The 288358-nt window shown below is 45.5% G+C and overlaps 1 protein-coding gene across 1 annotated transcript; it reads right to left on the reverse strand.

Moving 5' to 3' along the window:
* Positions 1–118923: 118923 nt before the first annotated feature.
* Positions 118924–235249, reverse strand: LOC309558457 (uncharacterized protein; the record flags this gene model as incomplete). Its single annotated transcript, XM_082261529.1, has 5 exons — positions 234978–235249; positions 229521–229736; positions 134737–134862; positions 119348–119479; positions 118924–118952 (listed from the first exon to the last, which is right to left on the reverse strand). Exons 1-5 carry the CDS (start codon positions 235045–235047, stop codon positions 118924–118926), a joined length of 573 nt encoding a protein of 190 aa, XP_082117655.1. The 5' UTR covers positions 235048–235249.
* Positions 235250–288358: the final 53109 nt, after the last annotated feature.

The following is a 288358-nucleotide window of genomic DNA, read 5'->3' on the forward strand; positions in this document are numbered from 1 at the left end:
CCTCTATTAAACTATCATCCAATTTAATATGGACCAACCTTTACCAATACCCTAGAGATAGATCTGCAAGTGCGAACAACAATTTGCAAATCCCTAACCTTAATATTCATACATATACCTCACAAATTACCTCTACTTCAAAATGACCCTTCCTCGATTAAGAAATTTCCTTGTACCCCATACAAATGCCATCTGTTAAAATATTATGTATATGTGATATCACTATATAGATATCGGCCATAACGGTATATTATGGTTTTATTCAATTCACATAGTTTAATTTCTGTTAGATTTCACTGTTTTTTGTTGTTTTGTTATTTATTGATGACCTGTACTCACATCAATAAGGACTGGAATAACTCTAAAAAGACAGGTTATACCTGCCTTTACCCACTAGATGGCATCGGTTCCGCAAACCAATCTAATTATATTACTAAACCATCCAATCAGAGAAAGACTTTGATTACTTAAACCACAGCCGAACAGACGCCTCTACGTTCTGAAGAAGCGTGCGTCATCACGCGAAACGCGTTAACATCACACACCAGCGCCACACCCACCACGCCAAGGAACTTCCGACCATACACGGAACTGAAAAGGAAACTGGTACGGCACATGCATGCGGTAAACCGCGAGAGTACGGGCGAAAGGAGGAAGAGGATAGAGTTCCTACTCTCATCTCCTCCACCTCCCCCCAAAACAACCAACCCCCCCTCCCCGGACGTCGGACGACTCCCGGCATCGCGGCAAATTTCAAACCACCAACGGAACAAGCTAATTCTAGCTATCAGCTACGGAGCCATCTGATGACTACAGGAGATGAGCAGACTACCCAGATGTAGAGGTGCCCCTAAGAAATAGAGGTAACGAAGCTCAGATACACCGAGGCAGGTTGACCGGTCTTCTATGGGTGAGTAACGGTGAGAAGATTTTCTCACTCACCATTCCTTGGCAGGATTAAGTATCGGATGTACCCGGATGATTTTACTTAAACACTGCAAAAACATTACTCCCCTTCCTTAGTTGCTCCGGTCCCGGGTGTCACGAGCCCCTCCACACATCTATTCAGGCTATCTTTACTTTCACAGCCTTCAGAGTCTTACTCAAAAAAAAGGGGAATCATTAACCCCTCAGCTTCTACTTAAAGAGCGAGAGATACATATTCACACTCTTATATATATCACTGGCCCTTACTAACAAGTACTCTGTGGTAACCAAAGCCGCTGCATTGTGTCATACCAAAGGATACAGATACAAATAGATTGAATCACATCAATATGACTATCTACCCTTACAGTATGAGCTCCAACGTTTAAATCAACGTGCACTGCGCAGCACATACTTTTTTCCTTTTCTAAAGGTCAACATACTTCCCATACCACTGTGACACATTGAGTCATTCAACCCTTTAGATCTCAATTCCTAAACAAATCGGAAGGAACCCTATACCAATGACTATTTGCGCATGCTGAGTCACTTGATTATTACCACTGTTTACTGTGATTTACCTTGATTATTCACACTATATCTTGTGCAATAATGTCATTTTCTAGACATACTTAAATACTCTTAGTCATGACTATAGGAACGGTGTACTAATCCAACCGGATACTACACCCAAAGTTCCCACATAATCTATTTAGATTATTTCCTTATGGTGAATGTGGCATGGTAAGGATATTGCGGGAATTGGCAATATTCCTTTCCTGGTCCAAAAGGTCATATATACTTTTTATCATACTTCACTGAATTCTCAGGGTCTTGATACTTTATTGATATTTTTTTTTTATTTGTTTGAAGATCACCTAATAAATTAATTTATGCACTGTTGACTATAGTGAGCCTAGTTTTTGCAACCATCCTGAGAGGACCTACATCCTCTCTATTCCATTGTCTTGTTTTTCAGTATATTATTGGTTGCCTGTGGTTCCTGGTAAATATTACCATTCCAGTCTATATACTCTACCTAAGGACATATTCCTTTATAATTACAGATCTCCCTATTTCCCTGGTATTTTATTTATTTCTATAACAACAGCAATCGCAGCCTGACCTGTGCCCAGAAAATGCAGCCTGACCTGTGTTCAGAAATCGTAGCCTGACCTGTGCTCAGAAATCGCAGCCTGACCAGCGCCCAGAAATCGCAGCCTGACCTGTGCCCAGAAATCGCATGCCTGACCTGTGCCCAGAAATCACAGCCTGACCAGCGCCCAGAAAACGCAGCCTGACCTGTGCACAGCAATCGCAGCCTGACCTGTGCACAGAAATTGCAGCCTGGCCTGTGCCCAGAAATTGCAGCCTGACCAGCGCCCAGAAATCGCAGCCAAACCAGTGCTCAGAAATCGCAGCCTGACCTGTGCACAGAAATCATAGCCTGACCTGTGCCCAGAAATTGCAGCCTGACCAGCGCCCAGAAATCGCAGCCTAACCAGTGCTCAGAAATCGCAGCCTGACCTGTGCACAGAAATCACAGCCTGACCTGTGCCCAGAAATCGCAGCCTGACCTGTGCACAGAAATTGCAGCCTGACCAGTGCTCAGAAATCACAGCCTAACCTGTGCCCAGAAATCGCATGCCTGACCTGTGCCCAGAAATCGCATGCCTGACCAGCGCCCAGAAATTTCAGCCTGACCTGTGCACAGCAATCACAGCCTGACCTGTGCCCAGCAATTGCAGCCTGACCTGTGCCCAGAAATTGAAGCCTGACCAGTGCCCAGAAATCGCAGCCTGACCAGCGCCCAGAAATCGCATGCCTGACCTGTGCCCAGAAATCGCTCTCACTCTAGGATCCTATTACCACGAGACCAGACCAGCTCTCCTATTGAGTGAATACGAGTCAGTTCAGTAAGATGAATCGATTCATCCAGTTCACTGAAAAGAATCGATTCAAAAGAATGATTCGTTCATGAACTGGACATCACTAGTGACTGGTGTGTTGAGTGTTTCTGCAGCAATACTACAAACAGTGACAAAAGCACTTTTAAAGTATTATAACTGGTGTGATTAAACCAGTGGCCTCCCAATACCACATATTGAAGTGGGGTGTTATCTGAGTATACTTTTACAAGTGTATTTGTGTCTTGCAACAATATTGCCTCTTTTGCTGTGTTAAGACCCATTTTACAGATGTGTGAATGGACCCTATATGTATTAGACAATGTATTTATTGGCTGCTGTCAGTTCTGGCTGATTTATGAAAAAAATATATATATATATTTTTGCTGTAAAAGAAAAAAAAAATTTAGGGCAACTTTTCCAATTGCAATACTTCTGTTATGACATTGTCCATGTGCTGGGACTATTTGTGCACAGCTAGTACGCCTTTTGTGGCTGCAAATATGACCTAAAGGTTTTTAAAGTTCGCCTCCCATTAAAGTCAATGGGGCCCGCCGCGAACTTGCGTTTCGCAGACTTTTGAGAAAATTTGCGGCTGACGTTCGCGAACCGCCCCGGCCGATGTTCCTCCATCACTAATCTTGGCACCGACTTTGCGTGCCAGAGATACATTTACTTGCCACTGAACATGGCCATACAGCTCTGGAATGCCCTTCTGCGAGAAATATTTCCTGCCTGGGACCTTCCATTGTGGTGTTCCAATGGCCACAAATTTCCGAAAGGCCTCCGAGTCCACCAGTTGATATGGCAGTAGTTGGAGGGCTATCGGTTCCAACAAGCCTGCAGTCAAACATTGGGCAAGAGGGTTATCCGGCGTCATCATTTTTTTACGCTCCAACATTTGGGCCACGGAAGCCTGCCTTTTTCCAGAACAATGTGGTGGGTGGAGTAGAGGACAATTGTCAGGAGAGAGGAGAAGGAGAAGAGGCTGGACGGTGAGAGCCTGGAGTGTGGCTTTGTCGGTTCTGATGGCGTTGCTCCCACTGGGCTCGGTGATGGGAGTTCAGGTGCCTTCTTTAGGTGGTCGTTCCTAGGTGAGTGTTGGGCTTACCGCGACTTATGCATTGACTGCAAAGGCTGCAGATGGCAACACTGTTGTCAGCAGCGGACACATTAAAAAAAGCCCACACTGCGGAGCCATGTGTCGGTGTCCTGGGAGCACCAGATGTGACTGTACATGGTTGATGGCTTGCTCCTGATACATTTGCAGTCTGCTTTGTCCCTCCTGTGCATTGCAAGCTCCGCCTGCTTCTCCTCCCTCTCTGCTGGTCCGTCTCTCCCTCTGAACTCCTCTCCTCTGCTTCTCTTGTGGCCACCCATGTGACGTCCATAGACACGTCATCATCCACGTCACCTTCCCCACCACTAACATTCGAGATCTCGGAGTAGGGAGCAACAGCGGGGACCAACCGCCTTGGGCTGATCAGGGTACTGTCGTCAGACTGCTGAGTGGCGGCTGTTGCTACCTCCTCTTCCTGATCCGATGGCAACAATCGCTGCGCATCGCAAATGTCTTGTGATGGATCGGAAAATAATTCCAGTGACTCAAGCGAGGTTATATGGTGGTGGGGGTGTTGGTGGTGGTGTCTTTGGGGGTAGAAGAGGAAGGCTAAGTGAGCCACTCAACCAAGTCTGGTGCGTCCTTTGACGTTATCGAACGCACCTTCTGAAAATTCACACTTTGGCTCCAGCCTACTGCTCTTGCCCTTCCCCTACCACCCCTGCGTAAGGGCCTGCCTCTTACTCTGCCTGTCATTTTTTAAATTAAAATTGTGACAAAGAAGCGCAGTATAGCTGGAACAAGGTATATAACACCCCGCTTCAATCTGTGGTATTGGGGGGCCACTGGTTTATCACACCAGTTCTACAAGTAATTGGCCAGTAACTGTTGTCACTGTGTGTAGCACAGTTAACGCAGCAAAAGAGGCCACATTTTTGCAGGACAAAAATACACTTTTAATAAAGTATACTGTTAAATAACACCCCACTTCAATATGTGGTATTGGGGGGCCACTGGTCTATCACACCAGTTGTGCAAAAATTTGGCCAGTGAGTTTGGCACTGTGTGTAGCAGAGTTAACACAGCAAAAGAGGCAATATTGTTGCAGGACACAAATACACTTATAAAAGTATACTCAGATAACACCCCACTTCAATATGTGGTATTGGGGGGCTATTGGTCTATCACACCAGTTGTACAAAAATGTGGCCAGTGAGTTTGGTACTGTGTGTAGCAGAGTTAACGCAGCAAAAGAGGCAATATTGTTGCAGGACACAAATACACTTATAAAAGTATATTTAGATAACACCCCACTTCAATCTGTGGTATTGGGGGGCCATTGGTTTATCACACCAGTTGTACAAAAATGTGGCCAGTGAGTTTGGCACTGTCTGTAGCAGAGTTAACGCAGCAAATGAGGCAATATTGTTGCAGGACACAAATACACTTATAAAAGTATATTTAGATAACACCCCACTTCAATATGTGGTATTGGGGGGCCACTGGTCTATCACACCAGTTGTACAAAAAACTGGCCAGTGAGTTTGGCACTGTGTGTAGCACAGTTAACGCAGCAAAAGAGGCCAAATTTTTGCAGGACTAAAATACACTCTTAGAAAAGTATACTGCTAAATAACACCCCACTTCAATATGTGGTATTGGGGGCCACTGGTCTATCACACCAGTTATAATACTTTAAAAGTGCTTTTGTCACTGTTTGTAGTTGTAGTATTGCTGCAGAAACGCTCACCACACCAGTCACAATGCTGCACAGTGCACAATAAAAATCCACTATAATAGGCTTTCTATATTAGAAAGTATATTATAAGTGGATTACACCCCTATATAGAGCACTGCACACCTATACCAAATACCAGCCCTAGATATGACTTTTGTGGACCTTAACAGAGCAATTTGTGTCACTGACAATCTGTCCCTGGTGCACACAGCAGACCTCTCCCTACACTGACAAAAGAGACAGTACACCTATACCAAATACCAGCCCTTAAAATGACTTTTGTGGACCTTAACAGAGCGATTTGTATCACTGACAATCTATCCCTGGTGCACACAGCCAACCTCTCCCTACACTGGCAAAAAGCAGAATGTAAAATGGCAGCCAGGTCAGGTCTATTTAAAAGGTAGGGGGTATGTCCATGTGCTGAAATGTTTCAATTGGCTGTCCTGTTCTACCTGATGGCTGTGTCATGGGTCAAAGTTCTCCCCAATGTAAACTAATATGGCCGCCGCGAACATCGGCAAAAGTCCGCCTTTTCGCAAATTTGTGAACAAGCAAAGTTGGCCGCAAACCGACTGCCGGGAGAACCGCAAGGCCATCTCTAGTCAGTAGTAAGTGATGCAGACTTCAGAGATCAGTTGTAAGTGATGCAGAGTGCACAGGACAGTAGTAAGTGATGCAGAGTTTAGGGGTCACTAGTAATTGATGCAGATTTTAAGAGTCAGTAGTGGCTGATGCAGAGTTCAGAGGTCAGTAATAAGTGATGCAGAGTTCAGGGGTCAGTAGTAAGTTATGCAGAGTTCAGAGGTCAGTAGTAAGTGATGCAGAGTTCAGGGGTCAGTAGTAAGTGATATAGAGTTTGGAGGTCAGTAGTAAATAATGCATAGCTCAGAGGTCAGTAGTAAGTGATGCAGAGTTCAGGGGTCAGTAGTAACTGATGCAGATTTTAAGAGTCAGTAGTGGGCGATGCAGAGTTCAGAGGTCAGTAGAAAGTGATGCAGAGTTCAGAGGTCAAAGAGCCCTCTTGTTCACTGCTTATCTCCAGCATGTCTACAACTGGTTGTAATTATTTTGTCTCCATTCTCCTTCTCCCTGGGCACTTTGCGATACTTATGTACTGCAGCTCCAGCTCTTCTCACCCATTCTCCTATTCCCTGATCCGGGAAGCGAGCTAAAATTGTAGCCAATCATATCCCTGAGACTGCAGTACCTAAATACTTTGAAGTGTCCAGGGAGAAGGAGAACTGAGGTAAACCAATTACAGCCAATCATAGACAAGCTAGTCTCCCCCTCACCGGCATAAAGAAACAGTGTTTCTGTTGCAGCTGCCTGTGATAAGTGCAGCTGCAGTGGAAACATAGAATGAGAAATTAAAAAGCCACATTTAATGTGCAATGAGTGAGGGCATAGTGGGCCCGACCTCCCTTGGGGCTGTATGCATCACACACATTGCACACTTAGAGGATACACCACTGGTGATGTACAATGTATAGAAATCATGCATAGGCTTTTATGTTCTAAAATATAGACAGAGATCTAAAGAGTGTATTTAAATCATCTTACAGTGATGAATTTTCTTTCTTCAGTGATGCTGCCTCCTCCCTCAATGCTGCCGCCTCTTTTTTCAATGAAGCCGACTCCTTCTTTAGAGTTGCCGTCTCTTTCTTCAGTGCTACCACCTCTTCTTTCAAACCTGCCGCTGCTTCCCTCAGTCTTGGTGCCTCTTCCTTCAATGCATCCTTCTTTTCCTTTAATGCTACCCCCTCTTCCTTCAGTGCTGTTGCCTCTTTCTTCAGTGCTGCTGCTTCTTTCTTCAGTGCTGCTGCCTTTTCCTTCAGTGCTGCCACCTCTTCCTTCGATATTGCCCCCTCTTGGTTCAGTGTTGCCTCCTCTTCCATCAATGCTACCTCCTCTTCCTTCAATGCTGCCTCCTTTTCCTTTAAAGCTGCCGCCTCTTCCTTCAGTCTTGCTGCTTCTTCTTTCAATGCTTCCTTCTTTTCCTTTAAACCTGCCGTGTCCTCCTTCAATGTTGCCCTCTCTTCTTTCAATGTTGCCTCCTCTTCCTTCAGTGCTGCCTCTTCTTCCTTCAATACTGCTGCCTCCTCCTTCAATGCTGCCTCTTCTTCCTTCAATACTGCTGCCTCCTCCTTCAATGCTGCCTCTTCTTCCTTCAGTGTTGCCTTCTCCTCCTTCAATGCTGCTCTCTCTTCCTTCAGTGTTACCTTCTCTACCTTCAATGCTGCCCCCTCTTTCTTCAATGCTGCCACCTCTTCCTTCAATGTTGCCACTTCTTCCTTCAATGTTGCCTCCTCTTCCTTCAATGCTTCCCCCTCTTCCTTCAATGCTTCCCCCTCTTCCTTCAATGCCGCCCCCTCTATCTTCAATGCTGCCTGCTCTTCCTTCAATACTGCCACCTCATTCTTTAATTTTGCCCCCTCTTCCTTCAATGTTACCCTCTCTACCTTCAAAGCTGCCACCTCTTCTTTCAATGCTGCCCCCTCTTTTTTCAATGTTACCCCCTCTTCCTTCAATGCTTCTGCCACCTTCTTCAATGCTGCCACCTCCTGCTTCAGTGTTGCCTTCTCCTCCTTCAATGCTGCTTTATCTTCCTTCAGTGTTACCTTCTCTACCTTCAATGCTGCCACCTCTTCTTTCAATTCTGCCCTCTTTTCTTTAAATGCTGCCCCCTCTTCCTTCAATGCTGCTTCCTCTTCCTTCAATGCTGACACCTCCTTATTTAATTCTATCCCCTCTCCCTTTGATGTTGCCCCCTCTTCCTTCGATGTTGCCCCCTCTATCTTCAATGCTGCCCCCTCTTCCCCCAATTCTGCTCCCTTTATCTTCAATGCTGCCTGCTCTTCCTTCAATGATGCCCCCTCTTCCCCCAATTCTACTCCCTCTATCTTCAATGCTGCCTGCTCTTCCTTCAATGCTCTCCCCTCTTCCTTCAATTCTGCTCCCCCTATCTTCAATGCTGACACCTCCTTCTTTAATTCTGTCCCCTCTCCCTTCGATGTTGCCCCCTCTCCCTTCGATGTTGCCCCCTCTTCCTTTGATGTTCCCCCCTCTATCTTCAATGCTGCCCCCTCTTCAACATATTCTGCTCCCTCTATCTTCAATGCCGCCTGCTCTTCCTTCAATGCTGCCCCCTCTTCCCCCAATTCTGCTCCCCCTAGCTTCAATGCTGCCTGCTCTTCCTTCAATGCTGACACCTCCTTCTTTAATTCTGTCCCCTCTCCCTTCGATGTTGCCCCCTCTATCTTCAATGCTGCCCCTTCTTCCCCCAATTCTGCTCCCTCTATCTCCAATGCTGCCTGCTCTTCCTTCAATGCTGTCCTCTCTTCCTTCAATTCTGCTCCCTCTATCTTCAATGCTGCCTGCTCTTCCTTCAATGCTGACACCTCCTTCTTTAATTCTGCCCCCTCTACCTTCAATGCTGACACCTCCTTCTTTAATTCTGTCCCCTCTCCCTTCGATGTTGCCCCCTCTACCTTCAATGTTGCCCCCTCTACTTTCAATATTGCCCCCTTTTCCTTCAAATCTGTCCCCTCTTCTTTTAATGGTGTCCCCTCTTTCTTAAGTGCAGCCCCCTCTTTCCTCATTTCTAGTACCTCTCCCTCCAGTGTTGCCATTTTCTGAGGTCTTCCGTTTTCTCTGACTGATCACAGCTGATCTTCCGTTTTTCTGTATATATGAGGATAGGAGGGTCGATCAGTAAGGCCTCTGGTTATCTTTGTTGTATTCCCGTCTTCTCCTCTCCCAGAAATGTCTGTACACAGGGGAGGGGTTGTAAATGTCACTTCAGCTTCCTGAAATAAGAACCATTGCTTTCACTTTCATATTTGTACTTGTGTCAATCAAAACTATATCATCATTGCAGAGATGCTGAAGTCCTGTGTATCAGAGGAAACCTCACAGTCATTTGTGCACATGTCAAAAACTTTCAAAAAGTTAAAGAGGACCTGTCAGTATTAATTTTACAAGTTTAGATGCATAAATTACTGACATGTCCCAATATACAGTAACAGGATCATTGCTCAGAAAAGCTCCACCTTTTATCATTAAATATATATGCTTGACCTTCAGACAATGACTTTGCCTAGGCTGAGTTATTTTCATCAATCTACTGCAGGCAGGAGGAAGCATTTCCTCAGTCTCCTCTCCCGCAGTGATCAAACCGGACGCTTGGTCAGTTAAATATATTAATGGAAGTGTCATGTTTGATAAGTAAAAAGAATACCTGTTGTGACATGGGATACTTAGCTCTCATGGTAGATGTGTTTATACAGTGAGTTTACTTTATGCCAGAAGAACATTTCAGGGCTTTTCCTGCCCACCCACAGAAATCAATGGGACAAAACAACAGTCAACCCTCCTGGCTCTCCAGACCATCTAGCACCCGTCCCCAGTGCTAGTACACAAAAGATTTACCTCCTCCTCTGTGTCTTTCCTTTACAGCTCCCAGCTGTTCTGTCTCTCACAGACTCTCTCTCTGACCTTGGACTTGGGTTTGGGGCACCTCTGACCGGCTAGGTGAGACCCTGTCTCTCACCTTCTTTCTTTCATACTTGGGCTTCCTGTTTTTTTTTTTTTTTGTGTTGTTTTGTCTGCTTAATTAATCTATGAGTTCCTGTACCCTGCAGGGGGTGGGAGATGAGCTGATTTCAGCAGGAGGTGCAAACAGCATGGTGTCCTGTAACTGGAAAAGCCAGACGTGCCGCGGCACCGGGTGTTGTCTGCTAGGCTTAGCTGAATTTAAAAAACATCCTAATTTCCCTATGCTGGCAGAAAGTGTCAGACCTTTCTGAGTTGCCTTCCATGTTGGGCACATGGCTGCATACCTCACTAGAAGGAAGCTAAAAGTTGCTTAGCACTGCTGAGTCTGATGGAACAGTATGGACTGTGTTCTACTTTCTGCACCCTGGCACCGCTAGTACATATAGTTTCATGTTGCGGTTGTGCTGTGTGAGGCTCTGAGCTGACTGCGGCCAGACCCCCACAGCCTGTTCCAAGAGCCTGTGGACTTCACTCTGCCTGTCCTGCTTCAGCTACCAGCCCCTACTGTGGAATTACCTAGAAAGCCTTCTAAAATGGCAGATAAATTAGCAAAACAAAATGGTAGATTCTGACAATTCCTGTGGTACTACAGAGACCAGTACAGTCAAGCTGCGTATTTTAGAATCCCCTTCTCTCCCACTATCTATTCCTCTCTGTTCTGCTGTAACTAATGAGAATACATAGTTACATAATAGTTGAGGTTGAATAAAGACAACAGTCCATCCAGTTCAACCTGTGTAGGTGTGTGTGGACGCAATCATTTCACATACCCCTGAATGTTATGATCCTTGAGATGTACGTACAAGAGTCTTTTAAAAGTAGCCATACTCCCTGCAGTTACTATAATTTGTGGTAGAGAGTTCCACAATCTTGTAGCCCTTACTGTGAAAAACCCCCTGCATAGCCTAAGGTTAAATCTTTTCTCCTCTAATCACATTGTATGGCCTCGTGTCCTCATTCATTCATTGTGACTAAACGTTTTTTTTTTCTATGCTTATATCACCGTTGAAGTATTTGTAAATCGCTATCATGTCCCCTCTCAGGCGACTCTTCTCCAGGGAGAATAAATCAAACGCTTGTAAGCGCTCTTCATAATTAAGGTACTTCAATCCCCTAATCAGTTTAGTTGCTCTCCTCTGGACTCTCTCCAGCTCCTTCACATCACTTCTGAGGACTGGCGACCAGAGGGGTAGGATTATAAAGTGGTAGGATTATAGTCTTATCTCTGGAATATATCCCCTTCCTTATGCATGCTAATATTCTGTCGGCTTTGGCAGCTGCAGCTTGACATTGCATGCTATTGCTAAGTCTATCTTCCACTAAGACTCCCAGATATTTCTCCATTTTTGAATCCCCCAGAGGTCCCCCCCCCCAGGTGTATTGGGCATTTGTGTTTTTAGTCCCCAAGTGCAATACCTTACACTTCTCCGCATTAAACCTCATTTGCCATGTAGTTGCCCACTGTTATTTTGTTCAGGTCATTCTGTAGGATTTCTGCCTCACTATGTGAAGTTATTGCCCTTCTTAATTTTGTGTCATCTGCAAAAACTGAGATTGAGCTACTGATCCCATCCTCAATGCTATTTATGAATAAATTGAACAAAATTGGTCCCAGGACTGAGCCTTGGGGGACCCCACTTACCACCCCAGACCAGTCCGAGTATGCGTTCTTTATTACCACCCTGTGGACACGCCCCTTTAACCAGTTTTGTATCCGAGAGCAAACCTTGTGGTCGATGCCTGCAGACCTTATTTTATAAATTAAGAGTTTGTGGGGAACTGTATTAAATGCCTTAGCAAAATCCAGGTACACCACATCACCACACCAATACAGATAAGTGTGACGCCAGGAATGTTAATTGCCTTAGATAACTGTTACAGGAAACATCTGTATGAGAAAGATATGTTTTGCTTGCCATGCTAGTTAGAGAAATATGTATCTGTGACGTAACTGTTGTTTTATATTTGTTTGTTTTCCTGAAGTTTGCGTCCAAATTCCATTTCTGGTTTCCAACAACTGTTTTCTGCTACATTGCATGGTGCATTGGCCGGGAAACCAGGTGGAAAATCCGAGACGGGTGGTCGTTCCAACGTGACTCGTGGATATTGGTCCGGAGTCAGCCCCTTAGATCATTCTTAAGTCTCAGGCGCCACTGGACAAAAGACTCGGGAGACTACATTGTATCTTGGTGGCCTGCTCCGAAACTGCCAGACGACATCTTGAATCTGGACTCAGGAACCAACCAAACAGTTGGAGCTCCACTTCAGGACCAGGTGAGATTTTTGCATTTTGGATTGGGATAACAGTCAGACAGGACCTCTGGACAGTATTCGAGGGGAGGGGCGGCTGATCACCTCACGAGGAAACCCCAAGAAAGAGGATGATTATGCATCCTGGGCAGACCTCAATCAGTTAATTATCCTGGGTGGCAAAGGTCAGTGTTAATGGTGTGCATGAGACATTGCCTGGCAACGAAGTGTTAGTGGACCCTGTGTAGATGCAGTTCTCATCATGAGTCTTTGATAAGGTAAAGAGATTTTCGTTTGAATTACCCATTTGAGTCGAGATTCTTGGACCCCTTACCAGATTCTCAAAACCTTACCCTAACCACCGTGTCTGTCTTGACATCTCTAGGGCTACAAAATGGGTGGGAATTAGTCAGTTCTATCCTCCCTAGAATGTATGATCAAAAATCTCAGGAAGGGATGCTCAAAGATAACAGAATAGGGTTATTATGGTGTCTGCATCTTTAAGTGTTAACCACGTTAAGACCAGAAGGATATGCCCCCTTAATGACCAGGCCCTATTTTGCGATTCGGTACTGCATTACTTTAATGGACAATTGCGCGGTCGTGCGACAATGTACCCAAACTAAACTTACGTTATTTTTTCTCCACAAATAGAGCTTTCTTTTGGTGGTATTTGATAACCTGTGCGATTTTTTATTTTTTGCGATATCAACAAAAAAATGCGATAATTTAAAAAAAAAAAAAAAAAAACAATATTTTTCACATTCTGATAACATTCCCCAAAAAAAAAAAAAAATTAAAAATCAAAATGTTTTAACATTTTAGGGCAATTTGTTTTCTGCTACATATTTTTGGTAAAAAAAAGCAATAAGCGTAATTTGATTGGTTTGCGCAAAAGTTATTGCGTCTACTAACTACGGGAAAGATTTATGTCATTTTTTATTTATTTATTTTTTAAATTTTTTTACTAGTAATGGCGGCGATCTGCGATTTTGTGCGGGACTGCGGCATTGCGGCGTACAGATCGGACCCCTAACTGACATTTTTTACACTTTTGGGGGGACCAGTGACATTACTACAGTAATCAGTGCTAAAAATATGCATTGTTACTGTAATATTGACACTGGCAGGGAAGAGGTTAACCCTGTGGGTGATCAAGGGGTTAAATGTGAGCCTAGGGGAGTGATTCTAAGTGTGGGGGGGCGTGGCTTCTGAAATGGCTATAGAGACATGTGATCCTATATAGAAGAATCACATGAGCTCTGTGATCATTTCAGGGAGAAGAACGGTCGGCTGTGTTTACAACAGCTGACCGTTCTTCTCTCTCAGCGGGTCTCAGGCGCCTGACACATGCATCGGCTTCCCCGCTGCCGAGTGGGGGCAGGAGCCGGTGTGCGCTTGCCTCCTAGCTTCCCACGTGCGACCGACGTAGACCTACGTTGGTTTGCACAGGAGAGCCACCCTGCTGCAGTAAAAAGGCAGCGGATGGTCGGGAAGTGGTTAAACGTCTAAACTAAAAAGGTATCGGCAGTGTCTGTCAGTGCATGGCAGCCTTCCAGTGAAGATGAATAGACCCTGACACCATAATATTTAGTGCTTTGCTTAACTGTTGTTCTGCTTTAAGATGGGTAAAGTCCCTGGTCAGGGACCTCTGCCCAATGTACCTGAGCCTCTGCTTAATAAGTAATAAGAAATAAGTAATATAAAGAAAAAGAAAGAAAGCGGAGCAAATGACAAAGGAAAAAAATAAATAAAAAATAATTACCATGTAAAGAGTATGTTATGTGAATCTCTCCCTGGTATGATTATTATATAGACCCATGGATTGATAATTTAGCAAAATGGAGTGAAAATTTGTCCCTTTCCACAGGATGGAGCAAATGATGAGTTCCACATGAATATAGTGAAGAGATTGTGTTTGGGGGACAGAGAAGCACTCCCATGATTTTTAGGGAATCCAGAGTGGGGCATTAAGTATTTGAGGGCGGGAGTACTAAATTGGTTGCAGTATGCCCTGGGATATACTCCTAAAGGTATTTTCTAATGTTCCCTTAAGCCCCTGGACCATCCCCAGCTAGTTATGATGCAGTATACTCCTCTCTAGCACTAAAGAAAGAGGATTATTTAAGACCAAATCCTACTGCGTCTATGCCAACACAAGCACGTCTTGCCCCTGTTCAACAAGTAGAACAACAACTCCCAGATAGCCAGCATGGTGTGGGAGGGGAACAGGGAGCAGGAGGATAAGAAATTCCAATGGAAGATAGTGTCAGAATTAATAATAATTAATAATAATATCTCGCTGTGCCTCCATTATGTCAGAGTGTCTATTTATGGTTAATAATAAGCAAAGATCTGTGCGAAAGGAGAATCTCAACTTATTCCATAAATCAATATGTAGCGAGTTCTTTTTATTGAGTCATTTCTTTTTAAAAGCATATACCAATCTTAGTGAAAACAGTCTACAGTATGGAATATATAAAAGTTTTATTCACGAGACATGTAATCACGATAAATGATCAAACTTGAGATGACCCAAAAAGATATAACTTCACAAAAATACAAACTTCAAACAATAAATGCAATGTGATGTGTAGCTCAATAATGAAAGTGAAACTGAAACAAAGTTAAAGTGAAACGAAAGCAAGATTACCATTTCCCCAGATGTAGTAGAAACCATATTTAAGTATACTATACAATCAGACCACAATTGTCTGCGCAATGCATAACTTGATAGTCACCTCACTGCAGATGAAGTGAGAATAGGCTATGCAAAACGTGAAATTGATATGCCAATATGCGCTAAATCTGATATTAATAAAAATGTTATAAAAACAAAAATCATCTCTTTAGAGAAAAATCTACATATGGTTTATACGGCTGGGATTGTACTCTCGTTACCCTTGTATATATGAAATGCAAAACATTTAAGGCAGTACATAAACAATATTGAATAATAATCAAATAATTAGCAAGGCATAATTACCATATTTAAAATGGCCACTAGTTTAGAATAGTAGTTACCAGGTTCCTGTAATGTAGACTGATTCGCAATTTCCACTCGAAATATCCAGAAAAAACTGTTCTAGAGGCCTTCCGGAGCCAGCCTTAAGGGGGGGGGGGGTACTGTAATGTTCTGATACCGCTGGTACCCTTGTTCCATATTTCTCCTTTTCTAATTGCGTCTCATCTTGTTACACAAGAGACGCATATACCTTTAAGACTGGAGGACATCATTGCCGAGCGCCGCTATGAGCGGCTATTTCAATCGCCGGCTTTCTCTCACTCATTGCTCGTTCAAACCACATGTTCACCGCACCTTCTCCTGTGAAGTCGGAGCTGCTGGCATTCCCCTTTGCTGAACTGAAGCCGGAACCTCGCTGCTGATCCGTACCTCGCTACGGGATCACCTCTCACCATTGGACTCTATCCTTACTAACCTATCTATGTGATAAGTACCCCACAGGGGATTCCTTACTAACTGCACTCCTACTGTCATCTACTGCAACTACCAGGACTATCTATATCTATATATCTCCTATCATCTGCATAGACTGTTAGCTCTTGGGACTACCTACACTATCCTTGCACTAGGTTACTCTGTCTGAAGTATACTCCATCTGTGTCCTCTTACCATCTGCATTATACTTGACATCAGAACCTATCTGCCTATTATCACCACCTGCAACTCTCCTTATTACTCCTAAGTGCCCACCATACAATTGCCTGTCTCTCATCTATACTTCTCATATATTCTATCCCTCCATCTATACATCTGATTGAGTATATGTATATTGTATAACAGGCTGTGCACTATGATGAAGTCCTGAGAGTTGGATATGTTGTTCAACAGAATCTCTATATGGATACTGAGTGTAATAATTCTGCAGCTGTAAATCCATCCACTAACAAAAACGCATGAACGTTACAGATTGAACGAGCCTTAAAAAAAATATGGATTCAGCAGAATTACCCACTCATGTACTACAATTAAAACAGCAAGTAGATGCATTAATTCTTGCGCTTACAGAGGTACAAAACGAAAATCAGGCCTTGAGACAGCAGGTTGGCCGTCTCGCACAGCTTCCTACTGCTCAGCCCCGTGAACCTAAGATAAACCCTCCTCTAGTGTTTTCGGGTGATCGTAGCAAATTCCGTGAATTTAAAAACACATGCCGATTGCTTTTTCTGTTGAAACCTCTAACCTACACCACTGACCAAATTAAGGTTTGCACCACTATCTCCTATTTGACGGGTGAACCCCGGGCCTGGGCAGACGCTCTTTGAGAAGGATGACCCACTCCTCAATTCCTACCCTTTGTTCCTAGCACAACATGCTACTTTGTATGAAGACCCCAATAAGCAGAGTACTGCTGATACCCAATTAAGGGCCTTAAAACAAGGGAGGAGACCTGTTGAAGATTTCGTGGCAAATTTTAAAAGATGGTCCCCTGATTCAGGGTGGAACGACACATCTTTGCGAACGCAGTTCAGACTCGGCCTATCTGAGGCCTTAAAAGACGAGCTTGCCCGAGCGGATTTACCTGGCACTCTAGAGGGACTGATACAAACCAGTATCAATATTGACAGACGACTACGAGAAAGAAAGGCTGAGAAGATGGGCTCACCATTATCCAGTCCTTCTTGGATGTTGCCTGCTGACCCTACTCCTATGGAAGTAGGAATGATATGCCCACCTTTGTCCTTTTCTGAACGTGCCAGGAGGAAAACCGAACATCTCTGCATGTACTGCGCATCCCCGGATCATTTGATAAGCGGCTGTCCCCTTGTCCGCAGAAAAGAGGGTGAGTGTTCAAATGTCTTGCTAGGGGGACTTACAACTTCCTTTTCTAATCCTTATCTTTTTGTTCATTTAACATTACAGTGGGACCAAACTAGGATCACCACCAAGGCTATGATCGACACAGGATCTTGTGGAAACTACATTGACATTTGTTTAGTCTCCCTTAATAAAATACCCATTGTTTCAAAACCCAAACCTGTTTCCGTTAGTTTTATTAACGGTACCCCTTTATCCTCCGGTCCTATCACCAGTCAAACACAGGCACTCCTTGTAACTGCTGACGAGTCTCATGTGGAGACCGCCACCTTTGATGTATTAACTTCACCACATTTTCCAATCATTTTGGGACTTCCCTGGTTACACATACATCAACCAATCATCGATTGGAAAACGAGAACGCTAGCCTTCTCTTCTCACTATTGTGAAACGACATGTAATCTCCCCACATATGATAGGATTCTGTCTGTAGTGCCGGATAACATTATACCCAAGTGTTATCAGGATTTATCGGAGGTTTTCCTTGAAAAAAACGCTCAAATGCTACCTCCCCATAGGGACTATGATTGTTGTATCGACCTACTCCCTAATAGCAAGCTGCCTTTTGGTCATGTTTATCCTCTTTCACAGGATGAACTCTCTCATCTTAAGGAGTATCTGGATGAGAACTTGGCAAAAGGATTCATCCGACCTTCTACTTCCTCCACTGCTGCTGGACTCTTTTTTGTCCGCAATAAGGATTCTAGTCTTAGGCCTATCATTGATTTCAGACAATTAAATGCCATTACAATAAAGGATCGTTATCCTTTGCCTCTTATTCCTGAACTTATCGAACAGGTGCATGGAGCTTCTTCCTTTACAAAGTTGGACTTAAAGGGGGCATATAATTTAATTCGAATCCGTAAGGGGGATGAATGGAAGACGGCATTCAGAACCAGATACGGACTGTTTGAGTACCTTGTGATGCCTTTCGGGCTATGTAATGCTCCCGCAGCCTTCCAACTTTTATAAATGAGATATTCAGACTTGCTTGACGTTTGTGTTGTAGTATATTTGGACGATATACTTATCTATTCTCATTCCTTACCTGAGCACATAAAACATGTGAGACTTGTGTTGTCAAGACTACTTGCACATAACTTATATGTTAAATCAAAAAAATGTTTATTTCATAAAGAGGAAGTACTGTTTCTAGGATATATTATATCTAAAGACGGAATCAAAATGGACATGAGCAAAATATCCTGCATTCTGGATTGGCCTGTGCCAACAACTCGCAAAGCATTACAAAGGTTCCTAGGATTCTCTAACTACTATAGGAAATTCATTAAGAATTTCTCTGCGATTGTGAAACCTCTCACACAACTCACAAGCACGAAAAAACCATTCAATTGGTCAAAAGAAGCAAATGGAGCATTCTGTCTGCTGAAATCAAGCTTCACTACTGCCCCCATACTATGCCATCCAGACCCATCCCTTCAATATATCTTGGAGGTAGATGCGTCAAATATGGCAGTAGGAGCAGTTCTCTCACAACGACCAACAAACACCTCACCGCTTCACCCAGTTGCTTTCTTCTCGAAGTCGTTAAGCAGCCCCGAGGTGAACTACCCAGTAGGTGAGAAGGAGTTACTAGCCATAAAACTGGCGTTAGAGAATTGGAGACATCTACTTGAGGGTACTCAATTGCCAATCTTGATATATACTGATCACAAAAACCTTCAATACCTTCAGACTAATAGAACTCTTTCCCACCGGCAGGTACGGTGGTCGTTATTCTTTCTGAGATTTAATTTCTTAGTGACTTACACGCCTGCAGAAAAAAATAAAAAAGCGGATGCGCTTTCACGACTAGCCGAAAAGGATTGCACCGAGGTTCCCTCAGTTCCTATAATACCACTTGAACGTATTGTCGGTGTCATTCGTTCCCTGAAGGAGGAGATTTTGCACAGCATAGGACTGGATTCACCTCCACCACAACTAACTACTGACGCAGAAGGCTTCCTCTACTACAATGATAAATTATACATACCCCCTACTAAGCGAACCAAGATCTTGCAATTGTCGCATGATGTACCTCTGGCAGGACATATGGGTATGACTAAAACTTTCAATCTACTTACGAGGCAGTTTTGGTGGCCAGACATGAAGACAACCGTAAAAAAGTTTGTTTCATCTTGTGATATATGTGCAAGGTCTAAAATTGACAATACGAGACCATCGGGGTTACTTTGTAGTTTACCGATACCCCAGGTCCCGTGGGAAGTGGTATCCTTAGACTTCATAGTGGAACTACCACCTTCCAAAGGATTCAACACCATCTTGGTGTCAGTGGACCATCTGACCAAGATGGCACATTTCACTCCTATCCGAAAACTACCTTCATCCAAACAAACAGCGGAATTACTCGTGAAACATGTCTTTAAGTTACATGGTATTCCAAAAACACTGCTGTCTGACCGTGGTTCACAATTCATCTCAAAGTTTTGGCTAGCTCTATGTCAGATACTACGAATAGAGCGTAAACTTACTTCTCCCTACCACCCTCAGACCAACGGACAGACAGAGAGAGTTAACCAGTGCATTGAGCAGTACCTGCGTTGCTATACTTCGTACCTACAGGACGATTGGGCGGATCTCCTCCCGCTGGCAGAATTCGCCTATAACAACGCGACTCATAGCACTACTAAACAAAGTCCATTCTACTTAAATTATGGGTTTCATCCCACACTCCTTGCACCACGTATCTTGCCATCAAGTAATCCAGTGGCATCTGATTATCTTGCCCAGATAAAGGATTCTCTGGGATTACTCAACAATACCATATCACATGCTCATAGCCAACAAAAGAGGTACTACGACCTCCGTAGGAAACCCTCTCCCCAATATGCCATTGGGGATCTTGTTTGGCTTTCTACAAAAAATCTAAGATTAAAGATCCCTAGTAAGAAACTTGGACCTCTATTTCTGGGACCATTCCCAATACAGAAGCTTATTGGAAAAGCGGCTGTACAACTCACATTACCAACAGACCTCAAGATACATCCCATCTTCCATGTGTCCCTACTGAAGCCCCATGTTCCTAACCAAGGAATAAGGCCTACTATCTCACCTCCACCTCCTGTACAAGTGGAAGGTAGAGAAGAATTTGAGATAAAAGAAATTTTGGATTACCTTTTCAATAGAAGAAGACTCCAGTATCTTGTACGATGGAAGAACTATGGGCCCCAAGATGACACCTGGCTGGATACCTCAGATATACATGCCCCTAGACTGATTCGCAATTTCCACTCGAAATATCCAGAAAAACCAGTTCTAGAGGCCTTCCGGAGCCGGCCTTAAGGGGGGGGGGGTACTGTAATGTTCTGATACCGCTGGTACCCTTGTTCCATATTTCTCCTTTTCTAATTGCGTCTCATCTTGTTACACAAGAGACGCATATACCTTTAAGACCGGATGACATCATTGCCGAGCGCCGCTATGAGCGGCTATTTCAATCGCCGGCTTTCTCTCACTCATTGCTCGTTCAAACCACATGTTCACCGCACCTTCTCCTGTGAAGTCGGAGCTGCTGGCATTCCCCTTTGCTGAACTGAAGCCGGAACCTCGCTGCTGATCCGTACCTCGCTACGGGATCACCTCTCACCATTGGACTCTATCCTTACTAACCTATCTATGTGATAAGTACCCCACAGGGGATTTCTTACTAACTGCACTCCTACTGTCATCTACTGCAACTACCAGGACTATCTATATCTATCTATCTCCTATCATCTGCATAGACTCTTAGCTCTTGGGACTACCTACACTATCCTTGCACTAGGTTACTCTGTCTGAAGTATACTCCATCTGTGTCCTCTTACCATCTGCATTATACTTGACATCAGAACCTATCTGCCTATTATCACCACCTGCAACTCTCCTTATTACTCCTAAGTGCCCACCATACAATTGCCTGTCTCTCATCTATACTTCTCATATATTCTATCCCTCCATCTATACATCTGATTGAGTATATGTATATTTAGTGTTGAGCGAACACGGGCTGTATTATTCGTGTTCGTACCGAATAATTGGATTTTTTGTACCCGAACACGGACACGGACACTTTACTGTATGTTCGGGTAAAAATCCGTGTTCGGTCGTTTTATTTCCGGGTTTTGCATGTTTTGGCACTCTTTTCATGGCGGGCTTTCAACAGCCAATCAACAATCGTTTAACTGGTGTGCCTTAAGTCATCCCAGCCATGCCTGCAAATGTCTCAGTAGCTGTGATTGGCCGTCTGAAGCATGTGACCAAGTCTTTATAAGTTCCAGGCAGCCGCAGCGTCTTCATTCTGCTGCTTAGATCAGGGACAGAGCACACATCAACGTGCTGGCTGCTGATTAGGGAAAGACAGGCAGGAAAAAAACATTTGTGTCCGGATAGAATTGAGGGACAGGTCGGAGTGTTTAGGCAGGGCGAGTTGTAGGCATTTTAGGGATAGAGTCTGCTGAATTATAGGGTCAGTGTCTTCTACAAACTACAATCGATATTGCTGTGTGGGGGGTGGGGTCTGCACTCAATCCTGATCTACGATCTCTTCTCAATCCTGTTAGGGAGAGGCTGCTGCTGAATTTTAGGGTCAGAGTGTTCTACAAACTACAATCGATATTGCTGTGTGGGGTCTGCACTTAGTCCCGATCTACGATCTCTTCTCAATCCTGTTAGGGAGAGGCTGCTGCTGAATTTTAGGGAAACTGTGTTCTACAAACTACAATCGATATTTCTGTGTGGTGTGGGATAGGAGATAGGCAGGTGTCAGTGATCCACATCCATTTTTCTGTGTGTGAGCTGCAGTGAACACAATCTTTTTGGGCTGCAGTGAACACAATCTTTTTGGGGTGCAGTGAACAACGTCCTTTTTGGGGTGCAGTGAACAAAATCTTTTTGGGGTGCAGTGAACAAAATCCTTTTTGGGGTGCAGTGAACAACATCCTTTTTGGGGTGCAGTGAACACAATCTTTGTGGGGTGCAGTGAACACAATCTTTTTGGGGTGCAGTGAACAAAATCCTTTTTGGGGTGCAGTGAACACAATCTTTGTGGGGTGCGGTGAACACAATCTTTTTGGGGTGGAGTGAACAAAATCCTTTTTGGGGTGCAGTGAACAACATCCTTTTTGGGGTGCAGTGAACAAAATCCTTTTTGGGGTGCAGTGAACACAATCTTTGTGGGGTGCAGTGAACACAATCTTTTTGGGGTGCAGTGAACAAAATCCTTTTTGGGGTGCAGTGAACAACATCCTTTTTGGGGTGCAGTGAACAAAATCCTTTTTGGGGTGCAGTGAACACAATCTTTTTGGGGTGCAGTGAACAAAATCCTTTGTGGGGTGCAGTGAACACAATCTTTGTGGGGTACAGTGAACAGAATCTTTGTGGGGTGCAGTGAACACAATCTTTGGGGGGTACAGTGAACACAATCTTTTTGGGGTGCAGTGAACAAAATCCTTTGTGGGGTGCAGTGAACACAATCTTTGGGGGGTACAGTGAACATAATCTTTTTGGGGTGCAGTGAACGAAATCCTTTGTGGGGTGCAGTGAACACAATCTTTGTGGGGTGCAGTGAACACAATCTTTTTGGGGTGCAGTGAACAAAATCCTTTTTGGGGTGCAGTGAACAACATCCTTTTTGGGGTGCAGTGAACAGAATCTTTTTGGGGTGCAGTGAACAAAATCCTTTGTGGGGTGCAGTGAACACAATCTTTGTGGGGTACAGTGAACACAATCTTTGGGGGGTACAGTGAACACAATCTTTTTGGGGTGCAGTGAACAAAATCCTTTGTGGGGTGCAGTGAACACAATCTTTGTGGGGTGCAGTGAACACAATCTTTTTGGGGTGCAGTGAACAAAATCCTTTTTGGGGTGCAGTGAACACAATCTTTTTGGGGTGCAGTGAACAAAATCCTTTGTGGGGTGCAGTGAACACAATCTTTGTGGGGTACAGGGAACAGAATCTTTGTGGGGTGCAGTGAACCCAATCTTTGGGGGGTACAGTGAACACAATCTTTTTGGGGTGCAGTGAACAAAATCCTTTTAGGGTGCAGTGAACACAATCTTTGTGGGGTGCAGTGAACAAAATCCTTTTTGAGGTGCAGTGAACACAATCTTTGTGGGGTGCAGTGAACACAATCTTTGTGGGGTACAGTGAACACAATCTCATACTTCTGAAGATTTGAGGGTGCTGCCTGTTCCATACTCCTCCTCCTACTGCTCAACCATCCTTTTAGGGGTACAAACAATAGTAATTGGGGCCTAGTGTGGTGGTGTACGTGTGAGATACATACACTTTCTTTTTGATCATATTTTCTATTCCGCTATTCAATTAAATCCTTTGGGGATCAATTAAATTGCGTGATAGTCTGTGTCGGTACGTGTGAGATCCACCTTTCCAAGTTTTTGGGGTTCATCTCATACTTCTGAAGATTTGAGGGTGCTGCCCGTTCCATACTCCTCCTCCTACTCCTCAACCATCCTTTTAGGGGTACAAACAATAGTAATTGGGGCCTAGTGTGGTGGTGTACGTGTGAGATACATACACTTTCTTTTTGATCATATTTTCTATTCCGCTATTCAATTAAAACCTTTGGGGATCAATTAAATTGCGTGATAGTCTGTGTCGGTACGTGTGAGATCCACCTTTCCAAGTTTTTGGGGTTCATCTCATACTTCTGAAGATTTGAGGGTGCTGCCTGTTCCATACTCCTCCTCCTACTCCTCAACCATCCTTTTAGGGGTACAAACAATAGTAATTGGGGCCTAGTGTGGTGGTGTACGTGTGAGATACATACACTTTCTTTTTGATCATATTTTCTATTTAGGCAATTCAATTAAAACCTTTGGGGATCAATTAAATTGCGTGATAGTCTGTGTCGGTACGTGTGAGATCCACCTTTCCAAGTTTTTGGGGTTCATCTCATACTTCTGAAGATTTGAGGGTGCTGCCTGTTCCATACTCCTCCTCCTACTCCTCAACCATCCTTTTAGGGGTACAAACAATAGTAATTGGGGCCTAGTGTGGTGGTGTACGTGTGAGATACATACACTTTCTTTTTGATCATATTTTCTATTCCGCTATTCAATTAAAACCTTTGGGGATCAATTAAATTGCGTGATAGTCTGTGTCGGTACGTGTGAGATCCACCTTTCCAAGTTTTTGGGGTTCATCTCATACTTCTGAAGATTTGAGGGTGCTGCCTGTTCCATACTCCTCCTCCTACTCCTCAACCATCCTTTTAGGGGTACAAACAATAGTAATTGGGGCCTAGTGTGGTGGTGTACGTGTGAGATACATACACTTTCTTTTTGATCATATTTTCTATTCCGCTATTCAATTAAAACCTTTGGGGATCAATTAAATTGCGTGATAGTCTGTGTCGGTACGTGTGAGTTCCACCTTTCCAAGTTTTTGGGGTTCATCTCATACTTCTGAAGATTTGAGGGTGCTGCCTGTTCCATACTCCTCCTCCTACTCCTCAACCATCCTTTTAGGGGTACAAACAATAGTAATTGGGGCCTAGTGTGGTGGTGTACGTGTGAGATACATACACTTTCTTTTTGATCATATTTTCTATTCCGCTATTCAATTAAAACCTTTGGGGATCAATTAAATTGCGTGATAGTCTGTGTCGGTACGTGTGAGTTCCACCTTTCCAAGTTTTTGGGGTTCATCTCATACTTCTGAAGATTTGAGGGTGCTGCCTGTTCCATACTCCTCCTCCTACTCCTCAACCATCCTTTTAGGGGTACAAACAATAGTAATTGGGGTCTAGTGTGGTGGTGTACGTGTGAGATACATACACTTTCTTTTTGATCATATTTTCTATTCCGCTATTCAATTAAAACCTTTGGGGATCAATTCAATTGCGTGATAGTCTGTGTCGGTACGTGTGAGATCCACCTTTCCAAGTTTTTGGGGTTCATCTCATACTTCTGAAGATTTGAGGGTGCTGCCTGTTCCATACTCCTCCTCCTACTGCTCAACCATCCTTTTAGGGGTACAAACAATAGTAATTGGGGCCTAGTGTGGTGGTGTACGTGTGAGATACATACACTTTCTTTTTGATCATATTTTCTATTCCGCTATTCAATTAAATCCTTTGGGGATCAATTAAATTGCGTGATAGTCTGTGTCGGTACGTGTGAGATCCACCTTTCCAAGTTTTTGGGGTTCATCTCATACTTCTGAAGATTTGAGGGTGCTGCCTGTTCCATACTCCTCCTCCTACTGCTCAACCATCCTTTTAGGGGTACAAACAATAGTAATTGGGGCCTAGTGTGGTGGTGTACGTGTGAGATACATACACTTTCTTTTTGATCATATTTTCTATTCCGCTATTCAATTAAATCCTTTGGGGATCAATTAAATTGCGTGATAGTCTGTGTCGGTACGTGTGAGATCCACCTTTCCAAGTTTTTGGGGTTCATCTCATACTTCTGAAGATTTGAGGGTGCTGCCTGTTCCATACTCCTCCTCCTACTGCTCAACCATCCTTTTAGGGGTACAAACAATAGTAATTGGGGCCTAGTGTGGTGGTGTACTTGTGAGATACATACACTTTCTTTTTGATCATATTTTCTATTCCGCTATTCAATTAAAACCTTTGGGGATCAATTAAATTGCGTGATAGTCTGTGTCGGTACGTGTGAGATCCACCTTTCCAAGTTTTTGGGGTTCATCTCATACTTCTGAAGATTTGAGGGTGCTGCCTGTTCCATACTCCTCCTCCTACTCCTCAACCATCCTTTTAGGGGTACAAACAATAGTAATTGGGGCCTAGTGTGGTGGTGTACGTGTGAGATACATACACTTTCTTTTTGATCATATTTTCTATTCCGCTATTCAATTAAAACCTTTGGGGATCAATTAAATTGCGTGATAGTCTGTGTCGGTACGTGTGAGATCCACCTTTCCAAGTTTTTGGGGTTCATCTCATACTTCTGAAGATTTGAGGGTGCTGCCTGTTCCATACTCCTCCTCCTACTCCTCAACCATCCTTTTAGGGGTACAAACAATAGTAATTGGGGCCTAGTGTGGTGGTGTACGTGTGAGATACATACACTTTCTTTTTGATCATATTTTCTATTTAGGCAATTCAATTAAAACCTTTGGGGATCAATTAAATTGCGTGATAGTCTGTGTCGGTACGTGTGAGATCCACCTTTCCAAGTTTTTGGGGTTCATCTCATACTTCTGAAGATTTGAGGGTGCTGCCTGTTCCATACTCCTCCTCCTACTGCTCAACCATCCTTTTAGGGGTACAAACAATAGTAATTGGGGCCTAGTGTGGTGGTGTACGTGTGAGATACATACACTTTCTTTTTGATCATATTTTCTATTCCGCTATTCAATTAAAACCTTTGGGGATCAATTAAATTGCGTGATAGTCTGTGTCGGTACGTGTGAGATCCACCTTTCCAAGTTTTTGGGGTTCATCTCATACTTCTGAAGATTTGAGGGTGCTGCCTGTTCCATACTCCTCCTCCTACTCCTCAACCATCCTTTTAGGGGTACAAACAATAGTAATTGGGGCCTAGTGTGGTGGTGTACGTGTGAGATACATACACTTTCTTTTTGATCATATTTTCTATTCCGCTATTCAATTAAAACCTTTGGGGATCAATTAAATTGCGTGATAGTCTGTGTCGGTACGTGTGAGTTCCACCTTTCCAAGTTTTTGGGGTTCATCTCATACTTCTGAAGATTTGAGGGTGCTGCCTGTTCCATACTCCTCCTCCTACTCCTCAACCATCCTTTTAGGGGTACAAACAATAGTAATTGGGGCCTAGTGTGGTGGTGTACGTGTGAGATACATACACTTTCTTTTTGATCATATTTTCTATTCCGCTATTCAATTAAAACCTTTGGGGATCAATTAAATTGCGTGATAGTCTGTGTCGGTACGTGTGAGTTCCACCTTTCCAAGTTTTTGGGGTTCATCTCATACTTCTGAAGATTTGAGGGTGCTGCCTGTTCCATACTCCTCCTCCTACTCCTCAACCATCCTTTTAGGGGTACAAACAATAGTAATTGGGGCCTAGTGTGGTGGTGTACGTGTGAGATACATACACTTTCTTTTTGATCATATTTTCTATTCCGCTATTCAATTAAAACCTTTGGGGATCAATTAAATTGCGTGATAGTCTGTGTCGGTACGTGTGAGTTCCACCTTTCCAAGTTTTTGGGGTTCATCTCATACTTCTGAAGATTTGAGGGTGCTGCCTGTTCCATACTCCTCCTCCTACTCCTCAACCATCCTTTTAGGGGTACAAACAATAGTAATTGGGGTCTAGTGTGGTGGTGTACGTGTGAGATACATACACTTTCTTTTTGATCATATTTTCTATTCCGCTATTCAATTAAAACCTTTGGGGATCAATTAAATTGCGTGATAGTCTGTGTCGGTACGTGTGAGATCCACCTTTCCAAGTTTTTGGGGTTCATCTCATACTTCTGAAGATTTGAGGGTGCTGCCTGTTCCATACTCCTCCTCCTACTGCTCAACCATCCTTTTAGGGGTACAAACAATAGTAATTGGGGCCTAGTGTGGTGGTGTACGTGTGAGATACATACACTTTCTTTTTGATCATATTTTCTATTCCGCTATTCAATTAAAACCTTTGGGGATCAATTAAATTGCGTGATAGTCTGTGTCGGTACGTGTGAGATCCACCTTTCCAAGTTTTTGGGGTTCATCTCATACTTCTGAAGATTTGAGGGTGCTGCCTGTTCCATACTCCTCCTCCTACTGCTCAACCATCCTTTTAGGGGTACAAACAATAGTAATTGGGGCCTAGTGTGGTGGTGTACGTGCGAGATACATACACTTTTTTGATCATATTTCCTATTCCTCTATTCAATAAAAACCGTTGAGGATCAATTGAATTGCGGGATAGTCTGTGTCGGTACGTGTGAGATCCACCTTTCCAAGTTTTTGAGGTTCATCTCATACTTCTGAAGATTTGAGGGTGCTGTCTGTTCCATACTCCTCCTACTCCTCATCCATCCTTTTAGGGGTAGAAACAATAGTAATTGGGGCCTAGTGTGGTTTTGTACGTGCGAGATACATACACTTTTTTGGATCATATTTCCTATTCCGCTATTCAATAAAAACCTTTCTAGGGCAAGATCTTAAATTATAGAAATATGAGGAGACCGTCAAATAAGGGCCGTGGCCTGGGTCGTGGTGCTGCTGGTAGAGCTCCTGTTGCAAGGAGAGGACGTGGTCGATCTCTGCCAGCTACACGCACAAGTGAAACACCTTCCTCAAGTGTGAGTAGGCGACAGAACCTGCATCAGTATTTGGTAGGGCATCATACGCCCCTAGAAGTGATGAGGCCAGAACAAGTGGAGGCGATAGTAGATTGGTTTGCTGCTGACAGTGCCTCCAGTTCCTTCACATTGTCTCCCACCCAGTCTACTGCAGAAAGGTCACAGTTGGCACCTGCAGTCGATGTCCAACCGTCTTTCACCTCACCCCCTTGCAAATCAGGCAAGCAGTCTGAGCCCCAAGCCATACAGCAGTCTCTTCTTCTTTTTGATGACTCTGTCAGCAGGGTTTCCCAGGGCCATCCACCTAGCCCTGCCCCAGAAGTGTAAGAGATTGAGTGCAGCGATGCCCAACCACTTATTTCTCAAGATGAGTACATGCAAGGATCATCGCAGCACGTCTCCGATGATGACGAAACGCAGGTGCCAACTGCTGCGGCGTTCAGCATTGTGGAGACCGACAAGGAGGGCAGGGGTGAAGACTGGGTGGAAGATGATGTGGAGGACGATGAGGTCCTCGACCCCACATGGAATGAACGTCATGCAGGTGACCTGAGTGGTTTGGAGGAAGAGGCGGTGGTCGCACAGAGCCACCAGCACAGCAGAAGAGGGAGCAGGGTGCAGAAGCGGAGCGGCCGTGCCCTAGACACTACGCCCGCTACTGCCCAACGCAGCAAGGGAACGAGCGCACCAAAGTCAGCTCAAAGGAGTTCTCTAGCGTGGAAGTTCTTTAGAAAATGTGCTGATGACAGGACACGAGTGGTTTGCACCCTGTGCAATCAGAGCTTGAAGCGAGGCATAAACCTTCTCAACCTGAGCACAACCTGCATGATCAGGCATCTAAGTGCAAAGCACGAGCTGCAGTGGAGTACACACCTTCAAAACCAAGAAACGTCTCTGGCTCATCCTGCTTCCTCTTCTGCTGCAGTCTCGGCCGCTCCAGCCACATCTGTAGTGATACTGGCACCTGCCACCCCGCAAACAGACGATCTGTCAGCAACACCACCACCTGGGTCACCAACAACCATCTCCACAATGTCCCGTGGAAGCGTTCAGCTTTCCATCTCCCAAACACTTGAGAGGAAGAGGAAGTACCCCCCTACCCACCCGCGATCCCTGGCCCTGAATGCCAGCATTTCAAAATTATTGGCCTTTGAAATGCTGTCATTCCGTCTGGTGGAGACGCACAGTTTTAAAAACCTTATGTCGGTGGCTGTCCCACAGTACGTCGTGCCCAGCCGCCACTACTTTTCCAGGCAAGCCATCCCTTCCCTGCACAACCAAGTGGGGGAAAAAATCAGGTGTGCACTGCGCAACGCCATCTGTGCCAAGGTCCACCTAACTACCGATACGTGGACCAGTAAGCACGGTCAGGGGCGTTATATCTCCCTAACGGCACACTGGGTAAATGCAGTGGTGGATGGGCCTGAGGCGGATAGCAATTTGGCGCATGTCCTTCCACCACCGAGGATTGCAGGGCGCTTCAGTTTGCCTCCTGTTCCTAACTCCTCCTACTCCGCTTCCTCATCCTCTACCGCCTCCTCATCCGGACAGCGTAACACCTTCACCACCAACTTCAGCACGGCCAGGGGTAAACGACAGCAGGCAGTTTTACAACTTGCCTGTTTGGGGGACAAACCACACACCGCGCAGGAGTTGTGGAGGAGCATGGAACAGCAGACAAATGAGTGGTTGCTGCCAGCGAGCCTCAAGCCCGGCCTGGTGGTGTGCGATAACGGGCGAAATCTCATAGCAGCTCTGGGCCTAGCCGGTTTGACGCACATCCCTTGCCTGGCGCATGTGCTGAATTTGGTGGTGCAGAGGTTCCTTAAAAACTACCCCGATATGTCAGAGCTGCTGCAGAAAGTGCGGGCCGTCTGTGCGCACTTTCGGCGTTCTCACCCTGCTGCTGCTCGCCTGGCAGCGCTGCAGCGTAACTTCGGCCTTCCCGCTCACCGCCTCATATGTGACGTGCCCACAAGGTGGAACTCCACCTTGCACATGCTGCAAAGACTGTGCGAGCAGCAGCAGGCCATAGTGGAGTTTCAGCTGCAGCACGCACGCGTGAGTCGCTCTGCGGAACAGCACCACTTCACCACCAATAACTGGGCCTCCATGCGAGACCTGTGTGCCTTGTTGCGCTGTTTTGAGTACTTCACCAACATGGCCAGTGGCAATGACGCCGTTCTCAGCTTAACTATCCCACTTCTATGCCTCCTTGAAAAAACAATTTGGGCGATGATGGAAGAGGATGTGGCACAGGATGAGGAGGAGGAGGAGGATGAAGAGGTAACATTTCCAAGGCTTTCAGGGCAGTCATTCGCAAGGGGCTCCGAGGGTGGGTTCCTGCACACACAAACGCCAGGGACACAATTGTCCAGCAGGGGCACAGTTCTGGAGGATGAGGAGGATGAGGAGGAGGAGGAGCTGGAGGAGGAGATGGAACCATGTTCACAGCAGGGTGGCACCCAGGCCAGCTCATGGCCATCACTGGTGCGTGGCTGGGGGGATACAGAGGACACGGACGATACACCTCCCACAGAGGACAGCCTTTCGTTGCCTCTGGGCAGCCTGGCACACATGAGCGATTACATGCTGCAGTGTCTCCACAACGACCGCCGAGTTGCCCACATTCTTACTTGTGCTGATTACTGGGTGGCCACGCTGCTGGATCCCCGTTACAAGGACAACGTACCGTCCTTAATTCACTCACTGGAGCGCGATCGCAAGATGCGCGAGTACAAGCGCACGCTGGTAGACGCCATGCTGCTGGCATTCCCATCTGACAGCGGGGCCGCAGTGGAAGCACAAGGCAGAGGAGGAGGAGGAGGAGGAGGAGGAGGAGGAGGTCGCCAACGCAACCAGGGCACCGCCAGCACCTCAGAAGGCAGGGTTAGCATGGCCGAAATGTGGAAAAGCTTTGTCAGCACGCCACAACAAACAGCAGCACCAGCAGCTCAGATGGAACGTCTTAGCAGGAGGCAGCATTTTACCAACATGGTGGAGCAGTATGTGTGCACACGCCTACATGTAGTGAATGAGGGGTCTGCCCCCTTCAACTTCTGGGTCTCCAAATTGGGCACATGGCCTGAGCTTGCCCTTTACGCCTTGGAGGTGCTGGCGTGCCCTGCAGGCAGTGTATTATCTGAACGGGTATTTAGCACGGCTGGGGGCGTTATAACAGACAAGCGCAGCCGCCTGTCCAGAGACAATGTGGACAAGCTCACGTTCATTAAAATGAACCAGGCATGGATCCCACGGGACTTTTCCGTACCTTGTGCAGAATAGCAATGGATACCGACCTTACCCACCCATTGTTCCATTTTTGCTCTTTCTCACTCTTAGGTTAGCTGGGGAGAAATTAGTGTATTCTAGCTGGGACCAGATACCATTGAGTGAGAACCTTTTTAGTTCTTTTCTAGAGCTACGACGTTTGGCGAGGAGGATTTAGTTGCCTGCCAGATATGCGCCCAGTCTGTATCATCAAGAGAAAGGGAGAGGTCTCTCATCCATTTTGCGGTGTAGGTGGGAGGGGCAGAGGAGATTGGGGAGAGCAGATGGGAATAAAGTTCCGAGATCAGGCCACGTTTGTGTGGGTCCGATTTGCAGGTTCGCTCGAAAGAGGAAAGGTTGCTGGATCTTGGGTCGGAGGGAGTACATGAAGCATAAAAATGTTTCAGTTGTAAATACCGAAAAAGTTCAGAGCGGGGAAGGTGGTGAGTTTCGCAGAGCGTTTGGAAGGGTTTGAAGGAGGTGGAAGAGAAAAATTGGTATGCTCGGAGGACACCGGCTCTAGACCAGTTAGTGGAAGCTGATGGGGAGGACCATGCCGGGGAGAAGGATGGATTATGAAGAAAGGAGAGCAATGTGTTGTGTAAAGATGAGCCTGTCCCAGAGGAGCATGCTGTGGCGGGTAATTGGGTTAGCAAGAGAACGGCGCTGAGAGGAGGGTAGCCACAAGAGATTGGCTGCGGAGAGGGGGTCCCAGTCCACAGATTCAATTGCGACCCAAAGGGGGACTTCAATTGTGGCATGATATTTTGGCAGCTGGGCGAGTTGAGCTGCATAGTAGTATTTCTGAAAATGGGGCTCTCCTAAACCTCCCCTAATCCTGGGAGTGAAAAGGGTAGGTTTGGGTAAACGCGGTTTAATTTTGCCCCAAATGTAGGTGGAGACGCGGCGTTGGAGAATGCAGAGAAATTGGGATGGGACCATAATTGGAAGCACGCTGAACAGGTAGAGAATCTCAGGGAGGAGAGTGATTTTGGTGACCGTTATTTTCCCTAACCATGAGAGGGAAAGGTGGTTCCACTTAGCCATTAGAGAGGTGAGGTGAGTAAGCATAGGAAGGTAATTCGCAGAGTAAAGATCTTGTGGGTTAGCTGTGAATTTAATGCCCAGGAAGGGGATATGCTTGTCAGCCCATGTAAAGGGGAGAGTTTCAGTGAGCTGGCGCCGTAGGGAGTCAGGCAGAGAGACATTTAAAGCAGTAGACTTTTGTAGGTTTATACGCAGGCCCGAAGCATTTCCGAATGAGAGAGGGGGTAGGGGGAGAAGGGTGAGAGAAAGCTGTAAAAACGTAGTAGCACTAAGGAGGATAGAATAGTGAAGGAAAGGAAAGGAGGTACAATCAGTTAATGGCATAAGTAGGTACGTGCGCTCACGTGGAGAAGGAATCCTGACGGCAGTCATTTAGTCCATGGAGTCTTTCTGGGCTGCAACTGGGGAGATGAAGCATCCTCTCTTATGGAAGAGGTCTTGGGAGCATGAGGTTCCTGGAGTTTCTGCGGAGAACGTGAGGCGGAGCGGCGCCGGGAGCCGGGTGTTCCTGGTTCAGACGGAGCAAGATGGAGTTCCTGTAGTGCTTGGTGAAGATCCTCAGCCGATCTGCAGAGATAGGATGAACCTTTAACCTTCCTAACGGTATTCCCGAGCGTGACTCGGGGTTAGATTTTAGAGCCAAAAGCGGTAACCCTGAGCCACACTCAGGGTAGCGCTAGGAAGATCGCTGGATCCTGGTAGAGGTTTTACTTACCTTTTCTCTGGGATCCAGCGAAGTATGCGGGCTGTATGCAGCGGCGGAGCTTCCTTCCGATCGTCTGCGAGCCCCGGCTTCCATCTCCGGCGACGTGACGTCCGCCGGGGGGTGGAACCGGCAGCAAATTCAAATGTAAAACACACCAAACACACTGATACCATTCAAAATAAAAAATAAAAAATCACATTACATTGCCCCCCAGTGCCCTTTCCTGCAGTTTTACTGTACTTTTTATGTAAATATATATATATATATATATATATATATATATATATATATATATATATACACGTAATTCTTGTGAATGAGCAGCCCAAACCAACTGTATACATTATTATATATATATATATATATATATATATATACACATATACATATACATATATACATATACATATATATATATATATACATAATATATGTATACATATATATATATATATATATATATATATATATATAAAAAATATATATATAATGTATAATGTATACAGTTGGTTTGGGCTGCTCATTCACAAGAATTACATGCAAAATAATGGTACCGCTTTCAGCACCTAAAATCCAAAAGAATCATACCGCCAGGGAGGTTAAAGGAGAAACGTAGCGCAAAGGGGAAACCCCATTTATATGTGATGCAGTGTTGCTGGAGAAGCTGCAGATGTGGTTTCATCTCCCTTCTCTTAGCTAACGTTGTTTGGGAGAGATCCTGGAAGACTTCGTATTGGTGACCTGGGAATGTCAGGGAGTCCTTATTGTGGGAAGCCGCCATTAGTTGCTCCTTGGTGCAAAATTAGTGGTGTTTCACAACGATGTCCCGGGGGGGGGGGGGGACCGTCAGCAGGGCGGGGGGCCAGGGTGCAATGGATGCGATCCATCTCCAGGCATTCAATGGGTATAGATGGAGCTAATTCTTGGAATAAGGCTGTAATGGTGGATTGTAGATCCATGACGGATTCGGGGATGCCCCGGATCTGCAAATTGGAGCGCCATGTCCTGTTCTCAAAGTCCTCCAGTCGTGATTGTAGGGAGAGATTTTCCTCCCGCAGAGTTTCCAGCTCCTTAGTATGATTATGGGTGAGAATGTCAATTTCATCCACATGCTGTTCCAGGGCTGTTGTGCGATAGCCCAGATCCCTTGTTTCGTGTGTCAGCCTGTCAGTAATGGTGTCAGAGGTGTGCTTTAGGGCCTTAGTTAGCATCAGCTCAATTTGTCTCAGGAGATCTGGGTGTCCTGCATCTGGGAGAAAGGCAAGGGGAGTAAGGCTGAAGTCTGTGTTGGACTCACCCTCTCTTATGACAGGCAGCCGTGATGTGGAAGCTGTGAGGGATGCTGCTAGCCCGGGGGCCGATGCCACCATCATCTTGGAGGAGGCCTTCAGTAGGGCGTCTCTGATTGTTCTGCCTTTGTTTTTCTGTTTAGGGCCGCCGTAGACCATGGCAGGAGGGACCGGAGGATGGCGGGTAAGTGATGCGGGGAGTGAAGCCGCGATCAGTGTCGGGTGCCGAGGCTGTCAGGCTATAGTGTGGCCGGAGATGCGGAGCTTCAAGCAGACATGTCTGGCTCAAACGACTCCGAGCATGCGCCCCACACTTTGGGGTTGATTTTTAAAAAATTTACATAGCCAGTCCAGTGAAAGTTCATGTATGTTCGTTCTGTCAAAGTGGGGGCATCAAACAAATGTAAATAGGCTTCATTCATAGCAATTCAAGTGTAAATCATTGCTATGGCAACTCGATGGGGCCTCGATAGTTTTGGATAGAGAGGAAAGGGATTAGAACGCTTGTCAGTTTTTATTGCTGTCTGTGCCCCCGTCAAGGAGGTTCACCCTTTCTGTTTGTCCTGTTTACCATTATCATTGAAAGTGAAATTAGAAAAGTAATAGAGGGGAAATTTTCCAATAAGGACACTAGTTCTAGTAACCTGGGGTCCCCAATGGATTCCTTTAATTTGCAGGGATTTTCTCTCTCTTTCTGTTTGGCTATGGGACAGAAAGTGAAGAGAAATCTGCAAAAAGGGACACATGTTGGCGAAAAAAAATCTGTCAGGGGTTAAACCTTCCTTACTCTATCCAAAATGAAAAAAAAAAAAAAAATAGTTTTGCATATAGTTCTACTTAATTTTCCTGTCTTGATGAGGAAGACATTTTTGCTAGCTTCTGATTTTTGGGCTGTTTCTTCAGTACTGTCCTCTTTACCTCCTAGCTGTTTTCAGGGACCCCGATCATCCAATCCTCATGCTTCCTGCTATTTGAAGAGGTGGTGAATTGGAACTCTGCAGAAAGACCACTGCTTCCACACAGAGAACAAATGTCCTTCTCTCCAGCATGTTTGCAGGGGATAGGCTTTAGCTGTTTTCTAATAAAACCAACGGTAAGACTTTTTGTTTTGTTGATTTTAACCGAAGGTTCAGTTGCGTTCTTATGTGTTTTTCTTCCTCACGGGTTCTGCTTCTAAAAATGCTGCAAAACCTGAAATGTCAGTGAAAGAATGTCACTCCCCTCCTCCAACCAGCCACTGAGTGACATATACAAGAAGGCAAGTGTTTTCGCTCCCTGCTGTGTTCTCTGTTGGGATCCTGTTGCTGGCAAGTCCCAGCGTTGTCCTGCATGCTTGTTAGGTCGCTGACCATAGAGACACCAGATGTTTGCTTGTACCATAAGGCTGGTATTAATTCGGGAAGAGGGGGAAGATCAGACTGGGAGGACAACAGATGTGGGGAGAGTTGGGATATTTGAACGTCAGTCTTGTTATGATTTAGGTCCCAATACATTTTTACACTGTGGGTTGGAGTATTTTAATTGTAATGGCTGCTATCTTGGGAATGGGTAATGGCCATTTTATAGGTTAATAGGCAAGGCATTGTCAGACAAAAAATAGAGGGGTTTAGTACCAAAGCAAAAGAAAATAAAACAATTAATTTGGCGTGGAGCAATAATTTTAATGATACTTAAAGTAACTGTAAACCCATATGTAGCACCCCCCTAGATAGGTGCTAGGATGTAGATAGTTAAGTATAGTGTGGTCTCCTGCTTAACAGGGGACCGATAGGTAAAACATATCAGCTTGTCTGCTTAACAGAAAGCTTCAGTTGTTTAGTGAAGGTATCCTGAATGACTCACAGTGCTACTGCGGCTGCTGTGATTGAAACCCCTGTATCCAGGCAGCCTTGGAAGGCTTTGGATGAACAGGAGTGACCCATGCAATTCAGCAGCATGAATATGAATGCCTTCTCAGCCAATTACAGGGAGTGGTGCCCCTGAGCATGCTGGGTACTGGTATTTATTGTATTTAGTGAGCACATGGGACCTGGGTCTTTTTCCAGAGAGGTGAGGTCCAATTAGGGAGGGAGCCTGTCGCCTATCTCCAGCACAGGCTGCCATGCGGCCTTAGGTGGGTAACCTGAGGGCCTGAAGAGTAAATGCTGAAACCCAGGGCTCTCCTGAGAGGTGACTGAAGGAGGATGTCCATGGATCCGGTCTGGTATCATGGAGGAAGGTGACTTGTGACCAGGGCCTTGTGAGTACTGACCCCCTAAAGGGATCCTAGAGACAGGTGTTGCTGAAACCCCCTCTAGGTACTAAAAGTCAGCTGCTGGTTGTAGGCTAAGTGGGACCCTGGCTGGTGTCTTAAAGAACAAGGTTCTCTCAAGTCTTTCTACTAGGAATGGAGCAAGGGACTTTGCTCCATTCTGTACAGTCTGCTACTCAGTTCTACCAAGAAAGCTGTCCTTTTGTGTACAGTTCAATTGGAGTTTCCTACTATACCACCTTCTCCTGTCCAAATTTCTAAATTAAAACAAAACAACAAAAACAACACTACAACCCTGGACTGGTCATTGGAGTAACGAGTGGAAGTTGTGCACCTGGCTGTGGGAAATATTGTGTGCCTGGCTGCGGGGCTGAGATAAGGGAAAGCCTAGGGAAAATACCAGTGGCTCCTACCAGGGTAGCGCTACTTTTGGGGGCTACATCCTAGATTTGAAATTGGAACCTCTTGCAGCAGTTGCTACAGTATGCAACGGTCAGAGAAAGTGTTCAAGAGACTGTCATGTGTCGCTGTGTGAATTACGAGACCGCAATCAATGTGGAAAAGTGTCGTGCCACAAAGGGGAAATTGTTTGTACTGCACTAAAATATACTGCCAGTGTAGAAGTGTTTCCAGGAGATGGCAGGACCAGAGATAGCTCAGTGGTTGCACTACAAAGGAAGATGTTTACTGCATAAAGGCCATTCACAGAACATTTTCAAGTGGTGGGGTGAAGGAGTTAACTTGGCACTGTGTGTGTTCACTGTGGGTATGGAAGCTACCCTCTACATTACAGCAGTGTTTGGGCTTCTATGGGCGTCGCCTGCTCCACTGTGGGTTATATCCTGTTCCTGTCAATTAATTCCTGGGTCACCTCAATGTTTGCTTCCCTATATATACAAATGTTCAGTGCACTGTTCCTTGCTTGAGCAACATCGCTGTTCTCTGAGCTCCCATCCGTGTATCCCTTGGCTATTGTATCTGATCTCCTGTGTACCGACCCGGCTTCGTTTCTCCGTCTACGTTTGTCTGCTGCCTGTCCTGACCTCGGCTTGTCTCTTGGATCTCCTTATAGTCTCCTGTTTACCCTGCACACGCCAGCGGTCTCCACATTCTCAGCTGGGCCTACCTGGGGGCCGCGACCTGGTTCCAGTCTGCTGCAAGTCCATCCCCACCATCAGGGGCCCTGGTGAAGAAGCAGGCTGGGGCTTAGACTCTGCGCCCTAGGGAATCCTGAGCTGGGGATCTATAAGGGCTCACTACCACAGACCTCCTGACAGTTTGCTCAAGCCATGAGCTCGTCGGAGACACCGCAGCCACTTCAGGATCAACTTCAGAGTTTGGAGCAGAGAGTTAACGTTCAGCAGGCTTATCAAGAACAGATTATGCAGTGTCTGCAGGCTCTTTCTTCCCGTCTGGATCAGCTGCAGAGTGTTCCTCCTCCCACTTCCTCCGTTCCAGCTCCTGTGTCTGCCCCTGTCGCTTCCGCTTCCGCAGTCCCTCCAGCAGAGGTCAGTCCTGCAAAACTCCAGCTGCCTCCGCCATCTCACTTCCCTGGGGACCCCAAAGCTTGTCGGGGATTCATCAATCAGTGCTCAATCCACTTCGAGCTAGCAGGCCATTACTTTCCTACTGATCGTTCCAAGGTGGCGTACATGATTTCACTCCTGTCGGGACCAGCTTTGGCTTGGGCCTCACCGCTGTGGGAGCGTCAAGATCCTACCATTTCCAGTCTCTCTGCCTTCCTACAAGCTTTCCGTAATACCTTTGATGTGCCTGGCAGGGCCTCATCTGCTTCTGGAGCCCTTCTTCATCTTTGTCAAGGAAACATGACTGTTGGTCAATATGCAGTTTCGCACCTTGGCTTCGGAACTGGCATGGAACAACGAGGCTCTTACTGCAACATTTTGGCAAGGTCTTGCAGATCGTATTAAGGACGAACTAGCTGGCAGAACTATACCCACCACCTTGGATGGCTTGATTTCCCTTAGCATCCAAATTGATGTTCGCTTCCAGGAGCGAGATCTGGAAAGGACTGTGTCACGTCACCCCCCACTGGGTCACCTTGCTCCTGTTGTCCAGAACATTCCGGAACAACCCATCTCTCCCGCAGTATTGGCTTCTGAAGAACCCATGCAATTAGGCCGGACACGCCTTGCTCCACAAGAGAGGTCCCGTCGCCTGAGACTCGGCCTGTGTCTTTACTGCGGAGCTGGTGGTCATATGATTAAATCCTGCCCCGTCCGTCCGGGAAACTCTCGGGTCTAGGTCGCTCAGAGGGAGGCGATCTAGACCAGAATCTGAACTCTGCCACCTACCCTCGATTTGTTATACCCGTCTCTATTCATTGGGCCCTAAATTCATATCAAGTTTCTGCATATGTAGACTCTGGAGCAGCCGGGAATTTCATTGAGCAGTCTTTGGCCACTGAACTGGGCATTCCTCTAGTTCCCCTGGCTATGCCTCTAGCTGTTTCGGCAGTGGATGGCTCGACCTTGGCCTTCGGACCCCTACGCTTCAGAACAGCCTCCATCACCATGCATGTCGGTGTCCTTCATCGGGAGGAAGTCTCCTTCCTGATACTTCCCAAGTCTTCTAGTCCCATCATTCTTGGACTTCCATGGTTGAAGAAACACTCACCTTATCTGGATTGAACTCTGGCCAAGTGTTATCTTGGGGGTCGCAATGCCATCAGACCTGTCTCCCTAAGGTGTCTCCACCTCTCCGTGTACCTGTGGCTGAGGTCTCTACCTCTCCAATTCTTCCTCGGCAGTATCTGGCCTTCCGAGATGTCTTTTGCAAAAAAGCTGCTGACAGTTTGCCTCCTCATCGTCCCTACGACTGTGCGATTGACCTCCAACCCGAGGCTTTACCACCCCGGGGTAGAGTCTACCCTCTCTCCATCCCAGAGACCCAAGCCATGTCCAAGTACATCCAGGAAAATCTGCAGAAAGGATTTATACATAAATCCAATTCTCCTGCTGGGGCTGGGTTCTTCTTTGTGGAGAAAAAGGATGGTACACTCTGGCCCTGCATTGATTATAGAGGTCTCAATGCCATCACCATTAAGAATCGGTACCCGTTACCCTTGATTTCCGAACTTTTTGACAGGCTACGAGATGCTCATATTTTCACCAAGTTGGACCTCCGTGGAGCATACAATTTGATTAGGATTTGAGACGGGGATGAATGGAAAACTGCTTTTAACACCAGAGATGGGCACTATGAATATCTTGTAATGCCTTTTGGCTTGTGTAACGCCCCAGCTGTCTTCCAGAACTTTGTTATTGACATTTTTTCTGACCTCCTATAACGTCTTCGGGACCACCGCTTGTATGTGAAGTTGGAGAAGTGCCTCTTTGAGCAAACCCAAGTTCCTTTCCTAGGCTACATAGTCACAGATAAAAGGCTGTTTATGGATCCTGCCAAACTTCAGGCCATCTCCAACTGGCCTCAGCCTTCTGGTCTAAAAGCAACGCAACGGTTCTTGGGATTCACCAATTTCTATCGCCAGTTCATCCCTGATTACTCCTCTTTGGTGGCACCCATTACCTCCTTCACCCGGAAGGGTGCCAATGCCAGAACCTGGCCTCCTGAAGCTGTCGAGGCTTTCCACAAGCTCAAATCGGCCTTCCTATCGGCATCTATTCTCAAACATCCTTACATTCTTCAGCCTTTCTTCTTGGAAGTAGATGCTTCGTCCTTGGGGGTGGGGGCCGTCCTTCTCCAAAGGCATGACAGTAAGCTCCGCCCCTGTTCATTTTTCTCTAAGAAGTTTTCTGATGCAGAGAAAAATTACACCATTGGGGATTTGGAGCTTCTGGCTATCAAGCTGGCACTGCAAGAATGGCGACATCTACTGGAGGGATCTCCTCATCGTATTCTGATCTATACCGATCATAAGAACCTCCAGTATCTGCAGTCCGCCCGACATTTAAATCCCAGGCAAGCACGATGGGCTCTCTTTTTTGCCAGGTTTAATTTTGACATCACCTTCCGGCCCGGCTCCAAGAATGCTCGTGTGGATGCCTTGTCCAGATCATTTGACGTTGCTGACTCAGAATGTCATATTGAACCTGAACATATTATTCCTGCCAATTGTTTCCTGGCCTCCACTCACCTTCAGTCTCCACGTATCCCTCCCGGAAAGACCTTTGTGAGTCCCTCCCTTCGCCCCAAGCTTCTCAAATGGGCACATGACTCTAAACTCTCTGGACATCCTGGTGTGCAACGCACCTGTGCCTTCCTGCTGCGTTACTACTGGTGGCCCTCACTCCGGAAGGATGTTGAGGAATATGTCCAGGCTTGCTCCATTTGTGTACAGTCTAAGTCCTCTACTTCAGCTCCAGCAGGTCTCCTATTACCTCTACCTGTTCCAGATGTACCATGGCGCTGCATCTCTATGGACTTTATATCTGAACTACCCCCATCAGCGGGCTCCACCGTTATCATGGTGGTGGTGGACAGGTTTTCTAAAATGTGTCACCTAACTCCACTTCCAGGCCTACCCTCTGCTGTCACTTTGGCTTCCATCTTCATTAGGGAAATCTTTTGTCTCCATGGTATGCCCTCACACATTGTCTCAGATAGAGGAGTTCAGTTTACGGCCCGCTTCTGGAGAGCCCTGGCCACGTCATTTGGAATCAAGTTGGATTTCTCCTCAGCTTTTCACCCACAGTCAAACGGTCAAATTGAAAGGGTTAACCAGAATGTGGAACGGTATCTTCGTGCCTCCATTCTGCCCATCAGGATGATTGGGTAGACCTTTTAGTCTAGGCAGAATTTGCCCTCAATAACCATGCTAATGCCAGCACTGGTGAGTCTCCCTTCTTCACGGTATTTGGCCGCCATTCCTTCAGTACCATTTCCTGTTCCAATCTCTGCTGAGGTGCCGGCGGCCGCAGAGGTGCAACGGTCTCTCAATTGTATCTGGGCAGATGTTTCCAAGAATTTACATCTGGCGGCTTCCAGGTACAAGGTAGCTGCAGATCGTCATCGCCGTGTGAGCCCCAAAATTCTCCCTGGTGATAAGGTTTGGCACTCTACCAAGAATATCTGTCTCAGGGTACCCTCTATGAAGTTTGCTCCCCGTTTCATTGGTTCCTTTACAATCCTCTGCCAGGTTAACCCTGTCGCTTTTAAGCTCCGTCTCCCGTCACATCTAAAAATCCCCAATGTTTTCCATGTTTCTCTCCTTAGACCATACATCATCAATAGGTTTTCTCGTCCTATTCGTCGTCCTTCTCCAATAGCCAGTACTTCTGATCAGTACGAAATCAAGCAAATCTTGGATTCCAAATTCTCCAGGGGGAGGATCTTGTATCTAGTGGACTGGAAAGGATATGGTCCTGAGGAGAGATGTTGGATTCCTTCCACTGATGTTTCTGCACCTCGTTTGGTGAAACTTTTTCATCAGAAGTTTCCTCTCAAGGCTGGGCCCAAACGAGTGGGGAGGCCCCGTAAGAGGGGGGGGTACTGTCACAAGTTAGCCTATAGTTTTGCCTGTATATTCTTACCTCCTTGCTGCAGTGCTTCTGTCTTGCTTCCCTTCACATGTGGTGTTTGGGCTTCTATGGGCGTCGCCTGCTCCACTGTGGGTTATATCCTGTTCCTGTCAATTACTTCCTGGGTCACCTCCCTGTTTGCTTCCCTATATATACAAATGCTCAGTGCACTGTTCCTTGCTTGAGCAACATCGCTGTTCTCTGAGCTCCCATCCGTGTATCCCTTGGCTATTGTATCTGATCTCCTGTGTACCGACCCGGCTTCGTTTCTCTGTCTACGTTTGTCTGCTGCCTGTCCTGACCTTGGCTTGTCTCTTGGATCTCCTTATAGTCTCCTGTTTACCCTGCACACGCCAGCGGTCTCCACATTCTCAGCTGGGCCTACCTGGGGGCCGCGACCTGGTTCCAGTCTGCTGCAAGTCCATCCCCACCATCAGGGGCCCTGGTGAAGAAGCAGGCTGGGGCTTAGACTCCGCGCCTTGGGGAATCCTGAGCTGGGGATCTATAAGGGCTCACTACCACAGACCTCCTGACAGGTTAATATACTTAAAAAATACAATACAATAAACTTGCCAAAACTGATATAAACACGTTTTAGAAGTCAACTGCTAACTAGGGGGGATTAGCACCGGCCCCTTTTTGTGGATCCTTCCTACATTGTGTTACTGTCATGTCGGGACGCTGCCTCTAAGTGCCTTGCTCTTTTTCTTCTTTCTGGCCGCTCTTCTCCTCCCGCTCCTCCTCCTCTGAGTGATCGGCCATTCAACGTCAGAGGAGAGCGGTCACATGATCGGCCATTCAACGTCAGAGGAGAGCAGTCACATGATCGGATTTGAGAGAACGGCGCTGACAAGGTATTTGGAGGCATCAGTTTGCTATGGCACTGACACAATGTGGGAGGCGTCTGTGAGGGGGGCTTGCTGTGATGTTTTCTTTTACTTTGGAGTGTGCTGGCAGGGCTACAGGAGGGGGGTCTCCTGGTAATGCATGGGGACTGTGCAGTGTAAAGGGGGCTGGAGACAAGGAGAAAAAGTTACTGTACAACCCAATTCATCTACAACACACCTCAAATCCCTCCCAAGTCCCACAACTACAATACATGTAGGAGCTCAGCTGGGAAGTACTGGGTTGTAGAGGTACTAGGATGGAGAATGTGGAATGTATGACTCTTGACACCACCTCCAGATTCAAAGCTGCTGTTTCCTACTGTGCATGGGGGAATCACCTAACATTCCTAAATTGCTTGGAATAACGTGCTTTAAAACATCCAGTGTGTGTATATGATCAGGTATGATGTTGTATCAATCAGGTAGTGTAGGGTTACGCCCGCTTCACAGTGACAGATCAAACTCTGACAGACCAAACTCCCTGTTTAACAGTCAGTCAGTCCATTTGCACAACCGCAAACTCCCCATTTGAACAAGGTTGGATACCAAGCTAGCCATGTCCCGTTCCTTGTCCTCACTGATGTCATTGAAGGTCTCTTCCTCCACCCAGCCACGTACAACACCAAGGGTCACCGAAAGGTGACAACAAGCCCCCTGGGACGCCTGCTGTGGTTGGTCTTCCACCTCCTCAAAGCCACCTTCCTCCTCTGACTTCTCTTCTTCAGACTCCTCTCTCTGCGTTGCCACAGGTCCAGCAATTGACAACGACAAGGCTGCTTCTGGTGGTGATGGGGACCACAACTCTTCCTCTTCATGCTCATCTACGGCCTGATCCAGCACTCTTCGCAGGGCACGCTCCAGAAAAAACGCATATGGGATGAGGTCGATGATGTTGCCTTGGGTTTGACTGACCAGGTTTGTCACCTCTGCAAAAGGACGCATGAGCCTACAGCCATTGTGCATGAGCATTCAGTAACGTGGCCAAAAAATACCCAGCTCTGCAGAGGCTGTCCTCTTTTTTTAAATTAAAGAAAATTAATGTTTTTTTCTATGAAAAATTATCCCGCGGATCGCTTTTGGTCTGTTCACAATGAAGCAACGACCTTATCATCTGGGGTGTGCCAACACACTCCTAGAGGTGATCGCTTCATTGTGATACACAAGCCCCTTCACCACAACAAGGTAACGATCACGAAGGGGAATTGACACATGTATGTGCCTTTTTTTTGTTTTTTTGCAGCCACAGTATAGCACCAGAGGCCAGAAAAATTAGGCATGTACACATGCATGAAAAAGTAGGTATTGTTGCAGCTGCTGTAGCAGCGGCCGGAAAAATTTAGGTTTTCAAGGCAGAAAGTGCACGAAAACATTGCGGCTTGAACCGTAGTTGGTGGCGGAGACGTCACGTAAGTCATCCGGCATGCAGAGATTAAATACAGCAGCGTGTGGACCATTTTTAGCCCAAGGCATCTCATCAGGCCTTTTTTAGTCAAATGCATCCCCCACTGTCAGTCCCTTCGGGATCCATGCCTCATTCATCTTAATAAAGGTGAGGTAATCTAGACTTTTTTGACCTAGGCGACTTCTTTTCTCAGTGACAATACCTCCTGCTGCGCTGAAGGTCCTTTCTGACAGGACACTTGAAGCGAGGCAGGCCAGAAGTTCATTGGCAAATTGGGATAGCTCAGGCCACAGGTCAAGCCTGCACACCCAGTAGTCAAGGGGTTCATCGCTCCTCAGAGTGTCGATATCTGCAGTTAAGGCAAGGTAGTCTGCTACCTGTCGATCGAGTCGTTCTCTGAGGGTGGACCCCGAAGGGCTGTGGCGATGCGTAGGACTAAAAAAGCTCCGCATGTCCTCCATCAACAAGAAGTCTGTAAAGCGTCCTGTCCTTTCCGGCGTGGTTGTGATAGGAGGAGGATTACTTTCACCTCTTCCCCTGTTGGATTCCCATTGTGCTGTGACATCACCCTTATACGCTGTGTAAAGCATACTTTTTTACTTATTTTGTAGCTGCTGCATCCTTTGCGACTGCCGGTAATTCGGTAACATATCCGACACTTTCTGCTTATACCGGGGGTCTAGTAGCGTGGCCACCCAGTACAGGTCGTTCTCCTTCAGCCTTTTTATACGAGGGTCCCTCAACAGGCATGACAGCATGAAAGACCCCATTTGCACAAGGTTGGATGCCGAGCTACTCATGTCCAATTCCTCGTCCTCACTGATGTCATTGAAGTTGTGTTCTTCCCCCCAGCCACGTACAACACCACGGGTACCAGATAGGTGACAACGAGCACCCTGGGATGCCTGCTGTGGTTGGTGTTCCTCCTCCTCAAAGCCACATTCCTCCTCTGACTCCTCTTCCTCAGTTTTCTCTTCCAGCGTTGCCGCAGGTCCAGCAAGCGATGGTAAGGCTGTTTCTGGTGGTGATGGTGACCACAACTCTTCCTCTTCCTCTTCACGCTCATCTACGGCCTGATCCAGCACTCTTCGCAGGGCACGCTCCAGGAAGAAAACATATGGGATGATGTCGCTGATGGTGCCTTCGGTGCGAATGACTAGGTTTGTCACCTCCTCAAAAGGACGCATGAGCCTACAGGCATTGCGCATGAGCGTCCAGTAACGTAGCAAAAAAATACCCAGCTCCGCAGAGGCTGTCCTAGCACCCCGGTCATACAAATACTCGTTGACAGCTTTTTCTTGTTGGAGCAGGTGGTCGAACATTAGGAGTGTGGAATTCTAACGTGTCGGGCTGTGGCAAATCAAGCACCTCACTGGCATGTTGTTTCGCCACTGAATATCTGAAAAGTGCGCCATGGCCGCTTAGGAACGCCTGAAATGGAAAAACCCCTTCCTGGCCTGCTTGAGGACGTCCTGTAAGCCTGGGTACTTATGCACAAAGCGTTGTACAATCAGATTCAACACATGCGCCATACACGGCACATGTGTCAATTTGCCCAAATTCAATGCCGCCAACAAATCGCTTCCGTTGTCACACACCACTTTGCCAATCTCCAGTTGGTGCGGGGTCAGCCACTGATCCACCTGTGCGTTCAAGGAGGACAGTAGTGCTGGTCCGGTGTGACTCTCTGCTTTCAGGCAAGTCAACCCCAAGACGGCGTGACACTGTCGTATCCGGCATGTGGAATAGTCCCTGGGGAGCTGGGGGGGTGCAGTTGGTGTGGAGCAAGACGCAACAGCAGAAGAGGACTCAGCCGAGGAGGTTAGCAAAGGGGATGTAGTAGGAGGAGTAGAGGAGGTGGCAGCAGGCCTGCCTGCAAGTCGTGGCGGTGTCACCAACTCCTCTGCAGCAGAGCCACGCATTCCATGCTTGGCAGCCGCCAGCAGGTTTACCCAATGCGCAGTGTAAGTGATATACCTGCCCTGACCGTGCTTTGCAGACCAGCTATCAGTGGTCAGATGGACCCTTGCCCCAACACTGTGTGCCAGACATGACATGACTTCCTTTTCCACAATAGAGTACAGGTTGGGGATTGCCTTTTGTGAAAAAACATTTTGGCCGGGTACCTTCCACTGCGGTGTCCCAATAGCGACAAATTTTTTGAAGGCCTCAGACTCCACCAGCTTGTATGGTAAAAGCTGGCGGGGTAAGAGTTCCGACAAGCCAGCTGTCAGACGCCGGGCAAGGAGGTAACTCTGTGACATTGGCTTCTTACGCTCAAACATTTCCTTGACAGACACCTGACTGTGGGCAGATGAGCAGGAACTGCTGAAGGTGAGAGGCGGAGTGGCAGGTTGTTGATAGGGGGCAAGGAGGACAGCAGTGGTTGACGTGGCTGAAGATGCTGGACCAGGAGGAGGATGGTGGCTTTGAGTTTGTGTGCTGCTTGTACTCATGTGTTGATCCCATACGCGTTTGTGATGTGAGATCATGTGCCTTCGCAAAGCAGTTGTACCTAGGTGGGTGTTGGACTTCCCACAACTCAGTTTCTTTTGGCACAGGTTGCAAATGGCATCGCTGTTATCAGAGGCAGACACACACAAAAAATGCCACGCTGCTGAGCTTTGCAATGACGGCATTCTGGTGGTGGCAACAGCTTGCGTTGATTGGTGTGCTGTCTGGCTGACCCCGGATGCCGATACATGCTGTCTGACTGTGCCACTAGCTCCTTGCGATGACCTCCCCCTGCTTCCAACTCGTCTCCTCCTCCTCTCTGTCTCCCCATCTGAACTTTCCCCATCTTCTTCTCTTCGAGCAGGCACCCAGGTGACATCCACGGACACATCGTTATCATCAGCCGCTTCACTTGACAACTCAGCAAAGGCAGCAGCAGCAGGTACAACATCATCATCATCATCATCATCACAATGTACGTCCATGTGTATAATGCTGCCTGACTGAGACATATCCCCGTTATCTACATCCTCTGGCACTAATGGTTGCGCATCACTTATTTCTTCCAACTGATGTGTAAATAACTCCTCTGACAGATCAAGTGAAGCGGCTGTGGTGCTAGTGTTGGTGGTGGTGCCGGCGGACGGGCGAGTGGTAAATTGAAAGGTGCCCGAAGCTGAGCTGGAGGAGGATGGTGCATCAAGGTTCCAAGCGGAAGCTGTAGAAGATTGGGTGTCCTGTGTAAGCCAGTCAACTATGTCCTCAGAATTTTTTGAGTTCAGGGTACGTGGCTTCTGAACACTGGGCATTATTCTAGGGCCAAAGGAAATCACAGCACCACGACGGCCCCTGCGGGGTGGCCTGCCTCTGCCTGTCATTTTTTTTTAGATTTGTGGTACTATGCGTGCAAGTTGCTGTGCCACCCTATATGAGTGTTGGGCAGTGGGTACAGTACAGTCTGTGGACCTGACACTCACTGGCAGGCAACTATAAAAAATATATATTTTTTTCATTTGCAAGGTGCTGTGCCACCGTATATATGAGTGGTGGGCACTGCAGTGGGCACAGTACACTCTGTGGATCTGACACTCACTGGCAGGCCAGGCAACTGCAATTATAAAAAATATATATTTTTTTTTAATTTGCAAGGTGCTGTGCCACCGTATGTATATGAGTGGTGGGCACAGTACACTCTGTGGACCTGACACTCACTGGCAGGCCAGGCAACTGCAATTATAAAAAATATATATTTTTTTAATTTGCAAGGTGCTGTGCCACCGTATATATCAGTGGTGGGCACTGCAGTGGGCACAGTACACTCTGTGGACCTGACACTCACTGACAGCTGGCAGGCAACTGCAATTATGACAGAGGAAAAAAAAAAATTTTTAAACTGCAAGGTACTGTGCCACCCGATATGAGTGTGGTTTGCACACAGTACAGTCTGTGGTGGGTCTGTGGCCTCTCACACACGGCGGGCAGGCAACTGCACAATATATATAAAAATTGACTGAAATACCAGCCCTAAAAAGGGCTTTTTGGGGTGCTGTCAGGATGCTGTCCTTACAGCAGGAGTGGACCGAGAACACTATCTAACAACTGTCCCTATTAACAGCAGCAGCAGAAGCACTCTCCCTGATCTCACTAACACACTGCTTCAGAATGATCTAAGATGGATGCTGCCCTTGCTTTTTTATAGGAGGTGGGAGGGCGTGGGAGGGAGGGTATGCTGATTGGCTGGAATGTGTCTGCTGACTGTGAGGTACAGGGTCAAAGTTTGCCTAAATGATGAAGTATAGGGGGCGGACCGAACATCACATATGTTCGCCCGCAGCGGCGGACGCGAACAAGCGATGTTCGCCGGGAACTGTTCCCCGGCGAATAGTTTGGGACATCTCTAAACCTGAGTCATTTGGAGGAAGAGACGGTGGTCGCACAGAGCCACCAGCACAGCAGAAGAGGGAGCAGGGTGCAAAAGCGGAGCGGCCGTGCCCTAGACACTACTTGCTACTGCCCAACGCAGCAAGGGACCGAGCACACCAAAGCCAGCTCACAGGAGTTCCCTAGCGTGGCAGTTCTTCAGACAATGTAATGATGACAGGACACGAGTGGTTTGCACGCTGTGCAATCAGAGCCTGAAGCGAGGCATAAACTTTCTCAACCTGAGCACAACCTGCATGACCAGGCATCTAAGTGCAAAGCACGAGCTGCAGTGGAGTGCACACCTTTAAAACCAAGAAAGGTCTCTGGCTCCTCCTGCTTCCTCTTCTGCTGCTGCAGTCTCGGCCTCTTCATCCACCTCTGTTGTGAGAGTGGCACCTGCCACCCCCCAAACAGAGGATCCACCAGCAACACCACCACCTGGGTCACCAACAACCATCTCCACAATGTCCCGTGGAAGCGTTCAGCTTTCTATTTCCCAAACACTGGAGCGGAAGAGGAAGTACCCCCCCTACCCACCCGCGATCCCTGGCCCTGAATGCCAGCATTTCAAAATTCCTGGCCTTTGAAATGCTGTCATTCCGGCTGGTGGAGACACAAAGTTTTAAGAGCCTTATGACGGTGGCTGTCCCACAGTACGTCATGCCCAGCCGCCACTACTTTTCCAGACAAGCCATCCCTTCCCTGCAGAACCAAGTGGGTGACAAAATCTTGTGTGCACTGCGCAGCGCCATCTGTGGCAAGGTCCACCTAACTACGGATACGTGGACCAGTAAGACGTTATATGTCCCTAACAGCACACTGGGTAAATGCAGTGGCGGCTGGGCCTGAGGCGGATAGCAGTTTGGCACATGTTCCTCCACCACCGAAGATTGGAGGGCGCTTCAGTTTGCCTCCTGATCCTACTCCGCTTCCTCATCCTCTACCGCCTCCTCTTCTGGTCAGCGTAACACCTTCACCACCAACTTTAGCACAGCCAGGGGTAAACGATAGAAGTTTTAAAACTTGCCTGTTTGGGTGAAAAACCACACACCACGCAGGAGTTGTGGAGGGACATTGAACTGCAGACCGATGAGTGGTTGCTGCCAGTGAGCCTCAAGCCCGGCCTGGTGGTGTGCGATAACGGGCAACATCTCATAGCAGCTCTGGGCCTAACCGGTTTGACACACATCCCTTGCTTGGCGCATGTGCTGAATTTGGTGGTGCCAGTGGCGTAGCGTGGGTTGACAGCACCCGGGGCAAGGCAAGTCATTTGCGCCCCCTAACCTGCGGGATTTTAGCACTCGAGTCTCTTCCACTAGATTAGTTAAAGAAACCCTTACCCCCTAAGCACATGTATTGTTTGTTATGAAAATACTGATGTAATTAAAATAAAATGCATCTAAATACAAGTTTGAATGACCAGCGTGCCCCCTTTCAATAAAGAGTGACCAGCGTGCTGTGCCCCCTTTCAATGCAGAATGACCAACGTACCCCCTTTCAATGCAGAATGACCAGCGTGCCCCCTTTCAATGCAGAATGACCAGCGTGCCCCCTTTTAATGCAGAATGACCAGCGAGCCCCCTTCCAATGCAGAGAGACCAGCGAGCCCCCATTCAATGCAGAATGACCAGCGAGCCCCCGTTCAATGCAGAATGACCAGCGAGCCCCCGTTCAATGCAGAATGACCAGCGTGTCCCCTTTCAATGCAGAATGACCAGCGTGCCCCCTTTCAATGCAGAGAGATCATTGTGCCCCCTTTCAATGCAGAGAGACTTACCTGCAGCGGCAGCTTCTCCTCAGTTCCCCGCGTCTCTTCAAGTTCTCCCGCCTCCTCCTCGGGCCAATGGCATGCGTTCGCCTTTCAGTCAATCAGGAAGTGGGTCTCGGACCCGCTTCCTGATTGGCCAGGAGGAGGATCCGTGTGACAATAGCGAATTTTCATTTGCTATTGTCACACAATGGGGGGGCTCAGGGCGCACTGCTCTGCGCCCCAGGTCCACCCTTTTTTTAAGCCTATTAGAGCCACTCTGTGACAGCGCCAGGCTGCTGACTCACTCGCTGCTAAACTGACTGAGCAGTGAGGAGAGGTGGTATAGGCGGGGCTTGGCTTGCAATGCCACCCCACCCTACACCAGTGGATAGGTGAGGCACAGTCCAGCCCCGCCCCACCATTTTCAGCCATAGGGCAGCTGCGCTGGACATCTCCCAGCCTAAAGATGGAGGCAGCCGCAGACAGTGTGTGAACTGTGTATGTCAGAGTCAGACAGACAGAGTGACACTGCAGATGCGCCCCCCCAGATGTTGCGCCCGGTGCGGCCAGCCCCCCCTGCACCCCCCACGCTACGCCACTGGGTGGTGCAGAGGTTCTTTAGAAATTACCCCGATATGTCAGAGCTGCTGCAGCGTAACTTCAGCCTTCCCGCTCACCGCCTCATATGTGACGTGCCCACAAGGTGAAACTCCACCTTGCACATGCTGGCCAGACTGTGCGAGCAGCAGAAGGCCATAGTGGAGTTTCAGCTGCAGCACGCACGTGTGAGTCGCTCTGCGGAACAGCACCACTTCACCACCAAAAACTGGGCCACCATGCGAGACCTGTGTGCCTTGTTGCGCTGTTTCGAGTACTCCACCAACATGGCCAGTGCCAATGACGCCGTTCTCAGCTTAACTATCCCACTTCTATGCCTTCCTGAAAAAACACTTCGAACGATGATGAAAGAGGATGTGGCACAGGATGAGGAGGAGGAGGAGGACGATGAAGAGGTAACATTTCCAAGGCTTTCAGGGCAGTCATTCGCAAGGGGCTCCGAGGGTGGGTTCCTGCACCCACAAACGCCAGGGACACATTTGTCCAGCAGGGGCACAGTTCTGGAGGATGACGCGGATAAGGAGGAGGAGGAGATGGAGGAGGATATGGAAACATGTTCACAGCAGGGTGGCACCCAGGCCAGCTCATTGCCATCACTGGTGCGTGGCTAGGGGGGATACGGAGAACACAGAGGATACACCTCCCACAGAGGACAGCTTTTAGTTGCCTCTGAGCAACCTGGCACTCATGAGCGATTACATGCTGCAGTGTCTCCGCAACGACCGCTGAGTTTCCCACATTCTAACTTGTGCTGATTACTGGGTGGCCACCCTGCTGGATCTATTTTTCACATTTATTTATTCATATATCTAGTAGCAGCTATTCACTTATCAGCGCACCCATCTTCCTCAAACCTACACCCTGCTGGATTCCCCGTTACAAGGACAATGTACCATCTTTAATTCCCTCACTGGAGCGTGATCGGAAGATGCACGAGTACAAGCCCACGCTGGTAGAAGCGCTGGTGGTGGCATTCCCACCTGACAGCGGGGGCACAGTGGAAGCACAAGGCCAAGGCGGGGGAGGAGGAGGAAGAGGTCTTCAACGCTGCCAGGGCACCGCCAGCACCTCAGAAGGCAGGGTTAGCATGGCCGAAATGTGGAAAAGCTTTGTCAGCTCGCCACAAAAAGCAGCAGCACCAGCAGCTGATATGGAACGTCTTAGCAGGAGGCAGCATTTCACTAACATGGTGGAACAATATGTGTGCACACGCCTAGATGTACTGAATGACGGGTCTGCCCCCTTCAACCTCTGGGTCTCCAAATTGGGCACATGGCCTGAGCTTGCCCTTTACACCTTGGAGGTGCTGGCCTGCCCTGCAGCCAGTGTATTATCTGAAGGTGTATTTAGCACGGCTGGGGGCGTTATCACAGACAAGCGCAGCCGCCTGTCCAGAGACAATGTGGACAAGCTCACGTTCATTAAAAGGAACCAGGCATGGATCCCACAGGACTTTTCCGTACCTTGTGCAGAATAGACATGTATACCGGCCTTACCCAGCCATTGCTGCATTTGATCTTTCTTACTCTTTTGGGGTGTACCCGAATTTAAACATTTTTTGTACTAAAAACCAAAACCAGCGTTGGCTACCTCGTCCTCCTCCTCCACTGCCGCCGCCACTTCCACCTACACCGCAATGTCCACTGCAATGTCCACAGCCATATCCTCCGCCATATCCTCCGCCACCTCAACCTCCTACTCCATATGGGCCTCGTCCTCCTCCTACATCATTCAAGATGATTATTTTTTATTTTTTTGTTTTTTATGTTCTTTTAAGTTATTTCCCTATCCACATTTGTTTGCAGAGCACTTGCCATGCTCTTAAGATGATTTTGCTGCCATTTGCAGCCCTCTAGCCCTTTCCATGTTTGTTTTAGAGGCATTTTAGTGCTCAAAAGTTCGGGTCTCCATTGACTTCAATGGGGTTCAGGATCGGGACAAAGTTCGGGTTAAATCCGGGTCACGAACCCGGACTTTTTTTTCAAGCTCGGTCAAACCCGCCTAACCCGAACATCCAGGTGTTCACTCAACTCTACATATGACGAGTAATTTCACCAGAAATTAAGCATCCATCCCTCGCTGAAATGGGGAGTAAAAGATGTAGGGCTTTGGCTCAGTTTGTTCATACCCCCCAAGCAGCCAGTATTGAGGCAAAATAGTTCCCTGCCTAGTACTGCAAATAATACAAGTTATAGAAAGGGTGTATGCTTTGCTTAAATTGTAAATGGTTGCATTGTAAATGGTTTTAAATGGTTGCATTCTTGTAGATACAAACACGAATGTGCTTTTTGTGCAGGTTCTCATCCTGTTTGAAAGATTGTATTAACGTGCCTTATTATATTTCATAATATTTTTCAGCTTATGCCCACTTATCAATGGAATGTGGTCCCTTGCAATTACATAGTAATAAGCCAGACTAACACTCATTCATACACCCTGGACAGCAGACAGCTGTATTTTGCATATAGATGGCAAGACGTTGACATGTTAAACACCTTTCCATTCACTCATTTGAACACTTGACAGTTGGATATTTTGCATAGAGATTACTGACACCACCCATAAACAATTGACAATTGCTTACAGTAACACATCAGACAAGCTGAACACAGACGGATCGACTCTCCAGCAAAACACAGATTCAGATATAAGACACCTCATATTGACACAGATGCATAGGGAAAACAAAAGCCTTTCATGTCTTGTTTCTGTGAGATATGTCCTATTGTTAAATTGACTCATGAACTGTAACCAGTTAAAGCAGTTTTTGCCGCCCAAATATCCTTTAAATGTGTGAGAGAGACTTGAAATAAACAGTTGTGTCTGCGCTAAGCTTGAGTGCTATGTGTCGTCACTACTTCTGGCCAGACGAGAGAAAATTCACTATCTAGGGGAGATTGGGACTGAAGGGCCGTATATCATCTTGTAAATTGCCTGCTGACGAGATTTGAGCTAACACTGTTGCAAAGTGTTTTCGGAAATTATCAGCAACACAGGTTCAGCAGAGTAGAGACCCTGTACAAAAAGGCCAATTCACCGGTGATCCTGGAAAACAAACTCCCATGGCTCAAGGATTACCCAGACAGGCAGACAGCGCAATAACTAATTGAAGGATTTAAAGAAGGATTCAGGTTACCTCCCTTCAAGGGCACGGGTTGTACCATTATAGATAATCCCCCATCAGCAACAAATTTAGTGGAAGTGACAGAAAATAAAATAAAGAAAGAGGTTGCACTATGAAGAATAGCTGGCCCTTTCATAAAACCACCCTTTGCCAATTTAAGAATTTCTCCAATCAGTGTAATCCCTAAAAAAGAGCCTATTGAATATTGGATGATACATCACCTATCTTTCCCATATGGTAATTCTTTGAATGAAGAAATAAACCCAGAATTAATATCAGTTGAATATGCATCTTTTGTAGATGCATTAGTCAAATTAAGGGGTTTAGAAAGAGGAGCTCTGCTGACTAAAGCCGACATAAAGTCGGCCTTTAGACTTCTTCCTATCCACCCTGAAGGTTTTTCCTCATTGGGTATTTATTTTAATAATAAATATTATGTGGATAAATGCTTACCGATGGGGTGCTCGTTAGCAAGTTTTTACTTTGAAAAATGTTCAACTTTTATTGAATGGGTCGTGGCAAAAGAAGCCAGTTCTAATTTAATATTACATTATTTAGATGACTTCCTGTTTATGGGCAATGCAGGTTCCAAAGAATGTCATAATTTACTTTATTGCTTTTCAAAGATATGTGATCACTTCTGTATACCAATGGCCAACGAGAAGACAGTTGAACCTGTAAATACATAGTTACATAGTAGGTGAGGTTGAATAAAGGCAATAGTCCATCCAGTTCAACCTGTGTAGGTGTGTGTGGCCGTAATCATTTCTCATACCCCTGAATGTTCTGATCCTTGAGATGTATATCTAAGAGTCTTTTGAAAGCCACCATACTTCCCGCAGAAACCACCTCTTGTGGTAGAGAATTCCACAATCTTGTAGCCCTAACAGTAAAGAACCCCCTGCGTTGCCTGAGGTTAAACGCTTCTCCTCTAATCGCATTGCATGTCCTCTTGTCCTCATGCAATTCTTGTGACTGAATAGCTTTTTTTCTATGCTGAGATCACCATTGAGGTATTTGTAAATTGCTATCATGTCCCCTCTCAGGCGTCTCTTCTCCAGGGAGAATAAATTAAGCGATTGTAGATGCTCTTCATAATTAAGGTCCTCCAATCCCCTAATTAGGTTAGTTGCCCTTCTCTGGACTTTCTCCAGCTCCAACACATCCCTCCTGAGGACTGGCAACCAGAACTCGACAGAATACTCCAGATGCAGTCAGACCAGAGTTTTATAAAATGGCCTAGAATTTTTAGGTATAACAATAGACACAGATAAAATGGAAAATAAAAACAATAATACACTGCGCTTGATTAATAATTCTGTAAAAATAATGTATCAGCAGCTAGCATAAAGAAAGTTGTTGGACCTCAACTAAAAAAGCAATATAAACAAAGTATGCAGTGCTTAATACAGTCAATTAGCAAAAGCTAAAGCAATGAATACAAATCCATATAGATGATGGCATCATAGATTAGAAGCATAAAAGTCCATAGGCAGAGGGGCCTCAAGAACAGTCCCATAAACCAGGTGATATACTGATGATGAAACCTCCACCAGACACCAATAAGTGTGGCCTCTTACCAAATGCAATTGATCCCCATGACAGGGATCAACAATCACTTCAAATGGCAATCTTCACAATTGCAGATGGGTGGATGGATGGATGATCCCTCTTGCTGATCAGACCTCAATACACTCGGGGGTAGTAAGCCCTCATAGCTAATAGTGACAGCTCAGATGTACCGTAAATGCATAAAGGAAAAACTCCTCATAGTGCAGTAAGTTTGAACATATAACTTTTAATAGCTAAAAACAAATTCAACACTCACATTTGGCACAGGTTTAAAAAGCGTCAATAAGCAAGGTCCTTCAGAGGTGTATACAGGCGAGCGGTGTGGAAGCAGCAGCCAGCAGCATCTAACCTAGACAGAGAGATGCTGGGGAGATGTGTGCGGTGCAAGCGATGCCAGTCCCCTACCGGTTTCGTCAGACGCTTATGTCATCAGGGGGCGTGGCTAGTCGCCGCCGACTCTCCGTGTTAAATGGCTCAATACAATGGAAGGGGAGGAGCGGCATGCATTCCAGCCAACTCCTCTCTACCCAGAAATGCTATCCACACGTTATTAAGACAAACAGGAAGTGCATTGGGCGGACAATCCAAAGCCACCGTCAGGGGCCAATCAACCATCAGCAATGCACTCCCAGACAGCCCATATCGCCGCATACAAGGCTAGCCCCCTCCAGGTTAAAAAGAGAAAAACCCTGGGGATGCCTGCTGACAATATGCAGCGGTGTGGGTGAGACTACTTGTGAACAAGCAAAAAGGAATAATTTAAATCAAAAAAAGATTTCCTCCAGACCAAGTTATAAAAACAGGGAAATCCAATCCGATGTCCTAATTGCACTAAGAAATCCCTGCTAATAATAAAATCGCAAGGATTAATAAAAACAAGTAATTAAACAAATAAGTAGATTAAATTGATAATCAGGCTAAAAATACCTCCACACTGTCCGCCAGAAACACCCCCAGGAATATGTACACAAAAACATACAAAATGTGATGAGACACTATAAAATGCAATACATGTATAAAACGATAAATATGTAAAAGGTAAAAATATAAAACTCAATGCACATAAAGCTAATTCTTAAACAGAAAAAAGAATTAAGAATTATTGATAAAGGAGTTAATATCCAAGTCTATGTTCATAACGTGGGGACTATAGGATTTAACCCTATAGAGCCACTGGGTTTCTAATTGGGATACACCACGTGTTCGATTTCTGCCCCTCAAACTACTAGTGTACCTGTCTATGCCCATGAAGAACGTGCCAGTGGGGTCCCTACCATGGCACTGGTCATAATGGTGAGAAACTATATGTTTTGGGAACCCCTTAAGAATATTCGCCACATGCTCCTTGAGCCTGATATGTAGCATCCGTATAGTGCGGCCAATATAATCTAGACCGCAAGGGCATCTCAGGAGGTACACGACGTGCTTGGTGGTGCACGTGATGAAAGGTTTAATTTCAAAACGTTGATGTGTGGCATTTGATTTGAAGGAATCTATTTTCCTCCTTTTTATTGTTATTAATCCTACAAATGGAACAGATAAAATGGAGTTTAGATTGCCTGGGGAAAAAAATGGCAAAAACTAAACAGTTATTACGCTCAATTATTACAAAGAAAAAGGCAACACTAAAAGAATTACAAAAGCTTTTAGGGTTATTCGCCTTTGCAACTAGAGTCCTACCAATAGGGCAATTTTTTTCAAGAAGATTGTATGCTGTTATTGCTGGTCTAAAAAATGTTCTGCACATGTTAGGTTAACTAGCGATGTAAAAGAGGACATGTTGATATGGTTTAATTTTTTGGAACACTTTAACGGCAGAACAATTTGGCAGGAGGAGTTTATATTGAGTGAAGCTCTCTGCCTCTTTACAGATGCACCAGGTTCAACTGGTTTTGCGGCAATATGGGAGAATCATTGGTGTGCGGATAGTTGGCCTAAGGTATGGATGTACAGGGGACTATGTAAAATCAGCGATTTAATAGAACTCTTCCCAATAGTAGTAGCCATAGAGATTTGGGGTTAGCTGTCCAGAAATAGAAGACTATTAGTAAATACAGATAACAAAGGAGTTGTATTTGCAATATATTGTCTGTCTTTGAAGTCACAACCAGTTACTAAGGCACTTGGTTTTCAAGAGCCTATCCTTAAATATCTGGATTAAAGCTCATTATGTTCCAGGAAGAGACAATCAATTAGCAGATTTGCTTTCTCGATTTCAGATGGAGCGATTCTTTACCCTGATGCCAGAAGCAGATTTATGCGGAATACCATGCCCTCAGCATTTGTGGGAACTGATATAGTATTGGATAATATTCAGCGACCCATCGTCAAATCGACTTGGTTGAGCTATGTTTCTTCCTGGATGCTTTGGTTGTCATTTCTGAGATTGAATAATATGGATGTGTCTTCTTTTTCTGAACAGCTGATCATTTTCTGAACAATTTAATGGCTAGACAATACTCTTGGTCACACATTAACAACATTTTGGCAGGGATTTCCTTTTTCTTCAGGCTACATTCATTACCGGCATGTACCAATTTCTTCTTGGTTAAGCAGGGCCTAAAAAGCTACATGAAAGCTAACTGGCAAGTAGACAGTAGAGCTCTAATTACCCCCAAAATACTGGCAAGCAGTGGCGGCCGGCCGATAGGGGGCGCAGGGGCGCCGCCCCCCCCCCCAAAAAAAAAAGAAAAAGAAAAAAAAAGATTAAAAAAAAAAAAATTTGCCCACAAGGGGCGTCGGACTCATTGGTGGCTATGGGGGGGTGGGGTTTTCCACCCGTCAGAGGCGCCGATTGGTGGCCTTCTGGGGTGTAACCAGGGCGCAGAGCACTGCGCTATAACACCCACCTTTTGTGATGTCCTGGATCATGATTGGTCCAGACTCCAGCCTGGACCAATCATGATTCAGGACATCATTGCTGGGGGCGGTGCGGTCACCTTCCCGCCATCAGATGGTCAGAGCGGGCTGGCACGCATTTGAGGAAGAAGAGAAGAGGACATCTCGTCTCCACTCTCCAGAGAGTCCCGACTGGCTGACTCCCGAGAGCAGCAGTAAGCCAGGCAGCAGTGACAGGTAAGTGCCTCAGTCAGATCAGTGTGGTGGCTCTCTGTCTTGTCAGTGTGTGTGTCCGGGGGAACTTTTTGCAGACAATGCAAAGTGAGAGGAAACAGACAGGCAGCGACAAGTGCAGCAGTGTCTCGGGGGAGGTCTCACTCTGTGTGTTTTGCAAGTTTGGATAGTACAGACCGGCTCTGTGTCAGTCCTGCCCGATGCCCGCCTTCTCCTTCGGCTCCCTTCTGACAAAGATCACGATGACCCCAGACTCTGTGACCATATGTGAAAGTTGCTTTCTGTGAAGTCTACTGTTTTCTTCTCTAAGCCCTCATCTACTGGAACGAGCAAGCAACTACAGTAGCATATAAGGTAAAAAAAAGCTTTGCTACTTGCAGCCCTGCAGTGTTTTAGTCTCACCATATATCTGAGGAAAATCAGAATCAGCTCTGAATGACATCAACTCGCATTGATGGATACCTAGTGGTTAACTGGATAAGACACAGCTGCAAAAAATGTGAGAACTGCAGAGGAGGGTCTAAAATCACTCAATTGCTTATTCTGAGTTGGTATACATAAAATTTACCTCAAGCAGTATACAGCAAATTGTTGACCTATTATGAATAGACACAGAGCAGGTGAAGTATACAGTATACTATTCCACCAATGAAAATAAGTAGGGCATGCAGGGGCAGCAGGAATGGGAACCTTGCTGAAAGAAACTGGCAGGCAGTGTGACAGTCTTTAAGTTTGTGTTACACATGGAGATGAGTACACTCTTAAGAGCGTTTCAGGTATCACACGCCAACCTGCAGACCTTGGGGGACGTCTCCTCAGGTATTTTCCTCAGATATATGGCTACAATAAGTGCATCACAATCTTACTTTGACTTATTAAACTTCATTCCAATATACTTCACCATGAGAACCCTTCATGCCTTTTTCCTAGTAAACGAATGCCTTTGAACAAGCTTTACAGCAGTTACCACTGTTCTGAGGCCACCATAGAAGACCTGGATTGTGATGCACTTATTGTAGCCATATATCTGAGGAAAATACCTGAGGAGACGTCCCCCAAGGTCTGCAGATTGACGTGTGATACCTAAAACGCTCTTAAGAGTGTTAATGGAGGTGAGCGGCCATTTACACCTATTTATGGATCTCTAGCTCACTGGGGGTCACCGGAAGCATCTGATCACTTCACTTTATATGAACCTTATCTCAATATTTACCAGCACCGATTATATTGATTTGACCTTATTTCTGGATTACCATACAGTTTTTTTTTTTAGACTGATCACAGTATTTGTCACGTGGATATATTGTTTCACTATCACATTTGTTTATTGCCAATTTTTGTGCAAACTGAAGAGTTGCTAGTGGTTCGCCCTTCATAGGGCACTCTATCATTTTTTTATTTTTTTTTTTATTCCCCATTCTTCTCACTTGTTTACACACTGTTTATTTCATGGTATGATGATCACTGTTGCCACCACCTATTGATTCACTTTGTTTCATTACTGAAGAATTACAGGGGTTTACTCTTCATAGGGCACTTTTTCATTTTTATATTTTTTCTTTGCTTTTTCCAGCTGATTTTTGATCAGTATATATATGCAACTGATTTCTTCACAGTTGCTCACTTTTGCACAGGATATTCACCTAGCCGTAACCTATTTTGGTAATTCTTGATCACCTTTCATATCACGCAAGCACATTATCAGTATTCTTTGTGATACCTTATTTTGCACATGAGCACTTTACTATTTATTGTTTGAAGATTGATGAAGATTTTATAGTAAATGTATTACTATTCAGCATTTATTATCTATTTTTATACATATATTTATGGTTCACCTATTTGAGAGTATCTGCGCTGATTTTTACCCCCCTGTTCTACAGTGTTCATTGCATTGAAGGGGGCACAGCACAGTGTTCATTGCATTGAAGGGGGCACGCACACTGATCTCTGCATTGAAAGGGGGCATGTACGCTGGTCTCTGCATTGAAAGGGGGCATGTACGCTGGTCTCTGCATTGAAAGGGGGCATGTATGCTGGTCTCTGAATTGAAAGGGGGCATGTACGCTGGTCTCTGCATTGAAAGGGGGCATGTACGCTGGTCTCTGCATTGAAAGGGGGCATGTACGCTGGTCTCTGCATTGAAAGGGGGCATGTACGCTGGTCTCTGCATTGAAAGGGGGCATGTACGCTGGTCTTTGCATTGAAAGGGGGCATGTATACTGGTCACTGCATTGAAAGGGGGCATGTACCATTTCCTGTACCATGACCTGTGCCATGCCTGTACCATATCTACGCCATGCCTATACCATCACCTGTGCCATGACCTTACCATGTCCTGTGCCATGCCTATACCATCACCTGTGCCATGCCTGTACCATGACTTCAAAGTCACGCAATTTTTTACCGCATTTTTTGATGCGAAGCAATACCTATTACATTTTTCCTTTTGCGCCCCCCCCCCCCCCCAAAAAAATTTTGAGCACCAGCCGCCACTGATTGACCCTCATTACAAAAGTCAAACAGGCCAACAAGAGGACGCGGCGGCCATCTTGTTGATTGTCAACCAGCGCTGTGGATGTGAAACGCCTGCATGCCACATCTGATATGCTGTTTTAAATGTAATTTGCTGCTATTCTTTCTTAAATAAATCACTACAAGCATACTACACTATGAGAAGTGTCTCTTTCTGTATGACTTGAGGAAATCATTTGGCACTTAGAGAGGAACTACGGGGTGACTGTTGGGAGGACCTCACGACCATACCTGCTGCACATAGGAGTTGCAGCCCTGTTTGACTTTTGTAATGAGGGTCAATGTGATCTGGTAAGAGGCTTCATGGTTGGGTGCTGGTGATGGTTCCTCCACTATTTGCAGAAGATTTTTCAATCATTTTACATGAACTTATTGTTTTTACAGTCTTTTTACCTTTTTTATGAACAAAGTTTATCTGAATTGAATATGAACTTCATATGATTAACTGTGACTTTTTCATTAACTGAGACATTGCATGCGTAATCATATTGATGGAGATATAACACATCATGCATTATATTCAGATCTAAGCACTTTTAAGGGAACGTTGGATGTGTTTTTTCTTGCTACCCCCTCCAGGGTCTGTCCCCAGCAGTCATGAACTGTTTTTCAGGTAACCATTCTGTGTCAGTTCTTGTTTCCATTAGCGCCTGGTTTAAAATTCATGAAGAAATATTTATTTGCAAAATTTTGTGAGAGAAATGAAGAAAAAAATGTTTTTTTTCAAAATGTTCAGTCTTTTTATTTTTTATTTATTTAGCAAAAAAAATAAAAACCCTAGTGGTGAATAAATACCACCAAAAGAAAGTTTTATTTGTGTGAACAAAATGATAAAAATTACGTTTAGGTACAGTGTTGCATGACCACACAGTTGTCATTTAACCACTTGCCGACCGCCACACGACTATTTACTGCGGCGGTCAGCCCCTCACAGGCAAAGCGACGTAGGTCTACATCGCTAGCCTGTGAGGCACTAGGGAGCGAGCATGCGCCACTGGAGGCACGTTCCCGCTCGGTCACGGACCCCCCGCGCATGTGCCTGGCAGACCCGATGTCCGCCGGGCGCTCGCGATCGTCCGTTACACCATGAGAAAGGTAGGCGGCTAATGTAAACAAAGCTGCCTGTCATTCTTCCCTGTGTAAGAACAGTGATCATACGGTTCTACTATGCAGGACCGTTGATCTCTGTTCTTACACCAGTAGCCACATCCAATCACAGTTAGAATCACACCCCTAGGGACACACATAACCCCTCCCTCTCAAAAAAAAGTTAAACTCTTCACTGCCAGTGTCATTTTTACAGTAACAGTGCATATGTATAGCACTGATTACTGTAGAAATGTCACTGGTCCCCCCAAAAGTGTCAAAAATGTCAGTCAAGGGTCTGATCTGTCCGCCGCAATGTCGCAGTCCCGCAAAAAAAAAAAAAATCGCAGATCGCCGCCATTACTCGTTAAAAAAAAAACAACAAAAATCTTTCCCTTTGTTAGTAAACGCAATAACTTTTGCGCAAACCAATCAAAATACGCTTTTTGTGATTTTTTTTACCAAACATATGCAGCATAAAACAAATTGGCCTAAAATGTTAAAAAATTCAGATTTTTACTTTTTGGGGAATTTCATATAAAAAATGTGAAAAATATTGTTATTTTTGCAAAATTGACGATTTTTGTTTATAGCGCATGATCAAAAAAATCGCACAGGTGATCAAATACCACCAAATGAAAGCTCTGTTTGTGCGGAAAAAAAGACGGCAAATTCTTTTAGGTACAGTGTCGCACGACCGCGCAATTGTTCGTTAAAGTCACTCAGTGCCGAATCGCAAAATAGGCCCTGGTCAGGAAGGGGGTAAAATCTTCCGGGGCTTAAGTGGTTAAAGTGTGACAGGGCTGAAAACTGGCCTGGGCAGAACGGGAGCGCCCGGTATTGAAGTAGTTAAGCTGCTCTTGCAGTCCCAGTCTATGTACGAGAAGATTAGTTCTATCACAAGCAAAAGCCCATAAACACAGGCCCTAAAGGTGGTGGAAAAATTCAAAAAATATTACACATTTTATATCTTTATTATTTTTCCTTTTAATTCGTTATAATTGAAAAGATAGGGATCAAACATATTTTTTGGTGTCCCCCGCTCCTCAGTGCAGTCTGCATGTGTTTGTGACACACATGGGAATATTTACTACAACTGGTGCACTCAGAATCTGGTGCAGCTGTACATGGTAGCCAATAAGCTTCTAACTTCAGTTTATTCAATTAAGCTTTGACAATAAAACCTGGAAGCTGATGCAGAGCTGCACTACATCTTGCACGCTCCACTTTTAGTAAATAACCCCTCTTGTCTTCTCCTGTTTGCTGATGAGGATCAGATCACTGGCCAATCTTCTCATACTTGGCTGATTCCTCAGGATCCGAGCCTTCTCTTGATCACTGCTGTCCACAACATCATCAATCACCACAATCACATTTTTCTTCCCTGAGGAACACAAGAAAGTTCCGTTAACTCTTTAACAAAAAAAAAGTTGCAGTCGTGAGGTCCATGCACCAAGAGATGTATCTACAGTATTTAACAGCCAGTCTGCTATGACAAATCCTGGGACATTTTTACAGGCAAAGCAGACATTATGGCTGCATGCTGTACATGTTTATTGTCCAATGACACTGACCAAAACCATGATTAGCCAATAGTAGGACACGAGGAATGAGTTTTGCCACCATAACATGTATTTGAACATTTACAAGGAAATTGGGATAACACCTACTTTATATTCATTATGGATACTCATTCACAAAGAATAATTTAACTACTTGCCGCACAATGAGGTACATGTATCACAAACAGAGCTGATTGGGGACCGGAACTTCCGCGATCATCTCTATGTTCTAGAACAGTGTTTTTCAACTGGGGTGCCACAACGAGTCCTTAAGGGTTCTTCAGCCACATCCTGGTTTGAGTGCTACTTTGGGTTAACTCCTGTGTGTAGTGACTCTGCGAAGAGAGAGAGAGCACAGCCCACACGGCTCTCTCCTCCTCCTCCTTCTCCTCCTCCTCATCCTCCCTACAAATATCTGAACTATTGCTGGGAAAGCAGAAAGATGTGTGGGCTGGCCGCCCATGTCCTACCAACCAATGACGTCACTGGTTAGGAACATGAGGGGGGGCACTACGGCTTTCTGCTTTGCTGGCAATAGTTAATACACAGTAGTTCCCATGCCTGTAGATAGGAGGGGCCAGAGAGAGCTGTGCTTTCTCTATTCTCCAAGAGTCGTAGTGCACAGGAGTTAACACAAAGTAGCATTCTCCTCCCAATGTGCAGGATTTGACTACTGCCCCTATCTCCTTCCTATACTGCTCCTGTACAGGCAACAGAAGTTGTGGGTGGGGGAGAGTGAGCAGAGAGACAACCCACATTTGTGCTAGTTGGGGGGATTTTCTTTTTTTTTTTTGGTAAGGGGGTCTTGTGCTAGGAGGGGAGATTGTTCTGGGAGAGGGGATGGAGGGGGTGTTGGAGCGGAGTTTGTGCTAGAAGTGGGGAGGGGGCTGGTTGTGCTAGGAGGGGGGATTTGTGCTAGAAGCATGAATTGGGAGGGGGGTCATAGGAGAGATTATTTCTGCTATAGGGGGAAATTTGGAGAGAGGAGAGTTACAATCTAAAATCACCGAACTCTACCTCACAGACTACATTTTAGGGCTTCCTCAAAATTGCACATTTTCCTGTACCACACAAAAATATGCTGCCTTTTGTAGTTGCATATGGGTGCCACTATTACTTAATGATACCCCCATGCATCTATGCATGTTTTTTGTTTGCATGCTTTAAAGGGCAGAGGAGAGATTGGGGGTCTTACGGACCCCAGATGACTCCATAATTACTTGACCTCATAACCAGGCCATTTTTTGCTTTTTGGCACCGCGTTACTTTAACTGACAATTGCGTGGTCATGCATCGCTGTACCCAAATAAAATCTATATCATTTTTTTCCCACACAGAGATTTCTTTTGGAGGTATTTGATCACCACTGGGTTTTTAATTTTTTGCCCTTTAAATGCTAAAAATTTTGAAAACAAAAAACAATATTTTTTACTTTCTGCTATAAAACATATCCAATAGAAAAAAAATCAAAACAAAATCACAATTTTTCATCCTTTTAGGCCAATTTGTATTCTGCTACATATTTTTATTAAAAAAAAACCCAATAATCGTATATTGATCGGTTTGGATTTATAGTTTCTGGAATTTTTTTTTACTTTTTTTTTTAATACAGTACTAGTAATTGCAGCAATCTTATCGTGACTTTTAGCAGGACTGTGATAGTATGGTCTGACACTAACTGACACTTTGTGGGAACCAGTGACACTAATACAGTGATCAGCAGACATGGGAGTAAGTCACACATGTGCAAGTCACAAGCAAGTCTCAAGTCTTAACCTTCAAGTCTCAAGCAAGTCTCAAGTTACTGTGGCGAAAAGCAAGCAAGTCAAGTCGAGTCATTTATTTTGGTCAAGTCACAAATCAAGTCGAAATACTGATCTACCCCAATTTTCACCTTTAAATCAGTTAAAAGTCAGTGGTCAGGAAAGGTCTTGTTTTATTTTCAACATTAACAAAACTGCTTAGTGCTTTTCTCTTGGCATATTAAAGAAACACTTTGAATGCCCAAACAGCTCAAAATCCTTCGTCCGGTCATGTTTCAACACCACAGTCACTAAAAACATGTTAAGTATTTCCATTGTTAAACAGCCAGTGTCCTAAAAATCAGAACACACTGAGGTGTTTTAAGTGACTGTGGTGTCAGAAACATAACAGGCACATTCATTTTGCTTTAACACATCTTGAGAAAATGCAAATATTTAATAACTTAAAAAAGTAAAGTCATTTCGAGTCATATGTCTCAAGTCAAAGTCAAGTCTCAAGTCATGAATACCAAGTCAAAGTCAAGTCGAGTCTTTTATTAATTTTAGTCAAGCAAGTATCAAGTCCTCAAACTGGTGACTTAAGTCTGACTTAAGTCAAGTCATGTGACTCGAGTCCCCCACCTCTCGTGATCAGTGTTAATAATATGCACTGTCACTGTTCTAATCACACTGGCTGGGAAGGGGTTAACATTAGGGGTGATCAAAGGGCTAAATGTGTGCCTAATAGTGCTTGGTGCATTCACTGTGTGCTGTTTTTACTAATGGATGTGCTTTGCAGGGAAACAAAAACTGGGACATCCCAGAGCTCTGTTCTGTCACTCTGTTCGCCGATCAGCAGGTGCAGGCAGTCAATCATTGGCTGACACCCTCTGATCAGCTTGTGCTGTGACTAATCAAAGCATAGCCAGTGCGCCGGCAGAATACACACGTGCTCCTACCTGGAAGTGCTGGACCACGTACTAGATATGTGATTCAGCGCAGGAGGGACGCTGTGCCGACAGGCAGATTTCTTGTGACAGCCAGAAATGTGATCAAAAAAAAAAATGAAGGGACAGTATAAATAAAGTAAATAATAAAAAAAAAAATTAATTAAAGTGCCCCCACCCCCTGTGTTTGTGCGCAGAGGCAAACATACAGTATATGTAGGTCAAGCACACATATGTAAACGGTGTGCGATCCACACATGAGGTATCACCGTGATTGTTACAGTGAGAGCAAATATTCTTGCTCTAGACCTCCTTTGTAACTCTAAATTGGAAGCCTTTAAAATTCTTAAAATGGAGATTTTACAGTATCGCAGTTTATCACCATTCCATGCAATTTTAAAGCGTGACATGTAAGGTATTTATTTGCTTAGCACAACTTGATCTTTTTAAATCGGATACAGTGCATTGCAAAAGTATTCGGCCCCCTTGAACTTTGCGACCTTTTGCCACATTTCAGGCTTCAAACATAAAGATATCAAACTGTAAATTTTTTTGAAGAATCAACAACAAGTGGGACACAATCATGAAGTGGAACAAAATTTATTGGATATTTCAAACTTTTTTAACAAATAAAAAACTGAAAAATTGGGCGTGCAAAATTATTCAGCCCCCTTAAGTTAATACTTTGTAGCGCCACCTTTTGCTGCGATTACAGCTTCTAAGTCGCTTGGGGTATGTCTCTATCAGTTTTGCACATCGAGAGACTGAAATTTTTGCCCATTCCTCCTTGCAAAACAGCTCGAGCTCAGTGAGGTTGGATGGAGAGCGTTTGTGAACAGCAGTTTTCAATTCTTTCCACAGATTCTCGATTGGATTCAGGTCTGGACTTTGACTTGGCCATTCTAACACCTGAATATGTTTATTTGTGAACCATTCCATTGTAGATTTTGCTTTATGTTTTGGATCATTGTCTTGTTGGAAGACAAATCTCCGTCCCAGTCTCAGGTCTTTTGCAGACCCCATCAGGTTTTCTTCCAGAATGGTCCTGTTTTTGGCTCCATCCATCTTCCCATCAATTTAAACCATCTTCCCTGTCCCTGCTGAAGAAAAGCAGGCCCAAACCATGATGCTGCCACCACCATGTATGACAGTGGGGATGGTGTGTTCAGGGTGATGAGCTGTGTTGCTTTTACGCCAAACATAACGTTTTGCATTGTTGCCAAAAAGTTCGATTTTGGTTTCATCTGACCAGAGCACCTTCTTCCACATGTTTGGTGTCTCCCAGGTGGCTTGTGGCAAACTTTAAATGACACTTTTTATGGATATCTTTAAGAAATGGATTTCTTCTTGCCACTCTTCCATAAAGGCCAGATTTGTGCAGTATACAACTGATTATTGTCCTATGGACAGAGTCTCCCACCTCAGCTGTAGATCTCTGCAGTTCATCCAGAGTGATCATGGGCCTCTTGGCTGCATCTCTGATCAGTCTTCTCCTTGTATGAGCTGAAAGTTTAGAGGGACGGCCAGGTCTTCGTAGATTTGTAGTGGTCTGATACTCCTTCCATTTCAATATTATCCCTTGCACAGTGCTCCTTGGGATGTTTAAAGCTTTGGAAACCTTTTTGTATCCAAATCCGGCTTTAAACTTCTCCACAACAGTATCTTGGACCTGCCTGGTGTGTTCCTTGTTCTTCATGATGCTCTCTGAGCTTTAAACGGACCTCTGAGACTATCACAGTGCAGGTGCATTTATATGGAGACTTGATTACACACAGGTGGATTCTATTTATCATCATTAGTCATTTAGATCAACATTGGATCATCCAGAGATCCTCACTGAACTTCTGGAGAGAGTTTGCTGCACTAAAAGTAAAGGGGCTGAACAATTTTGCATGCCCAACTTTTCAGTTTTTTATTTGTTAACAAAGTTTGAAATATCCAATAAATTTAGTTCCTTCCACTTCATGATTGTGTCCGACTTGTTCATTCTAAAAAAAAAAAAATTACAGTTTTATATCTTTATGTTTGAAGACTGAAATGTGGCAAAAGGTCGAAAAGTTCAAGGGGGCCGAATACTTTCGCAATGCACTGTATTTTATTTGGTTTCTTTGCATTAAAATACATTAAACTGTATTTTATTTTTTTTTAAAAATACCGTGTGACAACCACCATTTTATTTTCTAGGGCCTCTGCTAAAATAAATATCTCTCTCTCTCTCTCTCTATATATATAGATATATATATATATATATATGTTTTGGGGTTCTAAGCCCCAGTCTTCAAGTGGTTGAAAATAAATAAATACATTGGTTGAGATATGGTGTGTGAAAAGAAACATAACAAACATAGCGGGGTTTTCTCAATTGCAACTGCAAAAGTAAAAATACACTTTAACTTGTTCCTAACCGCCCACCGCAGATTTACTGCGGCACGCTGGCTCTCCTGCACGAACCGACGTAGCCCTACATTGGTTGCGCTCGGGGGGTGCGCAAGAGTGCACCCTCCGCCCCCACAATAATACCTTCCAACTGTCCCTGCTTTTGAGGGACTGTCCCTGATTTGGAACAAAGTCCCTCTGTCCCTCTTTCCCCCTCATTTGTCCCTCATTTTGGTCTGATCTGTATAGTTGTAAAAAAAATCAAAAAGTGTTTTGCAGTGCTAAACCTTTCATCTAATTTCTAAAAGGAATAGTAGTGGTAAAAAAGCACTTGTGGCCTAACCAATCTTTTTTGTCAGAACCGATCAATAATCGTGCCCAGGCCAGCTTGAGAGAAGAGAGCATCTAACTGTGAATACACAATCAGTACAATGACACCACTACACATAAGCACATTTAACCCCCTGATCACCCCCCCCCCCCCCGTTAACCTTTTCACTCCCTGTCACAGTGCACACTGTATACAGTATATAGCTTTTTTACTGATTACTGTAATAGTGTGACTTGTGACTTCATTTAGTGTTAGAGACTTTTAGTGTCTATCCAAAATAGGTTTAGGGTACCCGCCACCCCCCCCCCAATAAAGATTTTACCCCCTGATCACCCCCAGTTAACCCCTTCATTGCCCTGTCACAGTGTCACTATTATAGTGCACAGATCTTTTTTCTGATCACTATATTGGTGTCACAGGTGACATCAGTTAGCGTTAACGCTAGTTAGCGTCAATCTAGGACAGCGTCAGATCCCCGCCGCATATTTAGTAATATTATTTAACCCTTTGATTGCCAGTGACACACACACATACACACACTAAACACCTCCATTACTAGCATAGTGTCTGAACGGATCAAAATCTTTGATCTGATCAGAACTATACTAGCATCCCCAATAGTTTAGGGTTCCCAAAATGCAACGTTAGCAGGATCAGCCCCGACACCTGCCAGCACCTGCGTTTAGCCCCTCTGCCCATCCCAAAAGTGCAGATTGCTGTCACTTCCAATACACAACACACAAAATTGCAGCGTTAGCAGAGTCAGGCCTGCACTAGCAGCTATTTTTTGTAGCGATTCAAACAATCCTTTAGGTGCTTTTTTACCTGTGAGTCACACTAGGTACCTGTAAATTTATTGGCCAAAATGTCAAACGCAAGGTACACTAGTGAAGAGGCCTACACGATGCTGAGCATGACAGATGAAAGCGATGAGGAGTCCTGACTGTCAGAATCAGGCTCAGTATACGAACCTGTAGACCGCAGCAGCACTCTGACAGATAGCTCTGACGACAGAGTAGTGGTCCCTGCTAAGGTCAGGCGTACCTGACCCCGTTCTTCTGTTGCTGAGGTGCAAGAACCGCATTGTTCTCGTATGCAGCAGAGTGTTCGTACTAGTGCCGCTCAACCTTCTGGTGAACTGGCAAGCACCAGTGGCCTAGTACATCCTGGTCATAGTCAAACCAGCACTGCAGTATCACTTGGTGACATGGCGAGTCCCATAAGTGCAGTTTAAGCTGGTGCTGTGGCTAGCACAAGTAGTGGCCCGCAGCCACCGAGAATTTAAAGACAGGCCCATAAAGTCCATAGTGCCCATCCTGATGTGCTGGCGAATCCTATTTGGGAGCCCAACACTTCTACAGCGCCAGTACGTCAACCCGGAATTCAGTTGTAAACAGCTAAATTTACTTCCCTTGACTTTTACGAGCTGTTTTTCACGTAAGCTCTGTACAGATCTATCGTGGACCAAAGCAATTTAAATGCTGATCAATTCATCGCCGCCCATCCAAATTTGACCCTTGCCAGAGAATTTGCATGGAAACGTATCACTGTTTCCGAATTTCAAACATTTCTGGGCCTATCCCTCCTCGTGGGCATTACTAAAAAGAGTGAGTTTCGGTCATATTGGTCCACTGATCCAATTCACCATGTGCCCATGTTCTCTGCTGCCATGGCCAAGACTAGATACGAGCAAATCCTGTGGTTCATACAATCCCCGGGGCTTCCCCCAATGGCTTGCAGATACCCGACTTAGACTGAGGGAGAGAGCCTGCTTGAAGGCCACCAGATTGCTTGCAGTGAAATGGAGGGACACATGCAATGTTTTTGTTCTGTCCTCCATTCACGCAGATTCGACAGTACAAATTCCAATGGTGACTGGTGTTGTTGAGAAGCCCCTCTGTGTCCACGAATACAACCTTAACATGGGAGGGGTGGACTTCAATGACCAGATAATGGCGCCATACTTAATTGCCCGTAAGACCAGACGCTTGTACAAAAAAGTGAATGTATACTTATTTCAACTGACTCTGCTAAACGCCTATGTGCTATACAAAGCATCAGGAAGAAGTGGATCCTTCCTAAAATTCCAGGAAGAGACCATTACAGCCCTTCTGTATCCAGAATTCACAATCCAGATGCAGGGAGCCGGCTGCATGAGAGGCATTTTCCGGTTGTCCTCCTGAGTACCCCTACCCAAAGACACCCCCAAAGAAGATGTCGTGTATGTAGGAAACACGGATATAGGGGTGACACTCGCTTTTTTTTGTTCCTCCTGTCCTAGCGAACCTGGTCTTTGCATCGTTGACTGTTTCCGTCGCTACCACACGCTAGTAGATTATTAGTATAGGGTACAGCACGGCACAGTCTAGGGCACACTTACACAGGGTCTTGAAAGATGTTAGATGGCAATCACATTTTGAGAGACCCTAACCTGGAACATTTTAAAGTTACAAAAAAAAAAGCGTTAAAAAAAAAAAGGTAAAAAAATAAAATAAAAAAGCCAAAAATAGTTGTCGTTTTATTGAGTTAATTTCTGTTCTTACTCTACTTTTCTACTCTTTCTACTTTTACTGTAATTTATAATATAGTGTTATACTGTAATATTTTATTTTTACTGTTTTTTATTGTTAAAGAGGAAGTGAACCCTCCTCTACAACTTGTACCTATAGGTAAGCCTATGATAAGGCTTACCTATAGGTACTGTAAATATCTCCTAAACCTGCACCGTTTAGGAGATATTTACCTTACATGCAGCCAGTGACGTCACTGGCGCATGCGCTCTGAAGGAACGGCCGCTCGTGCTGTTCCTTCAGAGACCCATGCCGTGACCGTCGGCTCTTGCGCGCGTGCGCGGGAGTGACGTCACCGCGGCTCCGGCCAATCAGATGGCCGGGTGCCGCAATCCCGGAAGACGGGCGACTGAACATGTCGCCCGTCATAGAGGTGAGTGAGCGGCACGGCGGGGGCTCGTTCTAAGGTAAGTATTGCATAATGAGCTAGTATGCGATGCATACTAGCTCATTATGTCTTTCTCTTGCAGGGTGAAAAAAAAATGCGAGTTTACAACCTCTTTAACCATTTTTTGCTTTTTTAGATACCACCATTCTATACTATTATAATGTAATTTTTATTGTTTCTGTTTTATTGTATAGTGTTACTGATTTATACTGTATATTCTGACAGCAACAGCGTTTGCTCTCACCATATACATAATCAATGACTGTAGTGCTGTAGAAGGTGATTTCACCAACGCAGTTAAAAAAAGAGCCTATATGGCGAAGCATAGGGGGTGGGGTGGACACAGAGGGATAATCTTCCCTATGCTTCGCCTTATATTTTTTTAATACTTTTCTTGGCAGAAGTTTCTTCATCCACGTTGATCAAAGCAAATGAAGGAATCCGCTATGTTCCTTTTTTTTCCTTCAGCCCATGGGCTGCATGAAAAAAAAAAGAACATTGCATGTATGCCCATCATTAGAAGTGGGTGGATGTTGGGAGGTCTAATGGTGTATATAATAAATATATAATGCATATCACACATTTTATGGCAGAGATTTCTTTATCCACATTGATTGATGTGGATGAAGGAATCTGTTAGGTACTCTTTATTTGTTCAGCCCACAGACTGCATGAAAAAAAGAACCTTACAATATATGCCAAACAAGGACCAGCAATGTACTGGTACTTCGCTATACTTTGAGTGGTCATGCCAGGATAATGCCTGCAGATTTAGGCATCATCTTGGTATAGTTTTTACAGCCAGCGGTCAGCTTACATGTAAAAGCAATCCTAGTACATAATTAGCCGCTAGACTGCTTTTAAAAGGAGTGGGAGGGGACTCCCCCCTCCCGCCACTTTCCACGGTTTTCTTGGCCTCTCCTGTCCCACCAGGTAACCCGAGACTGCTGCCGGTGGTTCATCATCTGACCATATAGCTGATTGGAGACAAGAATGGCTCCAATCATCTCTATGGCCTAAGATACCAGAAGCTACAAGCATTTCATGACTTTGGTTTTGCCAGATATTAACAGCGCCTTTTGGATATTGGGAAAGCATCTTATCACACCAATCTTGGTGTGGTCAGATGCTTTAAGGGCAGAGGAGAGATCTAGAGTCTAATAAACCCAAATTTGATTAAAAAAAAAAAAGAGTACCTGTCACTACAGATTGCTATCATAGGGGATATTTAAATTCACTGTGATAACAATAAAAATGATAAAAAAAATAAATAAAAGGAAAAGTGTCAAAATAAAATAAAAAAGCAAAAAAAATAAAAAATCAAGCCCCCTGTCCCCCCGTGCTTGCGTGCAAATGCGCACGCAAGCGTTGGTCTAGTGCAGGGGTAGGGAACCTTGGCTCTCCAGCTGTTCTGAAACTACAAATCCCATGAGGCACTGCAAAACTCTGAAAGCCACAGGCATGCCTTCCTAAGGCAGAGGCATGATGGGATTTGTAATTTCAGCACAGCTGGAGAGCCAATGTTTCCTACCCCTAGTCTAGTGTCATATGTAAACCGCAATTGCACCATGCATGTGAGGTATTGCCACGAACGCCAGGTCAAGGGCAGTAATTCTTGCAGTAGACCTCTTCTGTAAGTCCAAAGTGGTAACCTGTAAAGTCTTTTAAACACTTTTAAAACCGTACGTAGTTTGTTGTCGCTGCACGGGTGTGCGCAAATTTAAAGAATGTCTTGTTTGGTGACTATGTACTCGGCAAAAGATCATCTTTTAAATGTTACCAAACAATTGGGAATTATATAGTGTATTTCTGCATTAAATATAAAAAAAGTGTTTTTTTTCCGCAAAAATTGCGTTTGGAAAACCCGTGCGCAAATACCGTGTGACAAAAAAAATTGCAACATCCACCATTTTTTTTCTGTAGGGCCTCTGATTTAGAAAAATATATAATGTGTGGGAGTTCAACGTAATTTTCTAGTAAAAAAATATATTTTTTCATGTAAACAAAAAGTCACAGAAAAGGATTGGTCTTCAAGTGGTTAGAAGAGTGGGTGATGTGTGGCTAAGATTGAGCATAAAATACCAGGACAGTTCAAAAACCCCTCACAAAGTTACACAAAGTTGTCACTAAATGATATATTGCTCACACATGCCCTGGGTATATGTGAAATGACACCCCCAAAACACATTCTGCTGCTTCTCCTGAGTATGGGGATACCCAATGTGTGAGACTTTTTGGCAGTCGTGTACAGGACCCCGAAAACCAATCACCACTTTCAGGCTTTCTAAGGGTGTAAATTGTTGATTTCACTCCTTACTACCTATCACAGTTTTGAAGGCCATGAAATGCCAAGATAGCACAACCCCAAACCCCCCCCCCCCCCCAACCTAATTTTGCAAAGTAGACACTCCAAGCTATTTGCTGAGAGGCATGGCGAGTATTTTGCAGCTCTCATTTATTTGGGAAAATGAAGAAAAATAAGGAAAAATGGATTTTTGTAAAATCTTACCGTAAAATCCTTTTCTCTTAGCTCATTGACAGACGTAGTCCTCGGTGATACACCACCTTCGGGTTATGTTGCCTCCACAGGAGCAGGACTAGACAGGAAATTAAAAAGCTCTGGCCACACCCTAGGGGCAGTCCCAGAGGGTATATCCTCTCTCTCTCTGCCTCAGCAAATCAGTTATGTGAAAAAGCAGTCTTTAGAGATTTTAACCCAACTCAAAAAACAGAGGGGCGGGGACTACGTCTGTCAATGAGCTAAGAGAAAAGGATTTTACAGTAAGATTTTACAAAAATCCATTTTTCTCTAGCGCTCATTGACAGACGTAGTCCTCGGTGATACACCACCTTCGGGACGTCCCAGAGCAGTATCACAACTGAGGGGTGGGAAAATGAAATCAAATCCCAATCTAGAAGGCCCAACCGGTGCCAACTAGAAGTTTACAATGCTCATCCTTAATGATGAGACTCAACAAAAAAGAGAAAAATTTTCTTTTTTTTTTTTTTTAAATGGAAAAAAAAAAAACCCTCGAGGTAGACCACCGGTCTCCTCAAATTGCGGCCTGCAAAACCTTGCGGCCAAATGAGGCATCCGCCGATGCCGTCACATCAATTTTATAGAATTTTGTAAAGGTATGTACCGACGACCAGGTGGCCGCCTTACATACCTGGACCACTGACGCCTGATGGCGAAAGGCCCAGGAAGTACTGAGCGCTCGAGTGGAGTGCGCCCTAACAGGGAACGGAGGACTCTGACCCTTAATAGAATAAGCCTGTACCACCGTTTGTCTAATCCATTTGGCAATGGTCGCGGCAGATGCAGGCAAACCCTTTCTGGGGCCATCCATGATCACAAAAAGTGAATCCGTCTTACGGAATGATTCCGTAGCTTTCAGGTATACCCTGATTGCCCGAACCACATCTAAGGAATGCAACGCATGTTCCCGATGATGCTTGGGCTGAGGACACAAGGAAGGTAGTACAATATCTTCATTCAGATGAAAATCTGAAACCACCTTAGGAAGAAAAGATGGCTTAGGATGAAGTACTACCTTATCCCTATGAATCACTAGGTATGGGGACTGGCATGATAATGCAGCCAGTTCTGACACCCTGCGAGCAGAAGTAATAGCCACCAAGAAGGCCACCTTCTGGGATAAAGTAAGCAAGGGAATCTCCCTGATGTTTTCAAAGGGAGGTTTCTGTAGAACCGACAAAACCAAATTAAGATCCCAGGGCGGTAAGGGCGCGCGGACTGGAGGAGCCAGGTGCCGCACCCCCTGGATGAAATTACGCACCAAGGACTTGGTAGCTAAAGGTTTCTGAAAGAAGATTGCTAATGCTGAAACTTGACCCTTGATGGTGCTCAAGGCTAGCTTCTGCTCAACCCCCTGTTGCAAAAAGGCCAATATTCGAGTCACCGAATAGGTACGTGGAGGAAATCCTAAAGATTCGCACCACGCAATATAAGTCTTCCATGTGTGATAATAGACTTTGCTGGAAGTCGCTTTCCTTGCTTTAATAAGGGTAGGAATGACTGAAGTAGACAAACCTCTGTCCTTCAGTACTTGGGTCTCAATGGCCAGGCCATTAAACCCAGCGACTGTAAAGCATGATGGTAAATTGGTCCTTGAGACCACAGACACTCCCTGAGACGAAGTTCCCACGGAACGTCTACGACTAACATGTCCAAGTCGGCCAGGCCGGCTTGAGGAGGCCAGCCTAGAATTTCTAGGACCACTGGCGCTGATAGAATCTGAACCAGGCGTCCCTAGAGGTATCTGGCCCCGACCATCCGAGAAAGTCTGGTCGTTTTCTGTTCCCACACATTTATCAGATACCTGATTGTTATCAGGAAAGGTGATCTTTTCTGGTTGAACCTCAGGGACCGAAGTCACCCGACTAGAGGCTACTTGGCCTATCTGGTCAACCAGATCCGATTCCTGTGAGGTATAGGGACTAATCTTAGGAAAAGGTAAAGGAAAAGATCTATTCAGGGAACGGTAACTACCGCTTCCTGTAGTACTTAAATGTTGGAAGGGAAGAATCGCACCGGTAGTAGTGGTTGATGCTCGATCTAATGTCCTGAATACCGGTGAAAACGTCCCCCCACCCTGAAACCGGGTGGGGGCGCACCTTCAGGCTGTGTACTCCTTTGCTTCGGGTTTGGCTGGGTTGGTCCTTTGCTTGTCCGACCAGCCCTTCTTGAACCCTCCTGGAGGAGTCTTGCCTTTCCCGCTAGTACCAGCCGGGCGCCCTTTATGGGCGGTAAAGAAAGGTCCTCGCTTTTTGCGAGGTCCCTTAGCTTTAGCAGCCTGTGGCAAAAAAGTGCTCTTGCCCCCAGTGGCATCCTTAATGATTTTATCTAGGTTGGCCCCAAATAGACGATTCCCCTGAAAAGGGAGATTAGTCAAGGTCTTTTTGGAACCTAGGTCAGCAGACCAGCATTTTAACCACAGCACACGTCTGAGGATCACTGCTGACTTAGATGCATGCCCTAATAAGGGAGTAGTGTCCAAGGCTGCGTCACAGATAAACTGTAGCCCTTGTATAATCTGTTCCATCAAATCAGATGTCTCCTGGGGAATATCTTTTCCCCTAAGATCTTGGCGTACCATTTTCGCCCATTCCGTAAGTGTCTGGGAAACTAGACCAATAACAATTACTGGTCTAAATGCTGACCCTATCAGAGAGAAGATGGTGCGGGACTCTGCTTCCATCTTTCGATCCACCGGATCCTTAAAGGACGAAGTGTCCTCCACTGGAATAACCGTGGCTTTATTCAGCCTGGAAATAGGTGGATCCACCACTGGTGGTACCGTCCATTTCTTAATGATGGATTCCTCAAACGGATAGCGTCTAGCAATACGCTTGGAAATAGTAAAGGTACGTTTAGAATGCTCCCATTCTCCTTTAATCTGATTACCGAAACATTTAGGTACAGGAAAAACCTTCACCGTTTTGATGGGCTTATTAGTACCAAAAGGAATCTCTGTTTCAGTTGCCTCTGCCGGTAAAGCCTCAAGTTTTAAGGTTTCCTGCACTGCCACAACTAGTGCGTCCACCAATGCTTCTTCCTGAATTATAGCAGGAGAAGAAGCGTCCTCCTCACTGTCTGAGGGGGCTTTACCTGGGATAACAGCCCTTGCAGAGGAACCTGCAACTGCAGTGACCATCTCTGAATCTGAGTCAGAGGTGTCAGATGGTATAGGGGTAGGCGGGGGTCGCTTCCTTGACCCCCGTCCCTGACAGGCCGCCTCCACCCGAGCCACCATAGACTCCAAAATTGCTGTAAATGACTCTACACTCTGTGCACCGGCGGGTCCCGTGGCCCCCTCGAGGGAAACAGGTGGGGGAATATGTGTGGCAGGGTCCATGATAATTCCAGTCACTTCCTGGAAAATATAATACAAAAATAAAAAACTTTTTTTTTTTTTTTTTTTTTCCACAGACCCCCAGCGCCACAAAAGCCCCTTAGTGTTACCTGCTAGGGATCCCTATCGATCGAGAGAGAGAGAGAGAGAGACCCCCAGGCTCACCACTTGATGCTCAGAGTTTAACTGCAACAGGTTACAGCGCTGTCTTGACAAACAGGAAGTCTTTTGGCTGGCTGCCCAGGAAGAAAGGAGGGGCTCCGCCCCTCTGCACGCCTTCCGGCGCCTCCCCTAGCTCCACGAGGTGTTTGGATCACCTCAAACATGGCCGCCCCCATGCTGGAGACACGAGGCTACGCCAAAATGGCGGCTCGTGCGATCCAGCAAAAAAAATGGCGGCGGCCTGTACTGAATAGCGGTGTGCTGCAGGGCACACAACACTCTCTCTACATGGGGATTTGGCGTGGTTGGCGGTACCGGCCCTGGCGGACCGCATGGCCATTCGGGAGGCCTGCTAATAGCTGGAGATCTGATTAGGAAGGCAGTCTACATGTCCGTGGCTTCTGACTGGTAGGTAGCTTATTCTTATCACCGTAAGATTCCCAGAATGCCACAGATTATAATCTTTTAACATGTATACAATTAGATTGTTAGCTCCCAAACCAAGCCTCCTGGCTTTTTTGCACATAAAATCACACTCAAAGTAGGAGGATCTGTGTCATTATAGGATAGAGAGGGACTCTATCTTACCATACAGAGAGGGGCCCGCGTTCACCACAAAACCCGTCAGGGGAAAAGGGGGAACATACTACTCACCATACCGGAACCAGGCGGGCACCAACTCCTGACAGTACCCCTCTCCACCGGGGCGGGAGGGCTGTCGACCGATATGGACGCCGTGACTCATGGTCTTTGGCGTTTCAGCGAGACGTTTAACTCGCGGGGTCAGTCCTTTGATGGGACTTTGTCGCGGCCGACCCAGCGCGGAGCTATGGCCTGCACGCGCTCGTAGGCTGAACTGGGGTGACCACCGGATCTCAACATCCAGCCCGTCGCCCAGTTCAGCTTTCTTGCTTGAAGATCTCACAGAAACACTGGAGAAAAAAAGCTGTCTAAAAAATCCTTTAAGAAAAAAATCTTGCCAGGACCTAAGATCCCAGCAAGGTATCTAGGTCCTTACTCCTAACTAGACAGAAAATAACTGATTTGCTGAGGCAGAGAGAGAGAGGATATACCCTCTGGGACTGCCCCTAGGGTGTGGCCAGAGCTTTTTAATTTCCTGTCTAGTCCTGCTCCTGTGGAGGCAACATAACCCGAAGGTGGTGTATCACCGAGGACTACGTCTGTCAATGAGCGCTAGAGAAAATGCATTTTTTTTCCTCTTTTTTTCAATTTCCAAAACTTTGTGACAAAAAGTGAGATCTGCAAAACACTCAACAGGCCTCTCAGCAAATAGCTCGGAGTGTCTACTTTGCAAAATGGGGTAATTTGGGGGGGATTTTGTGCTATCTTGGCATTGCATGACCTTCAAAACTGTGATAGGTAGTAAGGAGTGAAATCAACAATTTACGCACTTGGAAAGCATGAAGGTGGCGATTGAATTTAGGGGTCCTGTACGCAACTAGACTGCAAAAAAGCCTCACACATGTGGTATCCCCATACTCAGAAGAAGCAGCAGAATGTATTTTGGGGTGTCATTTCACATATACCCATGGCATGTGTGAGCAATATATAATTTAGGGGCAACTTTGTGTAAAAAAAACAAAACATAAAAAATAATAATAATTTTCCCAGAACTTGTGGCAAAATATAAAATATTCCATGGACATGCCTCTCAGCAAATAGCTTGGAGTGTCTACTTTGCAAAATTGGGTCATTTGGGGGGGGGGGGGGTTGTGCTATCTTGAAATTTCATAGCCTTTGGAACTGTGACAGATAGTGCAGATGTGAAATGTACAATTTACGCCATTAGAAAACCAGTAGGCGTTGATTGGTTTTCGGGGTCCCGTACACAACTAGGCTCCCAAAAAATCTAACACATGTGGTATCCCTGTACTCAGGAGAAGCAGCAGAATGTATTTTGGTGTGTCATTCCACATATATCCATGTCATGAAAAGGTATTTGTATGAGTCTCGCGCTGTCTAGAGGGTTTAAATATATGTATAAATAAATATCTCTATAATGCCCCTTGTTGCTGCAGATACCGAAAAGATCCAAAGATTATACTAATAAAGGCGCAATACTATTTAATTGAAGGTGAGCGGCTAGCACACCCAGAGGGGTGATTAGGAGCACAAAATCACCTTGTTTGCTTACACAGTGTTTGGTGGAGGTCCAACACTTGGAAGAATTTTACCCCATTTGATGAAGTTTTTTGGACAATTAAGCACTTTTAAGATAGCACTGGAAATTGAGAGACTATCACTCATCTATTTGTTTTGGAGCACAGAACACTTTTTTTTAATATATTCAACACCAATATTGATGATTATTTATTTATTACTTATCACATGTGTAATTTTTTAGATTTATGCACAAGGATCATGTTTTAAAAGGTTTTATTTAATACTGCAATACTGCACACTTTTATGTTTTTATTTATTGATACGTTGATTTATTGATCACCGGATATATGATATATGAGATATAATAATTTTATGCTAATTTTTTGCTAACTTATTATCATCCCCCTGTAGCGCAATACCCCTCCCCCATCTATTTATACCCATGTCATGTGTGAGCTATTTATCTTTTAGTGACAACTTTGTGTTAAAAAAAAAATTAAAAAAAATGTAATTTTCCCAAAACTTGTTGCAAAATATAAAATATTCCATGGACTCACCATGCCTCTCAGCAAATAGCTTGGGGTTTCTACTTTCCAAAATGGGGTCGTTTGGGGGGGGGGGGGGGGGGGTTTGTGCTATCTTGACATTTCAGGGTCTCCGAAACCGTGATAGGCAGTGAGAAAGTGCAATGAGAAATTTACGCCTTTTGAAATTCTGAAGGTGGCGATTGGTTATCGGGGTCCCCTACACAGCTAGGCTCCCAAAAAATCTCACAGATGTGGTATCCCTGTACTCAGGAGAAGCAGCAGAATATATTTTGGGGTGTAATTACACATATACCCATGGCATACGTGAGCAATATATCATTTCAATTACAACTTTTTGTAAAACAAATTTTTTTTTTTTTTTTTTTTAGTCATTTTTCAAACACCTGTGACAAATAAAATGATATAAAATTAATGTATAAAAATTAAATATTCAATGAGCTCAACATGCCTCTCACTACATTCCTTAGGATGTCTACTTTCTAAAAAGTGGTAATTTGGGGGGGGGGGGGGTTTACTGCCCTGCCATTTTAGCACTTCATAAAATGAGATAAGCAGTCAGAAATTAAGCGTAAATTCCAGTATTTACACCATAGTACACCAAGCAGTGTTGCCAGTCTCCCTTTTCATTAAACTTTGAAGAAACAGACTGATTTCTCCTATACTATGGACAGGAAAATAAGCCTGAAAATTTAGAGATTGATGGCTGCAGTGTAGTGGACACTCGTCTCACACAGTCCAGTGAGCACACCCCCCTCGCTCCGTTCCCCCCTGCACGGGCCAGAGAAAAAGAGAGGAATACAACCCCCTCCCCCTCCAGACCCATCCCTATATCTGCCCGGGCCACCCACTCTCCCATACCCTGCGTGCGCCATGCAGCTGTACCTGAGAGAGAGATAGGGGAAATATGAAAAATAGCAGCTACAGATTCCTGGCTGTGTGAAAGATGCTGCTGCCTGAGCCACCATCTACCAGCCTGGACCCTGGGGTGAGTGAGCTCACTGTAATCACTGAACTGTTCCTGTCTCCCTCCCTTCTCTCCCCTATCTGTCTCCCCTGTGTTCTTTCAAGACCTTCATAAACTTCAATTTCCAGTTAGCACTAAGGCCCCTTTTACATTGAGCAGATTCATCCAAGAGGATCCACCTGCTCAGTGAGGAATCTCTATACTGATCCTCCCCCTTTTTTATGGATAGTGTAGGACCCACCGTTAATGGGGTACTTTGACGCAGTGGTGGGCTTGAGCACGATATGGCCATATGGTGGAACCAAATCCCCATTTTTATTTATGGATGGTCTCCATATTTGATAGTCATTTCTTTTGCATGGTTGCGCTATTCTTTTTTAATATACATGTTGCTTGGTCCATAGCTGCACCGGCTTTAGATATACATGTTCAGGGTTTGCTCCCCCAATTTTTTGCTTGTTTATACTGATCCTCGCCAAGCAGGAAGATGACAGGTGTGTGTCTGCTCCAATTTGCAGAGCGGACAAGGACACACCATGCTGTCCTCTATGGGACGGTCAGATGGAAACAAACTGCATGTCTGTTTTCATCTGATCCGATCAAATTTGATCTGGGCGGATGAATGGCGAATGTATCCCCATACGTTAGCGGCCTGGATCAGATCGGATGCCGGCAGGTGTCAGCGGAAACATGTCCACTGACATTCGCTGCCCCATACAGATCAATGGGTGGTCCATCTAAAAAATGGACAGGCAGACCCAAATAGTCCGCTGTTGTGAAAGGGGCCTTAGACAGCCCATACATTGACCACCTAACGGTTGTAGGAAAAAAAATATATAATCTAATTTCCCCATCTACTGTACACATTCCAGGTGGATGAGGGAATCCTCCCACTGTGGACCAGTGGCAGAACTATCAGGGTCACCAGTGGCCAAACAACCTAGGTTGCTGTCCTACCCCTTCTATTGACAGTACTGGTCTCTGTCTTAATGGCAGTGGTGGTAGCGCATTAGGACCCAGCGCTGGTTACTTTATGGGGCTGACAGGCGCATGTGCTGGAGGGGCAGCATATTTGGTTGTAAACAGCTAAGTTGCCTGCCAGTCGCTTAGCAGTGGTGATGCTACATAGCCTTCTCGGACATGCTGATGGGGATGCAATCCAGGTGATGCTCTCAGTCAGATCTGATATTAAAAATTATAGTGGTTTTATTGATCAGAGCCCCCCACCCCCACCTTACTAGCATGGAGTCCGCATGGCTGCTGAACTTGTGGTTGCCACATATGTGATTGTGTGCTTGATGCTAAAAAATACTGTGTTTATTAGATCCGAATGGGGGCATCACCTGAATCAGATCAGTATGTCAACAGAGAAGGCTATGCAGCATTACTGCTGCTAGGTGACCGGTGGGGGGTCTACAACAAATAGTGCCAGCCCTTCCCTGCATGAACCCATCAGCTAAATAATGTAACCAGCACTGGGTCCTAGTAGACTGCCACCACTGCCATGGAGACAGACGCCAGACCAGCACTGTCAATAGCAGGGTTAGGACATCAAGAGGGGGCTGAGGATGCCCATGGTGTAGAAACGCCAGGGCCCGTTTGCAAGTGTGACCTTTGCAATCATGATAGTTCTGCCACTGCCTTTTACCCTTATATGGAGTTACCAAATACCCTGGTGCGATGGTAACATATCTCTTGCTTTCTGCTACCCTGGGGGGGGGGGGGGGGGGTGAGGGGCTCAAGATTATAGGAAGGGGCCCCACTGCAGAACATGTGAAAGGGTCCCACTGCTCATCCCATAATGAAGGGCTTTGCAACAGGAGTAACTAGCCCCGGGATCAGTGGGGAGGGCCAGGGGGCCAGAGAAAAGGTTCCCAGGACCTTTGAAGGGGGGGTCAGGGGGGCCATGCACCCTGGCCCTGAAGGTTCTAGTTACGCGCCTGACCCACGGTATGGGTAAACTGCAGTGCATCAGTAAGAAAGCAGCATCAGTAGGAAAGCAGGCTTAGGCCGCTTTTACACGATCAGTCCAATCTGGTCCACCTGTCAGTTTTTCAGGTGGACCCAATCTGACCCTCAATTCACCTCTATAGAATGGCAGATGTAAACCAATTTATGTCCGTTTACGGTCACTTACCTCCTATCCGATCCGCTAAAAATAAACAGAAGGGGATCCATTCCCTTCCATTTGGGTGGATAGGATTGGAGGGTGCTGTGTCTCTGTCTGCTCTGCATATCCAGAGTGGACATGGACCTGTCATTCGCCCACCATGCTCATTGTGGCCCGCGACCGGTTATTAAGTCGCTTTAATGGCCCTCGCTCTTCAAACAATTGGGCACAAAAGGATTCTCATCATCACCTCCTCCAAAAATACCACTATGCAAAATGTATATGGACAAAGAACAAATGACTCCTGTGCTTGAGGGGTGGCCTTGCGGCTGGTATCCTGAAAATGCGATTCAGGTCAAATTGTAGTAAATTCAGGCTGTGCTGCCACTCTCAACGGGTCGTGGTAACCCAAAGCAGATACTATAAAAGAGAAATGGACCGAGGGCGCACCAGCCTAGCGCATTATCTTTAAAACAATTTATTGTAATAGACATATATACACATTATACTCACAAAACGATTATGAAACACGAGCAATAAGCAATGAGGGACCCTCAGCTGCCGCAGGCCGTGGAAGGATGTAGACCTCCAAAAAACCGCTTATGCGTTTCGGGATGTTCCCCCTTCATCAGAGTTCTCAGAACTCTGATGAAGGGGGAACATCCCGAAACGCATAAGCGTTTTTTTAGAGGTATACGTCCTTCCACGGCCTGCGGCAGCTGAGGATGCCCAGTGGAGACCCGTGGTGGTCCCTCATTGCTTATTGCTCGTGTTTCATAATCGTTTTGTGAGTATAATGTGTATACATGTCTATTACAATAAATTGTTTTAAAGATAATGCGCTAGGCTGGTGCGTCCTCTGTCCATTTCTCTTTTCGAGCAAAATGTATATGGGTCTGCTCATCTCTGGAATGACCTCCAAGTTATAAGAGGTCAAAAGAGGCAGTAGCATATAATGCAGGTACTCTTCTGTGCCTCCACCATTAATAGGTAATTTACATTTGCTCCACCACCTGTTCTGCAATAGCTTTCATTGATTGTCAAGAAGTAATGCAGCAGTTTCCCTCAAAACAATAAACCAGGAACTGATGCTCTCCATTTCAATAAAATGTTATGCAAAAGAACAAATAAAGGTACACCAGGTGATGCATACGCTAGATAAACACTGAGTACCTAGTGTTCAGTAGGCAAAAAGGGTATGAATGAGTCCCACATAGTTCATTAAGGGTAAACCCATGCTCTGATGGCAGATCCTCAGAGAGTGGAGTGATCTATGTAGGTAAGAAAAAGCAGCAGAGAGTGCCAATCTTGGTGTAGTATTAGGCATAAGGTTTATTAGGAAATAGCTTGAGTTGATCCACCCAGATGCAGCTGTCTCAGCCTTTCAGCATGCTGTCAATAGCCTGACTCAGCTTCTCCAACCCCCACCACAGCTCAGCGCTCTAGTGAGTGCTGGAGGTGAACAGCAGATAAAAAGAAAGATAGTCACTGCTCTCTGCTCAGAGTGGAGGGGAGTACAGAGCGATCAGTGGTATTGCTCAGTTCTCAGGGTAGAGTTGGTGGGGAACAACTGCAGCTGGGATTGATGCTGCAGCCATCTTGGTGGGTATAATTTTTTTTATATTTCCATACTTCTCTTTGATATAACCTAAGGGAGGTTTTAAAACCTGTCCTATTTTTATGCTGTATTTTCCAGTTGGAGGAAATTCTCCTTACATTTTGTCTCTTGACACTCTTTGTATCAGGAGCAGACTGATTGCCATGAGACAGGAAGTGAGGAAATCTCTCCAACAGAGAAAGAAAGGTTTAACTTAATAGCAATGTTTAAAGAGATTCTAAAGTTTAAAACATTCCATGGACTCACCATGCCTCTAAGCAAATAGCTTGGGGTGTCTACTTTCTAAAATGGGGTCATTTGGGGGGGGTTGTGCTATCTTGACATTTCAGGGTCTCCGAAAACCATGATAGGCAGTGAGAAATTGCAATGAGAAATTTACACCCTTTGAAATTCTGAAGGTGGTGGTTATCGGGGTCCCGTACACAGCTAGACTCCCAAAAAGTCTCACGCATGTGGTATCCCTGTACTCAGGAGAAGCAGCAGAATATATTTTAGCTGCCTGCCCCCCCCCCCCCCCGGGAAAAGTCTCCTGAATCTGGGAAATTTTATTTGGCCTGTCCTGTTATCTCCTGGGCAAAACAAGTAATTTAACACATGGTGTTCTAGTCCCCAGACATGTCCCAGCACTGATTGGTGCCCCTGATTTGTGTCCATAGCACATGTGGTTCTTGCATGTAGAAACAAACAGAAACTACTACACCCTCATCTTATAATACTTCTACTATGTCCTACAGTCTAAGGAGAAATTTACAACAAATAGAATGACGTAGGAAAATGTGAGGAGTTCCTCTTTTGTACACACCAAGCTGGGAAGACATGTATTCCAAGTGTTGGTCATAGATGGCGTCTTTCACATCGGTAATATTGATCCTCCCCCGGGTCATGGTGTGATAGAGGATCCCAAATGTACATTGTCGCACGTCATGCATGAAATGATGGAAGCCGCTGTTGCCAATATAATAGGAGTAAACTCGTTTAACATGACGACTAGCCATTGCCACCAACCATCTGTAATCTTCCTCGGAGGAGCTGGAGAAGAATCCCACAACATGCTTCTTACTTAGCTGGCAAGAAAAAGGAGAACTCAGTTACGAAACAGGACCAAACAAGCAAATCGACTACTAGATATGACCTGTAACTCTCTCTTATAGATTATGTGACAGTATTCACCTTCACTGGAATTTAAAGACAGATAAATAATGGTTTGGATTGCTCCATATTTGCCAGCAATATCTCCATATAGGAATATTGAGATTTATTCCCATTTTCCATGAAATCTGTAATTCCTAAATGCTGTGTATATTACATGGCTTCCAATGTCAGACAGGTATTCCTTTTGTTGTGTATTGGGAGGGAATGTGGATTGCCCTTTTGCATTGTTACGTGTTAATGACCTCCCATTGTTCTGTCTGTCTGCCTTAAGATAAACTTATAGGAATGTGGATTGGATGCTAAGGGGGAGGGGGGATTGTCCCACATTGTATTTTGTACACTGTATGAGAGTGTAAAACTCTGTCCCTATTGGATGGTGAATATTATGTTCAGTCTTCAACAAGGTCCATCTGGGTGGTAACTTTGTGGGTGAAAACTGTATATAAGTCTTGTTCAATAAAGTTGTGCTGGGTTCATTCAACCTCAATCTAGAGTTCTGTCTCTTATTGGGGGATATGCTACAAGGGATTGCTATGTCCTCCATACTCCCTTAGAGAATAACTGAGCTCTTGTAAGAGCTTGTGTAAGAGCTTGTTCTGCTGCACTCTCTGGGGAAAGAGAGATTCACCCACAGGAACCTGGAGCCTTGTCGTAGGTCCAGGGTGGGTAGGAGGCTGCAAGACCCTAACCAAGCTGCGGCGGTTCGTGGGGTCTGAAGAGGTTAGGTGTCTGGTGGAGTGCTTGGAGCCCTCGGGAAGCACTAGGAGCATCTTCCAACGGAGGTACCCGGTCCGGGGTGCCCTGTTCCGTTACAGATTAAAATTTAAAAATCAAAACAACTCAATTATCCTTCTAATATATTCATTATGAAGTATAGAGAGCAAACCACAATGTAAAATCCTGGGCCATTCCAATATTAACTTCCTGTCCGCCGTACATATATAAATATCTTGGATGGGAAGGGTGATATCTTGGTAATCGCTGCAGCTATAGCAGTGATCAAGAGATTATTTTGTTGGGCTGGAGATTCACTAAAAAGTAAAAGTAATCCTAGCGACTAATGAGCCGCTGAATTACTTTTACCACCACCACCATTTTTACTGGCCTCATCCGTGTGATCAGGGAGCCCAGTAAGGATGTGAACAGTGGCATCCGACTCTGGGCACACAGTGAGAGGAATGAAAAATGTTCCTCCCATTTTGTGATGTCAGAAACAGGAAGTGATGAGGGTTTTGTCATTTGTCATTTTTCTGGTTTCTGTTCCTTGTTTACCTTGCCATTTACGGCCAGTAAAGCAGCTGATCAGACCGATCTGTGTCTGAACAGCTCCATTAGAAGCCAGAGGAGAGATCTGGGGTCTATTTGACCCCCAGATCTTTCCATAAAGAGGACCTGTCACAGCCCATGCTATTACAAGGGATGTTGCTCATCTCTTGTAATAGCAAGAAAGTTGATAAAAGAAAAATAAAGGTGCAATGTTTAAAAAAACAAAAAAAAAAAACATTTAAAATATTAAAATAAAAAAAATTAAAGCGCCTGTTTCCCCGGGCAAATGTGAACATGCAAGTAGGTCCTGCAGGCATATGTAAACCGCGATCGCACCACACACGTGAGGTATCGCTGTGATTGTCAGAGCGAGAGCAAGACTTTTATTGCCAGACCACTGTGTAATTTGGCATCGTTTCATAGGTGGATGCAATTTTAAAGCATGACATGTAGTGTATGGTATCTATTTACTCATTGTAACATCATCCTTTATATTTTACCAAACAATGGGGGTATTATATTGTGTTTTTTGCATTATAGTTAATTAAAAAACGCTGCGCAAATATCATCATGTGACATAAAAATATGCAACGTCCACAATTTTATTCTCTAGGGCCCTGCTTAAAAAAAATATATAATGTTTGGGGGGGGGGGGGTTCTAAGTAGTTTTCTAGCAAAAAAGAAAATTTGTTTTATTACATGCTGGATAGGAATGTCAGAATTGGTCTAACTGGAGGTCGATATGAATTTACCAGCATTATAGAACACTGAGACTTGCTTAACCCCCCCCCCCCCCCCTTGCCTTTCATGCCTTATTTATCCTTCAATATCCATCAATATCATTTTTTTAGCCTTACTGGTCAAAGGGGGCTAAAGGACCAAGTATATACTAGGTTGAAGATGTTATTTAAATATTAGTACACTACAGGTTCCTGAGATTCTGGGACCTGTAATCCTATACCATAGACCAGGGCTTCCCAAACTTTTTTGGGCCGAGACCCACTTCTGAAAACAGTTATTTTTCGGGACCCACTTGCTTGTAATTGAATATTGTAAAGCGCTACAAAATTTTTTGGCGCTATATAAATGCAAATACTAATAATAATGCATATTTTAAAGTTAGGGGGATGTTAAATTAAAAATATCAATTAACTACTTTTCAATTTATTATTGAATACACTTGCCAGATGTTCTAAGTGAGGGGTTAGAAACCTGTGGCATGTGTGGCATATAAGCGGAGTTGTAAGTAATCAGCACCCTCATAGACAGTATAAGGCAGGCAGAGGACAGAAATCAACCACCCCAGGACAGTGATCAGCAGGCTATATAGCACTTAGCCTCCTTCCTCTGCCAGCGGTCCACAGTGAAGGTGAAGCCCCTGTTTGCCCTCTCCGTGGGCCCAGCACACCTCACCCAGAATCTCCATGATGAGGAGCTCTATGCTGGTCTTTGTGTCCTGGCTCTTCTCCTTCAGATCCTCTACTGGGGTCACAGAAGCTGCCATTAACTCCTGATACCGCCGGGCCACCTGGTCCTCCTATAACACTGAAGCTGTCGTCTCTGCTCGCTATAGATGAGAGAATCCCGCCGCCTGTCTAGCCACCACCGATGCTGCCAGCAGGACTGAGGAGCTGGCTCTGCACCCCATGAACATATCCTACATAACAGCTCACATACGTACTCACTGATGCAAGTATCCTCCTCACGGGAAATGCAGACCAGCCTCCGTAAACTGCGTGGGCGGGGTCCTGAAGCCATCGCGATTTGACTGCTCTGGCTCTCTGTAATTTGCGCGGGATAGCACAGCACAATTTAAGAGGGTCCGCTCCCAGTGATTTCCTGCCCAGGGCGACCCACTCAAACTCAGCTCGCGACCAACCAGTGGGTCCCGACCCACAGTTTGGGAACTCCTGCCATAGACAATAGAATATGCTTTAACTACAGGTATACTTTGAAATATATCTAAAGCAACATATTTATATAGTTATATATGGTTCCCCCTGAAAAATGATCTTTGCATTGTGCAGCTTGTTCTAGGCCTATTAATTGCAACACATTTGTAGTTCATTGGCACATGATTTCACACATAAACTACATTTCTTACCTGTGAAAGCAAATTATGAATGCGCCCTGTAAAGATAGGAAAAAGAAAAGAAAAATGAAGTAAACATAAAATATTTACATGTTATTAGATATTTGCAATGTTCCTGCAGTAAGTTTGGAGTCAGCGGGAAAAACCACTGAGATCAGTCCAGAAAGTGTCAGGTTCTGAAGAAACTTCAGGGCCTATTTCCCTGAATCTGAACTTTTGATTGATAGTCCTGGCAGCAGAAGAGTGATTGTAAAGTCTCGAGTTTTTTTTATAAAATAACAAACATTATAACAATTAACAAACATTAACAATATAACATACTTACCTCCTCTGTGCAGTTGGTTTTGCACAGGGCAGCCCCCATCCTCCTCAGCCCTCTTTGGCGCTCCTGGCTCCTCCCTCCTGACGAGTGCCCCCACAGCAAGCAGCTTTCTATGGGGGCACCCGAGCCAAGCTGCAGCTCTGTATGTCCATTCAGACATGTAGCTGCCGTTCGACCTCACCCCCTCTCTCTCCTGATTGGCTAACTAACTTTGATTGACAGCAACAGGAGCAAATTGCACCATGGCTGTGTCTCAGCCAATCAGGAGGGAGAGTCCCCGACAGCTGAGGGACTTGTGGACATCACTGGACAGAAATGGGGCTCCGGCTGCTACACACAGAAGACTTTTTATCTTAAAGTGGAGGTCCAGCCTAATACTTAAATTCTCCCCTGCATTAATTAATGTGAGCGGAGTTCAGCCTTATGTGTCACCATGAAAAAATCCCAGTTTGTCTCCCTTTATTCTGCAGTATTCAGTGCTGTCACATGACTCCAACCCCTCTTCCTGCTGAGTCCAAGAGCAGCAAGCGGGTGTGGTTACTGAAAGTTAGTGACATCACTCCCAGGCCAGTGGGCGTATACAGAATGGGAGGAGCTGATCATAGGTTCCCGCCCAGTGTTCTCTCATCAGTAAGGATGCATTGTACATCCTATATCAGGGATCCTCAAACTACGGCCCTCCAACTGTTGTGGAACTACACATCCCATGAGGAATTGTAAAACCCTGACATTCACAGACATGACTAAGCATGATGGGAATTGTAGTTCCTGAACAGCTGGAGGGCCATAGTTTGAAGACCCTTGTCCTATATCATGAGCAAATGAAGACATAATTCACACAGGACAAGGGGGGCACATATACAGTATAGCTGTGGGGGGAGAGGGGCACATATACAGTATAGCTGTGGGGGGAGAGGGGCACATATACAGTATAGCTGTGCAGGGCTTTCAATCCGGACTACCATAGGAGAATGAAGCCCGACACAGAGGGGGGACTGTCAGTGTAGCTGGAAGTGTTTGGGGATCTCAGCTCACAGTCTACAATGATCACAGTACAGGCAACCACACTAAGTCTATGTTTCCACTTGGACACACAAAGTCCCATGACAATTCACAGCCCATTGATTTCAATGGCATCCGTTCCAATCTATGGGACTTTGAAAAGGTATCTGCACTACTTTGATGTGACTTTTGATGCAATTTTGATCCAGAGAGTGTAAAATCAGATCAAAGCTGCACTCAAAGTCACATAAAAGTCGCACTCCAAAGTCACACTCTAGCCTAGTGGCTACGTTTCCACTAGCATGACTCCAAAGTTGTGCAATTTAGAATGTGATTCTGAGTGCAGCTTTGATCCAACTTTACACTCTCTGGATCAAAGTCACATCAAAGTAGCGCAGGCACCTTTTCAAAGTCGCTGATTGTCAAAGTCGCATAGATGAGAACGGGGGCCATTGAAATCAATGGGCTGTGACTTCCCATGAAAATTTATGTGTCCAAAGTTGCATGACAAGTCACAATAGTGAAAAGGAGCCGAAAACTCATTACTTACATGTAATGAGCAATAGAAATGAATCTGTATCCTTCTAAACTTTCAAAAATGTTCTGTTGTACTTTATTTCTTTCATATCCTCAAATGCTTCCTCCGCGTTCACAGCAGCTGGTCGTGTGCCACACCACGCACACAGTGCCCATCAGTGCTCATTACAGTGCCCATCACAGTGCCCATCACAGTGCCATGCAGAAACAACCACATGGTTCTACACTATAGAAAATCTGCAGCATGTTGCATTTGAATCTATCTTGCAGTTTCTAACAGTATGCGTTTTATGTGCTGTTGGAACTATGAGGAGAGAGCATAACATACTTCCAAAGTCTCTCTCTCTTATTCTTTTCTCTGTCTTATTCTCTCTCCCTCTCCTATTCTCTCTCTCTCTCTCTCTCTCTCTCTCTCTCTCTCGCTATTTCTTATCTTAGATCATGTAAAGGATAGGAGGGATGGGGGCTGGGCAGGTCTAGGCATACCCGTCTAAGAAAGACCAACAACCTTTTCAGGAAGTGAAATACAACTTAGAAAATTCAGAGAATGGGGGTTTGCATTGTCGGTCAGGGCTATCTTACCATATGGGCATTTCCCGCCAGCAGTACCCACATCAGTACGCACTAGTACCAGCCAGCAGTACCCACCAATAGTACCCACAGCAGTACCAGCCAGCAGTACCAGCCAGCAGTACCCACCAGTACCAGTCAGCAGTACCCACAGCAGTAGAAGCCAGCAGTATCCACCAGCAGTACCAGCCATCCCCACAGCAGTAGCCACAGTAGTACCAGCCAGTAGTACCCACAGCCACACCAGCCAGCAGTAACCACCAGCCGTATTCACCAGAAGTACCAGTCAGCAGTACTCACCAGCAGTATAAGCCAGCAGTACCAGCCAGTACCAGCCAGCAGTAACCACCAGCAGTACCCACCGGCAGTATCCGCCAGCAGTACCCGCCAGCAGTACAAGCCAGCAGTACCAGCCAGCAGTAACCAACCAGCAATACAAGTTTGCAGTACCAACCAGTAGTACCAGCCAGCAGTACCCACCAGCAGTACCAGCCAGTAGTAACCCAGCAGTACCCATCAGCGTAGTAACCCAGCAGTACCCATCAGCAGTAAGTCACAGCAAATAGCCCCCAGCACATAATTGTAAAATATCCCAGAATGTGCAGTGTTTCTAAATCCTACCATCATGACCATTTCAAATCAAAGTGTTCCTTTAAGATCTCTCAGAAGAAGTAAACCTCTGTATACTGATTGCATTTCAGTTGATCATCCTCTAGTTGTGTGAAATTGGTGGGGGGAGGGGGGGGAGTGCCTACTCCCTGAAATGAGTTTGCCACCTCCCTGAAATTAGTTTTTGCAGGTTGTTATGTCTGTGGCAAGTGCCTGTCAGCCCTGCTCTGCTGTCAGGCCACTTGGGCCGTGGAGGGGGAGCCCACAACTGTTGGAATGCCTGTCCGCCTCCATGGAAACAGACACACAGAGGACAGTCGAGTCTGACTCCCATCCCTCCCATGTGTGTGTTCACTGGTCCCAGCCACCGAACTTGGACGCTATCATTAGCCTGGCACTGCTGTCAGACTAATCAGGCCATGGAGAGGTGCCCACAGCAGCAGGAGTGCCTGCCTGCTTCCAAGGTCCGCTGGGAGACAGGCACACACCAGGACAGCTGCAGCACAAGCCGCAAGGGCGGGGGCACTGCTGTAAAAGCCTAAAGTGGAAGCCAGCATGGCAAAAAGGAAAGAAAGACAGAAAGAGTAAGTAGTAGCAGAAATGAATATTGTTTTTGTATGTTCAGAAAGCCAAAACATCTGCATGTCACTATCATTTTGTATACAATTGATGCCCAAATTAATAAGGATATTAGAGCATTTTATTATATATATATATATATAGTTTTTTTTTTTTTTTTTTTCTATTTATACACAGAGATCCAGGGCGGTTCCCGGACGAACCGCACGAGTTCTCCGTGTACAAATAGGGCCACACTTACTAGCCCTAGTATGGCGGTTTATCCCCATACAGGGAAGGTGGAGAAGAGATTCAGGAGCAGTTACTGGTAAGGAGTTATACTAAGCTCCCCTCAATTATCATTTTGCTATTCATACCGTTTAGGCAGCTCTTCTCTAATGGTGAAAGGAGCTCCCTTTTGGTATTTACAAGCTACTTATGTGGCTATGTTATGTGCCTCATTTAGGAATACACATGTGAGCAGTATTACCCCTTCCACAGCACCATACGCTGTATGGCTTTTGAGCAACTTGCCATGTACTACTTCCTCTCTTATCTAAGGAACATAGTCATTTAATGATGGGTGAGCTTAGTTCTCCTTTTTTTTTTTTTTAAGTATTTAACTTCATCTATTACTATTGTTTCCTTTTGTGTGTCAATATTAGCGTATTGGTGGTTGTCTTTATCCATATACTTCTTTCATTTACCACATTTCTGCTAACTTGAGTGGACACCTGCCACTGTTTGTCTAATTCCAGCTTACTATGGGCCACACCCTGGTATATATACACTTTCCTTGCTTCTCTTCCCTCACATTTTGTGTGTGGTGGTCGCTATTCCTCCATATATCTCATACTGTTCACTTGACTGTTTTAACCTCATCCTCTTTGGCACTTGGGGTCTCTCTTTATTCTCACTATAGCCCTAGATTCATTTTCTGATTTGCCATTTTTTTCCTGTCTGTTTCTACCTATTATTACAGAGCAACCAGACGGTTGTACTGTCAGTAACTACGTTTCTAACAGTTCTTTCAAGTTATCCCAGGCTCCTGACTCCACCTTCCCTGTTGCCCCCCCCTTTTACTATATTTGATCTACAAGCAAAATACAGGTATGCTGGAAATTTTTTTTCCTCCTTCCTCTTTTGCCTATTTCTAAAGGCTACCTTTGTTGCAACATTTAACTGTTTTAACATTTTTCTTTACTGATATATACCACATGGATCTCCACATTAACCTTCTCTGGGCGTCCCCAGTGGCCTACCCAGCTTAGTGGGGCCACCTCAGTCACTTTCTCAAAATTCTTTAGCGATAAATGCGATTATTTATGATCCATACTTTTTTGTGAATATATCAGTGTATTATAGCTAATTTGCATGTTTCCTTAATTAAGAGCATTGAATCATTAGCTCCAGAGGAAGTGTAATGCAAAACATGTTGAGCAATCTGGCTCAATGAATTTCTGTATCTATATATGACCACATTGATCGATCTTTTTGGAAAAGACAGCTCATATACCGGTCGTCTTCAACGGATCGCCTTGATGTGAAGTATCATTCAGACAAAAATGCTAATTCAACCAGCTCTTACTTGCTTGCTTTATGTATTGTATCATTATTGATTAATTCAATTGATGTTTAGTACACTGATGCCCTTTAAGGCGATGTATTTTTGTTCTTTTTGTCTTTTTAATTCTGTAAAAGAATAAAATGTATTATGTTTTATTTTACTATGTGCCTTTAAAGTCCATTTTTCTCATATTTCTAGTCATGTATCTCAAGAAACACGTGAAGACTTCTTCACACAGTCAGACTCATAGCAGAGGCTAATATCACCTCAACCACCTGTCTTCCACACATTGTTGAATATGCTGATATACTCACCTGATATCTACTGGGGGTTCTGTGTTTACACCTCTGATAATGTGTATTGTACTTCAATGTCAGAGACGGACAGTCTGTCACTGGTGGTCCCTTCCTATTGTCTGTGTATTAGGTGTGATGCATATTCTGTTAAGCCTGTATGTGCCATTGTTAATTATTAATGAACTCACATATTGTTTCTGTCCAGATGGCTAGATAATTAGTTCAGGTTAATTATATTAGTAACCTTTGCTCAGTTGTGGTTCTTTCTATAGGGGTCACAGACCTGTAGTAATAGAGATCATTGCAGATATCAGCCACAGTAACCTTTGCTCAGTTGTAGATCTTTCTATAGGGATCTCAGACCTGTAGGAATAATGATCACTGTAGATATCAGCCACAGTAACCTTTGCTTAGTTGTAGATCTTTCTATAGGGATCTCAGACCTGTAGGAATAGAGATCACTGCAGATATCAGCCACAGTAACTTTTGCTCAGTTGTAGATCTTTCTATAGGGCTCACAGACCGGTAGGGATAGAGATCACTGCAGATATCAGCCACAGTAACCTTTGCTCAGTTGTGGATCTTTCTATAGGGATCACAGATTATCCATCTTTAGGATTATAGATTACATCAGATATCAGTGAGAGTATTGATAATCGGTCACTTGCATCTATAACCACCACAGCTCATCTATAGGGCTATCAATTACATCATATCAGGTCATTGAGTATCTATTGGTCAGTTGCGTATAACCTATATTGGTCTGTATCAACATCATGTCTGACAGGCCGACAAGGAGAGGCCGATGCTCACAGGCCACGAAAAGAGGGCAAGCAGCCTCTGTGTCGATTGTGAAAAGTGGTGGTCACAGTCAACATAGTGCATCCTCTGCAGGCCGGGCACGCCCGTCCTTTATTTCCGGTGCTGCCCGTGCTCTTCATCCACAAGGTGTGGAAGAGTTGGTTGAGTGGATCAATAAGCCATCCTCATCCTCCTCTTCTTCTGACAGTCACGCTCCCAGTAGTTTGCCTTCCACCGCAGCTGCCAAAGCGGCCCGTTCCACAGGCTCCTTCTCCACAGCTACTCCTTCAGTTGCCCCACCATCATGCACGGAGGAGTCACCTGAACTTTTCGATCATAGTGTCAGTGACATGCTCCTGGAGGATGCGCAGCAATTTGAAAGCTGTGATGTTGGTTCCCAGGTTGATGAAGGGAATAACGTGAGCCTAGAGAGAGGGGGTGACAACGGCGGACAAGAGACCAGCAGTCATGTTGCCACAGCTGAAGCATATTGCCCAGTTTGCTCCAGTGACGAGGAGGGAGGGGTTGATGAGGTCACTGACTGTACTTGGGTGCCTGACAGGATAGAAGAGGAGGAGGGGGAGGATGAGGAGGACGAACAACTGCAACGAGGCGGGATGTGCTCCATGGGCCGCCATAGCAGTAGCCAACCTATTGCGTCATAGCACAGAGCTCCACAGGTGCAGGGTGCTGCAAAATCCCCGCAGACTCCAAAAAGTTCATTAGTGTGGGCTTTTTTCAGCAACTGTGCAGTAGACCGCAACATTGCTGTTTGCAGCATCTGTCTAAAAAGGATCAAACACAGCCAGAACACCAGTCGCTTGGGCACCACATGCTTGACAAGGCATATGACTACCTGCCATGCAGCCCGTTGGTAACAGCATCTGAAAGAGGCACCAGATCAAAACAAGCATACATCACCTTGCTCCTCATCTGCGATCTCTAACCCTACTATACCTCATGCCTTCTCAAATACTGTACCAGCATTGAGAGGGATGATTGTATAGCAATGAGTGGCACAGAGACTTGCACCCAATATGCTAGCAGTACACCACCATTATATTTGAGCAGCAGGCAAATTTCACTAACCCAATATTTGAACCGTAGAAAGAAATACTGTCCCAGCCATCCACATGCTAGCTTGGCCAAATTGCTAGCATTACAGTTGCTGCCTTTTCAGCTGGTAGACTCGGCTCCCTTTTGCGAATTTGTGGAATGTGCTGCACAACAGTGGCAGGTCCCAAAAAGGCATTACTTTTCGCAAAAGGCCATTCCGGCTCTCTACCGTCATGTGGAAGGTAGTGTTTTGGCCTCGTTGGACAAAGCAGTCAGTAGGAAGGTGCACATTACTGCTGACTCTTGGTCCAGCAGGCATGAACAGGGACGTTACATTTCTTCACGGCGCACTGGGTAACTCTGCTGGCAGCTGGGAAGGATGCAGGACAGGGTTCGGTGCTGGAGCTTGTTTTGCCACCACGCCTCCAAAAAGCTGGCGCTGGTTCTGCCACATCTTGCTACTCCACCACCTCCTCCTCCTCTTCCTCCATGTTCTCTTCTTCGCAATTCTCCTCTGCAGCAGCAGTGCTCCCTAAGCGTTCAAGGGGCTCAATCAGTCAGGCTAAAAGATGCCATGCTGTGCTTCAGTTGGTCTGTCTAGGGGATAGGAGTCACACCGGTGCAGAGATTCTGTCAGCTCTGCAAGGGCAGGCTCAGAGATGGTTGACGCAATGACAGCTTGAGCCAGGAATGGTTGTATGTGATAATGGCACCAACCTTCTCTCCACCCTCCGACAGGGACATTTGACACATGTTCCATGCTTGGCACATTTTCTGAATCTGGTGGTGCAGCATTTCTTCTGCAGATACCCGGGCTTCCAAGATCTCCTGAGGCAGGCCAGGAAAGTCTGTGGCCATTTCCGCAGTTTGTTCAATGCCAGTGCTCGCTTATCTGACATTCAATAGGAATTCAACCTTCCCACCAACCGTCTCATTTGTGACATGCCCACCAGGTGGAACTCAACATTGGCAATGCTGCAGCGGCTGCACACGCAGCAGAGGGCCATCAATCAGTACCTGTGTGAGTATGGCGCAAGGACAAGGTCAGGGGAGCTTGGCTTTTTTTTTTGCCACGCCAGTGGCTTTTGATTAAGGATGCATGTATCATCTTGTCACCATTTGAGGAGCCCACTCGGATGGTGAGCTGGGATGATGCATGCATCAGTGACACTATCCCACTTGTCTACCTGCTGGAGCACACGCTGCATGGAATCATGGACAGGGCACTTGAGGCAGAACAGCAGAAGGAAGAGGAGGACTTCCTTTCCTCACATGGCCCCCTTTATGCAGATATCTTTATTATTATTATTACATAGGATTTATATTATTCCTGCAGGGCCACAAAGCACACAGGAGGAAGAGGAGGATGAGGATTTCGACAGCATGGATGTAGAGGAAGAGGATAACATACAGCAGTCTACAAGGGATGGTTTTGATTCCCCAGGAGTTGTACGTGGTTGGGGAGAGGTTGCTCCTGCTGACAATGTCACCGTTAGTGACCCAGAAGACTCAGAAGCTCATGCCTCCTCCAACTTACATTGCATGGGCTCCCTGATTCTGCAAAGTCTGCAAAAGGACCCGAGGATTCGTGCTATCAAGGAGAGGGATAATTACTGGTTGGCAACCCTTCTTGATCCACATTACAAGGGTAAAGTTGCAGAGCTCATCCTGCCTTTGCAGAGGGAGCAGAGGATGAAACAAAATTTGTGTACTGCCTTTCCAGACACTAGGAGGTCAACATACTCTGGACGTGTTTCTGAAGCATCATTCAGCCAAAGGAGGAGTGGTGGAGAAGGCAGCCAGCTGATCGATGCCTTTAAACAGTTCTTTTGTCCTCAGCAGCACCCAGGCCTGTTAGGTTTAAGCAACCATTGCCAGCATCTCCATCATAGGGTGCATGATTATCTAGGCGCAAGAGCAGACTTGGAGACCTTTCCAGCTGTGCATCCACTGGCTTATTGGGTCTTGAGGATGGACCACTGGCCAGAACTTACTCAATATGCAATAGAGCTACTGGCCTGTCCTGCTTCCAGCGTTCTTTCCAAACAGACGTTTAGTGCTGCTGGAGGTTTTGTGACGGACAAAAGAGTGCGTCTGTCCACAGATTCATTTGACCAGCTGACTTTTATCAAAATGAACCAGTCCTGGATCAACAAGAGCTATCAGGCCCCTGATGCTGATGTAACTGATTGAATTTGCTAGGGGTCTGACATCCCTTGAAGACTGCATATGCTGCCTATCCTATTCCTCTACCTTGATTCTGCTAGCTTCCAACAATGTTTTTGGTTTAGGTCACTACCAACCCCCAAGACCTAATTTTTCTGCACTTGTATCACAGGTGCATACAATTGAAATGTCGTATCTAATTTTTAACAGCAGGCCCTGTCCCTGTGCCCTGCTAACTGTTAGGGGTTACGGTGTTCAGGCACCACCTTCTGCAAAGGCCCAATTTTTGGCACTTGTGTAGTACATGCGATTTCAAATTTGCATGGAATTCTTACCAGCAGGTCCCATTCCTGCACCCAGCAAGAGTAACTGCGAGGCCTTGGTTACGGTGTTCAGGCACCACCTTCCGCAAAGGCCCAATTTTTGGCACTTGTATATCACATGCGATTTCAAATTTGCATGGAATTCTTACCAGCCGGTCCCGTTCCTGCACCTAGCAAAAGTAACTGTGAGGGGTTGGTTACGGTGTTCAGGCACTACCAACACCAAAGGCCCAATTTTTGGTACCTGTATGACAAGTACATGCGATTTCATATTTGTATGAATTTTATAGCAGCAGGTCCCGTTCCTGCACCCAGCAAGAGTAACTGTGAGGGGTTACGGTATTCAGGCACCAAGGCCCAATTTTTCTGCACCTGCATGACAAGTACATGTGATTTGAAATTTGTATGTATATTTGTATATGACATGTTTTGCTTTAGAAATGTCAGTATAGCTGCAGCAGGCTACATACATCGTAGAGATGCACTACTTTACAGGCACATTTAGGGGACCCCCCAGGCACAGGCAGGAATTTTTCATTTTTATAGTTTCACTTTAAAATCAGTAAATCAGTGCTCCTTTAAAAACGATCATTTTTAAAAACGTTTTTTTCATTGCTACATGTTCCCCAGATCAGGACCCGGACCCCTATGCACTTTTTTGGGGCAATAACTTGCATTTAAGCCTTCAAAATTAGGCCATTCGTTTTTTGTGGTTCGAGTCAGTCTGCTACTGGTGTTGCTGTGATTTTGTCCGGATGATTTTATGTATTACAATCAAGCGCTTTTACTTTGGATATATGTAAGTGTTACTATTTTCGATTGAAACTCTTTTTATACGTGTGCACACTGTGTGGAGTCTTTTGTCTTTATTGAGTTCAAGAGGAAGATAGAACGGGTCTATGTTACCGTTGCATGAGGAAACTCATCGATTTCCATGCCCTTGACATGAGATGTTTGCTGGATGCTGAAGCACATTGAATCCATTCCAGTAACAGTGATAACGTGACTGCCATCTACACATACATGCGCAAGTGACCTAAAGAGTGTAAGCTTAAGCTCTATTGGGTCCTATCTGTCTGGTAAGTCCCCCCCCCCCCCCGTTTTATATATTTTGTGGAGGCAATTCACTTTGATTATACTGAAGACACTTCTTGCAAGAGGGGCTTCTTTGAACTGTTTTTGCACTTTTTTGCACTTTGGCAGTTCTCCCCGTAACCACAGAGACTGTTTCATCTAATTTGATGCACTTTATATTTATAATATTCACTTTACAATATATTTAACACCGTATTGTGTTTTTCCTGTCAGTCCTAACCAGATGATATGAGTTTCACATATATGCACTTTACATGAATTATACTTATTGCACTTTATTCATTTAACCTTTAATAGTGTTTTTATTTTAACCTGCGCCGCATTATTTATTTGTGTTTCTTGTTGATTACGAACTGTCTTTCCTTTTTTGCTGGCTGCTAGTTACTGTCTTTTATTGTTAGCATGGTATTTACTTTTTCAACATATCTGATATCTACGTTCGAGACTGGGAGGAAGCCGTATACTGACCGAAGAACGCAAGCAGATTGTGGGTCACAGTTCTGCTACATTGGTGGCAACTGGCAAGCGGTGGGATGGGACATCCAAACCTCCACCGGGATCCAAGGTCTGGATAGCAGGAGAGGAGAGGCACAGATACCAGCCACCATGGAAGAGGAATTTGGAAGGAGGTTTGCGAGAGATGCAGATACAACACAGGGGACCAGTGTCAGAGCAGGTCCTACTAGGATGGTATGATTCAACCTGCTGGGAACTCTGGAAAGAAGCGCTAGCCCGTGAGCAGCGACACTGGGGAAAAATTCTCCCCTCCTTTTAGGAAAGGTACTGGTCACAGTAAGAAGCTTAGAATGTTTTTTTTTGGGGAGACAACCGCACAAGGAATGGAAAGCTGAGTTAAGTAGGCTGGTCCAGGTGGAGATGCGGTTGGACGAGAGCTACAGAGCCTTCCACTGGTATGTAACCCAAGTGTGCCCATGGACAGCAGGCGACAGCCCAACTAAAGGCTTTTGCTACAGCGGCCCGGGGCTGTTATTAGAGAAGCTGTCCAGGGACCCCAATTTTGAGAGTGATTTGGAGTGGCATTTGGAGGAAGTTTTGGCTAGTTTTGTATGGGGCGGCTGTAATATCTGATATCTATGTTTGAGACTGGGAGAAAGCCGTATGCTGACGGAAGAACACAAGCCCATTCTTGATAGTGGTTCTGTTACAAACATGGTATGCTTACCTCCACTGTGCAGTTGTTTTTACACAGAGGAGCCCAGATCCTCCTCCTCTCAGGTCCTTCTTTGACTCTCCTGGCCCCTCCCTCCTGTTTGCAATCAGCTTGCTATGGGGCCTCCCGAGCCAAATCACATCTCCCTGTGTCCATTCAGACATTGAGCCGTGACCCAACTCCGCCCCCTCTCTTTTTGGATTTGGCTGACTGACTTTGATTGACAGCAGTGGGAGCCAATCACGCCACGCTGCTGTCTCAGCCAATGAGAAGGGAAGTCCTGGGCAGCTGAGAAACTCCTGCAACATCGCTGGATAAAGATTGGCTCAAGGGGGTATTAGTAGGGCTGAGGGGGACTGCTGCACACAGAAGGGTTTTTTTATCTTAATGCATAGAATGCATTAAGATAAAAAAAAAAAAACTTTTGCCGTTACAATCACTTTAACATTAAAGCAAAAATATTCTGTACTTAGGAGGATTCCATGCCTATCAACTATACTATAAAGAGCTACTACCATATTTTTATGTTTATAATATCACTTAAAACCAAAAAGTGTGAACAAAATTCACCCCTAAGCAGCACTCTTAAAATTAAAATATATCATCCAGTGATTAGTGAATATGAAAAGTACACCTCTATTATGATAATCACAGTCCCAAAATCGTATTTATCCAAATGTCTCTTGAATTAATAAATCACTCTTCACGTGTTCTAATCCCAAAGTTGGTCTTGATCATCAAATTACTTCCACCACAGTGCATCACATGACTTCCATTCCTCACAAGACTCAACACTCACTTACTATTTGCCTCTCATTTTACTGGATTAGCAAAAAACACATAAACCAATCCTTTACAGTTGTTCCTCCTCCAAAAGTCCAGCAGGCCCCACAGTAGCATTCAATAAACACTAGAACTCAAAGGAAGAAATGGCCGGAAGTGAGGTCAACATGCTGGCTGGAAGTGAAGTGGACCAAGAGGATCCCACATAGCGTAATCCTTTTGAAAACACTTTATTTAATCTCAACTCCCAGTTAAAAACACACTCAAAGGTAAAAATATCTTATGCACATCAATATGCATAAGTCACCAACCAAATGCTCAGACCGTACAGCTGGTGCTACCAGCGTCTCACCACACTCACCCTGCGTGATCTTCTTTATCTGTGTCACTTCTCGCCTGTGTGTTGACATCACTTCCGATTGCTATATGCCATTTCTTCATTTGAGTTCTAGCGTGTATTGAAAGCTACTGTGGAGCCTGCTGGTCTTTGGAGGAGAAACAACCATAAAGGATTGGTTTATGTGCTTTGTGGATCAATAAAATAAGAGGCAAAGAGAGTTGTTGTGTGTTGAGTCTTGTGGGGAGTGGAAGACACAAGATGCACTGTGGTGGAGGTAATTTGATAATCAAGACTAACTTTGGGATTAGAACACACGCAGAGTGATTTATTTATTTATTTTTATCAATAAATGTTTATTGGTTTCTTTCTTTCAACATGGTACAGGAAACATACTCATTAAAGAGTATCTACAAATTATAGAAACAAAGAGAAAGAAGGAGAGAAGAAAAGAGAAAATAAATAAAATAAAAATAAAAAGGGGATGCCAAAGACTGTTGGAAAATACAACATCATAGGATTGCCTCGTAGGGCACATTTTTGTAAACACAAAAATAACCATGTGCATGCAGATATATCGCAGAAGCAGGCAAGATACAGTTTAATTATGCAAGATGAGGGCAGACAATTACGTGATGACCTAAACCAAGAATTAAGCTGACATTTATTGCTATTCTATCTCCCTTTGTAGGATCTACATAATTCATTAGTATATTGAAACATACAGTACAGTATAGACTATGCAATAATGCATAGACCTAAGTACTCCCAGGCTAAGGATTTGTTATTGGAATCAAGTTGAGCCTGAAATGTTCGGTTCAACGAAAGTAATAATTTCTGAGGTATTTGGGGCTTGGTTCTATTTCCAGTGTCTTCCAATTATTGTTCTGGATGCTATGAAGATGTGGATCATAATAGTGTGAAAAGGGGCTGGGATGTCAACAATTTGGAGATTTAGGATTGCCAAAGGATTTGGGTTGTATTAAAATGCCAGTTATTGAGGAGAGAAGTCTAAACGTTGACCTCCAAAAACTTGTAAGATGTTTGCATGTCCAAAATATGTGGACCAAATTGCCAACTTGTCCGCAGTTTCTCCGGCATAGTGGAGAATTGGACATAGAAAATTGATAGGGGGTTAGGTACCATCTGGTGAGTTGTTTCTGGTACATCTCCCAATGGTGAACACATGGGGAATACTTATAAATGTACTGAAAATAGGAGAGCCGTTGGGCTGTAGAAAAAAGTTTCTTGGAGGTCTTCCTCCCATTTCAGAAGGGGTGGAGTTTTCATAAAGGCCAGTTTATGTTGGAGGTTGTGGTTTCTGAGGTGATTTACTGCCAGATGTGTATTGGAAAGGAGACTTTGGGTGTAGGGTGTTTAACTATAAATTTGGGGATGGGAAGAAATGCAAACTGATCACTCTTAGTTAGATTGCACAATGTTCTTAGAGATTTTAGCGACTTTAGCGAGTTGTTGTCGTATAGATCCCCTATCCAGGACACACCCATGTCGCTCCAATGAATGACCTTTAGGTATGGAAGTAATACTTCTAGTGTTTGTATGGGGAAGTGTACTTTATGTTTAAACATAGTTTGGTGTTTAGTTAGTGTTTTCCATATTAACAGAGAAGCGCTGTTCGGGGGGGGGGGGGGGGGCGGGGGTTAATGTAGTCAGTGTGAGTGGTTTCCAGGTATCAGCCAGGAGGATTATGCAGAGATCTTGGGTTCCAAGTAATGCCTCTTCTATGTCGACCCACAGTGCAGTGTGTTGCCTTTGAAACCAATATCTAATTTGAGCTAGATGTGTGGCTAATCCCAAAGATCAACCAAACCAACTCCTCCTATCCTTCTATGTCGTATTAGATGGGCCCGGGAACATATGGCCCATCTTTTTTGCCAAACACAGCCCTTAAGTAGCAAGTTGAGTTTGTGGAAATAGACAGGTTTAACAGTAATCGGAAGGGTACGAAATATGTGCAAGATCTTAGGGAGTATCACAATTTTATATGTGGCTATTCTACCAGCCCATGAAAGCTCAAATTTAGCAATAGGTTAAATTTCTTTTCTGATGTTCTCAGTAAAGACCTTAAAGTTTGCTTCTGCTAAGTTTGTTTTAGATGGGGTAAGCATCGTGCCTAAATATGGTATCCCTTTATTAATCCAAGAGAAGGGCATGTGGGCCATAAGGTGTTGACGAGTTAGTTTCTGTTCCCCTAAATCTAGGAATAGTGATTTGCTAAAATTGACTCTGTAATAAGATAGTAACTACAATATGGGGGGCAAAGTGGGACTTTAAAGGTGCAAATGATGGAGAAAAATCTGAATTCTCAAAAAATATACATTTTATTCAACATATAGGATTAGGACAAGACACAACATTGGTTAAAATGTTAAAAGCAAGAAAATGCACTCAAATATATCAACTCTACATGTTTCGCCATCTTCATAATGGCTTCTTCAGGAGTTTTGATAGATATTTCTCGAGAGTGAACATTTCTAGATTGCAAAGGGAAAACAAACATGAAAAATAGGACAAATATAATTACAATGGGGCATATATCAATGGTCCTATATTGAATGCCCAAATGAATTTCATAATTCTAATGCTGATGACAAGATGTACCTTAAAGAAACCTGAACCTTTTCGTTTGCCGGAAGTGGAAGTAACGAAGGTGCAGAGACCGGGGTGAGTGGAGAGGAGGGGACTGAGACACCTGACCTCTTAACGTTGACCCATAGAGAAGATGATAGCCAAGCCAAGTATAGCACGTATGGTAATGAAAGACTGCAATATAGGAATACATTTCAGAGATATAAATTGCATGGGTCGCCTATTGGGGAATAGGTATCAAATTTATTAGCATGAATATATTTACCAGTTTAATTCAGGGGTGAAAATACCTCAAAGGGCACCCCAATAGCAAAGGAAGAGAGGAAAAGTTTATCTCACAGAATCCAAGGAGACAAATATCCCTTTAAAACAACAAAAAAATGTTGTAAATATATATCTTCCATTAGGGACAAACTGCCAACATTGTATTGATTGTATCAAATTGAAAAATAAAAAATAAAAAAAATAATATAAAAATGCCATTTACCCTGGTGATCCAGTGTTGTTCACATCAAAATTCCCATGCATAGATATCTATAGGGACCTGCCCAATCACGGAGAGTCTCCAAATGGTGCGCTCCAATATGAAAGCTGCACAAGAGATGAGACAGAATGTACAAGGAAAAGGATGGTTAAGTCGCCATATTTAGTCATCAAGTGGTAAAAAGAAGGTCAAAAGAGAAGGATTCCCTTACCGCATGTGTCTCCAAATGAATGTCCTGTTCCCCGGTGGTCTAGTGGAATACTGACCATGTTGCGCCGGCATTTGTACATCTCCTCCACTCCCTCGGCGTCTGACGTCCGGGGGAGTGAGGGCAAGGCACGCCCAGCCGACCAATCGGAACCCAAAGAGGAAGTGCGTCATTACGGCGCAGCAGCATCACGTGGTCAAAACCGGAAACCGGAAGTCGAGGACGACAACATCCGGTCCGGCCACCATGTTTAATGCTGTAAGCAGAAAAGTACACAGAAGAGAACACAGGCTAGTATAGAGGAAGGGAAATTCCTCCAAATAGCCTAAGCGGTCCAAAACGGATCAAATTGAGACAATGAAGAGATGCCGGGAATTATGTTCCAGCACAAATATATTATATTGTAAAGGATTTTATAGGAACTCACATACAAAAATCCAAAACCAGGATATTATAATAGAAGGTCATTGATCTATTCACTCATTCAGCAAGCAAAAAGAAGGAAAGTCTTTTAAAATGAATGTTGTAGGGCTCCAATGGGGGACAGGCTGGAAGGACGGGCTGGGAGTAAAAGGGGCGGGGACAGGCTGGGAGTAAAAGGGGCGGTGCCTCTACTGACCAGGTCGGACCAAAATACCTGGAAATTATGTAGGGCACCGCGGGTGCCCATATGGGCAGCAAGAATGGAGGCAGGAAATTTATACTATGCCTGTATAAATTTCCTGCCTCCATTCTTGTTGCCAATATGGGCACCCGCGGTGCCCAACATAATTTCCAGGTATTTTGGTCCGACCTGGTCAGTAGAGGCACCGCCCCTTTTACTCCCAGCCTGTCCCCCATTGGAGCCCTACAACATTCATTTTAAAAGACTTTCCTTCTTTTTGCTTGCTGAATGAGTGAATAGATCAATGACCTTCTATTATAATATCCTGGTTTTGGATTTTTGTATGTGACTGAGTTCCTATAAAATCCTTTACAATATAATATATTTGTGCTGGAACATAATTCTCGGCATCTCTTCATTGTCTCAATTTGATCCGTTTTGGACCGCTTAGGCTATTTGGAGGAATTTCCCTTCCTCTATACTAGCCTGTGTTCTCTTCTGTGTACTTTTCTGCTTACAGCATTAAACATGGTGGCCGGACCGGATGTTGTCGTCCTCGACTTCCGGTTTTGACCACGTGATGCCGCTGCGCCGTAATGACGCACTTCCTCTTTGGGTTCCGATTGGTCGGCTGGGCGTGCCTTGCCCTCACTCCCCCGGCGACGTCAGACGCTGAGGGAGTGGAGGAGATGTACAAATGCCGGCGCAACATGGTCAGTATTCCACTAGACCACCGGGGAACAGGACATTCATTTGGAGACACATGTGGTAATGGAATCCTTCTCTTTTGACCTTCTTTTTACCCCTTGATGACTAAATATGGCGACTTAACCATCCTTTTCCTTGTACATTCTGTCTCATCTCTTGCGCAGCTTTCATATTGCAGCGCACCATTTGGAGACTCTCCGTGATTGGGCAGGTCCCTATAGATATCTGTGCATGGGAATTTTGATGTGTACAACACTGGATCACCAGGGTAAATGGCATTTTTATATTATTTTTTTTTTTTTTTCAATTTGATACAATCAATACAATGTTGGCAGTTTGTCCCTAATGGAAGATATATATTTACAACATTTTTTTGTTGTTTTAAAGGGATATTTGTCTCCTTGGATTCTGTGAGATAAACTTTTCCTCTCTTCCTTTGCTATTGGGGTGCCCTTTGAGGTATTTTCACCCCTGAATTAAACTGGTAAATATATTCATGCTAATAAATTTGATACCTATTCCCCAATAGGCGACCCATGCAATTTATATCTCTGAAATGTATTCCTATATTGCAGTCTTTCATTACCATACGTGCTATACTTGGCTTGGCTATCATCTTCTCTATGGGTCAACGTTAAGAGGTCAGGTGTCTCAGTCCCCTCCTCTCCACTTACCCCGGTCTCTGCACCTTCTTTACTTCCACTTCCGGCAAACGAAAAGGTTCAGGTTTCTTTAAGGTACATCTTGTCATCAGCATTAGAATTATGAAATTCATTTGGGCATTCAATATAGGACCATTGATATATGCCCCATTGTAATTATATTTGTCCTATTTTTCATGTTTGTTTCCCTTTGCAATCTAGAAATGTTCATTCTCGAGAAATATCTATCAAAACTCCTGAAGAAGCCATTATGAAGATGGCGAAACATGTAGAGTTGATATTATCGAGTGCATTTTCTTGCTTTTAACATTTTAACCAATGTTGGGTCTTGTCCTAATCCTATATGTTGAATAAAATTTATATTTTTTGAGAATTCAGATTTTTCTCCATCATTTGCACCTTTAAAGTCCCACTTTGCCCCCCATATTGTAGTTACTATTTGTTTCAGGGATGTGGTGCTTCTCATTGTCTTAAATCCCCAGCAATATCTCTCCAAATTCTGTAATAAGATAAGCTGCTGAACTTTGACAACACCTGATGGGATGCTGGTAGCAAAGTGAGTGGATTGCTAAGAATGAGAACCACGTCATCAGCAAAAAGATTTATTACATGGGATTTTGCTCAAAAGCAAAAACCCGAGATGAGTGGATGAGATTGGATTGCCTCCGCCAGGGGTTCAATCATAAGATTAAATATGGAGGGAGATAGGGGACAGCCCGGGCGTGTGCCATTTGAAATGTTGAATTTATTCGACAAAAGGCCAGATGTGTATACCTGGGCGGGTGGAGCAGAATAAAAGGCTAGTATGGAGCAAAGCACCACGCCACTAAAGCCAAATTTTTCCAATACTAAACGCATGTAGTGCCAGTGTACTCTTGCAAACGCATTTTCTGCATTGATTGAGAGCAACAGAGAAGGCATACAAGTTTCTGCAAAGTGGTATAAAATGAACAAGTCTTGTGGTAGCATCTGCTGCTTGCCTGCCTTTGGTAAACCCCATCTGGTCAGGTTGGATTAGGGTAGGAAAAAGGTCTAGAAGCCTTTTAGCTAGTACTTTTGCATTTATTTTCAGATCTGAATTTAGTAGAGAGATAGGGCAGAAATTAGCTGGGGTTGTGGGGTCTTTACCAGGTTTAGGGAGGGTGACCACATATGCTTGTAGAATCTCCGTAGCGAAAGACTCTTTGACAGCAGCTGTTTGGAACAGGATTACCATATGGGGAACATGGGGGGACTTAAAGGCCTTATAGTATTCGTTTGTAAACCCATCTGGGCCAGGGGACTTGCTATTAGGTAGGGAGTCAATAATCTTACATACTTCACTTATAGTGAAAGGAGAATTTATTATTTCCAATTGCTGATTGGAAAGTTTGGTAAGATGTAATTGGGCCAGGAACTCCTGGATAGATTCATCGGAGGGTTGTTGGGTACTACTATCCTCTTTTAGATTGTATAAAGAGTTATAATATTCCATAAATGTGTCAGCTATATCTTTGGAGTTGGTAAGTTTTTTGTTTGTGAAGGGGTGTAAGAGAAATAGGATTTTAGATTTAGCAATTTGGTTCTTGATTCCATTGGCCAGAAATGTACTAGGCTTGTTGTACTGTACATAAAAGTTGAGTTTCAGAGACTGGATCTTCCGAGCATGGTGTTCATTGAGCAGTCCCGAGGGGACTTCGTTGCGTAAGTTCAGCAGAGAGGAGGCTAGCTTCTCTGAAGGGGTTTGTTTGTTTTGGGAGTCTAAGGAGTGAATGTCGGATATTAGTTTGTCTAGCCAAGATTGGAGGCGTTTCTTACATCTGGATTAGTATTCCACGGATATAAGCCTTATGGGCATTCCATAGAGTTAGGACGTCAACCTCCAGGGTATGGTTTTCCTGGAAAAAGTTTTGGAGATGCGGAGTCAGTAATTTTGATGATCAGGGGATTGCACAAGGAAGTCACTACACCGCCACAAGCGGACTTGGGCACAAGGGTCCCCATCGGCGTATGTGATGGCTATACCTGCGTGGTCTGACCACCTGATATTAGAAATAGACGATGAGGACACTTGTTGCAATATCCACTTATCGATAATAAACATTACAATGTACTTCCGGTTCCGGCGCCGTATGCGGTAGCTGCCTCCTTCTCTGTAAACCAGCTTACAAGACCTAGCCACTGACATCTGCGGCCCCCTGCCTCCCCCCGCAGCTCCCGACATTACCAGGTCCCGTACAATCCCGCGGCCATCTCCATCCATGGAGCAGTTTCTTGAAAAGCCTGAACAGCGCGCACCGCCGGGGACCTCTCAAATCGAGGCCGCGGTCTCTGCCTACACCGCCGGAGCGGCGGAAGCCTCTCATATGGACACCACTCTGCCACTATCTTCCACAGCTCTGCCACTGGCTTTCAATCCTCCCTGATCAGGAGACCCCTCCACAGATAAAATAGCCCAGGCAGTTGTTGCCTTGATGACCCCTACAATTTCTGCTTCTGTGGACAGGGCAGTTGCTGCTGGCATGGCCAGCATTAAGAGGGAGCTAGATGAGCACTCCCTCAGACTGACTGAAGTGGAAAGTCACATTTCCAATATTGAAGATGAGCTCTACCAAGCCCAGAGCACGGAACAAAATCAAGATAAGCTAAATCATATGATTTTACAGTAACTTGAAGACCTCGAAAACAGGGCGAGAAGGAGCAATCTTAGATTTTTTGGCGTCCCTGAATCTATCGCCCCCTCCGCCATTCCTGATCTCTGCGCCAGGAGAATTTCTGAAGCCCTGGGTATACAGGGTGTTTGCGTAGTGCAAAGGGATCATAGGATGGGTCTGTACTCAGAAGAACGGAAGACACCACGTCCGATCATACCAAAGTATCTGAATTACGCAGACAAATCGGCGATCCTGCAGAAATTTTGCCAATCCCAAAACTTCCAGATCGATGGCATAAAGATACTCATTTTCGCTGACTACTCCGTAGAGGTTGCAAAAAAGCACAAAGCATTCCAGACTGTATGCTCCAAACTGCACCAGGGACGCATCAAATTTACCTTGGCCTATCCGGCGACGCTACGACTCCATGCACCTAGCGGTAACAGACTGTCATTTCAATATCCTGCAGAAGCTGAAACCTTCCTACGCACCTTCAAGGCTGACGAGCAGGGACACCTAACATCTGCCAAGACCCCCACAGTCTCGATGCTGCTGGTACAAAGGTGCCCACGCAAGGAATCCCCCAAGCGTTTGAAATTCTCCACTGTGGTGAGCTCTGGTCGTGTGTATGCCCCTCGCTGACTTCTCCGGTATGACCGGCATTTATCCTGAGGTCCTCTCTATCTATAGTTTTATGCCTCACGGCATAGTGCTCTAAGAGTTGGTTTATTTGTTTACTGCTGTCTCTACTAATATTGTTCCTGCTGCTCTATATGATGGTTTGCAATGTAATTGCTGCATTTATTATCCTGTTCTCTTCTCCCTCTCAGCGTGTGATCTCTGTGGTTGGCCGCCACCCCCAAAGGTTCAAGACCAATTCACCTTGTTTACACAAACATCGTAAGGGCTGGGCTTCTACATCTGCCACACCTGAGTCCTCGCTTTAGGAGCAGCATTCCACAGTGTACTGATCATCCATCTATAGGATTATAGATTACATCAGATATCCGTGAGAGTATTGTTAATCGGTCACTTGAATACATCTATAACCACCACAGCTCTTCTATAGGGCTATCAATTACATCATATCAGGTCATTGAGTATCTATTGGTCAGTTGCGTATACCCTATATTGATCTGTATCAACATCATGTCCGAAAGGCCGACAAGGAGAGGCCGACGCTCACAGGCCACGAAAAGAGGGCAAGCAGCCTCTGTGCCCATTGTGAAAAGCGGTGGTCACAGTCGAAATAGCGCATCCTCTGCAGGCGGGATACGCCCGTCCTTTATTTCCGGCGCTGCCTTTGCTATTCAGCCACAACATGTAGAAGAGTTGGTGGAGAGGATCAATAAGCCGTCCTCATCCTCCTCTTCCTCTGACACCCACACTCCCAGTAGTTTTCCTTCCACCGCAGCTGCCAAAGCTGCCCATTCCACAAGCTCCTTCTCCACAGCTACTCCTTCAGTCACCCCAACATCATGCACGGAGGAGTCACCTGAACTATTCGATCATAGTGTCAGTGACATGCTCCTGGAGGATGCGCAGCAATTTGAAAGCTGTGATGTTGGTTGATGAAGGGAATAACGTGAGCCTAGAGAGAGGGGGTGACAATGAAGGACAAGAAACCAGCAGTCATGTTGCCACACCTGAAGCATATTGCAAAGTTTGTTCCAATGACAAGGAGGGAGGGGATGATGAGGTCACTGACTGTACTTGGGTGCCTGACAGGATAGAGGAGGAGGGGGAGGAGGAGGAAAACACACAACTCCAATAAGGCAGGATGTGATCCAGGGGCCGCCATAGCAGTAGCCAACCTATTGCGTCACAGCACAGAGTTCCACAGGTGCAGGGTGCTGCAAAACCCCTGTAGACTCCAAAATGTTAATTAGTGTGGGCTTTTTTCAGCATCTGTGCAGTAGACCACAGCGTTGCTGTTTGCAACATCTATCTAAAGCGGATCAAGCGTGACCATAACACCAGCCGCTTGGGCACCACCTGCTTGACAAGGCATATGACAACCTGCATGGCCGTTGGCAACAGCACCTGAAAAACCTGAAGGCACCAGATAAAAACAAGCATACATCACCTTGCTACTCATCTATGATCTCTAACCCTACTATACCTCATGCCTTCTCAAATACCAGCATTGAGAGGGATGATGGTATAGGAATGAGTGGCACCGAGACTTGCACCCAATTTGCTAGAAGTACACCACTGCTTGATTTGAGCAGCAGGCAAATTTCACTACCCCAGTATTTGAACCGTAGAATGAAATACCGTCCCAGCCATCCACATGCTCAGCGTCTTAATGCTAGCTTGGCCAAATTGCTAGCATTACAGTTGCTGCCTTTTCATCTGGTAGACTCGACTCCCTTTCGCAAAATTGTGGAATGTGCTGCACCACAGTGGCAGGTCCCAAAAAGGCATTTCTTTTTGCGTAAGTCCATTTCAGCTCTCTACTGTTATGTGGAAGGTAGTGTTTTGGCCTCGTTGGACAAAGCGGTCAGTAGGAAGGTGCACATTACTGCTGACTCTTGGTCCAGCAGACATGGACAGGGATGTTACATTTCTTTCAAGGTGCACTGGGTAACTCTGCTGGCAGCTGGGAAGGATGTAGGACAGGGTTCGCTGTTGAAGCTTGTTTTGCCACCACCCCTCCAAAAAGCTGGTGCTGGTTCTGCCACATCTGGCTACTACACCACCTCCTCCTCCTCCTCCTCCATGTCCTCTTCTGCTCAATTGTCCTCTGAAGCAGCAGTGCTCCCTAAGCGTTCAAGGGGCTACGCAAGCAGTCAGGCTAAAAGATGCCATGCTGTGCTGCAGTTGATCTGTCTAGGGGATAGGAGTCACACTGGGGCAGAGATTATGTCAGCTCTGCAGGGGCAGGCTCAGGAATGGTTAAAGCCATGACAGCTTGAGCCAGGAATGGTTGTATGCGACAATGGCACCAACCTTCTCTCCGCCCTCTGACAGGGACACTTGACACATGTTCCATGCTTGGCACATGTTCTGAATCTGGTGGTGCAGCATTTGTTGAGCAGATATTTGGGCTTTCAAGATCTCCTGAGGCAGGCCAGAAGAGTCTGTGGCCATTTCCACCATTTGTTCAATGCCAGTGCTCGCTACTCTTACATTCAACGGGAATTCAACCTGCCCACCAACCGCCTCATTTGTAACATGCCCACCAGGTGGAACTCAACGTTGGCAATGCTGCAGTGGCTGCACATGCAGCAGAGGGCCATTAATCAGTACCTGTGCGAGTATGGCACAAGGACAGGGTCAGGGGTGCTTGGCTTTTTTTTGCCACGCCAGTGGCTTTTGATTTAGGATGCATGCATCGTCCTGTAACCATTTGAGGAGGCCACAAGGATGGTGAGCCGGGATGATGCATGCATCAGTGAAACTATCCCGCTAGTCTACCTGCTGGAGCACACGCTGCATGGAATCATGGACAGGGCACTTGAGGCAGTGACATGGCCCCCTTTATGCAGATATCATTCCTGCAGGGCCACAAAACACACAGGACGAAGAGGAGGAGGAGGATGAGGATTTCGGCAGCATGGATGTAGAGGATAGCATACAGCAGTCTTCAAGGGAAGGTTTTGATTCCCCAGAAACCCCAGAAGTTGTATGTGGTTGGGGAGAGGTTGCTCCTGCTGACAATGTCATCCTTAGTGACCCAGAGGACTCAGAAGCTCATGCCTCCTCCAACTTACTGTATGATGCATGGGCTACCTGATTCTGCAAAGCCTGTGAAAGGACCCAAGGATTCATGCTATTAAGGAGAGGGATAATTACTGGTTGGCAACCTTTCTTGATCCACGTTACAAGGGTAAAGTTGCAGAGCTCATCCTGCCTTCGCAGAGGGAGCAGAGGATGAAACATCTTGAGGAGGCCTTGAAAACAATTTGTGTACCACCTTTTCAGACACTGGGAGGTCAACATTCTCTGGACGTGTGTCTGAGGCATCGTTCAGCCAAAGGAGGAGCAGTGGAGAAGTGGAGTGGCTGATCGATGCCTTTAAACAGTTCTTTTGTCCTCAGCAGCACCCAGGGCTGTTAGGTTTAAGCAACCATCAGCAGCGTCTCCATCATATGGTGCATGATTATCTAGGCACAAGAGCAGACGTAGAGACCTTTCCAGCTGAGCATCCACTGGCTTACTGGGTTTTGAAGATGGACCACTGGTCAGAACTTGCTCAATATGCAATGGAACTACTGGCCTGTCATGCTTCCAGCGTGCTTTCTGAATGGACATTCAGTGCTGCTGGAGGTAGCAGAACCCTATGCCTGCTCTAATGAAATTATTTGCAGGCATAGGGCTTCGCTCCTATCACACCTATATGTGTGTATGTGTATAAATACATATAAGTGTGTGTGTATATATACCCCTATACAGAAGTTCAGATGTTATGCCTGCCTCCAAAGACGCCCAAAAAATGTCCAAAAAAACGCCTGCAACAAAAACGCCCAGGTGTGTTGTTGAAGGCATTTTTTTTGGGCGTCTTTGGAGGCAGGCATAACATCTCAACTTCTGTATAGGGGTATATATACACACACATATATGTGTTTATACACATACACACATATAGGTGTGATAGGAGTGAAACCCTATGCCTGCAAATAATTTCATTAGCGCTGGCATAGGGTTCTGCTACTTTCACACCTATATGTGTGTATGTGTATATATACATACATGTGTGTGTGTGTGTGTGTGTATATATACCCCTACACAGAAGTTCAGATGTCATGCCTGCTTTCAAAGACGTCCACAAAAAAAGCCCAATAAATGCCTGCAACAAAAATGCCCAGGTGTGAAAGTAGCGAAGCCACTATCCTGCTGTACTGCAATTCTAATACAAACAATCTTTTTTCTATGGCGGTCACCCTGACATGGAAGAGTTTGGTCACCCTGCCATAACAGTCAGAGTCAGTTAACCCTACACTACACTACAGTCACCCTGACACTTAACACTTTCCCTACAAAAAACTAGATTATTAAATCTAACTATAGTGGAAAATAGTACCCTAACTACACTAGATATCCCTTTCCTCACACTAATAATTGCTAAATGACACTTTTGAAGCAGAAGTAACAGAACTGCTTCCACTCTTTTCCACATTTCCCACAGTTATATACTGGGGGGCGTATTCACTACTGATTGGCCTCTGGACCCCCTAGTCACTCCAATCACATTCCTAGCATCCTCCTGCCCCCTCAATTGGCTTTTACTGATGGTTCTGGTCCAATCACGGGCTTTTAAAGCACAGTTCCTGTCCCATTGCATTTTGGTCGGTTCTGGTAGCCGAATTCTGAACTTTTTCAGCAAAAAGTTCGTAATTCGGCCGAATTTGGAACAGTCAATGTTCGGGTCGAACCGATGGTCGACCCAAACTATTCGATCATCCCTAATGAGGATACGGATGGATGATCTTTAGTATCTTCTTACCTATGCACTTTTTAATAGAGATCTAAGGTGAGCACCTACTCACAAGGGGGTGCACGGTTGGCTGTCTACTGTGACACTCTGGTCACTCATCCCTGGGAGCACAGATCACTTTATATTGGTTGAATCACGATTTTTGGACTATATTTATTAATATTTTTCAGCACTACTATTCAGGATTTTCACTGGACTTTCTTTGTAATCTTTGCACTTTTATGTGATTTTACATATTTATATTGGCACTATTGGCACTTTAATGTTATATGCTATTTCAATCTGCTGTTTTTCTGATTTTTATATGCCATTTTTTCACGCGTTGCAAGTTTTTATGATCATTTATGTTATTTGCGCAGCACTGTTTATTTATTCTAATAGGTACAGTTCCTGTGCCCGGCAAGAGTAACTGTGAGGGGTTACGGTCTTGAGGCACCACCAACCACCAAGGCCCAATTTTTCTGCACCCGTATGACAAGTACATGCAATTTGATATTTGTATGTATATTTGTATATGACATTTTTTACTTTAGAAATGTCCGTATTGCTGCAGCAGGCTACATACATCGTAGAGATGCGCTACTTTACAGGCACATTCAGGGGACCCCCCAGGCACGATATTTGAAGGAATTTTCCATTTTTATAGTTTCACTTTAAGCCTCATTAAAATCAGTGCTTCTGTAAAAACTATCGTTTTTCAAAACTTTTTTTTTCATTGCTACATGTTCCCCAGGACAGTACCCGGACCCCCATACACTTTTTTGGGGCAATAACTTGAATTTAAGCCTTCAAAAGGAGGCCGTTTGATTTTTGAGGTTTGAGTCCCATAGACTTCAATGGGGTTTGTTTATTCAAACAAACTTTTCCTCTGTTCGCTGTGTTCTAGTGCGAACCAAACGGGGGGTGTACGGCTCATCACTACCCACATGTTCTATAACAACACCTTTTGTTTTATAACTGTCAACTGTATGACATCTGTTCTATGTATGTTACATACAAATTATGAAATAAAAAAAAGCATACATAGTTACATAGTTACATAGTTTGTGAGGTTGAAAAAAGACATCAGTCCATCCAGTTCAACCTATGATGTGTGTGTGTGTTTGCTGTTAACCGTACATTGTATACCCCTGTATCCCATCTAATAGTTTTTTGAAACTATCGATGCTCCCTGCTAATACGACTGTTTGCGGAAGAGAAATCCCTATCCTTACTGCTCTGACAGTGAAGAACCCCTTACGTATTTTAAGGAAATAGGAAATAAAATCATTTTTGCAAGACAATATTGATGAAAGAAAGCATAGTTTTTCCTCCAAATACAAAGTATGTTTTACTTAAAGTAATGACAAGATTTTTTCCCAAATAAACAGGCCTGTAATGAAAATGGAAAAATCTCTCTCCTCCAGAGGAGTTATAAAGACTTGAGACCTGAAGTGGTTCAGCAACAACATTTTTTAAAGTGTATGTATAGTCATTTTTTTTTTCCTTTGTCTGGTCTTTCTGGTCTTTTTTGCTGTGTTATTGCTTGGGAGATTCAGCAATTCCATCTAGAAATGTTACAGTTGTTAATAAATAAGCAAGGATAAATCTTCAAACTGTGACCCAAGGGACAACCCTTCCCTACTCTAACCAAAACTAAAGAAAAAAGTTTTAGCTACTCATGTACTTCAGGTATTTAGTAATACGCATGCATGCTAGTGTGGAAACCAGCTAAATTATTTAATAGTCATCCAGATTCTATCCAGCACATGTCTATACAGACTAATTTTAACTTCAATGTTTCTCCCACCTTCCTGAAAGAAGATTTTGCCTTTGTCTCTGCCACAGCCAGAACTATTTGAATGCAGGTCAGGCAAACACCAGTGGAAGCATTTCAAAAACATATACTGTTCTTTGTTGGTTAGTCAGAGAGATTATTTAGTTAAATTTGCAAGGAACCGACCTTGAACATGATATGGTTCAGCATTTTTTGTTGTGGTGGCTTCCAAAGTTTGGACAGCCTCAGGTCTTTGCTCTTTAGTTGTAATTTTCTTCTCCATGCTGGTAGATTGACTTGAATGTTCTGACTGCTCATCTGTTGAAAAAATGTGCATTATTCCAGTTAGAACCAATGAAGCTAAATTCATCATATGCTGCAAAAACATAATAAATTACTTCTGTAAGGTAGACTGACAATGAATATAAACCCAAATTAAATATTATTGTCACAATAGATGTTCATGGTATGATTATTATTATTATACATTTCTGGCTGATCCTTTATTAAAGGAAACCCCTGCTGAGATAACTATGGTGGATAGCAATCATCATTCTGGAGTTATAGAAAAAAAAAACTCAAAATCTCCAAAAAACTCTGTTCAGCAGACCGCTGGGAGATGATGCCAGAAGAAGCTGTCCTAGCTCCAAAGAAGATCCACAGCACAAAACAAGATCTGCTGCATACCAGATTGTTCCAAAGATAGTAAAGAAATTTACAGCACAGTACGCAATACAGAAGAGAACCTCAACTGGGGAATGGGGAACTCCTCACTGATATGTATCACCCATAGTTGGGCTTAGTAGTAGAGATCCTTCCTGAGGTGACTATTTCAGGAGTTGCCTGAATGTCAGAGTGATCCACTTTTATTTTTTTGTAAAAAGTTTTATTATGCAACACAAGTTCACAAACAGTGCCAGAATAGACAGTACAAATCTCAATCAGAAAGGTATCAAAAGGCATACACAAAAACAACAGGCTTGATCATTATCTGTATGATAGGAAGTTACCCTCCCATAAAATCACCCAATAACACCATGGTTAACACCATTCTCTCACAGATCCAGAGAGACCATTTCCAATCCCCCAAAAACAAAAAAAGCACAAAAACAATAACAGAGTGTGACCATCTCTTGTAATAACCAATAATAGTGTGTTGATCCTTTAAAACAGAACCTCAGCGTCCATCTTGAAACAAAAGTGTTTTTTCCCCCCTTTTAAATTTAGGAATAATCCAGGGGAGCAAACCCACCCTCTTGTATTCCATCTAGTGTGCAATACCAGAATCCCTATCCAGATCCTTTAAGCATACTCCCATCCTCTCAGGGCTATTTGGGTATATCTCACACATCCACCCCTCCCTCCAAAGTGTCAGTAGAATCCACCCATCTATACCAGATCTTCCTGAACTTCTTGGGGGATCCTCTCGCCTCGTACGTCATGCGATACATAGAAATATCAGCATTAACCACCCTCATCCACATTGCCAGCGTCAACCTTTCAGTGTGTATCCACCTCGTTGCTATGAGTTTACGCACACAAAAGAAGAGAATGCGGAGGAAGAGCTGCGTAGCCATGTCCATCTCCTCACTCTCAATAATTCCCAGAAGACATATCAAGGGGGAGCACACATTAGGAAGGCCAAACTTATCAGCTATGAACTCAGTCACTTGCGACCATAATGGCCTCACCCTAGGGCAGTCCCACACCATGTGAAGAAACATCCCCTGAGCTATTGAGCATTTATGGCAAGATGCAGCATCCCTTTTATGCATTAGAAATACGTGTACAGGTGCATAGTACATCTGATGTAAAAATCTCAACTGAATCATCTTATCCATAGAATAGATCACAGTAATAAGGTATGTTTCAAGCACCTCTGTCCACATTTCCTACGACAACTCCGGCACAATAGTCAGCCATCTAAAACAAGAAAGAGCTGCGCTTGGAACAATCAATTCAATAAAAGCGAATAAAAAAGATATATTTAAAAAACTAAAGCCCGGTACACACGTACCGATCGTCGGCCAAACGATCGGCCGTCTTTTGTCCAGGGCTGTCATGTCTGTTGAAAACTGCAAAAGACTGCACACGAATTTTGTCGGCCAACAGCAGCCGACTGCAGAAGTGATGTCATGTGATGGTTAACTTTCCGTGTGTTTTTTCTTTTCTGAGCATGCCCAGTCACGCAAATCTGCTGATTGTCGGCTGAATTCTGTACTGACTGGCGAACAATCGTCCGTTCCGGTGTTGGCCAACAAAAATTTTAATGCCTACACGACAGACTCTTTTCGGCCGAAAGTGCGCTGTCAGCTGTCGGAAGTATCATACAAACAAGCCTACAATCGGCCGATCGGTCGTCAGCCGAATATTTACGGCCGACAATCTGTACGTGTGTACGGGGCTTGAGACAACAGCAGCTGCACATATGTCAGGATATAAACATACACAATAATAAAAACAATATAAAGTAATAGGTGCAGCGCTAGAGAACAAGCGTATAAAAGTTCCAAAAAATCTGTGTGTAGTCCTATTCGGTTTAAATCAGCAAATGTCTGTGATTCCAAGATGGTATTGCTGGGTTAAACATATCACCACCATCAGATGTCACCAATCACACTGACCCTTACCGTCAGGCTGATAAGACTGCACCAGATAAATAATCTCCACGCTGGTTGATCCAAACTTAACCACAGATCTCCATAAGTTCTCAGGAACATGAATGGCAGATGAGTCACAGATCCTCATATGGCCCCAAAAATAGTGAAAAGGCTCATAGTGCAGTAAGTTAAATTAAAGTAGTGCTTTATTAACCACTTGCCGACCGCCGCACAACTATCTACGTCGGCGGTCAGCCCCTCACAGGCAAAGTGACGTAGGGCTACGTCACTAGCTTGTGAGGTTCTAGGGAGCGAGCGCGCGCCGCCGGAGGCGCGCTCCCGCGTGGTCACGGACCCCCCCGCGCGTGTGACCAGCGGACCCGATGTCCGCCGGTCACTCTGCGATCGGCGGGGGAGAGGGAGAATGTCAGGCAGCTTGTGTAAACAAGCCACCTGTCATTCTCCTCGCTGTAAAGACACTGATCACACAGATCTAGTATGTAGAACCATTGATCAGTGTCCTTACAGCTCAAGCCACAGCCAATCACAGTAGAAAGCACGCCCCTAGGGATACACACAGCCCCTCCCTCCCAAATAAAGTTAACCCCTTCACTACCAGTGTATTTTTACAGTAACAGTGCATATATATAGCACTGATTACTGTAGAAATGTCACTGGTAACCCCAAAAGTGTCACAAATGTCAGTCAAGGGTCCGATCTGTCCGCCCCAATGTCGCAGTACCGCAAAAAAATCGCAGATCGCCGCCATTACGCGTTAAAAAAAAAAACAACAAAAATGACAAAAATCTTTCCCTTTGTTAGTAAACGCGATAACTTTTGCGCAAACCAATCAAAATACGCTTTTTGCGATTTTTTTTTACCAAACATAGGTAGCATAAAACAAATTGGCTGAAAATGTTAAAAAATTTTGATTTTTAAATTTTTTGGGGGGGAAATTTCATATAAAAAAATGTGAAAAATATTGCTATTTTTGCAAAATTGACGCTCTTTTTTTGTTTATAGCGCGTGATCAAAAAATCGCACAGGTGATCAAATACCACCAAAAGAAAGCTCTGTTTGTGGGAAAAAAAGGACGCCAAATTTGTTTAGGTACAGCGTCGCACGACCGCGCAATTGTCCGTTAAAGTCACGCAGTGCCGAATCGCAAAAATCTGATTTTTGTAAGATCTTACCGTAAAATCCTTTTCTCTTAAGCTCATTGACAGACGTAGTCTTCTTAATTCATAAGAACTGGGTTATGCTGTCTCCGCAGGAGTAGGACTAGGCAGAAAGCAAAAAACGTTCTGGCTCCACCCAAGGGGCAGTCCCAGAGGGTATATCCTCTTCCTGTCTGCTACAGAGAATCAGTTCTGTTATAAAGCAGTAATAGAGAATTTAACCCAACCCAACTCAATGATAGAGGGGCGGGTACTACGTCTGTCAATGAGCTTAAGAGAAAAGGATTTTACGGTAAGATCTTACAAAAATCCGATTTTCTCTGTCGCTCATTGACAGACGTAGTCTTCTTAATTCATAAGAACTGGGACATCCAGAAGCAGTGCCACAAATGAGGGGTGGGATTGACAGAAATCAAAATCCAATCTAGAAGGCCCAACCGGAGCCAACCAGAAGTATCAAAGGACTCATCGAGTAAACAGATGAGACCTACCCAACAAACCCTCGAGGTAGACCAACAGTCTCCTCAAACAGTGACCTGCAGGAACCTTGCGGCCAGAAGAGGCATCTGACGATGCCATCACATAAACCTTATACAATATTGTAAAGGTATGAACCGACGACTAAACAGTCGCCTTGAAAAACCTGAACCACTGACGCCTGATGGCGGAAGGTCCAGGAAACTCTAAGCGCCCGAGTAGAATGCGCCTTAACAGGGAACGGGGGATCCCGACCCTTAGATAAAATAAGCCTATACCACCGTCTGTCTGATCCATCTAAAGATGGTCGCAGCAGAACAGGCAACCCCTTCTTAGGGCCATCCGTGATCACAAACAGTGAATCCGTCTTACAAATTGAATCCGTAGTATTCAAATATATCCTGATCGCCCGAACTACATCCAAGGAATGCAACACAATTCTCGAGGATGATAGGGCTTAGGACATAGGAAAGACAATACAATGTCCTCATTCAAATGAAACTTTGAAACCACCTTAGGAAGGAAGGATGGATTCGGATGAAGAACAACCTTATCCCTATGAACCACCAGATCTGGGGAACAACAGGATAATGCAGCCAGTTCTGACACCCTGCGTGCAGAAGTGATAGCCACCAAGAAGGCTACCTTCTGGGATAAAGTAAGCAAGGGAATCTCCCTGATATTTTCAAAGGGAGGTGTCTGAAGAACCGACAGCACCAAATTAAGATCCCAGGATGGTAACGGCGCGCGCACTGGCGGAGCCAGATGTCGCACCCCCTGGATGAAATTCCGCACCAAGGAGTAGCCAAAACCTTCTGAAAGAAGATAGCAAATGCTGAAACCAGACCCTTGATAACACTCAAGGCCAGCTTCTGCTCAACTCCCTGTTGCAGAAAAGCCAATATTCGGGCTACCGAATAAAGATGTAGAGGGAACCCACGGGATTCACACCACACAATATAAGACTTCCATGTACGATGATAATCTTTCTGGAAGTCGCTTTCCTTGTTTTAACTAAAGTAGGAATAACTGAAGCTGACAATCCCTTGTCCTTCAGCAGCTGGGTCTCAATAACCAGGCCGTTAAAGCCAGCGATCGTAAAGCAGGATGGAAGATCAGTCCCTGCAACAGCAGATCCTCCGTAAGAAGGAAGTCGCCAAGGAACGTCTGTGACCAGCCTGACCAGGTCGGCGTACCAGGCCGACTAGGCCAGTCCTGATCTGCCAGGATAATTGGAATTCCCTCCACCTCTATCCTGCGAAGAAGCTTCGGCAGTAACTTGAGAGGAGGGAAGTAGCTGATACTGCCCCCACGGGGTGATCAGCATGTCTGCGGTGTCTGCTAGAAGATCGTGGGAACGAACCACAAACCTCCGCACTTTCCTGTTGAGCTGAGATGCCAACAGCTCCCATTCGAAGTGCCCCAACGGGGGCACAGTAGGTGGAATATCCCTGGATGAAGAGATCATACCCCTTGATCCAGAATCTGACGGCTGAGAAAATCTGCCTGCCAATTCACCCCCGGAATGAATACCGCAGAGAGAGCTGGAACATTTGTTCCACCCAACGAAGAATACTGGCCACTTCTATGGCCGCCAGGACACTCCTGGTGCCCCTTTGATAATTGACATAAGCAACTGCTGTGGCATTGTCCGACTGGATCTGAACCGGGCTGCCCTGGAGCTGCTCGGTCCAGTGAATCAGACAAAGTCTGATCGCTCTTAGTTTCAATACATTATCGGTAACCTGGACTCTTCCAGGGACCAAAGCCCCTGAGCCGAGAATTTCTCCTCACCCGGATAGACTGGCATCCGTGGTGATAAGCGTCCAAATATTGGTAAGAATGACTTCCCCTGGCTGAGCATCGGAGACCGAAACCACCAGACCAGGGACTCCCTGGTCCGCTCGCTCAGCCGGATCCGATTGTCCAGGGAATCTGGATTTCGGTTACACTTGAGAAGAATCTCTCCTAGAAGGATTCAGGTATGGGACTGGGCAACTGGTACTGCTTCCAAGGAAGCCACCATCAAAACCCAGGACCCTCATGCAAGCCTGGATGTGTCTAAAATTAGACCCAAATATTCCAGCCTTCTGGTGGGAACCAAAGATAACTTCTGCAGGTTCACCAGCCACCCGAACTCTTGCAAAGAGGTCATGGTGATCTCTAAGTTAGTAATAGAGTCTGCGGAGACTCCGCACGGAGCAGAAGATCGTCTAGGTGACCTAGAATCGATATGTCTCGTTCTCGTAACAACGCCAAGACTGGGGCCAACACCTTTGTGAAGACCCGGAGAGTCGAGGCGAGACCAAAGAGTAACGCCACAACCTGATAATGGTATTTTTTCTACGGAAAAACGGAGGAAATGCTGATGTCCTGCATAAATAAGAAAGTGAAGATAGACATCCTAGATGTCTATGGACGCCAGAAAATCCCCCTGATGTAGGGAGGCCGCTACTGTGCGCATGGACTCCATCCTGAATTTTTGTACCCTGACAAAAAGATTAAGTGCTCTTAAGTCCAGAATGTGTCGCGGCCGACCAAGCGCAATGCAATGGTCTGCGCGCGCTCGTAGGCCGGCTGGGGTGACCACTAGTGTCGCCCAGTCCGGCGTTTTTGCTTGAAGATCTCACAGGAAAAAACACTGGAGAAAACTGCCTAAAAAAATATCTTTTCTAAAAAAAATCTTGCCAGGACCAAAGATCCCAGCAAGGAACTTAGGTCCTTACTACTGACTAGACAGAAAAAAACTGATTCTCTGTAGCAGACAGGAAGAGGATATACCCTCTGGGACTGCCCCTAGGGTGGAGCCAGAACGTTTTTTGCTTTCTGCCTAGTCCTACTCCTGCGGAGACAGCATAACCCAGTTCTTATGAATTAAGAAGACTACGTCTGTCAATGAGCGACAGAGAAATACCCCCTGGTCGGAATGGGGGTAAAATCTTCCGGGGCTTAAGTGGTTAAATCATAAAATACACTCACATTCTATCAGGATGGCGTCAGCGTATAAACAGTGTGGGTTATTTCCTTCCAAGAAGATGGCCGCTGCTTCCTCCGGCGCAATGACGTCACACGATCCGTAGCCCGCCTGACGCGGCGTTTCGTCAACAATGACGTCGTCAGGGGTGTGGAGACAGAGCTGCCATCCGCCTGCTCAGCGGGGGATCGGCGGATCGATTCCCCGCTGAGAAAAATGGAGTCCGCTTGACGGACTCCCTGTGTGAAAGGGGCCTTAGGAGCATTGGAAGGGCAATGCATGTAACAAGACAGAGTCCAGTTACAGGTGTGGGCAGTAAGCATTTGATTGTGCTATGGACTATATTGTCCAGGCAATGCACTGACACCGTTGCTGCCATGGTGCTTTAGGCTGGGTGTTCAGTGTGCCCCTGTGCCTTGTGCCTTTAAGAAAGGGTGGGCGCCCTTCAGTTATATCTGCCCTACACCTGTCTATTTAAATGCATGTGCTTCCATTGTTGGAGACTCACAGAATTTAGAGTTAGGACCACAGAAAATGGGATGCCGTGTCGGGGCTCTGTGGCTTACGTATGTATTTGCAGATGTGTGCAACTAAACCCCTGTTTTTAACGCATACTGTTGGAACCGTCAATTTGGTTTGTCGCAGACTGGTCAGTAAGGAGAGCTTGGAATCTTTTTGTGTCTTGTTACATGCGTTGTCAATAGGGTTTAGGTCTGGAGACATACTTAGACAGTCCATCACCTTTAACCTTAGCTTCTTTAGCAAGGCAGTGATAGCCTTGGAGGTTATGTTGGAATACTGCCCTGAGGCCAGTCTCCAAAGGGAGGGGATCATGCTTTGCTTCAGTATGTCACAGTACATGTTGGCATTCATGGTTCCCTCAATGAACTGTAGCTCCCCAGTGCTGGCAGCACTCATGCAGCCCCAGATCATGACCACCATGCTTGACTGTAAGCAACACATACACTTGTCTTTGTACGCCTCACCTGGTTGCAGCCACACACGCTTGACACCATCTGATCCAAATAAGTTCATCTTGGTCTCATCAGACCACAGGACATGGTTCCAGTAATCCATGTCCTTAGTCTGCTTGTCTTCAGCAAAATGTTTGCGGGCTTTCTTGTGCATCATCTTTAGAAGAGGCTTCCTCCTGAGATGACAGCCATGCAAACAAATTTGATGCAGTGTGCAGCGTATAATCTGAGCACTGACAGGCTGACCCCCCACCCCTTCAACCTCTGCAGCAATGCTGGAAGCACTCATACGTCTATTTCCCAAAGACAACCACTGGATATGACGCTGAGCACGTGCACTCAACTTCTTTGGTCGGCCATGGCGAGGCTTGTTCTGAGTGGAACCTGTCCTGTATGGTCTTGGCCATCGCGCTGCAGCTCAGTTTCAGATTCTTGGCAGTCTTCCTATAGCCTAGGCCATATGTAGAGCAAAAAGTATTTTATTCAGATCCCCAGAGAGTTCTTTGCTAGTGATGGACGAACATCGGCCGGGGCGGTTCGCGAACGTCAGCCGCAAATTTTCTCAAAAGTCTGCAAGTTTGCGGCGGGCCCCATTGACATTAATGGGAGGCTAACTTTAAAAACCTTTAGGTCATATTTGCAGCCACAAAAGACTTACTAGCTGTTGAAAAATAGTCCCAGCACATGGACAATGTCATAACAGAAGTATTGCAATTGGAAAAGTTGCCCTAAAATTTTATTTTTTTTTGCAGCAAAAAAATGTATTTTTGTTTTCATAAATCAGCCAGAACTGACAGCAGCCGGTAAATACATGTCAAATACATATAGGGTCCATTCACACATCTGTAAAATGGGTCCGCATCCATTCCACAATTTGTGGAACCTTTACAGACCCATTGATTTTCAATTCCAATCTGAAAAATTAGGCATTCACCGGATAAAGAAGTAAGTGTCGGCCAGTACAGGCCACAAAAATTAGCCCACATGGGTTTACCTGACAGCTAAGAACATTGTATTCTGTGGCTGAAGGTACATTAGGCATTCACAGGATAAAGAAGTAAGTGTCGGCCATGAGAGGCCCCAAAAATTAGCCCACATGCGTTTACCTGACAGATAAGAACGTAGTATTCTGTGGCTGAAGGTTCATTAGGCATTCACAGGATACAGAAGTAAGTGTCGGCCAGTATAGGCCCCAAAAATTAGCCCACATGGGTATACCTGACAGCTAAGAACGTTGTATTCTGTGGCTGAAGGTACATTAGGCATTCACAGAAAAAATAATTGTCGGCCATGAAAGGGCCCAAAAATTTTGCATTCCATGGACATGAAATGCCTTTTATACCGCTGTATTTAGCGAAGACAAGGACCAGGAATTGTTGTGGGTGGATGGCGGTTTGGCAGATATTTGTGGCCTGTCATGAAGAATTTCAATGAAACATGGTCTACTGGTCACATGTGTTGAATTCCTCAGAGATCCATGCCTCATTTATTTTTATAAATGTGAGGTAGTCTACACTGTCATGAGCTAGGCGAGTGTGCTTATCGGTCACGATCCCCCTGCTGCGTTGAATGTCCTTTCGGACAGGACACTGGACGGGGGGCAAGCCAACAGTTCCATTGCAAATTGTGCAAGCTCTGGCCAGAGGTCAAGCCTGCCCACCCAGTAGTCCAGGGGTTCATCACTCCTCAGAGCGTCCACATCGGCCGTTAACCCGATATAGTCGGACACCTGTCGATCTAGGCGTTCCCTCATGCTGGATCCGGAGCACAGCTGTCGATGATTCGGCTGAAAGAAGGATCTCATATCTGAAGTGACCAAGACATCTTCAAACTGCCCTCTTCTTGCGGGTGCTGTTGGATTTCTACCCGCAACTGTCTCTCTGTGACTGGAAATTCCTCTGCAAGCGCACACAAAAGCAGAATGCAGCATTTCCCGCAGCAAGGCCTGGAAGTGCTGCATTCTGACCGCCCTCTGTGATTGTGGTAACATTTCCTCCATTTTTTGTTTGTACCGGGGGTCCAAGTACATTGCCACCCAGTACTGGTCCTTGGCATTTATGCTTTTTATACGGGGGTCCCCCTTAAAACACTGGAGCATGAAGGCCATCATTCACACTAAACTGGAAGTGGTGTAGTGGCCTGGCTCCAGCTCATCATCCAGGATAATGTTGTCCTCGTTCTCCTCCCCCCATCCACAGATAACACCAGGGATCCCAGAAAGGTTTAAAGCATGCTCTTCTTGCTCCTCCTCATCCCCCCCTGCACCAACCTCCTCCTCTGACTCCTCTTCAGACTCCTGCTGTTGATTTGTCTCAGATGGAGTAGCACCCACTGGGAATTCATCCAACATTGCGACTCCCTCATCTTCCTGCTCCTGCTCCTCGACGGCTTGATCAATGACACAACGCAATGTACGCTCCAGAAAGAAGGCGTAAGGTAAGATGTCACTGATGGCACCCTGGCCGTGACTGACCAGTTTGGTGAGCTCATAGAATGGCCACAGAAGTCTGCATGCGTCCCGCATGAGCAGCCACTGGCGAGGTGAAAAAAACCCAAGCTCCCCAGAACCTGTCCTGCCGCCGAGTTCGAACAGGTAGTCGTTAACTGCACGTTTCTGCTGGAGCAGCCTATAAAGCATATGCAATGTTGAGTTCCATTGCGTCGGGCAGTCACAAATAAGACGCCTGACGGGCAGGTTGTGTCGCCACTGAATGTCAGCAAGGCAAGCCATGGCTGTGTAAGATCTTCTGAAATGGCCCAAGATTTTCCTGGCCTGCCGCAAGACGTCCTGGACCCAAGGGTATTTGGCAATGAATCACTGCACGACCAAGTTCAGGATGTGTGCCATGCATGGCACGTGTGTTATTTTGTCCTGTTTCAGCGTGCTCAGCAGATTGGCACCGTTGTCGCACACCACTTTATCAACTGTCAAATTGAGCGGTGTCAGCCACTGATCTGCCTGTGAGCGCAAAGCTGAAAGGAGTGCAGGACCAGTGTGGCTCTTGGCTTCCAGGCACAACAGACGAAGAACAGCATGGCAACATCTCACCTGGCATGTGAAAAAGGTTCTGGGGATCTTGGGTGGCGCAGTGGAAGAGACGGTAGCAGCGGAAAAGGAGGAGTCAGCCGAGGAGGAGAGGGAGGATGGAGGAGGAGAAGAAGAGGCAGGCCTGCATGCAATCCGTGTCGGTACAACCAAGTCTACACGGGTACCACGGGTTACATGCTTGACAGCCATCAGAAGGTTTACCCAGTGGGCAGTAAAAGTGATATACCTTCCCTGCCCGTATTTGCTAGACCATGTGTCTGTGGTCAGATGTATTTTGGCACCAACACTGTGTGCCAGAGATATATTCACTTGCCGCTGAACATGGCCATACATCTCTGGAATGCCCTTCTGCGAGAAATATTTCCTGCCTGGGACCTTCCATTGTGGTGTTCCAATGCCCACAAATTTCTGAAAGGCCTCAGAGTCCACCAGTTGATATGGCAGTAGTTGGCGGGCTATCAGTTCCGACAAGCCAGCAGTCAAACGTTGGGCAAGAGGGTTATCCGGCGTCATAATTTTTTTCTGCTCCAACATTTGGGACACAGAAGCCTGCCTTTTTCCAGAACAACCTGACGACGGCATCATGGAAGGTGGAGTGGAGGATAATTGGGAGGAGAAGAAGAGGCTGGACGGTGAGAGCCTGGAGTGTGGCTTTGTGGGTCCTGACGGTGTTTCTCCCACTGGGCTCGGTGATGGGAGTTCAGGTGCCTTCTTAAGGCGGTCGTCCCTAGGTGAGTGTTGGGCTTACCGCGCCTTATGCCTTAACTGCAAAGGCTGCAGATGGCAACACTGTTGCCAGCAAGGGACACATTGAAAAAAGCCCACACTGCGGAGCCATGTGTCGGCGTCCTGGGAGCACCAGATGTGACAGTACATGGTTGATGGCTCTCTCTTGATACAGTTGCAGTCTGCTTTGTACCTCTTGTGCAATGCAAATTCTGCCTGCCTCTCCTCCCTGTCTGCCAGTCCGTCTCTCCCTCTGAACTCCCCTCCTCTTCCTCTCTTGTGGCCACCCACGTGACGTCCATAGACACGTCATTATCCACGTCACTTTCCCCACCACTAACATTCCAGATCTTGGAGTAGGCAGCAACAGCGGGGACCAACCTCCTTGGGCTTATCTGGGTACTGTCGTCAGACTGCTGAATGGCGGCTGTTGCTACCTCCTCTTCCTGATCCGATGCCAAGAATGGCTGTGCATCGCAAATGTCTTGTGATGGATCGGAAAATAATTCCAGTGACTCAAGCGGAGGGTATGTGGTGGTGGTGGTGTTTGTGGTGGTGTCTTTGGGGGTGCACACAGCAGAGAGTGAAGAGGGTGTAGATAGCGAGGATGAGGAGGGTGCAGAAGAGGAAGGCTGAGTGAGCCACTCAACCAAGTCTGGGCCATCCTTTGACCTAATCGAAGGCACCTTCTGAAACTTCACACTTTGGCTCTGGCCTACTGCTCCTGCCTTACCCCTACCACCCCTGCATAAGTGTCTGCCTCTTCCTCTTTCTGTCATGTTTTTAAATTACCCTGCGACAAAAGTCTCTAGAGAATCACAGTAGATCTGGAAAAAGGTATACAACACTCCGCTTTAATCTGTGGTATTGGGGGGCCACAGGTTTATCACACCAGTTCTACAAATAATTGGCCAGTAACTGTTGTCACTGTGTGTAGCACAGTTAACACAGCAAAATAGGCCAAATTTTTGCAGGACTAAAATACAATCTTAGAAAAATCTACTGTTAAATAACACCCCACTTCAATATGTGGTATTGGGAAGCCACTGGTTTATCACACCAGTTGTTCAAACAATTGGCCAGTGAGTTTGGCACTGTGTGTATCAGACTTAACACAGCAAAAGAGGCAATATTGTTGCAGGACACAAATACAGTTATTATAGTAAACTCGGATAACACCCCACTTCAATATGTGGTATTGGGGGGCCACTGGTCTATCACACCAGTTGTTCAAAGAATTGGCCAGTGAGTTTGGCACTGTGTGTATCAGACTTAACGCAGAAAAAATAGGCAATATTGTTGCAGGACACAAATACACTTATGAAAGTATACTCAGATAACACCCACTTCAATATGTGGTATTGGGGGCCACTGGTCTATCACACCAGTTGTTCAAAAAATTGGCCAGTGAGTTTGGCACTGTGTGTATCATAATTAACAAAGCTAAAGAAGCAATATTGTTGCAGAACACAAATACACTTAGGAAAGTATACTCAGATAACACCCCGCTTCAATCTGTAGTATTGGGGGGGGCACAGTTTTATCACACCAGTTCTTCAAATAATTGGCCAGTAACTGTTGTCACTGTGTGTAGCACAGTTAACACAGCAAAAGAAGCCAAATTTTGCAGGACTAAAATACACTCTTAGTAAAGTATACTGTTAAATAACACCCCACTTCAATATGTGGTATTGGGGGGCCAGTGAGTTTGGCACTGTGTGTAGTAGAGTTAACACAGCAAAAGAGGCAATATTGTTGCAGGACACAAATACACTTGTAAAAGTATACTCAGATAACACCCCACTTCAATATGTGGTATTGGGGGGGGGGGGGGCACTGGTTTATCACACCAGTTATAATACATTAAAAGTGCTTTTGTCACTGTTTTTAGTATTGCTGCAGCAACGCTCAGTCAGAACACTTGTCACAATGCTGCACAGTGCACAACAGAAATCCACTATAATAACTTTCTATATTACAAAGTATATTATACCGTGGATTACACCCCTATATAGTGCACTGCACACCTATACCAAAAAAATTCCAGCCCTTTAAATGACTTTTGTGGACATTAACAGAGCGATTTGTGTCACTGCTGATCTGTCCCTAGAGCACACTGGATACCTGTCCCTAAACTGAACAGAAACTGCACACCTATTCCAATACCAGCCCTGGAAAGGACTTTTGTGGACATTAACAGAGCGATTTGTGTCACTGCCGATCTCTCTCTGTCCCTGGAGCACAGACTGGATACCTGTCCCTAAACTTAAAAGAGACTGTAGTAGACCTATACCGAAATACCAGCCCTGAAAAGCACTTTTGTGGATTTTAACAGAGCTATTTGTGTCTGGAAATCTGTCCCTGATGCACTCGCCAACCTTTCCCTATGCTGACAAAAAGCAGAATGTGAAATGGCTACCTGCTCTGGTCTATTTATAAGGTAGGGGGCATGTCCATGTGCTGAAATGTTTCAATTGGCTTTCCCGTTCCACCTGACAGCTGTTTCATGGGTCAAAGTTCTCCCCAATGTAAACTAATATGGCCACCGCGAACAACGCTATGTGTTCGCAAAATTGGCGGGTAGCAAACAAGCAAAATTCGCCACAAACCAACCGCCGGGTGAACCGCAAGGCCATCTCTATTCTTTGCCATGAGGTGCCAAGTTGAACTTCCAGTGACCAGTATGAAAGAGTGAGAGTGATAACACCAAATTGAACACACCTGCTCCCCATTCACACCTGAGACTTTGTAACACTAACGAGTCACATGACACCGGGGAGGTAAAATGGCTAATTGGGTCCAATTTGGACATTTTAACTTAGGGGTGTACTCCCTTTTGTTGCCAGCGGTTTAGACATTAATGGCTGTGTGTTGAGTTATTTTGAGGAGACAGCACATTTACACTGTTATACAAGCTGTACACTCACTACTTTACATTGTAGCAAAGTGTCATTTCTTATGTGTTGTCACATGAAAAGATATAATAAAATATTTTCCAAAATGTGAGGGGTGTACTCACTTTCGTGAGATATTGTATCTTCTGGAGAATGAGGGTGCTAGCCCCTTTAGGAGTGTCTTACCCACACAGTGTTAGTTTACTCCCATTTCATGTTAGGATAAAGAAGATGCCTCCAACAGTGTAAAACTGTATAGTAATTATACTATACTATATATATTCTTTTCCCATGTCTGAGTGAAGAGATTTTAAGTTCTGACAGTATTGACTGGTGTGGGTAAGGCTCCATTCACACTCCATTCACACTTGTCCTGTAACTTGGGACAAGTCGTACCCAATAGATTTCCAATTGGTACCAAACATATATGTGTGACTTTAAGTCGCAACAACTTTAAAGTAGTCCCTGCACTACTCTGGCCTTACTTTGATGTGACTTGAAGTCCTTAGACCTCAAGCTTACACAGGCATTGCTTCAAGTCACATTACAGTTATCTAAGATCCCAGATTGTATTCGTATTGTACTCTTATCTGTGACATCAGTGTTTTATTTTATTTATTTAATTATTTTCAAAGAATTTTAGGTAAGTGTCATCTATATACAATATTCACTGTAAAGATCCCTCTTTGAGCAAAAGACAAACCGTGTGTGCTATGGTTTCTTCCAGCTGGTTTTGTAGCAGAATATCCATCTCTGGAGTAATCTTGTACATTCGGACCCAAACATTTTGCCTTATCTTCTCCTTTTTCCTTTCTGTCTTCATACACCTCTATAATTACACAAAGAGAACATAAATAAGTTCAGAGCAACTGCACATTTATTTAATTTATAAATGTAGAAACCTGAAAATACATATTGTGACAGTTCTGTATCCTTCCATTGTGTAAAATAGATTTGTGTCCTCCAGCATTCTCATCCATGCAGGTCGAGGGGCTCCAGGGTGCTTGTTTCATTCAGAGGAAGCTGGTTTTTCACTTTCCTCAGTGGCTGGTAAAACCTGGTTCAGGATCTGGTGCCTGGAGATGTGGCAGGGAGGACATCTCCAATCTTGGGACTAGGTATTGCAGACAATCCACACACTGGTGGTGTAGATGTTCACACCTTTAATAGACAGTAGATCAGGGCGTCACCCTCCTGGGGAGCCTTTGTGGTTGCAAGAGAGCAATAAGAGGAGTGCATGTCTGTACAGTGCAGTCTGTAACAGAACATATAGGGGCCCCAAGCCTGATGGCCAGAGCAGCATGGAGTTGCAAGAAAGAGAGAGCTGACAGAGATAAAATATTTCTACATGAACCCAGGGAGGCTGTAATCGACAGTCAGGAGGACTGAGGCACAAGCAGTGGCAGGACAAGGTTATCCAGTGCCTAGGGTGAAGTTTCCATCCCCCAATTTATGAGCATTGTGGGTCAGCAAAATGCTCCTCAAGCACTACTCTGCACGCTAACCCCCTAAGCATATATTTCTTTTGCAAGTCAAAACTCTCCCCAAACTAAAATTCCCCCTCCTCCCAGTGCAGATCCCCACACTGAAATCCCCCCTCCCAGCAAAAATCTTTGACCCCCATCCACCCCTCCACACACTAATCCTACCTCTCCCCAAATCTCCCCTCCAAATCACCCATTCTAGAACAAATTCTCCACCCCTAAACATTTCCCTCCGAGCACAAATCCTTCCCCAGCACAAACCTTGCACAGTTCCAATCTGACAGTTCCAATGCAGGAGCGATCAGCAGCAGGAGGAGCTGGAGGGCAGAAAGATCACAGCCTGTGCCTTCTCACGGCTCTCTTCTGCTCTCCAGATTTGACTTGTGACAGCGCTGCTCGTGACATCCCGAGCTAAACTGTTTGTTACATCCCATGCTAAGCTGATTGTGACTTCCCCTGCTCATCTGACAGGAATAGTGATGATGCTGTCACTACCCCTGTCAGCTGGAAGTGGCAGGAAATCTCCAAGTGGCACCCCCTCACCTCACATGACACCTGGGCCCAGGGCAGCAGACCCTCCTGCCACCCCTTTGTCCCGGCCCGGAGCACAAGGTCGGAGCAGCAGTGCCGCTAGGTAGAGCCAGGAGACAGGATTTGCTGGACTTTTTTTTCTGTTTGAATAGAAGTGGGACAACAAGTCCTTAAATGGCATAACTGGTATAGACTGTACTCACTGGTGAGCACTACATTTAAGCTAAACATCCCCCAACCATTACAAATACAAAGATGTTGTTTATACCCTCTTCTGAGGAGTCTTGATATCTGGATGTAGGTAGGAAGATGGGTTAATACAGTCAGAGGGAGTGGTAGAGGCTCACAGAAAAGGAAGGCCAGCCCTGGGTTTGAGCACCCTAACAGATTTACCATGTTAGGTGAAGATGTGGGGGTGGCAAGCTCAGAGGTGGCAACCCTAGATGTCACTGCTATCCCTAACAGCCAGGAGAGCAGTCCATCTAGTAGAGGTGGTGAGGGGACAGTAGGTAGGCCTAGACAGTTGGTGGTAATTGGGGATTCTATATTCAGAAGGACTGATAGAATAATTTGTCCCCAGGATCACCTTAACCAAATGGTTTGCTGTCTCCCTGGGCCAGGGTTCGGCATGTGGTGCCAAACCAAAACATTTGGTGCGAAGCACCTATTTCCTGCGCTTAGAGTGGGGTGGTCCTCAATCCACTTTGGCCACAGTCATACAGCTGCTGGGAACTTTTGACTCAGCATCACTGGATAACTTCGGCCTAGCAGCCCCTTACAAGATTTGGGTAGTCTGACCACTAAAGAAAAAAAAACAAACACAAGGGCGCACTGGCCTAGAGCATTATCCTCTAAAAAGGTTTATTCAAATTAGAGATATTAAAATACTCACAAACCAGTTCTTGGTAAAAGCATATCAAATAGGTACGTTGTCATCAGCAACAAGATCAAAGGCTGGACCGTCCCCTGAAGCTGGAATGGCCTACGCGTTTCGAGGCCTGAGGAACAGGCTAGACCTCAAAATGCGTAAGCCATTCCAGCTTAATGGGATGGTCCAGCCTTTGATCTTGTTGCTGATGACAACATACCTATTTGATATGCCTTTACCAAGAACTCGTTTGTGAGTATTTTTCTATCTCTTATTTGAATAAACCTTGTTAGAGGATAATGCACTAGGCCGGTGCACCCTTGTGTTTGTTTTTTTTTTTCTTCTGGACCGGGTTGATAAATTACAGGGAAGGGCTGGGCATGACCCAGCTGTCTTGGTCCACTTTGGAACCACTGACAGAATACATGGAAGGTGGAGGCTCCTTAGGAACCAATTTAATGAACTAGGCTGCAAGTTGAAGGGAAGGACCTTCAAAGTTATTTTCTCTGAAATATTACCATGTGCAACACAGGAAAGACAGGGGGAGATTAGAGAGCTGAATGCATGGCTAAAGACCTGGTGTAAGAAGGAGGGATTTGGGTTTTTAGAGCACTGGGCTCACTTTTCATTGGGGTGCAACCTATATGCTAAATATGGTTTGTACCTAAATGAAAGGGGGATTTTGTGCTAGGGGAGAGGTTTATGGGAAGGCTGGAGGAGTTTTTAAACTAGAATTGGGGGGGGGGGTGAATTAGATTATAATGGGGCAGACAGGTCAGACAGGGGTCAGTCCCTATTGGTGGGTGGAATGGGGAAAGATGGAGGGAGAGTTATGGCAGAGGATAAAAATGTTCCCATTACAAACATCCATTGGAAATGTTACTATTTGTACCAAAATTAAAAGTATGCAAAATAAGTGTGCAAAATGTGTCAATAATTGAAGTTGTTTGTTCACCAATGCCAGAAGTCTGCCATGCAAAATAGGTGAGTTGGAAGCTCTGGTGCACGAGGAAAACTATGACTTAATTGGTATTGCTGAATCTTGGCTTCATTCTTCATATGACTGGGCTATTAATATTCCTGGCTATGCTCTCTTTCGGCAAGACAGGGTAAAATGGAGGGGTGGTGGTGTCTGTCTCTATGTGAGAAGTGATCTCAAAGTGAGTGTGAAAGAGGACCTAGTTGATGGAGAGTGTGCTGAGTCTGAAGCAGTATGGGTGGAAATGTACATGGGCATGCGTGATACAAAGATCATCATTGGAGTTTGTTATAGATCTCCCAGTATTAATGAGGAGGTGGAGACTCAGCTCCTGGCACAGATAGAAAGAGCTGCAAGGGCTGGGACAGTGATAATGGGGGATTTTAACTACCCAGACATTGGCTGGAGTAATGGCACTGCTGAAACAGTTAAAGGGCAAAAATGTATAAACCTATTACAAGACAATTGTATGGTACAATTTATTGAGGCCCCCACTAGAAATGATGCTCTGTTGGACCTGGTAATCTCAAACCATGCAGAGCTTATTAATAATGTTCATATAAAAGAATATCTGGGTAGCAGTGACCATAATATGATTTCATTTAATGTTAGCTGTAAGATAAAAACGCATACAGGAAATACAAAAACACTTACCGTAACTTAACCACTTTGCCACTGAGTACCGCAGTACTAATGCGGCAAAGTGTCTCGTTATCGTCTGACGACGTAGACCTAAGTCGTCAGACACTCCCCCTTGTGGGCGGCGCTGCGCGCTGCCGGAGGCTCGCTCCCGCTGTATTCATTCACAGCGGGAGTCGGGCCAGGGGAGGAGCAGCGGCGATCGCCGCTGCTCTATCCCGATCGTCGGGGATCTAGTGTGGAGATCCGCCTGCCTGTGTAAACACAAACGGGCGGATCTCCCAAGTGACAGGGAGTGACAGATCGGAGTGTTCAGCATAGCTGAACACTCCGATCCGTCCCTGGCTCACACAGTCACCTCCCCCCCCCACACGTCAGTAAGCACCAGGCATACATTAACCCCTCCCTCTCCAATAAAATTAACCCCTTCCCTGCCAGTGTCATTTTTACAGTAACAGTGCATATATATAGCACTGATTACTGCAGTAATGTCACTGGTACCCCCAAAAATGTCAGTCAAGGGTCCGATCTGTCCGCCGCAATGTCGCAGTCCCGCAAAAAAAAAATCGCAGATCGCCGCCATTACGTGTTAAAAAAAAAACACCAAAAATGACAGAAATCTTTCCCTTTGTTAGTAAACGCAATAACTTTTGTGCAAACCAATCAAAATACGCTTATTGTGAATTTTTTTACCAAACATAGGTAGCAGAAAACAAATTGGCCAAAAATTTTAAAAAATTTTGATTTTTACATTTTTTTGGGGGGGAATTTCATATAAAAAAAATGTGAAAAATATTGTTGTTTTTTCAAAATTTACGCTATTTTTTTGTTTATAGCGCAAAAAGTAAAAATCGCACAGGTGATCGAATACCACCTAAAGAAAGCTCTGTTTGTGGGAAAAAAAGGACGTAAATTTCATTTGGGTATTGCGTCGCACGACCGCACAATTGTCAGTTAAAGTCGCACAGCGCCGAAACGCAAAAAGTGGCCCAGACGTAAGACAGCAAAATGCTCTAGTGGTAAAGTGGTTAAAGATAGCAATTTTTCCAAGGATGAGGGCTGCTCTCCAGGATTTAGACTGGGAGGGAATATTGGCATCGATGAGCACAGTACAGAAATTCGAAATTTTCAAAAAGACTTTATGCAAACTCACTGCAAAGTATATTTCAATGGGCAATAAGTTTAAAAAGCTAAAAATTAAACCTATGTGGCTCACGGCCAAAGTTAAAAAAGTTATAAATAATAAGAAAAGAGCTTTTAAAAAATACAAAAATGAAGGAACATTATGACTGTTTAATTATTACAAAGAATATAACAGAATATGTAAAAAGGAAATCAAGGACGCAAAAATTCAAAATGAACGACAGATTGCAAAAGATAATAGGACAAACCCCAAAAAATTCTAGGTTAGGTCTGAGCATTTAGGCGCTTTACAAAATAATCAGGAGTGGGTGACTGGGGACAAAGAGAAGGCAAATTTATTAAATACTTTCTTCAGCTCTGTGTATACAAGGGAACATGGGGGAGCTCATGACCATAATGGGGGGGGGGGATTGACACAGCCCCAAATGATCCACAATGGCTCATAAGTGATATGTTCCAGAAATATTTAGACAGAATAAGGGTGGATAAAGGGCCTGAAGCAGATGGCATCCACCCACGCATCCTAAAAGAATTGAGTGCTGTAATTTCAAAGCCTTTGTTTCTAATTTTTAGGGACTCGTTAAGGACTGGAATAGTACCACTGGAATGGCGTAGGGCCACGTGGTGCCTATATTTAAAAAGGGATCAAAGTCTTTGCCAAGTAACTATAGACCTGTTAGTGTAACTTCTGTAGTTGGGAAGATACTGGAGAGTTTAATAAAAGACCACATAGATGAGTTCTTGCTGGAAAAAAAAAATATATTTTAAGCAACAGACAGCATGGATTTATGAAGACAGAAGTTGTCAAACAAACCTGATTTCTTCTTATGAGGGGGTAAGTAAAACCTTGGACAGAGGGGTGGCTGTGGACATAGGATACTTGGATTTTGCAAAAGTGTTTGACACAGTTCCCCACACACGGCTAATGTGTAAGGTAATGTCTACAGGCTTGGAAAGATCAGCTTGTAAATGGATAGAAAATTGGCTAAAAGATAGAATTCAGAGAGCAGTGGTTAATGATTCTTACTCTGAATGGTCTAAGGTGGTCTGAGGTAGTAAGCGGGGTCCCCCAAGGCTAAGTCCTGGGACCAACCTTGTTCAATTTATTCATAAACAGCATTGAGGACGGGATCAGTAGTTCGATATCAGTTTTTGCAGATGACACAAAATTGGGCAGGGCAATAACAGCACAGCATGAAGCAGATATCCTACAGAATGACCTGGACAAAATAATAGAGTGGGCAATGACTTGGCAAATGAGGTTTAGCGTGGAGAAGTGTAAGGTTTTGCACTCGGGGACTAGAAACATAAAAGCACAGTACACATTAGGAGAGGAACCCTTGGGGGAATCAAAAATGGAGAAAGATCTGGGAGTCTTGGTTGATGATAGACTAGGCAGCAGCATGCAATGTCAAGCGGCAGCTGCCAAAGCCAGCAGAATATTAGCATGCATAAAGAAAGGGATGTATTCCAGAGATAAAACTATAATCCTTCCACTTTATAAAACTCTGGTCCGACCACATCTGGAGTATTCTGTCCAGTTCTGGTCGCCAGTCCTCAGGAGGGATGTGTTGGAGCTGGAGAGAGTCCAGAGAAGGGCAACTAAACTAATTAGGGGATTGGAGGACCTTAATTATGAAGAGCGTCTGCAATCGCTTGATTTATTCTCCCTGGAGAAGAGACGCCTGAGGGGGGACATGATAGCAATTTTTAAATATCTCAATGGGGATCTCAGCTTAGAAAAAAAGCTGTTCAGTCGAAGGGATTGCATGAGGACTCGGGGGCATACAATGCAATTAGAGGAGAAGCGTTTTAACCTTAGGCAACGTGGGGGGTTCTTTACTGTTAGGGCTACAAGATTGTGGAATTCTCTACCACAAGAGGTGGTTCCTGCGGGTAGTATGGTGGCTTTCAAAAGACTATTAGACGTACATCTCAAGGATCAGAACATTCAGGGGTATGTGAGATGATTACAGCCACACACACCTACACAGGTTGAACTGGGTGGACTGTTGTCTTTATTCAACCTCACCTACTATGTATGTTATCAGTGGTGTACCCCAAGGTGCAGTGTTGGGACCCTTACTTTTTAAAATCTTTATAAATGATATAGGGTCTGGGATTAAAAGTACCATTTCAGTCTTTGCAGATTACACCAAGCTTTGCAGTGGAATAACTTCTTTACAGGATGTCTCCAACTTACAAGCCAACCTCAATGCACTGTTTCATTGGGCAACTATGTGGCAAATTAGGTTTAATGTTGATAAATGTAAAGTTATGGACTTGGGGGCTAAGAATATGCATGCATCATACATACTAAGGGGAGTATAACTGGGGGAATCCATAGCAGAGGAGGATCTGGGTGTTCTGGTAGATCCTAAGCTTAATAATAGCATGCATTGCCAAGCTGCGTTTTCCAAAGCAAGCAAAGTCCTTTCTTGTATTAACAGAAGCATGGACTCCAGAGAGAGAGATATCATTTTGCCCCTGTACAAATCAATAGTAAGACCTCATCTGGAATATGCAGATCAGTTTTGGGCACCAGTTCTTAAAAAGGATATCGGGGAACTGGAGAAAGTGCAGAGAAGGGCAACCAAACTGATAGGATGCATGGAGGAGCTCAACTATGAGAAAAGATTAGAGGAACTGAATGTATTATCTCTTGAGAAGAGAAGATTAAGGGGAGATATGATCACCATGTAAAAATACATAAGGGGTCCATATAGTGAACTTGGTGTTGAGTTATTCATTTTAAGGTCAATACAGAGGACAAGGGGGAGGAGTGGGGTCCTATAGGGTAGGAGCGAGGGCAGGGCTTCCCAAATATAAGCTGCCATGGAGTCCATCAGCAAAGGAAAATTACGGTAAGTTTTTGATAGTAAATTTTCTGTTAGTTGGCCTATCAAAAAAACTGATAATTCATATCCTTTATTAGTTGACTTAACCTCCCTGGTGGTATGATTCTTTCCGATTTTAGGTGCTAAAAGCGGTACCATTATTTTGCATGTAATTCTTAAGAATGAGCAACCCAAACCAACTATTTACATATGATTTTTTTTTTTTTTACTGTGCGTTCTTCTTTATAACATCTCGGGTATGAAAAAGTTTCGAAACACAAAATCATAAATTATAATATAATAAATAACTATAAATAAGTTAAAGTACATATATATATATATATATATATATATATATATATATACATACATATATATATATATATATGTACAGTAAAACTGCAGGAAAGGGCACTGGGGGGGAAAACTAATGTGAATTTATTTTATTTTGCATTGTATCAGTGTGTTTGGTGTTTTTTACTGTTTGAATTTGCTGCCGGTTCCACTCCCCTGCAAGCGTCACGTCGCAGGAGAGGGAAGCCGGGGCACACAGAGGATCGGGAGGAAGATCCGCCGCCGCACACCGCCGGGATACATCGCTGGATCCCGGGGACAAGGTGAGTACCCTCTCTTTCAGGATCCAGCGATCTTCCTAGCGGTACCCCGAGTGTGGCTCGGGGTTACCGCTTTTGGCACTGAAATTTATCCTCGAGCCACACTCTAGAATACCGCTAGGAAGGTTAAGGACACTTAATAAACATATCACAAATAACACAGTTCTTCCTGATAAATCTAACATAAAGTTAAATTTGGATACCAAAGCTAAAGTTCTCTCTGTACTAGAAATCTCTAAAAGTATTTTTTCCATCCCTTCAGCTAAAAGTTGTCAATACAAACTTGCGTTCACATTCAAAAAAAGAGACTTATACATTCAGTCGGGTAATACCTGGCCTAGGTATTGGTGATTATGTAGTTCATGAATCTATAGCAAAAACACTGTCAAAAGTACGCAGAATATCAATGAAAATACCGTGTTTCCCTGAAAATAAGCCCGGGTCTTATCTTCGTTTTGGCACCAAAAGACACAGTAGGGGTTATTTTCGGGATAGGTCTTGTCTCCCTCCCTGCCTGTCAGGATACCCCTTGTGAACCTAGTTTAGTGTTTGTAATCTGTAATCTAATAGTGTGAAATACCTTCAGTACAGCGCCGCTCAGCTAATCCCCCGCTCTGTTCTCCTCTCCTTCGCTTCTCATAGCTGTTAATAGGGGATCTCAGCCCCTCCCCTCAGAGCGGGACACCGAAACGCAGAGCATTATATAATAATAGTGTGAAATACCTTCGGTACAGCGCCGCTCGGCACTCAGCTGATTTCCCGCTGCTCTTCCTTCTCTTCTTCCTTGCTGACAGCTGGGGGACATGAAAGTGCAGAGCGGCACACTAACAAAGGTATTTCACACTATTATAATATAATGCTCGGCACTTCTGTGACCCGCTCTGAACACTGCAGAGGGGAGGGGCTGAGATCCCCTGCTGACAGCTATGAGAAGAGGAGAAGAGCAGAGCTGAAGGTATTTCACACTCAGTGGCTGCCGGTCTATAGGGGGTGCAGGGGCACTGCCCCCCAATCAGCATTTTCAAGGGAAAAAAAATGACCTTTTAAAGCTCACTAGGGGCGCCGGACCTATTGCAGTCTATTGGGGGATGGGGTTTGGCATCCCACGTGGTTGGAGCAGAGTTGGTGACCTTCTGGGTTTCATCGGGGGGCAGAGCAATGCGCCCCGACACTCCCACTTCTACACTTCTAGTCCTGTGATTGGTCCAGACTCCAGCCTGGACCAATCATTCAGGACTCCCGTCTGACAGCATCGTGGGGGCGGTGCGTGTGTCAGTCACTCTGACTCACTCACCTTCCCGGTTCCCACCCGCCGTCAGACTCAGAGCGAGGAGAAGCAGCGTGGTCGGTGGTCGCGAGACGTCTCCAGTCAGCCAGGAGCAGGTAAGTCCCCCCTCTCCTAGGACTCTAGCGCATAGTGTTAGATCTCAGCACAGAGTTGGGTGGAAGTAGTGTGCACAGCAGTGCCATGCCTGCCATCCCTGCCCCCCGACCCCACTCATGGGATGTGGCACCCTGACCCCCACCATCGGATCTGCCGGCCACCTAGAAATGCTGCGGGCTCAGCCCAGATTCTCCCTGCTGCTGACCAGGGCTTTTTTCGGCCGGAACGCACCAGTTCTGATGTCTCGATCAGCTTTAAAAAAAAAAAAGCTTGTACAGACTATATAGACTGGACTCGAGCACCGGCGGTGGAAGAGGTGAGGGAGCTTAAAAGGAAAAACAGGGCTGCAGAAGAGGTCAGGGAGCTGTGAAAGAAAAACAGGAGGGGGAGGGAGAGAGGTGAGGGAGCTGTGAAGGAAAAACAGGAGGGGGAGGGGGGCTGTGGAAGAGGTGAGGGGGCTGTGAAGGAAAAACCAGAGGGGGGGGCTGTGAAGGAAAAACCAGAGGGGGGGCAGTGGAAGAGGTGAGGGAGCTGTGAAGGAAAAACGGGAGGGGGAGGGGGGGCTGTGGAAGAGGTGAAGGAGCTGTGAAGGAAAAACGGGAGGGGGGAGGGGGGGCTGTGAAGGAAAAACGGGAGGGGGGGGGCTGTGGAAGAGGTGAGGGAGCTGTGAAGGAAAAACGGGAGGGGGAGGGGTGACAGGTAGTGATGTCGCGAACATAAAATTTAATGTTCGCAAACGGCGAACATCGGCAAATGTTCGCGAACCGGCGAACATTGCGAACCGCCATAGACTTCCATAGGCAGGCGAATTTTAAAACCCACAGGGGCTCTTTCTGGCTGGTATTTGTGTATTGGTATTATTGGTATTATATATATATATATATATATCCAAAAAAACCTCAAATACCAGCCCTAAGAAGGGCTTTTTGGGGTGCTGTCCTTACAGCAGGAGTGGACCAAGAACACTGACTAACAAGACCAGGAACACTGACTAACAACTGTCCCCAGCTATAACAGCAGCAGCTCTCCCTGCTCTCACTAACACACTGCTTCAGAAATTATCTAAGATGGATGCTGCCCTTGCTTATTTATAGGAGGTGGGAGGGTGTGGGAGGGAGGTATGCTGATTGGCCTGGAATGTGTCTGCTGACTGAGGTTCAGGGTCAAAGTTTGCCTCAGTGATGATGTATAGGAGGCGGACCGAACATCGCATTTGTTCGCCCACCGAGGCGAACGCGAACATGCGAAGTTCGCCTGGAACTGTTTGCCGGCCAACAGTTCAGGACATCTCTAGTGGCAGGCTCCAGAGACTAAGTTCATGGAGAGAGGAGAACTGTAAAAGAAGGGGGAGGGGGTATTTTGGCAGAGAGCACTGTGAAAGTGTGTGTGGGGATTTGAGCACAGAGGAGTGCTGGGGGGGGGGAGTTTGTAGAAAGGAGAACTGGGAAAGTGTATGTGGGGGGGGGGGGTATTTATGCAGAGAGGAGGACTGGGAAAGTGGGGAGATTTGTGCAGAGCGGAGAGCTGGGAGAGTGAGTAGAATTTAGGTAAAGAGGAGGGCAGGGAGAGTGAGGGGGATTTAGGCAGAGAGGGGAGCTGGGAAAGTAGGGGGATTTGTGTGCAGAGGAGGGCTGGGAAAGTGGGGGGGATTTGTGCAGAGCGGAGACCTGGCAGAGTGGGAGGTTTTTTGCTGAGCGGTGAGCTGGAAAAAGTGGGGGGGTCTGTGTGGAGCAGAGAGCTGGGAAAGTGGGGGGGGGGTTTCAGAGAGGGGAGAGTGGATTTTAGCAGAGAGGACAGCTGGGGGTGGAAATCTGTGCAGAGGAGAACTGGGGAGGGGGGGGGAGCTTTGTACAGAGGTAAGAGCTGCAAAGGGCAGAAGTCAGGTTGTGTGAAATGAGAGCTGTGGAGGGGGTAAGCTTGGGGTGCAGAGGTGAAACATGGGGGGTGGCAAAGGTGAGAGCTGTGGATTGGGGTTAGCTTTAGATGGGATTGCAGAAGGGGGGCACAGCTAATATGGATGAGGGTGCAGAGGTGAGTTGTGGACGGGGGGGAGTAAGCTGTAGTTAGAAGGGTGCAGAGTTGAGATGATGGGGGGGGGGTGCAAAGGTGAATTGTGGATAGGGGTGCCGAGTGGAGCTGTGAACAGGGGAAAGAAGAGGTGACCTGTGGATGAGGGTTGCAGAGGCTAGGTGTGGATGGGGGACACAGAGGTAAGCAAAGGGATAAGCGGAAGTGAGGATTTGATGGTTACTTTTGGGGGGATACTTGAGGGGGGAGACCAGGGAAATTTGCTGGGGGACAGTAAAGCATACAGAGTTAGTGACCAAGAGTATGTAATGTATGGCACAGCGTGCAGGGTCCAGTGGTGAGAATTTTGTAACACCTTGAATATTACATACTCGGAACCGCTATACTCTTTATGCTGTGCTGTATGTTACATATTAAAGGCCTCTGGATTGTACTCCTTAATGCTGTACTCTGAACAATGGCTTTTTATTACATACTCCTGAGTCCTGCACTCTGTATGCTGGACTGCATATTACACGGCTTTACCACTGCTATCTGTGTGCTGGGCTTTATGTTACATTTTCCTGACCCCTGCACTGCACTCTGTACACAGGGCTATATGCGCCATGTTTCTGAGAACAAGGGACGCTTCGCATTCAATGTAAGTTCTATCCTGTTTGCTGATTTTTTCTTTTTCTGCACCTTGTGTGATACACACTGCACACAACTGCACAACAAACACTTCTGAGCCCAGTGTGTTATGAAGTCCTATACTTTGTGTGTTACACCTTCCTGAACCATGTGCCTTGTGTGACACGCAGTTCTAAGCCTCCACTCATTATTTGGCGCCGCTGTACTGCTCTCCTCTAGTGAAGGTGTGTCTGGGGGGGGTGGAGTTTGGGCGTGGTTGGGGGCAGGGATTTGGGCGGGGAGAGTGAGTTCCTGCAGCTATTTTCTGAGAAAAAAAGCCCTGCTGCTGACTATGATCTTCCTCTTCACCTTCTACTGTTTGAGCGGCTCTTCCTGTGACCCCCAGCCCAGCGAATTGTACGGACAGTGCTCTGCGGACGAGTCAGCTGGCTGTGTGTGCTGCTGTCTGCACACTTGGACTGCTGGGACTTGTAGTCCTCTACTGGCTGTGTGTGCTGCTGTCTGCACACTGGGAATGCTGGGACTTGTAGTTCTGTACTGACTGTGTGTGCTGCTATATCAGCACTGGGACTTGTAGTTCTGTATTGGTTCCATGCTGCTAACTGAACGCTGGGACTTGTAGTTCTCTATTGGTCGCATGCTGCTATCTGGACACTGGGACTGCTGATGTGTGCTGCTATCAGGAGAGGTTTAAAGGAGCAGCTTAGAGCGGCTGGGACTTGTAGTTCTGTACTGGCTGTGTGCGCTGCTATCTGGACACTGGGATTGCTGGGACTTGTAGTTCTGTACTGGCTGTGTGCGCTGCTATCTGGACAGTGGGACTGCTGGGACTTGTAGTTCTGTACTGGCTGTGTGCGCTGCTATCTGGACATTGGGACTGCTGGGACTTGTAGTTCTGTACTGGCTGTGTGCGCTGCTATCTGGACATTGGGACTGCTGGGACTTGTAGTTCTGTACTGGCTGTGTGCGCTGCTATCTGGACAGTGGGACTGCTGGGACTTGTAGTTCTGTACTGGCTGTGTGTGCTGCTATCTGGACAGTGGGACTGCTGGGACTTGTAGTTCTGTACTGGCTGTGTGTGCTGCTATCTGGACACTGTTTATGAGCAGTGTATAGATGTATAGAGCACTCTTCTCACTGATTACCATTCTATAGAGTACTGTTGACAATTAACACCATGCTAATGTGCCATGAGTTGTGGCTACAGTAATAAGGCACTGTTCCTTGATTACTGAAGGCCCCTTTCACACTTGTGTGACCTCAAAGTCACACAATTTTTTTACCGCATTTTTTGCCGCGAAGCAATGCCTATTACATTTTTCTTTTTGCGCCCCCCCCCCCCCCCTAAAAATTTTGAGCACCAGCTGCCACTGTTCACACTATTAGATTACAGAAACACAAACTGGATATTATATAAAGCAGTAATAGAGTGGATTCTAGGAATTTACAAACACTAAACTAGGGCTTATTTTCAGGGTAGGGTTTATATTGCAGTCCTCCCCGAAAATCACAATAGGTCTTATTTTCGGGGAAAAACAGTATTGCTCTTTTGTCTGAGTTGTTTATGTTGTTATAAGTTGCAGGCCTAAAATTAAATACAATAAAAGTTTAGCTAACATACAAATTACATAAACAAAGCAGCACCAGTCATAGTTGGTGGATCAGCGGTCACTGGTGCGTACAAATAAATGATTAATTAATTAAAATAATATAAAATAACAGGAATGAAATGAACACATGGTACATAAAATGAAAAACATTAGTATCAAAAGCATAAACTGGCATGAGTCCAAAAAAAAAGAGGGGGATTTCTGTTGATATGATGGCCAAACGCACTGTGGGAGTGTGTTCAAAGATGAAATGAAAGCGACTGGCAGCACCTGTGAGAGGATTGGTATCCCTCAGGAACAAGTATGCAACAAAAGACAAAGGTCAGTGAGAGGAAGTAATCATGACAAATGTATTTGTCACAGGTCATGTCACAGGCCATGTCACAGGCATGTCACAGGCATGTCACAGGTCATGTCACAGGTCATGGTACAGGCATGGCACAGGTCATGTCACAGGTCATGTCACAGGTCATGGTACAGGCATGGCACAGGTCATGTCACAGGTCATGTCTCAGGCATGTCACAGGTCATGTCTCAGGCATGTCACAGGTCATGTCACAGGCATGTCACAGGCATGTCACAGGTCATGTCACAGGTCATGTCACAGGCATGTCACAGATCATGTCACAGGTCATGTCACAGGTCATGGTACAGGCATGGCACAGGTCATGTCACAGGTCATGTCACAGGTCATGGTACAGGCATGGCACAGGTCATGTCACAGGTCATGTCTCAGGCATGTCACAGGTCATGTCTCAGGCATGTCACAGGTCATGTCACAGGCATGTCACAGGCATGTCACAGGTCATGTCACAGGTCATGTCACAGGCATGTCACAGGCATGTCACAGGCATGTCACAGGTCATGTCACAGGTCAGGTCACAGGTCATGTCACAGGCATGTCACAGGTCATGTCACAGGTCATGTCACAGGTATATCACAGGCATGTCACAGGTCATGTCACAGGTCAGGTCACAGGTCATGGCATCGCTGCTGCGGCTTCAGTCACTTACCTGCTCTCCTGGGCCGGCTCACTGACTCCACACTCACGCTGCCTGCGAGACGTCCACGGCGGCTGCTCCTCTCCTCCTCTCCCCGAGTTCTCTTAATGCTGACGGCGGCGGGAACCACCGGGAAGGTGAGCGGCTTCTCCTCACCTCTTCGTTCTGTGGCGGCGGGAACCGGCGGGAAGGTGAGCGGCTTCTCCCTCTCCTCTTCGTTCGGCGGCGGGAACCGGCGGGAAGGTGAGCAGCGCCCGCTTCTCCTCTTCTCAAGTCTCCTCTTTGTTTGCGGTAGCGGGAAGGTGACCGGGCGGTGACGGTGAGTGATTGATGCACGCACCGGCACCGCCCCAAACTAGGTCAGCAGGGATGTCCTGAATCATAATTGGTCCAGGCTGGAGTCTGGACCAATCACATCCAGGACATCACAAAAGGGGGAGTGTCGGAGCGCAGTGCTCTGCGCCCAGGTGACCCCCAGAAGACCGCCAATCGGCGCCACTGCCGGGTGGAAACCCCCCCCCCCCCCATAGCCACCAGTGAGTCCGGCGCCCCTAGTGGGCTAAAAATGTATTTTCTTTTTAATCTTTTTTTTTTTTTATCTTTTTTTTTCTTTTTTTTTTTTGAGGGGGGCGGTGGCGCCCCTGCGCCCCCTATCACTGGAGCATAGTAAAATCAAACAAGATCATATTAGAGACACCTGACTGCTCACTAAAAAGTATTTTTGAGAAAGATGGTTTTAGAGAATGTCGAGAAAAATATCCTCAATTTCATCGTGGGCCACATCAGCATTATGGTTCCCCTCAAGGGGCCAGTTATATCTGTAAGATTACACTTACCTCCTCTGTGCAGTTGGTTTTGCACAGAGCAGCCCCGATCCTCCTCTTCTCGGGTCCCTCTTCTGCTCTCCTAGCCCCTCCCTCCTAGAGAGTGCTCCCACAGCAAGCAGCTTGCTATTGGGACACCTGAGCGGAATCACAGCTCTCTGTGTCCATTCAGACATGGAGACCCGGCCCGGCCCCACCCCCTCTCTCCCGATTGGCTAGCTGACTTTGATTAACAGCAATGGCAGCCAATGACGCCACTGCTGTGTTTCAGCCAATCAGGGGAATCTTGGACAGCTGAGACACTGGTGGATATCACTGGACAGAGAGGAACCTCAGGAAAGTGTTAGAGGGGCTGAGGGGGGCTGCTTCACACAGAAGGATTTCTATCTTAATGCACAAAATGCATTAGGATCAAAAAAAAACTTCTGCCTTTACAACTCCTTTAACCTCCTTCTGAGTGGACATTCCTGAACTTCCTTAAGAAGGAGGGAGATCGCACTGCACACAGCTCAACACCGCTCGGCAGGAGGGCTCTGTGATTGGCCCTCCTGATTACATGATGGCTGTGTCCTATCAGAGCGATCATGTAATGTAAACACAGCCGGCTGCCAGCTCTTTTTCTCACACAGAGCCTGTCATTGAGGAGAAGAAGAGACGATCTGTACTGCCAGCCGGGGATCAGTGTGTTTTCAGCAATTTTACTGCTATTTACACACTGATCACCCAGCTAGTGTCCCCAAACAGTGTCACTAACACAGTGAAAACACCTGTCAAACATCTGTCCGTGATAATCTGGCACATCTATCCGTGATCATCTGGCAACATGTCTATGATCATATGGCGCACATCTGTCCTTGATCATCTGGCGCACATCTGGCATACATAATCTGCCAATAATCATCCGCCACACCTGTTTGTGATCTTCCACATCTGTCCGTGATCTTCCACACCTGTCCTCGATCTGCCACATCTGTCAGTGAACCACCACATCTGTCTGTAATCTTCCACATCTGTCTGATCTACCACATCTGTCCATGATCTGCTACATCTGTCCCAGTGAACATCTGCCACATCCCAGTTCAACATCTGTCACACATCTGACACATCTGTCCCAGGAAGCATCTGCGCACATCGGACCACATGGCTAAAAAATTATTTAGCAGCGAAGAGGCCTTCCATATACTCCAGAGTATTTCGGATGAGAGTAGCAGAGAACTCTCTCCACCTCTCCGTCAGACTTAGATAGCGAATATGTGCCAGTAGAAAGCAGTGGCTCTTAAATGGAAACTGAAGAGGACAGAACCCTAACAAAGAGGCTCAGAAGATTTGAGTAGGCGCAGGCATCCAACAGCAGCACAACAAATCCTGAGGCATCCACCATCAGCGCAACAAATCCTGAGGCATCCACCATCAGCGTAACAAATCCTGAGGAATCCACCAGCAGCGCAGCACTCCAAGATTATAGGCAGGCATTCACAAGCAGTTCTGCAAGTCCTTGTGCAGTGGCAAGCACAAGCAGAGCTTCATTCCTACACGATAGGCCAGATGCTAGTAACAGGGCATCCCATCCACAACAAGGCAGGGCCCATACTAGCCTCCTGGATGTATTATACCCTACATGCCTGCCCAATACTTCGGCAGAACCTGTAGTTGATCCTTTTACAGCACAGCCAGGCCCTCAAATACAATCAGAAAATGTAACCCCACTATATTCTTTTCATTAATTTTTCACGGATGATCTGCTGAAATACATTGTGGAGCAGTGTATGCCAGCCAACATATTGCCAGCAACCCCGATTGTTCCTATGCCTGCTTTTTTGTTTGGAAACCCCTCACCGTGGAAGAATTAACAATTTTCTTCGGACTAACCTTCAACATGGGGCTGACAAAAAAAAAAAAAAATGAACTCCGCTCCTACTGGTCTACCCAACCTATCCATTATATGCCAGTCTACTCCTCTTTGATGCCCAGAACCCGTTATGAAATGATTTTTACATTTCAACAACAATGCCCAGTGCCTCCCTCAAAATCTTCCTAATTATTATATATTATTCAAAATTCAGCCCCTAATCAATTTTTTTTTGCTCCAGCTTCAAGCAAATGTTAACACCCAATATAAATATTTGTGTGGATGAATCCCTAGTCCACTTCACCCAAAAAACTTGGCATCAAGCAATACCTCTACAGTAAACAGTCCAAATATGGGGTAAAATTTTACGAAGCATGCGACAGGGTCACTGGTTACACATATGATTTTAAAATGTATGAGGGAAAGGATAGCCAGCTAAACCCCCCTGGATGCCCTACCTATATGGGGACAAGTGGCAAAATCGTCTGGCAGCTTATAGAACCACTGTTTGAGAAGTCTCTACCTGAAGAAGACTGTGTCCTGTGGGACAGTATGGTCCAACCGCAAGGGCTTCCCACAAAGATTGGTCCCCAAGAAATTGAATCAGGGGGAAAAAGCCAGTATGCGGAATGAAGAGGTACTAGCTCTAAAGCGGAGTGATAAAAGAGATGTCTACATCCTTTACACAATACAGGATGACATCTTGGTGGAACTTCAGACAAGACCTGGTCCCATCCAGAAGCCAAAATGTGTTCATGAATATAACCTATTCATACCAGCTGATGCAGCCCTACTTGGCCACCAGGAGATCACTATTTTGGTATAAGAAAAGCGCCCTTTATTTGATTCAACTAGCCCTGTTCAATTCATATGTTATTTTTTCCAAGTGCACCCAAAGATCCCTAACCTAAATCTAAAATTTCAAGAGGACGTTATCACAGCCCTTCTCTATCTAGTTTGCTCCAATACATAAGCCAGACTTCACGAAAGGCACTTCCCGTATATCCTCCCTCCTACCCACACAGGCCGCAAACCCCCAAAAAATGTTGTGTTTGTTCAACTAGAGGAATTCACCGTGACACCCGATACAACTGTCCCCAATGTCCCTCCCAGTCAGGCCTCTGTATTGGAGAGTGCTATCGGATTTATCACACTTCACTACACTGTTAGTGAAGTAAAGACATTTTTCCAGTTTCCACTATCTGCTATTCCTGTGTATGACCTGGCATGTTTATCGACTATGCCTCTACCAACCATGTTTCTGCCTTACAAGTGAATTGACCTCAGCCTGTTAAATGACCATGCTTTTTGCCTCCCTCCTGAACTGATTGTTTGCCCTTCCACTGTATTAGTGGGATTCAAGACAGCACAGGGTCTCACATATGTGAGGAGCTCCAGAATAGAATTTCCAAGTGGAGAAAACTTTTTTCTCTAGGTTTTTGTTTTCTTGGATTAGGGTCTAGAGACTCGGAGGCTTCAAAGAGATTTGGGTGGGAGAAGCCTCTACCCCTGTCCTCAGGTCTTAACTGACCAAGGCCCTAATCCTTATAGTGCTGCCTGCTGCCAATTGAACTGGCCATGCCTCTGCCTGCCACCTGAACTGGCCATGCCTATGCCTGCTACCTGAACTACTGTCAGGAGCAATAATTTGGCACATCTCTGCTTGCTGCCTGGACAATATCTGGGCAATTCTTATTTTTTTTTTACCATTTTCTCAGCAGAATGTATTTTGGGGTGTAATTCTTGGTATGTACATGCTATGTGTTCGAAGCCTGAAGGTGCTACTTACATGTTGGGCCTATGTATGTGGCCAGTCTCAAACATGTGGTATCGCCATACTCAGGAGGAGGAATAGATTTTTTTTAGGGTGTCATTCTTGGTATGTACATGCTATGTGTGAGAAATATTTTAAAAATTGACAACTTTGTGTTAAAAAATATGTTTTCATTTTTTCCCCCCACATTTTCCAAAAATTTGTGGGAAAAAAATGACATGTTCAAAAGACTTATTATACCTTGTAGAATATACATTGGGGGGTTTTCTTCCCAAAATGGGGTCATTTTGTGGATAATTCCATTGGCCTAGTGCTCCAGGGCCTTTAACAAAATACGATAGGTACTCAGGAAATGAAATGTGTAATTTATGCTCCTAGAACGCCTGACGGTGCTACTTGGATATTGGGGTCTCAGTATGTGGCCAGGCTGTGGAAAAGTCTAACACATGTCATATCGCCATACTCAGGAGTAGCAGAATGTATTTTGAGGTGTAATTTTTGCTATGTACATGCTATGTGTTAGAAATATCTTATAAATTGACAACTTTCTGTAAAAAAAATATATGTTTTCATTTTCTTTCCACATTTTCCAAAAACTTGTGGAAAAAAGATGACATGTTCAAAGACACATTACGCCTCATAGAATATACATTGGGGTGTTTTATTACCACAATGGAGTCATTTTGTGGGTAATTTCATTATCCTGGTGCTCCAGGACCTTAAAAAATGTGATAGGTACCCAGGAAATGAAATGTGTAATTTATGCCTTTAGAACGCCTGACAGTGCTACTTGGATGTTGGGCCTCTGTATGTGGCCAGGCTATGGAAAAGTGTCACACATGTGGTATTGCTATACTCAGGAGGAGTAGCAGAATATATGTTGGGTGTAATTGTAAGTTGTCTATGCCATGTGTAAGAAATAACTTGGTAACATGACAATTTTGTGAAAAAAAAAAAAATCTTCATTACCCAAACTATTGTGGGCCAAAAATTGCAGCTTAAAAAACTCACTATGCCTCTTACTAAATACCTTGGACTTTCCTCTTTACAAAAATTGGTCATTTGGGGGATATTTGTACTGTCCTGACATTTTAGGGCCTCAATAAATGAGATAGGTAGTATGTTCATCAGGACTGATCAATTTTCAATGATATGTAGCCTAGTTTGTAGGCTCTATAACATTTACACAAACCTATTATCATACACTTATCAGGATTTTTTTTTACCAAAGACATGTAGCAGAATACATACTGGCCTAAATTTATGACAAAATTAAATTTTATTTCTTTTAAAACAGTCGAAAATATTGTTTTTTTTTTTTTTTCAAAAATTTTTTTCAGAAATGTTTTCATTTATATCGCAAAAAAATAAAAAACCCAGTGGTGAATAAAAACCACAAAAAAAAGCTCTATTTGTGTGAACAAAATGATAAAAATTTCATTTGGGTACAGTGTAGCATGACTGAGTAATTGTCATTCAAAGTGTGAGAGCACTGAAAGCTGAAAATTGGTCTGGGAAGGAAGGGGGTGAAAGTGCCCTGTATTGAGTTGGTTAAGGAAGAGATCTTCTAGGGAAGAAGATTGGACACACTTTTATACTTCATATTTATGACTGACTGTTTTATCTTCTTCAACAAGGTTTTTATAACCTAACAGAACTTAAAGAAGAAGATATTTTACAGACATTTCATGAAGAAATAATTCATCAGAAGAAACTATTACTGATAATTTAGGATTGAAGCATTATTTTTCCATAGATACATTTTTGATTATCCACTTATTTTGATGCTAATCTTCTTATTAAGTTAGGATTATCATTTTTTTAAGTTAGGATTATCATTTTTTTTTTTTTTTTTTATTCACATATTGTATATTTTTAGGTTAAAATGTCACAACCATTCTAGTTTATAGAACATCTTTTGTTAATAAGTTAAGAAAATATCACTCTTAAAGAATAGAAAGTTATGACAAGTTTTAAAGTGTAAAGTTTATTTCCAGGGAGCTAAAATATTACCTTAGCACAAATAGGGAAATATATTATTACATCTATTACATATTATTTGAATTATTATTATTATTATTATTATTATTATTCATTATTAATAGCAGTCATCATTATTTTATACATATTTAAAATCTATTTCATTATTTTAGGAATTTGAATAGATCTAAGAGGAGCTAAAGTAAGGAGAAAAGAGTTTAGAAGGAGAGTTATTTCTGGCTGGTTCAGTTCTGAAGAATATTGTGTCCGATCATTTCATACAAGGCTGTGTATATATGATATGAATGATGTTTGAATGTATTATTTAATTTAATATGATTACTCACAATTCAGGGGTATTGTTAGATAATAATTCCAAATTCATAATTTGGCACTTATTGGAGTTATATTCATGGCAAGCTTGCAAAATATATTTGGTTTTATAATTAATCATAATATTAATATGCATGAATGACCTTGATCAGGTGATTAGTGATAAGGTTCTTGACTTGATCTGAGCTGAGGCAGTAAAATGTCAGATATTGCTGATGTATGTAACTAGCTGGAAGATGTACAGTACATATAAGGCATATATACAGTATCTCACAAAAGTGAGTACACTCCTCACACTTTTGTAAATATTTTATTCTATCTTTTCATGTGACAACACTGAAGAAATGACACTTTGCTACAATGTAAAGTAGTGAGTGTACAGCTTGTATAACAGTGTAAATTTGCTGTCCCCTCAAAATAACTCAACACACAGCCATTAATGTTTAAACCGCTGGCAACAAAAGTGAGTACACCCCTAAGTGACAATGTCCAAATTGGGCCCAAAGTGTCAATATTTTGTGCGGCCACCATTATTTTCCAGCACTGCCTTAACCCTCTTGGGCATGGAGTTCACCAGAGCTTCACAGGTTGCCACTGGAGTCCTCTTCCACGCCTCCATGATGACATCACAGAGCTGGTGGATGTTAGAGACCTTGCGCTCCTCCACCTTCGGTTTAAGGATGCCCTACAGATGCTCAATAGGGTTTAGGTCTGGAGACATGCTTGGCCAGTCCATCACCTTTACCCTCAGCTTCTTTAGCAAGGCAGTGGTCATCTTGGAGGTGTGTTTGGGGTCGTTATGTTGGAATACTGCCCTGCAGCCCAGTGTCCGAAGGGAGGGGATCATGCTCTGCTTCAGTTTGTCACAGTAAATGTTGGCATTCATGGTTCCCTCAATGAATTGTAGCTTCCCAGTGCCAGCAGCACTCATGCAGCCCCAGACCATGACACTCCCACCACCATGCTTGACTGTAGGTAAGACACACTTGTCTTTTCTACTCCTCAGCCGGTGGCCACCATACACACTTGACACCATCTGAACTAAATAGGTTTATCTTGGTCTCATCAGACCACAGGACATGGTTCCAGTGGTCCATATCCTTAGTCTGCTTGTCTTCAGAAAACTGTTTGCGGGCTTTTTTGTGCATCATCTTTAGAAGAGGCCTCCTTCTGGGATGACACCCATGGAGACCAATTTGTTGCAGAGCTGGCCATATGATCTGAGCGCTGACAGGCTGACCCCTTCAACCTCTGCAGAAATGATGGCAGCACTCATACATCTATTTCCCAAAGACAACCTCTGGATATAACGCTGAGCATGTGCACTCATCTTCTTTGACCATGGCGAGGCCTGTTCTGAGTGGAACTTGTCCTGTTAAATCACTGTATGGTTTTGGCTACTGTGCTGCAGCTCAGTTTCAGGGTCTTGGCAATCTTCTTATAGCCTAGGCCATCTTTATGTAGAGCAACAATTCTTTTTTTTTTCAGATCCTCAGAGAGTTCTTTGCCATGAGGTGCCATGTTGAACTTCCAGTGATCAGTATGAGAGAGTGAGAGCGATAACACCAAATTTAACACACCTGCTCCCTATTGACACCTGAGACCTTGTAACACTAACAAGTCACATGACACCATGGAGGGAAAATGGCTAATTGGGCCCAAATTTGGACATTTTCACTTAGGGGTGTACTCACTTTTGTTGCCAGTGGTTTAGACATTAATGGCTGTGTGTTGAGTTATTTTGAGGGGACAGCAAATTTTCACTGTTATACAAGCTATACACTCACTACTTTACATTGTAGCAAAGTGTCATTTCTTCAGTGTTCTATGTGTTCAGTGTTCTATGAAAAGATAGAATAAAATATTTACAAAAATGTGAGGGGTGTACTTACTTTTATGAGATACTGTATCTTGGTATAGAATGTCATGGAAGACAAGAATAGACAGGATACATGTAATATGAGGAATATATATTTGTTTAAATACTGTTAGTTAGGATTAGTGTATTATCAGTCATAATTATGAGTATTTGTGTGTATGTACTTAATTTATGTAGAATAAGTTGGTAATGTGTTACCGCAAAAGTAGACTTATAGTTATATGACATAACATTAAGATATTCTAGTTCTGTAACGTGACTAGAGTGTTACATGTGGGCTTGTCAATCAAAGTCCATGTAGGACTTTATGAATTTAGTACCACCTTCTGTATAGAAAATTGCTGAAGTTACCATTAATGCATGCCATACATGGTTTTGAGCATTGTAAAGTTATGATGTCTAAAGTCATGACTCATGATCATAGCCAAGAGATCCATATTCAGGAAACACACAATCACAAAGACAAATACATTCAGACTCATACAATGAAGACACATGGAAGGCTATTCATATACTCTCTGACAAGCTTAACCACATAACGACCGCCCGCTGCAGTTTTACTGCGGCTGGCAGCTGCTCCTGGGCAAAGTGACATAGTATTACTTTGTTCGCTCAGGAGACTCTGGGGGGCAAGCGCTCCCACCCCCGCTTGTTCTGATGTCCGCCAGCCACTCACGATCTCCCGCAGCATAGGGAGAAAAACAGACGGCTGATGTAAACACCGCCGTCTGTCATTCTCCCTTAAATCATCACAGAAGCTATGTGATCATGCTATGTAGGATCATATGTCTCTGTGATGATCTAACAAGCCCCGCCCCCTGACAGTTAGAATCACACCCCTAGGGACACACTTAACCCCTTGATTACCAGTAAAGTTAACCCCTTCCATGCCAGTGTAATTATTACAGTAGCAGTGAATATTTATAGCACTGATTACTGTAGTAATGTCACTGGTACCCCCAAAAGTGTCAAAAATGTCAGTCAGGGGTCCGATCTGTCCTCCGCAATGTCGCAGTCCCGCAAAAAAAAAAAAATCACAGATCGCTGCCATTACTAGTTAAAAAAAAAACAATAAAAATGACATAAATATTTCCCGTACTTAATAAACGCAATAACTTTTGCGCAAACCAATCAAAATACGATTTTTGTGATTTTTTTTATACCAAGAATATGTAGCAGAAAACAAATTGGCCTAAAATGTTTAAAAATTTTGATTTTCACATTTTTTTTACTGAGAATTTCATATAAAAAAAATGTGAAAAATATTGTTATTTTTTCAAAATTGTCGCTCTTTTTTTGTTTATAGCGCAAAAAATAAAAATCGCACAGGTGATCAAATACCACCAAAAGAAAGCTCTGTTTGTGGGAAAAAAAGGACGTCAATTTCGTTTGGGTACAGCGTCACACGACCGCACAATTGTTTGTTAAAGTCACGCAGTGCCGAATTTGCAAAATAGGTCCTGGTCTTTGAGCAGCCAAATCCTCCGGGGCTAAAGTGGTTAAACAGGTGCTTTCTCTCTTTGGGGACTCATGCTGCTTGGAGCAGAAGCACATGGAAAGACACACGTCTGGACAACCATGAGGAAGCTTGACACATTTTTAAAAGTATTACTTTTATTTCGTATATTTTTACCTACACTGAACGGATATACTTTATACATTGTATTTATGATGCCAATTGTGTGACAGTAAAATCACACTTTGTTTTTAAGTCAGTCTGACTATCATTGCTAATAGGGTTGAGCGGACACCTAGATGTCCGTGTTCGATGGGTTCGGCCGAATTTTAAAAAAAAGTCCGGGTCCGTGTCCCGGACTTTTACCGAACTTTTCCCGGACACCGAACCCCATTAAAGTCAATGGGGACCCGAACTTTAAGGCACTAAAATGGCTCTAAAACACCAAAGGAAAGGGCTAGAGTGCTGCAAATGGCAGCAAAACGTAATTAAGAGCATGGCAAGTGCTCTGCAAACAAATGTGGATAGGGAAATAACTTAAAACAACAAAAAAAAAAACAGAAAAATAAAACAATGTTCTTCTTCATCTCTGAAGGACGAGGCCCATATGGAGTAGGAGGGAGGTTGAGGTGGTGGTGGATGTGGCGGTGACATAGGCGTGCGCACAGGGTGTGCCGGGTGTGCCTGGGCACACCCTAATCACCTAGGGCACATAGCATTGCCAGTGAGGAGATGGGAAAGATCTCCCTCGGACCTGCTCTGCTCTATTTCTCTTTGCCAGCAGGGAGAGTAATGTATCGGGGCCATGTACCTGTAGGCAAACACATGCATGTGTATTTCAACTTTGGGGTGCACACCTTAATGCAATAGGCTGCGCACACCTATGGGCGGTGTAGGTGGAAGCGGCGGTGGAGGAGGACCAGGGCCGGATTAAGAGCATCATGGGCTTGGTGCTGAGGATTTTGAAGGGCCTTCCAGAGGAGGAAGGGTGCAGCCATGCATGCCTAATTCAACATGGGATGCTGTCTCTGAAGCCCATAAACACATCCATGCATCGGCAACTGTCCCTCCTTGTCCGGCCTTCGCGCTGTGTGGGGAGGTTCTGAGGGTGCTGCCTGGGGAAGCGGGCATAGAAGCCAGACTTCTGTGTTTACAAGTGACAGAAGAGCGGTAACAGTGAATATGGCCAACCCGGGGCCTATATAAAAGGTAGGGGCCTGGAGCTGCAGCTCCAATAGCCCCTATGTTAATCTGGCCCTGAGGAGGAGGACGAGGTAGCCAACACTGCTTCTTTTCACAAATTTTAAATGAGGGTACACCCCAAAAGAGTGAGAAAGAGCAAAAATGGAACAATGGGTGGGTAAGGTCGGTATCCTATTGCTATTCTGCATAAGGTATGGAAAAGTCCCGTGGGATCCATGCCTGGTTCATTTTAATGAACGTGAGCTTGTCCACATTGTCTCTGGACAGGCGGCTGCGCTTGTCTGTTATAACACCCCCAGCCGTGCTAAATACCCGTTCAGATAATACACTGGCTGCAGGGCACGCCAGCACCTCCAAGGCGTAAAGGGCAAGCTCAGGCCATGTGCCCAATTTGGAGACCCAGAAGTTGAATGGGGCAGACCCGTCATTCACTACATGTAGGCGTGTGCACACATACTACTCCACCATGTTGGTAAAATGCTGCCTCCTGCTAAGACGTTCCATCTGAGCTGCTGGTGCTGCTGTTTGTTGTGGCGTGCTGACAAAGCTTTTCCACATTTCGGCCATGCTAACCCTGCCTTCTGAGGTGCTGGCGGTGCCCTGGTTGCGTTGGCGACCTCCTCCTCCTCCTCTGCCTTGTGCTTCCACTGCGGCCCCGCTGTCAGATGGGAATGCCAGCAGCATGGCGTCTACCAGCGTGCGCTTGTACTTGCGCATCTTGCGATCGCGCTCCAGTGAGTGAATTAAGGACGGTACGTTGTCCTTGTAACGGGGATCCAGCAGCGTGGCCACCCAGTAATCAGCACAAGTTAGAATGTGGGCAACTCGGCGGTCGTTGTGGAGACACTGCAGCATGTAATCGCTCATGTGTGCCAGGCTGCCCAGAGGCAACGAAAGGCTGTCCTCTGTGGGAGGTGTATCGTCCGTGTCCTCTGTATCCCCCCAGCCACGCACCAGTGATGGCCATGAGCTGGCCTGGGTGCCACCCTGCTGTGAACATGGTTCCATCTCCTCCTCCAGCTCCTCCTGGACAATTGTGTCCCTGGCGTTTGTGTGTGCAGGAACCCACCCTCGGAGCCCCTTGCGAATGACTGCCCTGAAAGCCTTGGAAATGTTACCTCTTCATCCTCCTCCTCATCCTGTGCCACATCCTCTTCCATCATCGCCCGAATTGTTTTTTCAAGGAGGCATAGAAGTGGGATAGTTAAGCTGAGAACGGCGTCATTGGCACTGGCCATGTTGGTGGAGTACTCAAAACAGCGCAACAAGGCACACAGGTCTCGCATGGAGGCCCAGTTATTGGTGGTGAAGTGGTGCTGTTCCGCAGAGCGACTCACGCGTGCGTGCTGCAGCTGAAACTCCACTATGGCCTGCTGCTGCTCGCACAGTCTTTCCAGCATGTGCAAGGTGGAGTTCCACCTTGTGGGCACGTCACATATGAGGCGGTGAGCGGGAAGGCCGAAGTTACGCTGCAGCGCTGCCAGGCGAGCAGCAGCAGGGTGAGAACGCCGAAAGTGCGCACAAACGGCCCGCACTTTCTGCAGCAGCTCTGACATATCAGGGTAGTTTTTAAGGAACCTCTGCACCACCAAATTCAGCACATGCGCCAGGCAAGGGATGTGCGTCAAACCGGCTAGGCCCAGAGCTGCTATGAGATTTCGCCCGTTATCGCACACCACCAGGCCGGGCTTGAGGCTCGCTGGCAGCAACCACTCATTTGTCTGCTGTTCCATGCTCCTCCACAACTCCTGCACGGTGTGTGGTTTGTCCCCCAAACAGGCAAGTTGTAAAACTGCCTGCTGTCGTTTACCCCTGGCCGTGCTGAAGTTGGTGGTGAAGGTGTTACGCTGTCCGGATGAGGAGGCGGTAGAGGATGAGGAAGCGGAGTAGTAGGAGTTAGGAACAGGAGGCAAACTGAAGCGCCCTGCAATCCTCGGTGGTGGAAGGACATGCGCCAAATTGCTATCCGCCTCAGGCCCATCCGCCACTGCATTTACCCAGTGTGCCGTTCGGGAGATATAACGCCCCTGACCGTGCTTACTGGTCCACGTATCGGTAGTTAGGTGGACCTTGGCACAGATGGCGTTGCGCAGTGCACACCTGATTTTTCCCCCACTTGGTTGTGCAGGGAAGGGATGGCTTGCCTGGAAAAGTAGTGGCGGCTGGGCACGACGTACTGTGGGACAGCCACCGACATAAGGTTTTCAAAACTGTGCGTCTCCACCAGACGGAATGACAGCATTTCAAAGGCCAATAATTTTGAAATGCTGGCATTCAGGGCCAGGGATCGCGGGTGGGTAGGGGGTACTTCCTCTTCCTCTCAAGTGTTTGGGAGATAGAAAGCTGAACGCTTCCACGGGACATTGTGGAGATGGTTGTTGGTGACCCAGGTGGTGGTGTTGCTGACAGATCGTCTGTTTGCGGGGTGGCAGGTGCCGGTATCACTACAGATGTGGCTGGAGCGGCCGAGACTGCAGCAGAAGAGGAAGCAGGATGAGCCAGAGACGTTTCTTGGTTTTGAAGGTGTGTACTCCACTGCAGCTCGTGCTTTGCACTTAGATGCCTGATCATGCAGGTTGTGCTCAGGTTGAGAAGGTTTATGCCTCGCTTCAAGCTCTGATTGCACAGGGTGCAAACCACTCGTGTCCTGTCATCAGCACATTTTCTAAAGAACTTCCACGCTAGAGAACTCCTTTGAGCTGACTTTGGTGCGCTCGTTCCCTTGCTGCGTTGGGCAGTAGCGGGCGTAGTGTCTAGGGCACGGCCGCTACGCTTCTGCACCCTGCTCCCTCTTCTGCTGTGCTGGTGGCTCTGTGCGACCACCGCCTCTTCCTCCAAACTACTCAGGTCACCTGCATGACGTTCATTCCATGTGGGGTCGAGGAGCTCATCGTCCTCCACATCATCTTCCACCCAGTCTTCACCCCTGCCCTCCTTGTCGGTCTCCACAATGCTGAACGCCGCAGCAGTTGGCACCTGCGTTTCGTCATCATCGGAGACGTGCTGCGATGGTCCTTGCATGTACTCATCTTGAGAAATAAGTGGTTGGGCATCGCTGCATTCAATCTCTTCCACTTCTGGGGCAGGGCTAGGTGGATGGCCCTGGGAAACCCTGCTGACAGAGTCATCAAAAAGAAGAAGAGACTGCTGTATGGCTTGGGGCTCAGACTGCTTGCCTGATTTGCAAGGGGGTGAGGTGAAAGACGGTTGGACATCGGCTGCAGGTGCCAACTGTGACCTTTCTGCAGTAGACTGGGTGGGAGACAATGTGAAGGAACTGGAGGCACTGTCAGCAGCAAACCAATCTACTATCGCCTCCACTTGTTCTGGCCTCATCACTTCTAGGGGCGTATGATGCCCTACCAAATACTGATGCAGGTTCTGTCGCCTACTCACACTTGAGGAAGGTGTTTCACTTGTGCGTGTAGCTGGCACAGATCGACCACGTCCTCTCCTTGCAACAGGAGCTCTACCAGCAGCACCACGACCCAGGCCACGGCCCTTATTTGACGGTCTCCTCATATTTCTGTAATTTAAGATCTTGCCCTAGAAAGGTTTTTATTGAATAGCGGAATAGGAAATATGATCCAAAAGAAAGTGTATGTATCTCACACGTTCACCACCACACTAGTCCCCAATTACTATTGTTTCTACCCCTAAAAGGATGGTTGAGCAGTAGGAGGAGTATGGAACAGGCAGCACCCTCAAATCTTCAGAAGTATGAGATGAACCCCAAAAACTTGGAAAGGTGGATCTCACACGTACCGACACAGACTATCACGCAATTTAATTGATCCCCAAAGGATTTAATTGAATAGCGGAATAGAAAATATGATCAAAAAGAAAGTGTATGTATCTCACACGTACACCACCACACTAGGCCCCAATTACTATTGTTTGTACCCCTAAAAGGATGGTTGAGGAGTAGGAGGAGGAGTATGGAACAGGCAGCACCCTCAAATCTTCAGAAGTATGAGATGAACCCCAAAAACTTGGAAAGGTGGATCTCACACGTACCGACACAGACTATCACGCAATTTAATTGATCCCCAAAGGATTTAATTGAATAGCGGAATAGAAAATATGATCAAAAAGAAAGTGTATGTATCTCACACGTACACCACCACACTAGTCCCCAATTACTATTGTTTGTATCCCTAAAAGGATGGTTGAGCAGTAGGAGGAGGAGTATGGAACAGGCAGCACCCTCAAATCTTCAGAAGTATGAGATGAACCCCAAAAACTTGGAAAGGTGGATCTCACACGTACCGACACAGACTATCACGCAATTTAATTGATCCCCAAAGGATTTAATTGAATAGCGGAATAGAAAATATGATCAAAAAGAAAGTGTATGTATCTCAAACGTACACCACCACACTAGGCCCCAATTACTATTGTTTGTACCCCTAAAAGGATGGTTGAGCAGTAGGAGGAGGAGTATGGAACAGGCAGCACCCTCAAATCTTCAGAAGTATGAGATGAACCCCAAAAACTTGGAAAGGTGGATCTCACACGTACCGACACAGACTATCACGCAATTTAATTGATCCCCAAAGGATTTAATTGAATAGCGGAATAGAAAATATGATCAAAAAGAAAGTGTATGTATCTCACACGTACACCACCACACTAGTCCCCAATTACTATTGCTTGTACCCCTAAAAGGATGGTTGAGCAGTAGGAGGAGGAGTATGGAACAGGCAGCACCCTCAAATCTTCAGAAGTATGAGATGAACCCCAAAAACTTGGAAAGGTGGATCTCACACGTACCGACACAGACTATCACGCAATTTAATTGATCCCCAAAGGATTTAATTGAATAGCGGAATAGAAAATATGATCAAAAAGAAAGTGTATGTATCTCACACGTACACCACCACACTAGGCCCCAATTACTATTGTTTGTACCCCTAAAAGGATGGTTGAGGAGTAGGAGGAGGAGTATGGAACAGGCAGCACCCTCAAATCTTCAGAAGTATGAGATGAACCCCAAAAACTTGGAAAGGTGGATCTCACACGTACCGACACAGACTATCACGCAATTTAATTGATCCCCAAAGGATTTAATTGAATAGCGGAATAGAAAATATGATCAAAAAGAAAGTGTATGTATCTCACACGTACACCACCACACTAGGCCCCAATTACTATTGTTTGTACCCCTAAAAGGATGGTTGAGCAGTAGGAGGAGGAGTATGGAACAGGCAGCACCCTCAAATCTTCAGAAGTATGAGATGAACCTCAAAAACTTGGAAAGGTGGATCTCACACGTACCGACACAGACTATCACGCAATTTAATTGATCCCCAAAGGATTTAATTGAATAGCGGAATAGAAAATATGATCAAAAAGAAAGTGTATGTATCTCACACGTACACCACCACACTAGGCCCCAATTACTATTGTTTGTACCCCTAAAAGGATGGTTGAGCAGTAGGAGGAGGAGTATGGAACAGGCAGCACCCTCAAATCTTCAGAAGTATGAGATTGTGTTCACTGTACCCCACAAAGATTGTGTTCACTGCACCTCAAAAAGATTTTTGTTCACTGCACCCCACAAAGATTGTGTTCACTGCACCCTAAAAGGATTTTGTTCACTGCACCCCAAAAAGATTGTGTTCACTGTACCCCCCAAAGATTGTGTTCACTGCACCCCACAAAGATTCTGTTCACTGTACCCCACAAAGATTGTGTTCACTGCACCCCACAAAGGATTTTGTTCACTGCACCCCAAAAAGATTGTGTTCACTGCACCCCAAAAAGGATGTTGTTCACTGCACCCCAAAAAGGATTTTGTTCACTGCACCCCAAAAAGATTGTGTTCACTGCACCCCACAAAGATTGTGTTCACTGCACCCCACAAAGGATTTTGTTCACTGCACCCCAAAAAGATTGTGTTCACTGCACCCCACAAAGATTGTGTTCACTGCACCCCACAAAGGATTTTGTTCACTACACCCCAAAAAGATTGTGTTCACTGCACCCCAAAAAGGATGTTGTTCACTGCACCCCAAAAAGGATTTTGTTCACTGCACCCCAAAAAGATTGTGTTCACTGCACCCCATAAAGGATTTTGTTCACTGCACCCCAAAAAGATTGTGTTCACTGCACCCCACAAAGGATTTTGTTCACTGCACCCCAAAAAGATTGTGTTCACTGCACCCCACAAAGATTGTGTTCACTGCACCCCACAAAGGATTTTGTTCACTGCACCCCAAAAAGATTGTGTTCACTGCACCCCAAAAAGGATTTTGTTCACTGCACCCCACAAAGATTGTGTTCACTGCACCCCCAAAGATTGTGTTCACTGCACCCCACAAAGATTCTGTTCACTGTACCCCACAAAGATTGTGTTCACTGCACCCCACAAAGGATGTTGTTCACTGCACCCCAAAAAGATTGTGTTCACTGCAGCCCAAAAAGATTGTGTTCACTGCAGCCCAAAAAGATTGTGTTCACTGCACCCCACAAAGGATTTTGTTCACTGCACCCCAAAAAGATTGTGTTCACTGTACCCCCCAAAGATTGTGTTCACTGCACCCCACAAAGATTCTGTTCACTGTACCCCACAAAGATTGTGTTCACTGCACCCTAAAAGGATTTTGTTCACTGCACCCCAAAAAGGATTTTGCTCACTGCACCCCAAAAAGGATGTTGTTCACTGCACCCCAAAAATGATTTTGTTCACTGCACCCCAAAAAGATTGTGTTCACTGCAGCCCAAAAAGATTGTGTTCACTGCAGCCCACAAAGGATTTTGTTCACTGCACCCCAAAAAGATTGTGTTCACTGCACCCCAAAAAGGATTTTGTTCACTGCACCCCAAAAAGATTCTGTTCACTGCAGCTCACACACAGAAAAATGGATGTGGATCACTGACACCTGCCTATCTCCTATCCCACACCACACAGCAATATCGATTGTAGTTTGTAGAACACAGTTTCCCTAAAATTCAGCAGCAGCCTCTCCCTAACAGGATTGAGAAGAGATCGTAGATCAGGATTGAGTGCAGAGTCACCCCACCCCCCACACAGCAATATCGATTGTACTTTGTAGAAGACACTGACCCTATAATTCAGCAGACTCTATCCCTAAAATGCCTACAACTCGCCCTGCCTAAACACTCCGACCTGTCCCTCAATTCTATCCGGACACAAATGTTTTTTTTCCTGCCTGTCTTTCCCTAATCAGCAGCCAGCACGTTGATGTGTGCTCTGTCCCTGATCTAAGCAGCAGAATGACGCCGTTGCGGCTGCCTCGAACTTATAAAGACTTGGTCACATGCTTCAGACGGCCAATCACAGCTACTGATACATTTGCAGGCATGGCTGGGATGGCTTAAGGCACACCAGTTAAAACGATTGTTGATTGGCTGTTGAAAGCCCGCCATGAAAAGAGCGCCAAAGCATGCAAAACCCGGTAATAAAACGACCGAACACGGATTTTTACCCGAACATACAGTAAAGTGTCCGTGTCCGTGTTCGGGTACAAAAAATCCAATTATTCGGTACGAACACAAATAATACAGTCCGTGTTCGCTCAACACTAATTGCTAATCATCTGGAAATGCCTAAATACTAAAATATTAGATATCTTCTATATTTTTCAATGTTTGAGAGATGTATAGATTATGATGTGTGAATGATGATGTGTGGGAGATGTGTGGATGATGATGTGTGAATGATGTGTGGATGATGATGTGTGGATGATGATGTGTGGATGATGATGTGTGGATGATGATGTGTGGATGATGATGATGTGTGGATGGTGATGTGCAGGGGCGGACTGAGCGGTCAGGCACTTCGGACGTGGTAGGCCCACCTCCCAATACAGAATTAACTCACCACAACATCGGGCTATCTGGGGCCGGCGATACATAGGTGGGAGGAGGGGAGTGGGGCCCGGCGGCCGGCAATGCGTAGGTGGGAGGAGGCGGGGGGGGGCCCTGTGTTCTGTCAGAATACCCTACCAGCGGAGGGCGATGCGTAGGTGGGAGGAGGAGCCCAGCGCTGGGTTTCTGTCTATGGTGTCCTGTGAGAGGGGGGCATGTCAGCGTCGCATACTGACGTGACATTGACATGCCCCGCCTCCAGAAGCCACGGGTAACGGACGGGACAGTCATCACCTCACCGCATGGCACCGGAGATATGTTCCCAACTGACCTGCTTGTTCCCTTCTCTCGTGAGTAGTTTTTGTGTCCTATGTCCTACAGCCTACAGCCTCGCTCTATTTGAACTAAAGCTCCACTCAATGGTCTCTCCTCTGAGGAATAATGTGTACATTTGCATTATCCCACAACATTTTAATAAAAATATATGAATGAAAAATATAGGATTCATATATTTTTTATAAATATTTTGTGGGATAATGCAAATGCACACATTATTCCTCAGAGTAGAGACCATTGAGTGGAGCTTTAGTTCAAATAGAAATTGTGCAAGTAGGAATATAACCTATTTAGTGCAATTGTATGTGTTTATAATATATTTCGAGCTGCTGCTGAGAAAAGGATAAATCCTTAAATAGAGATTTTAATATATGTGTCAGCGCTGCTCAATATTGTAATCAAAAAAGTGCTCTATGTGCATAAAAATATATATCTAAGTGCCTAAATTGGTGGAGGTGTACCAGTGGCGGCCGCGGCGCAGGTGCGTCGCCCCCCCTATCCATGTGTCCGGCCCCCTAATCTGCATGCGGGGCGCAGTGTTGTCAACCCCCCGGAGGGAAATTTACTGGCGGAACGTCCAAAATTTACGGACGGCACCAATTTTTTACTGACATGGCAAAAATGTACATAAACAGGCTTTTTTCAGTGCTAAACCGTGCAAATATCAATACTTAAACTATAAACATGTAGATAGTGCTATTAGCAATGTGTTTAGGTTAAACAAAAGTCAAAAAACATATTTCTTCATTTACATGAATATCAGGTTAATCTAACCCAGCCAGCACAGTGTTCCCCCATATATCAGAGTGTGCAGGATTTCCCTTACAGTGACATAAAGAGGAATGCTGCAGATCTTGATTTAAGGGGGAACTCTGATTTAAGTGGGTGCTCTGGTGACCAGAAATCGCCTTATATCAGAGTGCACTGCATTGTCCTTTACATCAGAGTTCCCTTTTATATCAGGGTCCGCAGAGTTCCCCCTTCGCACTGTAAGGGGAGAATCCTGCAGACTGATGTAAAGGGGAACGCCAGGAACTCTAATGTGGGGGGCAATCTGGTGACCAGAGACCACCTTCCACAGAGTGAATACATTAAGATATGGGGGGTTACTAATATAGAGGGATCTTTATATCAGTGCCCCCTTACATCAGTGACCCCCCCATCAGACTGGTCTGGCGGCGCTGTCACGGACCTCCTCTCAGGTGCACTGTGCAGGGCTCAGTCAGACGGCTCTGGTCTCCACTCCGCAGGCCCCACACATCTGACTTCTCCCGTGACCCCATCCCAGCGGCGCTCTCACTCTTGACTCCTCTCCAGAGTCCAGACTCCCCTGCAGACATGGTAAAAGACAAGAGATGGTCAGAGACTGCGGACATGGTACAGGAGGTGGTCAGAGACTGCGGACATGGTACAGGAGGTGGTCAGAGACTGCGGACATGGAACAGGAGGTGGTCAGAGACTGCGGACATGGAACAGGAGGTGGTCAGAGACTGCGGACATGGTACAGGTGGTGGTCAGAGACTGCGGACATGGTACAGGTGGTGGTCAGAGACTGCGGACATGGTACAGGAGGTGGTCAAAAACTGCAGACATGGAACAGGAGGTGGTCAGAGACTGCGGACATGGTACAGGAGGTGGTCAGAGACTGCGGACATGGAACAGGAGGTGGTCAGAGACTGCGGACATGGTACAGGGGGGTGGTCAGAGACTGCGGACATGGTACAGGAGGTGGTCAGAGACTGCGGACATGAAACAGGAGGTGGTCAGAGACTGCGAACATGGTACAGGAGGTGGTCAGAGACTGCGGGACCCAGCTTACTCTATTAATACTGAGATAGCCTCATTGGTGATGGAATGTTAGCACTGGATAGCACCCTGGGATCACAATTAAGAGTAAAGTGCTTGTCCCACGATCAGATGGTCAGACAGACCGTTTTCCAAAAAGATAAAACAGATGATTGTGCAATATCATTTTTATATTTATTGAATAAAGCTAAAATAGAAGTAAAAACTCACATTTAAAAGTACCGAATCTGACTGGCACACAGCAGTGGAGACTAGAGGACAATAACACAACACAAGCACTGGGATTTGGCAATGGCAACACTGTCCGCTCTGAGTCTCTGATTCCTTCCACAGCACACACAGGGCTCCAGAGTCCAGCTTCTCCATTGCACCAACTCCCGCTCGGCTCCGAGTCCTGCCTCCTGGCGTGGCGCCATGACATCAACATTTGCCTCCTGTCCTGAGTCCCGACCAGTAAGCCGCACAGCCTCTGCCAGTACCGCCCCCCCCGGGCTTGGGCCCTGCCGGCCGAATGCAACATCGGAATCGGTTGGATAATGAGATGATCATCTCGGGCATCTCCGGAACTGCGCATGCGCAGTTCCGAGGTGAGCCGGTCACAGCTAGTTTTACTGGCACTTTTCTCCTGCTACGGGCATTTACGGGCAGGAGAAAAGTGCCCTGTTTTTGCGGGCTGTCCGTAAATATACGGACGGTTGGCAACACTGGCGGGGCGCCGGACGCATGGAGCCTAATATTTTTTTTTTTTTTTATCACCTGATAAGAGCCAGAGGCTCTAATAGGCTACAGCAAAGGGTGGACCCGGGGCGCAGAGCACTGCGCCCCGAGCCCACCCATTGTGTGACAATAGCGAATGAAAATTCGCTATTGTCACACGGATCCTCCTCCTGATTGGCTGAAAAGCAAACCCCATGCCATTGCCCGAGGAGACCCTGGGGGACTGAGGAGAAGCCGCCGCTGCAGGTAAGTGCACTGGTCTCAGGTGGGGGGCATGATGACCTCTGCATTGAAAGGGGGCACACTAATCTCTCCTGGATTAAAGGGGGCACACTGATCTCTCTCTGCATTGAAAGGGGCACACTGATCTCTCTGCATTGAATGGGGGCACGATGATCTCTCTGCATTGAAAGGGGGCACGCTGGTCATTCTGCATTGAAAGGGGGCACACTGGTCATTCTGCATTGAAAGGGGGCACGTTGGTCTGTCTGCATTGAAAGGGGGCACGCTGGTCATTCTGCATTGAATGGGGGCACGCTGGTCATTCTGCATTGAATGGGAGCACGTTGGTCTGTCTGCATTGAATAGGGGCACGCTGGTCACTCTGCATTGAAAGGGGGCACACTGGTCATTCTGCATTGAATGGGAGCACGCTGGTCACTCTGCATTGAATGGGGGCACGCTGGTCTGTCTGCATTGAATAGGGGCATGCTGGTCACTCTGCATTGAAAGGGGGCACGCTGGTAATTCTGAATTGAATGGGGGCACGCTGGTCACTCTGCATTGAAAGGGGGCACGCTGGTCATTCTGCATTGAATGGGGGCACGCTGGTCATTCTGCATTGAATGGGGGCACGCTGATCTGTCTGCATTGAATAGGGGCAAGTTGGTCTGTCTGCATTGAAAGGGGGCACACTGGTCTGTCTGCATCGAAATGGGGCACACTGGTCATTCTGCATTGAATGGGGGCACGCTGGTCTGTCTGCATTGAATAGGGGCAAGCTGGTCTGTCTGCATTGAAAGGGGGCACGCTGGTCACTCTGCATTGAAAGGGGGCACGCTGGTCTCTCTGCATTAAAAGGGGGCACGCTGGTCTGTCTGCATTGAAAGTGGGCACGCTGGTCACTCTGCATACCTTGATTACTGAAGGCCCCTTTCACACTTTTGTGACCTCAAAGTCACGCAATTTTTACAGCGTTTTTTGCCGCAAAGCAATGCCTATTACATTTTTCAGTTTGCGCCCCCCCCCCAAAAAAAAAAAATTTTGAGCACCAGTTGCCACTGGTGTATACTATATATCACCAACCACCTACATGAGTATGTGCCAAATATTTATAAAGCAAAAACACTGTGCAATCACGTATATACATAACAATCACAAAGTGCAAAAAGCTGAATCAATATAAGGTGCCAAGTGCAAATGTGCTAATGTACAAATACAGTATATGACTCTTGTGCTCACAAAAGTTCCATAAAGTTCTTGTGCAAACAATATGGTGATAATAAATCACAAAGTGCTGGTTATTCCACTGCTGAAATTATAATTCATGCGCTATCAGCAGTCTCACAAAGTCCTTGTGTAAACACAGAAATGATAATGAATCTCAAAAAGTGCCCAGTGCCAAACAAGAAGTGATGATCAATCACAAAAAGTGCCTGGTGCTCCACTGTGTGCTCCCCTCTTGCTCCCTCACTCACCGGATCTGTAGAGGTATAGGGCCCATATACTCCTGGTAATGTGCCTTAGGTTGCCAGGACCTCTCTGCTAGACCCTCCGGATATCGAGTGGGTAACTGCACACTATACTGCTGCAAGGGTTGAGTGCCTCCTGGTTGCGTTATCTTATCACTCAATTACATCCCCATAAAGTATGGCCATGAAAAGTAGAGATCCTCCATAGTGTAGTAATTAATATAATCTCTTTATTAGATAAAATTACTTCACTTACAAGATAAAAGCCAAACAAATTTGTATTTCCTCCTCGCTTAATTACTACACTATGGAGGATCTCTTCTTTTCATGGCCATACTTTATAGGGTGTGGCTGGAGGCGTGATGTGGGTGTGGCTGGAGTTGGGTGTGGCTGGAGGTGGGGCAAGGGTGTGGCTGGAGGCTGAACATGGGTGGGGCCTGGAAGGGGGCCCTTGATTTATTTTGCCCGGGGGCCCTAAGGGGTTCTCAGTCCGTCCCTGGTGATGTGTGGATGATGATGTGTGGATGATGATGTGTGGATGATGATGTGTCAGTGATGATGTGTGGATTATGGTGTGTGAATGATGATGTGTGGATGATGATGTGTGGATGATGATGTGTGGATTATGGTGTGTGAATGATGATGTGTGGATTATGGTGTGTGGACGATGATGTGTGGATGATGATGTGTGGATTATGGTGTGTGGATGATGATGTGTGGATGATGATGTGTAGATTATGGTGTGTGAATGATGATGTGTGGATGATGATATGTGGATTATGGTGTGTGGATGATGATGTGTGGGAGATGTGTCAGTGATGATGTGTGAGAGATGCATAGATTATGATGTGTGGGAGATAATGTGACAGGTGACAGGGGAGGGACCTCCAGCTGATTGACAGCCTCAGCTCTGTTTCTGAGAGCTGTGTGGACCTGTGTGTGTCCTGCATTTTTTATTTTATTCAGATTATTATTTTAGGTAAGTGTCATCTATATACAATATTCACTGTAAAGATCCCTCTATGAGCAAAAGACAAACCTTGTGTGCTATGGATTCTTCCAGCTGGTTTTGTAGCAGAATATCCATCTCTGGAGTGATCTTGTACATTCGGACCCAAACACATTTCCATATCTTCTCCATTTTCCTTTCTGCCTTCATACACTTCTATATTTACATAAAGAGAACATAAATTAGTTCAGAGCAACTGCAGATAAAGGGAATGTTTTAATGTATAAATGTAAAAACCTAAAAATACATAGTGTGACAGTGCTGTGCCCTTCCATGGTGTTAAAAGGGTTTTAGTATCACCCAGAATTCTTATCCATGCAGGTTGAGGGGCTCCAGGGTGCTTGTTTCATTCAGAGGAAGCTGGGTTTTCACTTTCCTCAGTGGTTTGTAAAACTTGGTTCGGGACCTGGTGCCTGGAGATTTCATGGAGATGTGGGAGGGAGAAAATCTTTAATCCTGGGACAAGGCATTGCAGACAAGAGCTACACCGATGGTGTAGATGCTCACAGTTGTTATATTCTGGGACCCAACAGTGGATCAGGACTCAACCAGTGGTGGAACTACCAGGGTCGCAGCAGTCGCACTTGCAATCGGGCCAAGGTGTTTCGCCACTGTCGGGGGGCCCCAAGACCCAGCATATCCCCTGCACCTCTGTCAATTCACTATGCAGTTGAAGGAAAGGGGGGGGGGGGGCGATCAGCCTCTCTGTGGTGCCCATGGGATCTCCCTCCAGCTAGCCATTCACTTCCCTGTATGCAGTGGAGAGGGGAGGCCAGTGCCTCTGACCCAGGCAGGTATTGGCTCTCTTTTTCAGTGTACAAGCAGAGCTACTCACTTGTACACTGAAGCCGATACCTGCCTGTCTCAGAGGCCCCTCCCCTCTACATTGTATACAGGGAAGTGAATGGCTATCCGGAGGGAGATCCTGAGGGCACCACAGAGCTGCCGATCTGAATTAACAGCCAGAGGTGCAGGGGAAGATGCTGCAGACACCACAGACAGCCATCAATGTGCAGGTGAGTGGCCATGAGGTGATCTGTGTGTGTGGGTGGGGGGGGGGGTACAGAGATGTGCTGGTGTGCACGTCAAGTGGGTACAGAACAGAGATGCATCAGGTTCCTTTAACATTGGCGGACCATTTGGGTCTGCCTGTCTGTTTTTTTGGGCAGATCCGATCCATCCATCCCTCTCTTTAGAGCTGTGGGATTAAACGGACATGTGTCCACTGACACCCACCACCATCCAATCCTGTCCGCTAAACAGATGGATGGGGATCGTTCCCCATCTGTCAGGCAGATTGGATCGGATGACAGTCAGATGGAAATGGACAGGCGGTCTGTTTCCATCTGACTGCCCTATAGAGAGCAGCGGGTTGTGTCCGTGTCCTCTCTGCATAGCGGAGGGGACACAGACCTGTCACCGGGGATCAACGGAGAGATGCCCCGCTGAGCAAGCAGATTCTGGTGATGGGTCCACCGCATGTGAAAGGGACCTTAGGGGTGTGCAGGGTGCCAAGTTTACTTGCTGCGCTGTGTGCTGGATACAGAGGATGCTGAGAGATGCAAAGGTGTGTGTTTGTGTGTGTGTGTGCGTGGGGGGGGGGGGGGGTACAGAGGTGTGGAGGGGGGTGCAGAGATGTATGGCAGAGTACATAGATGTGCTGAGGGGTGTTGAGGTGTACTGGGGAATACAGGGGGATGCTGAAAGGTGCAGAAGTGTATGTGTGAGAGAGAGTGTGTGTGTGTAGGGGGGGGGTGCGGAGGTATGCTGGGGGTTACAAAGGCTTAATGGCTGTACGAAGGCATATTGGGGGTGCAGAGGTGTGTGTAGGTGGTGTATCGATGTGCAGAGGGGTACAGAAGTGTGCTGGGGGTGCAGAGTAGGGATGATGGAACTTTTCAAAAGTTCGGTTCAACCAGAACACCCGAACTTCCCGAAAGTTCTGCCCGGATTTCAGAACCCCATTGAAATCAAGGGGACCCGAACTTCGGTATTAAAAAAACACCATTTTGAAGCCCTAAAACCCAATAAATGCCCCTAAAAAGTGCCTAGGGTTTTGGGTCATGCCCCAGGGACTATTAATCACACAAAAAAGTTCTTAAAAATTGTCATTTTTGATAGAGAGCCAATTATTGAAAAAATTATTGAGAAAAAAAAAAGAGATTTCTTTGGATTTGGTGTCTGGCGTGTCTAAAAAGTGTACCTGTGAAGTTTCTGTAGCATGTCCAGAACCAGAAAAAAAAAGTTTGTTTGTATTAGAATTAATATAGAACAGGTTAGTATCTTCGCTACTTTTACACCCGGCTTTTTGTTGCAGGCGTTTTATTGGGCTTTTTTGAGGACATGTTTGGAGTCAGGCATGACATCTGAACTTCTGTGTAGGGGTATATATATATACACACACACACACACACACACACACACACACACACACACACACACACACACGTATGTATATATACACATACACATATATAGGTGTGAAAGTAGCAGAAACCTATGCTTGTGCTAATGAAATAATTAACAGGCATATGGCTTCTCTGCTATAACACCTATATATGTGTATGTGTATAAATACATATAAGTGTGTGTGTATATATACCCCCATACAGAAGTTCAGATGTTATGCCTGCCTCCAAAGACCCCCCAAAAATGCCCAAAAAAAACGCCTTCAACAACACACCTTGGCGTTTTTGTAGCAGGTGTTTTTTTGGGCACTTTTTGGGCGTCTTTGGAGGCAGGCATAACATCAGAACTTCTGTGTAGGGGTATATATACACACACACACATGTATGTATATATACACATACACATATATAGGTGTGAAAGTAGCAGAAACCTATGCTTGCGCTAATGAAATAATTAACAGGCATATGTCTCCACTCCTATCACACCTATATGTGTATAAATACATATAAGTGTGTGTGTATATATATCCCTATACAGAAGTTCAGATGTTATGCCTGCCTCCAAAGACGCCCAAAAAATGCCCAAAAAAACGCCTGCTACAAAAACGCCCAGGTTTGTTTTTGTTATGTATATGTATTTATACACATACAAATATATAGATGTGATAGGAGCAGAGACCTACGCCTGTTAATTATTTCATTAGCGCAAGCATAGGCTTCTGCTACTTTCACACCTATATATGTGTATGTGTATATATATATACATACATGTGTGTGTGTATATATACCCCTACACAGAAGTTCTGATGTTATGCCTGCCTCCAAAGACGCCCAAAAAAACGCCTGCTACAAAAACACCCAGGTTTGTTTTTGCAGCAGGCGTTTTTTTTTGGGCATTTTTTGGGGGTCTTTGGAGGCAGGCATAACATCTGAAATTCTGTATAGGGGTATATATACACACACACTTATATGTATTTATACACATACACACATATAGGTGTTATAGCAGAGAAGCCATATGCCTGTTAAATATTTCATTAGCGCAAGCATAGGTTTCTGCTACTTTCACACCTATATATGTGTATGTGTATATATACATACATGTGTGTGTGTATATATACCCCTACACAGAAGTTCAGATGTCATGCCTGACTCCAACCATGTCCTCAAAAAAGCCCAATAAACGCCTGCAACAAAAAGCCGGGTGACAGGGGCGAAGCCACTATCCGGTTCTATAAGTGTTCTAAGAGAAACTATCTTTTCTCTATAGCGGTCACCCTGACATGGAAGGGTTTGGTCACCCTGCCATAGCAGTTAGAGTCAGTTAACCCAACACTACACTACGGTCACCCTGACACTTAACACTTTCCCTACAGAAACTAAATTATTAAATCTAACTATAGTGGAAAATAGTACCCTAACTACACTAGATATCCCTTTCCTCACACTAATAATTGCTAAATGACACTTTGAGAGCGGAAGTAACAGAACTGCTTCCATTCTCTTCCACATCCCTGTATTACAATGCTAGAGATTTGGCGGGGCTATCTTATATACTGGGGGGCGTATTCACTAATGATTGGCTTCTGGACCCCCTAGTCACTCCAATCACATTCCTAGCATTCTCCTGCCCCCTCAATTGGCTTTTACTGATGGTTCTGGTCCAATCACGGGCTTTTAAAGCCCAGTTCCAAATTTTTCAGCAAAAAGTTTGAAATTTGGCCAAATTTCGAACAGTCAATGTTCGGGTCGAAGCGATGGTCGACCCGAACCGTTCGATCATCCCTAGTGCAGAGGTACTGGGGTACAGGGGTTATTTGAGAGGTACAGAGATTTGCAGGGGGTATAGAGGCATGTTAAGGGGTACGGAGGCGTTCTGGGAGGTGTAGAGATGTGCAAAGAAGTATGGCATTAGATGGCTCTTGTAGAACCGTGCCCATTTTAAATGGCCCACACCCAATTAAGATAAGGTCTCCACCTACAATGGCTGGCTGAACACAGAAAAAAAAAGGTGTCCCTGAGTTTGTTTTTTAAAGGTTGGCAACTATGCAGGAAGGGGTCCTGCTGTGGAACACATGAAAAGGTCCTGCTGTGGGACCACAATATAGGACCCCGCAATGGGAGTAAAGGGCTCTGGATCAGTGGCAGGGGCCCTGGGACGGGGTCAGGGGGGCCCTTCATGGTTTCTTGCACCAGCGCCCTGAAGGTTCTAGCTCCACCCTCCCAAGGAGTCTCTGTGTTTGCAAGGGAGCAGTAAGAGGAGTGAATGTCTGCACAGTGCAGTCTAACAGAACAGATAGGAGCGCCAAGCCTGAGGGTGTGAGCAGCAGGGAGCTGCAAGAAAGAGAGAGCTTTTAAATAAAAGTGGGACAACAAGCCTTTAAATGGCATAACTGGTATAGACTGTACCTAATGGTGAGCACTACATTTAAGCTAAACATCCCCCAACCATTACAAATAGGATGCTTTTTATACCCTCTTCTGAGGAGTCTAGGAGTCTGATACGTGGATGTAAGAATAGTATGGTGATGTGTGGGAAATGATGGGTTTGTGTCAGAAACTATGAACCAGGCAGAGACAGAAAATGCAGGAAAAAAAAACAATCACAGACGGCGTCAGATTTTAACTCTTTGATTGCCAGTAACACTAACACACACACACACACTATACAGTGCCTTGCAAAAGTATTCGGCCCCCTTGAACTTTGCGACTTTTTGCCACATTTCAGGCTTCAAGCATAAAGATATAAAACTGTAATTTTTTGTGAAGAATCAACAACAAGTGGGACACAATCAGGAAGTGGAACAAAATTTATTGGATATTTCAAACTTTTTTAACAAATAAAAAACTGAAAAATTGGGTGTGCAAAATTATTCAGCCCCTTTAAGTTAATACTTTGTAGCGCCACCTTTTGCTGAGATTACAGCTGTAAGTCACTTGGGGTATGTCTCTATCAGTTTTGCACATCGAGAGACTGAAATTTTTGCCCATTCCTCCTTGCAAAATAGCTCGAGCTCAGTGAGGTTGGATGGAGAGCGTTTGTGAACAGCAGTTTTCAGTTCTTTCCACAGATTCTCGATTGGATTCAGGTCTGGACTTAGAGTTGGCCATTCTGACACCTGGATATGTTTATTTGTGAACCATTCCATTGTAGATTTTGCTTTATGTTTTGGAGCATTGTCTTGTTGGAAGACAAATCTCCGTCCCAGTCTCAGGTCTTTTGCAGACTCCATCAGGTTTTTTTCCAGAATGGTCCTGTATTTGGCTCCATCCATCTTCCCATCAATTTTAACCATCTTCCCTCTCCCTGCTGAAGAAAAGCAGGCCCAAACCATGATGCTGCCATCACCATGTTTGACAGTGGGGATGGTGTGTTCAGGGTGATGAGCTGTGTTGCTTTTACGCCAAACATAACGTTTTGCATTGTTGCCAAAAAGTTTGATTTCGGTTTCATCTGACCAGAGCACCTTCTTCCACATGTTTGGTGTCTCCCAGGTGGCTTGTGGCAAACTTTAAACAACACTTTTTATGGATATCTTTAAGAAATGGCTTTCTTCTTGCCACTCTTCCATAAAAGCCAGATTTGTGCAGTATACGACTGATTGTTGTCCTATGGACAGAGTCTCCCACCTCAGCTGTAGATCTCTGCAGTTCATCCAGAGTGATCATGGGCCTCTTGGCTGCATCTCTGATCAGTCTTCTCCTTCTATGAGCTGAAAGTTTAGAGGGACGGCCAGGTCTTCGTAGATTTGCAGTGGTCTGATACTCCTTCCATTTCAATATTATCGCTTGCACAGTGCTCCTTGGGATGGGGAAATCTTTTTGTATCCAAATCCGGCTTTAAACTTCTCCACAACAGTATCTCGGACCTGCCTGGTGTGTTCCTTGTTCTTCATGATGCTCTCTGCGCTTTAAACGGACCTCTGAGACCATCACAGTGCAGGTGCATTTATACGGAGACTTGATTACACACAGGTGGATTCTATTTATCATCATTAGTCATTTAGGTCAACATTGGATCATTCAGAGATCCTCACTGAACTTCTGGAGAGTGTTTGCTGCACTGAAAGTAAAGAGGCTGAATAATTTTGCACGCCCAATTTTTCAGTTTTTTATTTGTTAACAAAGTTTGAAATATCCAATAAATTTCGTTCCACTTCATGATTGTGTCCCACTTGTTGCTGATTCTTCACAGAAAATTACAGTTTTATATCTTTATGTTTGAAGCCTGAAATGTGGCAAAAGGTAAAAGAAATTCAAGGGGGCCGAATACTTTTGCAAGGCACTGTATATATACAGTACCTCCATTACTAGCATAGTGTCTAAACGGATTAATAGCTTTGATCTGATCAGAACTATACCCACGTTCCCAATAGTTTCATGTTCCCAAAAATGTGGAGTTAGCAGGATCAGCCCCGACACCTGCCAGCACCTGCATTTAGCCCCTCCGCCCAGCCCACCCAAACAAATGTAGCATCAATAAATCACTGTCACTTCCAATATACAACACACAAAACAGCAACGTTAGCAGTCAGGCCTGATCTCTGCTAGCACCAGCAGTTAATTGTTTTTGTAGAGGTTCAAACAGTCCTCAACAGCCAGGTGCTTTTTTTACCTGTGAGTCACGCTAGGTAGTTACATAGTTACATAGTTGGTGAGGTTGAAAAAAGACTTCAATCCATCCAGTTCAACCCATAATGTGTGTGTGTGTGTACATTGTATACGTACAATGATATTGTATTGGTATTAAAAAGTAAGGGACCCAACACTGAACCTTGCGGTACACCACTGATAACCTTAGACCATTCAGAGTAAGAATCATTAACCACTAATCTCTGAATTTTATCTTTTAGCCAATTTTATATCCAATTACAAACTAATCTTTCCAAGCCTGTAGACTTTACCTTACAAAATAACCGTGTGTGGGAAACTGTGTCAAACGCTTTTGCAAAATCCAAGTATACCACATCCACAGCCACCTCTCTGTCCAAAGTTTTACTTACCTCCTCATAAAAAGAAATCAGGTTCGTTTGACAACTTCTGTTTTTCATGACTCCATGCTGTCTGTTGCTTAAAATATTTTTTTCCAGCAAGAACTCATCTATGTGGTCTTTTATTAAACTCTCCAGTATCTTCCTGACTATAGAAGTTAAACTAACAGGTCTATAGTTACTTGGCAAAGACTTTGATCCCTTTTTAAATATAGGCACCACACAAGCTCTACGCCAATCCAGTGGTACTATTCCAGTCCTTAAAAATTAGAAACAAAGGCTTTGAAATTACAGCGCTCAATTCTTTTAGGATGCGTGGGTGGATGCCATGTGGTCCAGGCGCTTTATCCACCCTTATTCTGTCTAAATATTTATGGACCATATCACTTTTGAGCCATTGTGGATCATTTGGGGCTGTGTCAATACCATCCTCATTATGGTCATGAGCTCCCCCATGCTCTTTTGTATATACAGAGCTGAAGAAAGTATTTAATAAATTTGCATTCTCTTTGTCCCCAGTCACCCACTCCTGATTATTTTGTAAGGGCCTACATGCTCAGACCTACAGTGCCTTGTGAACGTATTCGGCCCCCTTGAACTTTGCGACCTTTTGCCACACTTCAGGCTTCAAACATAAAGATATAAAACTGCATTTTTTTGTGAAGAATCAACAAGTGGGACACAATCATGAAGTGGAACTAAATTTATTGGATATTTCAAACTTTGTTAACAAATAAAAAACTGAAAAGTTGGGCGTGCAAAATTATTCAGCCCCTTTACTTTCAGTGCAGCAAACTCTCTCCGGAAGTTCAGTGAGGATCTCTGAATGATCCAATGTTGACCTAAATGACTAATGATGATAAATAGAATCCACCTGTGTGTAATCAACTCTCCGTATAAATTCACCTGCACTGTGATAGTCTCAGAGGTCCGTTTAAAGCGGAGAGAGCATTATGAAGAACAGGGAACACACCAGGCAGGTCTGAGATACTGTTGTGGAGAAGTTTAAAGCCGGATTTGTATACAAAAAGATTTCCCAAGCTTTAAACATCCCAAGGAGCACTGTGCAAGCGATAATATTGAAATGGAAGGAGTATCAGACCACTGCAAATCTACGAAGACCTGGCCGTCCCTCTAAACTTTCAGCTCATAGAAGGAGAAGACTGATCAGAGATGCAGCCAAGAGGCCCATGATCACTCTGGATGAACTGCAGAGATCTACAGCTGAGGTGGGAGACTCTGTCCATAGGACAACAATCAGTCGTATACTGCACAAATCTGGCCTTTATGGAAGAGTGGCAAGAAGAAAGACATTTCTTAAAGATATCCATAAAAAGTGTCGTTTAAAGTTTGCCACAAGCCACCTGGGAGACACACCAAACATGTGGAAGAAGGTGCTCTGGTCAGATGAAACCAAAATTGAACTTTTTGGCAACAATGCAAAACGTTATGTTTGGCGTAAAATCAACACAGCTCATCGCCCTGAACACACCATCCCCACTGTCAAACATGGTGGTGGCAGCATCATGGTTTGGGCCTGCTTTTCTTCAGCAGGGACAGGGAAGATGGTTAAAATTGATGGGAAGATGGATGGAGCCAAATACAGGACCATTCTGGAAGAAAACCTGATGGAGTCTACAAAAGACCTGAGACTGGAACGGAGATTTGTCTTCCAACAAGACAATGATCCAAAACATAAAGCAAAATCTACAATGGAATGGTTCACAAATAAACATATCCAGGTGTTAGAATGGCCAAGTCATAGTCCAGACCTGAATCCAATTGAGAATCTGTGGAAAGAACTGACAACTGCTGTTCACAAACGCTCTCCATCCAACCTCACTGAGCTCGAGCTGTTTTGCAAGGAGGAATGGGCAAAAATTTCAGTCTCTCGATGTGCAAAACTGATAGAGACATACCCCATGTGACTTACAGCTGTAATCACAGAAAAAGGTGGCGCTACAAAGTATTAACTTAAGGGGGCTGAATAATTTTGTACGCCCAATTTTTCAGTTTTTTATTTGTTAAAAAAGTTTGAAATATCCAATAAATTTTGTTCCACTTCATTATTGTGTCTCACCTGTTGTTGATTCTTCACAAAAAATTACAGTTTTATATCTTTATGTTTGAAGCCTGAAATGTGGCAAAAGGTCGAAAAGTTCAAGGGGGCCGAATACTTTCGCAAAGCACTGTAACCTTTTACTATTAATATATTTGAAGAATTTTTTGGGGTTTGTCCTTCTATCTGTCGTTCATTTTGAATTTTTGCGTCCTTGATTTCCTTTTTACATATTCTGTTATATTCTTTGTAACAATTAAACAATGATAGTGTTCCTTCATTTTTATATTTTTAAAAAGCTCTTTTCTTTTTATCTATAGCTTTTTTAACTTTGGCCGTGAGCCACATAGGTTTAATGTTTAGCCTTTTAAACTTATTACCCATGGGAATATACTTTAGAGTGAGTTTGCATAAAGTCCTATTGAAAATTTCCCATTTCTGTTCTGTGCTCATCGATGCCAATATTCCCTCTCAGTTTAAATCTTGGAGAGCAGCCCTCATCCTTGGAAAATTTGCTATCTTAAAGTTAAGTGTTTTTGTATTTCCTGTATGCATTTTTTGCTTACAGCTAACATTAAAAGAAATCATATTATGGTCACTGCTACCCAGATGTGCTTTTATATAAACATTATTAATAAGCTTTGCATGACCTCTAGTCACCTGCGCATGAGGAGGTGAGGACGTACGTACGTTCCCTGAGCTCCTGAGCTCCTCCGTGAGAACCGCCAGCCTGTCTGCCTGCTAGCCTGCTAGCCTGCTAGCTAACGCACTGCCTGTTAGCCAACGTGTACAGCGTGCTTAGTGTGTTCAAAGCCGTGACTGAGCCGTGACTGAGCTGGGATAACACCGGACTATCGAGCCGTTGAGCCGCCAAGCCGAGCAGAGCTGAACCGAGCCGCCAAGCCGCCGAGCTGAGCGGAGAACTGCCGAGCGGATCAACCGCTGACCTATTGACCTGCTGAGCGGTCGTGCCGCCGAGCCTTCGGGACCTTTGGGCTTGCGGGTCTCCGAGTCCCCCGACCTCCGTGCTTCTGGGCTGCTTGGGCTTCTGGGCTTGTTGGGCTTGTGGAGCTGGTTGTTGAGCCGACTGTCTGCTATGGGGAGAAGGACATTGAGAACCACCCAACCACAAAAGAAGCCGACCACCGGCTCTATAAAAAAGTACCTTGCCGTGGAGGCTGAGGAGCTGCTGGATGCTGGGGGTTTGGACCGCACGTCGGGTGCTCGCTCTGGCCCTCTCCAGAGCCCGTCAGCTTCCCACAGATCCCCAGTCTCCTCCTGGTGCTCGGACGGGACGGATGTCTCCCCGAGCCGATCTACAGTAGCCGTGCTTGTAAGCGGTTTACCTACAAAGGCTGATTTAGCTTCTATGCTGAGGGGGTTGGAAAAATCAATTAAAAAAGAGGTATCCTCAGTCCGGTCGGACCTGAATCAAGTACTAACCCGGGTGGAGGAGTCCGAGCATAGACTAGACTCACATGCTGCTGCACTCCAAGAACTCCAAGCTATCTCCAAACGTCAAGCCTTAGCTCACAGGATGGCCCTGTATAAGCTTGAGGTTCAGGAGAATCGGAGCAGGCGTAATAATATTCAAATTCGAGGTCTGCCAGAAACCATCAAGGACCCAGAGCTGCTCCCTACGGTACGTGGCATTTTCAATAAGTTGCTCGGCCTCCCCGTTGACAATTCGATGCGGATTGACAGAGCCCATAGGGCCTTCCGTCCCCGCAGCTTGCAGACAGAGACCCCAAGAGATATCATTTGCAGGGTCCATCACTATCCTGAGAAGGAGCTCATAATGCTTAGAGCTCGGGAAGCCCAAACTCTGGACTTTGATGGGGTACCTCTGTCCCTTTATCCTGACTTGGCCAGGGAGACCCTGGAGCGCCGTAGGGCATTAAAGCCCCCCACAGAAAAGCTGAGAGCTGCCGCCATAACATACCGGTGGGGTTTTCCTTCCTGTTTAATCGCATCTAGAGAGGGACGCACTGCAACTCTGCGATTCCCTGAAGATCAATATAGCAATACCCGACCTCCCGGGCTGGCAAGATGAAGCTCTCCTGGTCCCAGCTTTATCTGTAGATGCTACCTGGCAGAAGACCTCTAAACCGCAGAAACCACGGAAATCTCCCTCTGACAAATCCACCTGAATACCACTTGAATATTAGCATGCACACTACTGCACTACTTCTGGATGTAGCTCCCCTTGTTTTTTTTTTTTTTTGGTTTACTCTGAACTGATTGACTGACCGACAGGTTGGACTGGTCTCCTAAGGCCCCATGGTCATCTATGGCCCCTCGTGTCTCGGTTTAGACGCACAGGGGTCACTTATAGCGCTTTACTATATGTTTTTTTTTTTTTTACTTTTGCATTAGATCATTTTTTTTTTTTTGGGGGCTATTTGAAGATATTGATAAACTGTTAAATAGAGAAATTGATAAATTGATAAATGTTTCAGCTACCTGGCGAGGTCCCGCGGAGGGGCTCCGGAATTCTCAGGGTTATTATCTCTTACTGGTTCTGTTTTGATCCCCCTCTCGCTGATCACCCCCCCTAAACCCTTGAGCGGAGCTCAGTTTTCCCTCACTTGCGTTCCCCCCAGGTAGCGGGTCTCCAGGGGGGACCGCGGTTGGGGGACCACCGTTCTTCCGCTCTTTGGTGAGTGTTCCTCACCGACATATTGTCGCTATGGCGACAACCTTTTTCTTTTTATTCCCTTTTTGCTCCTTCTGTCCTTTTTTTTTCTGCTCCTCCGGGCTTTTTTTCCCACTGTTTCCTCCCCCCCCTTGGTGTACACCAGCCTATGTGTGGATATTGGTATATATCCGGTCGAGACTTCAATGGCGAAAGTGACATATATATCTTATAATGTAAGGGGCCTCCATACTCCAGCTAAACGGCACTGCCTATATAGGGAACTGAATGCACTGAAAGGAGAGGTAGTGTTCCTTCAGGAGACTCATATTACCCACACCTCTAATCTTAAATTGACCACTCCTACATACCCTACTTGGTACTATAGCCTCTCGGATATTCGTAACTCCAAGGGAGTTGCCATTGGGTTCCGTAAAGGCTCGCCCTTTAAACTCATACAAATGGTAGCTGATAAATTTGGGCGTTATTTGTTCCTGAAGGGCACTCTGGGCAGCACTGTTGTTTCTTTTGCAAATGTTTATGCTCCTAATCAAGATCAAGTGTCTTATTTAACGTCCACCCTGCGTAGGTTTCATGAATTTGCTGACGGAATATCAGTGGTGGCAGGCGATTTCAACGTTACCATGGACCCCCTGCTGGATACCTCCTCTGGTAAGTCCTATATCTCACATAAACGGTTAAACTATTTGCGCACACAACTTCATGAATTCCAATTAATAGATGCTTGGCGTGTTTTCCATCCCTCAGACAGGGATTACTCGTATTTCTCTAAAACACATACTTCATATTCGAGACTTGACTATTTCTTGGTGGACCATTTCCACCTCGAACTAGTTGACTCTGCCACTATTGCTTCATCTTCTATTTCAGATCATTCCCCCATCTGTTTAACTTTGAAGATTCCTTCTCTTCCTTATAAAAAATCTACATGGAAGCTAAATGATTCCCTAATCCTTGGCCCCCTGGACAGACAAAATATAGGTAAAGAACTTGATAATTTTTTTACTGATAACTCCCTGCCGGAGGTTAATCCTGCTGTGCGCTGGGAGGCCCATAAGGCTTATATTAGGGGTAAACTTATAGAATTAGGAGCAAGGAAGAAGAAAGAGCGCGTGTCATGTCAAAGAGCTCTTGTTGCCGAAATACAGGCTCTTGAACGCTCTCATAAGGCCTCCCTTGCCGCCTCTACTTTACAGTTACTGACTAAAAAACGGGAGGAACTTAAGGCCCTATTTCATGCACAAAACAAGGCCATATACCGCAAGGTGTCCCAAAGGGTATACGAATGGGGGGATAAACCTGGTCGACACCTGGCACGGTCCTTGCAACAACAAAAAGTAGCCTCTTACGTTCCTAAAATTAAGCGACATGATGACTCTTTGGCGCACGATTCCACCTCTATCGCGGCTGAATTTCACAAATTTTATTTAAATCTCTACTCCGTTCCGAAAGCTATTTCGGATCCAGAAAAGCGTAGATCATTGATGCTAGAATATCTTGCGAGTGCCAACCTTTCCTCTATTCCCCCAGAGAAAGTGAATTCCTTGGAGGAAGAAGTTTCGGTGGAAGAACTTCAAGCTGCTTTAATCTCTACCCCAACGGGGAAGGCCCCCGGCCCTGATGGCTTTTCAGCCTTTTATTATAAACAATACACCGAAACTCTTCTCCCTCACTTGGCCTCTTATGTTAATTCTATCTCAGAAGACTCTTCTTTGCGCTCGGAGACTTTGCACGCATATGTTACGTTAATTCCGAAAGAGGGTAAAGACCCCTCTTTATGTTCTAGTTATCGTCCCATCTCTCTGTTAAATGTCGATGTTAAACTATATGCCAAGGTAACTGCCAACAGACTGCTTCCCTTCCTCCCCGCTAGTATCACTAACAGCCAAACTGGTTTTATTTCTGGACGTGAGGTTAGGGACAATGTGTCACGAACAATTTCCCTTTTATCCTTTGTCCGCCGGCGCTCCCAGCCCACCCTGTTGCTTTCCACGGACGCTGAAAAAGCGTTCGACAGGGTGGACTGGGAGTTCCTGATGGCCACACTACAGGCGTTTGGCCTAGGTCCCCGCCTGTGCCGCTTGATTAATGCTTTATATAAATCCCCTACTGCTCAGATTAGAGTCAATGGTATCCTTAGCGAATCAATTACGCTCTCCAATGGGACCAGACAGGGCTGCCCGCTCTCCCCTATACTTTTTGTTTTATCTTTGGAACCCTTTCTAGCTAGAATTCAAGCAAACCCCTCTATTCACGGTGTCACATAAATACGCTGCTTATGCGGACGATGTTCTTTTTTATGTACAAAAACCCATGATATCCCTGCCTAATCTTCTTTCTGAATTTGACAGATATAGCGCTCTGTCTAATTTTAAAATCAACCTAATGAAATCGGAAATTTTAAATGTTACAATCGCTCCGGCAATGGCACATAACATCCGCCCATCGTTTCCCTTTATATGGCAATCCTATTCTCTTAAATACTTAGGGGTACATATTACTGCCCAGGTGGAGGATCTAGCACGGGCAAATTATACCCCCTTACTTAACACAATTAGAGCGAACTTTGCAAATTGGCATCATTTAGCCACCTCTTGGATAGGGAGGGTGAATGTTGTCAAGATGAATGTGCTGCCCAGGGTGCTCTTTATGTTTCAAATGCTTCCGTTTAATATACCTGTCAACTTGGTGAGGACCTTAAATTCCTTGGTTAGAGCATATGTTTGGCGCCGCTCACAGCCCCGGCTTGCGTTCTCGCTACTTTCGCGGGGCAAAAGCCGGGGGGGGGGTTGGCGGTGCCGGATTTTGGGAGATATTCGAATGCCGTCTCCCTGGTTCGGATAGCAGACTGGAAATTTCATACAGATGAAAAGCTCTGGGTCCAGCTGGAGCAGAAGCTGGCAAATACATCATTATACACTCAACTTTGGATACCGCCGGCGATTAGAAATTTTGCTGACACTATTTCGCCTTTAACCAGTTCGGTGTTCCGCGTCTGGGACGGGCTTCATAGGCTCTATAAAATTACATATAACTCACCGCTTATGCGGATTTTAGGCCATAGCCTCTTTCCGCCTGGTCATAAAGATCACTCATTTTCTCAGTGGCTACCACAGGCCAATTCCACGCTGTTGCATCATATAACGGGGATGGAAGGAATACTCCCATTCTCTAAGATATGCCAGGCCTCATCAAAGACATTTATGGACTGTTGGAAATACCACCAACTTCAGCAATTTGTGAAAAAACTACCTCACCCCTTACGTAATATACACTCCCTGAACCCAATCGAACAAATCCTAGCACGCTCTGAACCAGGTAAAAGTTTATTATCACAGTTTTATAAGGCATTAGACGCACTAAGCCCCAGCTCCACCCCACATTTTCTGAAAAAGTGGGAACTAGATCTTAAATGTACTCTTTCGCCGACACAGGAGGAGGTTATTCTTCAATTGTCTCATAGCTCAGGAATCTCGGCGCGGACAGCAGAAGCCAACTATAAGTTTCTCACTAGATGGCACTACTCCCCTGCCAAGCTACAGAGGATGATGCCATCTCTCTCGGCTGATTGTTGGAGAGGTTGTGAGCTTAGAGCTACGCACGCACATATCTGGTGGTTCTGCCCCGCGATCCGACCATTCTGGACTATCGTATTATCTTTAATTGAAGTGATCCAGGGTTCACCTATTGCTAGGGATCCGTTGTCTGTTTTATTCCATGACACCAAACTTTCCCCGGCACAGTATCGAAAATCTATTACCCCTCACCTTTTAAATGCAACTAAAGCATTAATTACAAAACATTGGAAACGGTCCCCTCGATACCTCAATGGTTGCGCGCGGTTAACCGTATTTATTACCTGGAAGACATGACATTGGATCTTCGTGGTCAGGCATCTCTGGCACGTAAGATTTGGTCTTGTTGGTTAACATTTACCCACTCTAATATATACGCTTCGTATATGGTTGAGGCCTCTCCAGGTTAGAACGCCAAGACTGGTGAAACACCAAGGGATCCCCTCCCCCTTCCTTCCCCTTTTTCCTCATTTTCTTGTTGTCTCTCTGCTTCTCCTTCCCCCTTTTTTCTTTTTTCAGCTCTTTTTCCTTTCCTTTCTTTTTCTTTTTCTTTTTCTTTCTCTTCTTTCTATCTTGGAGATCCCCCGTTTAAACAACTGGACCAATATGCTTAACAATCCCCGAAATAATGATTCTTGTATGTACATTAAGCCGTCTGGCCTTTACCTCTGCTTTATTTATTTTATGATGTGTAGGGATTGCCTAATTGTATTCCGTTTCGGAGACCCTCCTTTTCTTTTCATGCCTGTATAATCTGTATATAACTCAATAAAAATATTAAATAAAAAAAATAAGCTTTGCATGGTTTGAAATTACCAGGTATAACAGAGCATCAATTCTAGTTGGGGCCTCGATAAACTGCAGCATAAAATTGTCTTGTAATAGGTTTATAAATTTTTGCCCTTTAACTGTTCCAGCAGTGCCATTACTCCAGTCAATGTCTGGGTTGTTAAAATCCCCCATTATTAACACTGTCCCAGCCCTTGCATCCCTTTCTATCTGTGCCAGGAGCTGAGTCCTCATTAATACTGGGAGGTCTATAACAAACTCCAATGATAATCTTTGTATTACGCACACCCATGTACATTTCCACCCATGCTGCTTCAGATTTAGCACACTCTCCATCAACTAGGTCATCTTTCACACTCACTTTGAGATCACTTCTCACAAAGAGACAGAGCACCACCCCTCCATTTTACCCTGTCTTTCCGAAAGAGAGCATAGCCAGGAATATTATTAGCCCAGTCATATTAACAATGAAGCCAAGATCAGCAATACCAATTAAGTCATAGTTCTCCTCATGCACCAGAGCTTCCAACTCACCTATTTTGCTTGGCAGACTTCTGGCATTGGTGAACAAACACTTTAATACATTGTCACATTTTGCACAATATTTTTGCATATTTTTAATTTTGGTAAACATAGTACCATTTCCAATGTTTTTTTTTTTAACATGGGAACCTTCTTATCCTCTGCCATAACTCTCCCCCCCATCTTTCCACAATCCACCCACCAATAGGGGCTGACCCCTGTCTGACCTGTCTGCCCCATTATAATCTAATTCATCCTCCCCCCTCAATCCTAGTTTAAAATCTCCTCCAGCCTTCCCATGAACCTCTCCCCTAGCACAAAAGACCCCCTTCCATTTAGGTGCAAACCATCTTTAGCATATAGGTTGCGCCCCAATGAAAAGCGAGCCCAGTGCTCTAAAAACCCAAATCCCTCCTTCTTACACCAGGTCTTTAGCCATGCATTCAGCTCCCTAATCTGCCCGTCTTTCCTGTGTTGCGCATGGCACAGGCAATATTTCAGAGAATATCACCTTAGAGGTCCTCATCTTCAACTTGCAGCCTAGTTCATTAAATTGGTTCTTAAGGAGCCTCCACTTTCCATACATTCTGTCATTGGTTCCAATGTGGACCAAGACAGCTGCGTCATGCCGAGTCCCTCCCAGTAATTTATCAACCCCGGTTCACCACATGCCGAACCCTGGCACCAGGAAGACAGCAAATCATTTGGTTGAGGTTATCCTGGCGACAAATTATTATATCAGTCCTTCTGATTATAAAATCCCCAATTACCTCCAACTGTCTAGGCCTACCTACAGTCCCCTCACCACATCTACTAGGCTGACTGCTCGCCCAGCTGTTAGGGATAGCAGTGACATCTAGGGCTGCCACCTCTGAGCTTGTCACCCCCACATCATCACCCAACCTGGCACATTTGTTAGGGTGCTCAAACCCAGGTCTGGCCTTCCTTTTCTGTGAGCCTCTACCACTAACCCATCTTCCTACCTGATAAACCTGACTTATCCCTCCACCCTCCCCATTAACCCCACTAGCCACCTGCTCAGCGAGCAGAGGCCTCCTTTTAAGGTTGTCAGTTATGCCCAGTGTTGTAATTTGCTCCTCCAGAACTCTAAAGTGAGCTTCCAGAAGGACAATCTGCTCACACATCTGTCACAGCGGTATTCATCCTGGAGCGGTTGCTCCGTTATTGTATATATGCGGCACACAGAAAGAAAGAAAGAAAGAAAGAAAGAAAGAAAGAAAGAAAGAAAGAAAGAAAGAAAGAAAGAAAGAAAGAAAGAAAGAAAGAAAGAAAGAAAGAAAGAAAGAAAGAAAGAAAGAAAGAAGGCTATTTAAAAAGTGACAGAAAAAAAGTCACAAAAAAGGGGAAAAAAAAAAACAAAAAACCGCAAGGAAAGAGCCTCTTAAAATACAAACAGTCACCAGCAGCCAAAAGCCAAACTGTTTATCACTCTCCACTCAAATTTCCCACTCTTCAGCCTCCAAACAGCAAATCTGGTAACTTTGGTCACTCCGTGCTCCCCTCCGGTTTCCCCACTCACCAGACAATGGGGAAAGGGTGCATGAAATGGAATTCTTTGCTGAAGTGCCTTGAGATAGTAGGTCCTCCCAGTGGTGATTCTCCCAGTGCAGATAAAGGATCAGAAAGAGAACTCCATAGTGTAAAATTGTATAGGTCTATTGAAAATAGTAAAAGTATAGCGGCGTGCGTTCCAATCGCAACCGGATATGACGTCCGGTGCTTTCCCAACAAGCGGATATGACGTATGACGCTAGATTACGGCTTGACGCATTTCGCCCATCCTCCTGGGCGTCATCTGGGGCTGGAGTCGGCGTCACAAGTGTTGCTTAAATACCTGTATCCCCTCCCACTTCACCCATTCCATTTTGGTACACCCAAAACTTGCTGGCAACCGCCAGAAACGACTGAATCTCCTCCTAACCTTGATACCGCTCGCCGGAGATAGCCCAGACTCCATTTTCATGTGTAGCATAAACCACCTTAATGCAATAAATAAACAAATGCTCACCAATGTTCTATGCAATACATATATGACTCAAACCCTCATAAATATGTCCTAATTAAGACCCTAATCTTGATCTGTATATAATTAATTAAAATCAAATGCAATAAATTATTTAAAATATAAATTACCTAAAAATCTTCTATAAAGCAATAAATGTTGAGATCTATGTTTAACCCTGTAGGTGCCATACTCTTTAGTTGATAAATCCATTTTGTTTCTGTCAGGAAGGCTCTGTCAGAGGATGAGTTAAAACCCACAGAGCACTATTTAAGCTGGATCAGCACACAGGTTCAGTGCTGTCTCGTCTTCAGCTTCCCCTGTTGTTCCTGCCTCTGCTACCTGTCTCCACCTGTGAAATACCGACCCGGCTTGCTCTTGACCATCCCTGCTTCCTGCCTGCATCGACCTCGGCTTGACTTTGACCATCCTTCTGCACCACCGATTTCATCTGATCTGCTCTTCCTGTGTATGACCCGGCTTGTTTAACTCTGCTTACTTTCAGTTGCTGGAAGCTCCCAGTCACATCCGCTGCCTTTTCTCCACTGGAGTTCTGTGGCCACCTGATGTCCTACTCTGCCATCAACCAGCACCAGCACGCCATCAGGGACTCGTGCGACTCTGTACTCCTGCGCCTTCTGTTTACACTACCAGGGGCCCCGAGTCAGAGGTGTAAGAGAGGCCTGCCTCAGCATATTCAGGCTCCACCCGCCAGGTAAGTGACAGTACGAGACAGCCATGTCTGAGCCTGAGCGAGGAACCTCTCCCATGGATAAACTTTTCCAACACCTGGCTGGCCTCACACAAGATGTGAAGAGCTTACAGGAGGGTTAGGTTCAACTGGAGGAATGGGTCCAATCCCTTTCCTCTACTACCACTGTTCCCAGTGCTGCTTCCTCATCCTCCACCGGAAGATCTGCACCTCTGTCAGTTGTGATGTTACCTCCAGAACCAAGAGTGCCTACCCCAGAAAGATTCTCCGGTGACCGTAGCAAATTTAGGGCCTTACGCACAGCTTGTGAACTGTACTTTGCCCTACAGCCTCGCAACTTTTCATTGGAAACCACAAAGGTTGGATTTGTGTTTTTTTTTTTTTTTTTTTAAACAAATTTTATTGGGTTTTCGTACAGTTTTACAGCGGATAAAACAAGCAGAAACACTCGATGAATCCTGTCTGGACATAGGATACTAATAACAACAATAAACATGTCCTGGAGACATAAGAAAACAGAAGAGAAAGGGGGGATCCATCATAAAGAACAGCATGAGGGGGGAGAAGGGAGGGGGGGGGATACCTTGGCCTAAGGAAAGAACAAAACACGGAAATTAATGTAGAGACGTTCACATAGGGACACAGCTAACAGAGATATGCTCAATATCTCAAGTAGGGTTGGGGATGGCCTGGGGGTGCGATCGCAAAAAGGGGGACCATTTGGAAAGAAGTTGTTCTGAAGAGCCTGTGAGAAGCTTGGAGTCTAAAAGCTCCTTGTGGTATAGTCTGAGAAGTTCTTCCCTAACATCCTGGATACCTGGTGGGTGAGGGATTGTCCATTTCCGAAGTATAGCTCTCCGTGCTATCATGAGACAAGTTGAAATCCATGCCTTGTGAGTGTTAAGTATTGCAGTTTGAGATCGGTCGGCCTCCAGAGTGGGGCCATGTAAGTTGCCAAACAGTAGTAGGAGAGGGTAATCAGTCGGAATCAGTCCTGTGGTGGAGAGAATCAGCTGTTGTACTGCCTCCCAAAATGCAGAGATGTGTGGGCATGACCAAAGTCTATGTGCCAGGGTGGGTCGCTGAGTAAGACACCAAGAGCAGGATTGGGCGGCCGTCGTAGTCGCTGAGAAAGAAAAGGGGGAATAGGCCCTGTGGAGAATTTTAAGCTGTTGTTCTCTCCAAAACTCATTAATATTAAATTTGTATGTCTGGTTGTAGCCTTGTAGGATGTACTCCCCAATGTTTGGGATATTAAAGTCTTTGTTCCATGGGGAAGAGGACGGAGAGATGTGTTGATGTGAACTGAGATTTAGCAATGGCTTGTAGACGTCCGAAAGGGTAAGTTTCTGTTTCAACATGAGCACCTCCAACAGAGAATTTCCGGTACGTTTGAACTGACGAGGGCAGAGGTCCTTGGCGAATGAGATCACCTGTTGAACGTGAATGAAGTGCTTCGTGGGAATATTGAAGGCGGTGAGGATATCCGATTGGGGGCCTGGAGATCCAGAAAGTGGGTCAAAGAGTTGAGCAAAGTGTGTAAGGCCTCCAGATGACCACTGGGCGAAGGCCTGGTATTGTCTAGTATGATCAAATAGGGGGTGGTCCATGATGGTGAGATACTTCGAGAAATATGGGGATAGATTCAGCTTCTTGTTGATTTCCCGCCAGGCTATGATGGTGTCTCGCAGAAGGATGTTGGTCCTGATGCTGGCTGGCAGGGCATATAATGGACAGTGGAGGATTGCTCCCAGCCTGTAAGGTGCTACCATTTGCGTTTCAAGGGCTACATTCGAGAATCTAGGTATCTCGGCTATCCAGTCAATCCCCACCCTCAAAAGACAAGACAGGTTATACAATCTAACGTCTGGAATGCTGGCGCCCCCTCCCCTCCTGGGCTTCTGAAGTTTCTGCAGTGAAATGCGGGGACGCTTATTGTGCCAAATAAATTGGGAAAGTGCTTTATAAAGGATCTGAACGTCCTTGTGTTTTAAGAGGAGAGGGATGGTCTGCATGGGATATAGCAATTTCGGGTAACTGACCATTTTAAGGATTTGTGGTTTCCTTGCTACAGGGTTAGCCCCAGTCATGGTCCCAACGCCTATTGGAACAGAAAGCTGCTTCCCTTAATACTCTGTCCTCCTTATTTGAGGACATGGCCCATATTTATGAAGACCCTTAACGTACCGCCACTGCAGAAACTGCGCTTTATTCTCTCCAGCAAGGCCGCAGAGCGGTCGAGGACTATGTCTCTGATTTCAGACGCTGGAGTACAGATACAAATTGGAATATCCCAGCTCTCCGTTACCAGTTTCGAATGGGACTCTCAGAATCCCTAAAGAATGAACTTGCTAGAGTTGGAGTGCCACATTCCCTGGACTATCTCATCAAGCTCTCTATTCAGATCGACCGGAGGTTAAGGGAGCGCAGGTCTGAGAGGTCTACCGGAGTTTATCGCCCTGTATGGATGCTTCCACGGGTCCCCAGTCCTCCTGGTCCCGCTCCCGTTGAGAATTCAGGACCTGCTGGTGATTTCACTGAACCTATGCAGTTAGGCCTACTCCGTCCCTCACTCACCCAGGAAGAACGCCAACGCAGGCGCCTGAATATTCTGTGTATGTACTGCGGGGAACCAGGTCATTACGTCAGGAACTGTCCTGCCAAACTTTGTAAGTGCCGTCTATCTCCCCTCCCAAGTCTTTCACTCAGCTGAACAACTCTTCTCATCTAAATCTCTCTGTTCTATTACAGTTCCCAGGAAGAGTTATTTAGGTTCCAGCTATCATTGACTCAATAGCCTGTAGTTGCTTTATTAACCAAACCTTTGCTGCCAAGCATCAGATCCCTCTGCAACCCAAGACTCTGAAGCTTTCTGTTCAACTTGCGGATGGATCCGCTATTAAATCTAGACTAGTCTCACAGGAGACTATACCAGTACCTGTCATCATTGTTTCCTGCCACAAAGAACTCTTATGTCTTGATGTCATCGCCTCACCCTTGTTTCCTATCATCTTGGGGATGCCGTGGCTGCAGGCTCATAACCCACACATCAATTGGATTACACAAGAGATCCAGTTCAACTCATACTATTGCTGCCAGCACTGCTTATCAGATTCCCCTGGTTCACCTTTGTTATGTATGGACTCGGACTCCGAAGTTTACTAATCTGTTCCTACTGCCTACCTGGACTTTCTGGATGTCTTTAGCAAAAAGGGGGCGGAAACTCTTCCTGGTGAGCGGTCTTATGACTGTCCAATCGAGCTACTCCTCAGGGCTGAGGTACCTTTCAATAGGATTTTTCCCTTATCTGAACCAGAACTCTAGGCCCTAAAGGACTATATTGATGAAAGCTTGAAAAAGGGATTCATCCGCTCTTCTACCTCTCTGGCCGGAGCGGGCATTTTTTTTTTTTTGAGAAGAAGGATCATTCCCTTCGACCATGTGTTGACTACCGTGAACTTAACAAAGTCACAATCAAGAACCGGTACCCCTTACCCTTGGTCCCTAAACTTTTAAAAAAACTCAGATCAGCAACGATCTTTACAAAACTGGATCTTCGAGGAGCGTATAACTTGGTCCGCATACGGGCCGGGGATGAATGGAAGACGGCATTTCGTACGCGATTTGGGCACTTTAAATACCTGGTGATGCCCTTCGGTTTGTGTAATGCACCTGCTACATTTCAACATTTTGTCAATGATATTTTTCGAGACTTTTTGGACCTTTTTGTTATTGTCTATCTGGACAACATTTTGATATTCTCTTCTTCATTGGAAATTCACAGGGAACATGTAAGGAAGGTGCTAACTCGTCTTCGACAACATGGTCTATACGCCAAACCAGAGAAGTGTGAGTTTGAGCGGGTGAGCATCCAGTTCCTGGGACTGATAATTTCTACTGGAGGCATAGAGATGGACCCTCAGAAGGTTGCTGCTATTCTGGACTGGCCTGCTCCCACTGATAAAAAAGGAATCCAACGTTTCATTGGTTTTGCAAACTTCTATCGAAGATTCATCAGAGGATTTTTCAACCATCATTTCCCCTATTACCCAATTAACCAAACAGGGCAACAGGTTCTCCTGGACTGCTGAGGCCCAGTCTGCCTTTGAAAACCTCAAACAATTATTCACGTCAGTGTCCATTCTTAAGCATCCTGACCCGGCTCTACCATATGTTCTGGAGGTTGATGCTTCAGAAACGGCAGTAGGGGCAGTGCTCTCCCAGCGCCAAGGAACCAAGGGCCTTCTGCATCCAGTTGCGTTTTTTCCCTTAAACTCTCTCCAGCCGAGAGGAATTACGATGTAGGGGATTGTGAACTCCTAGCGATTAAGGCAGCACTGGAGGAGTGGAGATATCTTCTGGAAGGGGCAGCTCATCCTATTCTTATTTTTACAGATCATAAGAACCTTGAATACTTAAAGACAGCAAAACGCCTGAGGCCACGTCAAAGCCAGGTGGGTATTGTTCTTTGCGAGATTCTGCTTCACATAACATACAGACCTGGGTCAAAAAATACTAAACCAGATGCCCTCTCCCAAATGTTCGCAGAATCTGAAGAAACTGATCTCCCAGACACCATTCTATCTCCCGGAAATTTCCTCCTGTTGCAGGAAGACTTAATTTCTCGAATCAAGCAGGCTTCTGTAGGAATTCCCTTGATCCCTGAGACACCTTTACAAACCAGGGATGATCTATTATGGCACCAGGACAAGATCTTTGTACCGGAAGGTGTACGCATTTCTGTTGTGAACCTGTGCCACGACTACGCGCTGGCAGGACATTTTGGGGCCAGCAAGACAACTGAATTAGTACTCTGTACATTTTGGTGGCCCCATTTGCAGGAAGACTGTAGAAAAATGTGGGAGCATGCACCACATGTATCCGGAACAAAAGCAGCAGGACAAAAGCATGGGGTTTGCTCAAACCACTGCCAATCCCAGATAGACCTTGGAAAATGGTGTCAATGGACTTTATTGTGGAACTTCCCCCTTCTGAGGGGTATACAGCCATTTTTGTAGCTGTGGACCGGCTCTTTAAGATGGCACACTTCTTACCCATGAAAGGCACCCCTTCTGCGTTGGAAACAGCAAAGAAATTGTGAGGCTTCATGTAGTCCCGGCTAATATTGTATCTGATCGAGGGGTACAATTCACCTCAATATTCTGGAAAGCTCTCTCTGAGTCCCTGTAGATTGAGTTATCCTTTTCCTTAGCCTACCATCCTCAAACAAATTGACAGACGGAAAGGACGAACCAGACTCTGGAACAATACTTACGGTGCTTTTCCTCCTTCTCTCAAGATGACTGGGTAACACTGCTGCCGTTAGCCGAATTTTCATACAACAATACTAAACACTCAGCTACCCAGCAAGCTTCTTTTTTTGCTAGCTATGGTTTTCATCCATCTTTCCTTCCCAATTCTATCCCTGAATGTCCCGTTCCAGCTGTGATGGAAACAGTAACCTTCCTCGAGGCTAACAATAAATTGTTACAGGAAGCAATTACCAATAGGGATGATCGAACGGTTCGGGTCAACCATCAGTTCGACCCGAACATTGGCTGTTCGAAATTCGGCCAAATTCCGAACTTTTTGTGGTAAAAGTTTGGAATTCGGCAACCAGAACCGCCCAAAATGCAATGGGACAGGAACTGGGCTTTAAAAGCCCGTGATTGGACCAGAAACATCAGGGAAAGCCATTTGAGGGGACAGGAGTATGCTAGGAATGTGATTGGAGTGACTAGGGGGTCCAGAGGCCAATCAGTAGTGAAAGTAGTGAATATGCCCCCCAGTATATAACATAGCCCCGCCAAATCTCTAGCACTGTAATACAGGGGCTGTGGAAGAGAGTGGAAGCATTTCTGTTACTCCTGCTGCAAAAGTGTCATTTAGCAATTATTAGTGTGAGGAAAGGGATATCTAGTGTAGTTAGGGTACTATATACCACTATATTTAGATTCAAAAAGATAGTTTTTGTAGGGAAAGTGTTAAGTGTCAGGGTGACCGTAATGTACAGTAGTTTAGGGTGAACTGACTATGACTGCTATGCCAGGGTGACCGAACTCATCCATGTCAGGGTGACCGCCAGAACAAAAAGATCATTTGTCTTAGAATTATTAATAGAGCAGGGTTGTGGCTCCGCTCCTGTCACACCTGGGCGTTTTTGTTTCAGGCATTTATTGGGCTTTTTTGTGGATGTCTTTGGAGGCAGGCATGACATCTGAACTTCTGTGTAGGGGTATATATACACACACACACATATATGTATATATACAGATACACACATATAGGTTTTAAATGGAGCGGAACCCAATCCTTGCGCTAATTAAATAATTTGCAAGGATAGGGTTTCGCTCCTTTCACACCAATATGTGTGCATGTGTATATATACATATATGTGTGTGTGTATATATACCCCTACACAGAAGTTTAGATGTTATGCCTGCCTCCAAAGATGCCCAAAAAATGCCCAATAAACGCCTGCAACAAAAACGCCCAGGTGTGAAAGGAGCGGAGCCACATCCCTGCTCTACTAAAAATTCTAAGAAAAATTATCTTTTTTTTCTGGTTCTGGACATGCTACAGAGCTGAAACTTCACAGGTACACTTTTTAGACCCCCCCCCCCCCCCAGACACTAAATCCAAAGAAATCTCTTTATTTTTTTCAATTTTTTCAATAATTGGCTCTCTATCAAAAACGACAATTTTTAAGAATTTTTTTTTGTGTGATTTATAGTCCCTGGGCATGACCCAGAACCCTAGGCACTTTTTAGGGGTATTTATTGGGTTTTAGGGATTCAAAATGGTGTTTTTTGATTACCGAAGTTCGGGTCCCGTTGATTTCAATGGGGTTCTGGAATCCGGACCCGAACTTTCGGGAAGTTCGGGTGTTCTGGTCGAACCGAACTTTTCAAAAGTTCGATCATCCCTAATTACCAAGGCACAGGAATACAGTAAAAGAATTTTCGACAGGAAGAGACGTAGGGAGTTAATCCTGGAACCTGGCGACCAGGTATGGTTATCCACAGTTAACCTGAAATTAGCCTGCCCTTCAAGGAAATTGGGACCTAAATTTGTAGGACCATTCCCAGTAAAAAGGAGAATTAACAACGTAGCTTATGAATTGGAGCTACCAGCTTCCTTTAAAATACACCCGGTTTTTCATGTCACCCTGCTAAAACCCGCCATCCCTGATCCTTTTCCTGAGCGAAATACAGGTCCCGCCGAGCCAGTGATTGTGGACGGTGAAGAGGAATTTGAGGTCGAAGCAATTATGGATTGCAGGAAAAGGAGGAATCAGGTTCAGTACCTGATTAAATGGAAGGGGTATGGTCCTGAAGACAATTCCTGGGAACCTGAAGAAAACATCCATGCCAGAAGACTCATCCAGGCTTTTCAACCGGGCCCACCCAGGAATAATGGCCCAGTTGGGCATCCGGAGGCTGCCCATTGGGGGGGGGGGGCATGTCAGGAAGGCTCTGGCAGAGGATGAGTTAAATCCCGGCTCCACCCTTCTCATCAAGAAAGAGCACTATTTAAGCTGGGTCAACACACATTTTCAGCGCTGTCTCGTCTTCAGCTTCCCCTGTTGTTCCTGCCACTGCTACCTGTCTCCACCTGTGAAATACCGACCCGGCTTGCTATTGACCATCCCTGCCTCCTGCCTGCATCGACCTCGGCTTGACTCAGACCATCCTTCTGCCCCACCGATTTCATCTGATCTGCTCTTCCTGTGTATGACCCGGCTTATTTAACTCTGCTTACTTTCAGTTGCTGAAAGCTCCCAGTTACATCCGCTGCCTTTTCTCCATTGGAGTTCTGTGGCCACCTGACGTCCTGCTCTGCCATCAACCAACACCAGCACGCCATCAGGCACTCGTGCGACTCTGTACTCCCGCGCCTTCTGTTTACACTACCAGGGGCCCCGAGTCAGAGGTGAGAGGCCTTCCTCAGCATATTCAGGCTCCACCCACCAGGTACATGACAGTTTCATTACGGGAAATTGCCCTTTTCACATTACTGCCCCTCCAATGTCTCTCAACTCTATCTATACCACAAAATGATAGACTATGTTTACAAAATCCTTTTTTTATATTATTCACATGTTCAACAGAGGTACCCACCCATTTTACAATACTTGAGAGTGGACCACCCTGACACCTGGGCATCCCTGTGGGAACCATTCCGGAGCCTTACTGGGCATCCTTGACACATTCCTATCCCAGGACCCCCGGAGAGGACCAGGACCCATCAGAGGGATTTACTCCACTATCTATATACCCGCTCTTTACCCCTGTGTGGAGTGGTCACCTCTGGTGATTGGGCTACCTATTATAGGGGTACTAAGCACCTCACCCACCATCCACCACAGGGTTGATTCCAGTAACCCATATGAAGATTTCTGTCATTTATATGGACTAATTTGGTCACTTCGTCACTTTATTGGATCACCTTAGCTCATTCTTATTTATTATTTACCATTCAATATTTGGTATATACAGCATAGTCTTTGTGCTGTCACTGAGTCACCTTATATATTTTTGTTTCATTGCATTTGCACTGGTCACCTTATCTATTGATTGATTTGCTACATCATTTGTTTGCACCTATTGGACCCCATTTTTTTTACCATTTATTGGTTCCACTGTACTTGCACTGGTCACCTTAATTATTGATTATCTGTTACATTATTTATGCTTGCACTTTATTATACCTCAATATTTACATTTTTATGCACACAGTCACGTTATTCACCATTATTTAAATCTATACCTTATTAGGTTTGCACCTTATGTCACATTATATTAATTGTATGATCATTATTTATCTTTTGTGCCATATTGATATCCATTTATTTATTTATTGAATTTGTGTTTATCTTTACATATTATCCTGTCCTAACATAGACATACTTATAGTAGACAGCGCCATTCCCACACTCTTATCTTTCAGAAATAATTGTTACTCATAGCTGTCTCAAGAATGTCTAGCATGAACTCAATGTGTAGTTTAGTTAATGTATTATCTGTATTGAGAGCCCATTCTGCAGTTTTTAAAGCATCATTTTGTTTGATGCTAGTGTAGAATGAACTCACATCTATGCTTGCTATGGTATTCATATTTGGTAATGGTATTCGTGGAAACCTTAGTGTTTTTGATGTGATTAATAAGATCTTTGCTGTCTTTCAAGTATGACGGGAACTGCTGTGCTAACGGTTGTAAATGGTGGTCCAGGTATTCTCCTACTCTGGAGTATAGGGAATCTATACCATTTATAATGGGTCTTCCTGGTGGCTTATTCAGATCCTTATGCAATTTGGGTACTTGAAAGATTATCTGCATTTTTGGGGCTTCCGGTATGAAATATTTAGTCTCATTTTTTTCCAATATACCATATGTCTGTGCCTTTTTTTATTTTCTTTGTCAATTTGGCTTTTAATTAGTATAAAGGGTCTTCTTAAAATTTTCATAAGTGCTAGGATATCCTATGAGTCTATTTAATTCTGCCAGATAGTCCTCTTTGTTCAAAATGACTATGCCCCCCCCCCCCCCGTTTGTCCGCTGGTCTAATGATTATATTATTTTTCTTTTCTAATGCGCGGATACCTTCTTTTATGTGTTTACTTCCTATGATAGGATGAATATCTATAGATTTGATGTCTTGCATTACCATATATTTAAACACATCTAGACACTGATTATTGTTCTTAGGATTGAAGGTTGATTTATCTCTAAGTCCGCTATAAGTGGACTGTGGGTGTGTGGCATTGTTAGCTTGAGTTTTGGTCGTAAAATGTTTTTTTATATTTAATTTTCTGATAAATTTGTGTACCTCTATGAATGTTTTGAACTTATTTATATTCTTAGGGGGTACATACTGTCTTAAATCATATATTTTTAATTCTTCCTCCCTGAACTGAACATTACTTAGGTTAAAAATTCCTGCTCTTAAGTTTCCCTTTTCCTTTTCCCTGTGCCCTCCTTTACAGCCTCTCTTCTATCTTCTGTAGGATGATATCGGGAGGGTGGTTCCCTGTATTGGCCTCTGGGTCTCCATTGATATATCTGCCCTCTTGGAGGCCCCCAATAGGCTCCCCTTCCTCTGTGTCACCTCCATGGTGGTCTCCCATATCCTCTGTCCCAAAAATCCCCTCTAGGTTGTGGGGCATACTGGTTCTGACCATATGGTCTAGGTGGAGGGTGATTCCTAGATCTAGGGGACGGGGTGAATTGTCTAATGGGGTCAAACCTATTGTGAGTAGGCACATTATAATATAGTGTGTGTGGTTCTCTTTGTTGTGACTCATTCTGTGGATATGGTGTGGAGTCCTGTTCTCAATGATTCTGATATTGTCCTCTCATGGGTGTGTGAGTGTGTGGGGTATTGGGTACAAATTCTCGCTCAGGTGAGGAATTTCTGGAATCAATATGTCCTTCTTTTACAATTTCTTGCCATTTATATATATATTTCCTTGTTTATAATCATTGGAGTCTCTGTGAAATATTTTGGTCTTTTTCTTCTGTGTGTCTCTATCTAGTTTGGTGATATAATCTTGTATATGTTTCATTTTATCTTTGTATTCATTAGTCCCTATGTGCCTATTCTAGGAGGGAGATTGCGAGGATTTTCAAATGGAATTAGTAACATCAGGTCAGGAGGACAGGAAAATTATTTATACACACTTTAAACCTAAATCCTCATTTTTTCCCCATTGGGTTAAGGGCAACTTTATCCCCACATTTTATGAATTTAGTACTTGGTGAATTAAGGGAAACTTGCCATAAGAACAATAATGATACTAAAACCAAACATTTGGTCAGAGGCACTAAATGGGATAATTCGATAGATACAATAAAAAGCCTCAAAAACAACGACCAGATTATCATCAGACAAGCAGACAAGGGGGAGGCCTAGTTATACAGGACAGGTCCAGGTGTCTAGCAGAGGCTCTGATATTGTTAGGAAACAGGAAAACATATGAGACACTCCCAAAAAACCTGCTGCTTGAGTATAAAATGTCGCTCAAGCAATTATTAGACAGGTCATTGTTGGATCAAACAATTACAAAAAATAAATACCAGTTTCTGTTCAGACAAAATCCACTGACCCCACATTTTTACCAAATACCCAAGATACATAAGGATCAGGTCAATCCGCTGAGCAGACCCATAATAGCAGGCATTGATAGCATCACTAGTAATTTAGGATGTTATATTAATTATTTCCTTTCAGGACTTGGTTACGGAACTACCCTCTTATGTTATAGATTCTGGACATAGGTTGGACATATTGTCTTCCATCAGCTGGTGCCAACAATACAAGTGGCTATCCCTTACCATCACAACATTGTATACGTCAATTGAACATCAATATTGCCTGGAAGCTGTTGAATATTATCTGAGTCATAGCATTCTCCTATATAGGGGATTACTACAGACAAGTCAGAGGCACTGCCATGGGGATGGATGTAACCCACCTGGTCTTCCTAGACCTAGAGCTTTGACCAGGGGATGATGGGAGTATCCTCACTAAAACATATTTCAAGCCTAGTGCGGGGAACTCCTATTTACATCCAAAGAGCAATCATCATCCTAGGTAGATTAGAAACATCCCCTTTGGCTAATATTAAAGATTACATAGAACCTGTACTGGGAGGTATATTATGAAGCCCAATTAGAAAATTTCATGGAGAAAGGTTATAGTGAGGACCAGGTGGAGGAAGCATATAGGAAATACTGGCTACTGTATAATGAGTAGTGATGGACGAACATCGGCTGGCAGTGGCGTAACTAAAACCTTCAGGGCCCCGATGGGGCCTTTCCCTCCCAGCCTGGTGGCGGAACGCCAGGGCCGGTCGCAGGTACAATGTTTGTGCTCCCTTTCAATGCAGACTGACCACAGCGTGCCCCCTTTCAATGCAGAGTGACCACAGCATGCCCCCTTTCAATGCAGACTGACCACAGCATGCCCCCTTTCAATGCAGACTGACCACAGCGTGCCCCCTTTCAATGCAGACTGACCACAGCGTGCCCCCATCAATGCAGTGTGACCACAGCGTGCCCCCATCAATGCAGTGTGACCACAGCGTGCCCCCATCAATGCAGTGTGACCACAGCGTGCCCCCTTTCAATGCTGACTGACCACAGCGTGCCCCCATCAATGCAGAGTGACCACTGCGTGCCCCCTTTCAATGCAGACTGACCACTGTGTGCCCCCTTTCAATGCAGACTAACCACAGCGTGCCCCCTTTCAATGCAGACTAACCACAGCGTGCCCCCTTTCAATGCAGACTGACCACTGCGTGCCCCCTTTCAATGCAGAGTGACCACAGCGTGCCCCCTTTCAATGCAGACTGACCACAGCGTGCCCCCTTTCAATGCAGAGTGACCACAGTGTGCCCCCTTTCAATGCAGACTAACCACAGCGTGCCCCCTTTCAATGCAGACTGACCACTGCGTGCCCCCTTTCAATGCAGACTGACCACAGCGTGCCCCCTTTCAATGCAGACTGACCACAGCGTGCCCCCTTTCAATGCAGAAAGCCAGTGCACTTACCTGCAGCGGTGGCTTCTCCTCGAGTCCTCCCGCCTCCTCCTCGACCAATGGCACGTGTTAGCCTTTCGGGCCAATCAGGAAGCGGGTCTTGGTCCCGCTTCCTGATTGGCTAGGAGGAGGATCCGTGTGACAATAGTGAATTTTCATTTTTCACACAAATGGGTGGGCTTGGGTGCTCTGCTCTGCGTCCCGGGTCCACCCTTTTCTGAAGCTTTTCTGTGACTCACACTGTCAGGACGGAGCCATCGGCTCCTTCAGACAGCTCCACTGGCATACACAGGCTCAGCGGAATGGGGGGGCGGACGCAATGATTGTGCGGGCCGCAGGTTCCCCACCCCTGCATTAGGGGGTTAAAACAGGCGGTGAGGAAGCAAAATATTGCCTTTTCACTGCCTGTCAAATGCCTCTGAAAAGCGATATGAGTATGGATCGCTTTTCAGAGAAATAGCATTTTCTTGCTGGTACTATGAACAACCTGAAAAAAAAATTACTTCTGATTGTACACATATATGGGGTCAGGATTAAAAGTAATGTGTACACACACACACACACACACACACACATATTATATATATATATATATATATATATATACAGTGGGTACGGAAAGTATTCAGACCCCCTTAAATTTTTCACTCTTTGTTATATTGCAGCCATTTGCTAAAATCATTTAAGTTCATTCTTCTTCCTCATGAATGTACACATAGCACCCCATACTGACAGAAAAACACAGAATTGTTGACATTGTTGCAGATTTATTAAAAAAGAAAAACTGAAATATCACATGGTCCTAAGTATTCAGACCCTTTTCTGTGACACTCATATATTTAACTCAGGTGCTTTCCATTTCTTCTGATCATCCTTGAGATGGTTCTACACCTTCATTTGAGTCCAGCTGTGTTTGATTATACTAATTGGACTTGATTAGGAAAGCCACACCCCTGTCTATATAAGACCTTCTGGATCACAATGCATGTCAGAGCAAATAAGAATCATGAGGTCAAAGGAACTGCCTGAAGAGCTCAGAGACAGAATTGTGGCAAGGCACAGATCTGGCCAAGGTTACAAAAAGATTTCTGCTGCACTTAAGGTTCCTAAGAGCACAGTGGCCTCCATAATCCTCAAATGGAAGACATTTGGGACGACCAGAACCCTTCCTAGAGCTGGCCGTCCGGCCAAACTGAGCTATCGGGGGAGAAGAGCCTTGGTGAGAGAGGTAAAGAAGAACCCAAAGATCACTGTGGCTGAGCTCCAGAGATGCAGTCAGGAGATGGGAGAAAGTTGTAGAAAGTCAACCATCACTGCAGCCCTCCACCAGTCGGGGCTTTATGGCAGAGTGGCCCGACGGAAGCCTCTCCTCAGTGTAAGACACATGAAAGCCCGCATGGAGTTTGCTAAAAAACACCTGAAGGACTCCAAGATGGTGAGAAATAAGATTCTCTGGTCTGATGAGACCAAAATAGAACTTTTTGGCCTTAATTCTAAGCTGTATGTGTGGAGAAAACCAGGCACTGCTCATCACCTGTCCAATACAGTCCCAACAGTGAAGCATGGTGGTGGCAGCATCATGCTGTGGGGGTGTTTTTCAGCTGCAGGGACAGGACGACTGGTTGCAATCGAGGGGAAGATGAATACGGCCAAGTACAGGGATATCCTGGACAAAAACCTTCTCCAGAGTGCTCTGGACCTCAGACTGGGCCGAAGGTTTACCTTCCAACAAGACAATGACCCTAAGCACACAGCTAAAATAACGAAGGAGTGGCTTCACAACAACTCCGTGACTGTTCTTGAATGGCCCAGCCAGAGCCCTGAATTAAACCCAATTGAGCATCTCTGGAGAGACCTAAAAATGGCTGTCCACCAACGTTTACCATCCAACCTGACAGAACTGGAGAGGATCTGCAAGGAGGAATGGCAGAGGATCCCTAAATCCAGGTGTGAAAGACTTGTTGCATCTTTCCCAAAAAGACTCCTGGCTGTATTAGATCAAAAGGGGGCTTCTACTAAATACTGAGCAAAGGGTCTGAATACTTAGGACCATGTGATATTTCAGTTTTTCTTTTTTAATAAATCTGCAACAATGTCAACAATTCTGTGTTTTTCTGTCAGTATGGGGTGCTATGTGTACATTCATGAGGAAGAAGAATGAACTTAAATGATTTTAGCAAATGGCTGCAATATAACAAAGAGTGAACAATTTAAGGGGGTCTGAATACTTTCCGTACCCACTGTATATATATATATAAGCATACACTTCCCAGTTGATGTGTCCCACAAAGCTGACAGGCATCCCCCAGCTGATACGTGTTACCCACACATAGCCCCCCCCCCTCATATCTCATATAACAAGCAACCCACACACAGATAATGAGAACCCCACACACAGCACTCCACAGTTAACAAGCTCCTCACTCATAGCACCCCACCCCCCCCCCCCCAGATGATAAGTGCCTGCACACACAATGCCTCCCAGACAAGCACCTCACACATTGATTCCCATTTGATAAGTCCCCCCCCCCCACAACTGGCAAGCACCCTACTCACAACACCCTCCAGATGCGTGATCCACACACAGATAATAAACACCCCACAAAAAGTGCTTCCCAGATGATAAGTGACCCACACACAGCTAGCAAGCACCCCACAGATGATAAGTGTGGGGGCAGAGACCCATTTTGTAAAGAGAGAGGAAGGGACAATATGGGGATGCTAATGGACGCCTATGGTGTTCATTTGGCATCTCACACCCCCTTAGATAAAAAGTGACCTACACACATAGCACCCCACAGATGACAAGCACTCACACAGAGATAGTAAGCACCCCTACAAAGTGCCCTAAATCCAGTTGAAAATCATCCCCTAGTTAATAAATGTTCTCCCCACACATATACACACAGACACAGAGCACTTGACAGCTGACAAGCTCCCCACTCACAGCACCCCCCATTATATGTGCCACGCACACACAAAACCCCCGGATGGCAAGAGCCCCACACACATCACTTCCCAGATGATAAGTGCTCCCCACACACAGCTGACAAGATCTTCCAAATGATAAGTACTCCCCACACACAGCTGACAAGATCTTCAAGATGATAAGTACTCCCCACACATAGCACCCCTATTAGAACAAGCAACCCACACACAGATAATGAGCACCCCACACACAGCACTCCACAGTTGACAAGCTCCCCACTCAGAGCATCCCCCCAGGATTGGTGCCCGCACACACAACGCCTCCCAGATGACAAGCTCACCACACATTGCTTCTTAGTTGATAAGTGTCCCCCACACAACTGGCATTTACCCTTAAATAAGCACACACACGTACATATATCCATACACATATAAACACACAAACATAAATACATGCACACACATACATATATAGATGCACATATGCACACACATATAAACACACACATACATACACACACACATACATAAATAAATGTACATACATACAGAAAGCCTTTTTAAAAATCGGCAGACAGAGGACTGTACCTTCCTGTAACTTCCTGCCGGGTATTGCACTGTAGGGGGAGGCAGAGAGCACAGCACACACTGCTTTCACTTTCCATTGTTTCTAATGTGATCACGATCAGCTCTCTCGGGAGGATCGGGGAGCTCCGGTCTCAGCTGCGGTTGCACCTCCTCCTCTCTATACATACAGGGGGCCCTCTCAGGCCCCCTGCAGCATGGGGCCCGGTCGCCATGGCGACCCCTGAGACCCCTGTACGTCCGCCCCTGTCGGCTGGGGTGGTTTGCAAACGTCAGCCGCAAATTTTCTCAAATGTTCGCCAACCGCAAGTTTGCGGCGGGCCCCTTTGACTTTAATGGGAGGCGAACTTTAACCACTTTACCACTAGAGCATTTTGCTGTCTTACGTCTGGGCCACTTTTTGCGATTCGGCGCTGTGCAAATTTAACTGACAATTGCGCGGTCATGCGACGCCGTATCCAAACGAAATTTATGTCCTTTTTTTCCCACAAACAGAGCTTTCTTTTGGTGGTATTTGATCACCTGTGCGATTTTTACTTTTTGCGCTATAAACAAAAAAAGAGCGTTTATTTTGAAAAAATAACAATATTTTTCACATTTTTTTATATGAAATTCCCCCCAAAAAAGATGTAAAAAACAATTTTTTTAAACATTTTTGGCCAATTTGTTTTCTGCTACCCATGTTTGGTAAAAAAAAAATCGCAATAAGCGTATTTTGATTGGTTTGCGCAAAAGTTATTGCGTTTACTAACAAAGGGAAAGATTTATGTAATTTTTGGTGTTTTTTTTTTTTTTTTTTAACGAGTAATGGCGGCGATCTGCAATTTTTTTTGCGGGACTGCGACATTGCGGCGGACAGATCGGACCCTTGACTGAGATTTTTGACACTTTTGGGGGTACCAGTGACATTACTGCAGTAATCAGTGCTATAAATATGCACTGTTACTGTAAAAATGACACTGGCAGGGAAGGGGTTAATTTTATTGGAGAGGGAGGGGTTAATGTATGCCTGGTGCTTACTGACGTGTGGGGGGGGGAGGTGACTGTGTGAGACAGGGACAGATCGGATGTCCAGCTATGCTGAACACTCCGATCTGTCACTCCCTGTCACTGAGGAGATCCGCCCGCTCTGTTTACACAGGCGGATCTCCAAACTGGATTCCCCGACGATCGGGGCAGAGCAGCGGCGATCGCCGCTGCTCCTCCCCTGGCCCGACTCCCGCTGTGAATGAAAACAGCGGGAGCGCGCCTCCGGCGGCGCGCGAGCGCCGCCTACAGGGGGAGGAGTCTGGCGACATAGGTCTACGTCGTCAGACGGGATCGTGCCACTTTGCCGCAGTAGTACTACGGTACTCAGCGGTAAAGTGGTTAAAACACTTTAGGTCATATTTGCAGCCACAAAAGACTTACTAGCTGACCACAAATAGTCCCACCACATGGACAATGTCATAACAGAAGTATTGCAATTGGAAAATTGAAAAAATTATTTTTTTTCTTTTACAGCAAAAAAAAATGTTTTATTCCTAAATCAGCCAGAACTGACAGCAGCCGGTAAATACATTGTCAAATACATATAGGGTCCATTCACACATCTGTAAAATGGGTCCACATCCATTCCACAATTTGGCAGAACATTTATAGACCCATTGATTTTCAATTCCAGTCTGAAAAATTAGGCATTGACAGGATACAGAAGTAAGTGTTGCCCATGCCAGGCCCCAAAAATTAGCCCACATGTGTTTACCTGACAGCTAAGAACGTAGTATTCTGTGGCTGAAGGTTCATTAGGCATTCACAGGATACAGAAGTAAGTGTTGCCCATTCCAGGCCCCAAAAATTAGCCCACATGGGTTTACCTGACAGCTAAAAATGTAGTATTTGGTGGCTAGAGGTACATTAGATGGATGAAGGAACCAGCGCCAGGGAGACTTGTGTACAAAATGTGACAAAGAATTCCTTTTTATCGATAAATTACCAGAGATGCAGCCACTAAACCATGGCAAGGCTATGTAAAAAATGCAAAAATAAATTGGGCGCAATATCTGTTCAGAAAATTATTTTTGCTAATAATGTGTTTCAGGTGGTGGATATTAAGTGATTATGAACTTAAATCTCATGTGCAGTGTGTAAGAAAAGTGCTAGTGTAGGTCTGTGCTAACTTCAAGTGCTAATATACAGTATAAGTACAGCATCTCTTGGGGAAGGCACGTTTACAAGGGGGGGCAAGTTTGCTTTTTGGGGGCTCATTCTCAAAGTGGGGCGATTTCTATAAGTGGACGCACTTCGGATTCTGCACTAATCATCTCAATGTGTCATCTGAAACCTTCTTCTCTGTCTCTCCACAGGTATGTCCATTATCCTGCTTAAACCCAATGCTGAACTACTGAATCTTGCATTTTTCTATATTGTGTCTTTTACTGTGGTATGTTTATTTGTTTACCCATCTGTAGACTGGTCCTTGCTATGTTTTCTTACCTTTAATTTATAACCATTATAGCTTTTAACCTTTAGAGGTATCTCTTAGTTGTCTGTTTGTAAATCTTTCTGAAGTGGAAATCCTGCTCTGTCTATCCAGCCCGAATTCATCAATTCCTGATTGCTTAATTGGATAGCCTCCACCCCAGGTCTAACAGTATATAAGTACAGCATCTCTTGGGGAAGGCACGTTTGTAGGGGGGGGGGGCACGTTTGCTTTTTAGGAGCTCATTCTAAAAGTGGGGCAATTTCTATAAGTGGACACACTTCGGATTCTGCACTAATCATCTCAAAGTGTCATCTGAAACCTTCTTCTCTGTCTCTCCACAGGTATGTCCATTATCCTGCTTCCACCCAATGCTGAACTTCTGAATCCTGCGTTTTTCTATATTGTGTCTTTTACTGTGGTATGTCCATTATCCTGCTTCCACCCAATGCTGAACTTCTGAATCTTGCATATTTCTATATTGTTACTGTGGTATGTTTATTTGTTTACCCATCTGTAGACTGGTCCTTGCTATGTTTTCTTACCTTTAATTTATAACCATTATAGCCTTTAACCTTTAGAGGTATCTCTTAGTGGTCTGTTTGTAAATCTTTCTGAAGTGGAAATCCTGCTCTGTCTATCCAGCCCTAATTTATCAATTCCTGATTGCTTAATTGGATAGCCCCCACCCCAGGTCTAACAGTATATAAGTACAGCAACTCTTGGGGAAGGCACGTTTGCAAGGGGGGGCACGTTTGCTTTTTGGGGGCTCATTCTCAAAGTGGGGCAATTTCTATAAGTGGACGCACTTCGGATTCTGCACTAATCATCTCAATGTGTCATCTGAAACCTTCTTCTCTGTCTCTCCACAGGTATGTCCATTATCCTGCTTAAACCAATGCTGAACTTCTGAATCCTGCGTTTTTCTATATTGTGTCTTTTACTGTGGTATGTCCATTATCCTGCTTCCACCCAATGCTGAACTTCTGAATCTTGCGTTTTTCTATATTGTGTCTTTTACTGTGGTATGTTTATTTGTTTACCCATCTGTAGACTGGTCCTTGCTATGTTTTCTTACCTTTAATTTATAACCATTATAGCCTTTAACCTTTAGAGGTATCTCTTAGTTGTCTGTTTGTAAATCTTTCTGAAGTGGAAATCCTGCTCTGTCTATCCAGCCCTAATTTATCAATTCCTGATTGCTTAATTGGATAGCCCCCACCCCAGGTCTAACAGTATATAAGTACAGCATCTCTTGGGGAAGGCATGTTTGCAAGGGGGGGCACGTTTGCTTTTTGGGGGCTCATTCTCAAAGTGGGACAATTTCTATAAGTGGACACACTTCGGATTCTGCACTTCAGAGATTGCACAAAGTGAAAAGAACAAAGGAAATTTTGACATATACACCACATAGACTGTAGGTGACCTAATTTATCAGCTCTTGCTCCATGTAACATGCACTCTCTACCACTTCTTTTTACAGCCATGTCATCTATCCTTAAACTCTCTCTCCTTCACCCCTCTTCTCCACCTCACAGCTTACATATATCACCCTCACTACTGTTCCTCCTTATTACTGCACATACCATCTCCTGCTATTTCTAAATCCACACGCACACAAAACCTCCAAGACACTGGGGCATGTCCCTTCATATAAATCACACTCTCATATTACCACCCTCACCTTTCTTCTTCTCCTAGCCTTTGGAGACATATCCCCAAACCCTGGGCCTCCATCATATACCTGTACTCAGCACACCCACTACACTGCACCCTCTGGCTGCAGCAGCAATCAGCACAATCTAGTTTCCATCTCTCTTCTTCCTAAGACCAGACTCCCTTTCTCTTGCGTCCTTTGGAATGCCCACTCTGTCTGTAATAAACTCACCTCTGTCCATGACCTTTTTATCGCTAACTCTTTCAATCTACTTGCCATCACCGAAACCTGGCTTCATGAATCTGACACTACGTCTCCTGCTGCCCTATCCCAAGTTGGTCTTCTATGGACTCACTCCCCCAGACCCAATGGACACAAGGGAGGGGTTGTTGGGATCCTTCTAGCTCCACATAGCGCCTTTCAAGTACTTCACCCACCTCCCTCTCTGTCACTCTCCTCATTTGAGGTATATTGCATTCGTCTTTTCTCCCCTGTTTCTCTAAGGATAGCTGTGATCTACCGCCCACCTGGACCAGTATCGACCTTTCTAGACGACTTCTCCGCCTGGCTACCCTACTTTCTCTCTTCTGAAATCCCCACAATCATTCTCAGTGACTTCAACATCCCTGTTAATACTAACACTCCTGCCACTTCCAAACTTCTCAGTCTAACCTCCTCCTTTGACCTGAAGCAATGGATACATGCTTCTACTCTATCTGAAGGCAATATCTTTGACCTTGTTTTCTCCTACCTATGCACTCCGCACAACCTTTCAAACAATCCTTTCCCTCTCTCTGATCACTACTTTATTAGTTTCACTCTCTCCCTCTCCTCCACCTCCAGCTGCCTTACAGTTACCCGCAGAAACCTAGGCCATCTCAACCCTTCTCTTCTCTACTCTGCTACCGACCACCTCTATGACAAAATCGCACCCCTGTCCTGCACCAACCTAGCAACTTCTGTCTACAACGCTTCACTCTTGGCCTCCCTGGACACTCTGGCCCCCCCCCTCACTACATACCGAATCAGACCCCGACCCCTTCAACCTTGGCAAACAGATAACACTAGAAGTCTGAAAAAGCATAGCCGTGCTCTTGAGCGCCTATGGCGTAAGACTAAGTCTCAGGAAGATTTCAACCAATATAAATCTGCCCTCCAAAAATACAATTCCAGTCTCCACACTGCCAAACAGACCTATTTTATCACTCATTAACAACTTGTCATCTCGCCCCCGGCAACTCTTCGCTACCTTTAATTCTCTACTCCCTCCTCCACTGCCTCCACCCACTGATTCACTCACTGCCCAGGAGATTGCCAACCACTTCAAACAAAAGATTGATACAATCCATAAGGAGATAATTGCTGTTCAGATACCTGCCATCCTTTATGCCTCATACCCACAGGTGCAATCACTACTTCCCTCATTCAACCTCATCACTATACTTTCTAATGTCCACTTAACCACCTGCCCTCTGGATCCTGTTCCCTCGCAAATGCTACGTTCACCCTCTGGCCCTATTCTACGCTCTCTAACCCACATCTTCAATCTCTCCCTCTCCTTTGGCATCTTCCCCAACTCTCTAAAACATGCACTAGTCAGCCCCATACTTAAAAAGCCCTCACTGGACCAAACCGATCTTAACAACCTACTCCCTATTTCCTTGCTCCCCTTTTTATCCAAACTCCTTGAACGTCTGGTCTACAACCGACTGTGCGACCACCTTGCCGAGAATAGCCTCCTTGATCCCCTTCAGTCTGGATTTCGGGCCTCAACACTCCACTGAAACTGCTCTCCTAAAACTGACAAACAATCTACTAATGGCCAAAGCCAATGGACACTATTCTGTACTCCTCCTCCTGGACCTCTCTGCTGCTTTTGATATGGTTGACCATCCCCTCCTCCTCAATAAACTCCATGCCTTTGGTCTCCGTGACTGTGCTCTTCACTGGTTATCTTCCTACCTATCCAACTGCACCTTTAGCGTTACTTACAATTCCACTTCCTCCTCTCCTCTTCCCTTCTCTGTTGGGGTCCCCCAAGGCTCTGTTCTTGGACCCCTCCTATTTTCAATCTACACCTCCTCTCTGGGTCAGCTGATAGACTCCCACAGCTTCCAATACCATCTCTATGCTGACGATACCCAAATCTATTTATCCACCCCTCAGCTCTCTCCCTCAGTCTCCGCATGTATCACTCATTTACTATCTGATATATCGATCTGGATGTCACACCACTTCCTCAAACTCAATCCTTCCAAAACCGAGCTAATAATCTTTCCTCCACCACGTGCCCCTTCCCCTGATCTCTCTGTCAATATCGATGGAATTACTATCAGCCCATCCCCGCATGCCAAGGTCCTAGGTGTTGTCCTGGACTCTGAACTCTCCCTCAAGCCCCACATCCAATCGCTGTCCTAATCTTGCCGTCTTAACCTCTGCAACATCTCCAAAATATGCCCCTTTCTAACCAAAGACACAACAAAGCTCTTAGTTCACTCCCTGGTCATCTCGCGCCTTGACTACTGCAATTCCCTTCTCATTGGCTTACTTCTACACAGGCTATCCCCCCTTCAATCCATCATGAATGCTGCCGCCAGACTCATTCATCTTACCAATCGCTCAGTGTCCGCCGCTCCTCTCTGTCAAGCCCTCCACTGGCTTCCCCTCACCCAACGAATCAAATTAGAAATACTAACAACATCTTACAAAGCCATCCACAGCTTAGCCCCTAACTACATCACTAGCCTAGTCTCAAAATACCAACCTAATCGCTCTCTTCATTCCTCTCAAAACCTCCTGCTCTCTAGCTCCTGTGTCACCTCCTCCCATGCTCGCCTCCAGGACTTTAACAGAGCCTCTCCAATCCTATGGAACTCCTTACCCTTATCTGTCCGATTATCTCCTCCTCTATTAGCTTTTAGGCAATCTCTGAAAACCCTCCTCTTCAGTGAAGCCTATCCTACCCACACCTAACAACTCTACCTCCATTTTATCCATCTGCCCATCCCCCTCGGTTACTGCCTTTTGTTTCACTTGACCCTCCCTTCTAGATTGTAAGCTCTAGTGAGCAGGGCCCTCTGATTCCTCCTGTTTTGAATTGTACTGTAACTGTATTCTCTTCCCCCACACTGTAAAGCGCTGCGCAAACTGTTGGCGCTATTTAAATCCTGTATAATAATAATAATAATATACCAGAGCAATAATATATGTCTGTCTATAAATATTAATTCATAAATATCAAACATTCATGAATACACAACTTTCTATTTTACAGTGAATGGTTAGTATGATGTGGTGAAAAAATAAATAAAAATTTTGATCAAAATAAATATATATAACCCAAAAATATCTACTATCACAAAAGTGCAAGTGCAAAAGACAATTTTTTTTTCAAGCAAAAAATATATAAAAGATACTATTAAAGTGCAATGCATAAATAAATAAACGGGAACAATTCTCCACGAATAATAATCCAATAATAAATAATTTAGTGAATAAAGTTCATAGAATAAAGTCCATGCAATTCTTTTGCGCTTTTATTCTTCTCATTTTATATTTGACACATATTATTAAACAATGGTAATTTTATCCATATCTTTAATCACAATACATTTAATTTTCACACATAGTTTATACATATTTAGATTTTATCAGATTTTTTGCATTTATATATTTTTTCATACACAATTGTGTCACAGCATTCACATTTGATTTTTCACTGGTTTCACATAGATGTTTTATGGGTCTATCAGTGTCCTTGGTAATTAGGAAAATGGTTTACCCCTTATTTGTATCACCTGTTTTTTAATTGATGATTGGATTTTTGTGTATGTTTATATTGAGATGTTATATCCATTTTTCTTTGTAATGATTAAGCACACAGTCAGTGTGTGAAACGCGTCTACCTTGTCACGATTGTCATAATTTGGATGTCCAGTCAATAAATCTGGATTTTGACTCAACCTGGAGTGCTGCCAATTCCTTTTCTTTTATCAAGTTTTCACGGAGGCGAGCCGGGGCATGCACCTGTGTGAGTCATCAGGCAATTACACCACCTTGAGCAGTGAGTCCTTGTCTCTTCAATTTTCCACATCAGACTAGCATTCCACAAAAAACGGACGACAGATCGTTCGATAATCTGATCGTGTATATGGGGCTTTAGACTCCTCTCTCCTTGATCACCACAGTTCAGAAAACAGTTATATGTAGAATCACATGGAAAGATAAAAAGGGATGCCACACATAGCGTTATACTATATAGCTTGAACAAAATTTTAAAAGATAAGTTCCAAACACTCACAATGGATGGTGTCTGCCAGACACTAGGGATCTGCGCCTGTAGGCATTGTTGCTGTCCGATAGAATAATTAGATATTCCACTTAAGAGAAAATATCCTTGCATATGAATTCATTAAGTACATATGCGTCTACTAGCTCCAAAATCAGCATATCACATAAAATAAAAACTAGACATCAAAGAATTTAAAAACGCAGAAAAAGTGTATCCATGTTCCTTGCAGCTCACACGGTCTGGACTGTACAGACCCCCTTGCAGGAGCACACCACCTAGGCATTCACAGGGTACAAAAGTAAGTGTCGACCAGTATAGGCCCCAAAAATGAGCCCACATGGGTTTACCTGACAGCTAAGAACTTTGTATTCTGTGGCTGGAGGTACAATAGGCATTCACAGGATACAGAAGTAAGTGTCGGCCTGTATAGGCCCCAAAAATTAGCCCACATGAGTTTACCTGACAGCTAAGAACGTAGTATTCTGTGGCTGAAGGTTCATTAGGCATTGGCAGAAAAAATAATTGTCGGCCATGAAAGGCCCCAAAAATCAGGCATTCAATGGACATGAAATGCCTTTTATGCCACTGTATTTAGCGAAGACAAGGACCAGGAATTGTTGTGGGTGGATGGCGGTCTGGCGGATATTTGTGGCCTGTCATGAGGAATTTTAATGAAACATGGTCAACTGGTCACATGTGTTGAATTCCTCAGAGATCCATGCCTCATTCATTTTTATAAATGTGAGGTAGTCTTCACTGTCATGAGCTAGGCGAGTGCGCTTATCAGTCACGATCCCCCCTGCTTCACTGAACGTTCTTTCGGACAGGACACTGGACAGGGGGCAAGCCAACAGTTCCATTGCAAATTGTGCAAGCTCTGGCCAGAGGTCAAGCCAGCCCACCCAGTAGTCCAGGGGTTCATCACTCCTCAGAGCGTCCACATCGGCCGTTAACCTGATGTAGTCGGACACCTGTCGGTCTAGGCATTCCCTGATGCTGGATCCGGAGTACAGCTGTCGATGGGTCGGCTGAAAGAAGGATCTCATATCTGAAGTGACCAAGACATCTTCAAACTGCCCTCTTCTTGCAGGAGCTGTTGGATTGCTACCCGCAACTGTCTCTCTGTGACTGGAAATTCCTCTGCCAGCGCACGCAAAAGCAGAATGCAGAAGCATTTCTCGCAGCAAAGCCTGGAAGTGCTGCATTCTGACCGCCCTCTGTGATGCTGGTAACGTTTCCGCCATTTTCTGTTTGTACCGGGGGGTCTAAGTACGTTGCCACCCAGTACTGGTCCTTGCCCTTTATGCTTTTAATACGGGGGTCTCCCTTAAAACACTAGAGCATGAATGCCCCCATTCGCACTAAACTGGAAGCGGTGTAGTGGCCTGGCTCCAGCTCATCATCCAGGATAATGTTGTCCTCGTTCTCCTCCCCCCATCCACAGATAACACCAGGGATCCCAGAAAGGTTTAAAACATGCTCTTCTTGCTCCTCCTCATCCACCCCGGCACCATTCTCCTCTGACTCCTCTTCAGACTCATCTTGTTGACTTGTCTTAGATGGGAATTCATCCAACATTGCGACTTCCTCATCTTCCTGCCCCTGCTCCTCGATGGCTTGATCAATGACACGATGCAATGCATGCTCCAGAAAGAAGGCTCAAGGTACGATGTCACTGATGGCACCCTGGCCGTGACTGACCAGTTTGGTGATCTCATCGAATGGCCGCAGAAGTCTGCATGCGTCCCCCATGAGCAGCCACTGGCGAGGTGAAAAAAATCCAAGCTCCCCAGAACCTGTCCTGCCGCAGAGTTCGTACAGGTAGTCATTAACTGCACGTTTCTGCTGGAGCAGCCTATCAAGCATATGCAACGTAGAGTTCCATCGCGTCGGGCAGTCACAAATAAGACGCCTGATGGGCAGGTTGAGTCGCCGCTGAATGTCAGCAAGGCGAGCCATGGCTGTGTAAGATCTTCTGAAATGGCCTGAGATTTTCCTGGCCTGCCGCAAGACGTCCTGGACCCCAGGGTATTTGGCAACAAATCGATGCACGACCAAGTTCAGGACGTGTGCCATGCATAGCACGTGTGTTATTTTGCCCTGTTTTTCAGCACACTCAGCAGATTGGCACCACTTTACCAACTGTAAAATTCAGCGGTGTGAGCCACTGACCTGCCTGTGAACGCAAAGCTGAAAGGAGTGCAGGACCAGTGTGGCTCTTGGCTTCCAGGCACAACAGACACAGCACAGCATGGCAACGTCTCACCTAGCATGTGGAATAGGTTCTGGGGATCTTGGGCGGCGCAGCGGAAGAGACGGTAGCAGCGGAAAAGGAGGAGTCAGCCGAGGAGAGGAAGGATCGAGGAAGAGGAGGAGGAGTAGAAGAGGCAGGCCTGCATGCAATCCATGGCGGTACAACCAAATCTACATGGGTGCCACGGGTTACATGCTTGACGGCCGTCAGAAGGTTCACCAAGTGGGCAGTAAAAGTGATATACCTTCCCTGCCCGTGTTTGCTAGACCATGTGTCTGTGGTCAGATGTATCTTGGCACCAACACTGTGTGCCAGAGATATATTCACTTGCCGCTGAACATGGCCTTACAGCTCTGGAATGCCCTTCTGCAAGAAATATTTCCTGCCTGGGACCTTCCATTGTGGTGTTCCAATGGCCACAAATTTACGAAAGGCCTCCGAATCCACCAGTTGATATGGCAGTAGTTGGTGGCTATCAGTTCCGACAAGCCAGCAGTCAAACGAGGATTATCCGGCGTCATCATTTTTTTCCGCTCCAACATTTGGGCCATGGAAGCCTGCCTTTTTCCAGAACAACGTGACGACGGCATCATGGAAGGTGGAGTGGAGGACAATTGTGAGAAGAGAGGATAAGGAGAAGAGGCTGGACGGTTAGAGCCTGGAGTGTGGCTTTGTGGGTTCTGACGGTGTTGCTCCCACTGGGCTCGGTGATGGGAGTTCAGGTGCCTTCTTAAGGCGGTCATCCCTAGGTGAGTGTTGGGCTTACCGCGACTTATGCGTTGACTGCAAAGGCTGCAGAAGGGAACACTGTTGTCAGCAATGGATACATTTAAAAAAGCCCACACTGTGGTGCCATGTGCCAGCATCCTGAGAGCGCCAGATGTGACTGTACATGGTTGATGGCTTACTCCTGATACATTTGCAGTCTGCTTTGTACCTCTTGTGAAATGCAAGTTCCGCCTGCCTCTCCTCCCTATCTGCTGGTCCGTCTCTCCCTCTGAACTCCCCTCCTCTTCCTCTCTTGTGGCCACCCATGTGACGTCCATAGAAACGTCATCCTCCACGTCACCTTCCCCACCACTAACATTCGAGATCTCAGAGTAGGCAGCAACAGCGGGAACCAACCTCCTTGGGCTGATCTGGGTACTGTCGTCAGACTGCTGAGTGGCGGCTGTTGCTACCTCCTCTTCCTGATCCGATGCCAACAATGGCTGTGCATCACAAATGTCTTGTGATGGATCGGAAAATAATTCCAGTGACTCAAGCGGAGGGTATATGGTGGTGGTGGTGTTTGTGGTGGTGTCTTTGGGGGTGCACACAGCAGAGAGTGAAGAGGGTGCAGATAGAGAGGATAAGGAGGGTGCAGAAGAGGAAGGCTGAGTGTGCCACTCAACCAAGTCTGGTGCGTCCTTTGATGTAATCGAACGCATCTTCTGAAAATTCACACTTTGGCTCCGGCCTACTGCTCCTGCCCTACCCCTACCACCCCTGCGTAAGGGCCTGCCTCTTCCTCTGCCTGTCATTTTTTAAATTACCCTCTGACAAAAGTCTCTAGAGAATCGCAGTATATCTGGAAAAAGGTATATAACACCCCGCTTCAATCTGTGGTATTGGGGGGGCCACAGGTTTATCACACCATTTCTACAAATAATTGGCCAGTAACTGTTGTCACTGTGTGTAGCACAGTTAACACAGCAAAAGAGGCCAAATTTTTGCAGGACTAAAATACACTCTTAGAACAGTATACTGTTAAATAACACCCCACTTCAATATGTGATATTGGGGGGCCACTGGTCTATCACACCAGTTGTTCAGAAAATTGGCCAGTGAGTTTGGCACTGTGTGTAGGAGAGTAAACGCAGCAAAAGAGGCAATATTGTTGCAGGACACAAATACACGTATAAAAGTATACTCAGATAACACCTCGCTTCAATCTGTGCTATTGGGGGGCCACAGTTTTATCACACCAGTTCTACAAATAATTGGCCAGTAACTGTTGTCACTGTATGTAGCACAGTTAACGCAGCAAAAGAGGCCAAATGTTTGCAGGACTACAATACACTCTTAGAAAAGTATACTGTTAAATAACACCCCACTTCAATATGTGGTATTGGGGGGCCACTGGTCTATCACACCAGTTATAATACATTAAAAGTGCTTTTGTCACTGTTTGTAGTATTGCTGCAGCAACGCTCACCACACCAGTCACAAATGAGTCCAGATGTAAGAGCAAGAGCAATAGGGAAAAGGCTAAACTAAATACAACGCACTAGTACTACTTATAACACAAAAGCCTTTGAGATACAGCATGTACTTCTCTATGTAGGGCGCACGATACGTCCACTGAAGGTAAGGTTTGGGGAACATAAATGCAGTATTTTGAACAAGAAGGAAAATGAAAGCGTGAAGGAGAGAAACAAATACTCAGTCCCCCGACACCACAATGGGGTACTGTCTGGTTTGAGGGTATTTGGCATTGAGGCCATAGGCAGAGATCAGTATAGTGGCAGGAGGTTCCAGAAATTGTGTAAGAGGGAGACCTACTGGATCTCCACTCTGGGATCTCTTTCCCCTGGGGGACTCAATGAGGACCTCAAGATACATGGAGTCATTTAGGGACTATGTCTATACTAGGGGTCTGGTTAGTGCACCCCCCTCTCTTTCTGCTGGAAAGTAGGATCGGTAGGCCCACATTGCTAGTGGGATGGAGGCATGTGGTGCCCCTCACCACTAGGTATAACATTGCGGGGTACATTAGGCACAGGGCTATACTAAGGGTGGAAGGAACTTTAATGCAGCCATCCTGGAAATGACGCGGGCAGGAGTGACGTCAGTGGCCTGGAATGCAGGAGGAGGCCGTAATTCCTTGTTGTGGCAGCATGCGTTCCAGCCACTCTGGATTCCTGCCACTAAGAGAGACCCCATGGATCACCCTGCCACTAAGAGAGACCCCATGGATCGCCCCTGGATGCTATTGATCTGGATGCCTAGAGCATCCTTGGCTATACTGCACCTCCACCATGCCTAGCCTTAGATACCATCAGGTAGCATATTCAACACACCTCATATCCTTCCCCCCTTCTTATGGAGAGAATATACCACTTGTGGGCATTCTTCTTCACATGCACCTCCTCTCATGTTATTCAAGGGTAAGAGCACTCATGATACTAATGTGATATTGTGTGTTTTCCCCCAAATTATTTATATTAATTTTGAATTTTAAATTATGTTTTCATTTACTTAATATGCCTTGAGGTTGCATAGCAACGCTGTGTGGATTGGCACCATAGGATGACACACCCATTTAGGAGGAGCTAGTACTGGATTAAACCTTCTTTGCATTTTGTCTAGTTCTATAAATTCAAAGGCTTTGATACAGTTTAGTTAGCTCTGAGGAAGAGACAGGACCTTGAAATGCGTCAGTCAGTCATACTGAAGACATCTTACCTGCTATGCAATAGTTTTGATTCTTTAACATTGGAATTGATGTGTGGACAAGCTTAAGAGTATAAGAGCCTAGAGTGATACCTTTGTGAGGCCCCACCTCTAAGCACAGGAGAGTGTATTTGTTGCAAATTACGACGACTGGTGTTATTGAGAAACTACACAACTACAACCTTAAAATAGGAGGGGTGGACTTCAGTGATCAGATGATGGGGCCATACTTAGCTGCCCAAAAGGTCAGACGCTGGTACAAAAAAAAGTGTCTGTATACTTATTCCAATTGGCTCTTTTTAATGCTGCTATCAATGTGCTATACAAAGCGTCAGGAAAAAGTGGATCCTTCCTAAAATTCCAGGAAGAGATCATCACAGCCCTTCTGTATCCAGAAAGTGCTGTGGCCCAATTTCACAATCAAGATGCAGTGAGCTGGCTGCATAAGAGGCATTTTCTGAATGTCCTCCCTGGTACCACTACCCAAAAAGCACCCCAAAGAAGATGTGTCTGTAGCAAGCGCGGATATAAGTATGACACCCATTATGTTTGTCCCTCCTGTCCTGGCGAACTTGGTTTCTGCATCTGTGACTGTGTCCGTCGCTACCACACACTAGTGGAGTATTAGAATATGGTACAGCATTGCACAGTCTAGGGCACACTTTCACAAAGGATCTCAAAAGATGTTAGATGGTTATCACATTTTGAGAGTTCCTTACCTAGAATGTTTATAGTTACAATAAAACTGTAAAAAAAAACAATAAAAAAAACAAAAATAGTTGTGATTTTGTTGTTCTGTTTTACTGTATTTTATGCTATACTGTTTTATTGTTACTGTGTTATTGTTTGCTTTCCATGTACTCCATACAGCTGCAGCAGTGATTTGTTTATTTTCACAGCAACAGGGTTTGCTCTCATAATACATAAAACCAGCGACTCCAGTGCTGTAGAACCCCCCCCCCCCCACCACCACAGTTAAAAAAAAAAAAGAGCATATATGGTGAAGCATAGGGGCAGAGGTGGACATAGGGGCAGATTGCTTCACCATATATTGTTTACTCTTTTTTGGCACAGATTACAATTAATGAAAAGTTGTTTTATTGAATTCATGTTTTATTGATACTGTGATTTATGATTAACTGTTGTTTGCTTTGCAGGTACGCCATTCAGCTGCAGCACTGATTTGTTTATTTTGACAGCAAAAGGGTTTGCTCTCACAATATGTAAATCTATGACTCCAGTGCTGTAGGAGGTGTTTTCACCATCGCAGTTAAAAAAAAAAGCATATTTACCGAAGCATAGGAGATAGGGTGGACACAGAGGGAGGATCTCCCCCATGCTTCGCCATCTATTTTTATTCACTTTTCTTGGCAGAGATTTCTTCATCCACATATCGATGTAAATGGAAGAATCTGTTAGCTTTGTTTGCCCGTAATTAGAAGTGGGTGGATGCAGGGTGGTATTCTCATGGTGGGCATACCACCGATCGATCAAGGTGAATGGAGGAATCTGTTAGGATCTCTATTTTCCTTCAGCCCACGGGCTGCATGAAAAAATGAACATTACAATATATGCCCAACAAGGACCAGCAACTTACTGGTATGTTGCTGGACTTTGAGTCATTGTACCGGAATGATGCCTGCAAGTTTAGACATCATCTTGGTATTGTTTTTTTCAGCCGGTGGTCGGCTTTCATGTAAAAGCAATCCTAGCAGCTAATTAGCTGGTAGACTGCTTTTACAAGCAGTGGGAGGGGACGTTCTAACCCCTCCCCCTGCCTTCCATAGTTTTCTTGGGCTCTCCTGTCTCACCAGGGAACCAGAGAATGCAGCCAGTGGTTTCGCCAGCTGACCATAGAGCTGATTGGAGACCAGAACTGCTCCAATCATCTCTATGACTTAAGAAACCAGAAGCTACGAGCATTTCATTACTTCGGTTTCACCAGATATAAACAGCACCATTGAGAAATTGGAAAAGCATCTTATCATACCGATCAGATAGTCAGATGCTTTAAGAGCAGAGGGGAGCAGGGGCGTAACTACAGGGGATGCAGGGGTTGCAATTGCAACCGGGCCCCATGCTCCAGGGGGCCTGTGCGGCTCCCCTGTACACCTGGATAGGAGGGATGGCAGTGGCAGCATGTAGAAAAATCACTGCCCTCGTTTTTCCTCCTGTCTCTGGGCCCCTGTGTGCTCCTCTGGTCCCCCATACTGTGCTGACCCCTCCCACCCCCCCCCCCCCAACTGTCCTCCCTTCCCTCTTCTGCTGGCTGCTGCAGGGGATGTGTCACAATAGAGGACCAGGGAGGAGTCAGTAGATATGTGATTTACCAGCTCCGTCCTTTTCTGAATGGAAAGAGTCATAGTCAATGACACTGTAAAAAAAAATTAAATAAAATGATAAAAAAATACAATTAAAATACCAAAAAATAAATGCATTTTGTGGCCCCCTAAACTGTGATAGGTAGTTAGGAGTGAAATCAACAATTTAAGCCCTTAGAAAGCCTGAAGGCAGTAATTGGTTTTCGCGGTCCTGTATGCTGCTAGACAAAAAGTCTCACACACACATGGGGTATCCCTGTACTCAGGAGAAGCAGCAGAATGTATTTGGGGTGTAATTTCACATATACCCATGGCATGTGTGAGCAATATATCATTTAGTGACAATTGTGGCAAGATATAAAATATTCCATGGACTCACCATGCCTCTCAGCAAATAGCTTGGGATGTCTACTTTCCAAAATGGGGTAATTTGGGGGGGGGGGGGGGGGGGTTCGTGCTATCTTGACATTTCAGGGCCTCAGAAACTGTGATAGGTAGTGAGGAAGTGAAATCAGCAATGTATGCCCTTTGAAATTCAGAAGGTGGTGATTGGTTTTCGGGGTCCTGTAGGCTCCCAAGAAGTCTCACACATGTGGTATCTCTGTACTCAGGAGAAGCAGCAGAATGTATTTTGGGGTGTCATTTCACATATACCCATGGAATGTGTGAGCAATATAGCATTTCAGTGATATATTTTTATTTATTTTTTGTCATTTTTCAATCACTTGTCACAAAAAAATGAAATATTCAATGGGCTCAACATGTCTCTCAGCAAATTTCTTGGGGTGTCTACTTTCCAAAAAGGGGTAATTTTTTTTTTTTTGGAGGGGGGGGGGGGTTGTTGTACTGCCCTGCCATTTTAGCGCCTCAAGAAATTACATAGGCAGTCATAAACTAAAAGCTGTGTAAATTCAAGTAAATGTACCATAGACTTTGCGCAAACCAATAAGTATTATTGATGTTATTTTACCCAAGACATGTGGCTGAATACATTTTGGCCTAAATGTATGACAAAAATTGAGTTGATTGGATTTTCTTTTTATAACAAAAAGTAGAAAATATATATTTTTAAATTTTTGGTCTTTTTTTCATTTATATCTCAAAAAATAAAAATCCCAGTGGTAATCAAATACCACCAAAAGAAAGCTCTATTTGTGGGGAAAAAAAGGACGTAAATTTTGTTTGGGTACAGCGCTGCATGACTGCACAATTACCAGTTAAAGCAGCGCAGTGCCAAATTGCAAAAAGTGCTTTGGTCAGAAAGGGGGTAAAGTGGTTAAAAGAGGATTTTACTTAACTTATACCTTGCACCCCAACACTTGCTCTTCAGTGTTATATGTCCCTCAATGCCACTTCTGTTCAGTACTTCATCAGTTGCTATTTGACATCTTTGCAAACAATACAGGACCAGCAGTCCATACTTACTACCTTCTTTTTCATCCCTTGGTTAAATCTTGGAGTTGCCAAACTCCATCAATCTCTTTTTTGCCCCTTCACAACTACATGTACTCCTACAATGACTATATGGCATTCCTCAAAAAGGGTTTCCTGAATGATGTTGACAATAATGGATCATGGCTGGTTCTAGTGTATTGGATGAAATTTGCCAACATCTAATATGTGGCAATGATCTCAATCATTGGAATATGAACTATATGGATTTGTTTTGCCGTTTCCAATTATTATTAGTATAAGATCCGCAAAACCTGTGCCCCTCTAAGCCATAGCTCGCCTCTACGATCCACTGGTAAACCAGTTCTTGACCTTAAAAGCCTGTCTACATCCACAACGATCTTCCAAAAAAGCCCACACACTGATGCGGTTACTCCACTGATGTTTATTCCACCAAACTGGATTACAGCTTTAAGCCAAATAGGGGTGAAAAACCTAGGGGGAGTGGCCACAGGTGGGGATTACCGCAAGCCAGTGTGATGTCTTTAGTGTGTGGGTTTTCTTGGATGATCACTGTTATTATTATGTTTGTAGTATTATTTTTGTATTGAAGTGATTTTAAAGTCTCGTTTAAAAAAAAAATAAATAAATAACAAACATGTTATACTTACTTCCTCTGTGCAGTTGGTTTTGCACAGACCAGCCCGGATACTCCTCTTCTTGGGTCCCTCATTCCTGCTCCTGGCCCCTCCCTCCTATCAAGTGCCCCCACAGAAAGCAGCTTGCTATGGGGGCACCCGAGCTGAGCTGCAGCTCCGTGGGTCCATTCAGACATGGAGATGCCGTTTGACACCGCCCCTCTCTCTCTCCTGATGGGCTCACTGTGTTTGACAGCTGCAGGAGCCAATGGCGCTTCTGCTGTATCTCAGTTAATCTAGAGGGGGAGTCCCAGGACGGCTGAGGGACTCGTGGACATCACTGGATAGAGATGAGGCTCAGGTAAGTATAAGGGGGTGCTGGGGGGGCTGCTACACCCAGAAGGCTTTTTATCTTAATACATAAAATGCATTAAGATAAAAACCTTCCTGACTTTACAATTCCTTTAACACCAACAATATATTTCTTTAAGAAAGCAAAACGGGCATGATTTTTTGATATAATTATAATTAAAAAGTGAGTGTGAGGGTCAGTGGTAGGTATATGGTGGAATGCAGTAAGCCACAGCAGTCACATTTCAGGGTTCACCTGTTTAGAGCAGTCAGAACAATGAAAGATTACTTCGAATTGGTTGCTTCTGTTGGTTATCAATTGATTATAAGACAATGTATATGTTTTGTTAATTGTATTACAATAAATCCTCCTTGTGTTCTATTTGTGACACCAACCTTTTTAACAATAAATGCTCTCAGAATGATGTCACAGTGTGACTTCAATGGCATAATTATCTCACCCAGGTCTTCATTTAACATCATGGCATTTAATCTCCTCATCTTCTTCTGGAACGTTGGGAGATATCTCACATAATCGGATGCCTTTTCTTCTTTACTGAACAAGAATAGATGCGTGGCCAATTTCCCAATACTGGGCTGTTCCTGTAAGATCCGGGTCTTCTCCCGATCACTGCTGTCTCTCAGATCATCGATAACCACAATAACCCTCTCCTGTCCTAGAGAAAAAAATCAAAGAATAAACAAGACTGACTACTAAGACTGAACACCAGATGAAGGACTGACATTGTGAATTTTTACCACAAAGTTAGAACCACACAATTGTCTAAAATATCTTTATACGTTGCAGCAGAAACAGTGTCCATCACTGGAAACACCTCACCTCAAGACTATGAAGGAGTGTCTACATACCATACCCCATATAATGAGAGGCGTGATGGCCTGATATCCACAAACATGATTTAACCACTTTAAGACCGGAGGATTTGGCTGCTCAATGACCAGGCCACTTTTTTCAACTTGGCACTGAGTGAGTTTAACTGACAATTGCGCGGTCATGCAACGCTGTACCCAAACAAAATTTACGTCCTTTTTTCCCCACAAACAGAGCTTCCTTTTGGTGGTATTTGATCACCTGTGCACTTTTTATTTTCTGCGATATTTATAAAAAAAGAGCAAAAATTTTGAGAAAAAATGACATTTTTAACTTTTTTTTTTTTTCCAATAAAAGCTTTATTGAACAACTGTAATAAACATGTACAGTATTAACAATAGCAATAAGACAAATGGTATAACTGTACAACATGTACATAAATGACATCAAGTTATGTTGAATCAAAAATTAGTGCAACAACATTAAATATCTACATCATCTCAAGAGGTACAATGAGGGTATTCGAACACGATACCCTCCCTCAGAAGAGGCAGGACTGAAAGATAAGTGCCTGCCTCAATGAGGGCCACTAGGGGGCAGTGAAGGAAGCGAAGATAAGAATTATAGAAGAAGAGGAATAAAGGGAAAGAAAAAGGAAATGGAAAAAAGAGAGGGGGGAGGGGGAGGTGATGGAGTATTATTGACAGGTGGTACTTGATCAGATAGCTCATTGTAGAAATGTAAACAGAAGGTCCTGGTGGGGTATGAAAGTTGGTTATGAGATTACTAATCCTCAATCATTTTTTTGAAATCCGGGGAAAGAGTGAATATCAACCATGGTCTCCACATGTTATGGAAAGGTCCACTATTTTCTTTTTTGATGGCCAGAGTTTCCTCCATCTCATATGTGGAAGTTACCTTGTCTACCCAGTTCTTAGTCGTGGGAACGGATTTGGAATTCCAGTATACAGGTATAAGAGATTTGGCCGCGTTGAGTAGATGTCTCGTTAGGGACATTTTGTATGACCTATATGAGAGTTTGTTGATGTGTAATAAGCAACTTGCTGCATTAAATTCTAGGGTGGAACCAGTGACAAGTTTGATCAAAAGCACAATTTTATTCCAAAAAGTTTTGATTAGGTCACAGTTCCACCAAATATGTAGAAAAGTGCCTGTGTGAGCTAGACATCTCCAACATCTTCCAGAATACTGTGGAGACCATGCCTTCATCTTCGCAGGGGTTATGTACCATTGCGTGCGGATTTTATATGATGTTTCTTGAGTTTTTGTGCTCAAAGAGCATTTGTGTGTAAATACACAGGCTTTCTCCCATTCCCTGTCAGAAATTTTGCGTGACAACTCGTGTTCCCATAATTTCTTATATTTATCAACAAAATTAGACGACGGGGCTATAAGCCACTGATAGGTCATCAATGTCGTTTTCGATATTGGGGTCTGTCTCTCACATATCCTCTCAAAAGCAGTTAGTTGTCTAGCCCACGGAGTTTTCTTTTTAATATTTTGAACAAAGCTATGCAGCTGGATATAATTCCATTGGTTCATAAAGATGTTTTGGGGTTTTAGGTTGTTTAGGTCATGAAGAGATAGGATTTTTTGATCACGAATGCAGTGTTTAATGAGCAAGGGATGGTCAGCGGAGCAAGTTATATTGAGACCCGGAACAAAGTCTGGATTGTGGGAAACCGGGGTTAGAGGGCTCGGGTTAGTGGATATATTGTGTGACTTCGCCAACTTGTGATAGATGGTGAGGGTGGTGTTAATTAGGGGATGGTGTCTCACTTCAGGAGGGAAGTTGTGTGGGTCCGTCCATAGCAGGAATTGAGTAAGGTACCGAGAGCAATGCCTCTCCAAGGCCACCCAGTCCTTTTGACTTGAATGGCAGTGCCAGTCGATCGCTCTAGTGAGGTGAGTGGCTTGGTAATATTTATAATAATCCAGTACCCCCATACCCCCATTGAACTTGGGTAGTTGCAAGTATTTCAGTTGTATCCTAGGTCTTTTGTTGGCCCATATAAATTTCCTTTGAATAGTCGTCAGTTTCCTGAAAAAGGAGGAGGGTATTGTGATGGGTAAAGCATGAAAAAGATAAAGTAGTCTAGGCAGGATGACCATCTTTAAGATGGCTGCTCTGCCGAACCACGAGAAGTGTTTGATATCCCATTTACTCAGGTCGTTGGTGATATTTTTTAGGATTGGGATAAAATTAGTCTCATAGAGGGCATCTAGAGTTGGAGTAAGTTTGATACCTAAATATTTAAGTGAGGTCGAATCCCATTTGTAGGGGCAATTAGATTTAGTTAATTGTTTTATTTTGTCGGGGAGTGAAATGTCCATGGCTTCTGATTTGGAATGATTGATTTTAAAGTTCGATAAGTATCTGAAGGTGCGGAAATGTAAGTTCAATTTTGGAATGGAGATATGTGGCTGTGATATATAGAAGAGGAGATCGTCTGCATAAGCAGAAACTTTGAATTCTCTGTCTTTAATGGTGAAACCATGTACATCCGTATCTCTATTTATGTGCCTAATTAATGGTTCTAGTGCCAATATAAAGAGGATTGGTGACAAAGGACAGCCTTGTCTAGTTCCATTCTTTAGATGAATAGGGGCGGAAAGGATGTTATTCACCTTTACTTTGGCTGTGGGGTTAGAGTAAAGGGATCTTATCCAAGATAACATATGACCTCTCAGTCCTACATGTTCACATATCATCAACAGATAGTCCCAAGCCACTCTATCGAAAGCCTTTTCTGCGTCGGTTGAAATTAGCAGACCTTCGATTCCTAATTTATGGGCTCCGTGTATTAAATTCAGGGATCTGATAGTATTATCCCTAGCCTCACGTCCTGGCATAAAGCCTACTTGTTCAGGGCCTATAACCTGTTGTAATAGTGGTCTCAACCTGTTTGCCAAGATTTTCTTTAACTTTGTCTTTCAAAAAATATCCAATATACTCAATTTATGTCATATATTTTGGCCAAAATGTATTTAGCTACATGTCTTTGACAAAAAAGATCTCAATGAGCGTATTTTTATTGGTTTGAACAAAAGTTATAGCGTCTACAAACTATGGTGTACATACTGGAATTTATGCAGCTTTTACTTTCTGACTGCCTCTGACACTTCTGATCTCATTTCATGAAGTGCTAAAATGGCAGGGCAGTACAACCCCCATTTAGGCCAAAATGTATTTAGCTACATGTCTTTGACAAAAAAATTCTCAATGAGCGTATTCTTAACAACTTTAAGACCGGAAGATTTTACCCCCTTCCTGACCAGGCCATATTTTTCTATTCGGCACTGCATTACTGCGTTACTTTAATGGACAATTGCACAGTCATGCAACGCTGTACCCAAATGAAAATTACATTATATTTTTTCCCCACAAATAGAGCTTTCTTTTGGTGGTATTTGGTCACCTGTGCGATTTTTAATTTTTGAAAAAAAGAGCGATAATTTTGAAAAAAAAATATATATATTTTTCACATTCTGATATATAACATTCCCCAAAAAAATCAAAGTTTTTTTAACATTTTAGACCAATTTGTTTTCTGCTACATATTTTTGGTAAAAAAAATTGCAATAAGCGTATTTTGATTGGTTTGCGCAAAAGTTACTAACTACGGGAAAGATTTGTCATTTTCTTTTTTTTTACTAGGAATAGCGGCGATCTGTGTTTTTTTGCGGGACTGTGACATTGCGGCGGACAGATCGGACCCCTAACTGACATTTTTAACACTTTTGGGGGGACCAGTGACATTACTACAGTAATCAGTGCTAAAAATATGCACTGTCACTGTAATAATGACACTGGCAGGGAAGGGGTTAACACTGTTGGTGATCTAGGGGTTAAATGTGTGCCTCATGCTTACTGACGTGTGTGGGGGGAGGGGGTTCTGTGACACAGACACAGATCGCAGGTACAGCTATGCTGAATCCTTGGATCTGTCTCTGCCTGTCACAGAAAAGATCCGCCTGCTTTGTTTACACAAGCAGGTGGATTTTCCCACTCTTTCCCCGACGATCGGGGAAGAGAGACGGTGATCGCCGCCTCTCCTCCCCTGGCCCGACTCCCGCTTGGTGGGGTGCCAAAGTGACGCAATGAGTGTCTGATCCTTCACCCAGTGAGCCGGGGTCACTTACCAGATGCACCCAGGCCTCAAAGGACCTATGGTGCAGGTAAAGCTCTTTAAAGGATCTTTCAACGATACCCTCCTCCTAAGTGGGTATTCAGGGGTGGTTTTCCCTCAAAATGGATGGCTCAACACTCCTGTTTAAGTGGCTCAAGAAAATGACAGGGAGAAACCCTCATGGTGCAGTATGTATTTATTAAATGAAAGTAAGCAGAAGAAATCAACTCACGTTTTCTGGTGCCACACAGGCACTTGACATAGGCAGTATAAAAATGCAGGCAGGGGAGCCGCTGTGCTGATCACCAGGAAGCCGCTCCTTACTTCCGCATTCCAAACTGTAATTCTTCCTGATGGCGCTTATGTAGCGAAATGCATTGAGGTCCAGCACCTCCAATGTCACATCCAGTTTGCGGTAATTACAGCTTGGAACGCGGAAGTAAGGAGCTGCTTCCTGGTGATCAGCATAGGTAATACTCACCCCATTCATATTGTTTTCTATGATCCTAATGTCATCATTTAACATTAAACATGTTTGAGGCATTTCATGCATTCTCACTTATCTGGAACCCCTCATCTGATTAAAAAAAAAAACTTTTTTGGAAAATATAAAAAATATTGGAATAATCTTTTTTAATAGAAATGGTACAAATGGTGTAATTTTCAAACATGTCTAGATTTTTCGGGGACATTAAATCTGTCAATGTCTCTAGTGGCGACACAGGAAGTTGCAGACTTTAGATAGTGGTGTAGTATTTTGAACGTATGTGATTAACAAAAAGGACTAAATAAAATTGATTTAATTATTATTATATTTATTCAATAATTATTAGCTCACATTCATGTATTGATTTAAAGAAATGTTTTGCAGAGTTCAGTTATTCATCGAACAACTGACATGTTTTGATGGCAATGAGAGATGATGAATTTCTTACCGAGCTGTTTATGTAAATGTTCCAGTTCTTTGTCATACAATGATGATTTCTCCATGTCAGTAATATTCATTTTCCCTCTGGTTATTGTGTGATACAGGATGGTGAATGTGCATTGCTGGACATCATTCTTGAACTGCTGGGATCCATTGTTGTATATTTCGTATGGTCTGATATCCGCCACCAGATCACTGAAAATATCAGATCTAAGCAGGGACAACAGCCAGGAGTAATCTTTCTGGTCCGATCTGGAGAAGATCCCAATCTGCTGTTTGGGATTAAAATAAATAAATACATAAAAAAAATTGATTTTTGTCTTAATGTAAAATCCTTTTCTCTGATGTTCATTGCTGGGCACAGCTCCAGATCTTCTTGACCAATGGGTTTATGCTGCCCCTTAAATGAGTAGGACACTAGGTGAAAAAAAAGTTTGACTACGCTTATAGGGCAGTCCCAGGGGGTATACTCCCACTTCCTGCTATAGGTCTTCAGTTTTGTAACAAGCAGTGTCAGAAGAAAATAAAACCCAACTCAATAATAGAGGGGCAGGTGCTGTGTCCCTCAATGAACATCAGAGAAAAGGATTTTACAGTAAGACAAAAATCCAGTTCTCTTTCGTTCATTGATGGACACAGCTTCAGATCTTCTTATATATCATATAGCACCTCAGCTCCAAATAGAGCAGGCATATACACCCATCTCCCTAAATAGAGCATTATGGTGCTACGATTATTTACCAACAGAGTTGAAATCACATCAACTAATCGGTACGACTTTACAAATATGCTCACAAATCTGTTTTCAGAACTCTTTTTCCTCCTGTGATTCACCATTATTCCCTATTTTAGGGAACCCACAATTTGTTATGGGCTTAGAAGCACAATCCTTCAGATCCCTTAGTGCCGGTTCACACTTGTGCGATGCGGGAAGGCTGCAAATCCGCAGCCTGTTCCCGCATCGCACCCAGGCCCGTCGCAACAAGGCAGGCAAACCAAGCAATTGCTTGGGGCCCCGAGCTGGCCTGGGGCCCCAAGACAACAACTTTGTCAGTCATCTATTTCTCCTGGATATAAAATGTACAGCGGCGGACTGAGTCGGGCACTCCGGACGTGGTGTATATGACGGACGATAAGTAGTGGACGGAGGGGAGGGGCCCAGCGCTGGTTCAGTGTGAGGAGGGGAGCTGGGGAGGGGCCCGGTGGCGGCGCTGCTTCTGTGTGAGGTGGGGAGGGGCCCGGTGGCCGTTGCTGCTTTAGTGAGAGGAGGAGGAGGGGCCCAGGCTAGCGCTGGATTTCCATTGGTAGTGGCTAGTTCCTGCCCAGTAGAAGGACCCTGGTGATGTCACAGACCATGTGACTGTTTGGTCACATGGTACAGAGAAGTACAGGAAGTGGATGGAACTCATCACATCCCATGTGTCTGCTCTGCAGTGAAGGTCTGTTCCCGGGTTTTTTTCTGCTTCATCTTCTGCAATCTATGCCAAGGAGGGGGGGGGTGTCTGTATATGGGGGGGGGGGATGTCTGTATATGGGGGGGATGTCTGTATATGGGGGAGGGATGTCTGTATATGGGGGAGGGATGTCTGTATATGGGGGAGGGATGTCTGTATATGGGGGAGGGATGTCTGTATATGGGGGAGGGATGTCTGTATATGGGGGGGGGGCATGTCTGTATATGGGGGGGGCATATCTGTATATGGGGGGGGATGTCTGTATATGGGGGAGGGATGTCTGTATGAATATGGGGGGGGCATGTCTGTATATGGGGGGATGTCTGTATATAGGGGGATGTCTTTATATGGGGGGAGGGATGTCTGTATATGGGGAAGAGGGATGTCTGTATATAGGGGGGGGAATGTCTGTATGTAGGGGGAGGGATGTCTGTATATGGGGGGGGGGATGTCTGTATATGGGGGGATCCAGCTCAACTCAATGGTCTCTCCTCTGAGGAATAATGTGTGTATTTGCATTATCCCACACAATTTTAATAAAAATATATGAATCATATATTTTTCATATATTTTTATTAAAATTGTGTGGGATAATGCAAATGTATGTACACATCATTCCTCACAGGAGAGACCATTGAGTTGAGCTGGATTTCACATAGAGGCCATATGTTACAAGAACTACTCACAATCAAACAGAAACCGCCAGGGATCGTCAGTATGCGACGCTGACAAGCCCCCGCACACAGGACACCATGGAAATATATATATATATATATATATATATATATATATATATATATATATTATACCTTTTAGCTGATAAAAAAAAAAAAAAAAGGCTTTGCGTGTGTGCGGGGGGTCGGAGGGCCTCCATGTCCATTTTGCTTGGGGCCCCCAAATTCCTTCAAACGGCCCTGATTGCACCCGCACATCTGGCAGTTCACACTGCCATATGCGATACGCTGGGGGTGTCAATGAAATCTTAACGACACCCCCAGTTTGATCGCATATCGCAGTTCGATCTGTACAGTTCGCACAGGATCGGATCGCACAAGTGTGAACCACTGTGCGATCAGATCATGATGCGGCTGCAAAAAAAGGGTCCTCTGCGTCTTTGCTGACATATGCCGACAATCCTCCTTAAAGATGTCACATCCGGATCATAACATTCCAAAAAGACCAAAAAACATAACATCATCACAACATAAAATCATAACATTCCAAAAAGACCAAAAAATATGGATTAACGTGCCAACAACGGTCAGAAATATTAATCACGATTCTGTGTAGCTTATATGGAGTATAATACCACCTTGTCAGAATTTTAAAGTTTGTTTCTTGATATTTAGTACATATAGAAGATTTAAAGACAAGGTTAATCATATGTTGTCGCTGCTCCGGGAAAAAGGCACGAGACAATTCCCTCTCCCATTTTTCAAAATAAGGTAGTTGATTTTGCCCCTTAGGTATATTTATCATGTTATATATTTTGGATAACACTTGAGAGAGATTTCCTGTTTCCGAACAATATCTTTCAAAAGCCGTCAATTAGCAGCCATAATTCTGAAGGGTTAGGGATTGAGCATAGAAAATGATAGAGATGAAGTGCATTCCAAAAAGGAAGTTTAAAAACATTTCCCTCGTTTGTTAATGTCTCCAGTGTAGGCCATTTATCCTCTCTTAAAAAATGTGAGACTTGAAAACAACCTGACTTACTAAGTGCCGGTTCACATATGTGCGGCTGCGGCGATCGCATGCAATGTCGGAGCCAACTGCTCCTTCATTACATGCGATCGGCTGTGCGGTGCGAGTTTAGCCAGACGCACAACACTCTGTCGCACAGCCCGGTCAGTCGCACAGCCCGGTCAGTCGCACAGCCCGGTCAGTCGCACAGCCCGGTCAGTCGCACAACACTCTCAGTCGCACAGCCTGGTCAGACGCACAACACTCTCAGTCGCACAACACCCTCAGTCGCACAACACTCTCAGTCGCACAGCCCGGTCAGACACACAACACTCTCAGTCGCTCAGCCCGGTCAGACGCACAACACTCTGTCACACAACACTCTCAGTCGCACAACACACTCAGTCGCACAGCACACTCAGTCGCACAGCCTGGTCAGATGCACAACACTCTCAGTCGCACAACACTCTCAGTCGCTCAGCCCGGTCAGACGCACAACACTCTCAGTCGCTCAGCCTGGTCAGACGCACAACCCTCTGTCGCACAACACTCTCAGTCACACAACACTCTCAGTCGCAGAGCAGTCAGTCGCCTACAGTCCCTAGCTATTCCCATCTGGTTCCCCCCCCCCACCAGCTGCCAAACAGCTGATCGGTCACCTAATCCCGTGTTGCTGTTTCGGGTCACCAGTTCCCTTCCAGTCCTTCAGCCCCCCTGGCCGTCCTCCGCCGCTGCCGCCGTTCGGTGGTCCCAGGTACTTGCAGGTATCAAGGTACTGTCAGATCTACTGCTTGTCTGCCCTGGTCTGTCCTTGTCTGATGGGAGATCCTGCAGCCTCCCCCTGTCAGTCTCTTTACACACTGTCTGTGTGATTCCCCTCCCCCTCACTCAGCCAAACAGCTGATTCAGCACACTCACGTTTCTGCTGTCTCCTGTCCTGTCAGTCAGTCCCTGCACGCCTGCAGTACTGTCCCCGCTGCCTGGTGTCTGTCACGTTGCGTTGGCAGTCCCCCTTCGGTTACTGGCTTCTGTCGAGTCTCCCTCAGCTGTTCCCCCGATGTCTGTTTCCCTTCACAGCACAGCAATCACAGCTCCCCTCCTCTCCACGTCATTCTCTCCTCTGCCTCTGCCTCTCCTCTCCTCTCCACGTGGTGCTCTCCTCTGCCTCTAGTGGCCACCAGCAGAATTACAGCATCGGATCTATAGGATCTAGGATATCCAGTCTGTTGCCCAGTCCGGCAGGTGATTGTAGTTCTCACAGGAAAAAATTATGTTTAAAAAAGGAAAAAATGCTAGGACCAGTGATCCCAGCAAGGAACTAGGTCCTTACTCCTGACTAGGCAGAAAAAAAACTGAAGACCTATAGCAAGAAGTAGGTGTACTGCCCTATAGGCATAGTCAAACATTTTGCCGCCTAGTGTCCTACTCCTGTAGGGGGCAGCATAAACCCAAGACTCAAGAAGATCTGGAGCTGTGTCCATCAATGAACGAAAGAGAAATGGTGTATTTTGTTTTTCTTGTAGTAGTAGTGTACAGTAGAATTAAGCCCCTGTCTAGTTTTCATTGCTAGGCCGGGCTCCATTAGAGATGTTTCCCCCTCACTCTGTCCTGTTGACAACAGCTTCACCAGACAGAAAGTGATGGAAATTCTGCCACAGAAAACACACCAAAGCTTCTAAACTTTCTCCACCCAAAATGTTTCTGCTTTGCCATGACAGATTTCCTCTCACTTCCTGTCTCGCAAACGTTGGTAGCAGGAGATGAAGAGATGGAAACTCACTAAGAGTCTGGATAGCAGTAAAAACCTGACAGGGATTCTAATTATTCTCCACCCCATCCAAAACTAATAAGTAAAAGTTTTGCCTTCATATAGACTTTAATAATATTAATACCACAATGAATCATAAACATGTAAATTAGAATTTTACTGTCCTACCTTATTGGTGCCCGATTTCAAAGAATCACCTGTGGGACAGAAATAGACACTTAGCATTGTTTATGTACTGCTGTATACAGATGAGACATTAATTGACTACAATTATTTTTAATCATGGTAGTTTAGGTACAGGCTGACATTTTGTAGGCTGTCCTTTTTGGTAGAAAAAAAAAAAAGCCCCGCCACTATAGGAATGACTCAGGGTTCACAATAGTGCAGAGTGTGGGATTCTGGTGTGCTAACTATGAGCTGATAAAACCATTTCAGCTTTCTCTAGGTTCTGTAATCCTGGATTAGGGTATGGCACTTGAAGGTTCAAAAGTGTCTTGGGTAGAATGGAGCCTTCTATCCTGTGTCCGGGTCATGCTGGAGACCTAAAGGCTGTGAGTGCACAGGTGGGTATATTAGTTATAATCCCGGCCTGACCATTGAACGAATTTCCTGTAGTGCTACCTCCATAGGAGCCGCTGGAAATGGCCCAGATTCCTTTTCCCAAAAATTGTGCCGCAGCCAGACATACAATCACATTCACTCTTTGGCTTGATAACAAGTCTAGGTTTTTTTTTTTTTGGGATAACTTGGATAGGTTTGGGGGATTTGAGTGGGATATCACAAAAAAACTATGTACAAGTTGAGGACAGTAAACTTCCTTCTGTAGAGCTGAAGCAGAAGTCCTTGCAAAAGCAAACTGGACTTGGCTTTGTAGTAGAAGCAGTTAAAAGCACAAAAGCTTCACCTATAGAGTGATCAGAGCAGAGTCCCTTCACAAAGAACTAGATAGACTGAGCTTGTCAAGACACCAGCCGATGTCCCCTTTAGGCAAACACACAGATGACTTTCTAGAAACAGAGAGGTGGAAGCTGCCCAACACTCTAAGGTCTCTCAGCAGTCTATACTCACAAATGGCCAAGAAAAGTTGGTTGCCTCCTTCCAACATCCATGCAACACCTTTCTCCTGTGATACCAGACTAGATCTTCTGATGACAGCCCCTTAGTCAGCTCTCTGCCCAGCTGAGGCCTCACAAACAACAAGCCCTGGAGGGCAGCAAGCCCTCCAGGCTGTGTTCCTCTCCTGAAGGAAAAACCCAGAAGTTCTGTGTCTCGTGGTATTTATACAAACTCCCAGCAGCTTTCAGAGCCACCCTCCCTGGGATTGGCCAGGGCTGTATTCATGCTGCTATTTGCATTACCACACCTATGTTCCAGAGAGATCTGCTGTTCTCTGGAACACAGAGGAAGCAATCAAACACTGCAGCAGCTAAAACACTGAGCAGACCTTACAAATTACATGAAGCTGCACCGATTACAGTCAGCACAACTAAATTTACCTAACAACAAAATAGTAGCTCCACTGGATACAGTGAGCCAGAACTACATTGATCTAATCCTAGCACCTATCTAGGAGGGTGCTACACTCATATTTGGAGAAAGAGCTGTGCACTTCAGCCAGGAGGTCATGTGTTCCTGTCAGGAGACTGCACCCCATTTTGGGGGATTCCCTGCCCACATGACTGAGAGAGTCAGGACAGCTGCGGGACTCTGTTGATAATGAGAAAGCTATGGCAGCTAGTGAGTCCAAGGTACTGGAAGGAGTTTAATTTTAACCCAGGGTGCCTGGAGACCCCATATTTGGAGGCAAGGGAGTAGGCTTGTGTACAGTGGCGGCTGGTGCGCAAACTTTTTTTTTTGGGGGGGGGGGGCGCAAACAGAAAAAATCTAATAGGCATTGCTTTGCGGCAAAAAATTGCATGACTTTGAGGTCACAAAAGTGTAAAAGGGGCCTTCAGTAATCAAAGTATAGTGTGCCCCCTTTCAACGCAGAGTTACCACAGCATGCCACCATCAATGCAGAGTTACTACAGCGTGCCCCCATTCAATGCAGAGTTACTACAGCATGCCCCCATTCAATGCAGAGTTACTAAAGCATGCCCCCATTCATTGCAGAGTTACCACAGCATGCCCCCATTCAATGCAGAGTTACCACAGCATGCCCCCATTCAATGCAGAGTTACTACAGCATGCTCCCATTCATTGCAGAGTTACCACAGCATGCCCCCATTCAATGCAGAGTTACCACAGCATGCCCCCATTCAATGCAGTGACCAACATGCCCCTATCAATGCAGTGACCAGCGTGCCGTGCCCCCATCAATGCAGTGACCAGCGTGCCGTGCCCCCATCAATACAGTGACCAGCGTGCCGTGCCCCCATCAATGCAGTGACCAGCTTGCCGTGCCCCCTTCAATGCAGTGATCAACATGCAGTGCCCCCATCAATGCAGTGACCAGCTTGCCGTGCCCCCATCAATGCAGTGACCAGTGTGCCGTGCCCCTTCAATGCAGTGACCAGCGGGCCGTGCCCCCATCAATGCAGTGACCAGCTTGCCGTTCCCCCTTCAATGCAGGGACCAGCGTGCCGTGCCCCCATCAATGCAGTGTCCAGCGTGCCGTGCCCCCATCAATGCAGTGACCAGTGTGCCGTGCCCCCTTCAATGCAGTGACCAGTGTGCCGTGCCCCCTTCAATGCAGCGACCAGCGTGCCGTGCCCCCTTCAATGCAGTGACCAGCGTGCCGTGCCCCCATCAATACAGTGACCAGCGTGCCTTGCCCCCATCAATGCAGTGACCAGCTTGTTGTGCCCCCTTCAATGCAGTGACCAGCCTGCCGTGCCCCCATCAGTGCAGTGACCAGCTTTCCGTGCTCCCTTCAATGCAATGACCAGCATGTCGTGCCCCCTTCAATGCAGTGACCAGCGTGCCGTGCCCCCATCAATGCAGCGACCAGCGTGCCGTGCCCCCTTCAATGCAGCGACCAGCGTGCCGTGCCCCCTTCAATGCAGCGACCAGCGTGCCGTGCCCCCATCAATGCAGTGACCAGCGTGCCGTGCCCCCATCAATGCAGTGACCAGCTTGCCGTTCCCCCTTCAATGCAGGGACCAGCGTGCCGTGCCCCCATCAATGCAGTGTCCAGCGTGCCGTGCCCCCATCAATGCAGTGACCAGTGTGCCGTGCCCCCTTCAATGCAGTGACCAGCGTGCCGTGCCCCCTTCAATGCAGCGACCAGCGTGCCGTGCCCCCTTCAATGCAGCGACCAGCGTGCCGTGCCCCCTTCAATGCAGTGACCAGCGTGCCGTGCCCCCATCAATGCAGTGACCAGTGTGCCGTGCCCCTTCAATGCAGTGACCAGCGGGCCGTGCCCCCATCAATGCAGTGACCAGCTTGCCGTTCCCCCTTCAATGCAGGGACCAGCGTGCCGTGCCCCCATCAATGCAGTGTCCAGCGTGCCGTGCCCCCATCAATGCAGTGACCAGTGTGCCGTGCCCCCTTCAATGCAGTGACCAGCGTGCCGTGCCCCCTTCAATGCAGCGACCAGCGTGCCGTGCCCCCTTCAATGCAGCGACCAGCGTGCCGTGCCCCCTTCAATGCAGTGACCAGCGTGCCGTGCCCCCATCAATACAGTGACCAGCGTGCCTTGCCCCATCAATGCAGTGACCAGCTTGTTGTGCCCCCTTCAATGCAGTGACCAGCCTGCCGTGCCCCCATCAGTGCAGTGACCAGCTTTCCGTGCCCCCTTCAATGCAATGACCAGCATGTCGTGCCCCCTTCAATGCAGTGACCAGCGTGCCGTGCCCCCATCAATGCAGCGACCAGCGTGCCGTGCCCCCTTCAATGCAGCGACCAGCGTGCCGTGCCCCCTTCAATGCAGTGACCAGCGTGCCGTGCCCCCATCAATGCAGTGACCAGCGTGCCGTGCCCCCATCAATGCAGTGACCAGCGTGCCTTGCCCCCATCAATGCAGTGACCAGCTTGTTGTGCCCCCTTCAATGCAGTGACCAGCGTGCCGTGCCCCCATCAATGCAGTGACCAGCGTGCCGTGCCTCCATCAATGCAGTGACCAGCCTGCCGTGCCCCCATCAATGCAGTGACCAGCTTTCCGTGCCCCCTTCAATGCAGTGACCAGCATGTCATGCCCCCTTCAATGCAGTGACCAGCGTGCCGTGTCCCCATCAATGCAGCGACCAGCATGCTGTGTCCCCATCAATGCAGCGACCAGCATGCCGTGCCCCCATCAATGCAGTGACCAGCATGCCGTGCCCCCTTCAATGCAGTGACCAGCATGCCGTGCCCCCTTCATTGCAGTGACCAGTGTGCCGTGCCCCCATCAATGCAGTGACCAGCGTGCCGTGCCCCCATCAATGCAGTGACCAGCGTGCCGTGCCCCCATCAATGCAGTGACCAGCGTGCCGTGCCCCCATCAATGCAGAGATCAGCGTACATGCCCCCTTCAATGCAGAGACCAGCGTGCATGCGTGCCCCCTTCAATGCAGTGTGCCCCCCCCCCCCAAGACCAGTGCACTTACCTGGAGCAGCCACGGCGGCGGCTTCTCTTCAGTCCCAGCGGGCGGCTTCTCCTCACTGTGTCCCCCGGTGGCGCATCTTCTCGAGTTCTCCTGCACCCGCCTCCTCCTCTGCCAGTGGCATGGGGTTTGCCTTTCGGCCAATTACTGGCATAATACCGGCTTCCTGATTGGCCAGGTGGAGGATCGATGTGACAAAAGCAAATTTTTATTCGCTATTGTCACACAATGGGTGGGCTCGGGGCGCACTGCTCTGCGCCCCGGGTCCAACCTTTGCATCATGCTATTAGAGCCTCTGGCTCTAATCAGGTGATTTAAAAAAAAAAAAACATTAAGCTCCATGCGTCTGGCGCTCCTGCATGCAGATTAGGGGGCCGGACGCATGGATGGGGGGGTGGCGCCCCTGCGCCCTCAATACACCTGCCACCACTGCTTGTGTAGCAGGGGTTCTGCATCTGTTCCGGCTAAGGGATTCAAGAGGAGATAGGTGAGAACAGGTCTAAGAGATCAAAGTAAAGGAAAGCAGCAGCACTGTTGAAGACAAGAGAAATCAGGTGGCTTAGTGGGACCGTTAGGTTGGTGTAAAACCCCTGCATGGGAATCTCAGAACTTTGCTTTCCCTTTTAATAAAAGTGGGCCAGAAAGCTATTAAACTACAGATTGGACAGGCATGACTTAATAAAAAAGCTCACCCCCACTGAGATAAACATTCCCCAAAACTATAGCAGACAGTCAGCAAACACACACATAGTCAGAGCAAACACAGACAACACACACATCGTCAGAGCAAACACAGACAACACACACAGTCAGAGCAAACACAGACAACACACACAGTCAGAGCAAACACAGACAAAACACACACAGTCAGAGCAAACACAGACAACACACACACATTCAGAGCAAACACAGACAACACACACACAGTCAAAGCAAACACAGACAACACACACAGTCAGAGCAAACACAGACAAAACACACACAGTCAGAGCAAACACAGACAACACACACACATTCAGAGCAAACACAGACAACACACACACAGTCAGAGCAAACACAGAAAACACACACACAGTCAGAGCAAACACAGACAACACACACACAGTCAGAGCAAACACAGACAACACACACACAGTCAGAGCAAACACAGACAACACACACACAGTCAGAGCAAACACAGACAACACACACACAGTCAGAGCAAACACAGACAACACACACACACAGTCAGAGCAAGCACAGACAACACACACACAGTCAGAGCAAACACAGACAACACACACAGTCAGAGCAAACACAGACAACACACACAGTCAGAGCAAACACAGACAACACACACATCATCAGAGCAAACAAAGACAACACACACACCGTCAGAGCAAACACAGACAGCACACACACAGTCAGAGCAAACACAGACAACACACACACACACAGTCAGAGCAAGCACAGACAACACACACACAGTCAGAGCAAACACAGACAACACACACAGTCAGAGCAAACACAGACAACACACACACAGTCAGAGCAAACACAGACAACACACACACAGTCAGAGCAAACACAGACAACACACACACACAGTCAGAGCAAACACAGACAACACACACACACAGTCAGAGCAAGCACAGACAACACACACACAGTCAGAGCAAACACAGACAACACACACATCATCAGAGCAAACAAAGACAACACACACACCGTCAGAGCAAACACAGACAGCACACACACACAGTCAGAGCAAACACAGACAACACACACACACAGTCAGAGCAAGCACAGACAACACACACGCAGTCAGAGCAAACACAGACAACACACACAGTCAGAGCAAACACAGACAACACACACACAGTCAGAGCAAACACAGACAACACACACATCGTCAGAGTAAACAAAGACAACACACACACCGTCAGAGCAAACACAGACAGCACACACACAGTCAGAGCAAACACAGACAACACACACACACACAGTCAGAGCAAGCACAGACAACACACACACAGTCAGAGCAAACACAGACAACACACACAGTCAGAGCAAACACAGACAACACACACACAGTCAGAGCAAACACAGACAACACACACACAGTCAGAGCAAACACAGACAACACACACACACAGTCAGAGCAAACACAGACAACACACACACAGTCAGAGCAAACACAGACAACACACACATCGTCAGAGTAAACAAAGACAACACACACACCGTCAGAGCAAACACAGACAGCACACACACAGTCAGAGCAAACACAGACAACACACACACACACACAGTCAGAGCAAGCACAGACAACACACACACAGTCAGAGCAAACACAGACAACACACACAGTCAGAGCAAACACAGACAACACACACACAGTCAGAGCAAACACAGACAACACACACACAGTCAGAGCAAACACAGACAACACACACACACAGTCAGAGCAAACACAGACAACACACACACACAGTCAGAGCAAGCACAGACAACACACACACAGTCAGAGCAAACACAGACAACACACACATCATCAGAGCAAACAAAGACAACACACACACCGTCAGAGCAAACACAGACAGCACACACACACAGTCAGAGCAAACACAGACAACACACACACACAGTCAGAGCAAGCACAGACAACACACACACAGTCAGAGCAAACACAGACAACACACACAGTCAGAGCAAACACAGACAACACACACACAGTCAGAGCAAACACAGACAACACACACATCGTCAGAGTAAACAAAGACAACACACACACCGTCAGAGCAAACACAGACAGCACACACACAGTCAGAGCAAACACAGACAACACACACACATTTAGAGCAAACACAGACAACACACACAGTCAGAGCAAACACAGACAACATACACATAGTCAGAGCAAACACAGACAACACACACACAGTCAGAGCAAACACAGACAACACACACACAGTCAGAGCAAACACAGACAACATACACACAGTCAGAGCAAACTCAGACAACATACACACAGTGAAAGCAAACACAGACAACACACACAGTCAGAGCAAACACAGACAACACACACACAGTCAAAGCAAACACAGACAACACACACAGTCAGAGCAAACACAGACAACACACACACAGTCAAAGCAAACACAGACAACACACACAGTCAGAGCAAACACAGACAACATACACACCGTCAAAGCAAACACAGACAACACACACAGTCAGAGCAAACACAGACAACACACACACAGTCAAAGCAAACACAGACAACATACACACAGTCAGAGCAAACACAGACAACACACACACAGTCAGAGCAAACACAGACAACACACACACAGTCAGAGCAAACACAGACAACACACACAGTCAAAGCAAACACAGACAACACACACAGTCAGAGCAATCACAGACAACACACACACAGTCAGAGCAAACTCAGACAACATACACACAGTCAGAGCAAACACAGACAACACACACATACTCAGAGTAAACACGGACAACACACAGTTCTTTGTAGTTTCACAGTTCTTACACAGGTACCCCTTCATGACATCAATGACCCAGCATGCATCTGGGGGGGGGGGGGCAGGGCCATCAGGTGATACCACCAGGTGGCCCCACCCTTTTCCATAAAAGAACTGTCAAACAGAGAAACAAAAAAAGTTGCGCCAGGTGAGGGAGTCTAGTTAATCCCCACACACACTAGTCAGATGCTAGACCAGCTCGCATCCTGTGTAACATAAGGAAAAAGCTGTATCGGCGCTCCACCCCCCCCCCCCCCCCCTCCGCTCTCCCCTGCCCCATCTAGGTGTCTTTTGCAGAGCAGACACTGATACAGCTGGTCTGCTCTATGGGTAGCCAAGTGTAAATGAACTTCACTGTCCATTTACACCCAACTGCCCTCCAATCTCTTGTTGGGAAAAGATCCCCTTTTGTTCATTTTTAGCAGATCAGAATGGATTGGAGGTACAATAGGTGGGTGTAAATAGACACGATTATACTGTGCTCGGGTATATGAAGGTAATATGGATGTATTGTATGGGATCAGCATACCTAGGCAGGGATAGATTATTCCTATGTTGTGTGTGCCTGAGGAGCTGTTCCTTGTTGGCCCAGTGTAGAGCTCTCCAGTGGGCAAACATTGTGTCAGGTGTGAACAGCAAGAGAGGGGGGTTAAAAAGAGTGTGAGAGAGAGAGAGAGAGAGAGGGTGACAGAGAGAAAGAGAGAGAGAGGGGGTAACAGAGAGAGAGGGGGGAGGGGGGGTTGACAGAGGGAGAAAGGGGTGACAGAGATAGAGAGAGAAAGAGGGTGACAGAGAAAGAGGGTGACAGAGAGAGAGAGAAAGAAAGAGGGTGACAGAGAGAGAGAAAGAGGGTGACAGAGAGAGAGAGAAAGAGGGTGTGAGAGAGAGAGAGAAAGAGGGTGTGAGAGAGAGAGAGAGAGAGAGAGAGAGAGAGAGAAAGAAAGAGGGTGACAGAGGGTGACAGAGAGAGAGAGAGAGAGAGAGAAAGAGGGTGACAGAGGGTGACAGAGAGAGAGAGAGAGAGAGAGAGAGAGAAAGAGGGTGACAGAGAGAGAGAGAGAGAGAGAGAGAGAGAGAGAGAGAGAAAGAGGGCGACAGAGAGAGAGAGAGAGAAAGAGGGTGAGAGAAAATGAAAGAGAAAGAGAAAGAGGGTGACAGAGAAAGAGGAGACAGAGAAAGAGGGTGACAGAGAGAGAGAGGGTTTTAACAGAGAGAGAGAGAGACAAAGGGGGGGGGGTGACAGTGAGAGAGGGGCGGTGGCAAAGAGAGAGAGAGAGGTTGTGACAGAGAGACCACTAGCCCTGTCTGCACTCCCTCTTGTGCCCCCATGTACCAGTCCCTATCTGCTGGAAGGTGTGTGTAATATTCCGTAAAGTACCTTTCAGCAAGATGATCAGGAGCAGGCATGACCTGATTTCTTGGTCACAGAGGTCACACACTAGCAAAGTTTTATTGTGGCTGGGAATAAGCATCGAAGCACACATTCATCTTCAGGCTGTCTCCCCTCTTACCTTAAAGTCATGCAACCAGGTGCTATGACTGTGAATAGAAAACGATCATCCCCGGGACATGGATCCGTGCTCCTCGTTATTCTCCTCTCGTAACAGAGACGGCAGGCTTGCCTCCCTCCCTGCCATTTTGCCAGTCATGGCAGGGGAGGGGAGCGGAGGAGGGCACCCAATGTCTGGCGCGTGGCACTGTCTGTGTCATGCTGAGCCTCCGGCACTCCTAAGCAGACCGCGAGACCTGTGTGTACTGTGCGTACGGTTTCTTCATGGAGCCTCATGCTACCTGGGGGCGCAGGCTGAGGGGAGGGTGAAAAAATCACTAACAGTGCTAACACTGCCAATTGATTTTTGCGCCCCCCTCGGCCTGCGCCCCTGGTGGGCGCCGGTCTCGCCAACCCCTTGGTACGCCCCTGGGTCTCTTTTGGCCTGTGGGAAGTTGGGAGAAGGACCATACGTGTCAGATGTAATCATTTGACTGAGTTTGGGGCTACCCAGGAGCGACACCCTGATGCAAACTCTGAACCTAACTGTATTGACTAATTTATAGAAAACAAGTTTATTGACAAAGGTAGAAAATACCACAGCAGAGCCCTTGCTCAGCACTTTAGGAAGAGTGGAGAATATCATGGTCGCCTGAACTGTTTCATCTTGCGACTTGTACTGAAATGTTGACTCTGTGTGACAAATAATTTCTTCAGTAAAAAAAGTTACTGGTTAAGTGTAACGTCTCATCTGAATTACTTTAGAAGAGAATGAAAGTATGTACCTACAGTCAATGGGAATGGAGAATATAGTTTAAACCGTCATGCCAACCTCATGGGTAATGGAGAGTATGAAATAAAGGAAAGGAGAAGCAGCCAGCTTGGGAAAGTAGCTGGTGACATTGAGATCAGATCATTCAGATAGGATCAAAGCCAACATCTGTGTGATACAGCTTTAAAAATCATTACTTACTTGATAAATCTCAGTGGTATACTGTTAAAATCTGTCCATACATAGACCTCTTTACAAGTAAAGTTGGGTGTTTGAGTGAATGTTTCATGTAATAAAGCCATAACTCTAAAGCGTTTGTTACCCCAACATTTCATATTCCTGATATGTAGCTGCTGTACCATGTACTTGTATGAAAAAAGACTCCTGCTCTCTTTGTATTGCTTCCTTTGTGTTAAATTCCTGGTGTTCCTGTCAGTTCCTCTGCTTTCCTGTTAAAAACTGACCAAACTAAGCATGAGAACACAATGTGGTCAGTTTTCTAGCTGTGCTGGGAACTCAGCCTGCTCCCCCCAATGATCAGACTTTTTCTGACACGCCCCCCTCTACACTGCTTCTCCTCCCCCAGCTCCTATGCAGCTAAGAACAGAGGGAATGTGATCACTCAAAAAAGGAAAACAAAGGTATTTTTTCCCTCTTTTTTTTTATATCTATACAAAAATGTTTGCCTTTTATTTCAGTTTGAAACTGAATAGGTTGTTTTACAAGGTGGTCATTTACAATCACTTTAACCACTTTACGTCTGCTCACTGTGCTGCTACTGCGGCAAAGTGGTTAGTTATCGTCTGGCGGCGTAGACCTACGTCACCAGACATTCCCCTTTCTCGGCGGCGCGCTCCCGCTGTATTCAGTCACAGCGGGAGTCGGGCCAGGGGAGGAGCGGCGTTGATCACCGCCGCTCTTCCCCGATCATCGGGGATCTAGTGTGGAAATCCGCCCGCTTGTGTAAACAAAGCAGGCGGATCTCCTAAGTGACAGGCAGGGTGAGATTGCAGGGTTCAGCATTGCATGACCGCACAATTGTCAGTTAAAGTTGCACAGTGCTGAATCGCAAAAAGTGGCCCAGACGTAAGACAGCAAAATCCTCCGGTGGTAAAGTGGTTAAGTTACCTCTGGCATCGAGCAGAATTTGCCTAAGAATATTCATCTTTTCTGGTCTATTTCCCCTCAGTGGGCTCCTTATTCCATCCAGTTCAGATTGTGTTAGGGTGAGTAGTTGGCAGCATGCATACTTTCCTGTACTCCACTCCTCTTGTACCTTCTTTGCAGACTTTGTATCCTCCAGATCAGTGATCACCATGTTTACTTTCTCCTGACCTAAAGGTGACAGAGGAAGAAACAGAAATGTTAAGGCCAGGAAATATTTTGTTAAAGCGGAGTTCCAGCCATTTACTCACCTGTCCAACGGTCCAGCGATGCGGCCGCCGGAAGCCTCGATCCTCTCCCTCGGCGCCGGCATCACTGCTGTGGGCACCCGGCTGTTACAGTTTGCGGCTTCACAGCCGGGTACCCACTGCGCATGCGCGAGTCGCGCTGCGCGCCGTGATTGGCCGGCAATCTTATGGGACCTCTGACATGTCCCAGAAGATTGCAGGGAGGGAGGGGGAGAGGAGAACTTCCGCTCAGGGCGCCGCGACGCTCCGAGCGGAAGTGGGAGCGGGTACCTGTCAAAACTAGGTACCCGCTCCCCCTCCCAAAAAATGACATGCCAAATGTGGCATGTCGGGGGGTCAGGACTCCCTAAAGCGGAAGTTCCACTTTTGGGTGGAACTCCGCTTTAATGTGTGGATACTGGTGGCCTCAGCTGTTTAGCAGATTTCAACTCTTAAAATGGAATTCACACAACATATCATGTTGCTTCAAAGGAAATGTAAAAATATCAAACTACCATTCTGTACATATCACAAGAATTAAACCAAATAAAACTGATATTCCGCTTATCTTTGATGAATATGAGATAAGTAGAACTTCTTTTTAGTAGCCAAGTGGGAGGAATGAAAGGTTTCTACTTCAGTGAAATTTTGAATTTCCTCCCTCTCCTTCCTATGAGTGATTTGGCCAGGGTCTATCCACAAATGAGATCCTACATTTAAAAGGTCAGTCCTTTGAAATCTATTACATCTAGCATGACCTGGCATACCTGTTACTTCCACCTAATCTGACTTTCTTTAAGGTAAGAAATAAAATTTGAGTTATTTTTGAAAAGATATAAGAGCATATAACACTACAATCTACAGATTGGGCTAAAGGAGCTGACTTTACTGTTTTCATTGTAAACACAATAAGTTTTGCTGATATCCTGAAAGAAGAAAACATCTTGGGGTTAGATAAAGTCGGTCTCACCAAATTTCTCACAGCAGATCCCCAGGTAGCTCTGCAGATCAGAGAGACTGTTTTCTGACTTTACCGAGTGGCAGAAGATGATGGCCGAGAAACTGTAGGCTTTATGTTCCCGTATAAATTCCTCTGTACAGCCAGAGAAGTGGATACATAACACTTCAAAAGATTTATGTTGAGTAGTAGGGGCCAGCCATGTAGGGGTAGTGTTGGTATCACTGCACACAATCACAGTTTTCTTCTCATTGTATTTGAAGCTGAAAGCAGAAAATAAAATACAAATAGTACTTTTTGGATGCTTTTCCACTCACAGGACCTAGACAGGAGAGGGAGAGAGAGAGAATAGGGGACAGAGAGAGAGAGAGTTAGAAAAAGAGAGAGAGAGAGAGAGCAAAAGAGAGAATAGGAGAAAGAGAAAGAATAGGAGAAAGATGGAGAGAATAGGAGAGAGAAAATAGTAGTGAGAGAACGGGAGAGAGAGAACACGAGACAGAGAGAGAGAAAGAAATAGAGAGAAAATAGGAGAGAGAGAGAATAGGAGAGAGAGAGAAAGAAAGAATAGGAGAGAAAGAGAGAGATAATGAAATAATAGGAGAGAGAGAGATAGGAAAGAGAGAGGGTGAGAAAGAATAGGGGGGAGAGAAAGAGAGAGAGAGAGTGAGTGAGGGGGGAGAGAGAATAGGAGAGAGAGGAATAGAGAGAGAGAGAGAGAGAGAGAGAGAGAGAATAGGGGAGAGAGGGAGAGAAAGAGAAGAGGAGAGAGAGAGAGAATAGGAGAAGAGGGGGGGGGAGAGAGAGAGAGAGAGAGAGAGAGAGAGAGAGAGAGTGTGAGACAGAGAAATAGAGAGAGAAATAGAGAGAGTAGAAGAGAGAGAGAATAGGAGACAGAGAGAGAGAATAGGAGAGAGATAAAGAAGGAGAGAGAGAATGGGGGGGGGAGAGAGAGAGAGAATAGGAGAGAGAGAAAGAGAGAAGAGGAGAGAGGGAGAGAGAGAAAGAGAGAGGAGAGAGAGAAAGAATAGGAGAGAGAGAGAACAGGAGAGAGAGAGAGAGAGAGAGAGAGAGAGAGAGAACAGGAGAGCGGGAGATAGGAGAGATAGAGAGAGAGAATAATGAGAGATAGAGAACAAGACAAAGAGAGAGATATTCCGAAGAAAAATATGTTGAAGAATGGAGAAATATACAGTAAACCCTCCTCCTTTGCTGGGGTAATGTTCCAGACCCACCCTCAATAAGTGAAAATCCACGAAATAGAAACACCCTATTTAAATACACCCTAGGCATGTTTTGTAACTTTCGCTGTACTTTTAGAAGCATTTAACCACTTAAGCCTCGGAAGATTTTACCCCCTTTCTGACCAGGGCCTATTTTGCGATTCGGCACTGCGTGACTTTAACGGACAATTGCGCAGTCGTGCGACACTGTACCTAAATGAATTTGATGTCCTTTTTTTCCCACAAACAGAGCTTTCTTTTGGTGGTATTTGATCACCTGTGCGATTTTCTGATCATGCGCTATAAACAAAAAAAGAGCGTCAATTTTGCAAAAAAAATGTAAAAATTAAACATTTTTAACATTTTAGGCCAATTTGTTTTACGCTACATATGTTTGGTAAAAAAAAATCACAAAAAGCGTATTTTGATTGGTTTGTTATTGCGTTTACTAACTAATGGAAAGATTTTTGTCATTTTTGTTGTTTTTTTTTTTTTACTAGTAATGGCGGCGATCTGCGATTTTTTTTGCGGGACTGCAACATTGCGGCGGACAGATTGGACCCTTGACTGACATTTTTGACACTTTTGGGGTTACCAGTGACATTTCTACAGTAATCAGTCCTATACATATGCACTGTTACTGTAAAAATGACACTGGCAGTGAAGGGGTTAACTTTTTTTGAGAGGGAGGGGTTAAGTGTGTCCCTAGGGGCGTGTTTCTTACTGTGATTGGATGTGGCTTGATGTGTAAGAACAGAAATCAACGGTCCTACATAGCAGAACTGTATGATCTCCATTCTTACACAGGGAAGAATGACAGGCGGCTTTGTTTACATTAGCCGCCTGCCTTTCTCCCGGTGTAATGGACGATCGCGAGTGCCCGGTGGACATCGGGTCCGCCAGGCACAGGCCCGGGGGGGTCCGTGACCGAGCGGGAGTGCACCTCCGGCGGCGCTCGCTCCCTAGAGTCTCACAGGCTAGCGACGTAGACCTACGTCGCTTTGCCTGTGAGGGGCTGACCGCCGCCGTAAATAGTCGTGCGGCGGTCGGCAAGTGGTTAAGGTCTTTAACCACTTTCAGACCGGAGGCTTTGGCTACTCAAAGAACAGGCCCCTTTTTTCAACTTGGCACTGCGTGACTTTAACTGACAATTGCAATGCTGTACAAAAACGAAATTTACGTCCTTTTTTTTCCACAAACAGAGCTTCTTTTGGTGGTATTTGATTACCTCTGCACTTTTTATTTTTTTGCGATATTAATAAAAAAAGAGCAAAAATTTTGAGGAAAAAATGACATTTTTAACTTTTTTTTTTCAAAAAATTTCCAATATACTCAATTTATGTCATATATTTTGGCCAAAATGTATTTAGCTACATGTCTTTGACAAAAAAGATCTCAATGAGCGTATTTTTAATGGTTTGCGCAAAAGTTATAGCGTCTACAAACTATGGTGTAAATACTGGAATTTATGCAGCCTTTACTTTCTGACTGCCTATCTCATTTCATGAAGTGCTAAAATGGAAGGGCTGTACAACCCCCCCCCCCCCCCCAAATTAACACTTTTTGGAAAGTAGACATCCTAAGGAATGTCCTGAGAGGCATGTTGAGCTCATTGAATATTTAATTTTTTTTGTCACAGGTGTTTGAAAAATGACTAAATTCTTTTTTTTTTTTTATACAAAGTTGACATTGAAATGATATATTGCTCACGCATGCCATGGGTATATGTGTAATTACACCCCAAAATATATTCTTCTGCTTCTCCTGAGTACAGGGATACCACATGTGTGAGAATTTTTGGCAGCCTAGCTGTGTACGGGACCCCGAAAACCAATCCCCACCTTCAGAATTTCAAAGGGCGTACATTTTTCATTGCATTTTCTCACTACCTATCACGGTTTAGGAGGCCCTGAAATGTCAAGATACCACAAACCCCCCCCCCCCAAATGACCCCATTTTGGAAAGAAGACACCCCAAGTTGTTTGCTGAGAGGCATGGTGAGTCCAAGAAATATTTTATATTTTGCCACAAGTTTTGGGAAAATTAAATTTTTAAAAAATGTTTTTAACACAACGTTGTCACTAAAAGATACATTTCTCACACATGACATGGGTATATGTGGAATGACACCCCAAAATACATTCTGCTGCTTCTCTTGAGTACAGGTATAGCACGTGTGTGAGACGTTTTGGGAGCCTAGCTATGTACGGGTCCCCAAAAACCAATCACCACCTTCAGGTTTTCTAATGGCGTAAATTTGTGATTTCACTCCTCACTCACTGTCACAGTTTCGGAGGCCCTGAAATAGCACAACCCCCCCCCCAAATGACCCCATTTTGGAAAGTAGACACCCCAAAGTTGTCACTAAAGAATAAATTGCTCACACATGCCATGGGTATTTGTGGAATAACACCCCGAAATACACAGGGATACCACATGTGTGAGAAGTTTTGGGAGCCTAGCTGTGTACGGGACCCCGAAAACCAATCTCTACCTTCAGGTTTTCTAATGGCGTAAATTGTGAATTTTACTTCCGCACTACCTGTCACAGTTTCAGAGGCCCTGAAATTTCAAGATAGCACAACCCCCTCCCCCCCCTCCCAAATGACCCCATTTTGCAAAGTAGACACTCCAAGCTATTTGCTGAGAGGCATGGTGAGGCCATGGAATATTTTATATTTTGCCACAAGTTTTGGGAAAATTATTATTTTGTTTGTTTTTTTACACAAAGTTGTCACTAAATGATATATTGCTCACACATGCCATGGGCATATGTGAAATGATACCCCAAAATGCATTCTGCTGCTTCTCCTGAGTACAGGGATACCCCATGTGTGAGACTTTTTTGCAGTCTAGCCGTGTACAGGACCCCGAAAGCCAATCACCGCCTTCAGGCTTTCTAAGGGCGTAAATTGTTGATTTCACTCCTCACTACCTATCACAGTTTCGGAGGCCATGAAATGCCAAGACAGAGCAAACCCCCCCCCCCCCCTCCCCCCCAGTGACCCCTTTTCGGAAAGTAGACATCCTAAAGCTATTTGCAAGGAGGCATGTTGAATATTTTGCAGATCTCACTTTTTGTCACAAAGTTTTGGAAATTGAAAAAAGAGGGGAAAAATGCATTTTCCTTTTTTTTCTTCATTTTCCAAAATAAATGGAAGATGCAAAATACTCACCATTCATCTTAGCAAATACCCTGGGGTGTCTACTTAGCGAAAAGTGGTCATTTGGGTGGGGGGGGGGTGGGTGGGGGTTTGTGCTATCTTGCCATTTCATGGCCTTCAAAACTGTGATAGGTAGTAAGGAGTGAAATCAACAATTTACGCCCTTAGAAAGCCTGAAGGCAGTTATTGGTTTTCGGGGGCACGCAGCTAGAGTGCCAAAAAGTCTCACACATGGGGTATCTCTGTAATCAGGAGAAGCAGCAGAATGTATTTTGGGGTGTCATTTTACATATACCCATAGCATGTGTGAGCAATATATAATTTAGTGACAACTTTGTGTAAAAAAAACAAACAAAAAAAAATAAGAATTTTCCAGAAACTTGTGGCAAAAAATAAACTATTCCATGGACTCACCATGCCTCTCAGCAAATAGCTTGAAGTGTCTACTTTGCAAAATAGGGTCATTTTGGGGGGGGGTGGTTTGTGCTATCTTGAAATTTCAGGGCCTCTGAAACTGTGACAGGTAGTGCGAAAGTAAAATGCACAATTTACACCATTAGAAAACCTGAAGGTGGTGATTGGATTTCGGGTTCCCGTACACAGGTAGGCTCCCAAAAAGTCTCACACATGTGATATCCCTGTACTCATAAGAAGCCACAGAATGTATTTTGGTGCATCATTTTACATATACTCATGGCATGTGTAAGCAATATATCATTTAGGCTCCATGTACACGGGAAGTTGTAAATGGCCGTTTAGGAGCAGTTGGGAGTTTTTTTCAGAAGCCCCTGAACCCATCTACATTTTATCTTATCTGTCCATGTACACAGGGTCGTTTACAGTCATTTGCAGGCAGTTGAGTTCAGAGACGTTTTTTGGAACACAATTATTTGCGTTTGAAAGTGTGTTTCCCGGCGTTTCAAACGCAGAAACGCGTCCGAACGTGACTAAACGTGACCGAACGTGATGAACCTATGTTCAGCCACGTTATAAGTTTTTTTTCTTCCATTCAAAATCAATGGTTCCCTATGGGAGCCTATTGATTTGAATGGAAGTCGCACCGCAAGTCGGATCTGACTTGCGGAGCGACTTGCACTGTGAGAATCTTGAGGGAGAATTCTGCGCCAAAAATGGTAAAAAAAACTGTGTGGGGGTCCCTTGGGGTCTGGTATGAAATTTATGGGTAGCCCCACGGTGAAAAAACGGCGTGGGGTCCCCCCAAAATCCATACCAGACCCTTATCCGAGCATGCAGCCCTGTAGGGCAGGAAGGGGGAGGGGACGAGCGAGCGCCCCCCCCGGACCATACCAGGCCACATGCCCTCAACATGGGGGGGTGTTGGTGCATTGGGGCAGGGGGGAGCTCTGCACCCCCCACCTCAAAGCACCTTGCCCCCATGTTGATGGGGACAAGGGCCTCATCCCCACAACCCTGGCCGGTGGTTGTGGGGGTCTGTGGGCAGGGGGCTCATCAGAATGTGGAAGCCCCCTTTAACAAGGGGGGCCCCCAGATCCTGGACCCCCCTCCCTATGTGAATGGGTATGGAGTACACTGTACCCCTACCCATTCACCCCATAAAAGGCAGTGTATGTAAATAACGACAAGACGTTTTGGAAAGTTTATTAAAAATCTTCATCTGTTCTTCTCTGCTCTGGTCTTCTCCCTCTCCTGGTCTTCTGGTCTTCTGCTCTTTTGCTGTCCGCTCTTCTGCTCTTTTGCCCTCGGCTCTTCTCTTCTTATTCTTCTTCTTCTTCCTCCGGTCCTCCTCCGACGATGTCTCAGATGATTATGCCGGTCTCCGGTCTCTGCAGCTTGTTATATAGCCATTGCGGGCGTGGCCACCGATGACGTCATTGGGAGGCCCCGCCCCCCTCATGTCACAGATGATGTCATCTGTGACATGAGGGGATGGGGCCTCCCGATGACGTCGTCGGTGACCACGCCCACAATGGCTATATAACAAGCTGCAGAGACTGGAGACCGTCATCTGAGACATCGTCGGAGGAGGACCGGAGGAAGAAGAAGAAGAAGAAGAGAAGAGCCGAGGGCAAAAGAGCAGAAGAGCGGACAGCCAAAGAGCAGAAGAGGGGTTTGCAAAAGAGCAGAAGACCAGGAGAGGGAGAAGACCAGAGCAGAGAAGAACAGATGAAGATTTTTAATAAACTTTCCAAAACGTCTCCTGTCGTTATTTACATACACTGCCTTTTATGGGGTGAATGGGTAGGGGTACAGTGTACCCCATACCCATTCACATAGGGAGGGGGTCTGGGATCTGGGAACACCCTTGTTAAAGGGGGCTTCCAGATTCCGATGAGCCCCTTGCCCGCAGACCCCCACAACCACCGGCCAGGGTTGTGGGGATGAGGCCCTTGTCCCCATCAACATGGGGGCAAGGTGCTTTGAGGTGGGGGGTGCAGAGCTCCCCCTGCCCCAAAGCACCAACACCCCCCATGTTGAGGGCATGTGGCCTGGTATGGTCCAGGGGGGGGTGGGGCCACTCGCTCGTCCCCTCCCCTTTCCTGCCCTACTGGGCTGCATGCTCGGATAAGGGTCTGGTATGGATTTTGGGGGGACCTCACGCAATTTTTTCGGTGTGGGGCTACCCTCAAATTCCATACCAGACTCAAAGGGCCTGGTTTGGAACCTGGGGGGGGACCCCCATGCAGTTTTTTTCCCATTTTTGGCATGGAGTTCCCCCTCAAGATTCTCACAGTGCAAGTGGCGCCGCAAGTCGGATCATCCTGATCTGACTTGCGGTGCGACTTCCATTCAAATCAATAGGCTCCCATAGGGAACCATTGATTTTGAATGGATGCAGAAAAAACGCTGCTAAAAGCAACGTGGCCAAACGTGCAATAACGCAAATGGAAAAAGCTACTGAAAGCACGTTTAACAGCTGCTTTTTCCCGGTATCAGAACTAGCTTTGCAGGACGTTTTTTCTAACGTCCCGTGTACATGGAGCCTTAGTGACAACTTTGTGTAAAAAAACAAAAGAAAAAAATAATAATTTTCCCGAAACTTGTGGCAAAATATAAAATATTCCATGGACTCACCATGCCTCTCAGCAAATAGCTTGAAGTGTCTACTTTGCAAAATTGAGTAATTTGGGGGAGTTTTGTGCTTCCTTGAAATTTCAGGGCTTCTGAAACTGTGACAGGTAGTGCGGATGTAAAATGTGCAATTTACGCCATTAGATAACCTGAAGGTGGTGATTGGCTTTCGGGATCCCGTACACAGCTAGGCTCCCAAAAAGTCAATATATCATTTGTGTAAAAAAAAAACAAATTATCACCTTCCAGAAACTTAGGGCAAAATAAAAAATCCTCCATGGACTCAATATGCCTCTCAGCAAATAGCTACTTTTCAAAAAGGGGTCATTTGGGGGGTGTTTGAACTGTCCTGGCATTTTGTGCTCAATCTTAGCCACACATCACCCACTCTTCTAACCACTTGAAAACCAAGCCTTTTCTGTGACTTTTTCTTTACAGGAAAAAATATTTTTGTTTTACTAGAAAATTACTTTGAACCCCCAAATATTATATATTTTTTTAAAGCAGAGGCCCTACAGAACAAAATGGTGGATGTTGCAAAATTTTTTGTCACACAATATTTGCGCACAGATTTTCCAAACACAATTTCTGTGAAAAAAATACATTTGTTTTTTAAATTTAATGCACAAATACACTATATAATTCTAAATTGTTTGGTAAAATTTAAAAGGTGATCCTATGCCGAGTACATAGATACCAAACATGACATGCTTTAAAAATTGTGCACGCCTGTGCAACGGCAACAAACTACGTACATTTTTAAAAGCCTTTAAAAGTCTTTACAGGTTACCACTTTAGACTTACAGAGGAGGACTACTGCAAGAATTACTGCCCTCGATGTGGCCTTCGCGCCGATACCTCACATGCTGAAATTGCAGTTTACATATGACACTAGACCAATGCTTGCATGCGCCTTTACGTGCAAGCACGGGGGGACAGGGGGGGCTTGATTTTTTTTTTGCTTTTTTATGTTATTTTGACACCTTTCCTTTCATTTTATTTTTTTTTATTATTATTTTTATTGTTATCACAGTGAATTTAAATATCCCCTATGATAGCAATCTGTGACAGGTACTCTTTTTTTTAAAAAAAATTGGAGTCTTTTAGACTCTAGATCTCTCCTCTGACCTAACGCATCTGACCATACCAAAATTGGTGTGATAAAATACTTTCCCAATTTCCCAATGACGCTGTTTATTTCTGGCGAAACAGAAGTCATGAAATGCTCGTAGCTTCCGGTATCTTAGGCCATAGAGATGATTGGAGCCATTCTCATCTCCAATCAGCTCTATGGTTAGATAACTGAACCCCCGGCTACACTCTTGGGTTAACCGGTGGGACAGGAGAGCCCAAGAAAAAACGCAGAAGGCGGCGGGAGGGGGGGGAGTCCCCACCCACGTGCATATAAAAGCAGTCTAGCGGCCAATTATCCACTAGGATTGCTTTTACATGTAAGCCGACCGCTGGCTGTAAAAAACGATACCAAGATGATTATGCTGCAGGCATCATCCTGGTATTACCACTCAAAGTCCAGCAACGTACCAGTACATTGCTGGTCCTTGTTTGGCATATAGTGTAGGTTTTTTTTTTTCATGCAGCCTGTGGGCTGTATGAAAAAAAGGGAACCTAACAGAAATATCTGCAAGAAAATTGTGTAGTATATGCACCATTAGCCGCCCAAAACATCCAAACCCACTTTCTAATGATGGGTATACATGACAAAATTCCATGTATACCTAATGTTTTTTTAACTGCGGTGGGCTTATCTAATTTTTTTTTTTTTTTCCACAATAAATTTTTTATTAAGGTTTAAATAGAAAACATACATAATATGTACGATACATAAGAACAGATACATGAAATGTAAACAGAAAAAGTGAGGTTATCATGAAAATACAGAGTTGACATAACAGTGCAAAAAGGAAAAAAGGCGGGTAGATTATACATCCGTGTGATCGTGGTGGGTTTAAGCAGATTATTCGGATATACAGCCAAGCCAGGTGTCAGTATAACCTGTACTACGGGGTCCCTTGACCTAGGGGTCCCGTCTAACTGAAAGCAGGCATGGGGGAGAAGTCATGAGCCACAACGGCATCTTTTACTGGGTATTGTTAGCCAGGTTACGTATAGGTTAGGGGATGAAATTGGCCAAGAGGCAGGTAAGGACCCACTGGGTAAGGAGTTATGAGACGGTTTCACCAGACAAAGAGGACAAACAGCAGAGTGGGTGGGAAAGAGGGGAAGGGGAAGGAGGGGAGGGAGGGAGAAGGAAGGGGGAGGGGAAGTGGGGGAAGGGTGTAGGAAAAAGGGGGAAGGGGAGGGATGGTGGGATAAAAAAAGAGAAGAAAAAAAAAAAAAAAAAAGGGGGGGTTGGGGTTAGGGATAAAGAGGGTAAAAGGGGATGAGGGGGGGGGATAGGATCAGGGGTGTGGCAGTAGATCACCTTAAGTTGAGTGGCCAAGTGGGGATAGAATGCGACTATATTCTCTAGTCCTGGTAGAATGTACAAGTTTACGTGGGGGGGTCTGTGGTCTCCATAATTGTTTTGTATGTGGTGGTGTCTTTGAACCGGATCCAGTCTATCCATAGGGCTGAAAATTTATGAATTTGATCGTTTGAAATGCTGATTAGTTCCTCCATTACCTCAATTCTATTGAGTCTAAGGAACCACTCCCTAGACGATGGGATGGAGGTTGATTTCCAGTGGCACGGTAAGCAAAGTTTAGCAGCATTTAGCATGTGGCGGGCAAGAACGGGCCTGCGTGCTTTATGAGTGTCTGGGATATGGTTGAGAAGGAAGTGACCAGGGGTCAAGAGAAGGTCACAAGATGTGACTTCACGCACCAATCTGTGAACCATCTCCCAAAAGGGTTGGATAATGGGACAGTTCCACCAGATGTGAAGCATGGTGCCTGGTTCCTTCTGGCATCTCCAGCAGGTGTCCGGAACTCCCGGTTGGAATTTATGAATTCTGTCTGGTGTTCTGTACCAGCGTGTTAGGAGTTTATACCCATTTTCTTGGGTTGTGACGTTAACCGAGGCCCGATGGATTGAACGACAAATAGATTCCCAATCTTTCTCAGAAAGAGAAAGTTGGAGGTCACGGGACCAGGCCTGCGTGAAGGGGGCAAGAGAAACTGGAGGGGCGTCAAGTAAGTGGCCATAAAGTTCAGAGATCAAATGTCGCTGAGGTTTGGCTCGGATACTGATCGCCTCCAGAGGAGTCGGAGATCTCGACCACTCTCCGGAAGCTGCTGTGGTGTTAAAGAAATGTCTTATCTGAAAGTAGGACCAAAGTGGGAGGTTGCAAGGGGCTAGGGAACGGTTGACCTCTTCCCATGATAGGAGATTCCCATCTTTAAAGAATTGTCGGGCCATTATTTCTTGGTGGGGCCAACTGTGACGGAGGAAATTTATGGAGTTGCCGGGAGGAAATGCGGGGTTCAACCTCAGGGAGGTCAGGGGGCCCACATGCGGGTCAATTTGAAGCTTTTTCCGCCATTTATCATGGGCCAGTAGTGGTGGGCCAATTAACGGGTGGCGTTTAAGGGTTGGAGAGACCGCAGAGAGGGGCATCCAGGCCAGCAGGTGAAGCGGGATCTCCGAGAAGGTGTTTTCAAGATTAACAACCAATTTGCAAGAGGAATGGAGATTCCAGTCCAGAAGCCTAGCTAGGATGCAGGCCTTGTGATAGGTTTGCAGATCAGGGAGACCCAGACCCCCCTTGTGTTTAGGGGCCGTCAGGCGGGTGAGTTTGATCCTGGGAGGTTTCCCATCCCATAAGAAGTGAGAACTATTAGTCCGAAGGGTCGAGAAAAACGATGTCGGGAGTTGAATAGGAGCCGCCTGAAAAAGATACAGTAGTCTGGGAAGAATGGACATCTTAAGTAGGGCAGCTCTGCCGAACCATGAGATGCGTAAATTCTTCCACGTCCGCAAGTCTCTGCAGATAGACGAGAGCAGAGGCTTGTAGTTGGAATCAAAGAGAGAATCGAGACGACGAGGTATATGTATGCCCAGATAAGGGATGGAGGCTGGTGCCCATAGGAAGGGAAAATTGGCTTTGCATCTCTGCACGTCTGTATCAGGGAGAGTGACATTCAGGGCCATGGATTTGGAATAATTCACTTTAAGGTTTGAAAGGGAATGGAAGAGCGTGAGGTCTTGGAGTAAGTTGGGCAAGGAGATGTGTGGTTGGGAGAGGAAGAGCAGCATGTCGTCTGCAAAGGCCGCCACCTTGTGGGTGGTGTCACCAATCGAAATCCCGCAGACATTGGGGTTCGAGCGAATCATATTTAAAAAGGGTTCCAGGGAGAGAACAAAGAGAATGGGGGACAGGGGACACCCCTGTCGCGTGCCATTGGAAAGACGGAAGGCATCCGACAGGTGGCCATTGACTCGTACTCGGGCTATCTGGTTGGTGTATAAGGCGCGTATGCTGAGTAGCATTCTCTCCCGCAGCCCTAAGGATGTCAGCATAGATAAGAGATAGTCCCAGGCCACTCTGTCGAACGCCTTTTCCGCGTCCAGGGAGAGAAAAAATCCAGGGAAGTTATGGGAGGTGAGCCAATGGTGGACGTTGAGAGCCCTAGTAGTGTTGTCCCGCGCCTCCCTTCCCGGGATGAACCCAACTTGGTCTAAAGAGACCAGGGATGGGAGGAGCGGGACAAGGCGGTTTGCCAAAATTTTTGCATAAAGCTTGGCGTCTACATTTAAAAGGGAGATAGGACGATAACTGGAAACAAGCGCATCGTCTTTGCCCTCCTTTGGGATCACTGTGATATATGCCTCTAGCAGCGACGAGGAGTGGTGTTGGGATTCTGCAAGACTTCTAAATGCTCTAACGAAGTGAGGTTTAAGTATGTCTTCAAATGCTCGAAAGTACAGCAAGGGAAGGCCGTCTGGTCCAGGTGCTTTACCCGGTTTCATTTCACGAAGAGCCCTAGAAAGCTCCTCTGTGGTGATGGGGGATTCAAGAGCTTCGGCGTCTTGGGTGGTGAGGGAAGGCAGGCCATAGGATTTGAAGAAATTCTCGAGTTGGGCAACCCTCGAAGCCGTCTGAGAAGGGCAGCTGCGAGCAGGGGAGAGGTTGTATAGGCCTTTATAGAATTCTTCGAACTGGCGGGCGATATCTACATTAGAGGAGTGTAGGGTGCCAGTTGAGTCCCTGATTGCGTGGATGGAGGTGAGGTTAGTTTTGGGACGGGTGGCTCGGGCCAGAAGACGGCCACTTTTATTACCTTGCTCGTAAAACACTTTACGGCCAAGGACAAGTCTACGATGTGCCTGAAGACCCAGTAGGTCTTTCAAGCGAGTGCGGACCTCCAAGAGTTCCGATGCGGCCGCTCGAGCAAGAGAGCGCTTGTATACCGTTTCAAGGACGGTCAGTCGAGAATAGAGGTCCTGGAGTTCACGTTGGCGTTCTTTTTTCAGGGATGCTGCTAAAGATAGGAATTCGCCTCTAATTACGCACTTGTGCGCTTCCCACTGGACTAGGGGTTTAGTGTCGGGGGTGTCGTTGATCTCAAAATATTCCTTAAGTGTAGATGTCAACCTGGAGAGAACTGTCCCGTCTTTGAGGAGCGAGGGGTTCAATCTCCATGTTTTGGACTTCGTGACAAGTTCAGGAAATCGGAGTGTCATGGTTATAGGGTTATGGTCCGAGAGGACTCTAGGTTCGATAGAGGCTTCCGAAAGGAATTGCAGGTCAGGCTGCGAGAGGAAAATATAATCGATCCTCGAGAATTTCGAGTGGGGGGCGGAGAAGAAGGAGTAGTCCTTGTCGTTAGGGAAGAGCGTCCTCCAGGAATCATGGAGGCGCAGGGATCGGAGTTGGAGGTGAATTTGGCGTAGCGCCCGGAATGGTAGAGCCGAAGCACCAGTCGAGGAGTCCAGGAGGGGGTTGAGAGGAACGTTAAAGTCTCCTCCAAATATCAAGAGCCCATTAGCAAAGTCCGCTAGTTCTTGGCATACCGTTCTGAAGAAGGGTACTTGTTTGGTATTTGGCGCGTATATATTGGCCAAGGTTACTGGACGGGTGTTGAGGTGGCCTTTTACAAAGAGGAATCTGCCTTCAGGGTCTGGTCTAACATCTAAAGGTTTGAAATCAACTTGTTTGGAAAGTAAGATAGAAACACCTCGTGACTTGGAACCCTCAGATGTAGCATGAAACGCCGTGGGGAAGTGTTTGTTGGAAAAGGAAAGCGGGTCGCCCGTTCTGAAGTGAGTTTCTTGTACTAGAACTATTTGGGCCCGTAGTCGTAAGGCTTCGGCTAGGAATTGTGAGCGTTTTTCGGGGACGTTCAATCCCTGGGCATTGGATGAGAGGATCTTAATAGTGCGGTGTGTTCTGGTCACTGCAGGGTCAGACATGATAGCGTTCACTCGGAGAGAAGTTGCGTTAGGGAATAGGACAGAAGGTGTCGGAGGATGGGGAAGGGTGTGGTAAAGGGAGGGGGGAACAGGGATAAGCGGGAGACGGTGGGGGAGGTGGGGAAAAGATAAGGAAGAGAAATAGGTAGGGGGAGAAGGGGGAGGGAGTAAAAGAGTTAGGGGGGGGAAAGGTGAGGAGGGACGGGGAAAGGGGGGCAGGAAAAAAACACAGGGATGAGGAGAGCAGAAAGGATCCCCTAGCCGCCCTCTACCAGCAAATCGGATCAACCAATCAACCGCTAGAGGAAGGGTAGGGGGGAAAGACACAAAGTGTCACAGGTCAACAAACAGTTGCGAACTGTCGTTGATTTGGGAAACAGTAGTTCGGATACGGCCCCAAGTAAGGCATGGGACGGCTCTGCACTGGGGATCAATAGATCGTGTGTGGGGAATGATAGTAGGTGCCTTATACAAGTTAGCTAAGAGGGTCACTGGAAACATTAAGGTGGTAATGAAGTAGGGTGGGGATCAACGGATGCCCAACAAAGAATGGATTCTCAACCATTGCAATTATAACAGGATCAGGGGAAATATGGCACAATATAAAACCAGAAGATTGGCAACATTAACTGTAACAGGTAAACTGAAGGTCAACAGCGTAACAAGACTGTAATTGGAACAGGCAGTTAGTGACAAGGCAGTAGGTACCCCCAACCCGACCCCGTCCCTCAGTCTTCCAGGGTTAAGGAGGGGGATGGGAGCGTGACAAAACAGAAAGCCCCAGGGGGGATCAGGGTCAATACTGGGAACGCAGTTCAGGGAGGCGTGGGGGATGCTCCAGGTTTACGTGGTGACAGGCAGAGATTGGTCAGGAAGGGTGAATGCAGGTACATAGGGGTGTGGCGGGACTGACTTGGGGATCTTTTCGGTCCGGTAGGGAGGTCTGGGGTACAAAAAGGGGGAAATAGTCATAGGAAGTTAGAGGGGGAAGAGGCGGGGGGAGGACGAGAAGTCCGGGGAGGATATGCAGCCGTCATTAATAGGAGTGGGAAGGGTGTGGGAGGGGCAGTGACAGACAGTCAAGGGTCCACTCATATTCATTATCCCACACATATCAGCTTTATGATACATAACATCCTAATTATACTTCGTCATAATGCTATGGCTATGATAAGTTTACAGGCAAGGTACAGCGAGACGTCCCCCTCCCCCCCCACATCACTCAAGTGATGACCCCCACATACAGTGAGTTAGTCAGAGGCTAGCAATCGAGCTACATTTAGAATAGACATTAATGACTAAATATAACATTAAGGAGAAACCTGTTGCAGCAAATGATGTTGCAAAGGGCACGATATCCGGGGGGGGGGTGCCGAACCTCGCTGGTTGCGAGAGAAGGGCAGGCAGACCAATAGTCCTGGATCTTCAGGAAAGTTGCAGCGGAATAATGAAACCTGTGGAAAGTCAAGGGGGGGGGGGAAGAAACGGGGGGGGGGAATAATGGGGAGAACAAGGATCCGTGACAGTTCCAACGGTGACACATGGGAGGGACCGAACGGTCAGGAGAGGGGGGGGGGGATAAATGCGAGGGCTGAAGCATGAGAAGCAGTCTGATTCAGATGGTGTCAGCTCCCGGTTGGCAGTGTTCAATAGATCAGGGGGGGGGGGACTGCGGGGTCTGAGGCGATGGTTGGGATAAGGCCACAGTGGTGATGTCCAGAGTGGGGGAGCATAAGGAGCATATAAAAGGGCAGGGGCAAGGGGGGGATAGGGCAGGAGTACCTCTGTGGATGATGCAAACAGACATCAGCGATCATCTCGAGGGATTAAAGGTTCAGCTTCTCCCGATGGCGAGCTGGAGATCGGAGAGGGCTGGAGCGACGATCTTCTCTGGAACGCATGGGGGTCGCATCATGTTGAGAATGGCGACGTCTACGCTGCCTGCTCCTTTGTGCTTTAGGAGTATTGGAGGTGGTGACTGAGATCCAGGGGTCTGAGGTGTAAAACTCACCATACCAGTCAGGTAAGTCCAGCACTGGGATCTCAAAGGCTTCGCAGAAGGCAGGGATGTCATCAGGGACTTTCAAAGCTGCAGACCTGCCTCGAAAGGTGGCAAAGAGGCAAAAAGGGAAGCGCCATCTGTACGTAATCCCCCTGGTGCGGAGAGCTTCAAGTAGGGGGCGCAGGGCTCTGCGGTTCTGCAAAGTGATGGGCGAAAGGTCCTGGAAGAGTTTCAGCTCCTTCCCCTCGAACAGCACACGATCCCGGCCTCTGGCTTTCCGGAGGATGGCTTCCTTAAGGGGGTAGCTCACCAGGCAACAGATCACATCGCGAGGTGGATCGGATTCTCCCGCTCTGGGGCGCAGGGCCCGATGCGCCCTCTCAAAATCGATCGGGGTGTCCGCCGGCCTTTCAAGTAGGTCATTGAAGATCGTGGTTAGCGAGGTGACTAGGTCGGGGGGTTCCACTGACTCCGGGAGGCCCCGCAACCGGATATTATGCCTCCTACCTCGATTATCCAGATCTTCCAGGTGTCGGTTGATCTCAATGAGGTGTGATGTGTAGTGATCTGTACCCCTCTGGAGTTGCTTGATGGCGGCCGCATGGGTGGCAGAGGCCTTCTCCGTAACGTCCAGCCTGGTAGTTACTGAGCGCAGTTCCGCAGCTAGTTCCGAGATGGCAGAGCCCAACGTTGATTTGATGTCAGCGGCCACATTTTGGAGGTCCATGAGGCTCGGAAGGGGTGCCGCTGCGGTCGGCTGGGGTAGGGATCCGGTAGATGTGGAGGATTGCGCCATAGGAGAGGTAGGCGTAGGAGCCGGGGAGGCCGCACGGCGGTCAGTCTTCTGTGTGCGGAAGATGGCCGCTATGTTCCCCGTGAGCTGGGACTCTTGGTCAGGCATCACCCGGCTGGCTGAGGCACTGCGACCCGATCGTAGCATATTGGGAAGGCTGTAGGCACCCGAAAAAGCAAGATATAGATCCCCAGTGCACGGAGCCGAGTTAACAAGCGGCCATTCGGGTCCGATGCCAAGCCACGCCCCCGGGCTTATCTAATTTTATCAAATTTTATTTTTAGTTATTTATATATAGATATTTTTACACTTTTATACCCCCTTTTTTGAATATAGAGATACTGAGATCTAATTTTTATTTAATTTTATAGAGGTTTAATAAAATAGTTTTAGGATCTCATGTTTTTAAAGATTGTTGGAATTTCATAAAGGTTTACATAATCAATTACTAGTGTATGTATTTATCATTTCCTATATTTATATACCTCCTAATTTATAATATATTAATAGGGTGTAATGTTTTTTGCCCCAAAACACAGGAAAGATATTGTTAGCAGTTAATTAATCACCACTAGAGGGCCATGCGCCAAAAAGCGCCTTTATATAATGTTTATTTTCAAAGGCCATTTCCATTAAATGGGCATTAGGTGGCTAAAAGGATGGGTACATACGGCCGCCACAAATTAATTACTAATTAACCAACCTAATGTTTATTTTCAAAGGCCATTTCCATTAAATGCCCACTAGGTGGCTAACAGGATGTATACATATCGCCGCCATAGAACAAATACTATTAACACTGCCTATCCACGATTGGCCCAACCGCCTGCTCGAGAGGTATATAAATAGGGAAGTAACTAGCATACAACGTGATCCCTGATGACGGCAGACGTTTGCTGACGAAACGCATTGGTACGCCCCTATGTCACTTCCGGTTACTGGAACACATCTGGAATGCAAACTGGAACTACCATTGCGTCTCCACGATCCGGCTGTTTGCTGAATACTGCAATGTAAGTGACTACTTTTTCTTAATAAATCTTTGTCTAAATACTACACTATGAGCCTCCCCACTTCTCTTATGGTTCTTTACTGAGACCACACCACCAACAAGATTTACAAGTGGATTTTGAGGGATCCCATACAGCCCCTACACCACACTCTCTACCGAGGGAACACAGCGGAGCCCCCAGAAGACATCCCCCTACCCCAGTGAGAGGAAAGCGCCCCTGATTCCATCGTGGCACCTAGAGGGACGTCCAGGAGCTATTTAACCTCTTGCCGACCGCCGCAAGTAAATTTACTGCGGCGGTCAGCCCCGGCCAGGCAGAGTGACGTTAATTAATGTCACTGGCCTGAGCCGCTCTGGCGCGCGCGCACGCTCCCGAGGTCTCGCCGATGACTCGATTGGGTTCAGAACCGATCAGTCATCAGGTCCAGGCCAATCATTTTTGGTCTGGACCTGTTGATCGGTCCTGCCCAATCAGATCATCCTCTAAGCCTGTGAAATGTAAACACAGGCTTAGAGGAGATATGCCCTCCCCTCACAACGGTCTTTTTGGATCCAGCGTGAGAGGAGAGCACATCTAACTGTAAGTAAGCACAAAGCACACACTTCTACACTTAGATAGGCACATTTACCCCCCGATCGCCCCCCCCAATTAACCCCTACAGTCCCTGACACAATACACACTGTATACAGCATATAGCAGTTACCTATATACCTGTATACGTGTGATTTGTGGTCAGGTGTAGCGCTTGCGACCCCCCCTTTTACACTCAAATTACCCCCCACCCCCCCCTAATAAAGATTTAATCCACTGATCTCCCCTGACCCCCCCCTGATCACCGCCGTTAACCCCTACACCCTCTGTCACATCAGCACTAATACAAACGCAATATACGGTGTTATTGTATTTTTGTATTAGTGTCATTGTGATCAGAATTAGCGCAGGCGACTAAGTTTCTGTCCCAAGAAGGTTTAGGGTCCCCGCCACCCGCCCAATAAAGATTTAAGCCCCTGACCCCCCCCTGATCACCCCTACACCCCCTGCCATAACACACACCGTATACAGTATATAGCATTTTGCTATATACCCGTATAAGTGTGATTTGTGGTCAGGTGTAGCGCTTGCGACCCCCCCTTTTCCACTTAAATTACCCGCCACCCCCCCCAAATAAAGATTTAAGCCCCTGATCCCCTCCTGATCACCGCTAGTTAACCCCTACACCCTCTGTCACATCAGCACTAATACAAACGTAATATACGGTGTTATTGTATTTTTGTATTAGTGTCATTGTGATCAGAATTAGCGCAGGCGACTAAGTTTCTGTCCCAAGGAGGTTTAGGGTCCCCCCCACCCGCCCAATAAAGATTTAATCCCCTGATCCCCTCCTGATCACCCCTACACCCCCTGCCACAACACACTGTATACAGTATATAGCATTTTCTATATACCCGTATAAGTGTGACTTGTGACCAGGTTTAGCGCTTGCCACCGTTCCTTTTATCCTTAGGATACCCGCCAGCCCCTTCCAATAAAGATTTAAACCCCTGATCCCCCCCTGATCACATCCAGTTAACCCCTACACCCTCTGTCACATTAGCACTAATACACACATAATATACTGTTTTTACTGTATTTTGTATTAGTGTCATTGTGACTTGAGGTTGCGCTCGCGAGTTAGTTTCTTTCCCAAAGGAGGTTTAGGGTCCCCGCCACCCCCCCCCCAGATCCCCGGCGCATAGTTTAGAAGTAACCCCTTGATTACCACACACGCACGCACGCACATACACTTCCATTTCTAGTATAGTGTTTGAACAGATCAATATCTGATCTGATCATTATTATTATTATTATTATTATACAGGATTTATATAGCGCCAACAGTTTGCGCAGCGCTTAACAAAATGAGGGCAGACATTACAGTTACACTACAATTTGGAACAAAAGGAATCAGAGGGCCCTGCTCGTTAGAGCTTACAATCTAAAAGGGAGGGTCAATTGATACAAAAGGCAATAGCTGTGGGGGATACGCTGATGGAGCAAGTGAAACAGCGTTATTAGTTAGTAGCTGGGTAGGCTTCTTTATAGAGAAGGGTTTTCAGGGATCGTCTAAAGATGGATAGATTAGGGGACAGTCGGACAGATTGGGGTAGAGAGTTCCAAAGAATGGGAGAAGCTCTGGAGAAATCCTGGAGGCGAGCATGGGAAGAGGTGACAAGGGAGCTAGAGAGCAGGAGGTCTTGGGAGGACCGAAGAGAGCAGCTAGGTTGATATTTTGAGATCAGGTTAGTGATGTAGCTGGGGGCAGAGTTGTGGATGGCTTTGTAAACTGTTGTTAGCACTTTGAATTTTATTCGTTGGGTGAGTGGAAGCCAATGAAGGGATTGGCAGAGAGGGTTGGAGGACACTGAACGGTTGGTAAGGTGGATAAGTCTTGCAGCTGCATTCATTATGGATTGAAGGGGGGATAATCTATGTAAGGGTAATCCAATGAGGAGGGAGTTGCAATAGTCGAGGCGAGAGATAACCAGGGCATGAATTAAGAGCTTGGTGGTGTCATTGGTTAAAAAGGGCCGTATTCTAGAGATGTTGCGGAGGTTAAGGCGGCATGATTTGGACAGGGATTGGATGTGAGCCTGAAAGGACAGTGCAGAGTCCAGGGTTACTCCTAGCACCCTGGCATGTGTGGAAGGACTAATAGTTATTCCATTGATCTTGACAGAGAATTCCGGGGAAGGGGCACGTAGAGGAGGAAATATTATGAGCTCGGTTTTAGATAGATTCAGTTTGAGGAAGTGGTGAGACATCCAGGCTGATATGTCTGTTAGTAGATCAGTGATGCGGGAGGAGACTGATGGGGTGAGCTGAGGGGTAGAGAGGTAGATTTGGGTGTCATCAGCATAGAAATGGTAGTGGAAGCCATGGGAGGCTATTAGCTGACCCAGGGAGGAGGTATAGATTGAGAATAGTAGTGGTCCAAGGACAGAACCTTGGGGGACCCCAACAGTAAGAGGAGTTGCAGAGGAGTAAGTGGAATTGTAAGTGACACTGAAGGTGCGGTGAGATAGGTAAGATTCGAACCAGTGGAGAGCACAGTCACGGAGACCGAGCAAACTGAGTTTTTTGAGAAGGAGGGGGTGGTCAACAGTATCAAAGGCAGCCGAGAGGTCCAAGAGTAAGAGTATCGAGTAGTGACCATTGGTTTTTGCTGTTAGTAAGTCATTTGTAAGTTTTAGGAGAGAAGTTTCTGTGGAGTGTTGCCGGCGAAATCCAGACTGAAGGGGATCAAGGAGGTTATTCTCAATGAGGTGCTTGCTCAGGCGGTTGTAGACTAAACGTTCAAGAAGCTTGGAAGCAAAAGGGAGTAAGGAGATGGGTCTTAAGTTGTTAAGATTGGAGGGGTCTAGCGAGGCTTTCTTTGGTATGGGAGTTACTAGCGCATGTTTTAGAGAGCTGGGGAAGATCCCAGTGGAGAGGGAGAGGTTGAAGATATGAGTTAAAGAGTGTAGGATAGAGTCAGAGGGTGACCGTAGTATTTGAGAAGGAACAGGGTCCAGGGGGCAGGAAGTTAGGTGGGCATTAGAAAAAATTTTAGTAACTTCCTCTACAGTAGTTGGGTTAAACAAGGGAAGTATTGATTGTGCAGGAGGACAAGGTGTGTAAGGTGAGGGAGATATCTTTAGTGTAAAAATCTCTTCACGAATTGTATCGATCTTATTTTTGAAGTGATTGGCAATCTCTTGGGCAGTGAGTAAGTTAGTGGGTGGAGGCAATGGAGGACGAAGTAGAGCGTTGAAGGTAGAAAAGAGTTGACGGGGACTGTGTGAGAGGGTGTTAATGAGAGTGATAAAGTAGGTCTGTTTGGCAGTGTGGAGGCAGGAACTGTATTTTTGGAGGGCAGATTTATATTGACTGAAATCTTGCTGTGACTTAGTCTTATGCCACAGACGCTCAAGAGCACGACTACGTTTTTTGAGGCTTCTGGTATTGTCTGTCTGCCAGGGTTGAAGCGGTCGGGGCCTGATTCTGTGTGTAGTGAGGGGGGCCAAAGCATCCAGGGTAGATGACAGTGAACTGTTGTAGACAGAAGTGGCCATGTTGGGGCAGGAGAGGGATGAGATTGTGTTGAAGAGACCATCTGTAGCAGAAAAAAGAAGTGAAGGGTTCAGATGGTGAAGGTTTCTACGGGTAATTGTTCGGTAGTTGGAAGGTAAGGAGGAGGACAAGGAGAGACTGAAACTAATGAGGTGGTGATCAGAGAGAGGGAATGGAATGTTGGAGAGGTTGTGAGGGGTGCATAGGTAGGAGAACATGAGGTCAAGGCTGTTGCCATTAGAGTGAGTAGAAGCATGTGTCCATTGTTTTAGGTCAAAAGAGGAGGTTAAGCTCAAAAGTTTAGAAGTAGCAGGAGTGTTAAGATTAACAGGGATGTTGAAGTCTCCAAGAATGATTGTGGGAATTTCAGAAGAGAGAAAGTAGGGTAGCCAGGCAGAGAAGTCATCAAGGAAGCCTGATACCGGTCCAGGAGGCCGATAGATCACAGCAATTCTCAACGAAACTGGAGAAAATAGACGAATACAGTGAGCTTCAAATGAGGAGAGAGACAGAGAAGGCGGTGGATGAAGAACCTGAAAAGTGCTTTGAGGGGAAAGCAGAATTCCAACCCCACCTCCTTTCCGTCCACTAGGCCTGGGAGAGTGAGTCCACAGGAGACCACCATGGGAGAGGGCAGCAGGAGAAGGAGAGTCAGATTCTTGAAGCCAGGTCTCAGTAATTGCAAGCAGGTTGAAGGAGTTTGTGATAAATAGGTCATGGACAGAGGTGAGTTTGTTGCAAACAGAGCGGGCATTCCAGAGGGCGCAGGAGAAGGGGAGGTTGGCTTGAGGCAGAAGAGGAATAGAAACCAGATTGTGTGGATTTCGGCTGGTGTCAGAGGATAGGGGGTGATGGGTATGTCTGCCAAAGGTAAATGATGGGGGTCCAGGATTTGGGGAAATATCTCCAGGGATTAGGAGAAGCAAAAGGGTGAGGGAGGTGATATGGGAGTATGATTTATGAGGGGGGACACATCTCAGTGTCCCGTGGGTTTTATTGGTGTGTGGGTTCAGAATCAGCAGGAGTTGATGAGTGCAGTATAAAGGTGAAGATAGGAGTGAGGGTGATATATACAAGCTGTGGGGCGGAGAAGATGGGTAAAGGAGAGAAAGTTTTAGGAGAGAGGATGCAAACATGAGAAGGAGAATTAGGGATTGCATAATACAGGGTGGTAAGATTGCGATGTAAACTGAATGTGAGATGGAAAAGCAGTATAGAGTCTCAGCTCACCTGTAGTCTGTCTGTTGGCTTGCAGTTGTATGCTTTGTGCATTCGCTGAAGTGCTGAGCAGAAGTGTAATACTTAATCCAATATTAATACTTTATCCAAGATGATAGTTGCCAATGCAATCCCAGCCTGTGCAACCCCCTGATCAGAACTATACTAGCGCCCCCATAGTTTAGGGTTCCCAAAACGCGGTGTTTGCACGGTCAGCACTGATTCCTGCCAGCACCTGCGTTTAACCCTTTCACCCAGGTAAGTGTAGTAATCAATAGATTACTGTCACTTACAAAAAAACACAAGACACAAAACCGCTGTGTTAGCAGAGTCAGGCCTGATCCCTGCTAGCATTAGCAGTTTTTTTGGTAGCGCTTGAAATAGCCTTCGACAACCAGGTGCTTTTATTACCTGTGAGTCGCATCACTGTACGGGTAAATTTAGTTACCAAAATTTCTAAACGTTCGTACAGGGATGAAGAGCTTATCAGTTATATGCTGTCCGAGTCATCTGATAGCGATGGGGAAGCTACAATGACCGAATTAGTGTCAGTATATGAACCTGATGACAGCAGCGGCTCCCTGACAGACAGCTCTGACGACAGATGGGTCCCTGTTAGACCCAGGCGTACCCGACCCCATTCTGAAGTTGTTGAGATGCAGGAATCGCAGGGTGCTCGTATGGAGCAGAGTGTGGTTACTAGTGCCGCTCATTTTTCTGGCGACCTGGCAAGCGCCAGCGGCCTAGTACACCCTGGACCTACTACAACCAGCACTGCAGTAAGACCTGGTGACGTGGCGAGTCCCCTAAGTGCAGTTGAAGCTGGTGCGGTGGCTAGCACGAGTAGTGGCCCGCAGCCACCGCGTATTCGAAGACAGGCCCGTAGAGCCCATAGTGCCCTCCCTGATGCGCTGGCATATCCCAATTGGCAACCCACTGATTCTACAGCGCCAGTACTTCCCCCATTCACCGCCCAACCTGGAATCCACGTGGAGACAGCTGGTTTTACGCCCCTGAACTTTTTTGAGCTGTTCTTCACGGAAGATCTTTACAGATCTATTGTGGATCAATCAAATTTATATGCTCAACAATTTATCGCCGCCAACCCAAATTCGCACCTTGCCAGACCATTCGGCTGGAATCCTATAACGGTTTCCGAATTTAAGATCTTTCTGGGCCTTTCCCTCCACATGGGCATAACTAAACAGAGTGAATTGCGGCTATATTGGTCCACTAGCCCAGCTCACCATATGCGCATGTACTCTGCCTCCATGTCCAGGGGGAGATACGAGCAAATTCTGCGATTTATGCATTTCAGCAACAATGAACTCTGTCGTCCTCGGGGAGACCCTGAATATGATCGGCTCCACAAAATTCGGCCCCTCATAGACCACTTCAATCAGCGGTTTGCAGCCTTGTTTACCCCCGAACAAGTTGTCTGCGTTGACGAGTCCCTGATTAAATTTACTGGCCACCTTGCTATGAAACAGTACCTCCCCAGCAAGCGTGCCAAGTACGGGGTCAAACTGTATAAATTGTGTGACAGGGCCACAGGCTATACAGTTAGTTTCCGGGTCTATGAGGGAAAAGATAGCACTGTGGAGCCCCCCAACTGCCCAGACAACATAGGGAGCAGCGGTAAGATCGTTTGGGACTTGGTGTCACCCTTATCCGGAAAGGGGTACCATTTGCACGTGGACAACTTTTATACAAGCGTGCCACTATTTAGTCACCTGCTCGAATTACAAATTGGCGCATGTGGCACCGTGCGACGTAATCGCCGGGGCTTCCCCCAACGGCTTGTAAATTCCCGTCTTAGTCGGGGGGCGAGAGCCTGCTTGAAAACTGACAAATTACTTGTGGTGAAGTGGAAGGATACACGGGATGTTTATGTTCTGACCTCCCTTCACGCAGACACGACAGTCCAAATCCCTACGGCAACTGGCGTTGTGGAGAAACCCCTCTGTGTCCACGAATATAACCTTAACATGGGAGGGGTGGACCTTAACGACCAGCTTTTGGCGCCGTATTTAGTTGCCCGTAAAGCCAGACGCTGGTACAAAAAAGTGTCTGTTTATCTTTACCAATTGGCTATGCTGAACGCCTTTGTCCTATACAGGGCGTCAGGACAAACTGGATCCTTCCGGGAATTCCAGGAAGCGGTCATCCTTGCCTACCTGTACCCAGGAGGCATGCCTGCCCAACTTCCCCTTCCAGATGCAGTGAGCCGGCTGCATGAGAGGCATTTTCCTTATGCCATCCCGCGTACCCCTACCCAAAGATACCCCCAAAAAAGATGTTGTGTCTGTAGCAAGCACGGAGGCAGGAGTGACACCCGCTATTATTGTCCCAAATGTCCTGACCAACCTGGTCTCTGCATCGGGGAATGTTTTGAGCGCTACCATACACTAGTGGAGTATTAGCGTAGGGTACAGCACGACACAGTGTAGGGCACACACACACAGGGTCTCAAAGGATGTTGGATGTCCATCGACATTTTGAGAGACCCAAGCTGGAAGAGAAGATCGCAGAAGATCGCTGTCCCAAATCAAGAAACAGTTAGAAAAATAAAAGGATCCAAAAACTGTTGTTGTGTCAGTAATTTTATATGTCCTTCTACTCTTCTTACTGTACATATAAATGTCCTTTGTTTGTTTTTTCATTCTTTTGTGACCTGTTTCTCTTGCAGGTACTCGTCGGCTACCACGCATTGATTTTATATATTCTGACACAAACAGTGTTTGCGCTCAGCATATATGGATACCTTTGCTGATAGCAGCTGTGGTGATTTTCTGATTTCAGCACTGCAGTTAAAATCTTATTTTGGTATACGTGGATAGCGCCGTGTATACCCATCATTAAATACAGTGGGTGGTTGTTTGGGCGGTTAATGATGAGAATCCTAAAACTTTTGTTGTGTCAGTCATTTTATATGTCCTACTCTTCCTAATGTACTTTTTTTTAATGTACTTTTTTTTTCATTCTTTTGTGACCTGTTTCTCTTGCAGGTACTCGTCGGCTACCACGCATTGATTTTATATATTCTGACACAAACAGTGTTTGCGCTCAGCATATATGGATACCTTTGCTGATAGCAGCTGTGGTGATTTTCTGATTTCAGCACTGCAGTTAAAATCTTATTTTGGTATACGTGGATAGCGCCGTGTATACCCATCATTAAATTCAGTGGGTGGTTGTTTGGGCGGTTAATGATGATGATCCAAAAACGTTTGTTGTGTCAGTCATTTTATATGTCCTACTCTTCCTAATGTACTTTTTTAATGTACTTTTATTTTCATTCTTTTGTGACCTGTTTCTCTTGCAGGTACTCGTCGGCTACCACGCATTGATTTTATATATTCTGACACAAACAGTGTTTGCGCTCAGCATATATGGATACCTTTGCTGATAGCAGCTGTGGTGATTTTCTGATTTCAGCACTGCAGTTAAAATCCTATTTTGGTATACGTGGATAGTGTCGTGTATACCCATCATTAAATTCAGTGGGTGGTTGTTTGGGCGGTTAATGATGAGTAATACTACGCATTATTCCTGTGCTGATTTCAGATAGGTTCTCTTTTTTTCCGTTCAGCCCACAGGCTGCATGAAAAAAAAAAAAAACCTATATGCCAAACAAGGACCAGCAATGTACTGGTACGTTGCTGGACTTTGAGTGGTTATACCAGGATGATGCCTGCAGATTTAGGCATCATCTTGGTATCGTTTTTTACAGCCAGCGGTCGGCTTACATGTAAAAGCAATCCTAGCAGGTAATTGGCCGCTAGACTGCTTTTACATGCAGTGGGAGGAGCCTCCCCCCCCCCACCGCCGCCTTCCGCAGCCTTCCGTGGTTTTTCTCAGGCTCTCCTGTCCCACCGGTTAACCCGAGAGTGCAGCCGGGGGTTCAGTTGTCTAACCATAGAGCTAATTGGAGATGAGAATGGCTCCAATCATCTCTATGGCCTAAGATGCCGGAGGCTACGAGCATTTTATGACTTCTGTTTCGCCAGAAATAAGCAGGGCCATTGGGAAATTGGGAAAGTATTTTATCACACCAATTTTGGTGTGGTCAGATGCGTTAAGGTCAGAGGAGAGATCTGGAGTCTAAAAGACCCCAATTTTTTTAAAAAAGAGTACCTGTCACCACAGATTGCTATCATAGGGGATATTTAAATTCACTGTGATAACAATAAAAATGATTTAAAAAAAAAAATTAAAGGAAAGGTGTCAAAATAACATAAAAAAGCAAAAGAAAAAAGAAAAAAAAAAAATGGCGCAAGCGGTGGTCTAGTGTCATATGTAAACCGCAATTGCAGCATGCATGTGAGGTATCGCCGCGATCGCCAGATCGAGGGCAGTAATTCTTGCAGTTGACCTCCTCTGTAAGTCTAAAGTGGTAACCTGTAGAGACTTTTAAAGGTTTTTAAAAATGTACGTAGGTTTTTGCCGCTGCGCAGGCATGCGCAATTTTTAAAGCATGTCATGTTAGGTGTCTATGAACTCGGCATAAGATCATCTTTTAAATTTTACCAAAAAAATTGGAATTATATAGTGTATTTGTGCAATAAATTAAAAAAAATGTATTTTTTTCGCAAAAATTGCGTTTGGAAAATCTGTGCGCAAATACCGTGTGACAAAAAAATTTGCAACATCCACCATTTTATTCTATAGGGCCTCTGCTTTAAAAAAATATATAATGTTTGGGGGTTCAAAGTAATTTTCTAGTAAAAAAAAAATATTTTTTCATGTAAACAAAAAGGCACAGAAAAGGCTTGGTTTTCAAGTGGTTAGAAGAGTGGGTGATGTGTGGCTAAGATTGAGCATAAAATGCCGGGACAGTTCAAAAACCCCCCAAATGACCCCTTTTTGAAAAGTAGACACCCAAAGCTTTTTTCTGAGAAGCATGGTGAGTCCATGGAGTATTTTATATTTTGCCACAATTTTCTGGAAAATTATAATTTTTTTTTTTTGTTGTTTTTTTACAGAAAGTTGTCACTAAATGATATATTGCTCACACATGCCATGTGTATATGTGAAATGACACCCCAAAATACATTCTGCTGCTTCTCCTGAGTACAGGGATACCCCATGTGTGAGACTTTTTGGGAGCCTAGCTGTGTACGCGACCCCGACAACCAGTCCACATCTTCAGGTTTTCTAATGGCGTAAATTGCTGATTTTACCCCTGACTACCTGTCACAGTTTCAGAGGCCCTGAAATTTCAAGATAGCACAAAACCCCCCCAAATGACCCCATTTTGCAAAGTAGACACTCCAAGCTACTGGCTGAGAAGCATGGTGAGTCCATGGAATAGTTTATATTTTGCCACAAGTTTCGGGAAAACATTTTTATTTTATTTTTTTATTTTTTTTTTTACACAAAGTTGTCAGTAAATGATATATTGCTCACACATGCCATGGATATATGTGAAATGACACCCCAAAATACATTCTGCTGCTTCTCCTGAGTACAATGATACCCCATGTGTGAGACTTTTTGCCAGTCTAGCCGCGTACAGGACCCTGAAAACCAATGCGCACCTTTTGGCTTTCCAAGGGCGTAAATTGTTGATCTCACTCCTTACTACCTATCATACTTTTGAAGTCCATAAAAAGCCAAGATGGCACAAAACCCCCCCAAATTACCCCATTTTGCAAAGTAGACACTCCAATCTATTTGCTGAGAGGCATGGTGAGTATTTTGCAGCTCTCATTTTTTTGGAAAATGAAGAAAAAACAGGAAAATGCATTTTTTTTCCTCTTTTTTCAAATTCCAAAGCTTTGTGACAAAAAGTGAGATCTGCAAAATACTCAACATGCCTCTCTGCAAATATCTCAGGGTGTCTACTTTCCGAAAAGGGGTCATTTGGGGGGGGGGGGGGGTCGTGCTGTCTTGGCATTTCATGGCCTCCAAAACTGTGATAGGTAGTCAGGAGTGAAATCAACAATTTACGCCCTTGGAAAGCCTGAAAGTGGGGACTGGTTTTCGGGGTCCTGTACTCGGCTAGACTGCAAAAAAGTCTCACACATGGGGTATCCCTGTACTCAGGAGAAGCAGCAGAATGAATTTTGGGGTGTCAGTTCACATATACCCATGGCATGTGTGAGCAATATATCATTTAATGACAACTTTGTGTAAAAAAAAAAAAAATATATACATATATATATATTTCCCGGAACTTGTGGCAAAATATAAAATATTCCATGGACTCACCATGCCTCTCAGCAAATAGCTTGGGGTGTCTACTTTCCAAAATGGGGTCATTTGGGGGGGGGTTTGTGCTATCTTGGAATTTTAGGGCCTCCGAAACTGTGATAGGTAGTCAGGAGTGAAATCAACAATTTACGCCCTTGGAAAGCCTGAAAGCGGGGACTGGTTTTCGGGGACCTGTACTCGGCTAGACTGCAAAAAAGTCTCACACATGGGGTATCCCTGTACTCAGGAGAAGCAGCAGAATGTATTTTAGGGTGTCAGTTCACATATACCCATGGCATGTGTGAGCAATATATCATTTAATGACAACTTTGTGTAAAAAAAAAAAAATATATACATATATATATATTTCCCGGAACTTGTGGCAAAATATAAAATATTCCATGGACTCACCATGCCTCTCAGCAAATAGCTTGGGGTGTCTACTTTCCAAAATGGGGTCATTTGGGGGGGTTTTGTGCTATCTTGGAATTTTAGGGCCTCCGAAACTGTGATAGGTAGTCAGGAGTGAAATCAACAATTTACGCCCTTGGAAAGCCTGAAAGCGGGGACTGGTTTTCGGGGACCTGTACTCGGCTAGACTGCAAAAAAGTCTCACACATGGGGTATCCCTGTACTCAGGAGAAGCAACAGAATGTATTTTGGGGTGTCAGTTCACATATACCCATGGCATGTGTGAGCAATATATCATTTACTGACAACTTTGTGTAAAAAAAAAAAAAATATATATATATATATATATTTCCCGGAACTTGTGGCAAAATATAAAATATTCCATGGACTCACCATGCCTCTCAGCAAATAGCTTGGGGTGTCTACTTTCCAAAATGGGGTCATTTGGGGGGGTTTTGTGCTATCTTGGAATTTTAGGGCCTCCGAAACTGTGACAGGTAGTGCAGAGATGACATGAACAATTTACACCATTAGAAAACCTGAGAGTGTTGATTGGCTTTTGCGGTCCTGTACACAGCTAGGCTCCCAAAAAGTCTCACACATGGGGTATTCCCATACTCAGGAGAAGCAGCAGAATGTATTTTGGGGTGTCATTCCACATATACCCATGTCATGTGTGAGAAATTTATCTTTTAGTGACAACGTTGTGTAAAAAAAAAAAATTAAAAAAAAAAATTGTAATTTTCCCAAAACTTGTGGCAAAATATAAAATATTCCATGGACTCACCATGCCTCTCAGCAAACAGCTTGGGGTGTCTACTTTCCAAAATGGGGTCATTTGGGGGGGTTTTGTGGTATCTTGACATTTCAGGGCCTCCTAAACCGTTAGAGGTAGTGAGAAAATGCAATGAAAAATGTACGCCCTTTGAAATTCTGAAGGTGGTGATTTGTTTTTGGGGACCCCTACACAGCTAGGCTCCCAAAAAGTCCCACATATGTGATATCCCTGTACTCAGGAGAAGCAGAAGAATATATTTTGGGGTGTAATTACACATATACCCATGGCATGTGTGAGCAATATATCATTTCAATGACAACTTTGTGTAAAAAAAAAAAAAAAATTTTTTTTAGTCATTTTTCAAACACCTGTGACAAAAAAATGAAATATTCAATGAGCTCAACATGCCTGTCAGAACATTCCTTAGGATGTCTACTTTCCAAAAAGTGGTAGTTTGGGGGGGTTTTGTACTGCCCCGCCATTTTAGCACTTCATGAAATGAGATAGGCAGTCAGAAATTAAAGCTGCGTAAATTTCACTATTTACACCATAGTTTGTAGACGCTATAACTTTTGCGCAAACCAATAAAAATACGCTCATTGATTTTTTTTTGTCAAAGACATGTAGCTAAATATATTTTGGCAAAAAAAAATGACATAAATTGAGTATATTGGATATTTTTTAAAAGACAAAGTTGAAAATGTCATTTTTTTGCAAAATTTTCGCTCTTTTTTTATTAATATCGCAAAAAATAAAAAGTGCAGAGGCGATCAAATACCACCAAAAGAAAGCTCTGTTTGTGGGGAAAAAAGGACGTAAATTTCGTTTAGGTACAGCATTGCATGACCGAGCAATTATCAGTTAAAGTCACGAAGTGCCAAGTTGAAAAAAGGGGTCTGGTCTTTAAGCTGCAAAATCCTCCGGTAGGAAAGTGGTTAAAAGGGGACCACTTACCTACACTAGACCCCAAGGGGTCATCTGATAAGTGGGCTGTAATTATGGTGAAGGACCCCCCACTCAAGTCTACACCTGGATGCCTATGGTCACCACACCATTTTGACAACCACTGAGCACAAAAGCACTTTCTTGAAAAACTTTTAAAGACTGTCACGTTTGAAACATCATATATAGACTATTTTATACAGTCACTTGTATATGCACTTAGGATGTGTTTATGAGTAGGGTTGAGCGGACACCTAGATGTCCGTGTTCGACGGGTTCGGCCGAACTTTAAAAAAAAGTCCGGGTCCGTGTCCCGGACTTTTACCGAACTTTTCCCGGACACCGAACCCCATTGAAGTCAATGGGGACCCGAACTTTCAGGCACTAAAATGGCTCTAAAACACCAAAGGAAAGGGCTAGAGTGCTGCAAATGGCAGCAAAACGTAATTAAGAGCATGGCAAGTGTTCTGCAAACAAATGTGGATAGGGAAATAACTTAAAACAACAAAAAAAAAACAGAAAAATAAAACAATGTTCTTCTTCATCTCTGAAGGACGAGGCCCATATGGAGTAGGAGGGAGGTTGAGGTGGTGGTGGATGTGGCGGTGTCATAGGCGTGCGCACAGGGTGTGCCTGGGCACAGCCTAATCACCTAGGGCACATAGCATTGCCAGTGAGGAGATGGGAAAGATCTCCCTCGGGCCTGCTCTGCTCTATTTCTCTTTGCCAGCAGGGAGAGTAATGTATCGGGGCCATGTACATGTAGGCAAACACATGCATGTGTATTTCAACTTTGGGGTGCACACCTTAATGCAATAGGCTGCGCACACCTATGGGAGGTGTAGGTGGAAGCGGCGGTGGAGGAGGACCAGGGCCGGATTAAGAGCATCATGGGCTTGGTGCTGAGGATTTTGAAGGGCCTTAAGGGCCGTGCCTTGGCATGCACCCAGAGGAGCCCCCAGAAGATATCCCCCTACCCCAGTGAGAGGAAAGCGCCCCTGATTCCATCGTGGCACCTAGAGGGACGTCCAGGAACTATTTAAAAGGGGACCACATACCTTTTGAAGGGCCTTAAGGGCCGTGCCTTGGCATGCACCCAGAGGAGGAAGGGTGCAGCCATGCATGCCTAATTCAACATGGGATGCTGTCTCTGAAGCCCATAAACACATCCATGCATCGCCAACTGTCCCTCCTTGTCTGGCCTTCGCGCTGTGTGGGGAGGTTCTGAGGGTGCTGCCTGGGGAAGCGAGCATAGAAGCCAGACTTCTGTGTTTACAAGTGACAGAAGAGCGGTAACAGTGAATATGGCCAACCCGGGGCCTATATAAAAGGTAGGGGCCTGGAGCTGCAGCTCCAATAGCCCCTACGTTAATCTGGCCCTGAGGAGGAGGACGAGGTAGCCAACACTGCTTCTTTTCACAAATTTTAAATGAGGGTACACCCCAAAAGAGTGAGAAAGAGCAAAAATGGAACAATGGGTGGGTAAGGTCGGTATCCGTTGCTATTCTGCATAAGGTACGGAAAAGTCCCGTGGGATCCATGCCTGGTTCATTTTAATGAACGTGAGCTTGTCCACATTGTCTCTGGACTGGCGGCTGCGCTTGTCTGTTATAACGCCCCCAGCCGTGCTAAATACCCGTTCAGATAATACACTGGCTGCAGGGCACGCCAGCACCTCCAAGGCGTAAAGGGCAAGCTCAGGCCATGTGCCCAATTTGGAGACCCAGAAGTTGAAGGGGGCAGACCCCTCATTCACTACATGTAGGCGTGTGCACACATACTGCTCCACCATGTTGGTAAAATGCTGCCTCCTGCTAAGACGTTCCATCTGAGCTGCTGGTGCTGCTGTTTGTTGTGGCGTGCTGACAAAGCTTTTCCACATTTCGGCCATGCTAACCCTGCCTTCTGAGGTGCTGGCGGTGCCCTGGTTGCGTTGGCGACCTCTTCCTCCTCCTCCTCCTCTGCCTTGTGCTTCCACTGTGGCCCCGCTGTCAGATGGGAATGCCAGCAGCATGGCGTCTACCAGCGTGCGCTTGTACTCGCGCATCTTGCGATCGCGCTCCAGTGAGTGAATTAAGGACGGTACGGGGATCCAGCAGCGTGGCTACCCAGTAATCAGCACAAGTTAGAATGTGGGCAACTCGGCGGTCGTTGTGGAGACACTGCAGCATGTAATCGCTCATGTGTGCCAGGCTGCCCAGAGGCAATGAAAGGCTGTCCTCTGTGGGAGGTGTATCGTCCTTGTCCTCTGTATCCCCCCAGCCACGCACCAGTGATGGCCATGAGCTGGCCTGGGTGCCACCCTGCTGTGAACATGGTTCCATCTCCTCTTCCAGCTCCTCCTCCTCCTCATCCTCCTCATCCTCCAGAACTGTGCCCCTGCTGGACAATTGTGTCCCTGGCGTTTGTCTGTGCAGGAACCCACCCTCGTAGCCCCTTGCGAATGACTGCCCTGAAAGCCTTGGAAATGTTACCTCTTCATCCTCCTCCTCCTCCTCCTCCTCATCCTGTGCCACATCCTCTTCCATCATCGCCCGAATTGTTTTTTCAAGGAGGCATAGAAGTGGGATAGTTAAGCTGAGAACGGCGTCATCGGCACTGGCCATGTTGGTGGAGTACTAAAAACAGCGCAACAAGGCACACAGGTCTCGCATGGAGGCCCAGTTATTGGTGGTGAAGTGGTGCTGTTCCGCAGAGCGACTCACACGTGCGTGCTGCAGCTGAAACTCCACTATGGCCTGCTGCTGCTCGCACAGTCTTTGCAGCATGTGCAAGGTGGAGTTCCACCTTGTGGGCACGTCACATATGAGGCGGTGAGCGGGAAGGCCGAAGTTACGCTGCAGCGCTGACAGGCGAGCAGCAGCAGGGTGAGAACGCCGAAAGTGCGCACAGACGGCCCACACTTTCAGCAGCAGCTCTGACATATCGCGGTAGTTTTTAAGGAACCTCTGCACCACCAAATTCAGCACATGCGCCAGGCAAGGGATGTGCGTCAAACCGGCTAGGCCCAGAGCTACTATGAGATTTCGCCCGTTATCGCACACCACCAGGCCGGGCTTGAGGCTCGCTGGCAGCAACCACTCATTTGTCTGCTGTTCCATGCTCCTCCACAACTCCTGCGCGGTGTGTGGTTTGTCCCCCAAACAGGCAAGTTGTAAAACTGCCTGCTTGCTGTCGTTTACCCCTGGCCGTGCTGAAGTTGGTGGTGAAGGTGTTACGCTGTCCGGATGAGGAGGCGGTAGAGGATGAGGAAGCAGAGTAGGATGAGTTAGGAACAGGAGGCAAACTAAAGCGCCCTGCAATCCTCGGTGGTGGAAGGACGTGCGCCAAATTGCTATCCGCCTCAGGCCCATCCACCACTGCATTTACCCAGTGTGCCGTTAGGGAGATATAACGCCCCTGACCGTGCTTACTGGTCCACGTATCGGTAGTTAGGTGGACCTTGGCACAGATGGCGTTGCGCAGTGCACACCTGATTTTTTCCCCCACTTGGTTGTGCAGGGAAGGGATGGCTTGCCTGGAAAAGTAGTGGCGGCTGGGCACGACGTACTGTGGGACAGCCACCGACATAAGCTTTTTAAAACTGTGCATCTCCACCAGACGGAATGACAGCATTTCAAAGGCCAATAATTGTGAAATGCTGGCATTCAGGGCCAGGGATCGCGGGTGGGTAGGGGGGTACTTCCTCTTCCTCTCAAGTGTTTGGGAGATGGAAAGCTGAACGCTTCCACGGGACATTGTGGAGATGGTTGTTGGTGACCCAGGTGGTGGTGTTGCTGACAGATCGTCTGTTTGCGGGGTGGCAGGTGCCGGTATCACTACAGATGTGGCTGGAGCGGCCGAGACTGCAGCAGAAGAGGAAGCAGGATGAGCCAGAGACGTTTCTTGGTTTTGAAGGTGTGTACTCCACTGCAGCTCGTGCTTTGCACTTAGATGCCTGATCATGCAGGTTGTGCTCAGGTTGAGAAGGTTTATGCCTTGCTTCAGGCTCTGATTGCACAGGGTGCAAACCACTCGTGTCCTGTCATCAGCACATTTTCTAAAGAACTTCCACGCTAGAGAACTCCTTTGAGCTGACTTTGGTGCGCTCGTTCCCTTGCTGCGTTGGGCAGTAGCAGGCGTAGTGTCTAGGGCACGGCCGCTCCGCTTCTGCACCCTGCTCCCTCTTCTGCTGTGCTGGTGGCTCTGTGCGACCACCGCCTCTTCCTCCAAACTACTCAGGTCACCTGCATGACGTTCATTCCATGTGGGGTCGAGGACCTCATCGTCCTCCACATCATCTTCCACCCGGTCTTCACCCCTGCCCTCCTTGTCGGTCTCCACAATGCTGAACGCCGCAGCAGTTGGCACCTGTGTTTCATCATCATCGGAGACGTGCTGTGATGGTCCTTCCATGTACTCATCTTGAGAAATAAGTGGTTGGGCATCGCTGCACTCAATCTCTTCCACTTCTGGGGCAGGGCTAGGTGGATGGCCCTGGGAAACCCTGCTGACAGAGTCCTCAAAAAGAATAAGAGACTGCTGTATGGCTTGGGGCTCAGACTGCTTGCCTGGGGTGAGGTGAAAGACGGTTGGACA

This window comes from Pelophylax lessonae (genome assembly GCF_965119305.1).
Source record: "Pelophylax lessonae genome assembly, chromosome: 6".
Classification (NCBI taxonomy): domain Eukaryota; kingdom Metazoa; phylum Chordata; class Amphibia; order Anura; family Ranidae; genus Pelophylax; species Pelophylax lessonae.